The sequence below is a fragment of the Xyrauchen texanus genome, chromosome 21 (genome assembly GCF_025860055.1).
Source record: "Xyrauchen texanus isolate HMW12.3.18 chromosome 21, RBS_HiC_50CHRs, whole genome shotgun sequence".
In the NCBI taxonomy this organism is placed as follows: Eukaryota; Metazoa; Chordata; class Actinopteri; order Cypriniformes; family Catostomidae; genus Xyrauchen; species Xyrauchen texanus.
In genome coordinates, this window is record NC_068296.1 from 19,962,606 (window position 1) to 20,250,963 (window position 288,358).

The window sequence follows — 288,358 nt, forward strand, 5'->3', positions numbered from 1 at the left end:
TTTCATAAGGGCTGTCAATATCAAGTCGCAATTTGCAAATACATTTCCTACATTGTGCCCATATTGTGTTTATCCAGCATGACTGTGAGGGCAACATTTTCCTCAGCTCAAGATTTTTTGCAAGTCAGCAAAAGCAAATGCTGATGTCGTTAATAGCCCAGCTCTGCTCTGAATTTACATTATAAAGGTGGACACAAAGATGGAAAAAGGGTAAGAAAAATAGTCTACGAAATTAAGCGGCCCACATAATATTTCCTTTCGCGAGCATGGAGCTCAGTGTTGGACACACTTTAATGTTGAAATCACAAATGAGCAAATGCAAGTGTTGTATCAATAGCTTGTACATAGTTATTCATATGATGCTAATTTTACCCGGTCATTTCCATCACATCACTCTACGCTGGAAAATCGCAATTAAGTTTGAATAGATAAAAAAGGAAAGAAACACCAGACATCCCAACTACTTTGCATTTCAAGGCTTGATTGGACTACCAGCTAGTCAGTATGCTGCAGTGGGTTTCATCGCTATTAACTGATCCTTTCTTTAATTAATGTGGAAAGAGGAAGGCCGTATCTCTGTCCTGTCTGCGTGTCCTCTCTGTCTGTCAAATAACAAAATCAAACTCCAGCCTACTGCAAGTCTGGAAACTCTCGGTCTGTGCACCACCTTGTATGCAAGTGGACTATTTTTGGTATGCTTCTTTGCAAAGCCATACATATGTTTGTGCTGTAGATTGTCTAGGTTCAGTAACCAGGTCTTTTTTATTTTCATGCAGTTGCCTTATGCCTCAAATGAGGGTGCGTGGGATAATACAGTTATCTTCTCACTGTTACCCTTATGTTCTTTTGCTTAGCCTTTTAGGTCTTCCACTAAAAGAGGCAAGAGAGAATTTTATGTTACTTCCTGTTCAAAATCTAGTCATTTGCTTTTACTGTATCATATCCTCTGAAAAATAGCAATGCATTATTTAAAATCATGCCCCAATTTTCTCAGAAAACTTTTTAACTGGCAGTTAAACTCAATTTAACAGCAAGTAAAGGATTTTGCAATCGCAAAGGACTACTTTCAAAAATGTTTTTTATTTTTTATTTTTATTTTTTTAGTAGCCCATTTATGTATGACTGTACATGCTGTTTGCATAAATGTATCTGTGTTGCTTTGGCTTGGCCTGTGGCTGCTGAAAACAGCAGTGCTTATAATTTCTTGCAAATTATTTAAAAATTTAGAAAAATTATATATATATATCGGTTGCATAGTAATTGTATCTCTTTGCCATTTTTAACCATAATTATCTTGATCATTCATAGGTGTGAAGCAACATTTTTACACTTGATTTTCCACAGTAAAGAGCTCAACTTAATTTTTTATGATTGCTCTAAAAGTTACCAAAAGAGGATTAGCTTTATTTTTCCTCCTCCCTGCAGATGATAAAAAAATAATGAGGAATGGCAGCTGAAGACTGAACGTGTAAGTATCTGTTTCTGTCTAATTAAATCTGTGAAGGAGGCTCAGACTTGCTGCTTCGACCATGTGGTGCAGAGAAACGCTTTCAGGTTCTTTTGTGGTGTCATACTGCCACCTATGCGTTAAAACTGAAATGACTAACAGAGGGAGGAGATCATCATTGCATTTACTCATAGAAAGAAATATAAAATAATATTTTATCAAAGCTAACAAATATTTTCAAAACAATTCTTAGGAATCAAAATATTGATATATTTGTATTTGTGTGCATATATTGGTACATTTATTAAGTTATTAGAGGGAGGCGAATCTCAAAATTAATTCTCCACATTCCCAAAGGTTCCCAAGTGGTGAGCGGAAAGCATCTACAGAAGGGTTCTCTGGGTTTTTGAGAATTATTTATCTAGTGAAATCTTCCAAATATGTGGCCTTGGCCGGCATATCAGGCCTGTAACTGCTTGAGCAGCAAAGAAAAAGAGAGAGCAAGAATATAAAAAGAGAGAAAGACTTGGAGATGATGATGAAAAAAAAAAAAAAAGCCAAAGTATGTTTCCAGATTTTTATCCTCCCACGGTCAGAACAGTGACTGTGAGGAAGTCTTGGCCAGGCCACCTACGCTCTTTACATCCTCTCACATCTCTGCCGCTGTTTCTCCAGCATTTGTTTATTCATTCGTCTGTTTTAGAGACGTCCTGTGGCTGCTATCCCGCTCCCCAGGTGTTCAAGGAACTGTCAAACTTGTGACGGCTTTATTGACATTTTCTTTTTCCAACTGTGTTGCATAACATTACAATTTTTACTTCATCAAACTTTTATAAAAAAGTAGATTATTAGAAAATAACACATATTCTTCTTGTTTTGTAAAAGTTGGATGCACAAACCTGAGCATCACAAGGACCTGAAACATTTGCCGTTTAGAATTGAATACTTTGTGGCTAGAAAAGAATGGCAGTACGCATAGAGAGCTGCAATGACAACAGGACGTGTAAAGTCAATACTCAATCGCTGCTTGATATATTGGTCAGTTGCATTCCAATCTGGACCAGAAATATAATCACAGTTTCACTGTATCTAAGACCTGGTAACAGGTGTAAATACATAAGCTTTATGTGCTTTGTTTAACATGCACTATATGTCTGATAGGACAAGGAAAGGCATATGTAAATATGGTAATTTCTCAATTTTATCTGATAATATTCTGGAAATATCTTGCAGAAGAATGACATTTGCAAACCCAGGAAAGTGACTTATTTTCACTGAATGTAATAATCCTAAGAGCCCCTTTTTCACTGTGTCATTGTGCTGAGGCGCTACGTATGTTAACACTATTAAATCACCTCACATGTCTAAGTGATTCAGTCTTATTCACTGCGGACAAGTGAATTGAATTCCACCAAAGTGCCTGTCTAGATCCTGTCTGTGTGTGACGGGTTGCTAGGTTGCGGAGAGAGCTCGGAATCTCTCCAGCGTTGTAGTGTGTATGTGAGAGATGGCTTTGTATTGGAACATTTCTTCCGAAGGTTGAATTAATGGGTTATCAATATCAGGATGGATATTTCTGTTTGATGATATTTATGATCTAAAGAGCTGACCTCTCATATACAGTATAAGCAACATTTTGATGATTTTATACTCAGGTTTGCAGAGATTGCACATATGGTACACATAGCCATTAATGCCCATATAATGCTCAAGTGACAAGTTCAAGTGTTTCTAACTGTATATCACAAAGTAAGAGTATGAAATAAATTCCTATTAATACATACATTTAAAGTTAACAGACGGCATGGCAAATGACGGACTTAGTGAAACACATTGTGTTTGATTTTCTCAGCATATATTTAGAAATACATGTATAGGTTGTTAATTTTAGATTCAAAAATATGTGAATGTTTATATAAAGTGTATCTTTTTGGTGCTATGACAGGTTACCATTTATCAATTTTTTTATCACCATTTTGCCTTTCATAGTGTATTTAAAATGTGAAAATTTATTTTAAAAGTAAACATATTCCATGCAGTCTCTAACTTAATATGCTCATAAAAAAGGCATGCATAATTCTGAACGAAATGCAGAATGTCATCTACCCAAAAGTCATAAAATACCCATATACAAATGTATTTCAGTGTGCGTTATAATTATACTGTAAGACTTGCTCCTTTACCACATTTAAGCCCATATTAAAATGAATGACATTTTGAGACAAATTATTTAACGTGTATACACTACACAGGTCCCCACACTATACCTCTGTTCTACAAACACAAAATATAGCAAGTAATACACATGACACATGTCCATCATACCAAGTAGCACTTATCACTACTAAATAAGAAATTATAGGGGCTCTCTTGGCCTTTCCTCCTCTGAACCTCATGCTGTTCCTTCTTGGCCCTGTCCTGTCAGAGACACTCTATAGCACAGTAGTACTTAGCGACCCTGACTCTCTGACCTGCTTTTCCGCTCGGCCACAACCACTTCTGCACGATTGGCCGGCGGCTCTCCATTTCTACATCTTGTCTAACTGATCAAGGACCAGTGTTAGGAGTGCCAGGCCACACCAGCGTGCCCATCTTTGATTTGGTTAGTTTATTATGCTCTCCAGAGAGGCCGGCTGTTTCAGCACAGCATGACCGTGCCCTCCAGGTCAGGTATAAGAATAACAATAGGGGTGCCTCTTTCCATCTTCCTCAATGGCGGGGCCTGGATTGATCTATTAGCATGCTTAATTGTGGCCATGCAAATGATCTGTGTGGAAGACATTGGAGAGTGGAAAGTGCACAGCCAAGAGATGTAAAGCAGGTAAAAGAATCCATTATTTCTGATTGATTATTCTAACCAGTGTTTGTGTACTAAAATGGCAAACAGAACCAGGTTGATTAGAGGGAAAAGTGTTTTTTGAACTCTTAAAGGGATAGTCCACACAAAAATGGAATTGCTGTCAACATTTACTTACCCTCATGTTGTTCCAAACCCACATTCATTTCTTTCTTCCATATCATTCTCCCATTTCAATATGCTCCACGAACAAAGCTATTGTATAGCTTAAGATGAGTTGGAATAAAGTGCACAAGTTGTATGGACTACTTTTATGATAACTTTAAAGTGCTTTTGCATTCTTTTTGAAGATTTAAAGCTCCAGGTCTCGTTCATTGTAACTGCATGGTGTTTCGTGGAAGAAAGATAGTCCTGTGGGTTTGGACTGGCATGAGCATGAGTACATTTTGTGTGAACTGTTCCTTTGAAAGTCATATTGGTGGGTTCTGGGACAATTATTTGTGTGGCTGCCTAAATGCTATCTGCCAGATGTTTTTTGACCAACAAATACCTTGTTATGTACTTCTTAAGTACTTGTTTATCCTTCTTGTATAAGAAAAATGTCTGTAACTGAAAAGATGCCAGTGGAATTTTAATTGACGATTGAAATAGCAGCAGTAAAGCAAGACTCTATTACCTGGGGACTCTTAATCACTGTAGGTCCCATAAGTAAAAGCCCTTATCATGTGCGAGGAACGGCTCGCAGATAGAGTGGAGGGAAGCAGACATGCTTGCTCTAATTCCCTTTGACAGTCTGGGGCCTGTTTGCTACTTGGTTAAGCCCCGGCTTTTTCATTTTGTGTTTGGTATAAACTGTCAAAAGGGAATATTGCAGCGCACAGGTGAAGGAAAGTGGAGAGCTCTTTACTGGTGATTGACAGCTCCTGTCAGTCAGTAAGAGGCACCTGCTTAGGCCCTGGTGGAGTGCGTCCTTCAAGCTGAGGCACAGAGGTGTTGTCGTAATTATCTGGGAAAAAGAAAATACAGTTAACAGTGAGCATTTAGCAGTGAGAGATTATTTGGGACCTGTCCAACATAGGCAAACACAGACTTACGCCGGTCTAGATAGATCTGTGTTGTCCATCTACTAGGGATATCCAACTGTACCAATCCAAAAAAAATAAAAAGATTATTTCAACAACCCTGCACTTTCTTTCCTATAATGAAATTCCTTCAGATGATAATTAGCCAAAGAGAAATGCCTCCTCCAAGTATGTGACAAAATATTTTGAAATCTTTCTCTTTTTATATTTAAATAGTTATAGACTGTTATAATTATACAAATAATAATAACCCACTAACATTTAAAACTTAAAGAAATAGTTCACCAAAACAATTACAATTATGACATTATTTACTCACCCTTATGTTGTTCCAAACCCTTATGACATTCTTTATTCTGTGGAACACAAAAGGTTATATTTTTACCTCTTGCGACCCTGCGTCCACATGAGTGGACATTGTATTTTGGCTTCTCTATACACACCTCATAATTTAAATTATTTTAAACTGACTAAATACTGTTCACAAGACTCTAGACTGTCGTGTAAAGGGTTAACTTCTGCCACACCAAGTCACGTGACTCAACAGCATGCCGTCATTTTCCTTGAAGCACTCCTATGGATGCAGCGCCAACAAAAGTGCCTCTGGTAAGAAATCTCAAAATTTTTTAATTGGAATGTTTGATTATAAAGAGTAGTCTCTAGTTTCGTTTGGTATGCTGCTTTATTCATTTTTCACGCATCAGCACCCTGATAAACACGATGTCCACATACAAGGATTTTGGGACATTATTCCCTCAAAAGTGGAATAAACATGGTAGTTATTTTGAATAACTTTCAACATTGACACATCTGTGGGTCATTTTACTTCATTTGAATATACATTTAAAATAGATTTTATTTAGTTATCACTGTGCAACACAATTTATTAATTAACATTAGTAAATGCATTCCTATATATTTTCTGTGCATTTTCACATTGAGAATAAATGGGTTCATTCAAAAGCTAAAAAACTTTGCTTCCAGAGGCTTTATATGGAGTTAGGATGAAAATAAGGTCCATTTCAAACTGTTCTGAGACCAGTGAAGACAGACTGCACACTGGAGGTTAAGCCATTAACAAAATAGGGAGCAAGGGAGCATCCTATAGCTTTCTATGCAGCTAAGTGCATTCAATCCTAAAATCTAACGAAAAGTTCAGTTTCAAGCTGCAGATTATGTTTGGATCACTCAACATGTTTGAAAGACATCAGACAATGGTAATTAGTACATATATTCAGAATGTTATAATGCAACATTTTATTTTAACATGGTTGGGCAGTGATTGAATGATCCTGGACATTACTTTGAATAAGTATTATTTATTCAGCTTTACAGAAAATAAGCTGTAACATCTATAACAACTTAAAAACATGAATAACACTCCTGGAAACATACAAAACAATTTGATGAAAACATTGAGTGTTTAGTGTTATTTAAAATGTAGTCCAGCTGTCCATACTATGTGGACATTCTTGGACATTCTGTGAACATGTGTTTTTTTTTTTTTTGCTTGCTTATTACTATAGTTGCTACTAGTTCCAAATCACAAAGGGAAATGGAAAAGGCACACACCAGACACACAGGGGTCTCAGGAGGTTAAAGAATGCCAAGATCACTGATTTCTAAATAGCAGTGGATATTGCCTTACTTTAAATGGAAACCTTTATACAAGATAAGCTCAATTGACAGAATTTGTGGCACAATGTTGATTACCACAAAAACACTTAAAAAAAAAAAAAAAAAAAAAAAAAAGAAGAAGTAAAAAACAAGGGTACAGTGTGGCACTTATAATGGAATTGAATGGGGACAAATTTTGGAGGGTTTAAAGGCAGAAATGTGAAATTTTATAAAGCACTTACATTCATTCTTTTGTTTAAACTTGTGTGTTATTTGAGCTGTAAAGTTGTTTAATAGGACCGTATAAACTATGATTTAGAGTTTACTGCGTTACATAATAGCAACAAAGTCATAAACTTTCTTTACACAGAAAAGGTTAGTTAGTGATTTTATCACACTAAAATCATGTTCATCTGCATACTGTATTGTGTACATCTTGTGGTTATATGAAAACAGTGTTTTAACGTTTACGGATTGGCCCCATTCACTTCCATTGTAAGTGCCTCACTGTAAACATGATGTTTGCTTTTTTTAAGAATGGACAAATTTAAATACATTTTTGTATTAATCAATATTAAGCCACAAATGATTGAGCCAAACTTGCATTGAACCCGTACTGTTCCTTCAAACTTCAAATAAAACACCCAAAATTGTCAGACAATTTGTCTGTGTGATACTTGTGTTATATTCCAAGATTCTGAAGGCATACAATCACTTTGTATGATGAACAGACTGAAAATTAAGTCATACTTCACTCTCAAATCAGATCATTAATAAACTCAATATTTTCAACATATCAATAACATCAAACCTCATTAAGGTTGTTTTGTTTTTCACTATTCCTTTATGTTTATTTGTTGCTTTTATTTCTTTGACTACTTTGAATTTATTTACTGATGAGAGAAATTAATTAGCATTTCAGAAAACTCCTAAAATTATTGTGACAGGCTAAATGGGTACAAAATATGTTGGTAACACTTTAAGTAAGGTATAAGGTTACATTTGTTAACATGAACTAACAATGAGCAATATTTATTAAGCATTTATTAATCTTAGTTAATGAAAATTTCAACATATAATAATATATTTTAAAATAAAAAGTTGAGTTTGTTACTTGTACTTAAATGATGTGAAACATATATTGTTAATAGTTTGTTCGTGATGCCTAATGCATTAATTAATTTTAACAAATGGAACATTATTGTAAAGTCTTTCCAAGATGTTGTTTTACCTTGATATTTTTTTTTTTTAACAGTGTACTGTTATATTTTTAGTCAAATTTAGCAGCACTGCTATGTATTGTGTGTGTCTCATAGAGTAATTGACTCCTTCTGAGGCCACAGGCGTGGAGCTTCATATTGAGATGTTGAAGGTGTAACAAATGCCATGAATGCTTGCGACTAAGACAGGGGTCTGCCAGCGCTTCTGGGCACCACCGTTCAACACAAACCCTCCTGGCCGTACAGGGCGAAGCTAAAAGAGAGACTGCAATGAGCTACAGAACAGCCCTTTCCCTCCAGAGAAAGGAATCAAATGAGAGACTGGGTGTGGGGTCCGCAGGTCAGCGAGCAGGTGGGCACAAGTGGGAGAGGGGCGGTGGAGTGGGCCGTCACATCTGGGCCGAATTAGAAAGGTAAAACAAGCGAGGCTGAAAGAGAAAAGGAGGGGCGGTGTGTGTGAGGATGTGAAAGACAGATCTGCTTTCTAAAGTAAGACCAGGTTAGTGAGGCAGCAGGAGGCCCAGATGAAAGTGATTAAGCGGCCAGGCTTTGAGAAGCAGGTGCCCCTCTGCTGGAGAGAGCTTCCCCTACACGTCTAACCACAGACCAACACTGTTTACACAACCTACCGTCATGCTGCTCTATGACTCATTCAGAGACAACCTGGAAATTGATCAACGTCAAAGTTTTTGCTTCGCTTTAAATCATTTGGCTTGACCAACCAAACGTTTATCCCAACCACACAAGAAAGAAGTAGTCTTCTGTGCAATTGAAGCTTTGGACATTTTATCCAATACAGATCGTATTAGAAGCCTTTAGCCCTAAAGTGACTTACTATATGTTAAGATTTAGATTTACCTTTATATTTAGTAGCACATATTTTCTTACCAATTTAGATCAAATAAAATATACATTATTGTTGTTACAAATGTTTATGTATAGTTTTTAAAACAATAAAAATCTTCTGAAATTATTACTTGATATATTAGCAGTGTCAAGTTGTTATTACAACATTGTATGCACCTGGCATAAAACATTTTACTATTCAGTTATATTTAGGCTGTTTGTGGTATGAATTAGAGAAGATTGTGATTGTTTTAACCTGTGCTGTTCCAACACATGCCACTTTTAGGAAACATATGCTGGCTATTTATTTGGCTGAGTTATTTGAAGCCATCGTGCTGTGAGATGTGTTGGCCTGTTGATTTACTGTCCTCAGTTTGCCCTTTCCCAACTGAAACCACAGTGTGCAGAGAGAAAATTCATCCAGCAGCCAACGAATACAGCATTTTGAATAGTCCCATAATTCCCCCTTGGCCCTATAACATTCACTGTCTACCATCTTCTTGTCCCCACTTGTTTCCCCAGCTAGGATTGACACTTTTGATAATTGATGTATCGCTACATTAACTAATGCAATAATCAATTATTTCAACTGTTTTGGGAGGGAGAAACAGAGGCATATTTAAAAGGCATTTATTTCAGCTGCTCACTTACAAAATGTTTTGGCTGCAATGTGAGCTTTGTCTGATGATAAGCGCTTCCAGCATTTGTTTTTCCTTCGCTCTCCATTTTTCCCGCTCTGTTGCTAACTTAGTTAGGCAGCACAATGAAGTGGAAAGTTTCCCTGGTTCTCTGTTTTCTCATTTTGCAGAATTTCATCCTACCGTTTATTTAGACATGACATAAGCAGCTCTGTGGGGTGGCATTTGTTTTCATGCATCTGCTGGCTGGCGAGTGGGAAGAGCCCTGGCTAGGCTTGAAGGCCAGCGCGTAGGAGTCAGAAGCAACTCAAATACGTGTACATCTAAAGTGACTGAGCATTTGTAAAACTTACATATATAGGCTATGCAAAGCAGCTTTTGCAAATAACTTAAATACATTTATCGAGGATTCTTTGCCAGTGGCATCTGCATTCTTAGATATTCTATGGGATTGAGAACCATGTAATGTAGGGGTTTTCAACAGGGGAATGGTCCGCCAAATATCGTTTTGATCACAAACATGGTATTATTTTTATTTAATTTTTTTTCTCACCAAAAACTTTATGCCACAAATGCTGTCAAATGAGCTTAACTTATGTTGAACCTGGAATATTCCTTTAAATAAAAATATTAAGATAACTTAACTAAAGCTAAAATTTGCATAATTTTTCAGCAATCCTCCCAAATTAAAATGTGTTAAGTAAAATTAAAATGCAGTTTACAAGTAGACCTATATGACTCTTTACATCTATATAAATTATGTAATATAAATACATTAATACAGTACTAAATACATGTTAACATGCCTGTGTAAGGCTTAAAATGCAACACTTAACTTTAAGCAATAACGGGCGGGATCCCTTGTCTGTCTTTCCATTCACCAAGGGATCTTTGGTTTCTTATGTATGGAATATAACTGGTGTATTTAGAGCTGAGTGTTGTATTTAAAATGTATATTTCATCCTATATGTGACTGCAGAAAGAGACTAGGCAAGATACATTTTCACAGATTTTTTTTTTTCTTCTTTGGGACAGTTCGTAAAAAATAAAACATAACTGTCATTCAAATCAAACACATATCATCTCGTCTTAAATAAAATGCTGAAACAATTTATTCAAGCATTGGTCATTATCATTGCAACAGACTACTTCACTTTTGTTAATCCATAGTGAACACATTAAATTCATAATTCATTATGTATTGGTGATGGCTCCACCTGTACCTGTGTTTAGTCTTGCCGTGGAGGACTCATAAATAGGTAGATTAAATGCAATTTTAGGAAAAAAAAATTCTAATGAAAGTAAAGAGGAATCAATAAGTCAGTAGATCTCTGGGTAGGTGCCCGTGCAGAACTTATTTCTTTATTTCTATGTGGCTCTTTATTTGTTTTCTCTTTTTCCCACTCCTTCACTCCCTCATCAGTGGGGAGCAGGAATCCCAAATTATCCACGGGGTTACAGGGCACACTGCCCTGGAGCCCCTCACCCCATAGCAGAGGTAACATATTCAATGGCCTGGGGCGAGTGGTGCTGAGAGTGAGCCCTGCTGCATACTGATGGGTGAGCAGGAGAGGCAATAATTGGTACAGTGGAGGAGAGGGGAGAGAAGGGCAAGCACAGGGAGATGATGGCTTTGTTTCCCCCTCTCAGTCAGATGCTTAGACTCCTCCCCCTCCCCTGCCATCACCCACCCCTACCCCTCTAACACATACACACTCGCAAGCTTCTGTCCCTCAATGCAGAAGTTAGGGGAAAAAAATTGTAGTAGCAATAAAATTATTATTATTATTGAAATCAAAAAGTCGACTTTTTGAAGATTACTGTTTCATTATGATGCTAGTGAACTTTGTTATAAATGGGTGGTTCTTCAACTTTTGACAATTCTATGTCACAGGGGTTGATTTTTATTAAAAGTACTATTTAAACTTTTTTTTCACATTAAAAATGACAAACATTTTTATTATGCATTCATAATTTGTTTTTGGTACTTATGAAATTAATTTTAAGTACAGATTTGACAGTTTTAGTTTTTAATTGAAGACCCAGACCTTTTTTCAGTATTAAACTATGTTCAAGATTATGACTTGAACTATGAAAATCAATTACAAAATTAATAATTGATATATTTTCAAAACTATAATAATCAAAAGAGTGAAATAAACCTAAACCTAAAGATTTCTAAGAATTTGTAAAAACAACCTAAAGATTTCTAAGAATTTGTAAAAACAATGTGTGGCGCCATTTCTACCACATTGAACAATTTTGCTCTTTAATAAAAAAAAAATCACAGTTAGTGTACTTGTTACCTAATTCAACACAAGTGTCAGTGAACATCATGCTAGAGATACAAATATAAGTGATGTTTGAAGAAAACAAAGAACATTTATGGTAAATATTACTTATATATCAGAATATTTTCATTGGGTGTCATTTCCACTCAAGCTGTAATTTTGGAAAATTATACAAAAAGTATGGAAATGTAATGTCATTGTGTGTATTTATGATACATATAATGTGAAATTAAGAAGAAGAAATGAGTCACACTTTTATTTATTTTTATGTAATTGCCATCACAGTCTTTTTCCCCACAGGATTGTATTAAACACAATTTGAGATGTGTTGGAAATGACACTGTGGTGGGAATTGTCATTACTTAAAAAATATATATATCTCCTTTGATGCTTGAACATACACTGTTGGACATTGTTAATAGACAAATAAAAATATCAACACAAGTGTGAAATTTGTTTTAATGAGACTTTACTTTCAAGAAGTCTCACAATGTTCAAGTTGAAGAAACACCCAAATATACAATATTCTCATGAATTCTCAAATTCTCAAAACACAACACACAAACGTTTTCCTCCATTAAATATGTGTTAACATTAGTTCAAATTAGAACACCCCCTAAATAAATAAAAATCACACTGTATGTGGTTTTCTTTAAATGAATGCACTAATAAAACAAGCCATGGGAATTTGTCATTTCAGTGGGTTAGATAATAATCAACTTCATTTGTCATGTTAACGTTCATATGTTTCAAGTCACATTGCAGTCCTGAACAAAAGAGAGACAGATATGTTTGCAATCCAGGAATTATATATTTTTTTGTATGTAAGAGTGTGAGGCTGTAGCATAGGGGTAAGTAGGGAAATATAACCACATGGGCCTCCACTGCTTGACAAAGCTAAATAGGGGAGAAACTAACAGAGGCTTCAGTTTGCTGGCTAATTGGGCCCTGGTGGCTGACATCGCAGGATCATGAGCAAAACAAACATCATTTCAATATCGCCACAACTGGACTCTTTAAATCATGATCACAGAGCAAAGTGGTTCCAATGCAAGACCACATCTAATTAATCAGGAGCTTTTTTTTTTTTTTACATCAATGGTGTGTTTAATTACGATGTGTGCTGTGGCACACTTTACATCTGCAGGACAGTTCATATGGCTGTAATTAGCAGGCCTTGTTAATGAAAGCGAAACCATGCTCGCAGATTGGCTGTGCTATCGGTGGCAGTGGACAATGACCTCTTTAAACTTCAGTCTCCAATTATAATTGATACGTAGGGTGATTTCAATAATTCAAAGTTGATTTTTTTGTTTTAACCACAGAGGCTATTAAATTTTACACTCGAAGAAAAGATGAATATAACAATTTTTTTGATCAGAGGTGATAGGAAATGAGACCAGGCTCTACAGTAATTGTTAGCAAGAGTCAATGCGTGTTTTTATTTGATTATGTTCGTAGCAAAAAAGGCTAAAGAAAACTAAAGCAGTGGGTTTTGAACCAGTGGGGCTCAGGTCTGTGGGGCATTGCTTTGCATCGAAGCAAGTTCATCTGTTACTTGGTAGAAATGCCAAATTAGCCAGATGCTAACATGATGATTGACATGCCCTCACATTCCAAAACCATGAACAAATCTATACAAGGTAAAAAAAAATCTATAATACAAATCCAGTCCAGATTACTTTAAAAACAGGTGCAGCAAGTATAAACATATGTTGTGCCAAACACAATGTAATTTGTGCAGTGAATTATTGGTTGCTGAGAGCATAACACCATTGAAATTCAAGAGACATTTGCTACCCCATGTCATGTTATTTTTGCTTATTGTTTGACCTATGCAGTTCATTGTAATATTATTAAATGCCAATGTTTAATTTTAAAGACAGTTTTAGGACTGTGTTGGGTCTCCTCTTGATATTCAATATGAAGTATACATTCACTTTATTAGGAACACTTGTACATCTACTTATCCATGCGATTATATAATCAGCCAATCATGTGGCAGTAGTGCAATGCATAAAATCATGAAGATATGGTTCAGGAGCTTCAGTTAATGTTCACATCAACCATCAGAATGGGGAAAAATGTGATCTCAATGATTTCGACAGTGCCAGATGGGCTAGTTTGATTATTTCTGTAACTTCTGATCTCCTGGGATTTTCACGCACATCAGTCTCTAGAATTTACTTTGAATGATGTCAAAAACAAAAATCATCCAGTGAGTAGCAGTTCTGCAAACGGAAACACCTGGTTGATGTGAGAGGTCAACAGAGATTGGCCAGACTGGTCCGAGCTGACAGAAAGGCTAAGGTAACTCAGATCTGTACTATTGAAAGAGCAGGATAGCATCTCAGAATGCACAACACGTCGAACCTTGAGGTGGTTGGGCTACAACAGCAGAAGACCACATTGGGCTCTTTATTAGGACTGTAGTGTTCCCAATAAAGTGCTCAGTGAGTGTAGGTCCTAAAGCAAAATCAGTTGAGAACAACTCAACTAAAGTACACTAACAGACATCCATATACCTTCTTTGTGCGTTTGCATACAACTTTACATAAGACTGTTCTACCTTTGATAACTGTACTGTGCAAGCCCTAACTCTTCCATCTTGTAATTTCACCTAGTAGCTTTTGTGCTACACCAGATATACATATTCAGTTCTGTGGAATATGTCAAATAGAGGTGTCCTAATTGTGTCCTTGATGAAATGCTATTAATATTGAACAATTTTGCGGTCACCCATGTGTCTGCACTTTTTTTTCTACCGTGAGACAAAAAGCAGATCTCTGCTTATCTCTAATGATACCTGAATCCCATGAGGTGAGAAGAGAGACTGCGAGTGGCTCCAGTAGATTCATTAAGCCAAATATTGTGTTCTTCCCTCTGGAGGCAGAGAGTCACATTGCATTATATCACTGTTAATTAAAATGAAATATGCGGTTAAATTATTCTGTGTATTGTTGTCTGTCAGGGTGCACACACGCTAAATGCAGACCACTGAGACAACAGATAGTGCTACAGAGATTTCCACTATTTTTTTTCTTGATTATTGTTTTAATGTATTGCCAAGAGGGCTGTCCTCTTCTATTAACATTGTTTAAAATTTCCTTAGTTTGATGATAAAAGGGAAAGAAAAGAATAGAGTTCTGTGCAACCGGTTATCAGTGTTGAGAGCGTAATCGGCAGGATGGGGTGACTTTGCTCAGAGGCGGTCAGTGGCCCTCCTCACCATCCTTTCACCTAAGCCTGGCCTTTCTGATCCTAGAGCTGAGCCTGTCAGGACTGCACCTGTAAAGGAGGGACCTCTCGCCCCATGCTACTTGAATGCCAGGCTGCCCTTGCACTCGCTATTCCGTATCTCCGTGCCACTCCTAGGCCCTGCCAATGCCCATGAGACTGGCCACCACCCCAGCTGTTAGCTTCGTTCTAATGCACTCTGAATAATATTAAAGCCAAATCAGTTGAATTTATTAATAAAGACAGGCCACTAAGAGAGATACTTTTAAAGGCCAGTGACTTAATTTAAGCTCTTAAAGGCTACCCCTGCACAGTTGATGCATTGCAATAAATTACAGCTCTGTAATTTTGAGAGTAATACGCCCACTGTAAATAACATGGGCTTCTGAGAACAGCGGCAAGCACCCTCAGGTGGATTTGCAGTTGTGACTTCATAATGTAATTAATATTTTTACCCGCTATTGTCTGTAATCTTTGCTTTTTTCTACATGTTGACTAGTCCTTGTGTTGACTGATATCCACAGTGGTCTTTCTTCAGAATTGCTTAGCTGTGTTTAGTTCAAAAATACAAATTGGAGAAGAAAACAACTTTCAAGAGTGATTGTCTTCAGCAGGCTAAGCATGAAGGCTTAATTGGAGCAACCCACCCTGAGCAAAGCAAAAACAATCAGCAATGACATGTTGATCTCATAAGTGTCAGATTCCAGGAAAGCCCTTAATGTTATTGGTGTCAGAACTCTCTCTCCTTCTCAGACCTGAACTCTTAGCCTCAATATGGCAAAATCGAGCCTCTCCGCAACATGACGAGTCTCTGCAGTGCTTTTATTTTGACTTGCTGTAAAGGAAAACAAATCGAAACCAAAATGTTAACAAGAAGCTTTGCTTTTTGCTGCTTTATTACAACTTTGCAGCAATGCACGTCTGCGACGAGGGAGGGTCATCTCACTTTAATGAAAACAAACATAGAACAATAATTGAGGACGAGGTGTTGAACGGGGGCATCTTATACAAATGAGAATTGGCTGGCATTCTTTCTGAAAGAGAACATGGCACACCTGCAAAGGAAGTATTGCAGCACTCTCGTTCTCTGTATTTGGCACGTTGAATTTTGACGCCCGCTTCGGGGCTGCATATCAGAGCAGTGACTGCTTAAAAAAAAAACAGGTTGTAGGGGTCCTTGCACACAGTCTGCCCATGGTGCTGCCTGAAGGACTACCATGGAAACAAGGAGTGCGACAGGCTCTGGGGGGACCTGCCACAGCTGCAGGCCCTTCCTTTCTGACAGGCTGATGAAGACATCAGCTTCATGCCAAGCAAAACAACAACTATTGAGGGAGGAAAAAGAGAGGGAGAAAATGATGAAAGCAGTGTTAACTGCTGTGGCTGAAATGTTCATTAGTGAGCTTGTGGAACATCCAGAGATGTATTTATGGACCATATTGCCTTTTTAGTAATCTGTAGAGATTTAGGCGCTGAATCCCAAGAGACAAATGCAAACTGGTAAATACTTTTTTTTCAAAATGATTGATTTGAAATAGTTTATAAATATACAAAAGAGAAAAATCCAAAGTCGACAAAGTGATTTCTTTATGCATTGACATAGTTCTTTCTATCACAGAGTGTACTATTCCAAGACTTGTTTACACTTAATTCTGATCAGTCAACCACATCATTCTGCATATTTTCCAACCTAGTCTCATAGAATCACGTTACTATACCTAAATATGAAATGAACACTAGAGGCACTACAACAACTTTTATTTCCTTTCACACAAATCATGATGAAAACTCATTAGGATATCAGTTCTTTAATACTTTTCACACTTCTTCACAAAATGCTATCTTATGACAACTATAGTGCATGACTTCTAAGGCAATAATTTTCAATGTTTATATTTTATAACCAACTTCTAATTTTATAAGCTTCAAGGATGATCAAATTGCCCAGTAGCTCAATGTATAGAGCGCTGAACATGTTATCAATCCTGAAGAGCACGTGAGTCAAAACATGAGCCCATAGAAGTGTCATAGAAGTGCAGTACGCTGGCATGGTTGCTTTAACAATTGGGTTTTTCATGTCACATTAGTTTTTCTGACACTGTCAGCAGGCTTTACGGTTATGGTGTAGGTTAGGAAGCTAGATTTTGTTGATTTAACTTGGAGCTGCCATGATAGGTGTATAGTAAGGAACCAGATACTCCTTTTGCAAAAACGTCACCACAGTCATGTAATGTGTTCATGTGCATGAGATCAGGCTGACATTTTCCTATAAAGATGGCTAAACTCTACGATTTTCCTCAGTGGTGCTAGTTTCATGTCTTTCGTATCACTCTGCAGTGTCTTTCATTTCGCATAATACATTTCAAGTCAAATCAAATATTCAATGTATTTATTTGTTAAGTGTCCATGTAATAAGTGGCATAATGTAAAGTCAGTTGGTCAGTATCATCAAATAAACTGATTCAGGGTGATACAAGTACCCTATGCTTCATGAAGCCAGTTGACGGGACTAGCCATGTAAGATTTAGTTTAGTTTGCATCAACCCTGGGTTTAAGTTACCATGAAAGTGGGTCTGCCTTTACTGGTGTTCATAAAGTCATTCACCGATGTCTCTTAAAGCACACCTTACAGAACAAATCTTCTATATCTAAATATAGATTTTTCGGCAGATGGAGTCTTGTATTTTATTTAAATACACTATTGTTGTTTTTCATATACCTACTTTAGCCATAAATTATAACAAATCTATGAAAATACAGTATAAACATAATATAATTTTAGGATATCTACTGTATAAAACATCTATTAAGATTTATTCATATTATACCTGCCAATAAAGATTGTTTTTAAAATACTAAAAGCTTAATCATGCCACCTAAACCCCTTTGCTTCATGGACAAGAGATGAATATACAGTATTTTACTTAAAATCCAATATACTGTAAGCTGTACACAAAATATGTCTATAAAAATAAACAAATACCTTCAGAACAAAAAATGTATTATTTCATACAACTTGTTGCATACAGTATTCCCAGTGCTCACTTTTTAAATATTTAATAATAAACAACACTGCAAACACCACTCGTTCATGTGTACGCACTTGTGTGCTAATCTTAAACTAAGGATCAAAGCCTGAGTTGACAAAGAAAGTTGATGAGCAGTGTGTTCTGGTACCATTTATGTCTGATAGGGTTACAGGACAACCCAAAGTTTGTTCAACTATCATCATGGGACAGGCTTCTGATCACCCTGTCAGGGTTTATTAAAGCAATAATACACAACAAGAGTGCTGTATGTCCTGCTATCAGCACGGCCAAGTGCCGCAGGTAATCACAGCCGTGCTGATAGATGGACAATACAGCACGATTGGGAGTGTGATATTGCTTTTATACAATAGTTCAACAAATACATAAAAACAAATAAGGAAATAACTTAGGACTGTAAAAAAAAAGAAAAAAAAGAAAAGACTGATTCAGGATCTTCCTTTGCTAGTTCGAAAGATGCACCCAAGTCTCTGTTACTAATTAGAAAACCACACTTTAGAACTAGTAAATGACAGCTTGGTCTGTTTCTAACTTTTTTCAGAAACAATAGTGTGTGTGTGTGTGTGTGAGAGAGAGATAGAGAAAGCGAGAGAGTGATTGAGAGAGACTGAGTGTGCAATTACCTTACAGAGATGCTGCAGCTGTTAGTTTAACTCTATTCCTCAGCTGTAGTGTGATAGTAATCCTCTAAGATCATGGAGTCATGCTTCCAAACGTGCTATCAGAATTATTCTCTGACTATTTCACTAACGTTCAAATGTTTTGTTATCAAAGATTAAAATTTAGGAAGCCTGTTTCTTCTGGACACAAAAAAACAGACTCTCCTCCGCCATTTTGAAAGTTTACGTCTTCTGCCATCTAGTAAACTTGGGTATCAGGTAGGCACCCTGAGTGTGTTTAATTAGCTGTGATCAGCAGTAATGCTGAAGCTGTTAGTTTAACTCTTTTTCTCAGCTATAATGTAGTACTCAATGTGAGTGATCATGAAGTGAGTGACAATTCTGCATGTCTTCAAAGAAACATACACACTGACTAGGGATATCAAGATGTAAATTTTTGATAGTACGATTATTGTCTGTTAAAAAAAAAATCACGATTTCATGATTTGTACGATTATCTACAAATGTACCTATTATGCAACAGTTAAACCCTCCACAAACATATCACAACTTAGGTTTTATTGCAGCATTCGTTAGGACATGCAGTTAACATTTATATTCCTACGTCTAAGTTGAAAACAAGTAGGTATAGTACTTGTATTTAAGTAGGTGCAATTTTCTATATCTGCCCTCTGACACCAAACATACTGTACCTTTTCAACAAAAAATATGTATAACCTTTCAATAAATACAAAGAAAATTAAATATAAATTAAAAATAAACCAAAAACAACTAAAACTTAAACCATATGTTTAAAATATAATGGTATAAGGCTAGGAGTACGGAAGAGGATTAGGGCCAAGCAATAATAAAAAAATAAAACCATCTCGAGATTAAAGTCATTATAATGCGAGATTAAACTCGTTAAATTTCGAGAAAAAAGTCGAAATACAATCTTGAGAATAAACTCATTAAATATCGAGATTAAACTCGTTAAATTTCAAGAAAAAAGTCGAAATACAATCTTGAGAATAAACTCATTAAATATCGAGATTAAACTCGTTAAATTTCGAGAAAAAAGTCGAAATACAATCTTGAGAATAAACTCATTAAATATCGAGAAATAAAGTCATTATAATGCGAGATTAAACTTAACGAGTTTTTTCTCGAAACACAACGACTTTATTCTCGATATTTAATGAGTTTATTCTCAAGATTGTATTTCGACTTTTTCTCGAAATTTAACGAGTTTAATCTCGCATTATAATGACTTTAATCTCGATATTTAATGAGTTTATTCTCAAGATTGTATTTCGACTTTTTCTCGAAATTTAACGAGTTTAATCTCGCATTATAATGACTTTAATCTCGATATTTAATGAGTTTATTCTCAAGATTGTATTTCGACTTTTTTCTCGAAATTTAACGAGTTTAATCTCGCATTATAATGACTTTAATCTCGAGATGGCTTTATTTTTTTTTTATTATTGCTTGGCCCTAATCCGCTTCCGTATAGGAGAACCTTCTTTCTTTATTGATTAATCTAACAAACAGCCGGATTATCACAGCACTTTTATGCACAATGAAATCTTATTCAAGTAGGAAAACTATTTGGAAGCATCGCATTCATGACATAAAGCTGAACCTCTCCTCTTTTAAACTTAATATATACAACTCTTCGGATTTACACAGTTTCAATTCAGTGTTTGACTTTACCAAAAGTTAAGTATACTACATATAATATTTGCTGTGTTTGTAAAATTATTACCTTCATCTGGGCATGAATGTCTGGATGGTGATCCCTCAGGTGCTGGAATATATTAGATGTGTTCACCGCTTTTGCTGGCACATTTTAGATAGCCAAAATGTTTTAATCTAATTTAATTAGATCCTTCAGCGGATACAACTCCGGGAGATCGTGTTGTTCCGCCATATATCATTTTGAGGGTTTCACATGTGTTGAAAGTTCACGTTCTGCACGACTAGACCTAGACCTCTGCCTTACCTAGAAAATGGCTTTGTGAACTCCGTTACCATAATAACAGCCTCACAGACCAGTAGTTAGGCACAAGTAGTTAGACCCACACCGAAAGACTCATTTTCAGTAAAAAATAAATGAAATAGATAACATGGTTGTTTTTTCCGTTTTTTTAATTGTAGCTTTCAAATTCTTACGGTTTAATTGTGAAACCGGGTAATCGCGACATCCCTAACACTGACTGACAACACAGTTTGTCAATGTCAGCTCATCTCGCACACATCACACACAAGACGGTCTTTTGACACCACCTGCTGGTTTAAATCTTTAATGTCACAGGGATGAATGGAAATTCACACATCTGCACTGCTCTACACGTTAGTTTGGAATTCCATGAACACAAGCGGAGTGATTCAAATAGTAAAGCTCCCAGTGCTGATGGTCTAAGCTATCAGCACTCTTGGAACACATCTGGTCCAGTCAGATTCAAGCACCAGAACTATCAGAATTTCCAAAGAGGGAGCACTGTTTTGTCTATTTGCGTTACTTACATATTGCTGATACTTCAAAGCATAGGATTTTCCTAAAAGCAGTTTACAATAATTAAAATACATCTGTCAATAGAAGCTCAGTGATGAATGCAGCGTCACCCCTCTCTTTAAGAGAGGTTACAATCGGCAAACTCTCATTTCATCTGAGTTATTGAAACAGTGTTGAATATTTGAAGACCACTACTCTCCTCCAGCACAAACACTTCACATCCACTTATAGGCTTGCTTTCAAGTTTTGGTGCTAACCAAATGACTAGAGCTTTACTGCAAGCATTGTTTAATTGGTTTCAACTCACACAGACATCTGATGGGGTCTCATTTACTGAGCTAAGGGACACTGGCCCTCCCCTCCCTGCTCTCACTTTCTCTGTGCCCTCCCCAGTGGAGTCGGCGCTGGCAGAAGGGATGGAGTTTGTGTGTGGGATTTCTCTCGTCTGAGGGCTGTGGGTCACCTCCACTCCCCCTCACTTTGAATCGGACCCCTGGTGGCAGCCCCTGGGAGAGAGCCGTGATGTCTCTATCAGACTGTCAAAAGAGATAGCCCCAGGCTCTTGCAGGTCCCTTAGAGCCAGTCAAACTCTTCATGCTGCACCAACTGATGCTCTTTCACCAGCACCAAACTGCAGAGGAGTGAAAGGAGGGAGAGGAGGAGGGGGCTAGACTGGGATGCTGAGCACTCCAATATGTCTGAGCAAACTCCCTGAGCAGGGGTCTCTGGCTCATCTGTATGGCGAGAATCAGACAGATCTCAGCCCGAGCACGGCTATTTTTACAAAGCGTTCGCTCCGTTATTTACCTCGCTCACTAAATTATTGAGGGAGAGCAGGCAACCAGATGACTTCTGAGGAAGTTTTCATTTTTTTGCTCTGTTTTACATTTGTTTGTAAGAAACATTTACTTCTCCATCTCAGATAAAGTTGTCTGAAAATTGTAAAGAGCGACAAAAATGTAATTATTAATGTAAAAAAATAAAAATAAAATAGGTGCAAATGAACATAGCACTTACTATGAAGTTAATTAATAATCTGTTAACAATCATTTAAATGCTTTGAATGCCCAGATTCGAGATGCGTCACATTGGAAATGTTGCTTTCTATAAAAATGACTCTCTGATGGAGGTGAGGCTGGAATATGACTGTAATATGAATAAATAAGTTGATGAGGCAGGAAATCTCCATTTGCTCTACTTGAGGCCCCATCAGTGGCAGCAACACAGAATGATGGTCTAGTAGAGAGCCATTAGGCACTGGAGGTGATTTTAATGAAAATGGGAGACACTAAGTGCGGGGTATGGAGTGTATATCCTCTCTCTCTCTTTCTCTCTCCCTCTTTATGTGAGATGAGCTCTCTCATCTGGACCTTGTTATTGTCAGCGAACTACAAAAGTGGTGCATTAGCTGACTGCTCTGGACACACATACTTTGATGTGTTCTCCATGAGCAGAGCTCAACAGTGACCAATATCCTCTTCTGGGTAATAATGTGGCTGTGTATTCACTTAAAGGGCATCCTTCACAAGTAATACAGTGTTAAGGATGCAAGAGAAGAAAAACACATTCAAGAAGTCAAACATTTAGTTATCATCTTCATTTTATTATTATGTTCTGCATAGATATACAAAAAGTGGAAGATGGATAGGAAACTGTATGTTAAAGGGATATTCAACCCCAAAATAAAAATTATTCCAGCATTTACTCACCCTCATGTTGTTTCAAACATATATGACTTTCTTTCTTCAGTGGAACACAAAAGGATCTCCATTTAGGCACCTTGTTAGCCTCGGTCACAATTTACTTGCATTGCACCTTTTTTTCCTCCATACAATGAAAGTGAATGGTGACTGTGACTCACATTCTGCCTAAAATCTCCTTTTGTGTTCCATATGCAAGAAAACAAAAACATATGGGTTTGCAACAACATGATGCTCTGTAAATTACAAAATATGTTTTTCTTGGGTGAACTGTACCTTTAAAAACCAAACAAAACACACATTTTATATTCTTTAAAAAGTAAACTGTGTTTACAATAAGGAAAATTCATGTTAAATGAATTAAATTAAATGTTACTTTAATAGTCATAAACTATTGTGTGAAATTTATTACACATATTTTACCTTCATTTAAATATTTCCTACTGTAAACAGAAGCAATAGGGAGCATGTTTTGTTTTGCTATTTATCTTTTGTTAAATGAAGCAGAATGTGGTCCGTAAAAAGACATTAATATATGAATAGGAAGGCACAAGTAATTTGTTTGCTGGCTGTGGTATTTCAGCACATTTTAGTGTGGCCACATGCAGAGTCTGTTGGAGTCCAGCTTTACCTTCTTTTGCCCAGACAGTGTGACCATGAGATTCAGTGAGGGCCAAAGGCCTCGTCAAGCGTGGCCCCTATCTCTTTGACTTGCGCTCTCGCTCTCTCTCTCTCTCTCTCTCTCTCTCTCTCTCTCTCTCACACACACACACACACACACACGGATACAAATATAAAAACACACAACTACAGAGTTGAACAGTGAATACACCTTAGTAGAAATGTGGATGACTTAGCACGAGGGGTTTCCTTCACTTGCATGGGGCATTATGTCTTAAACAGACCGTGTCTTGAAACGTTGTCCCTCCCTTTCATCCAACACATCCGTTGGGTTTCAGCGCAAGCGTTTCTTTTTCGCCGGGCCCTGGTTGCCGAGCTCAGCTCTCAGCTCGCTGTACTGCACCTGTAAAAACAAACAGCTCTTTGGTCGGAGGCAGGTAATCGGAGCTGAGGCCTGCTCACGGTAATGGCTCCCCTGAGGAGAGCTGGTGCTGCAGGAAAGCCAGGCGGGCGCGGCTGTAATGAATCATTTTTTAAACACAGGAACAGAGGGGATTAATCACAAGGAGGAAAGATTTGAGAAGTCAAGGGTTCCTTACCGACACAGTGATGACTACACCCCCACCACCATCCCTACCTATACTGAAAGTGCAAATGGATTGGTTGAGCTGCTGTCTTAGTTCCTCACAAACGAAGGAGTTGCAAGTTGTGTCCTTCCTGAGAAAGTTTGTTTGAGAATAATTATTGAAGTATGTGCCTGCACGGCTCTGACTGGGGTACTGCGGTATTCGCGTAAAGCTATTAGACTGCAATTAAACATTTTCAAACCAAGCATTTAAAATCCTCTGATATAGGTGTTAAATTACTTAATATATAAATTGGCAGCTCCTTTTGAAATTGCTCCATAACAACTCTAAATTAATTAATTCAGAAGCACAAATGAACAGCTGATCCCTCTCTTTCAGCACAGGATTTAGTTATAATTTGATATGTGTGAAAAAGACACTTGTTTGAGATGTTTTCATCCTATGAATGCAATAATTGTAATATATGAGCTGATGTCTTGATAGGTTTAGGAATTGCACTGCAACAGTCACTGTTATGTAATAGTTCCGATCCTCTAATTTGATTGGACAAGCAGCGTTCAAAGAGAGTATAACAGCACTGGAACATTGCACTGTTTTTTTAGGATTGTGCACGGATAGTCTGTTTGACACACCTGTATTCAAATACCGAAATCACTATTCGGTTATTTTACAGATGCTATAGAGTTCTTCATCACGACAAACCGTCAGGTCAGTTTTTAAAGTATAGGGCGAGTTAGGGCCTGTTCACACGTGTTTTTGTTTCAATTGTTTGTCTGGAATTGGTGCTTCATTGGATGTCTTTGACCATTGCGGCGCATCTTGTGGTTTTATTTTTTAGCATCTCACGCAAGACCACAGCATTTTTTAGGCCCCGTGTCAAGAACTTTTTTATAAATGCATCTCGAGACACCTGCATTCTGTTTGATTTGTTGTGCTGTGTCTAGCTTTTTTAGGGCAGATGTCACAAAGTTCTGAAGAAGATCAGGTTGCAAAGAAGACTTAATGTGACTGTTGCACTGTTACACATGATTTTAGATTATTTTTCCTCCAGAAAAGTTTCAGCGCTTGATAAACAGTATGCCAAAGTCCCCCCTTTTGCTCTGGTGTGCAGATAATAATTCCTCAAGTTAAATGCTAAACCATTTAAAAATCAAAGCATCCCAAAGGGGCTATTGAACCGCAGCAGTGTAACTCCACGCACATAAAAATTGTGTTTGCTGCCTCATGTAAATGTGAAACTGCCTGGGAAGAGCACATATCAGGTTTGTCACTTACATTATGTGTTTTCTTTTGGTTAAGAATACTATGTTACAGGCAGTTACAGTTATTCCCTGCTATTTTGAGTAATGTTTGACACATATCCATTGCAATAAACGTAAAAAAAATTTTTATTACAGAGTCCCGACGAATAACCTTTTGTGAACCCTTGAGGTTATCCGAATACTACAAACGGTTATAGTGCACATCCCTTGTGTAATTCTTTCTATGTTAAAATGCTTTCTTTCATCCCACCTTCATATGCAGAGACAACTATAATCAACTATAAAAAATTAGCAAAAAAAAGCAGGAAATTCCATGTGTTTATGAGAACAAAATCGTTACTTCTGGAGAAATTGCCACAAAATAGGAATGAAAATGGAAGTTAAAGCCACTGTAGCTCTTTTATTAGATGTAATAAATTACTTGCGGTTTAGAGCGCACAGACAAATCACTCTGTCGAACTTCATGTTTGCTAGCATTCAATGGTAGATGGCTTATGTCTGGCAGTGAAAGCATGTCAGATAGCTTATCATTTTGATGACAGGCTTTGGCTTCAGCTATTTAGAATAACCAGAGCAACATTGAGATGTTTGCAATTATTTTGATGATTTCCTCAGGAGCAATTTATGTATTCAAATGGCTTGTTGAGGCAAAGTCACTGTGACCTTTTTGATTCACATCTAAATTCCTATATAAATGTGTATTATATAGGAATATATTCAGTAAATGTGTTGCCACCGTATTTTAAGTGCATGTCTTCTGACCGAAAACAAAAATATCTCGTTTTCTTGCTTGTGATATTGCTTGAGTATCAGTGAGTACACGTTTTATAAATTAACATAATTATTAACACATTATAAGGCAATAGTGTCCCTGGAGTGCAATAACATCCAAAAGCATTCATTCTGATTTTCTTTTTCACAGCTAAGAGCAACAAGGCTCTTAAAATGTCCAAAGCCACCATTCGGTCCAAACTATGTACAGCTTTGACAAATAATTAAAGGTGGTATGAGGCTGATGGGACTCAAAAGCATGGAGAATGTGTCCAGATCCTTTTTCTTTCTTTGTTTTTTTTTCCTTCCCAAAACAATAACCTGGAGGTGTATCTGTAAGGCAGTTACTGCACACTAATTACCAGGCCCTGATTATGAGAATGGGAGATGGAGCATGAGGTAACAAAGCGAGACACGGCTGCCTCAGAACATGAAACTGTCCTCAGAACTGACAGATGCTGCTTATTTTAGGACAGAGGGCTGCCGTATGAAGTCAAGTTTTGAGGGTTTGTATTTGAAGGACTGCGCGGGCACTAATTGCCAAGTCATTTTCGGAAATGTACGATAGGATTCAATTCAAGATTTTGTAATGTGCCATTTATTTGGTCAGTCTGTTTTTAGCCTAAATTTTCAAACATGATGATCTTTACGGTAAACAGCTTCAGCCCTGTAGTGGATTTAGTTTTTAGTGGTATGGTTCATGAGGGACAATAATTGTACTGTATTATAGCATTATGTTTTTTAAAAGTGGCACACTTTTTCTTAAAATATCATGTTGTCTTTCCATTTTTAGTGGGTTTCGTTTAAACGAAACAGCAGGAAGATCATCCAATCATAAAAACATTCTTCAAAAGGCTTAAAAACTCAGCAATGGTTTCCATCTTGTTTTGCCAACTTGGTGCTCCACATGCCAAAACCAGAGTGTCATGCTGGCTTCATCCAACCACACAGACATATGTTAATGTAAAATTGCATAGGTTCATCCCAGGAGGTTCGTCTGAGCCAATTACTCAAGCGCTCCAATATTTGAGCTTAAGTCTTTGAACAGGACAAAAGGCAGTATGTTAGTCTCAGTCACCATTCACTTTCATTGCATCTTTTTTCAATACAATGAAAGTAAATGGTGACTAAGGCGGTCATTCTGCCTTTTGTGTTCCACAGAAGTCAGTCATATGGGTTTGAGTGATGGTGAGAAATATGTCTGAAGACCAACATCCTAGCTGCAAGACAGGCCCCTGCTTTGTACCCAGACTCCATGGTCTTTCTCAAGATCCGAAAGATGAGTGGTGACTCTCAGCATTTGCCTACACGTTTGCAGGCTTATGATATAACCCTGAATGACATATCAACCATGGATAATGTTTCATCACATATGGCACCCAGCAGGACGGCGTTGGCTCAACACTCCATTAATCGAGTCCTCCAACCTGATGTGACGGGGGCCACCACACTGTCAGTGTGCAGACAGCGACCCCTTAGCCAATCCCTGAACCCTAAACAGCATCCTTCTTTTATCACAGGCCGACAAAACTGATAATCAAGGACAAGGCTGAAGCGTTACGGCTGAGGACAGATCAGAGCAGACCCCATCCAGGCAGCCGATGACTCCATCAAGACATGCTGGGAAATAATTGGACTGGGGCCACCTTTAAAGGCACGAGTCTATTAATAATCAAACACAGCCAGAGGAAATTTCCTGGCCAGTACTTGGGAATTCTGTTAGAGAAAATAATGCAGAAATCTTCAGGGAATTCCCTCCTTGTCTCCGTTCCTCCCTCTCTCTCGAAATGTAAAACTGGACCCTTACCTTTTGAACATCAGAAGGCACCCTCTTGAGAAAATCCAGGATTTCATTATTGTCAATGGCATATGGGCTGCGAAGCTTCTTGGTAAATTTGTTAACACCTGTGAAAACAAGCGTGCATTAATAAATAAAGATATTCACCACAACTGCAGGTATCTTACTGACAACATAGATTGAAAACCTTGACCCAACAAGCATTTGACACCTTTTTCAGCTGCATGAAACATCTATTGGTATGTAATTATAACAGCATATAAATACAAAGCTACTATAAAGTAAATACGGTTCACACTATTGCTATACTTTATAATACTTTAACCATAAACTTGACTGCAACAAGACAGCATTGAGGAAACATTGGTAACTAAGTTTGGAAACCGAGAATTGGTTCTTCCATTTAAAATAATAGAAAAAATTATAAAAATACAGCAACCAGATGATTTTCATGACTTTTGGTTCTGTTAATCGTTCTTAATCATGCATTCTTCTGCCTATGCAGATGGGACACCAAGCTAAAATACTCTGAAAGTGTTTTCTGCACTACCATTAAGCAGCACTGCAACACCGCTATTGAATCAGAGGTGCAAAACCTACAGCGTGATCAGTGTAGTCTGATTACCAAACGAATAACTCTTACAAATTGTTTATTTTGACTCTACAGTGGGAAACATAAAGCGCGATTCTTATAAGTCAGTTCAAAAAACATACAGCGCTACCTCCCAAACAAATGAGTAATTTTAAGTAAGTCACTTTATAATGAATAAAAATAATGAAGTAGTAACATCTTAATTAAAATGTCTGTGTAAACTATCTCTACATTACTGAGGGCTGTAAATCCATTAAGAACTGTTTGCTTGTTTCCAAATATGTTTTTTCAAAAGTACAGTACTTATAGAATCATTAATGGAACCATTAAGGAAACCGAATCATTAAGAGGGATCAGAATCGTTATATTCCTTACGATTCACATGCCTAGTGATAACATTGGTGATTAGCAGGCCCACACGGAATCTATGCCCGCACAACTTATTGCAAAGTTCTACATGTTTGCTGCCTCTTTTGTGCTTGCTTATTTTATACTTTGGCTAAAATTATTTAGCTTTCTTTTACCAATGAGAGTGTAAAATCCCCATCTCTGTTTAACACATTTTACCATACTTAAATCCATTCTGCTGATTTTCCCCACAATCAGTGGAGAGAATGCAGGAAAAAACATCAACTGATTTCATTTGAGTCGGGCGATAATTTATGAACTTGTTTGTCATTTATGAGGCAAAAAAACATTTGTTTGTATGAAGATAAAATAAATTCAGTTCATTTTATATTATTTGCTTATAAGGTACTTATAGACAAAAGCTTTTGTGTGGGACTTTATTTAAATTAATTTATGACAATGTAAAATGTTATGCCATTCAATTCAAATATTCATATGAATATAAGCTATTACATTTGACTGTCAGTACAGGTCTTTCTTTTTTCTGCTGTGCATACTAAGGATGCAACTGTTGATTATTTTGATAATTGATTAATCTGACGATTATTAGAACGATTATTTGACTATTAGCCGATTATTGCAATGATTAATCATTAGCTCTTATCAGATTATTCGGCTTGTGCCCAGCATAAAATGTTGTATTAAAAATGCTTACTAACCATTACTAACTAACAGGACAAAATCATCTTTTAAAAATACCTCTAAATGACATTCACTGAATTAAAGGGAGAAAAATACTTTTTATTAAGTTTAATTCAGTAAAAAATTTCACTGCATAATATCCTATTATTATCAAGTGTTTTTGTCTTGTTTTGCATTTAAAATGGTCTAAAAATCTTTAAAACAAGATACATTTACTTGAGAAGCAACATATAAGATATTTAGACATGCTTTAAGAGAATGTATCTTAAATAGAAGTGTATTTTGTATATAAATGTGTTTTTTCACTTGGTTATAATTCTGCGAGTGCAGTAATGACAAAGTATACTTATATTCAAGATCTATTCTCTAAAAGCAAGTCTAAATATCTTATATGCTGCTTCTCAGGTGAATGCATCTTTTTTTAAAGGATTTTTAGATATTTTTAAATATTTGTATTTTTAATATTATATAATATTATAACATTCTCAGATAAAAATATATATATATATTATTCTGCCATATAGCTGCTAAAGATAATTTACCTTGTTTTTAAGGAGTTTTAGATATTTATATTGGAAAACAAGCCAAAACAAAAACAAATCAAAAACATAATTGTTTGCAGTGTATAATGGGGTGAAGACTTCCTCTCTCACCTTTCTGTTCTCTTCAATCCATCTTTAACTCACAAAAAACAAAAAACTCTTCCTTATTAATAAACCTGCTTATTGCCAATTTTCTTCATGATAAGGATCATGCAGTGACACATATAATATTAATCAATAAGTAGCCATCACATTATAATCTAGCTGCAGCAAGCACACACGCTCGATAGACGAGCATCCCCGTGACAGAGTGTACATCAGCCGGGTGCAGTTTCAATCTCTCCCCCTTAGATCGGGACATTCACACAACTCATAGAAGAGCCGCTGACTACACAGACAAATGCCAGTTTCAGAGTTTGTAGTTAATAACATGACCTGCTTCAGTATTATTTGAACTTTAATAAAGCTATAACGCATTAAATAACTGCATTTAATATGTTACGCCGGGGTGTTTCCTTAAAAGTGCTCCGGCTCCACTTTTATTCCACAACGAGAGTGCTTCTGTATTATTACTGGATTATTTTCTATTTCTGCATCACAATTCCATCATACTATTCAATCTACATCACCTGAAGCTGTTTGGAAAGTTTAGAGAGCATCTGTGAGCTGTGTTTTCTGCAGTGCTCATTAGAGTTTAATGTGATCTTAAATGAGAACAAACAACTATTCAACTATATTTGTTGACAATTTGTAATTGTCGACGTTGTAGATAAAGTCGACTAATCATTTCAGCCCTAGTGCATACTGTAAAAGTAATTATCATAGGTGTGAATCATTAACCTCTAATTGACCTTAGGGGCATTAAAATAGCAGAAAAATGCCTTTGCGCTCTCTCTCTCTCTCTCTATTAAATTAAATTCAAAGTGGCTTTATTGGCATGACTGTAATCAATACAATATTGCCAAAACAGAGGCTGTATAAAGACAGAACTACATCTTAATCTATAATTAGATTTAGTTGAACAATTTATCAAATATAAAAATATATAATAAAAATAAATACAAAAACAAGATCAGAACTGCAGTAGACCACAGCGTTTAAATAACTGATGACCACTGACATATACTTACACATAATTGAATATACACACATAAACTGAGGGTCACTGTGGTGAACATTAGGGTGACACACTGGGGTAAAACACATAAAACCTTTACATGTTAAAAGTATCTTGCAGCCAGTGCTGCTGTGTGTCCGTCTCCAAGTATTATATAATTTTTTTCTTGTTCTGAGGTGGTTATAAAGTTGTCTATGCTGTTAGTAAATGTATCAATATAAATGTCCCTTGTATCTTAAAATTTTGGGCAGTGAAGGACAGAGTGTGCCTGTCTCAACCTCACCTGTCTTACAGTGAGCACACACCCTTTCTTCTCTGGGTAACCATGTTTTTCTGTGTCTGCCTCTCTCGATGGCGAGACTGTGCTCACTGAGGTGATTTGAGATTGTTTGATGATCTGATTTATTCTGATGTTTGGTTGTAAAGCAGTGCTGGTCTAAGGCCGGTTAGTGTTAGTAGTGTTAACTGGGTTAGTGAGTCTCAGAACCAGCTGACTGAGGGGAATTTTTTCAGGGTTCAGTTTTTGGGTTTGTAGCGCTTTAAAATGTAGCGATTCTGTGGGACTTGATTTAAAAATTTCAAAAAATTTAGAGATCTTTTTTGTATGTTAATAATCAATGGGAATCATCCTAATTCTGCACTGCATGCATTATTTGGTGTTTTCCTTTGTTTCCCTCTCTCTCTCTCTCTCTCTCTCTCTCTCTCTCTCTCTCTCTCTCTCTCTCTCTCTCTACATACAGTACAATATAAAACCTTCACAAAGCCTCAAACAGGAAAGGTGCAGCTGCGAATCATGTTCATGAATCTGATCAGCTGTCATAGGTAGAACTGTGGAATTGAGCACTTTTTAAATAGCTTTCGTCAGGCGTCAGTAAAAGAGTTAAAGCTCAAAGCTCGGAGACAGTAAAGTGCGACTCTTTCTGAAATACCTCTGCATGACTTCCAGTTACAGGAAAGTGCAGACAGCTTAACAGCAGTATTGGAGAATCATGCCTGATTGGGTGAAAGGGCTACACATGGTGTCTCATTACTTACCCCATAGTAAAACTATGTACCGCAGTGGGATGAAGTACAAGGCAGTGGTGGCAAGAAACAGAACCAAGCAGGCCAGAAAGGACAAGAACGGTACTGACCAGTTGAATGTGCTGTCAATAGAGACAATTCCAGTTAATGAACACACATAAATACATTATATACATAGAGTGTTACCATTTTTGTGTGAACTATTGCTTTAAGCCACACTTAAAAATGCATGAATGTCTTTGTGTTATAAGACAGAATATTAAACCAAGTGACACTAATCATTAAGGTAGCACAATCACACATTTCAAGCAAACATTTTACAAAAAATACGGTTTTAAATAATAAAACAACAGAAATTGTACAAAATGAAGACAAAAAACATATTTGGAGACTTCCTGGTTGTCAAACATTGTGAAACATAGTTAATATAATCAACTACATGATTACTGCTAGAAAACCTGTGTGAGCTTAAGGGGAACTGATTTTCAGCCACTAAAAATAAAATTGGGACCAGTTTGTTAAACGGATAGTTCAACCAAAATATATACATTTTTCTTTCTTCTGCAGAACACAAACTAAATTTTTTTGAAAAATACCTCAGCTCTGTAGGTCATTTCAATGCAAGTAAATGATGGCCAGACATTTAAAGCTCCAAAAAGCACAAAGGCAACATGAAAGTAATCCATATGACTCTATTGGTTAAATCTACAGTATATTTTCAAAAGTCAGTAATTTTTTACTCTAAATCTCCACTTTCACTTTCCCATCTGAAAAATCACATGTGGTGCCTGTTTAGTTTCACTTGAAAGTGGAGATTTAAAGTAAAAAATAACTTAAATATGAATCTGTTTCTCACCCAAACCTATTACATCGCTTCCGAAGATATGGATTTAACAACTGGAGTCTTATGAATTACTTTCAAATGATTTTTTCTAATGTCTGATCATCATTATCTTGCATTGTAAGGACCTACAGAGTTGAGATATTCTACTAAAAATCTTTGTTTGTAGTTCAGCGGAAGAAAGAATGTCATACATATCTGGGATGGCATGAAAGTGAGTAAATGATGAGAGCATTTTCATTTTGGGTGAACTATTTCAAAATTTAACAAATTAAACAAAAAATTTAAGTTAGTTCTGAGTAAAGGTTTAAAATTATTTGTTTATAAATGTCACTTGGTTTGATATTTTGCTACCTAATACAATGAAAATCCTACAAATCCTATGAAGTGACTGAAGTTTCCAAAAGTGTCAAAATACTTTTTGGGACCACTGTATGTGAATATAGATTATATAGTGTATATACGAGTAGCTTGACAAGAAGTATAAAATGCTCTGCTCTTACTTTTTTACTCTTTCTCCAATGCAAGCCACTTCATCTAAAGTGTTTTGAACTGTAAGCACAATTTCCTGAACCATGTGGAATTTTTCCATCAGTCCTCTTTTCTCTGATTCCTGAAGAGAAAGGGGGGTAAAAAACGACAGAGACTGATGAGGGAAGTCAGCAGCTGGAAGCCGACAGAGAAAGAGCAGTTTATTTCCAGAGTGCCATCACAAGTATTTCATCTAGTCAATGGCCTGTAATGAGCTTCTGTAACATCTCCTCAGACTTTAAAATGTGTCAGCCTCTCCTCCAAGAGCTGTCACAGAGCTCAGAGTATTGCAGCATTCATCAGGCGCAAACAATAAAGGTGCACCACAATCAAATATTAAGCGGAGAGGGGAAAGAAATATGTAAAAATGGCAATCAGGAAGCACAGAGAGAGGGGGACCGAGCTGTATGAGAACACAGATTGGCGTAAGATGCCAACATGTGAGGTCGTCTGATACGCAAGTCTCTGCTGGACGAGTCTTGGCTCGTTTCCTGGGGTACAAGCTTTTTTGAGTAACACTTCTTGGCATATGAATGCTAAGCGTTGCCCGCCTTATGGCAAGATTGAGTGCATGCTTGAAATCATTGGATTTATCGTGTTCTATATCCAAGCTCGTGGGAGAAAGCTTGCATTGTCTGAGTGTAATCGTGTTATGCCGAGCAATGTTTTTACTTCTTGTAAGGGAGATGGGAAATCCCATTGTCTTTTTGTATTTGATGCATCACACAGTATTAGGTTGCCTTGTAATTCAGAGACACGGGCTAAATGGACTTTCTATGAAAAAAGAGAAATTCTATTCAATTTTACTTAAAGAAGATTGTAGGGTAATCTCAAGTCCAAAGCAACATGATCACATCAGAGATTCCTTCGGCATAAGAGCCCATGAGTATAGTTCTCCAAAATGGGAAAGAGGAGAGAGAGAGAGAGAGAGAAACAAGAAGCCCTTACAGTACATCAAAAGGATGGAATAATGACAGAGAGGCAGTATGGGGGGTGGTGAGAAAGAGAGAAATGTGTGGTAAAGTGGTGTATATGTTTGTGATGTAAGTGACTGTCCCCAGACAGCAGGCTGAGAGAGCCTTTATCAGCCCTGGTGAGTCGACCACTTGGAAAGCTCTGCCCAGACTCCCCACTGTCACTTTCCAATCGGCCCCAGACACAGGAAACCATAGGAAACCATTCATTCCTCTGCTCAGCACACCCTGTCTAATCCAGCAGCGTGCAACATGTCCTAACACAGCGACTAGGATATCAATCAAGCAAAAATCAACATGCCTCCTGTTATGAGTTGGTTAAAATACCTGCTTTGTGAAGAAAGCGTCAAAGTAGGATAAAGCACAGAAGAAGATTTATTCTTTCAGTGTATCAACTGTATCTGATATCAGCTCAAATATACTTAGTGTTTCTTTGCTCAATGAACAGCATGACTGCCTACCAACAGTGTGTGTGAAAGCTGGGGAACTTTTCACAGATTATTAGAGTGATTAATTATTGGAATTACGCATCACCAATCATAACATAATGTAAACTTCCTTAAACTCTGATATCATGAATAATAGAAGAAGAAAAAGTAGAGAGATGCTGATCAGTCACACACCGACACGCAAGTTTGGAACTGCACCTTGCAAATTGCGTTCAACACAAATGTTGTGGCCACGTTTGTGCCATTGCCTGATATGCATAATTCATTTAACGAACCAGCCACAAACCAGTGCAGAGACCATGTGCAAATAAACAGCCCTTTTACCAGGCAAAATTCATTCTTAGCGCCCCCCCCTCAGTGCTCTAAAAATTTGGCACTCATGGCACAAGACGCTGAAAAACAGTAAGACATGTCAAAATGATCAAAAATAGCCATAAAGCTAACGTTTACATACAAAAAATAAACAAAACAACACAGACTTATTCAAAATGAGTCCTGTGTGAACGGCTCCTTATAGAACATGCATGTGAAGTAAACTGTGTCACAGATTGCTTTTGGCAAGATCTTAAAAAGATCAACATTAAATATTCTAATTAATGGATACCAAAAATACAACAGTGAAAGCATACATAGAAACGAGATATACAAGTTCTCTGGATTATTGCGATTCATCTCCCTGAACCATCTTGCAGTCAGACATCTTTTTTCTTGTGTGCCTCTGAAGTGAATTTTAGCAGAAATAAACGATCCTAGCTACATGTCTACTGATTAGAAAACATGTGTCAGATCATATTCTCAATTCAGATGGAATTGTCACATTTTTGCCACAACGTTTATGTTGGCATAATAGGGAACAGATTGCACAAAGGTAAACAGAAAATGTAGTTTCACAGGGATGCTCAGCACAATCAAAATGTTGCAAAGGCAGGGTTCATTTAACATTCCTTTAATTTACTAAATGGCGTAAAATTTGAATATTCATTCAAAGCTGGTGCAAATATTCGCAACTCACTTATTCCACAACAGAATAACCTAAATAAAACACCTGCGTTATTGTCCAAATGTGCAGCAAATGGGTTTGTTGAAGCCGTCCACCGCATTACAAACAAACTCAAAACATCCAACGCTCTCAGATGGATATGCCACAGGTTTGTGCACTTTGGAATGGAAATGATTATGACATCAACACTCTGTCCTTTTGGTATGTGCTGAAGGTGATATGTTAGATGCCGGGGGCAGGGTTGATGGTTAGATGACTACCCTGATGATACCCTTGGGTACGGTGAAAGGGGGTAGCTATCTTTATGTCTACCCAAAGTGTGGGGTCTCTCTTCAGACCAGAGAGCGTTAGGTGACCCTGTGCCCAGGACCAAATGAACAGGGCCTCTCGGTCATATGGGACACAGTTCCAGGGGGTTGTTTTCTCTATTATATCCTCTCGTTTTCTGATGTGATTAAACCACCGTCTGTGCTCGACACAATTGATACCGAAGGCCAATGTAACGTTGCATTGCAATGCATGATTTGTAAAGTTCTCTTTCTCCCCCAGGACTGATTTATGCTCATGGAGCAGATCTGTTGTGTATTATTTCTGCTGTATCGCAGCCTCTCCTATCGTCTCTCTTTAGCTTCATTCCATCGCATCTGAGCCACTCAGCTGCAGGTTTACATATTCTCTTCCTCCAGGGGAAAACACACAGAAAACGGGGGGTAATAGTAACTCTTCAGAGGGGACAGGCTTAGAGGAAAAACACATCCATTGAAGTTATCAAATTTAGCACTGGTCATTCTTCAACCCCAAAACATTAGCTGCGATGACTTTAATAGGAAGTGTAAAGCTACACTGTTTGATCAGCCTGCATGATACCGAACTCTAAAGTCAAAGTGAAAAAACATAGCATGACTTTGAAACAAGCCACCTTAAATTAGAGCTGACAACTTAAAATAAACATGGACATCTGGATAATTAAGTATATGAAAGAAGATATTTCATTTACATAATCCGTGGAAAGGTGTCAAAACATAATACATGTCAGAAAAAAAACTATATTTTCTATATCTGTTAATATAAATGTGATATGTTTATATAAAAATAAACTTTAAAATATTCTAATAATTGTTTTAATTAAATCTATATATATAAAGTACATATGATAATATTCACAAAAAAAATAAAGCACAAATGAATGCACAACTTGAAACCTTACTGCTTAAAATTCTAAATTCTAAGCTAATTATACAAATAAAACTGATTATACAGGAGAATGATTTAAATGAAACTAATATAATTTTTATGACGTTAGCTTAATTTAAACACAGGCATTTCACAATGCATATATTTATAAGACTCATATGTAATTGCCTTATCATTACATTTTTTCTTTGACCGTGTCATTTTCCCTCCAAGGTATATTACAATTGCTTAGCTGCTGGGCGTAAGCTAATGTGCTTGCACACACATATCATGTTTCATCTGTGAATTATCTGCTTGGCTTGGACAGGATTTGGAAGAGGGAGTTGTTTTTAACAGAGGGGTTCCTCTCAACAGATGAAGCTAGCCTGCGGTCATCATCGCAGAATATATTGAGCACATTATGGATATGAATCCTAGGCCCTAGCTGTACAGTGCAGGGGTCAGCGCTCGGAGGCTCAGAGCTCCGCACTTCCGCACATCCGAGACAGAAAGCAATAACACATTATCTTCCTTTTAACCCGTTCTTCTCTGGAATAGACAGCGTAAATTATTATGAGACTGTCATACTTAATTATGAATTTATTCACCACATTTATTCATTTAGAGTTTGACCATTGTGACCACAGTCAGAGAACCATTCACACACACCATTTTTCAAAAGAGTTCTATTAAACAAACACATTTTGCACTACTGTAAAGTGATGCCAGTGTTGGAGGTTCTCTTTGCCACAGTACATATCTACTAAAACTAATCAATAATAACATTTGTTGTCGATTATTTTAATTTTGCATTATCATGATTTAGTCTTTGCAACACTAAACCACATTAACTTTTTTTTTTTTAAACTGTATTTAAAAAATAAATAAATAAATAAAGATTTTGTACTATTTTTTCCCCTAATGACTGAATATTTTGTGAATAATGGATCTAAGCAGATTTGTGAGAATTTGTAATTAGTCTAATGACTCATCTTAAGCATTAAAAAATGTAATGCTAAAATAGGGAGTTCAACTACAGTCCAGCCTTCCTATTTAGCAATGCCTGCTGCAAAATCCTTACAATGCCTCTATTCCCCAGTGGAAGGCAAACTTCAATTAATGATGCCGTTCTGTGCTTATTTCTGCATTTCAAAGGACCACAGCAAATCAACCTAATCCATTTGTCGTATGAGAGAGAATTCCCGCAGGACTGGTGTGAAAGTACTCAAGGGAAAATGTGCTTGCTGAATCGCCTGTCCTCATTTTGAAGGTATTTAAGTTGCAGTCCTGAGTTAAATGCAGTATTAAAAGGCACAGTGTATAGTCCAGCTATGCAGCACAGGGAGTTCTATAAAAGTCAGTGGTTAATCAAAAACCACACACAAAGCCAGTCAAATACCTTTTCATCCTCATCCTCGTCCGCCACCATGGAGATGTTCTCCTGCAGAAAAAGAATGAGTTAGAGAGAGGGTTAAAATGAGACACACGTGGGTAACGGAGCATTTTTTTTTAAAAACACCTCGTAATGAAACCTTCACTTGTATATATACACCCCCATATGGAAAGGCCCTGTTGCCGTGGCAACTGCCTCTTGGGTGACCTCACACAAAAGGAGGTGAATGAGAGGGGCCTTCCTTACAAGAGCAATGTCACAATGAAGCAATCTCATTTCTACCCAACATAAACACATACACATACTCACACATGCACCTAAAACCAAAAGGAAAACATTTAATCTTAGTTGTTCGGGTGCCTAGATCACTTCCTATCAAGTCATCCCTGACCCTTTCTAAGGTATTGAATGTAGCTCTGACATAAAGCAGTGCTCTGTTTCTGCTAGGCCGTGGGGTGAGCACAAGGTGATATAGGCTTTAACATTGCCAGAGAGAACAGCCCTGCCCAAAGCCTGAGATATGGCAGTGAGATTGGCAATTGGTGCACAAACTGGTTGCTCAAACTGTGACCGCAAAGTTTACTTGCACTACAAGGAGATAGGAGCATCTCAGACACCTTAACCCTTTAAGCTCTTGAAGGTGTTTTTAAAAATGTAAGAATTATAACTCTATAAAGTGGGTCAATTGTTTTTAAAGAAAAGTTTTAAATTTTTTTAATGATATATATTATGATAAATTATGAGACTCTCAGCCTAAGAAACTTTTATTGTTATTTTTTTATCTGATTCTACATTATATATCTCAGAGTGCAAATAAGGTAGCTCTGAAAAACTGGAAACAAGTAAAATGTTGTGTTGATTCGACAAAGCAATCAAATGTTTTAGCATTGCAAAAATTATTTATGCTAGTGTCCAAAAGCCTCGCCAAACAAATAAAGCATAATAATGGTACATAAGAACTAATTACAAATGCAAATGCAACATTGACTAAAGGTATGCTCTCTCTCTCTCCATAGTATGCAGACACTAGTAACAAGATCTCATTCAGTTCCATTCTGTGTCATTTGCACCATCATTGTGTCTGTGACATGTACTTGGCGCCATCTCCTGGTGGCCATATGTAATTAGAGTGAACAATCCTCTCTGCCCATATCTGGATGACTTCCTCCTCTGGTTGCAGTAATCTGAATCCTACTATGATTGGTTTAGAGTTCCATGACGCTGGACAAATATAATTTCTGATTAAGTAATTAGATCCAGGAAAGCTAACGTGTTTTTAGCCAGATAGCACAATATGTGCTGTGTACACATTGTGCTTCATGCGGATTATCTAATGATCTTTGTATCCGATAATGTTGCGTGTTGACTCGTTTTAATGAGAATCTCCTCCTTTAACTAATGGTATGTGATATTTTATGTTCTGTATATTTTTTGTTAAGTTAAAAACAAAAACACGGTTTATAAGCAACACCTGTTTACATGTAACATTCATGTCAAAGACATGTACTTAGCTATTTCCTCACTATATTTTTGTCTGTGAGAAAACCAAAAATGCTGGTTGTATTATACTCTTTGAGAGCTTTCCAACGACATATGACATGACTATTTGATCAGTTATTTTTTCTGATTACAATAAAATTTGCAGTGCAAAATGTTTAATAAATTATCAAATCAGAACATTTCTGACTTACATGCATTGTAAAGTACAGCTTCTAAGCTTTAAAACGATACCTATTTTGTGTCAAGACTGTAGTTATTAATATTTTGATAATTATTTTTGGTGGGCAAATCCAAGCTTAAAGTGTTAACCTTTGTAAATGCTGTATTCATTGGCAATGGATCTATTTAACAAATGAATGTTCTTTACTAATACTGTAGAAAGACTGTGCAGAAAAGGCACATTAGTGATATCACCTGTGTTTGGTCGTGTAAAATAGATAATGTGCAATAAATTATTCCTATTTATTACATAGCTCTATTGAATACTGATTCTGATAGGTCGGTCACTACATTCTGCTGTCAAAAGTTTTTTTCATAATGACAACTGTATAATTCGCTGTTGTCCCCCTGATTTCCTACATAGGTGTGCTACTGTTATGTCTCTCATATCACTTTGCAGTCTCTTTCTTCTAACCATTCTTCAACAGAATCTGTGAAGATTAAAACTGATGCTTGTTATTTCTATTTCTATTATTTTGAGTCACAAGCACTGACTCTAAATTATTAGGGACCATTTTCCATGCAGCTAAGTGGGCGAGATCGCAGCACTCACCAAGTCCTGACTGTAGCTGGCCATGCCTGGTGTGATGTGGAAATAGTTCCAGCCAATGAGCAGGAGGAGGAAGAGAGGCAACATGAACGGCTCCCAAAGCCATACTGTCATCACAAATATCTAAGAAACAAAGAGAGATAGAGGGTATCAAACAGGGTATGAGAATAACAAACAGCACAGTTGGCAATGCTATTCACACACACACACACACACACACACACACACACACACACACACACACACAGTATGCATTTTCTCTCTCATGCATTTCCAAGAGTTTACATTGGGGGGGGGGAAATCCTCAGCGTTATTACACGCATGTGGGTTTTGAACAACACGAGTGAGTAAATGATGATGGAATAACATTTTTGCAGTAAACTATCCCCAATATATTGCAATATATAATATATTGTACCGATTAACACTGTGCTGGTGGCATGTAATTTGAATGGGAAAGAACAGTGCATGTGACAGGAGCGGCCTACGCACTTGCTCTGATGTACTACATTTCAAATGCCTCCTGACCTGCTGAATTCCTGCTGCCTGACCGATAGCAAGTACATATGGCTCCTGGAGAGATGTAGCTAGCGTTTTACTCTAATCCACCGCAGAGAGACTGTGGACATTCAAGACCCCTGGTAGAAATATGATGAATAGTCCTTCCAAATTCCATAAGAGAAATAGGTGTCTTTTAGAGCACGACACCCACAGCACAGCGCAGCACGCCACTAAATGGGCAGCTGAATTTAAACCCAGCTAGCAGCAACTTAATGAGTCTGAGGAATAATCAGACGACATGCACAGGGATGATTGCAAAAGACAAAAGACATTCAGAGGAAACAATTATAAAAATGCACGCTACACATTACAATTAAACAAATCTGTAATATAACATCTGCATTTTAGCAGTCCATTTTGTGGTTATGTACTTACGTCAACAAATTTGATCAATGTACTGCTTCCAGCACAGTAAACAACCCTCTGATGCATGAATGATTAAATCACAAAGAAAAACAATATCTTAATGGTTCTTTGGACTCCAAAAGAAGAATATAATAATTCCCAATCTTTCTGTGTTCAAAATTATACATTTTGAGAAAGTTACATTGTCCACTGTAGTGGACACCACACATACAGGGTTGCATAGCAGTCTATTAGTAAGCAAAATAACCCCCTTTTAAACCATAACTTACAATTTAAAGCTACACTATGTTACTTTTGGCCCTCTTGCGGTTAAAAAATAAAACCGCATGCATCTTGCAGAAGAATTCTTTTTTGTTTGTGCTTCGGCTCTGCTCCTGTGCGTGGATGAATGTGGTTCGAGGCACCAGTTTACTCATGGATACAGGACATCTTATTAGAACGAATGGACAAATAAATAACGAAAGATGTTACATGTTATCTGAGCAGGTAAGTGCCATATCTTATGCTGTTGTTTTGACTTATTGGAAACACTGATGTTTTGAAATAAATGTATTTACAAAAGTTAGGCAACGTTTGTCATTAGACATTAGACATAACAATTGCTAGGCTGATAAGGTCAAATGCTGTAAAGTTTTTATAACTGCAAGAAATTCTGGCCAAATAGACCACGATAGTAACTAATTTATAGATTGTCATTGATACCAACCAGTGGTCAACATTATTTCAAGACTCACATGTTCTTGGGAAGCCTAGGACTAAAGGAATTATTTATATAAATGATTGCTATTATAAAGAAAAATACACACGTGTGCTAGCAAGTGAAAAGTTCTGCACCAATTACAGTATAATTATTGAATTTCACTACACACACACACACAGATGAGAGTGTGTGTGATTAAACAACTATATATAAACCATATTAATAAAATAGCTTACCTAAGTAAGAAAAAAGCTACCTCCGACTCAGGTTTTATTACAGAATCTTTTGCTTGCAGACTCTGCACTGTTCGTGGTTTCTTTGTTTTTACAACTGGTGATTCCCCAAAGGTTTGCCATTTTTAATGGTCATGGTCAATTTGTTTTGTACATTGTGATAACAAACTTTCAGCTTCAGCTACTCCCACACATGCGCTACACATGCTTTAGTCGGATCTTATTATCTCTGTGTATGGATATGATGTCAACATGTATAGGTGAAAGACATACGTATGTAGTTTCCCACGAAATCCATCCTGACAGCTCTAAAATATAAATCAGTATTATAGGTTTATCAAAATTTATTTGGGTAAAGAGGAAGATGGATTTTTGTTGCACCCTCTCATTAATAAAATGTTGTTGTTTTTTAACAAAACAAAGTTACATAGTGTAGCTTTAAAATTGTATGAACTTTTACAGTTCAAAAAAAGACATTACATTGCTATAGCATGCTAATGTAAATTAGGATCTCTCCCTGAGAAGAAAATATAATACATTGTATTAGTATCTGAGGAATTATGAGTTTAATTATATGAGTTGAATTACTAAAGAATTGCTGCATGAGCATGTACATCCTTCGTATCACCACTTACACCCACATGTCATGTACTTACTGTATGTTTTTACTGTATATACTATACTGTCGCTATTATACAGGTAGATATTCCAAAGGTTCTTGGTGTTCGCCACTTGTCAGACATTTTGAATGCATGTTCTAATTAAAAATGCTGTGCACTTACTGAGCACTTTATTAGGAACATGTACACCTAATTATTCATGCAACACTATTTGAAAGTGCGGGCCAAAAAAAAATATCTCACGGGCTGGATATGGCCCGCGGGCGTCCTATTGAGGAGCCCTGCCTTAAAAGCTGCTCAGCAAGGAAGAAGCCACTGCTCCAAAACCACCATAAAAAAGCCAGACTACAGTTTGAAGTGCACATGGGAACATGTCCTCAGAAATGTCCTCTGTCTAATGAAACAAAAACTGTTTGGCCATAATGACCATTGTTATGTTTGGAGGAAAAAGGGTGAGGCTTGCAGGCCAAAGAACACCATCCCAAATGTGAAGCATGGGGGTGGCAGCATTATATTGTCGGGGTACTATCAAAATAGATGCCATCTTGAGGAAGGAAAATTATGTGGATATTTTGACGCAACATCTCAAGACATCAGCCAGGAACTTAAAGCTCAGTTGCAAATGGGTCTTCCAAAAGGGCAATGACCCCAAGCATACCTCCAAAGTTGTGGCAGGACAACAAAGGACAACAAATTCAAGGTATTGGATTGGCCATCACAAAGCCCTGACCTCAATCCGATAGAAAATTTGTGATCAGAACTGAAAGTGTGTGCGAGTATTGAGGCCTACAATCCTGACTCAGTTACACCAGTTCTGTCTGGAGGAATGGGCCAAAATTCCAGCAACTTATTGTGAGAAGCTTGTGGAAGACTACCCAAAACGTTTGATCGAAGTTAAACAATTTAATGGCAATGCTACCAAATACTAACAAAGTGTATGTAAACTTCTGACACACTGGGAATGTGATGAAAGAAATGAAAGCTGAAATAAATCACTCTCTCTACTATTATTTTGACATTTCACATTCTTAAAATAGCAATCCTAACTGGCCAAAGACAGAATGTTTCCTATGAATAAATATTAGGAATTGTGAATAACTGAGTTTAAATGTGTTTGTCTAAGGTGTATGTAAACTTCTGACTTCAACTGTATATAAATTCCTAGGCCTTTTTTAATTGAATTTGTCCATATAAGCTTATAGGAAAGGGCTTGTACCATTGCACCTCTAATCAGAACATCAGGCTCAAGTTTATGGGGCAAGCTGGAGGCTTGTTAGAGACAATATGTTTGACCAAAGTCTTTGACAAGCTTAAGTTAGTAAGCTAGACTGGGCCTGTAGGCCTTACTTTAGCTAAGTACAGTACCAGCATGTTCCTGTCACATCAGCCAGTGGCCAGATATCATGCTCTGGGGCAGTCTACCTACCGCCACTCCCATGCTAGGTTCACTTTCACACTTGCCTGCACACACACACCAGGGATATGTGAATCGTGCTTAACCCCCCCAGGCATAACAACAACAGTGTACAAATCTGGGTCTGTCTTTAATAATTCATTACAAATTTAGTTTGCATCTCTTTAACTCATTATTCAATCAGTGCTAGAGTAAAGATTCAAAGTGAAAACTGTAAAGAGTACCCAGTACCCAGACAGTACCCAGACAGGATGAAAATAACTGTTTAAAGAGCAGCAGAATAAGGCTGTTAGTTCTGATTCAGAGTGCTGCATACAGTTTTCTTCAGACACAATTTGAATATGAATGAGTGTGACAATGCTTTCTGTAACCAAAGGGACAAATTTACAAGTTAAAAGCGTGAGTTCAGTTAGCCTGTGCTGTGTGAATGGAACCACATTGGACAACTAGTTGTCTCACTTCATACAGTGTGATAGCTATTATATTCTGCACACAGATAAACTGTGGCTTGATTTTCCCCCATTCATCCATTATGCAGGTCTTCAGCTGCACAATTGTACAGGGTCTTCGTTGCCATATTGTGTGCTTCATAATGTGCTACACATTTTCAATTGTAGATGGTCAGGACTGCAGGCAGGCCAATCTAGCACCCGCACTCTCTGCTTATTTGGCCAGTATGTGGTTTGAAGTTGTCCTGTTGAAAATTCCAGGATGTCCCTGGAAAGACGGTGCTGGATGGCAGTATATGCTGCTCCAAAATTTTTACTTATCTGTCTGCATTAATGGTGTCCTCACAGATGTGTGAATTACCCATGCCTTGTAAGTAAGTAAGTAAGTAAAAGTTTATTTATATAGCACCTTTCACAGGTATAAGGCCACAAAGTGCTTCACAACTAAAACATTTCTATCATAAAATACACACAATAAAAGCATATACAGTACATGATCATATCAACCCACAAGCAGCTAATTAAAAGCCTGAACAAATAAATGGGTCTTTAGTCTGCATCTGAAGGCATCAACAGAGTCAAGAGAGCGCATAGACGGTGGGAGGTCGTTCCACAACCTAGAGGCAACAGCCTGAAAAGATCGGTCACCTCTAGTACGATAGCGAGTGCGTGGAACCATCAACAGGTTCTGATCCACAGACCTCAAAGCACGCACAGGAGTATAACGCTGAATCAAGTCACTAATATAGGGAGGTGCCTGACCATGCAAAGCTCTGAAAACTAAAACCAAAATTTTAAAATGTATCCTATAAGACACTGGTAGCCAGTGAAGTTCTTTTAGGATAGGGGATATATGAGACCTCCTATTTGTACGTGTTAAAATTCTGGCTGCAGAGTTTTGCAGTAATTGCAGTCGAGAGAGCTCCTTCTGGTTTAGGCATGAAAATAAACTATTGCAATAGTCTAAACGCGAAGACACAAAGGCATGAATGATAAGCTCCAAATCATTTTGTGAAACCATATTTCTAAGTTTCGAAATTTTCCTTAATTGAAAGAAGCAGTTTCTCGTCAGCTGCTTGCAGTGATGCACTAATGACATGTCTTTGACCATGATAACTCCCAAATTTCTAAGTCTTGGCTTAGCATAGGTGTATAGGCCTTGGGCACTGACACACCCCTGGCCTATACAGACACTGGCTATTGGACCTGATGCTAATAACAGCTTGGATGGTCCTTTTCCTCTTTGGCTCAGAGAACACAACAGCTGAAATGTGGACTCATCTTTTTACACATTTTCCGCCATTTGTTTTCTGTGAAATTTCTCACAGAGATTGCCACACCATATTTTTTTATTTATGCTAGTCTATATTAAGGCATAATATATCTCACATAACTCCTCCCCTAAGTGGTGCACAATAACAAAACAAACTGTGATTGAATGCCTAACAGGTCAGTCAGAAGAATCGTCCTGTCTAAGTGGGAGGTTCTTGGCCAGTTTAAGCTGCAGTGACCCCAGGACCTTTTTACTGATAAGACTTTCTGAAGCTATGATAATCGAAATGTACTTTAGTTTCTGCAAATATGGTTCATTGTTATTCAAAGTCTTGACTTTGGTTATTCGTATGAACAGGACAGATCGAGAGTCATACCTGTTTGTAAATACGTTTGTCATTCCCAAACACTGACTGAGTGAATGTAGCCAATATAAATATTTGGGAGTGAACAGCATTATACTGTAGTCACTTCACTTCTGTGAGCCCTTGCTAAGGGGCCATTACCCCCCTCCATCCAAACCCTCAGATAAACTCTACAGGCTCATCAACATGTTAGCTGTCATAAGTGATACTTTCCAAAAGAAGAAGAGGTAGAAAGTGAGCGAGTTAGAATGAACGAGAGAGACTGGAAAACTGGCATGAGCCCAGCAGGAATGTTGAACCTGCTTGCCCTGCCTGCAGAAACCTCTACATTAACTACTAAAGTCTAATTGCCTGGTCTCTTGTCTTCCCATGCGAGTCAACAGTAGGATACCATTCATTTGCAGCCTGGGAGTATTCAGTAGAGAAAGAATCTGTCACAGGTATTCATAATCATCCACTAATACACATTTCCACTCAACTGCTCACAGGCTTGGTTGACAAGATAAAAGTGCATGGAAATATAATGCCTTGTGTCTAAATTACTGCATAAACAAAAACTGCCAGAAATGTCCTAATTTTGTCCCCACCAGTGTGTGGGATTTATATGCCGGTGTGGGATTTATATGCCGTTTTCCCCAGTGCTAATAAAATGTAACAGAACATCTGGGAAAGCAGTTCTGAATCCTTCATTCAGACATAAAGAGGGTTTCCGAGACTTCCGATGGCCTCTAGTTATTAAGTAAGGGATAATGTACAGTCAGCCAGTCATTATTGAAAAATAAACCCTAAAAAGGTGATCAGGACCCCATTGAGAAGCAGAGAGGTCTAATATAATCCTGAAGGGGGTTATTTTGTGACAATGATTGGCTTACTGCATATTATCCCACTTATTATATGGCTTCAAACAAATAAGTTAATAAATTGATATGGAATATTGATTTGACTCGCAATTTTTTTATTATGTGAGAAGACAGCAGAGTATACAAAATATATAAAACTATCAGTGTAGGTGATCGGTTGCCAGGGACAATGGTTAAATAAAAATTGTCATCATTATGCAAAAATATTTGAGTGCAGAATGCTGAAATGACCAATCAGAATCAAGTATTCCTGAGAGTGTTGTAATAAGCAGAGTTAGTCTTCTTCCTTTCCGTCTACTTGAATTCAGCATTGCCCTTGCTAAACAAACTTATTCTTCTCTAAGTGGTTTATGTTATTAGCACTGAGCAGTGATTAAAAGAGACAAAGGACAAAGTAAAACCTATCATACTTTGAAGTTAATTTACACTGAAAAATAAATTCAACTGTACAACTTGTTATCCTTACAGACATCAAGGTTGAGCAGTGATTTTTGTCCTGCTCATCAAGTGCATTAATTGTTTTGTTATAATGGTCACACTTTTATAATGGCACCACTTTATATTAATTGTCTTTATCTTCTATCTACTAACATTAAAATACAAAAAATACAATGCGATTATTGTGAAACTACATGTTGTTCTGCAAAATTCTCACAAGATTCTCATTTGCTGCTACTGAGGTTGAGGTATTTGTAGGTTTAGTGGTAGGGTTAAGGTTTAGGGTAAGGGCTGGGGTAGGGTTAGGTATAGGATTAGAGGGTAAGGCTAAAAGTGTAACTACAGACATAATTAAACGCAGGTACTTTGAACGTACAGTTGAAGTCATATGTTTACATAAACTTAGGCTGAAGTCATTAATAAAAACTGTTTAACCACTCCACAGAATTAAGGCCATCTATTTTTCCAACAATTGTTTACAGACCGATTTTTTCTCTTTCAATTGCCTATATCACAATTCCAGTGGGTCAGAAGTTTACATACACTATGGTAACTGTGCCTTTAAGCAGACCTTTAGACAATTATCTTCTGATATTAGGTGTTCCTGTGGATGTATTTTAAGGCCTACCTTCAAACTCAGTGCCTCTTTGCTTGACATCATGGGAAAATCTATAGAAATCAGCCAAGACCTCAGAAAAAAAAAATTGGGGGCCTCCATTGCTCCTTGGGAGCAGTTTCCAAACACCTGAAGGTACCACGTTCATCTGTACAAACAATAGTACACAAGTATATACAACATGGGACCACATAGCCATCATACTGCTCAGAATGGAGATGCATTCTGTCTCCTAGATTTGAACACAATTTGGTGTGAAAAGTGCAAATCAATCCCAGAGCAACAGCAAAAGGACAGTGTGAATATAATGGAGGAAACAGGTAAACCAGTATCTATATCCACAGTAAAACAAGTGATATATCAACATAACCTGAAAGGCTGCTCAGCAAGGAAGAAGCCGATGCTCCAAAACCACCACAAAAAAGCCAGACTACAGTTTGCAAGTGCAAATGAGGACAAAGATCTTACTTTTTGGCCATAATGTCCATCATTATGTTTGAAAAAAAGGGTGAGGTTTGCAAGCCAAAGAACACTATTCCAACCGTGAAGCATGGGGGTGGCAGCATCATGTTGTGTGGGTGATTTGCTGCAAGAGGGATTGGTGCACTTCACAAAATAGATGTCATCATGAGGAATGAAAATTATGTGGATATATTGAAACAGCATCAAGACATCAGCCAGGAACTTAAATCTTGAAGACAAATGGGTCTTCTAAATGGACAATGATCCCAAGCACACTTCCAAAGTTGTGGCAAAATGGCTTAAGGACAACAAAGTCAAGGTATTGGAGTGGCCATCACAAAGTCCTGACCTCAATCTGATATGTGGGCAGAACTAAAAAAGCATATGCGAGCAAGGAGGCCTACAAACCTAACTCATTTACACCAGTTCTGTCTGGAAGAATGGGCCAAAATTCCAGAAACTTGTTGTGGAAGGCTACCCAAAATGTTTGACTCAAGTTTAACAAATTAAAGGCAATGCTACCAAATACTAACAAAGTGTATGTAAACTTCTGACCCACTGGGAATGTGATGAAAGAAATAAAAGCTGAAATAAATGATTCTCTCTACTATTATTCTGACATTTCACCTTCTTAAAATAAAGTAGTGATGCTAACTGACCTAAGACAGGAAATGTTTTCTATGATTAAATATCTGGAATTGTGAAAAAACTGAGTGTGGCAGGGTGGAGGCATAATTAGCCTAATATGGGACCGGGTGTGTAGGATCACGACCCGGCCCCGCCCTCCGCCCTGCCACACTGAGTTTCAACGTATTTGGCTAATGTGTATGTATACTTTTGACTTCAACTTTAAGTCCACTGCAACATCACATGTACGCAAGTACATTAAAGCTGCACTTTGTAACTTTGTGTTCTCTAGCAACATATGTGGTTGAAACTTACAATTAAAAGCAATTCACAGAAGAACATTAATGATCTGTGTTTGATTTTGCTCTTCTGGTAGATGAATCTCACAATTTGGCCTTTGCCTGTGTGTGATCATGACTGGCGATATTCAGATCTGGAATCATAAAGTGTTATTTTCATGTTGATATAATGTTATACAATTAAACATTTAAAACTACTATATTGCTTTGATGAAGATAAATAACGCTCGTATTCACATATTTTGAATGATGAATTTTACACTTATATCGCTTATCTAACACTACACTCAGCATTTTTACATAAAGAACAGGCGACTCAATCACTACTAGTATATTTTAATACAATAGAATAGAATCTTTTATTTTGGTCACACATTATACACACAGTTTTTTTGCATATATACAGTGATATGTATTAGTTTTCACATATCCCAGCTAAGCTGGGGTCAGAGTGAAGGGTCAGCCATGATACGGTGCCCCTGGAGCAGATAGGGTTAAGGGCCCAAAAGTGGCATCTTGGTGGTGCTGGCGCTTGAACCCCCGACCTTCTGGTCAGTAAACCTGAGCCTCAACCACTGAGCCACCATTGCCCCTTTTAATGTAATTTTTCAAGTGTATTAATGTTTGTATTGTACTACACTTATCCATTTAAGAGGTGATACTCGTGATATGGCTGATCCGAGTTCAGTGGAAGAATTTATTAATTTGATATTATATTGTACAGCCTCAGTTTATAATGCAAGTGAACCGTAATAGTAAAGTAGAATGTCTATGAATGTACACAATAGCACAGTAAATTAAAAACATAAAACAAGGATTCAGTAATGATGGGGATAAAATATACTTTATTAAACATGAAGATAATATGCTTAAAAATGCAATATAACAGTCAATTTTAGAAGTCATAAATATTAGTAAACATGTCACAATAACTCCCTCCGACAACATAGGTACATCGCGATCGGTAAACACACAAATAATGTTCGATTCATACAAGCAATATAAGCTTCAACAACCCTACCAGACAAAATATCCAATTATTATAGCAAGTAAACAACTTCACCAAGCGGATAACAGATAAGCTTCCATCCAGATTGTTGCGATGCTGTCCGGAACTTTGTGACTGAACTGAACTGTAGTTTCTTTCTTTTTTTAACGGCTACTCGCAAACTAAAACAGTGCATTACTGCCATCTACTATTTACATGGGAATGAGTCAGCCGGCTCTTCTTTCATATGTTCACAGACATGATGTAACCAATAGCTCAAAATATAAATAATTTTTGTAGGTTTACATTAGTCAATTTGCAACAATATTCCTTGCTATATGACTAAAATGTATATATTTGGAAACTGGCTGGTAAATGTTTAGATTTCACTTATCAGTAATTGTGTAGAATAGTGCTGGAGTATTCAGCAGTGAGATCCTTTCACTCTGTGTTGAGGGTAAAAGTTGTTCTGTGTAATGTGTGTCCAAAGATGAGATGCACTTGACCCATTTGCCATTGAATAATGTCTCTTAATATCCTTTCTGTTCTATACACTCAGTTATTGATCAAAAACAAAAAATAAACATTTACTTGTAATAATGTATCTCACAGATGAGATAAAACCATTTGAGTCCTCTCTCATTAATTACCTGTTTAAGCACAAATAATTTATGAAGTATAATATTATATTTATTGATTAATATTTGTTTCTTAATTTTTAAAAAGCCAAAATGTTACCAAAATGATAAACAACTAATAAAATATAATATGTACAATTTATATTTCATAATTTACCTAATTAGAAGGTGTCCTGTATAATTAACAGCATTAGCTGGGAAATAGTTTATTTCATATGTAAGCAAAAGGGACATTATAACTGAAATATACCCATATGAATCTAAATCAGAATGCAATCTAATCGGGAGCTTGTGAATTGGAATTTAATTGGGAAATCTTTATCAATACCCAGCCCTATTGTAAAGTGTTAGCAAAATGATTTGTAATTATAATAACTAATGGTGTGTGTTGGAGTGGACTAGGTGATAGACATCTACTCTCCTCAGGCACGTGTAAGCTTCACCAGGGCGACTCTACCAGCAGGTATGAGAACCACCTGATGGATTTGTTTTACCGTGCAGCTAATATGATTCCACTAAATGCATTTCTGAGGCTTCTCGAGACGATCCCCTGGTCGGAGGAATTCCTATACCTAATAATAAAGCACTTAGCGATTAAAAGTGTGAATAAAATCCTGGAGCTGAAGCCAGGCTGGCAGCAGTATACCACCCACACTCTCCTGGGAGGGGGGGAGGAGAGCCACAGTAGGAACAAAAGGACAAAGACGCCCTCACTAAGAGTTTATACAATCCTGTAAATTGATTAAACGGCAAAGGGGTGGAGAGAGGCTACCAATCCAGACTACTTACTGATAGACTAAACACAAGTGGTGTGGAGGGCTGGAAAAAAAACACTCCACAGCTACTGCTAAATGTAAAAATGCATTGCTGTGGGAGTACAAAAATCTCCATCCATCTGAAAATCAAAGTCAGAACATTTATTTTTAGAAAAAGTGTACATATAAAATATACTGTATACAGTGGGGTCCTAAAGTCAGACTACTGCAAAAGATGTTTTTATTTTTCTTATACGCTTTATCTTTATTACAAATACACATACTGTACATATCATTTTGTACCAAGAATTTAACAATGTCAATATAACAAATTTGCTTAGATTTGATTTGTAACCAAGAAATAGTTCATAATCTCACATCTACATTCATAACTAAGTTAATATACTTAATTTAAGAATATACTGTACTTATAAATTTAATGTCACAATGATTCTTTGTTTTAGATATAGTCAAAATCCTAAATCTTTCTATTTATTTCCAGTTATAGGCTTCATTACATTTCGAATCCCAGATTTTCAATATGGTCTCAAACTTTTGGACCCCACTCTATATTAACTACCTTAGGTATACAAAAGGACACAACGCTGACAGGCTAAAATATCCCAGAGTTCATAAAGTGGAATTAGTTTAGCTAAAAGCCTTTTCATAAGAGCTCTATAAATTCATTCAGTGTGCTAATAAACATGGAGAAAATGACAAACGGTGTAGGGTGCATGTCCTGTAAAGGAGTTTGAATGTGAAGCAGTCAGGAGTCCATAAATACTTGAGAACCAGTGCTGGATGGGGACATGGTGAAAATTAGCGAGATAACGTTAAGCATTCAAGAACAAGGACTGCATTATGAATGGGACACAGAGGGAAGTTAAACATGCATGCAAAATGCAACTCTGTTTTTATCTATTGTGAAGCCAAACCAAATCGCACTGTGCACTGAAACAATTTGGATTTGAATCAAATGAAAAACATATTAAGTGATCTCTTCTGATGAACACATGTTTTAAAGAAGCACTTTACATGGTTAATTTTGTTATGCCACTAAGAGCATTTACATTTCAGATTTGTGCATTATGACATGTGAGCACTAACTAGACCATGAGGGGAAGTTTGAGTCCCTCTCATGCATTTATCTTCCACAGCACTCGCAGAGACACAAACAGCGGCAGCAGTGCCAGTTTGCCTTATGAGGGTCAGACAGAGGGCTGTGGATGGATGCCAGATTACATGAACATATCTGTGCAAATCTAACAAGGCTGACTATTGGCTGCAGGCTTAATGTGTATGTGTGTTAGAGAGAGCCGATGAAATGGGGCAACTTTAATATGAAAAGAGGATCCTTGGCATTGTCACACTTTTCCCTCTTTCTCTGACTTTTTTTTTCAAGGTGAAATGGAGGTGATCTAAGTAACCTACATTTGTGTCTTCATTAAAATACAGAAAAAAATGACTATTTAGAGTGAATCAAAGGCCCCAGTTGATGTTGCAATCAAGCATGTCTGTAAAAGGCAACAGCGAGAGACAGAGAGAAATAGGGACATAAATAGTGCATGAGATGCACTAGGGAAGGTTGTAAGTGTCATGTTTTAAAACTGTTGTAAGTGTAGATCAATTAAACTTTCAGGATTTCAGAGGGTGTTAGGGTCAGGCTTATATTTTTCACAGTGTAGGCAGAGCAGGTGGGCAACTAGGCTAATGCTGAATGTACAAAGAGAGAAACTGTGCAAATGTGATGCAAAGACAAGAAAGATTTAAATAATATCTCAGTTAAATACCAATATATCCATCAGTGCAGGTCAGACACACGAAATAACATCTCTCAAAAACATTTTATTTTTTTATTTTTTACATTTTTATTATTATTTTCTAAAGTTGATTAACTGCAATGCTGAATATATTGGCAGCTTGTTAATTAAATTATATCTTATTAATTCAAACATGGAATCTCAATTATCCTAAAACTAATGAATGTTTTATTTTTTTTAAGGTTGCTTTAGATAATGGACTGGTACTATTAAAAATGTGTAATATAAATATGAATATGAATATAAGAAAAATTCTGAAATTGAAAGAAAACTATGTGTTTGAAGCATAAACCTCTCTAAGTAACATTTATTCTTACAACAAATAAAATAACTTTCAAAAATAGTTAAGAAAAATTAGCAATTCAAATATTGCTTTTCAATGACGATTGCTACATATTTTTACTGGGAAACTAGTAAAACTGTTTAAGATATTTGTTTTGCATTGTATTTCTTCTAAAAATCTAATAATTCTCAATGTGATCCTATTGAAACAGATTATCTGTAGCCGGTGAATATTATGTGTGCATGTTGGAATGCGTGTTCTGATTGTGAAGCTGCAGGCTGCGAGTGTAAGATCTGTGTTTGTGATTCTCAGTGGCTGACTGCGGCTTGTGTCCTTATCAGTGTACTGCTAGAGTGGACTGTGCACCCAGAGGGAAAGAGCGAGAGAAAGCAAGAGAGGGAGAGATAAAGTTTCTGTCACCGGCGGTGTCGAGGGCAGTGTAGAGAGCCCAGTGGTGCCTATCAGCAACTGGCATACCGACCCCACCCTGCCGCACCGGCCACCAGTGTTTAATCCATGTTGGGAGCGTTAACATTCAGCGACCTCCTGGGTGACAGATCTGCCATGCGAGCCTTCTCCCCCAAGGCAGGCTGCACCCCAAGTGTCAGCTCGGCTCACACATACGTCATGGCCAGCGGACGAGGCTGCGGCACGGGCGCCCGAGGAGAGCTGTCCTCTGTGACTAGGGTGAGCGTGTTAGTGCTGGTCATTGCAACCGCACAGACACGCAAACACACACACACACAGACATGTGCATCAGGGTTAAAGACGGAGAGTGTTTGTTTTGCGGCAGTAATTGGTAAAGAAACGAGAGCGGAATGCAAGATGTTTATGCTAAAACATGTTTACGACACATTGTGCAATGATGGAACAAGAATGTTACACTATATATAAATTATGTAGTGCAGTAAATGCAGTGTTCAAATAAGAAAGTGTATACATACATGGATGTATATTCATTAAAGAAAAAACAATAATCAGGTTGACCGATATGTACAGTTTATGCATTAGAGATTGACAGTTAATCACAATGACCAAAATGTTTTATTTGTAGTCACACTTTTCCACTTAATCAGTTATCTATTCTCAAATATCGGGTTTACCGATATATAGCCGATTATTATTATTTAACCCAATATTAGTATTTTTACTAGTAATTTGTACTTAAAAATATCAACATGTAGGGAATGCTACAAATGATTTGTATAGGTATATTACATGTTGGGTAAATTACTCAAAAAAAGTAATTCATTACAAATTTCTACTTATTTAATATTGTAACTAGATTACTGACTTCATCAAAGAAGTAATCATATTACTAATTACTTTTAAGTTACTTCCTAATACACTTTTCACAGAAAAGCTTGTTTTTTCACTAAACGAATTAAAAATAATGTCGATATATCCTCCTTTTTGATTGACTTGTTCTACGTATAATGTATAATATTATTTTGGAAATATGTGTAACCCAAGTAATTAAAAGTATTTCATTTCATTGGAAGTCTGTAACTGTAATCTGATTACAAGAATTTCAAATGTAATATGCTGCACTACTTTTTATTCTAAAAGGTAATTATTAATGAAATAACACCCAACACTGGGTATAAAGATATTTGAAAATAACAACAGTACTGAACTCTAATATCCATAAATATATAAAGAGGGTCAAAAAAGAATACATGTGTAGAATACATATATGCGTATATGAAAGTAATAATTGGTAAATGGACACCGAGTGTGAATGGAGGAGCTGTCACTGCCAGTATTGTCAGTGTGAAGGATAAGAGGGAAGGTGTGCGAGGTCACAGCAGCAACAGCGTTGAGCCCCAGGAGTGCTACAATGACACAGAGCATACACATCTCAATAACAACACTGACACTGTCAAATCTCCAACCATCACTGCACTGTTAGCGGCTACTCAAATCCACCTCTTTAATTATTCATTCCTTCCTCAAGAGTTTCAGTAAGAGCACGTATATCACTATAAAGGGTTTATCCTCCTGTCATATTCATAGCAAAAAAAATCCCTGACAGTTCCTTAAATCCCACGAGGCACACAGAGGGACTCACACACATGCACACACAATCATTTCAATGTTATTGTCCAAGGAAACTTTCAGACTGATGTGAAACATAAGGCAAAAGAAACTCTGATCCCTACTGAAAAGACCAGCTCAGACAAGTATGAAGTTCCATGCTGCTCACCAGCAAAAATAAATAAATAAATGTATAAATAAAAAAAAATTAATTCTGGTAAACCAGATTGACCAAGGAAACCTTGCTGGTGTAGCTATATTTTAAAGGATAGTTCACCCTAAAACGAATATTTTGTGATTATTTTCTCACCTTAATGTCACCCCAATAACTTTTTTTATTCAGTAGAACTAAAAAGGTAAAGATTTAGTCCCCAAACAGTTTATTTGCCATAACATTACTGAATATTGACTCTGGTCTGTCAAGTTTGAGGAAGGACAAAAACAACAACAACAAAAAACAACATAAAACCACACTGTACAAGTAATTGATATGACTCATGCACTATATTCCCAAAAGTATAAACACAAAAGTCTTCTGAAGTCTTACAGGAATCTAATCAGAAGATTAAATATATATCACTGAATTTACAGCATTTGTGGCATAATGTCAATTACCACAAAAAAATATTTCAGCTATTTTCAGACAAATTTCAGCTGAAATAATACACAAGTTTTAACAAAAGAATTATTGTAAGTGTTTTACCAAATTATAAGAGTTACGTTTCTGCCTAAAACCCTCCAAACCTCCATTGGCCCAATTCACATCCATTTAAGTGCCTTACTGTAACCTCGATTTATGCTCTCTCTCTCTCTCTCGCTCTTTTTTTTTTTTTTTTAAATTAAGGAAGGGACAAGTCTAAATTTTGGTTTAAGTCTAATTGTTAGTTTTTTTGTTTTGTTTCTTGTAATCAACATTACGCAACCAATTCTGTCGATTGAGCTCAACTTGCACCCAAAATATTAATTTAACAAAAAAAATATATATAATTTCCAGAGGAAATTACACAAGTTCACCAGAATAACAAATCAGGTAGTGGAATCAAATAATCAGTCTAAAGTAAGCCAGTTAATTGCACTAGACTGTGCCCAGCATTTTATAGCAATCCCTAAGGATCCCAGGACCCGCGCAGACCCTGTCCTGCTATCATGTGGCGCTGGCCATTCTGCTAGACAGAAATGAGAATGAGAGAGAGAGAGAGCGCTCCGTCACACCTGCCAACTGTGTTTACAGCTGCACGGCATCAAACATTCATCAGATGCCATCTTTACAGTCTGTGATGTGAAGCAATCAGCATTTCACAGGCTGTCAAATGATGTCCAAACCGCTTGCTACCTGGCAGTGTCAAAAGGAGAGGGGGTCCTCAAACACACACACTCTCACAAGCACAAACACACACCGGTTCTTCTTTCTAGTCCAGACTACTGAGAGACTAAGCAAGTTCATATGTTAAAATATTACTTACTTAAATACTTAACACTCTAATGACAGCATAGCTCCAAACAGCTTTCATGTGTAAATAATACATTTTTCCTCACCCTTAGATCCCTTCCATCTTTATTGATAATGCTTGAAGCTACAGAGTTCAGAACCACAGTAAATTTGGCCAGTTAATGCGTGGCAAGGTAATGCTCATTTAACATGTTGTAGAAACTTTTTGGAGTCTGTTTTGCTCTGTGTAATGTGGTGTAAGAAATTCCTTTAGCTTAATGCTTCTTCTCTCAACAAATACCTGTTCTTGTCCATGGTCTCTTGGTGCTTGTATATTTGTGTTTCGACAGTACTATAGCTCCATCTACAGGTTGGAGCGAGACATGCAGCAGAGAACTCTGTGTGACCCCTTTGGATGTCTCCACTGATGTATGCCACATTCATGTTTCTCAGTCTAAGTGCAAGCCACATGAAAAAGGTGATATTTTATAAAGATTATATCTATCACAGACCTTCTCTCGGACTCACTTGTCAGACTTTGCAAGTGCTGTTTCTGGCCTCATTATTGTTGCATAAACAAGCAATAAAAAATACCCATGTAAGCTCTTGGACAAGTTACGAGAGCACAGTTGCTCATGGTTTCAGAAGATATATCACGAGTTTCTCCTTAAATGCATATGAAGATTCCCCTAATGAGAGTGGTGGTTCTTACAAACAGTGCCTTTGGTGCATGTGAATGAAAACTTCAAAGGACCAAAACTTCAAAGGACAAAAGCTCACAACTTTTGACTTTTGTGTTTCAGCTTGCTGAATTACAATTAATTACACAAACTCAAGGCGCTTACCTCTTACCGGAGTTGCCGCATTGGAAATGACATACTGTTCCAAATGGTGAAGGAGATTGCAGTTCCTATAATGTATGACTCTTGTAATGTATCTTTTGTTACCGCAAAATAGGGAGGAATACCCCTGCTTGGACGCCTATTTTTCCACTGAGAAAATAGGATGAATTTGACCACAATGACATCTTTAGAAAGCTGACCAAGACACTACTTCATCCCTGCTTGGGAGAGAAAGGTGATCGCACACATTCTCTCTCTCTCACTCTCTCTCACACACACCCTTGTTTCTCTAATAACTTGTTAGAAACAGCCCAAGACGTGATTTTGAATGTCCAAGCGAAGGCTTGGACGCATTATTTGGTTTGAACTAGCAATGGCAGATTCCGATACGTCGAGTAAGAAAGTAGTTCCATGCTCAAATGCATTTTTTATGACCGTACTTAGTTTTATCTTTTTTTATTTTATTTTATTTACTTATTCATTGAACTGTTGTATATAAGCAATATCACACTCACAATCATGCTATATGGCCCTTAATCAGCACTGCTGTGATTACCTATGGCACCTACGAGTCACAGCAGTGCTGATGGAGGGCCATATCGCACTCTTGCTCGTGTGATATAGCTTATAGAGTTTAAGTCAGAAGTTTACATACACCTTAGCCACATTTAAAATCAGTTTCTGACATTTAATCATAGAAAACATTCCCTGTCTTAGGTCAGTTAGGATCACTACTTTATTTTTAGAATGTGAAAGGGTGGGTAGTCACATTGGATTAACCTCCTCGTAGTCGCCATAATGTGGTTCTCGCTCTCGGTGGGGCGCGTGGTGAGTTGTGCGGAGAATAGCATGAAGCCCCACACATGCTAGGTCTCCGTGGTAATACGCTCAACAAGCCACGTGATAAGATGTGCGGATTGACGGTCTCAGACATGGAGGTAAATGAGATTCATCCTCCACCACTTGGATTGAGGCGAGTCCCTACGCCACCACGAGGACCTAGAGTGCATTGGAAATTGGGCATTTCAAATTGGGGAGAAAAGGGGAGAAAAAAATTATGTGAAATGTCACAATAATAGTAGAGAGAATTATTTCTTTCAGCTTTTATTTCTTTCATCACATTCCCAGTGGGTCAGAAGTTTACATACACTTTGTTAGTATTTGGTAGCATTGCCTTTAAATTGTTTAACTTGGGTCAAACATTTTGGGTAGCCTTCCACAACCTTCTCACAATAAGTTGCTGGAAATTTGGCCCATTCCTTCAGACAGAACTGGTGTAACTGAGTGAGGTTTATAGGCCTCCTTGCTTACACACGCTTTTTCAGTTCTGCCCACAAATTTTCTATCGGATTGCAGACAGGACTTTGTGATGGCCACTCCAATACCTTGACTTTGTTGTCCTTAAGCCATTTTGCTACAACTTTGGAGGTATGCTCGGTGTCATTGTCCATATGGATGACCCATTTGTGACCGAGCTTTAACATCCTGGCTGATGTCTTGAGATTTTGCTTCAATATATCCATATAATTTTCCTTCCTCATGATGCCTGAAGTGCACCAGTCCCTCCTGCAACAAAGCACCCCCACAACTTGATGCTGTTTGGCTTGCAAGCCTCACCTTTTTTCCTCCAAACATAACGATGGTAATTATGGCCAAACAGTTACATTTTTGCTTCATCAGACCAGAGGACATTTATCCAAAAATTAAGATCTTTGTCCCCATGTGCACTTGAAAACTGTAGTCTGGATTTTTTTATGGCATTTTTGGAGCAGTGTGTTCTTCCTTGCTAAGCAGCCTTTCAGGTTATGTCGATATAGGACTCGTTTTACTGTGGCTATAGATACTTGTCTATCTGTTTCCTCCAGCATCATCACAAGGTCCTTTGCTGTTGTTCTGGGATTGATTTGCACTTTGCTCACCAAATTACATTCAACTCTAGGACACAGAATGCGTCTTCTTCCTGAGGGTATGATAGCTGCGTGGTCCCATGGTGTTTACATGAATGTGGTACTTTTGGCATTTTGGAAATTGCTCCCAAGGATGAACCAGATTTTGTTTTCTGAGGTCTTGGCTGATTTCTGTTGATTATCCCATGATGTCAAGCAAAGAGGCACTGAGTTTGAAGGTAGGCCTTAAAATACATCCACAGGTACACCTCCAACTGACTCCAATTAGCCGTTGGAGTCATTAGCCATTAGCCGTTATCAGATGCTAATTGGCGAATTGCCTAAAGGCTAGACATAATTTTCCAAGCTGCTTCAAGGCACAGTTATCTTAGTGTATGTAAACGTATAACCCACTAGAATTGTGATATAGTCAATTAAAAGTGAAACAATCTGTCTGTTAACAATTGTTAGAAAAATTACTCATGTCATGCACAAAAGTTGTATATTAACGATTATAGTATAAAACTATACTTTGCTAATATGAAATCTGTGGAGTGGTTAAAAATGTAGTTTTAATGACTTCAACCTAAGTGTACTTAAACTTCTGACTTAAACTGTATATATATATATATATATATATATATATATATATATATATATATATATATATGTTGGTGTAAGGAGAATATCGTAATGACCATTTGCTTTTGCATTGCGGTAATCAGAAATGGGAGGTAAAATATGTGTAACTTTCATAAAAATAATATCACATATGTAAAAAATCTTAATGGCCCTAATATTAGCCTTAATTTTTTATATGCAAAATAAAATGTTGTATTTGTTCATTTTGAATTTGGAGTAAAAAAAATCGGACCAGGATATTTTCTTAACCGGTTTTGTGAGAATCATCCAACAAGGAATAAACGACAACACAATATAGAAAGGTTTTTCTGCATATATATACACATAAAGCAGTGGGTTTAAACTAAAACACATGCACCCACACACATATGTCCCACTCTCTACAAATGAAAGCAGTGTTTTACGAGATGGAGCATTTGTATAAGTGTTCTGCTATGTCCATTTGGGGTGCTGAACTCTGGGATTTCCAGCACTGGGGTGGGAATGCATTCCAGGAACAGGCGCTGCCTGGGCAACCTGGACATAGAAACCGCATTGCCACAAATGCATTATAAGTTGTGCAAAGTGTAAAAGCTCAAGGACAGAGGCTCTACTGACTCAATGAATAATGTATAGTAATGTATTTTAAATATATGTTTATAAAGTAAATAGTATCCTCTCTCCACGCTCTACTTTATACATTACTGTATATATAAAGCGCACAGACCTACATTATAAATGAAGATTACGGTGACATGGATCGGTAAAGAAAATGTAAAGGAAGGCATGGCCTCCTCTAATTATGCTCTTCTGAAAGGTTATCTGTCAATGTCTAACTCGGTTACCTTATTACCACAAACTACCTATACACATACACCTCAAAAGCTGGAGCGAGAGACGGATACGTGTTTGTTAACCCCTTGAGGGTTACATGCTGTTTTAAAGACGTTATGCAACATGTATGATAATTACATATTATGAGACTGTACAAGAACGGATGCAGATGGTATAAAAATACATACAACATAACAACACTGTATGGTTAGATTAACCCCTCCAGCCTATGTATCAAAGCATGCACAATTTACACAGGTGCCCCATTTTCATTTCTCCTGTCATATCCATATCTCAGCATCACCTACACCGTTCTCAATGCAGTGGTGTGGAAACGGGCCACATGCTAGCTGCTAATCTTCCATTCTCAACCCTGCATGTGCAGACAGCATTAGAACCAGCAATAGGATGTCTCACACCTCTCCCCAGCCTGACAACCCGTCTTCTCAGGTGGATGAACGTGCACACCTCCGAGGACTCCCCTTCAGGTGGCACTGCTCATTCCTGCAATGAGGCGCAGCAGTGCGGAAGACTGTAGATTATGCTATGGCGCCCAGAATGCACTGCCTCTAAAAATAACTACCTCTGTGTTACAGCATGGCTTATAATGCTTCCTACTTGGCTACAATAAAACAGAGTGCAGCATAATGGAACACACACTGGAAGGGCGCATATATTAAAGTTTATTCAATTTGTAGCTGGTGTGCATGACCGTATATGAAACTCACCAAACAACAGGTGACAATAGACACCAGCAAAGCTGATGTACATCATCACACTTTTCTGGACTTTTTGTCACTTTTTAATTCACATAAACAGTACAGAAAAGACAGGAAATAATTGGGGAGATTGAGAAATGGGACTGGGACACGTCCCAGGCCAAATCATAAGCATCACAGCAACAAGCGATAAAAGTAATTCACATTTCTGTTGTATCCAGCCACAACAGCAACAAAAAGAATGTAATTATAAATTTTTGTTGGTTGATTCTATTTTTGCAGTGTGTTGTAATCTGATTACAAATAATTTGTTACTGTAATCTAATTAGTTATTGTACAAAAAGTAGTGTAATATATTACATTTTCAATTACTGTAATCATTCTAGTGGCTAAGTACATTAATTGGATTTCACATCTAGAATAATGTTATTTATGTAGAATAATTTTATATAATTATTTATGCTCATATGTACATCTGTTTGCGTTTCTGTGAAAGCTGAAGAGCGTGCACCCCATAACGAGTTATTGTAATAGAAAAAACATGTGCCGATTGAATGACTTGTGTGCGACAATGGAGGATACACATATTAAAATTTTTCCACCCAACAAATTAAAAATAAAAACTTGTCTGTGAAGAGTTTTAGAAAGTTAAAAATTAACGTAAAACCAATAAGCAATGTGATTGCTTTTGCAATTAAGTAATTAGTAAAGTCAGTAATCTGATTCAAATTTTAGATAAGAATTTAGTAATGGATTACTTTAAAAAACTCATTGGACCAAAATCCTGCTCCTCGTGTACACTCACCTGTTACAGTACACCTACTTATTCATGCAATTATTTAATCAGCCAATCATGTGGCAGCAGTGCAATGCATAAAATCATTCAGATATGGGTCAGGAGCTTCAGTTAATGTTCACATCAACCATAAGAATGGGGAGAATATTTTGACCGTGGCATGATTGTTGGTGCCAGACGGGCTGGTTTGAATATTTCTGTAACTGCAGATCTGCAGGGATTTTCATGCACAACAGTCTTTAGTTTATTCAGAATGGTGCCAAAAAATAAAAACAAAAAACATCCAGTGAGTGGCAGTTCTGCAGACAGAAATGCCTTGTTGATGAGAGAGCTCATCAGTAGAAAGGTCAGACTGGTTCGAGCTGACAGAAAGGCTACAGTAACTAAGATAACCACTATGTACAATTGTAGAACAGAATAGCATCTCAGAATGCACAACATGTCAAATGTTGAGGCAGATGGGCTACAACAGCAGAGGACCATGTGGGGAACTTTATTAGGACCATAGTGTTCCTAACAAAGTGCTCAATAAGTGTATATTAAAAAGAAAAAAATGGACGAGAGATGTCAAACTTGAGAAATATTGGATTTTATATGACAAATCCCTAAAGTTCATCAAGGAAAACCATAAAAGCCAATGCCGTCTTAAAGAAGTCATGAAAAATACAAGGTATATATACTTAGTTTTACAATATTCTGTTGTGTAATGAATTTCAAGTGTGAGAGAATGTGCAAACAGAGAATTCACCATCACTGTTTGGATTAGCGATTTACCACATCACATTTTTACATTTATTGTTGACAGAAAAATTGCTTGTCGCTGGTATTTTGCAGCTTTTTAGGCTGGTCAGGACACTGTGTGAATCACACACTCTGACCCCTGAGCCTCGGCTTCAACTATACAATCCAATTATGGTACTGGATAACAAACTGTTTTAGGAAATCTTGAAAGGGGGGGGGTGTTATTTATTTAAAAAATAAATCAATAAAACATTTTGCACCCTGGCAGGATGAATGCAGCCTGTTTTTCATCTTGTGAAATGTTGCAATTAATGAACAGACCGTTTTCTTCAAAGAGGCATTACACAGGTACAGATGGCTTTCAGTGACCTCAGGTTACTAAAAAGGCCTCAGAGCTTGTAAATAACAGTACGAAGACTTACCAGGAAAGCTATAATACTCCTCTGTGTGTTCTCCCACTGGAAGCAGCTTTTAATATACTGCAATGTATAGAGGATGGCCATGCTGATCTTCCTCACTCGATAGATATTTCGCGCTAAAAGCTAATGGAGACAAAGCAGTATTTAGCAAAATGTGCCTGAGAACATAATGCTTATAACATGACATTCACCAGGTGTAAAGTGGCTTTTAAACCGAAGGTTCACTGGTGATAAATATTAATAAGTCAAGTCATCGCTGGTGTCTAAAGAGCTTTAGGCGGCGCTGGAGGAGCATAATGAGTCTCTAAATGTGCCAACAACAAACCTAATGTTAAAAGAATGCGGAAAATATGATGCCACATTATGCTGTAATCATTAGTGATAAAGCTCACCTTTTTGTTAAACTTTGGGTTGTCCTCTGCAAACTTTGTTTCTTTAGGTTGGAATGTTTTGATGCTTGCTCTGATCTGAGAGAAACAAAGTATCCACAACCTTAACAGATTATACAGTACTTTCACTTACAAGCACCTTTAAGAACACATGTAGTTTTAATGGAAAGTTCAATGTGGTTTGTACGATATACATTTTATTTTTTTTCATTAAAGTACTCTCAGGTTGAATGGTTTGTTGAATCTGCTGAATGCTTTTTGAATCATAATATAAATATATTGCTAAGTAGTCTCTCGTGCAATGTTCTCTGTGCACTTACAGGGTTGTAGATCACATCCAGCTCCAGTGTGATGCTTCCTTTAGCTGCCCTGGATAGATGATCATTCTTCAACATTCTGGTTATTTGTTGGCCATTCGAAACCTAAGGTAAAGTTGAGATGACTGATGAAAATTGGACAACAATGACATCAGTATAGATACATCAGGGTTTCCACACCTTTTAATCAATAAAGTTCCATATCTTTTTTGGTTGTTTGTGATTTCTGGATAAGGATTCTTAACATTTATTTTATAGAGAATACACTCAAAAAGAGAGATTTCTAGCCAATTAAATATATGCTGAGGATAACTAGAAAAATGAATATTGACTCTAGTAACTGCCATGGCTTTTTAGGTTTCACAAGTCCTGGACATTTTAATTTCTTGAAAATGTTTAGTGTGGAACTTACACTCAGCAAAGGAATGGCAACTTTTCCCAAGAAATCTGGAGCTTTGTCCCCATCATCATGATAGACTGTCACCACCAACATATCATGCATGTCCTTAATGGGGCTGCAGACATGTCAAAATAAATGTGAATCATGCATAGTGATACACAAAGACATATACAACTGTCTTGTCTACTGAAAAGACCAGCATTGCTGGTCACCAGCTTATGTTGTGTTTTGGGTACTGGTCCCCCAGCATGGGATGCTGGTGTCCCCACCAGGTTTTAAACTAGCTTAACCAGCTTCATCAGAAAGATGATGCTGGTCAACAAGCGTCACCAGCAAGGCTTAGCTGGTGAAAAGCATGGCTCTGCTGGTCAACCAGCTAGACCAGCACTATCCATCATAAACCAGCCTAGACAAGAATGGGAATTGCATGCTGGTTAAGCTGGTCTTTTCAGCAGTGTTTATCAGTGTTACTTACAATGTCAGGGCTGTCCTCCACTCAGGGTTCAGAGTTTTGGCTATTGTGTGGGTTTGCAGTTTGCTATTACCAAGCTCAAGTGTACAGAAGGGGTCACTTTTACCTGTTAAAATTAGATATTGAAATATTACTGAATGGATATTTATAATTCAGAATTTTACCATGCTGTATTTAAGGCTGGTAAGTACCACTTATATCTGCTGAAGAAAGATCTGTGGCCTTAATTAACTTGATTTGAAGATAGCCGACATCCTTCAAGTCTCCCAGAGATTTGCTCAGACTCTGTAAATACAATTGATATTTAGAACCTAAAGCTACATTCATATCACAGTTCAGTGTGGCACAAATTATTTTTTTTTGTTTTTTGGATAACAAAATCATACAATATGTAATTTTCAGTTCTAATCTAGGCATCTTTCATTTGTGGAAATAAATTGGATATGTATCTGATTTTTGTATTTTTGTAATATAGCTCCAGTGAAAACAGTCAGTTCAGAATTGTTAATGAATACTCAACCCGAACATAATTTTCTTTCATTGTAATTGTTTTGTGAAAATTAGGTAGTTGTTGGGTAAAAAAAAAAAAAAAAAAGCAAATTAAAATAGCTAACTTTAATACTGACATATTGTTTTAGCATCCTCTCATAGGTCCTGGGATTCTCTAATGGAGCGGACTGAATGTCTGAGATGGATGCACCAGAACAGGGGGTCAGTGTGACCAAGAAAACCAGTCTGCCCTTCTCTGGATCCAGCACACGAGTATATAACTGCTTCTGATTGACAGGAAACTTCGTCAAGTCGATATCCAGCCTGAGAATAGTAGAAATTACCAGTATTTGGGCAGTGGATAGATGATAATAATGCACCGATTTACCTCAGTAATGGTTTTCAAAGGACACAACTTAAATTTGTGGTTTTGCACAACACTGTCAACTTTGGGTTATGTGCTGTAGATCAGTGGTTCTCAACTGCTGGGTCATTCACAATCCAAAAATGGGTCACCGGTATGATCTGATTAGGTCACAGACATCATGGAAAAAGCAATGCTAAATGTAAATAATAAAATACAACTGACAATATGAGCAAAATAAATTGGCTTATAAACTTTTAAAGCAAATAGAAAACCTTTCATTAAAGTAAAGCGTCCAATCAAACAACATTATTTTGCTGCAAATTCATCTGTCAGCCAAATTAAGCAGATGCCCACATGGACAGGATAGTTGAAATGCTCTCATCCTTTAAAGCCATTAACAAAACTATGCAAGGTAAAAGAAAATACAACCCATACTACATTTAGTACAAGATAGTGTGTTAAGTCGCTACTTGATGTCTAATGTTAAATCTGAGTCCTGAAGCAAAACCAGTTGAGAACCACTGCTATAGATCACTGTATTACTTTTCTTAACTTTTAAAAACTTTTCTTTCAGTTTCAGTTAAGTTGATATGTTACAGAATATCACTCTAGCAGACTTACACTCCCCAGCACTCTTCTGACTTCCTGCCCTTCTTGCAACAAACTTCAACCACCAAACTCTCTTGCACATCTTGGAACTGGTTAAAGTCAAAAGACTCTTTCCACTGTGGGTTTGCCTTAATACACAGGTTCTGAGGAGACAGACAAGTTGGAGACGGAAAGAGAGTAAGTTGTGGCAGATTTAATGGAATCTCAAAACAGAGACAGCTAACATGACAGGTGTATTAAGCCTTATTCAGTAAAACTTCAATAAGAAATGGTGGAGGAGGGGCGACCATCTTTTTGGAGAACATATCGTCTCTTCTCACTGAGATTATAAACTCTGACAGCATCCAATTAGAAGTAGTTTTGTTCAACAAGCAAACATGCCCAAACAGAGCCTGAGGGGCTCAATAAAAAAGATGACATGAGAACACAAGACTAGCTGGTTGGAACGGTTGAGGGGAAAGTAGGGGGGCAGCTTGCAGAGGTAGATGAGCAAGGCATTCTGGGTATGCAAATGAGCTGAACAATACGCAGTAACAGAAGCATCAGGAGAGCCGCCCTGCCAGACATGGCCAATCTAATGAGTAGCCTCTTCTGTCAGCAAAGCAGTGAAGCCTGAGTGATCCAAGAGAGGGGGAGGAGGGAGGAAGGTGGGGGATAGAGGTGTCTAAAGCGGACAGGAAAAACTAAAGCGAGGGGGGGGTGAGCGAATAAGAAAAGAATGACACAAAGGAGATATCTTTATTGTTTCAATTGTTTCCCCTAGACAGCAATGAGATTAAATGAAGGGCAAATGAAGACTTTGCTTAAACAGATAGTTCACCCAAAAATGAATATTTTCTCATAATTTACTCAAGCTCTCATTATTCCAAACCCATATGGTTTTCCTTCATATGTGAAACACAAAAGGACAAATTATAGGGACTGACAGGTTTAGTCAACATTCATTGAAATTGTATCCTTTATCCAAAACAAATTAAGGTGGATGGTGACTGAAGCCCAAAGTATACTCAAATTTTGACACAAACACTCAGCGTCTGCATACAGTCTGGCCCAAAAGTTGTTGAGGTGGGGGGAGGGAAATGTGGCCCAAAAGTTGTTCAGGGGGGGGGGGAGGGGGTTGTCGCTGTCCTTTTATGCATATCGCTGCCCCCTTCGGCATATCGCGGCACCATTTTGTGGCCAGTTTTGCATAACGCAGCAGCCTATTCGACCCCGTTTCGCAGACGGACATTCAGGAACAGTCCCGGTTCTCCCAATGGCCAGTCCGCCCCTGGTTAGACTACTAATTTTTCATGCATTTTCTCAGCAGATATGAGTATTCACAAATAATTTAAGAGAATATGGCTTGAGGATGAGGAAGAGAGACACACAGCACCACAGGTAACTTAGCCAACATTAGCACTTAACATGAAATGGCAATAAAAAAATGCATACACCTCAATAATTACATGTGTCAGTTAATCTGACGTGAAATTAAAATTGCAGTCAACAATGAAACAAAATGCATAGACCAAACTAAGATTCAAGCTTGTTCTTAATTCCAGTCAGTCTGTGAAGCTGCAGTAACAAGTAGTGAGACTTTTTCATATGTTTTTCAGGTCAAAGCTGACCTGAGAAACAGACTGAGAGGGGAACACATGGCAGCATGTATGCAAATATTGATAAATGGACCAGCATTGCTGTAGGAAGGTGGATAGCCACAGTCTTGCAGCAGGCTGTGGGAGATTTGAGTTTAAGAGATTGAATGCCCATTGCAATAAAAATGCAACCTATGTGGGGACTAATTCTTTCAATTAGTCAACCTCCGACTTAGACTTGGAAAACATTTAATGTTACTTGAATTGTTGCTATTTTAGTGAATTTCTTTCTTTATATTGTGGAAGGCTTTGTTTGGAAAATTTTAATAAAGCATTATATTATAACATTTTCTTTTCTTTCCTAAGATGGAAATAAATGCATTTTGACAGGAAAAGAAGTATATATAGTATTAAATATCAGCTTTTCAAAATCTGAAATTAATCGTGTTTAACTACAAAAAGTATGCGATTAATTGTGATTAAACTTTTTAATCGACTGATAGCACTAATGGCACAGAATGGTCTCCTGACAGATACACCCTAGTAATCTCACAAGGGTCTCCTTTAGAGTTTTAAAAGAGATCTCATCTATGTTTCACACTGTGCTCGGATTTGCAAAGATCCCAAAGTCTGCAATCAAGTCAGAGATTTCCATATGAACTCAAACATTTCTATTCAAATTCTTCCACAGCCAAATTATCTGAGCTATAGATAACTTTTATATGTAGATTGCTACTGTTAATGTATTTCAACAATTTCCTAATGTATTTTAGGAGAAATGTGAGATTAGGTTTATCCTTAAATACATAACTGAGAACTCCATTATGTCTGCTGAGCTATGAAAGACCAATACCTCTAAACAATAACATATTCCTCAAGGTGTGAACATACTAAGAAAGCATGGGAGGAGAAAGTAGAGAATGGTATAATGAGGTGTTGTTAAAACAGAGTTTAGAAATAAAGAAAGAGGTGTGTGAATCTGTGATAATGTAATGACTACATGAAACAGAGGAAGCATGGGATGTAAAAAGAAGAGGTAGGGTGAATAATGATCTCACCTTGCTCCTGACTTTCTGGTCTCCCACTCTAAACCGTACATAGATGTCTCCCTGACCACAGTCAGGCATATCTTGGCCTTCAACCAGGATGACGGAATAAACTCCACTCCATACCTGACTCTTCTGTCCTCCTACGAGTCGTGCAGCCTGCGCCTGGCTTATTGGCTGACCCTGGAACAGGCGAAACATCGACATTTGTGCATTAGACATTGTAACATGTCTATTTTCACTTAAATTCTAAGAAGGTGTGACAAAGAAAAACAGTGCTGATACATATAACACATATACACAGAGATAACATGATTTTACTTGCACTTTTGATTTGAGAGTACATGATCCAGACATACTTTACAACGACATACAGTCCAGCCACACCATTTATTTAAAACAACGTTGCAAAATATGGTTTATTCTAAAATTGTGATGGTATAAACATGAGCATGATTAACATATGGCCAAGCCACCTCAAGTTTACATTTTCACACCTATTCAGTATTCGCCTACTTTCGAGTTTGAAGAAGTTCCTTTAAAGGAGATCCTTTAAATTTACCTGTAGAAATCTACAGTAGCAAAAACATTTAATTCCAAAAGATGCATTATATGCATTTTGTGCATCCCGGGTCTGTTTGACATCAGTTCATTTGGTTCACTGTAAAAGTTGACCTCGGTTTGCAAAAGTTAATGTGCTTATTTGGCTCAAGTAAACTAAATACAATTTTTAAGTAACTTTGACAAGATATAAGTAAACTTAACTCATCTGTGATTAAAGTATCATTGTTTTGATTTAATTATTTTAATTTGGTTATAACATGTCTTATACAGTGTAAAGGAAATTATGACTGGATTCTAGATTCTAGGCCATATGGCACATTGGATTCTACTCAGCACTTTAGTGCACATAAATCTGCACTTTTCTACATAAGTTCCCTTGTTCTGACCAAATATATATTGATTATTTAAGAGCAAGGACTTATGGGTGTTCCACACAGCCACAATTTTGTACTTGATAATTTTAAGTTTGCAGTACTTTACAAACGTTTAAAGAACGTAAATATTTGAGCTATGATTCCAAAATGTGACATTTCAAGTACTGTTTATAGGACCACTTAAATATTTTTATTAATGACAGTTTTAGGATTTATAGAGTAATGATAACTTAATTAAAACAAGTAAGAATAGTAAACACTTAAGATTAAGTTGAGTAAACTTTTTTTCTACAATTTGAGATTACTATTACTATTTACAGTGTTGGAGGGAAAGCTGTTTTTCACAAACCACACGTGTTCATGTTTATGGTCAGGACTCCAGTACAATTCACTATAGATAAGAAGCACAATTTAGCCTAACTTGCATAAGAGAACTGCTAAAATTTGCCTGTTGTAGTATAATGCCTTTCACATTACTTCTCATCTCCACAGAAAGTGGACTAAATTCTTTGAGTCTCTTGTGACACATCCGTGGCAGACAGATAAAAACAAAACATGAATAAAACAGTGAAGTAGGTGCCCTCTCTTCCAGAGTCATCACTTAGCTACAGTGGTAAACAGCTGCCACTAGTACGCATATTAATGATGCAAACGAACAATACCGTGGAGTGGAATCAAACATTACTATGTCAAAAGAAACCTGTAGGGGAAGAGAGAGGTGGAATCTAAATTAATTCAGACCAAGCAATCAAAACAAGCCAGTGTCAAAGAGAGGGAGTAAAAGTTACTCACCCAAATGTTGTTCCAAACCTGTATGACATTCTTACTTCCGTGGAACACAAAACATGATGTTAAGCAGAATCCTAGTCTCTTTTTAAAGTCATATGGGTTTAGAACAACATGAGGGTGAGTAAATGATGACACAATTTTTTGCTTCCGAGTGAACTATCTGCAACTAGCTTAAGATTCCCATGCTGGATAATATATTAGAAGGTGGCCCCTTTAAGAAAAAAACATTAAAAGTCTTATTTCTTTATTTGTAACAAAATACATTATAGAAAGAAAGCATCCAAAACACACCAGTTGAAATGTGCAGGTGATTCTGGCATCTTAAAGAGGTCCATCAACAAGACTGCAGATGGATAAGTACACAGTAAAAAGATAACTTGTGGGTTGATAGCCCTGCACTTTCAAAAAGCACAACATCAGGAAGAGGCTGGTCTGTTCTTCCAGTAATCACAGACCAGAGAGCTTTTTTCCCACCTGGCTGCTCAGAGAGTGTGACTGAGCCTTTGCGCCATTAGAATCACACACATACTCACACGCATATATGGCACAGCAGACAAACCAGCATTAACATTTAATGTGATGGCCACATCCCCATAAACAAGCCTCTTTAAAGAGAGAGAGAGAGAGAGAGATAACAGGGGAGGTACAGAGGAAGCGGAGAGAGAAATATAATGTTCATCAGAGCCAAATCTTCCCAAGTGTTTATTTTGGACAAATTTGTGATCGGCATGGCCAATAAAACAATTCCGCATAAGAGTAAGTGGCCCCTAAAGAGAGGCTATTCTTGGTGCTAAAAGAGCTAGGGGATTGCCTCCATATGGTAAAGCAGCATGGATACACAGGGACGAGCCCAAAGCCGTACCCATTTGGCTGGATCTTCAGTCCTGTCCGTCCACAGCTGTGATATTACATCCTAACATCTGGGTTATAGCTCACCATGTCTGGGAATGAGCCATCACACATATCTTCAGCATCTTACACTGGCATGGAGCGTAATAATATCACAAACAAACACACACACACACACACACTTAAGACTTCATCAGAAAGCAGAGGAACCACATGCTATGTGCCAATACTGCTGCCCAGCTCCATCTCAAAGACAATGCACTGTAGCATGGCAGTGATGGAGGGAGTGTGAGAGAGGAGGAGAGGTAAGAAATGAGAGATGTTCTGCCTCTGCTGATAGGTGTCAAATAGAACTGTTTGGGTGGAGGATACTCACTATAGTATAAACACTAACACCAGCACTCCAAAAACACATACTGATCTATCTATACCTGACCACATTATATAGCAGGTGTCTATTTGGGCCTCATGAAAACTGTCAAGAAAAGTGTGGGTTGTATTTCACCCCAAAATTAAAAGAAATAAAGATATTATATTATAAGATATTATATTTTGAGCAAAGAAAATTAAGCCAAACTAGGATTTTTGCAATATGACATTATTTTCACGAAAAAGGGATTTTAAGGACAAAAAATCTAATTCTCGTTACTCTTATGCAAAAAAAAAAAAAAAAGATTATAAAGATTAAAACGATTAAAAATAAAAAATTCAATTAATGGAATAAAAATGAAATGTATAATTAAAACATTGTGTCCGAAGAGGATCATTTTCATTGCCATATTACAGTTATGAGAATGACATTGATTTATTAATTTATTGATTACAGCAATTCAAATTTTGGGGGCAAAATGTGCTTATTTGTCATAAAAACGTCACAATGCAAAAATAGCTATATAGGCTTCATTTCCTTATTTTTTTAATTCTTAAAATATATATAACTATATGACTTAAAATAAATAAAAATATATTGAGATGAAATAACTTGGGCATTTCTGTGTTGGATTCGCCCATTAAAGACAATCTACAAATCTAACAAGTATCATATCTAGACTTGTAAGGAGAGTTCTTGTTAATTATTTTATCCCAGTTTTATCCACTTATTTTAAACTCAGCATATAGATGTTCCGAACCAGCTATATGTTAAAATACACAGCTTTACCTTCATTCATACTGCTTTAATTTAACTGATTGAATTCAGTGCCAATCATTAATAATCAAACAAAGTAAATTCACTGTGATGGCGCACCACTCTACTACGCATAAGAGATTTTGTTCAGAAAGCACTTAAATGCAAACATATATTTATTTATTTTTGTGCCCTGAAAGAATAAAAGCTATTTCCTACTGCTGTGAGGTAATAAACTCTCAATTATAAACTGATATCCACAAAATGAAAGGAAGACTGTGCTTTGTTTAGATCATGATAATGTATTTCCTGGATTGGTACATCACATCAGACAATTGCAGAAATAAACAAAAGTTAGTCTGTTGAAGTTCTGAAATGTACTGACTATAAGTGAAGGTGTATATAAGGTAAAGTCAAGAGAATTGCATAAATGTATATTATTTAAAAGTATCTTTGTGCGAAAGATGGTGGGGATCTACTGCCCTCCAGTGGACTTATACGTGATACACATGAAAAAAGTTATTGCTTCCTTTATAATTCAGAATACAGAGATTCTGTGGCTTATAGTGCATTTGAATAAAAAAATGTAAGGTAATATGTATGCAGTGTGTGGCTGCTTTTATTTCTTTCAGGGTGCGGGAATACTTGAATTTGATGTACTCTTTCAGGAATTCGTCCGTGGAAATAAAAAGGGATGATAATTTTTTAATGACATACCTTATTGAAGCTTCCCTTTCTCCTCAGATTCCACTTCTGAAAAATGGGTCCAAAACAGAAATGATGTTAGAAAAACATAGTATGTTAATATTTATATAATAGTTAATAAATATTGTCTGTATTTAGGAGTCATACATTTCGTTTGGCAGGTTCTTCTCGTGTGGACAGAGAAGCCTCTATAATGATCACTCCCATGTCGTCCTCTACACTGTCGGGGTCCTCCAGACACAGTGTCAAAGGAATCCATCTGCAAGAACGAAAATCCGCAAAATACTTTGGTTTTTTAAGAAATAATATTGAATGGTAATACTTTATAATAAAGGTGTATATGTTAGCATTAGTTATTGCATTAGGTATCATACACTTACTATGACCAACATTTTTAAAGCATTTACATTTCAATTTTGTATATTTTATAAATAAACTATTGTTCATCATTAGTTCATGTTAGTTCATAATGCATTAACTAACATGTTTAAAATGGATATGTAGAAATTAAAATGGTTAAGTATTGTTTATTGTCAATTCATGATAATTATTGTGTATTTTACATATACAATAATATTGTAAAGCGTTAGCCTCTGAAAAATCAAGAAAAAGTTTGATTTGATCATGATTATATGACAGTGTGATGCAATGGGAGCTACAGTATGAAACAATTTAATAAAAGATTTTCTCACTTGTCCAACTCCAGTTTATAGAGTGCAAAGCTGCTTGACCCCATGAAGTCATTGGATCTTATGTCACGATCGTACACCTGCATCAGTCATAATTGTATGAAGACTATTAGTGTTGCTGTTGTTATTAACAGTTCACAATTGAACAATTAGCTTTATTCATTTTATTATGTTTCAAATATTTCTCAAACCTTGACGTGAACAGTCTGATCCAGGTCTCTGATGGGAAAGCAAAATGATTCATTCCAGGTGGGGTTCAGATTCTTGTTCACAACTTTGCTTTTGTAGATGTTTTTGTCATCTAATTTGAATTTGACAAATGGGTCACTTGTACCTGTTGAAAACAAACAGTTACCACATTGAATAAGAAATTGAGGCAAGTTCAGTGGATAGAACCAAAGAAGCTGTTATAATATAATGATGGAAATAAATGACAGTGCTGTAAGTTAAGCATCAAGGCCTTTCTTGAAAAACCTGGGATTAGAGACTTGAAATAAAATTGAAAACGCAAGTTTAATTGCTGCCTTCACTTCTTAAGCAAAATCAAAGAGGTGCCAAAGTTACAACTTCCAGTGACAAGTTCAATGCACTTTTTTGACCACTTTGAATATAATTGCTGATAATAAAAACCAATAAAAGTTATAAAATCAAGTAGAAAATGTTTGCATTGCAAAAGACAAAGCGAGCAGTTGAAACTAGTGCAGATCATCAAAACTTCACACCCAAACTGTATGAACACAGATATCCCCACACATAGGCTACAGTACACATCTACAGGACACTGAATAATCTAAAAGACTTTATATTTAGAGGACTTTTCTAGTGGGCACAGGGAGGATGGACATCACGTCTCTAAAAATTATTGCCAGCGTGAATCTGTTAATTTAAAGCTTTTGCTTTAATACCCCAGAAACCGGGAGCAAGCAGTGTTAATCTCCAAAGCCTGTTAAGAAAGTCTCTGTTCTAGAGGGGAGGGAGAGCGGTCTGTCTTTGTCTATGCTGTGGTGTGCAGACTGGCTGGTAAAAAGAAGAAAAAAACATGAGAGAGAAAAAGAGTCCATCGCTTCATTTGTATGGATGGATAAAGGAGTGCTTGAGAGAACCGGCAGGGAGCCTGGAATCACATGACAAAAGCCCCGTGGGGACGGACTGTCAGGCCTGTCAGCTCGCCTCTCCAAATGAACATCTCCAGGAGGCAGCTCCTCCCTTCCAGCCGCTGACAAGGAAACCTCCAGGCAGCTTGACAGGAGGAAAGGAGCTCAAACAGCCAGGAGAAGAGCTCCGCCGTGACTGAGAATGGTGACGGCGGAAATGAACAGAAGGAAAATGGAGGATTGCGTAAAACTGGAGGGAGGGGAGTTACGGGCGGCTTTTCAGATGTGGTGTCAGTCGTAGACCGGGCTGGGCATTAATTGTTAGGCAAAAATAGGTGGTGGAAAAGTCATGAGAGGGAGACTGGATCATCACGGTCATGCTGTTCTGTCAGACTCAAATAAAGAAGAAGAATGCAAATGGCTGCAGACCAGTAGAGACTTAAAGGGAAAGTTCACCCAAAAATGAAAATTCTCTCATCATTTACTCACTCTCATGCCATCCCAGATGTGTAAGAATTACTTTCTTCTGCAGAACACAAACAAATATTTTTAGAAGAATACTTCAGCTCTGTATGTCCATGCAATGCAAGTGCATGGTGACTAGAATTTTTAAGCTCCAAAAATCACATAAAGGTAGCATAAAAGTAATCAATAAGACTCCAATGGTGAAATCCATATCTTCACATGTGATATGATAGGTATGGGTGTGAAACAGATCAATATTTAAATAGTTTTACAATAAATCTCCACTTTCACTTTCAGACTACGAAAGTTATAGTGGAGATTTATAGTAAAAATATTGATCTGTTTCTCACCCACTTGTTTCATATAGTTTGTGAAGATATGGATTTCACCTTTGGAGACTTATTGATTACTTTTATGTGGGATTCTTCTGCTGATTACATCCATCAGCAGAAGAAAATGTCATACACATCTGGGATGGCATGAGGGTGAGTAGATGATGTGAGAATTTTCATTTTTGGGTGAACTATCCCTTTAAAGGTATAGTTCATCCAAGGGATAGGGATCTCTTTAATTCAGACAATACCTGAATCGTCAGTTTACAATAGAGAACATACAAAGGGTAAATCCTAGTTACCTTAATTGTTTAGCTATTGATTCATTTTGTTTTTCTATATATAAAAGTATTCAAATGAAGGACTAGGCTATAGAAAAGACAAAAAAAATGACTTTCTAAGGAAAATCTCCAATTATGACAAAATGTCAGTGACAGTAACCAAGAAGGCATGAAATAAAAATGACAAAACTCAGACTGTACATTTGAATATTTTCTTCATGAAAATATTAGAGGTAAAATATTAAAATATGATCACGACAATTCAAAAGCTGTATTTATATTTATTTACTGTTGGTAAAGTGCCTTGATCAGCAGAGGGCGTGTGTAATTCTCAAAGAACACCACACGAGGTCAAAGTTTTCCCCAAAATCAAATTCAGCCTTTTTTATACATGATAATGAAACCAAGCTCAAGACGTGTGTGCACCTTAAATTATAAATAATTTACGATAGTAGGGCTGCACGATTATGAGGAAAATAATAGTTGTCTATTATTCCAATTTATATTGTAATTCTGAATAGTTTTAGTTACTAGAATTTACATTAAAACGTGTCTTTTGTCTGGGGTATCTGTAGGCCATATTCTTTAAGTCGGCTACACACCCAAAACAAACTGAAAATTGTGTCCCAGAATTACTTAATTGCTGTTTTACACATCAGTAATTTAAGAGATTGCCTAAAGAGACAACTTCACACTGGTCATTTTAGCAGTATGAAAAACAAAACTCTTCAGTTCTTCAAATACTGAATAAATTACACAGAAATCTGGGATTGGTTACAATGCTCAGTCACTTCAAAAAAATCACATTGTAAATAGACAATTTTGACACCGCTTGTGTAGACGTGCAAAGAATGCTGAAACGGACACTTCAGTATTAGATAATTGTGGTAACTGTAATTGTAATCTCAGTTTTATATTTTTTAATTGTTCAGCCCTATTTGTTAGTTTTAGTTTTCATTTTTAAATATAATATCTTTTTGAATGATATGTTTTTTTTTTTAAAGATGGTGAGGGAACCCTTTACCCACCCTTGGTGTAAAAGGCCCCAAGGGGGGTTATAGTGTAGATATAGGGACAATAGTTTTACGTTTTTTTAAATAAATTTGAGACAGCAAGAAGCTTTTTGAGTAACAAATTAAGATAATGCTTACTCAAAATATCTACTTCAGAAAAGTGTGCATGATTTCCTGTTAATTTCAAACACATTTGGCATTTTATAACATCTCAAGTTTCTATTAACAAATAATCTCCATTGTGATTGGATCAGTCACTTTGAGCACACTTTCTCAGAACAAATCTATTATAACAATGTGTTTTATAGGGGCCTTTAGCCCTTGCAACAGGGGGGCTATTTACCCCCATACCATCCTTTCAATTATTGGACAGCTATTAAAAATGTATTTAATTTTAATTTAATGGCCTTTAACAAAACTTATAAATATGTATTTTGTCTCAAACGAAATGTGTAAATTTCAGGGATTTTCATTAGCTACATTCATTTGCAACATTTAAAAAAAATTTGGATCAAATTGCCTCAAAATCAAACTTTAGACAACACACACAATGATCTCATGGATCAGGAACATTTTGCAGTGTATAGTGACAAAAAAATGTTTTTGTTTGAAAAACAAAAATATTTTTGTTGCTATTTAGTGTTTTGGAAGAAAATCAAAACAAAGGAGCCTTTTACCCCGTTGTACTCCACTCATTCCAGCAGGTGGCGACATATCCCATTTTGCGCTACAAAGATAACTGCACTGCAATAAACAACCTTTCAAAAGGAAAAATGAAAACATTGAGTTTTGCGACATGAGGAAGTAAATGTCCACATTCTACACACAGTATCTGGTCAGCTTTTTGCCTCCAAAATGAGCATGAACATTTGATCAGATTAATTTGGCAGAGAAGAATATCACTGGAATATATTCTAATTATGAAAAATAATGAGGTAGAGATGGTAATTAAAAGCCTCTGGACATACACCTGTGACTTTGAACATGAGAATGAGCAGCCAAATAAGCTTGATCGGTTCTGCCAGCTATACAGTGACTGGCATTACGTCTGAAGGACTACTCTGGGTATCAAATGGAAAGTTTGTCAAAATCATTTGCCTGTAGGATTTTAGTAAATCTTGGTAGACTCAATCCTTCTTCTCTCACTAATAAACAAAAATGTAAGGAATATAGCAGAAAGCACGAGAAGTCATTTTGCAACATGGCACAAGGCATTTTTTTACAGCCTCTAGTAAACAACACTTCACCAAGCCTCTATTTGCATTGGCACCATAGTAGAAAAAAAAACAAAACAACAGGAGCACATTTGTTTCTCAATGCTTGCATGATAGACGTAATGTCATTGTATTTATAGATACCACAACATTTGAATGAAAGAAAGCAAATTACTTAACAATGGTAGATCCAAACAATACTTCCTTAATTCAAGTTTCCTGTTTTATTCAATGTAACAAGGTCGTGGAAAGGAGCATGTCAGACATGTTACAGAGAAAGAATGGCATTCTGGTCTGACTGCTTTTGGGAGACCAGACAAGCTAGAGTGACTCCTTAACATTCCTTCATTAATGGGTTTAGTCTTCCTACTGCAGTCCGTTCATAAGAACCACAAACAAAAAAGGCATTAGTGATCTGTTGTGAGAATGAGCACACATGTGAGGGATAGGGACCACTTTTCTTTCATTTAACGCTGCATTACATACTGTTAATTCAAACCAGAAACTTCTTTAACCTGTAGCTGTAGTTGTCAGCATCTCTCTCATGTACAGTAGTTCTATATTAAACATCAATAATTCCTTATTTTGCTGTGAATGTGTTGTGTCACGAATTACTTATTGTGTCATGCCTGGTCAGTGGATTCTTTCTATTTAGACTCAAGAATTTGCCAACCTTAACAATCTGACGAATACAGAATTCACAAGCTTCCAAACCCTAATTTGTTACTCGTAAGAACAATATGAAAACATGTGAGTTGCTTACTTCCAATATAAAAGACTTGGTTACACATGGTTATAATACACTGGTTTCCTGAACCTGAAGGAGTGTTTTTATCAATGGTAGTAGAGCAGAACCATAACCTCTTTAGTTTCAGTCACGCACATGCATTCAGTTTTTGTTCTGGAAGCAAATTAGGAATCAGTAATCACAATTAAATAGAATAAGATATGATTTCTGGTAAGCTTTCATCTGATTGTCAGAACTAAACAATAAGAATGTTGCTTTGCAAGATCATCAGCATACTTTAATTCTTAGCTTATGCCTGGAACACTATGGACAAAATAAACTGTTTCAACAAAGTTCAGCATTTAAATATGAACCTCAGATGTGTACTAAATGTGGAAATTATGTTGACTCATCATATTTTTTATGGTAGCAGTTGACATCTACAAGCCACTAGCTACAATTTGCCACAACATGATGCCAATCAAAGTTCCAAAAAAAAAAAAAACCAAAGGCTGAAAATCAAAACAGAGACTACACTGAGGGAAGTTAGCAAGATAGCTAAACTGCTAAATGTGAAGTAGCCTAAAGATCAAGGACAGCACCTAGATACTTCATAAAAAAATGACTGACTGGGTCCTGGATACTACAAAATAAAGCAAAGGTGAAGCAAAGTCTAAAGAAATACAGTAAATTTAAGGAGCTATTCAAAGTGTATTCATGTTTTAGACAAACAAAGTCCTTTAGCTGACCCACCATGACCCAAAGCGTAACAATACTAGAACAATATATGGGAGAGGTTCAGCACTTTAACACCAACACATTTTGGCAGCAAATCACTTTAATCTACCAGAACAAAAAACAGTAATCATCACAAATCAGATGTCTGGTGGTCAGTGGTTACAATATTCTACTGTATAAAAGATTTTTAAAACAATGCGTTCTGTTAAATCAGGTGTATGCTACACCAAATGTTTTGGTCTACTAATAACATTTAACAATTATTAAAAACAATTATTTTTTATTGCAAGACTGCAGCATAAAATTGGAGGAATGCATTTAACCTGTTGCTACACACACCCTTTTTGAGCACAAACCATGAAAATTACATACCTGAACTTAAATGGTTGTATTTACTGGACCCTTTGGAGTATGGACACATTTTTGAAAGAAGACACTTTGAGCTGTATATTAATATTAATAGAATTAATATATGTTGTTATTTTTTAAAGTTAGAGAAGCTGAAGTTTATAGTAATGGAAATATTTTGTGCTGAACATGTTTTTATAATCTAAAAGAAAACAATAATAAAAGTGCCAAGACAACCAAAAAATACAATGTTCTCAAAGCCACAAATCTAAAGAAGTTTTGTGTCAAATTTGAAGATGATCTAAAATTAAGGCTCCGACTTTCAAGACGACAGAGACGCACTTCTTGGCTATTATGAATAAAACTACGCAACATTTTTAAAAATAGACTTTGGAGACACGCTCATTTTGTTTATGAGACTCTAATATATAAGATAACATACAGTTTTACAACATGAATGCTGCTCAGATTGCATAGTTTGTTGAAGAAACATGACGAAGGGTAATTCTTTCAGGCGAGATCTCACTATACAGCAAATCCTGCCCAGGCGGAGCCACAGACCCGGCACTCCGTCTGCTAGTCACCCAGCGCATCCCCCTGTGGTGCCAACACCGACACCAGCCCCGCCACAGCCGGCCCTTGGGACTGGCCCTGGCGCGGAGCTACCTGCAGGACTGCGATGCCACCCGCCTCACGGCCGGCCGCCAAGAACCCCAAGAAGGCTTCAAAGCGCCCCTGAGACGGGTAAGCTGTAGTCAGGAAGCTGCACTACAGGAGCTGGTAAGCAGACCACTCCCTCCCCTGCCAGAGGGTCGGGTGGAGAATCCTTATTTCCTTATAAATTTTATTTTGCCGCACGCCCAACGGACTGGGGTACCCACATTTTAAAAAAAAAGAGCAGTTTCCTCAGCCTATGGGCTCTATTTCCGGTCTCTCCGGCCGTCGTTATCATGACTGCCGGCCACCAGTTCTCTTTGGCAGGTACGGCACACTGGAACCGGAACTCCCGCACAAGCCCGCCCCAGAGCGGATGGTTCTATAACCTCAGTTTTGAGCCAGTTTCGTCCCGTGTGTTATCAGGTGACACAAACAGGTAAGTTCAGGTCAGCTGGCCGGGTGTATCGCTTGTGCATAGCGCCTTTCCCCTCCATTGAGGCGAAGATGTGCGCTCTTCCCCAGTTGTGTTCGCAAGAAGTGGACGTTCTTCCTCCCTTGCCTGTAATGAAGTAAGTACTTTACATGTGCTGGTTGTCCCCCTAGGCAACCCCATGTGATGTATATTCTGCAAAATGGTTTCCCTGCCGGTAAACCGCGTCTTCCTTGGGCAGAGGGCCCTCTGTCCTCTGTCGCCGTGTTTGTAGTAACTCCTCCCCCCCTTGGGTATGACCTACCACGACGCAGCTCCGCACGACGTGCTTCCACTCCTAACCGGTAAGACCGTGCGTTATATTCCACCTACCCCCCCTCGGAGCTGGGTGTGGTCTCTGCAGTGTCCTCCTCTTTGGAGGGACACCCCTCAGCTTGGACCATATATTTGGCCCCCAGTCGAACGATTTCGTTCCTTTTTGGGGAGAACAATAAAGAGAAGGCCACAGCTGGGCCAGCCAGTCCTTATACTTCTGAGCAGTTAGCCATTCCCCTAGGTGCAGGGGACCGCTTCATGCCTGTCAATGTGTTGCTGCGCTGGCTACGTGGCACACAGAGGTCTGCCCGTCTCGCACCACCAGTCTGCGTAACTCGGTTCAGCTCTTATGGCATTTTCCATTGGGACCCCTAGTGTCAACTCATCGACACAACGTCGAGTGAGTGACAGATAGGGAACGTCTTGGTTACTGATGTAACCTCCGTTCCTTGATGGAAGGAACGAGACGTTGTGTCCCTCCTGCCACAACACTGAACCAACCGCTGAAATGGCTGGGTCTCTGGCTCGGCTCCTCATTGCAATACCTGATGTGTGTTTGCAGCATCACTCCTTTTATACCCGTATGTCCGGGGGAGTGGCATGCAAATTCCACATGCCAATTTCCATTGGCCTTTTCTCAAGATCAAAGATGTCTGGGCTCCGCAGGAGCGACCCCTAGTGTCAACTCATCGACACAACGTCTCGTTCCTTCCATCAGGGAACAGAGTTTACATCAGTAACCAAGACGTTTCTAGAGCATTGCTATCGTGAAACAGAGATCGAATATCAATGCTGAACCCTTACACCTTTGACAAGATGTATAATTTGTTAACATTCATTACAGATGGTAAATTATATATTAAATGTAAACAGAGTGACATTACCATGTGGGGAAATGTATATCAACAGGTTAAATCCTAGATGATCTTAAAATGGCAATGCGTAAATTACACCACCCAGTGTAACAATAGTTTAATCATCTGTTTTAGTAAGTATTTCAGAGGACAATACCTGAGCGGTCTCTGACAACCAGGTTCCTGCCTTCCTTTAGGTTGATAGTGAGGAGATACTGGACTTTCTGTTGTGCTAGAGCAATCTGACTGTCATTTAATCCTCCTGACATTATCTGAAAAGTAGAATGTAAAGACATGTGTCTGAGGGACTGTATGAACACTCCTATAATGCAGAACAACAGAAAAGGGGAAGAGACAAATTCTAGAAAGCGAGAAACAGAGAACAGGTGATAAACCTTGGGTAAATTATTCAGGAGTAAAGTTCTAGTGGAGAAATTACGTAATGGATATAAAAAACTGGATAAAAATGTCAGAATATTCAGACAGAATTGACTAACCAAGCTATTTTTCCAATCATCAAGACAGCAAATTTTTATTATAATACTGTACTCACGTTCTGTTCTTGTTCTTGAAAGGAAAGAGTGTCAAAGTCATTGGTTTTATTAGGAATGTCCTGAAGGGAGAGATTAAGATGCCTTGAATGAGAAAGTTCTACATCCCTCTGCCACACTATTTTAAGCCTGCTTTTTAGTGCACCTGTAGCAGAGGCAAAGTAATGTTTGCCAATTCTCAGTCATGCGTTAATACTGATGTGCTAAAAGCTTTTTTTATATTCCCTAATTATAGAAAATTAAAGTCCTATGCATTCCAAGGTTATTCCAGGGTCATAAATGGTCTTCGGTGTTGACTGACGTATACAGTCATCCACATTCTCAAAGTTGGTTTATTGCATAATTAATTGCAATTATTGCAATAATATATATATATATATATATATATATATATATATATATGAAAATTATGGCCTAATAATTAATTATTTATGAAAAATAGTGGCCTAAATGCAATTTTTCTAATTGCGTTTAGGCCACAATTTTTCATAAATAATTTTCAGCATAATAAATATTTTCATAAATTTTTAATTAATTCAGTAACACTAGTTATTATACTCTAACTGTTGCAATGGAATTTACAGTTTACTGTGTTTTGACTGTGCTAGTGTATATATGTAACCACAACTGCCACAGTTGTCAAAAAAAAAAAAAAAAAATCTAAATGATTCCACCTAATAAATAAGCACATTTAATATGAAATTGCAAAATGTTTGTCAAAATATCAGAGATAGTGTTACCGCTGTATAATAGTGATTCATTTTAGTAAGGATGATGATTTGTATTTTTGAAAAAATTATTTTGCCGCATGTCAAAATAATCCAGCAGAGCAAAGTTCCCTTGCGCGTCGCACCATACTCTCATGAAAAGAAACGCACGTCTCAGATGAGAAGTGTATAAAGTGCCGAACGCAAGATGAATATAATTCATTTTAAAGCTGCACTATGTAAGATATTTGGATAAAAATTACCAAATTGCCATTACTGATTAACATATAAACAATCAGTGTTCAAAACCATGTTCTTACCTTACCTCGATTCACTATGGTAAGCCTACAAAAATGATTTGTATTTTGAGCTATTGGTTTCAATTTGGTGTGAAATCGCTGGCTTATGATGTACATCCTTGAGTCATTACGTCATGTCTGTTAACATAGGAAAGAAGTGCCGGCTGACTCAATCTCATGTAAATAGTAGATGGCAGTAATGCACTGTTTTAGTTTGCGAGTAGCCGTTAAAAAAAGAAAGAAACTACAGTTCAGTTCAGTCACAAAGTTCCGGAAAGCATCGCAACAATCTGGATGGAAGCTTATCTGTTATCCGCTTGGTGAAGTTGTTTACTTGCTATAATAATTGGATATTTTGTCTGGTAGGGTTGTTGAAGCTTATATTGCTTGTATGAATCGAACATTATTTGTGTGTTTACCGATCGCGATGTACCTATGTTGTCGGAGGGAGTTATTGTGACATGTTTACTAATATTTATGACTTCTAAAATTAACTGTTATATTGCATTTTTAAGCATATTATCTTCATGTTTAATAAAGTATATTTTATCCCCATCATTACTGAATCCTTGTTTTATGTTTTTAATTTACTGTGCTATTGTGTACATTCATAGACATTCTACTTTACTATTACGGTTCACTTGCATTATAAACTGAGGCTGTACAATATAATATCAAATTAATAAATTCTTCCACTGAACTCGGATCAGCCATATAACGAGTATCACCTCTTAAATGGATAAGTGTAGTACAATACAAACATTAATAGTAGATAAAACACTTGAAAAATTACATTAAAATATACTAGTTTTGATTGAGTCGCCTGTTCTTTATGTAAAAATGCTTTGAGTGTAGTGTTAGATAAGCACTATAAGTGTCAAATTCATCATTCAAAATATGTGAATACGAGTGTTATTTAGCTTCATCAAAGCAAGTAATATATTAGTTTTACATTTTTAATTGTATAACATTATATCAACATGAAAATAGCAAGTTATGATTCCAGCTCTGAATGTCTCCAGTCATGATCACACACAGGCAAAGCCCAAATCGTGAGATTCATCCATCCTGAATTTATAACCATTATAAAACCATTTATAATGGTTTAAAGTACCAAAAGTGTGTAGGGTCTCTAGAGACTCGATGTATCATGTTTTATTTTACTTTATTTATTTATTTATTTATTTATTTTCGCACTTCCTTAAATTATATATATTTTATAATTATTTCATATACAGTATATTAAATTTACTTCACAGCATATTTATTTCTTTGTGCATTTACAAGAGAAATGAGTACTATATTCATACAAATAAATACTTCATCACATTGATTTTCTGTGGAACAATGAAGAATCAACAATGGTGAATTAGCAGTATTATATATGCGTATACACATACATAATATACATGTTATTTCTTATCCAAGGTGGCACTGATGATACAGTGATTGACTTGATTTACATTTGACATTGCTATTTGATGAAGAAACAACATCAAAGTAAACTTATAGCAAGTACAACACATGAAAAGTATGTGACATTGTCATTTGGGTGTAGTACTGAAATAATGTAAGTTGTGGTTCTATTTAGACTCAGCAAGAGCCTGAGAAAATATACATAAGTCATATGAGCTACACATGAGTTACACATACATTACAAATGTGTATCTTATGTGTTATGTGTAGCTCAATGTGTTTTTGACAGCCAGTTGCATCTCATGGAATTTCAGTGTGAAAATAATTAATCACGTTCTTGAATTGTCCTGATTTGTTGCATTATCTCTTTAATTTATGAAAATAAATATATATATAAAAATATATATTATTGTTTTCTAATTGTCTAGAAAATATTTAGAAAATTGTACACTATTTGGGCATTTTGTACATCCATTTTTGATAGATATATGTGCTGGGTAACTATAGACCTGAATATGTAGGAGTGTTTAACATGCATTTTAGGTTTAAAAAAGAAGTGTACTAATTGTTTTCAAACAGGTTTCCTAAACTCTCACCCCATCTGAAATTGGTCAGAAAACACTTGGCCCAAATTCCCCTAATTAGCATCAGTATCGACATCAACCTTTTGAAAAACCCACATTGGTCAACCACAGGTTATTTAAAGCTCAAAATCTACTTTTTTTTAGATCAATAGACCATATTAACAGTAGCACCATCTTTGATTATTTAATTTTTTCTCCCCATTTGGAATGCCCAATTCTCAATGCGCTCCAAGTCCTCGTGGTGACCCAGTGGCTTGTTGAGCGCGTTACCGCGAAGACATAGTGCATGTGGAGGCTTCACACTATTCTCCGCGGCATCCACTCACAACTCACCAAGCACCCCACCGAGAGTTAAGCACATTATGGCGACCACAAGGAGGTTACCCCATGAGACTCTACCCTCCCTAGCAACCAGGCCAATTTGGTTGCTTAGGAGACCTGGCAGGAGTCACTCAGCACACCCTGGATTCAAAATCGTGACTCCAGGGGTGGTAGTCAGCATCTTTACTTGCTGAGCTACCCAGGCCCCCTCATCTTTTAATTTTTATGTCTCTTTAATGACATTCATTTACACAATGACATACACTTCATTTTTCAATGTTTAATCAGTAGAACAATCCAAAACACTTCAAACAACTGTACAACACATTGAAGAGACTGTATGTCTATCCCTCACAGTCTTGTTGTCAATCCCATCAAAAATCAAAGATAGCGCTGATGTGAATAAAGTATATATATATATTGCTTTCATAACAGTAATGTTTTTGATTCATCATTAGTGTCCAATTAAATATAATTATATGCTATTAAAATAAAACCTTTGGCACAATGCCATATTTAAAGAAAACAGCTTGGCTATAAGGTATGACTACAGAATGAATAGAGAACTTTGTGATTACTGACCTCTTCCATGTCTTCAGCCGACCCGATAATGAACATTTCCAATGGAGATGACTCTTGGTCACGGTGCCAAACCTGCTTCTCAGAAGTAGTGCTGACTAACTCTGTGGAGGCCATTGCAGACATTTCACTTTCTGAGGCATGGGCAGTAGGCATTTGTCTTCCTGCATTGGCTCTACTAAGGGCTGCAACCACTTTGGGATCTTTTTGTCTCAGAGCAGGTGGTGTTCTCTCTGCTGGCACAGAGGCCCATTTTGTAGGTGTGGGAGTTTTAGACAGAGGTGAAGGTGCTGCTTCTAAATCCTCTATGTACCATGTGGCGTGCCTTGGCTGATGTACATTTTTATCCATTGTGATCTCGGCTGAAACTGGAAAGTCTGCAGGCATTGATCTCTCTGATGGTGCTGGGCTGTATGAGTATGGTGTGTCAGTGACTGTAAACTGATCAGAAAAGGCAACACTGGAGGTTTCATTTATTTCATCTATATCATTAGTAGCCATCAGGTTTCCAAAGATGTCTCGATCAGGTGTCCTGGTATCATCCTCCAAAGCGGAAACCTTGTGCGGAGTTAACCTGAGGTCTGGTACCGACATACTCCTCCTGTGTTTCAGAGGAGTCTTCTTCTTTCCAAGGCCCTTCTTCCCTATCTTCAGCTTGTGCCAGACTCTCTTCTTGTGTTCCATTGTGCTGGCAAAAGATACTGCACTTTAGCTGAATTTAAAACAACTGCCAGACAAAAAGCAATCAAACTGTTAGAGTGAACATTTCAAAAAACGTTTTGGCATATGCTCATTTAGCACTTTATTAGGAACACCTGTAAACCTGCTTATTCATGAAATTATGTAATCAGCCTATTGTGTGACAGCAGTGCAATGCATAAAATTATGCAGATACGGGTCAGGAGCTTCAGTTAATGTTCACAACAACCATCAGAATGGGGAAAAAAATGTGATCTCAGTGATTTCGACCATGGCATGAATGGTGGTGCCAGATGGGATGGTTTGATTATTTCTGTAACTGCTGATCTCCTGGGATTTTCACACACAACACTCTCTAGAATTTACTCTAGATGGTGCCAAAAACAAAACACATCCAGTGAGTGGCAGTTCTGCTGATGGAAATGCTTGTTTGATGAGAGGTCAACGGAGAACAGCCAGACTGGTTTGAGCTGACAGAAAGGTTACAGTAACTAACCACTCTGTACAACTGTAGTGAGCAGAATAGCATCTCAGAATGCACAACGTGTTAAATCTTGAGGCAAATGGACTACAACAGCAGAAGACCCAGTCTGGCACTTTATTAGGTGCATGAGTGCATGTGACCTGAAAACCTGACATTCTGGTAATTTTTCCTCATTTCAATTTCAAAACAGTCTAGGTCCTACATACAGACAACAGACATTTACCAGTTGTTTGAGCTATTTTATGTGGGCACTTCCAGCCACTCAAAACTGAAATAGTTGAAGTATTTGAAATTCACATAGCATGACCATGTGGGTGTTCCTACTGAAAATGAAAGTCATACAGACTTTTGTGCAGTCTCTGTATTAGCATCTGTTTGAAGCTGTGAATAAATCAGAATCATATATCATATATACGTAACACCTTTGAGATTATTTAATGAATTTATGCCATAGCAGCAGGTTAAGACAAAGCAGGAAGAAAGTTGTAAGAGTGTGTGTGTGGCAGGACGGAGGGCGGGGCTGGGTCGTGATCATACACACCCGGTCCCTTATCAGGCTAATCAAGCCTCTGAGAGGGATAAAGGCTTACTGCGGAGGATTGTGCAGTGGAGAGAGATAGTTTAAGGACATGTCTGTCATGTATGTGTTTGTCTTTTGGTTTAAGTTATTCATTAAAATATTATTTATATTGCCAAGCCGGTTCTCGCCTCCTCCTTTCCATTGAACTCCTTTACAGCGTGCATTGAGCATAACAGCACACATCAATTGCAAAGTAAACAAGAAAAATTGCTGGTTACATTTTCACATTTCAGACCATGAGGTCATCTTTGTGGTGGAACTGCAGTGATACTACACAAAAACAGCCACTCTAGTGAATTTTATTTCACTATGCTTTAGTCAATTTACAAACTTTAGCACAAACAATGAAATGATTAAATATTTATGTTAGTGTCAACATAGCAGACAAGAACTGGAGACTGTAACATGCAGACCATTCAAACTTTCTATGGAATCATTCAGATTTGTACTCTGAAAGGCATTAATGACAATTGTTCATGTACTTGTAATTTTTGGCAGCTCAAAGGATTAGTGGTTAAATCTGATGACATATCTTAGCCTAACTCCTATTCACTTAAACAGTAAATATTTTCATACAGTAGCTACTGACCGGTATTTAAGTTAACAGGGTTGGGAGGGTTACGTTTGAAATGTATTCCACAACAGATTACAGAATACATGCTGTTAAATGTCATTGTAATTTATTTCGTTAGATTACTCAAGGTCAGTAACATATTCTAAATACTTTGGATTACTTCTTCAGCACTTGTTTTGACTATAAAAACTCTGCCAGTACAGTAAGACAAAATACACGTTACAAATACATTCTCTGAAAAACCTAAATATCTTATGCAGTGTTATTTCTAAAACAAAATTCGATCTTGTCTTAAGGATTTTTTTATATTTTTACAGGAAAACAATAAAAAAAATTATTATCAATAATATGATTTTTGCATTAATATCAAAGGTCTGACTAGAAAAAAAAAATATGATCCAACGTGAATTTCTTGATAATTTTTTTTTATCGTGAATTGCTAAAAATAGCATTTTAGCTTCATGTAAATCTGACAAGGTTTATTTCTATTTCTTCTGCTCTAAACTTACTTCAAACGCACTTCTCTGTCTGCTCGTATGGATGTAAAACATCATAAGAAAGTGTTTCACCACTGTTCAAATGCACTTTGGATCGCATAATTTATATGTATAAATGTTTTACATCTGAAAGGCCTAAATATTAAATGAAACAAATGACAATAAAATGCAAAGTAATCTCTTCAGTTATCAAAATACTTTTTTTAATGTAACTGTATTCTAAATACCAATTATTTAAATTGTAACTGTAGTGGAATACAATTACTAATATTTTGTATTTTAAATACATAATCCCATTACATGTATTCCGTTACTCCCCAACACTGCGAGTTAAGCACAGTTTAAGTTTGAGATAACAGTAATATCGCTTATCAATCATTTCAACCAGCTATTATAATTTTCTTAAATGCAAATTCACTTTAAATCTGAAAAACTCTTGTTTTTAACTTAATGCATTCGTCGAGAGAGAGAGAGAGAGAGAGAGAGAGAGAGAGAGAGAGAGAGAGAGAGAGATTTAGCTTGAAGAAAATACAAAAAGGTTGGTACATTGTTACACAGGCAGCATTATTACAATTAAAAAAAAATCGATATCTTCCCAGATTATTTAGCTCAACATGGTATGTCAAGATGTCGTGGAATCTTACCTGTTTTCGAATAAATTACTGGACGTTATTTCTTGCGGATGCCATCACTGACAACTAAAGTGAACTTTTCACTTCCACATATAAGCCACAGTTGTCATATCTGTCGAGATCTTTCTGCTTGGACCGGTTTGTCTTTGCAGGGTGGAGTGATGATGAGTATCATCGATGAAATCTATGTAACTACAGTTTCTGTAGTTTGCGCGGGCTCTTGTAGCTATAAATAGCCTATTGTGTTTACAACGTGACGTGACATTTTAATGTTAATGACTAACTTGGCTTCTGTTTTCCCCCCGATGTTAAATGTTGTGGTAAAAGTTTTGTAAATGCAACTTAAATCAGTTTCATTATAATCACAAAATACAAGGCATATTTAAACTTATTAAAGGGTTCACCCAAAAATGAAAATTCTCTAATCATTTACTCACTCCCATTCCATATCCCAGATGTGTATGACTTTCTTTCTTCTGCAGAACAAAAAGATGTTTAGTAGGATATCTCAGCTCTGTAGGGCCATACAATGCAAATAAATGGTGAACAGAACTTTGAAGCTCCAAAAATCACATAAAGGCCACATAAAAGTAATCCATATGACTCCAGTAGATACATCCATATATTCAGAAGAGATATGATAGGTGTGGATGAGAAACAGATCGACATTTTTACTATAAATCTCCACTTTCACTTTAACATTCTTTAACGTATTGAAAGTGAAGATTAGTAAAAAAAAAAAAAAAAAATGGATTTGTTTCTTACCCTACCATATCACTTCCAAAGATATGGATTTAACCATTGGAGTCTTATGGATTACTTTCATGTGGCCTGTATGTGACTTTGGGGGTTTCAAATGTCTGATCACATTCACTTGCGGACTATGTTTTAAATTATATTTCAGCTCTGTTTGTCCAAAGTCATACAATCTAGCATTGCATTAGGGTAAGTAAATGAGAATTTTAATTTTTGGATTAACTAACTTTAAGAACTAGTACTTAAGTGTGCACACTTCTGGTTTTATGATACCAGTTAAGATTTGACTTGATTGACTGCAGACAGAGAATATTTAGCAGAGATTGGCCACTTCCATAAAAATGTATAGAAAAAATTGGAACGCTCAACCAATAAGCTCTGAGCGCCAAATGGTCGTCAACGGTTGAAGAAAGGATGTCCCGCCTTACAGTTAAAATAACCAATCACCTGATACATACATCACCTGTCAATCAACTCTAGAACACGCTTGTGCTTTATTGTTGATTTGAAATATGTTCTTTGATAGTAATCTTGATCAACCGTTTTTGAGATGTTGGGCTTTTTCATTTTAGGGAGGTTTCATAACCAGTTGCTGTTTTTACAGACTCATTTTCTTTTTCTTTCTTTCTTTCTTTCATCAGTGATATTATTTTGCTTACCACTGCATGTTTTTAAAGAATATAAAGAAATAAAATCCCAATAAAAAAAAGAAGTCACTTGTCTTGAGCACATAATTTTGCCAGCTCCATTAGTGTTTAACTGAAATGTTACTAAACACACTCAAACAGTTAAATGGCTGTTTTGGTTATCTGTCATTTTGCTAAAGCTTTTTATTAGACTACAATAAAAAAATGTTGTTAGACATTGGATTAATTTGCCCAGAGCCTACCCACTACAACCAGAACAATTTTTTATTTATTTTACTGCTAATGTATTGCTAAAATTGAATCATCAAGGCCATGAGGCATTTGTTTCTATGCAAATTTAGTGCCACTTGCTGGCATTATTACATATTACAAGAACATATCTTGTTTTATAAAGTGACTTTATAAAAATAAATATGGTAAATATGAGATAGTTATGATTAATAACAGTTCCTGTATGGTTATTTTTTGTTTTATTTCAACATAAGCCTTCATTGTAACACTTAATTAACCCTTTTTTTAATAAGTTCTGGGCAACATAACCTACATCTACAGTACACTGTTTTGTGTATGATGTGTGTTTCTCAGTGATGCAGTATGAAGGCACATAGAGTGAGTATTTGAGGGTACATTGAGGTTTTTAATAAAGCGGACAGATTCTAATGTTTGGGACTTCACATGTGGACAAAGTCTACTCAAAATCAGAGAATTGTTCACTTCAGTTTGCACAGAATAAGCAAGAGAACCTGTTACACAATAAAAGCCAATATCTTTACTTTAGTGAATGCAGAATACAAATTTGTACAACAATCTCTAGCATAATATCTTAGTAATTCAATAAAAAGTTCACTAGAATATTTATTGTATAATGAAGATAAAACAACACATTCAAGGAAATATAATGCTGATTAACTTAAATTTCACTCTCATGTTTTTCTTTCTTTTTCTTTTTTTTTTTAAACATCTTGTTTCAATTATGGCAACAAAGTCCAGCTTGTGCCGCCAAGCGGTTCCAGAATCCAAACCGCAAACAGCTTCTTGAAATGAACTAGTAACTACAAACAATTACCAAATACATAATTCTGTTTTAGAAAAGCCATAAAGCAAAGCAGTGTATTCTTGCGCAGCAAAGTGAAGTATGCAAAAAAAATTATTGTTGTTTTCTCTTTATCCCTTCCTTTCACATTCAACAGTTTGTGATTTCAGATGCAGCATTTTGCACCAAATGAACAGCACTCTCTTTAGATTTGTTATGCATTTCATCTGTGCATTGTAAGGGTCGATGTACAAAGCTATACTTCTTCCAACTCCTGATGTGAGGGTGATTTTATTTCAGTGAAATATGTGATGAGGGATATCATATTTGATTTAGAAAACCAGCAACTCTTTGGAATAAGGCTCTAATTGTGCATGTAGCAGAGAAACTCAAAACAAAATCCCTGATTCCTAATCAAGCACTAAAGTTGTGTGTGGTGTGTGTGTGTGTGTAAGTGTGCATTGCAGTATGAACATCCTGCATGTCTTAAATCCACAGTGCAATTATAGCACTGGGCTGGCATTATTGCTTGTCTACCCTGAAAAGTTTTGACTGTGATCAACTTCAAATGATGAACACTTTTCAACAGATATCATTGATAACTTTCTATGTGTTTCTAAGTTTTACAATGTAGCTGATACAACAAAGCTTGCACATCTGAGATTAAATCTAAAGCTGCACCTAAAGCAGTGTCTGCATGGATCTTGTGGTTTCCATATTTAGAAAGTGTGCCATTATACGTAACCTTAATGTGCAAGCACTTAAGGACAAAGGGTTAACAGTCATTTTCTCACCTGCTCAATAGAGCACTTTATTCATGAACTAGGCAACATTTGTATGATAAATGGGCATGTGATATATATATATATATATATATATATATATATATATATATATATATATATATATATATATATATATATATATATATATATATTCACTCAAATTATCAGTGATCCTTGAAATGTGAATGCTTTGTGTTCTTGGCTATGTGTGGGTTGGGGACTGCATAGATTAATATCAGCATATTGTCAGCTGCTATTTTGCTCAAGAGGGCTAGGAGGTATCTAAAAGTGACTGGTGTACACATCGACCAAATACACAACAAATCTAAAGAGGAAAGCATCCTTTTTCCAATGGCAAACTTGAACATACAAACTTTTGTGTAATCCAGTAGAGAGATCATGTCCAAGTCTGTTTGCATTGTCTAGCATTTTCATATTTAGCTGCTGAATCCCGTGACATTTTGCCGCCTGAGGGGCAGTGAGGTGTGATGCAAGCCGGAGGCCACTGCAGCTACCAGACGTTTGTGCTGCACAAACAAACAGCCAAACATGAACAGCCCCACAATGAAGGGATATGCACACACAGAGCGAAACGCAACAGCAGAGAGAGCTACGGCGCCCTCCCATGTCCAGCAATACAGAGCGACTGATGCCTCCTAAGGTGTCTTAGGAAATCTATAGATGAGCCAGTTCACAAAATAAGTGGGAAGGGAAGATTTTCTGTTCATAGTATGCTTGTATGTCTATATAAGGGTTACCTAATGTTACGATATTTACAATATCTTTATTAACATGAGCATATGTGAATTTGAAGAGGGATTCAATCAAAATAAATTTAGTAATAGGGATTCAACGAAATTAACTTTCTATACAAGGTCTCTAAAGAGAAATCCTTTTGACTGGAAATGAATGAATAGTGCATCTAAGCTGGGATTTAAAGTAGGCAGTGTATTCAGCAGCTGCAGGCTAATCCCTCACAAAAAAGTTGTAAGAAAAGAAACCATTTTTTTTCTTAGCATGACACTTATCAATTTACAAAACAAGAAAGAAAAGACATCTGAGCTTGAATCATTCAGCTCTGTTGTTACAATTTCTTATGACAGACATTCACCACCATTAAAGGGTAAACGACCCAAAAACGACCTTCTTGAGAGATAATAAACAAACAAAAAACCACTTTATTTATTACCAATAATAGTCAGATTTTGAAGAAAGTACAGTATAGTTAACAAAATAGTAAATATTAACCAGTGAATACTCAACTTAATAAGGATCTCGCCTTGTAAACTTGGCAGTAATCCACAAAAATATACTTTTTTCTTGAATCTGGTGAAGGTACAATACATACGTACTTACACCAAAGGTGATATATATTAAAGTTGCTATATACATAACAAAAGAAAAGGTTTGGCTCAAATCTTTCATTTATAAACAGAACAACAAGTGTTCATGGCTTTAGATATTGTTTCAAGATCTGCTTTGCATGTTTATAGTTTTCCAATGTTTGTAACAACGCACACTATGACAGAACTAATATTAAACGAATATCGAGAGAGAAATGCTGAAAACTCCCAACCTACAGTACAACAAAATGATAGAGGCTTTGGCTTGCGTTACCACTGAGTTGTTGGCGCTGCATGAATATACAATGACTTGCTATTGTTTTTAAATGGACTGGGCTACCTTTTAAATTTCCATTAATTAAAATCTCAGATTTGTCAGAAATATTCTCCAAATATTTGATTAAAAAGAACACATTCAATTTAGAGACATTTTCATTTTTCACTTAATGTCTAAACTGAGGTGGAATGTGATCTCATTTTAGATACAAGCCGTCCCTCATAAAAACTGATCCAAACCTATGATCAATTGTCAGTTAGCATAAATAAATTAATAAGTGACATACTTCATAAAAGCAAGTGCAGATACAGATTGTTTTAATACATGAGCCCAGCAGGCAGGACCCTTCTAGCAGAAGCTGCCCCTTCACTTTCTTTGATTGTTTGAAACTTGCAAATTGAACAGCGGAAACAGCTACAAGTGTCAAACTGCACCAGTGACACAATGATATACAAAAGCCTTGTCGTCTTTAAAACATTGGACTCTTGCACAATGCCATTTGCATCAAGTACCTGATAACACCTGTTTTGAGTACATCATTCAGTCTGACTGCTTGACTTGAGATTGTTTTTCTCTTCCTCTCTCTCTCTCTCTCTCTCTCTCTCTTTCTACTTAGTTGCTTAATTTCGATATGTCAGGACATCTTGCATTTCTGTCACCGTCCACCTACTTACAAAAAAAAGTGAAATGACGTTAAATAATAACAATAGAATAATAACAATAATGACTCTCCCTGCTGTCTCTCCTCTCTCCGTTTCCACTGCCCAGCCCTGTGAGTGACTGACAGGCGGTCGGGCTCCAGACACCTTTATGTCACCCAGGTGTCCATGCGCATGCGCTTGACCGTGGGGCTTTCCCTCTCTTCGGCCCCAGTGGCAGGGAGTCGACCCAGGCTGAGTGGGGAGTGAAAATCAGGCCTGTGATCCTCTCGGTCGCTACCATCATAGGAGGAGCAAGATGAGCTGAGGCTGTCGACAGGCGAGCGGCCCATGTCTGGGCGGCCAGAGGGAGGCAGCTGCTGCTGCTGCTGCTGAGGGAAGCCAGATGGGGTAACGCGTTCGCGTGGAGGAGAGATGGGCTCGGATTTAATGTTGATATTCTGGCTTGTGTTGATGGAGAGATTCGACCCCTGAGATAAGTGACCGCCACCTCTGAAGAAAGAGGAGGGGAGAGAGACATTAACCACTGCTCCTTAATTCAGATATTTGATTTATAAATAAAAACTATAATACAGTATATCAATTGTTTACCTATGAAAAAACTAATACATGCTGCAGAGTTTATGCTAAACATAGAGATCCAGCAAATATAAAGGCATAGTTCAACCAAAAATGAAAAATCTGTATTTATTTACTCATCCTCATGTTGTTCCAAACCCAAATCACTTTATATATTGTGGCAGGGTGGAGGGCGGGGCCGGGTCGTGATTCTACACACCCGGTCCCTTATCAGGCTAATCAAGCCTCCGAGAGGGATAAAGGCCGACTGCGGAGGATGGTGTGGGAGAGAGAGATAGTTTACGGACATGTCCGTCATGATCTCTCTCTCTCCCACACAATCCTCCACAAAAGATGACATAATTTTCATTTCTGGGTGAACTATCCCTTTAATTATGATTTAGTCCCATCCATCTGTTTACTCAACAGCCCTTGGAGCAAAAACAAGCCTATATATATATATAGATTTAAAAATTATTAATATTTTTTTTTAAATAACACGTAAAAAATTGCATGATATGAGCGATCATCTATGCTCCGCATCTGCTTTAGGGTCCTTGAATAACGTATAACGTGCGAGTAAGGGCAGCCGGTGGACTTTCTGGTGCCCTCCTAGAGTAAGATGGTGCCTCCCTAGGGAGTTGGTGCCCTACGCAGTCTGTGTAGTATGCATGTATGGAGCGGTGGTACGGATAATAGAATATTGCACCATTTCAAAGAAAAATAAATAACAATTTGCAAAACTGCAGCATCCCACAAATTGAAATAAATGGAAAAAAGAAGGATGTTATTACACATGCATTTAAAGTACAACTTTTTAATGTATATAAACAAAGTGCATATAACTTTAACAATTCAAAACAAATACAATCTGAACAACATAATAAGTTAGCTCTGCTTTCCCTCACGCTTCTTTGGTTCATTGGTTGACACTGTATGTCTGATTGACAGGAACATCACGTGAGGCTGTTAGTCTGAGCAGACAGTCAGAATGAATGTGTGCGCGCTTGAGCATTTAGGCCTATATTATTTTATTTCTTTTTTGTTCTTTGAATTTATTAATTCTATTAATTTAAACCTTTTGATTATTCATATATTTTTTTATATTTTTATAAATAGATTTGGCTTTTCTGATATGCGAGTCGGCTCCCAACGTTCACCTACAAGAGACGGCTCTTAGAGCCTACTCGTTCGCAAACGACCCATCACTACAGAGAAGATAACACAAGATGAGAACACATTCTTGCATACAAACACAGCTCGATGGAGTGCAAAACCGAAGGCAGTGATCTCAAGACGTGTTTGAAACTTCGTTTAACTTGACACAGCGACCTAAACATTTTATGTTTATGACTTGATGCAACCAAGAATCTCAAAATCCCTGACTGACTAACAAATTCAATTGCAGTATGGACTGCTGTGATAGACTAATGATAGACTTATGTTCAATATTATGGAAACAAACAATATATTGCATTCTACAGCCACTTTTTGTACTGTCATTTTTAATGCCTCACTTGTACCAAAATTATGTAATGCACTTTAATTGTCTGTATTATTATTTTTTTAGAATATATATTTATATATGTATAATATATATGTATATTATTTATCATTATTTAAATATAACTATTATAATTATTTAATCATTATATATTGTTTTATTGATATTTGAGCAGCTCTCAGCAAATATTTATGTTTGCGATTAATTAAAATAATGAATCAGCATACTATGTAATTAATTTGATAAAAGTGATTGACAGCCCCAAAATATATATGTATGTATGTATAGTATATATATATATATATATATATATATATATATATATATATATATATATATATATATATATATATACAGTGAAAATGGGCCATAATCCATTTAAGCAATGAAGGTGTTTTTAAAGATTTTCTGTTTCAGAGGCATGGCCAAAATTAAAGGCTTATAACTCGTAAATGTAAAAAAAAAAAAAGGTTAAAATGTCTGGAATAATTTTAAAGAAAACTTTTCAAAATGTTTAATGATATAGATTATGATAATTATGTTTGTTTTGTTCCCAATCATGTAACCTGTACCAGAGTACAATTTTGTGTTATAGTAAAGTTATAGCAATACAAAAATTATTTATCTTTGTGTCCAAAAACGTCTCCAAGTGTCCAAAACCTCTCCAAAAAAAATTATATAGTAAAATAATAATTTTACATAAGAACTAAATTACACATGCAAATACAACAATGACTAAAGGTATAGAGATTGCTAATGTGACGTCATCGTGACATATTACCAGTGGTGAACGCAAAGCATTTTGGGAATCCGCGGCACAAACAGAAGGAGCCAGACTTGATTGCATGGAGGGAAGAACGCAGTGTTCAAGGTGCCGTCTACCTGCTGTGTTATAAACTGCAATAGTCGTTCTCACGATAGAAGTGGCATAAAGCTTAAGAACGGAAAATCCTTTTATCGTTTTCCAGCGTGGAAAAATAATAGTACAAGCCATGTTTCAGAGGTGACAAAAAGGCAACGAATGGCATGGATAACAGCAGTAAGGAGGCCCAAGATTACCTTCGATAACACTCCACCACACATGATGGTGTGTTCAAAGCATTTTCACAAAGGTAAGTTACAATTACTCTCTGTCAATGTTATTTTGTGAGCAAATAACCAGCGTGTTTTGTTTGATTTAACCAGACCATTAGATTTGACGTTAAGCCAATGTTAACTGTTAACTAGCATGAAATGGCTAGAAAATTAGCTTAAGTTACCAATGTACTAAAGGGTAACGTTAATCAGTTTTAAATGTTGTACATCTAGGCTACATAGCAATTTATTTGGTGACTGTGTTTGCAGGCAAACCTGCCTATGAAGTGTTGGAGTGTGATCCTGACTGGGCCACTTCTCTGTACCTCGGCCATACTGAGGTCAAAGCTACGAACACATACCGGTTCAAGCGGTTTAGGAGAAGAGCGACAAGGTCACAACAACAGCAACCACCATCGCTAGGCACTGACAACACTGGTCCTGAGGCTGAGTTGGAAGCTCACATGAATCAACCCCCATCGACCAGGCACTGACCACACTGGTCCTGAGGCTGAGTTGGATAATGCAGCACCTTTATACCCAGGTAAATAGTAAAAGAATACAATATATGTTGCCACCTGTGTATATCTAATCTGGATTACTTTGGAATAAAGGTTGTGATATGACACAATTTATTTGTATTGTTACTGTCAGACAACACTACACCTGCAACTGAGGTGGAAGGTTCCATGAATCCACCCCCATCGCCGGGCACTGTCCACACCGGTCATGAGACTGAGTTGAATGAAGCAGCACATTTGTTCCTAGGTAAATATTGGTAACAGACGCAAGTAGACCAGAGACCAGCGTGCCAGTGATAAGCAGAACACCGAGAACTGCGGCTTTCTTCAGAAGCTCTCGCCTGGAGACCTAGTGTTAGCGGACCGTGGATTTGATATTAAAGAAAGTGTTGCCCTTGTGGGTGCTACACTTTCAGTGTAGCACTAAAGGGTGCTACAAAAGATGTGGAACAGACCAGGAAAAGATGTGGAACAGACCAGGAAGTTAGCTCATGTCAGGATCCACGTGGAGCGAGTGATAGGGTGTATGCGCCCACTTTTTCTGCCCCACTTTTACAATCTCCAGGTCCTGGACCCATCCATCTGTAAAAAAGACCTGGGCCTGCTGCAGCGACTTGAAGTTACTGAAAACTTTGTGTGTGTATGGACTAACATTTAATATCATATAATTGTATATATATATGGGTGCTGAAAGTCAGGCAACAGGTTGACATCCCCTGACCAGTCACTATGCTCGTAAGGATGTACAGTCCTTTGATTCCCTTTATTTTCTCGTCATACCTCGTCTTTGCATTAGGATTTAGTTTTAGGCGGTATGGTCCGACAATGTTTTCTTTAGACCGCTGCATTTTGTAGGTTTATATTCTGTTTTTCACACTTTTTATTATTTTCATGCCAGAACACTAGCCTGCTATGCGATGCCAGCCCATATAAACTGGCCAAACATACCCATAATTCTTTGCGTTCTGATGACGTTGCCGCCCAGTTGGTCACATGTCTTAGCAATCTCTATTGTCTCCAAAGCATGCAGGAATGAGTAACATGATCTCTTTCACTTCCATTCAGTGTCATTTGAGCCATTATTGAGTCTGTGTCATGTACTTGGTGCCATCTCTTGGTGGCCACATATATATTAAACGATCCTCTCTGCCAATTTTTGCTTGACTTCCATCTCTGGTTGCAGCGACCTGAATCCTACAATTGGTTTAGAGTTCCATGACACTGGACAACGTACTACATTATTTCAGATGATTCAGACATCTAATCCAGGAAAGGTGTTTTTTGCCAGGAGCACATTGCAGTGTGTGCTCATTGTGCTTCATGTGGATTATCTAATGATCTATGCATCTGATTATGTTGTGTGTTTGTGTTGAATTTATGCTTTGTTTATTTTTCGTGAAGTTTTAAGCGAAAATGCGGCTTATAAAGAACACATGTTTACTTGTAACATGTATGTCAAAGACATAAATACTCGATGTGTTTTTGTCTGTGAGAAAAACAAATAGGCCGGTTGTATTTTTGAGAGCTTTCCAATGACATACTGTATGGCACATGGCTATCTGATCAGTTTGATGTTTTTACCAATTACAATAATAAGTACAGTGCAAAACTATTACTAAATTATCAAAACAGAACTTCTGATTTGTCTGCAAATTTCAAAGTACTTGTTCAGTTTTGGTCATAATGCCTACATGCACTGTAAAGGACAGCTTCTAAGCTTTAAAATGATATCTATTTTGTGTTGGCCAAGACTGTAGTTATTAATGTTTTGATTTTTTAATTTTCTTAAAATTTCCTTTAATTTGTAATTCTCATTATTTTTGATGATGATTCTCATTCCTCTAACATACTGTCTTTTTTACATTTAAATAAGCATAAATGCAAGGGCATTAAAGTAAAACTACCATGATTTACCTAAAAATACTAAATAAATACTACAATTTAAATGACATATCATAAAAAAATCTTAATGTTAAAAAAATTGGCTTCATTTTCTTTAACCAAAATATAATTTCTTTCTTTTGGGGAGAAATACTGTATGACCTGGGAAGGATCTTGACAGATTTTGTGAGTTCCATTCATCTATGTCCGCGTTCTACAAATAAAAAAGTTATGGCAAACAAGAATGCATTAGATGAACCTAAGTGTTCTGCAAACCTGAGTGCACATGCATGCTTGTGTGCGCCTGCACACATCTATGTTACTTACACCAGTGAGCTGAGAGCAGCCTGGCCTAGTTGATGCTGTTGCCATGCCGACACTGAGCCTATGGAGAGGCCTGGGGAGCAAAAGCCTTGCAGAGAAGCGAGCTCAGCACTGCTCAGGGAGTATTCTGGAGCAACAAAAAAACAAAAAAACAACAGAGTTTATGAGTCACACAAACACCTCTGCACAGCAGTCAAGTGTTTCAAATACATTTGTTATGAGCCTAAGTTTCTGATAAACTCAGTGGCAGCCTGTGTGTTTTAAGTCCAGGCCTTCAGTGTGATTCATGCCATTAAGAAAACATTGTTTCACAATGATTAAGACACCTTATGGACATCATACATTATGTTGCAGCCAACTAATAATACCAATTAACATTTTAAAAACTACACAAATGAAAGCCAAAACTTGAAAGGACACTGAATGCTCAAGGTAGCATAATTTTAACTGCAGCATGATTGTTATGTGAAATAAATTATTAAATATAGAGTTAGATAGAGTTAGACTTGGAAAAAGCTATCTGATAATATTTGCGATTTAAATGTTGCTTGCAATACATTTCACTGAATGCTCAAGACATCCTAAATTACACTTTGAAAACTCTTGATGTTGCTATAATGCAAAACGCACATACCAATTTAATTGAAGTCAAAATCAGCCCTCCTTTCCTGTTTAATAAATTAAGTGATCACACGGTCATGCAGAACATCTCGGGTTTAGAAATCAATAAGGATCTCATTCTCAATGGTGATAACGGCAGTGAGTGATGACAGCCGTCTCTGTCTTGATCTTGCCTCTCACGCTCTTTGCTTTCAAAATACGTACATTACTTAATGTGTGATTGTGTCGCTCAAGGCCAGCTTGAAGGCCTTGACTGGGACTTATCTAAAAGTCTACTCCCACCATGATCAAATAAATCAATCTGATTGGCTGATGAATCTGACAATCTGACATCAGATGCCCATTGTAGAGCGGAGGAGGGTGGGGACCAGGCATGCGCCGTTCCAGCCCCTGCCCTCCTCCGCTCTACACCCATTTATTGAACTGTTGAGGATTCAGTGAAAATGTTAAAGGCTTCACAGGATGGCACTCAGACTCAAGCGCTGCTTCGGCTAACAAGCTTGTCTTCAGGCATGCGATTTGTGAAACAGCTGTCACACTTCGCTTGTAAAATAAATTCTGATTGGATAAAATGTTTGTCTTTTTGCTATCCATTTTTAGATTAATTAGGAGTGGAAAGTGATTGAAAATACATGTGCAAACAGGTGAATGAGAGGATGAAAGGATGAAAAATATGATATGACTAATTAAAACTAAACGAAATCTAAGAATGGCATGATAATGAAATGAATGACTTTATGAGTGTCTGTTTTTAGACCTACCAGAATTGTAGGCAGTGGGCATGCCTGAGTAGACCAGGCCTTGTGATGGCAGACTGGGGGTGGTGACAGAGACCACCGGTGTGGCCAAAGGCTGGGTGGACTGAGAGCTGCTTATCCTCTGGGGGTTCTGTACACAGGATCAATTACACAAAGTTAATAAAAGAGCCACAAACACACATATACACACTAAATGTGAAATATTTTCATTAGAATAGTCTAAATTGGTATAAATTGTGCAGTAATACCATTTGAGTACCAATAAGGGGCGCTGCAGATTCATTCTAGAATTAATCTCATTGCTTTGCAGGTTGCCATCAGTTTAACAGCTTGAATTAAAACGTCTTTGAAAGTTAAAACTGGCACACTTCAGAATGCCTCCTAAATAAGTACCATATCTACATGAAAAACTACATCATAAAATGTCATGTACTCATTTAGGTAAATCACTGCTGCAACCAGCATTCAGTGCAAATACAGTCACCTCAAGCCAAACACATATGCACACTCTCAGAGAAAGCAAAATGTTTTTTTCACAATCTTCGATTCAAAGCAATTTTGTTCAAGAAGGTCATTATTTAAAATCTCTCAAAATATCCAAAATATCAAGTTGGGTGTAACCCAGTGTATACTAAAGAGCATAAATCACACTCATTATTAAAAAAACATATCCACAAAGAAAGATTCTGAGAGATGTTTTGCTTTATGTGAAGTAGCCTACTTAAAAATAAATAAACACATTTAAACAAATAATAAAACAAATAAAACCAATTTAAATAAATAAACTAATATTTACATTGAAGATCAGTAGGTCATTCTTAAGTAGTATTTTATCTCTTTAGAATCTTTTTACTAGTGAAAAATGTCTAACATTCTCTCTCACTGTAGTTGGCCGTTCTCCTCATCTAATGATATCATTCTGGACTCAACTGTAGGTCAATGACATCATCATTAGTAAAGTAATCACTCTCCAGGCCAAAAACAAAAAACAAGAATTAAGAGAGGATAAGGACTTGGAAGATACTCAAATATGCTGACAATATATATATATATATATATATATATATATATATATATATATATATATATATATATACACACACACGTAGAAACATGCAGTATGAGTCACACACAATGCAGACCAGACTTCCACACAACACTTATGAGTTCATCTAGTTCATCTTGGGTTTAGTTGATTTTCAGCTCAAGAGGTGGTTTGCTTAAGAATGATATCTTTAAGCTTAGTGCACCTCTGCTAGTTAAAGCAGTGTGATTTTAAACCCAAACCCAAAAGCTTATCAGCTATTGCCTTTCCAAAGCATTTAGTAAAATTCACCAACTCCATCTCTTCCTCCTCTGACTGCTTCCAACAGAAACAAAAACCCATGATGTTGTCATCTCAGTACAGCGCCAGGTGGCTAAACTAAACTAAAGTTCAGTGCGGTCAACCCACTGTTCTCACCAGGACGTGCCTTTAAAGTAACTTATTCAAATTAAGAGACTGAAGCGTGAACCAAACGCTGCTTCAGGTTACTTGGAACAAAACTGAAAATTCAAATTCAGAGTCAAATTCAAATGAAAAGTCAAATTCACAGCCACTAAATGCGCTCACCGTTTTCATTCCTCATGGCCATTTGCTTTGTCTGACATGCAGCAATTAGGTAAATGTAAAACTACTTCCAGTGCGAAATGTTAAACATTCATTTTTATTTCATTGGCACAGTCCTCCTGCTTTAATTGATTATTTACAAAAGGGGGACAATAAACACTAGGCTAAATGAGAGGTTGTACATTTAACGAGGAACTATGGGATTAGATTTGTGTTTAACATTACTTTTTTTACGTTTCTTTTCAAATATCAAACAGAAATATAAATAGACGGACATAAACAATATATTTCTAGGTCATTGAGCTGTCAATGAGAACTTTCCCTTTATGTGCTGCCCACATAAAAGGTTTGTATCAGAGCTGCAAACAAATTAAATCTCTGGCAGTAAAATATTTTATTTTTTTTAATTAAAAATTTAAAAAAACTTTAACAACAAATGTAGTTTATTTCAAGAAGTATTTTGTATTCCCTCTAAATTTATATATTTATTCCATATCTAAAAGTAATGTGCAATACTTTTGGCACAAATCTACTCCCATAGAGAACCAGCTGTTCTCAGCGTTCTTTTAATTTCAAATGTCAGAAAAACCTGATCAATTAGATTTGATGGGTCTTAATAGTCTCTTATCGTTAGCATATATTTCTGTTCAGATCTGGCTGGCTGACTGTGCAGAGTTGTACAGTACTGAAGACAGTGAGTTCCCTTCTCTGTGGTGCTGGGACAGTACTGTCTTAATACCAGCACTCAATCAATAACAGTGGGGAGACACGACAAGGGCGACAAGATATTATCTGGCTCACACACTGGGCTTCTGATTAAGCCTTCATCCCCACTCTGTCACAGCGCAATGTGATTAATTTAATACCATTATATTATAATGACAGCCTGTCTGCAGGCACACTCACAGGCCCTGCCTCAGTCTGTCTGTCTCTGAGGCAGTTCATTGACACACACGCACGCACGCACGCACGCGCGCGCGAGCGAGCGAGCGAAAGGACACTCGCAAATATACACAAATGAACAATCCTCTGGGCTTATTCGTGATTACTTGAGATGCCAATATCTTAGTATGTGGAATTTGTTTTGATTTATGATGGTAAGAAAGGGCACTTTTAGGTGCTGGCATATATATATATATATATATATATATATATATACTGTATGCTGAGCAAAAATTGTGTAACCCCAACATTATTTACCAAACAAGATTCTGTACATTGTACAAGATCCCTAGTGTGGAAGAAACTGAGCTGATTCTACAGTAAAAATGAAGAAATTATTGAAACTTTTTAAATATAATAATAATAATATTCTTTTTTTGCTTCCCATTTTATATTTAAGTGATTTATGAGGCTGACAGCTGGGTGTAGCCAGAGGTGCTGAATGTGGCCAGAGCTCTGCACCTTAATTATAATCATTTGAGTGGCCCTCTAATTTCTATATGAATAATAGAGGGATTGATGGTACCTAGATCTCAGAGATATTTTGCTCCACTACTTCGTTGTGTAACTGATACTGTTTGTAGCTTAATTTCACTGTCATTGAGCAAACGCTCAATAGAAAAGTACTGTTTCTTCAGTACCAATTTGATACTATTGGTCTTATTGGCCAAAATGCCCATCTTTGCAAGGTATTAATATGTCTCAAGTTAATGCAAACAGAAACAGATTTGTAACAAAATACTGTATCTGTGTATTATTATGTCTCTGATGAAATTCTGTAGTGTGTACATGACCTTTGTTAAAATTCATTTAATATTTCACTTAAAATAAATGAGGAGTACGTTGAATACCATATTAGTTGCTATTGAACATATTAAGCATTCAGTTTCACTGGTTTGGTATCAACTACGTTTTTCTTTTTCTTTTTTTGGTATCATGGTAACCCTACTCTCTAGAGAATAATACACATTGGGATATTACACTGTGATCATCTACTGTCAAAAAAAATATTTCACTTGAGGCCTTGTGAGTACTGATCCACATATTTTTCAAAGGACAGCAATGTTGTTTTTGGGGGGAATTGAATAATATGATTTGGAGATGTAGTTTGGTGTAGTTTTTCAAACTCACCAGAGGTGGCATCATGCCCTTGCTGGATGGGGGAATGACAACTCTCAAGTCTGGCTTGCGGCTGCCGATGCCCATGTTGCCCCCCGGTGGTGGTGGTGACTTGGCAGGCATAACTTTACCCAGCCCATTCCCGCTGGGTGTACCCAGAAGCCCCGGTGAGCCCCTCGGGTTAATGAAGCCATTTCCTGCTGAGACAAACATACAGGCATAAAGCATCATGGGATTGCGCTCTAATCGACCAATCCTCAACAGCCTTCAGTCGAATCGACACCATGCCATTTCCCAGCAGCAATCGTAGCATCTCATAGCACGCAACGTTAAGTGTTCCCAACCCTCTGGGAAAGTTCTAATAAGACTCTGGTAATTATCTCGCACATTTACGAAAATAAAACATAAATTTTACAATTGATGAGCCTTTGGTTGTGTTGGTGTACAGTGGCATCAAAACTGTATTTCTGCATCCCAGGATGAGAAAAGCAATTCAGTTTAACAAATGTAGTGTGACTTGAGCTCTTTAAGAAGGGAATGGCTAAAGTCATTACAACTGAGTGCCGCCATTTACCATTATCAAAGACAATTAAAGTACCATTTTGGAGAAGAAATCTAAAAACTTTGGTGGGGTGTCAACTGTATGTTTACATCTGGTTTACATTTTTACTTGCTCTTGCTGAATCTAGAATAAACAGGATACAGTACATTAAAAAACAGCATGCTAAATGTTAGCAAATGATGCAATGACCCAAAAAAGTTCAGTGAGAGGACACAATGTATTGTAAATCACTACGTCAGTCTGCAGAACATCAACAACAAAAACTGAAAACCTTGTACGAGAATGATGTCATTATGTGAGAAAGAACAGACTTATCTATCAGGACTGCACCTGACTGACCTCACACCTGTGTACTGTATATATTGTGTGTCTCGGGATTCATGTGAACATCAGCGGATTACAAAAATGTCTTTTACCATCTGCTGGTGCACATTGTTAGTAAGTTCCTTCACACATCAATCTGAAATATTCACAAACAATCATGGGTCATTTACTCACACAATGTGTAACCTCCATAGACAAACACAGGAATTACAATTGGCCAGAATTCAAACACGAAAGTACAATCGCTCCTAAGGTCTTCAATGTTTTCTCTCATCAGTATGAAAAATGCTGAGTAACTAAACAAGTAGCCTTCAAGCAAACAAGTGGTCTGCTTTTGAGAAAAGGTCTGTTTCACTTCCATTTGCTTGTAACTGTGCATACAGGAAAGTGCAATGTCATTTCTGTGTGTTTTTCTACATAATAGCAGCTTGATTAAATGTCAAAATCAGTTCCCTAGTTCAGTAGTCAGGGCACTGATCAGGGAGTCAGCCATTTTTGGGCTGTCTCATTCGCAAAATTGCTCCAGTGCACTGAAACATTCGCACCCTAATAATTCCCACAATGCACCGTAAAAACCAGGGAGCATCGTTGCTCACTATGTTCCCTTACCGGAAATGTCATCATGTCCTCTGATGTCTCTCAAGTCACAAGTGCACAAGTGTAGAACTATGAAGTCCAAGCCTTATTTTCTCTTTAAAAAAGATGTTGTTTGTAATGTCTTTCATTCATAATTACCATGAAAGTTAAACAATCTTTTAAATATTTGAGTTGTTAAAAGTTTTAAAATGCATCCCAATATATTTTTATTTCTTTATATATGACATTTATCTGTTATAATAACACTGTATGTTTGAATATCTTCAACGAAAATGAACGATAGTGTCCATTTCCAAGATGGCGCCAGTATGATTGCCGACAAGCTGTTGGGTCTTAGCAGTTGTTTACATATGTTGGATTTGTCTGTGTATGTCCTTGTGTATGTTTGCTATGCCTTTATGTGCCCTGGGCACTCTATCGACATTTGGTAGCACTATGCCAACACTTATTAGTACTCAAACTTCCATGTTGACACTGGGCCACCGGGACACTAGAGGCTGGAATTTCATCCATCCTGGATTTCTACTGTCTATACCAGTAGAGCTCCTTTGACTGAACTGTTGAAAAAATGCCCCGAAAATGCAGAAAGCGAGGAGGTGTTTTAATAAGGACAAAGAAAGACTGGGCAACTCGATCGGCTACTTCTCAGTGTGGCTGCAGTATGGTTGAGGCTTCAAGTTTCCCTTCATTGCGAATATTATATAACGATTCCATGGAGATAAGATGCTCATGGCTACTCCCTGTTGCTCCGGATCCAGAGTGTTTGGAGGAGATCACGTTCCCGGACTAGAGGATCAAATCCTTGCAACCTTAGACCACTGGAATGGGCTAAATCATCGGATTAAACTCAAACCGAAAACTTAATCTATGTTAAGATGGCTCTAGTCAACACAAGGTCCTTGGCGAATAAAACTTTAATCTTAAATGACTATTTTACATCTCATAAATTTGACTTTTTGTTTGTGACCGAGATTGGCTTGATGCTGTGGACTGGAGTCATTTTTCAGAAATTTCTCCCAGTAATTGCTAATTTTTTAGTTCCCCTAGACTCTCTGGACAGGGTGGAGGTGTTGCAACATTTATAAGAATTGTTTTAAAGGGGTCATGACATGGTTTTTTTTATTGTATTATTATGTTCCCTTAGGTGCAATTATAGTATTAATATATTTTTTTTTAAGAAAAACTTTTAAAATCTAGTGATTTATGACCTTTTCCCACCCTGTTTCTCATCCTCTGATTCAAACAGTCTGTTTTGGGGGCGTTTTCCATTTAAGACTTCAGTGTTAACGCCCACTGTTATGATTGGCTAACGTCAGTGCCTATGTATCAATTATTGACGCCCCAGCCAGAACAATATGCAAGTAAACTAAGTAAAAACACTGTGATTATTCATAATGAATGAAATTGCGCTTTAAAAAGTAGTTTAAAGTTTAAAATAGATTACTTACAGTTTGCGTCGTCGTTGTTCCCAGAATAGTCGGCACGGACTTATCTTTGTGCAACAGTTTTCTGGCAAAGCCAGCATCATATTGAGATTTGTTCTCAAAACAGTCATCCTTAAAATGTACAGAACAAACGCTTAAGTTAACACTGCCGTGACTGGGACGTCCGCAAAAAATAAACTGCATCCATTTTTCCCTGACGTCTGGATCTTTCGGCAGCTTATTCAGAGGTTTTGTTTGACCACAGCCAGGAACAGCACATCTGTGTGGCATCGTAATTTTCCTGTGCACAAGTAGTCTCTGTCAGAGCTCGCTGTCCATCGACTGAACACTTGTGAGGCGACGGCGATACTGAAATGAGCGTAGTTGTCTTGCGCTTAAAGCGTAGTTATCTTGTGCTGGAGGCGGTCATATGCAAACGCTGTTACGTCACTTCTAACCGACACGTCACTTCTAACCATGAATCCAGAACGAGCTGTATTTTGAGCTTGATTAAATAAATGATTCGTTTAGAATGGGGAGGACGTCTTAAAATATTAAACTTGCAGGACGTTTTAATGATACAAAGACCTCTTATATACCAAAAGATCAAGGCAAATTTGGTTTCTCATGTCATGACCCCTTTAAATGTCACCAATTGTCAACAGAAACTTATACAAGCTTTGAGTTGCAATTAAGTAAAATGGAACTAACTTCTCCAATGCTCTATGCACATATTTATAGGCCCCCAAAATACAACAAAGATTTTAATCAAGAATTTTCAGATTTTGTATCTCTTACTATGGACAATTTTCTTATTCTAGGGGATTTTAATATCCATGTGTGCTGTCCCTCAAAACTATTGGTTAGAGATTTTTTAGAGCTTATGGATTCTTTTAATTTGACTCTTACTTTTGGCCATACTCTTGATCTAGTCTTAACCTTGGTCTTTCCTTTTACAAATGTTGTTATGGATAATATTTGCTTATCAGATCAGCCGCCTCCTGATTTAAATATAGAAGAGCATATTAATCAATTTAACTCTATTTGTACAAACATCCTTGATCTTATTTCTCCTTTTAAGCATAGAAAACAAAATAATCATTCTCAGCCATGGAAGACTAATGAAGTTGTGCCCTTAGACAAGTCCAGCGTAAAGTGGAACAAAAATAGAAAAAGGATAAATTGCAAGTTTTTTTTTTTTTAATATTAAAGGAATCTTTGTCTAATTTTCAGCATACATTTTTGGATATAATTAGCAAGAATTTCCGTAAGCCTAATATTCTGTTTAATACAATGTTATCTCCTTTAGTCACAAATTGCCTTGAGGATAATTCATAACTTTTGAAGATTTTTTGCCAATTTTCTTGAACAAAATTAAGAACCTTTGTATGAATCTCTAAAGATACCTCAAAGTCTCAGTAATTTTCAAATTTTGAACCTGTTTCACTTGCACAGTTGGTAAATATATTTACTCATACGAGGCTTGTCAATTATCCCTTTGATTCTATTCCTCCTCGGCTGCTGTTAAACCTTGTTCCAACTAGTTTTAAACATGCAGTAGTGTGGCATCTCATCACAAAAACTAATTATGATCCTTCCGTTTAAAAAAATTATAAGCCTATTTCAAAATGAATGTTTTCATCGAAAAGTTTTTAACTGAGAATTATATTATAGACACATTTCAATCTGGGTTTAGGACCTATGACAGCAGAGAGGCTGCTCTGATCAAGGCATTTATTGACATAATGATATCGGTCAACTCTGGTAATACTGTGGGTCTTATGCTGCTCGATCTAACAGATGCTTTTGATACTATTGATCATGAGATCCTATTACGGTGTCTGAAAGAGGAAGTGGGTATCAAGGGTACAGCCTTGAAGTGGTATACATCATATTTAAGCAATAGATCCTTCTCAGTCTGTATTGGAAACCTGTTTTCCTCATCAGCATCAATATGTTGTGGTGTTCTACAAGGACCTATTCTCGGTCCAATTCTATTTTCTTTATAGATGTGCCCGTTAGGTAAAAATTGTATCATTCGTATGCTGATGACACGGAGTTGTACATTCCTTTCAAAACAGTTAATACTTATACCTTTTTGTTCTCTAACACACTACCTTGATGAGGTTAAGTCTTGGTTGTCAAGTAACTTTCTTCAACTTAACAGTGATAAAACGGAATGTATTATTTTTGGTTCATCTCTGGCAACCAATGTGATTATTAACAGACTAACCTCAATCTCATTAAATGTGCATAACATCTGACCGTGTTAAAAACCTCGGTGTCATCTAATAACAAATAAAATTGTAATTAAAACAAGTTTTTTCCAACTTAGAGCTATCTCTAAATTATAGGTGATGCTATATGGCAAAGATCTGGAAACTGTTATACGTGCATTTATATCTTCACATATTGACTATTGTAACTCATTATACATTAACATTTCTCAGTATCATCTCTCCCATCTTCGCTTATTCAAAATGCAGCGGCCAGGCTTTTGACAGGCACAAGGAAGAGGGAAAATGTAACCCCAGTTCCCCAATCTATCGCTCACGTCGACGTTGTGTCAAAGAAGCAACACTAGGGGTCTCTTGCGAATATACCTCTGATCTATGAAAAATGGCCAATGAGAAGCTGGCAGACAGAAATTGCATGTCCTGCCCCCGGACATGCGGGTATGAAGGCGGGGAAATACGTCTGTTTCATTCAGAAATTTTCTTCTGAGCCGATGGTCGTGTATGCAGTGAGCTGCGAGTCACACACACACCTGTTACTCTTACCTCTGGTGATCTGCTGTTGGATCTACGGCGCACTTCAGCAGCTTTCTCCTTCTCTGCACAGCAGTGTAGTTTGCCCCTAGGCGCTTCGACAGCGCAAACTAAAAGAGTTTATAAAAGAGTGATTTTCTCTAAAAGAGCAATACACAGCTGCGTTGAACGTCCTTTTTAGGACGCATCTTTATTTTTGGCTTTATAAATATGCCTTTCCGCCCCTGTGTAGTTCCTGGATGCGGTAGAGTGCTCTCTGCTTCAGACGACCACAGGCGCTGTCTCGTGTGTCTGGGCTGCGATCACATCGAGGCAGCGTTCGTGGATGGTTCATGTTCTCACTGCGAGAATATGACCATGGCAACGTTGCGGTCGCGGCTTTCCTTGAACCGAAGGTACGCCATTCCAGCCGCCCCCCGCGTCGCTCCTTCTTCCCATTGGATTGAGGACGCAGCTGGCGATGTAGGCAATCTTTCTTCCAGGAGGTCCATGATGAGCTGACGACTGCATGGAGAGCACCCCTTTCCACTCGACACAAAGCCCCTCATCCGCTCTCACTACCCTCGACGGCGGAGCGGCCCACGGGTACACAGTGATTCCCCAGGTGGATAGGGCGGTTGCGATCCATCTATGCCCCGAGAACGGTGCCACCTGGTGGGGTCGCTCTGTGCTCCCCTCCAAGGCCTGTATGACGACGACATCATTTGCCACCAAAGCCTACAGCGCCACCAGACAGGCCGCTTCCACCCTGCATGACATGGCCCTCCTGCAAGTCCACCAGGCCAAGGCACTCAAAGATCTGCTGATCTTCCTGATCCCAACGTGCTGCAGGAACTGTGCTCAGCGACCGACCTTGCCCTCAGGGCCATGAAGGCCACAGCGCAGTCACTCGGGCAGGCGATGGCCACACTTGTGGTTCAGGAATGTCATCTGTGGCAGAACTTGGTCGAGATGTGCGAGACGGACAAGACACGCTTCCTCGACGCCCCTGTCTCCCAGTTCAGCCTCTTCAGCGACAGACTTCGCCCAGCAGTTCTCCACGGTAAAAAATCAGACGGAGGCAATTTCAAACATCCTGCCCTGCCGCAAAACTGCCGCCCAGGGCCAAGCCCCGTCTGCTCGCCGAGGGCGTCCTCCTGTTGCTAATAAATGCGCAGCTCCGCCTCAACCTGGGCCCATCTCTCAGCCCCATGCATGAAGCGCCCCGCAGCAAGTGCACGCTCCCCGTCTCACGGACCCCCTCGAGGACCCGGAAGGCTCCCAGACGCTCCTGAGACGATCGACCCAGAGACCAAGACATTCGCTCCGGAGCGAGAATACTTGTTTGAATTTATTTCATTTGCCGGTACCACATTCTCAATAAAAGAGCTATTTCCTTAGTCTCTGGGTCATCTGGCCCGCAAATGCAGTTCTCACGGCATTCTACCGCAACACCTCAACAGTCCCGGCATCCTAGACGCGGACCCCCCGCCTTCAGCCCCACGACTGTTCCCCGGCACCAGAGCTGTTTCTCAGTACCAGAGCATCGGGACGCACCTTTGCCTCCCGACGCCGTATTACCTGCTCCACCCTGCTCCTCCGCCCCGCCGGGCACGTCAAAAATAATTGTCCCATTAGGACGAACTATGGAACTAAGGAACTATGCTTCTAACCACTGGTGGAGAGCTTTAGTTCCAACAACACAACTTTGCGATGCTGTTTGCAAATGTTCATTGGAACTATGGTTTTGGGAAACACCAAATCGTTGAACTATGTTGGTAACAATGGAACTTGCTACCATATATGTCTAATGATGCTTTTGGGAAACGCGCCCCAGAAAGTCTACATTTTCATCTCTCAAGTCTTAATGTAGTTGTGCATGTAAACTAACTTTCAATCATCTATCTGACTTGGATCCACACAAAAAAAAAAAAAAAAAAAAAAACTTTGTGTACTCTATGACTCTCTCTACAAAAAACACAATTTTATATATTTTTTTAATAGATTAGTTGTGCAGATATTTGGGAACTCCTTTAAGACAGCTTTAAAAAGTGGTTATCTCATGAAGTTAGTTAAGAGTATGCCAAGATCAAAAAGTGGCTAGTTTGAAGAAGCTAAAATATAAGATTTGTTTAAAACATTTTGTATACTGCATAATACCCATACTTCTGATTGAGATTTTGACATCATTCTAATGTGGAAAATAGTAATAATACATAAATTGCAGATGTGTCTTTTGACGGGAACAGAGAATGTTTATTTTATTAACAGGAAATATAACATGTATGTGAGAAGTGGAGTGTGTGCACCTGTAGCAGGAGGGAGGAAAATATGTTCTAATTACTGTAAAAAGGCACAGCAGCAGTACATTACTCTGACAATGATCAAAAGAAGGGAGTATGATATCATTACATTAAAATGCTCCCAATTGCTGAAAAAAGTGCCTGTTCTGAGCCAGAATGTGTAACTGAGGCCCTACTGAGACATAAGCTGCTCTGGTTCTGAGCTTTTAGCAGCCTCCCCCTCACCCTCTCACTCTCGAAAGATCATGTCTGTGTAAGTCCCACATCTTTTCATACCAAGCACAATGACAAAAGCATAAAAATTCCTAAATTATCAGAATACAGAAAAGTGATGCCTTATTACCTCACCGGGGCCACTTACTGTCTTAAAGTCTCTCACTCAGAGTAATGCATGATCCTTTGGGAGCTTGGTTACATAATGACCAGCTTTTACGAAACAAATAATTTGTTTTCTTTTTAGAGGAAGGCTATTTTGACAAAAAAGCACAAGAAAAGTCTTAACGATTAATAAGTCTTTGCTATCTTGGGCAAGCGTAGTGTCTTCGACAGGGCAAAGTATGCATGAATGAGAACAGACTAATGGATTTCAGAATCAAAGCTTCACCTCCCTAATAGATTAAGAGGAAAGAGTCCAAATTCTAATTATAGTCTTAATTGATGAGGCTGAACAGTACCTCTTTAGTGGGTCCAGCCATATTGTTTTGTCTCCATATACCATGCACAGGAACAATTTGAGCTGGGAAGAGAGTTCCAAATGCCGGTGCCAAGAAAGTTCCAATTAATATTTTACTTGGAGAGCCCTTTTGTACAAAAATTTAATATAATTTATAATGCCTCTATGAGAACTAAATAAAAGTAGTATCTTTTAGGCGCACTGGAGGGAAATGCTGTGGACCTGAACATGCGGTGAAGTAACAGGCACATAAACGCTCTTCAGAAAAAACATTCTTCTGACACACAAACAGGTTTGTAATTACTCCTCAACAGCCTGTAATTCTTCAGTATTAATGAAGGAAGCTGTGCAGCTTTCAGGCACATTGCATAATGGAGATACGACTCAGAGCTCTCTCCAACAATCCCCTTGTTTTTAATGCAAAAACTGAGGAAGGTGCTGAACAGCCAAAAGCACATCTGTGCACGCTGCGTCGTACTCAAAACTGAATTTGAAATATTGGCTCATTAGATTGCTAATTGGTGCTCATCAAAACAAGAATGGTGTATTTCTGGAACAATTAAGTTTGCATCACTTCCTCTTCGTGCACAATCAAGCATTGTGAACTTTGGTGTAATCTGCAAAGTTGAGAGCCTGCACTTGTCAACTTGAACAAGGTGTTTTTGACACATCTACTTGTAGTGCCAATGTTATTGTATTTCACTAATTGAAGGTGTGGGATCTGCTCTTCCAATATTTCAGCCACACCTCAGCAATTCCAAGACAAAATCAGTTCTAAGTTTACTAAACTTGACATTGTTTCATTTCTAACTGAATAAAGACAGCAGCTTTAATAGTAACTTTGTTGCTTGAATATATACAGTATATGGGACATATACATATACAATACTAAACAATGATGTCCTAAAATGTTCTCAGGAATCAAGAGGTTGTGTCTTGTTTGGAAGGCTGCATGCTAGGTAGGATGCATCCTTCGAAGACTGCAGTATACAGAGTATCCTCCTTTAAACAAGCCACATTTAAACGAGATGGCCTTCGTAGGACAAACGGAAACGGAATGTAACATGGTTGCTATGACTGCACGCCACTCTTTAACAAGCATGAGCGCTTTGAGTGAGAAGGAAACAAAGTCCCCTTGGAGAGGAATGTATTCATTTTAGGAGAGTTATAATGATGTAAAGCTGTACTTTTAGTCTAATACTTTAACTTGGGAATCAACGTTCTTTGCATTTGAACATCATATTTACAGGCAAACTGGCATCATTTGTTTTAGACATTTCTGTTGAAGCAAAGAACTGTGGGTTGTGAGTGCCCATGAAGGATACACCTCATGTATCCTCTGAATTCCCATGAAAGAAGGTCGCATTCAAAGTGTTCTACTCACTTTTCTGAAACAAGACAGCCTTGATGATGTATGTGGCTGACAAATGTGACTTCCAGAGGATGCATCCTTCCAAAGAGACACAACCAGAGACACAAAGCATCAAGGTTCAACTTATGGAGCTGTGGGCTCTTCAGCCACAAGTGGTTTGTACTATGCTTTTTTCATTCCGTTTTCTCACACACACACACACACACACACACACACACACACACACACACACACACACACACACACACACACAATCACAGAAGTTCGTCCTTCGTTTTCGAAGAAGACCAACTTCGTCACCATCGTAGCTAGTGCTGCTAGTTGCCTCATTCTGACCTAGAATGTACTAAACCAGGGGTGCCCACACTTTTTTGCGTGATGATCTACTTTTAAATGACCAAATCAATAAGATCTACCAACTAAAAAAAAACACAGTTTCATTTAAAAAAGAAAATGCTTGTTGGGACTACTGCATGTATCCCTACATGGAATTCATCTTCTATTTAATAAAAAAATATATAATAATGTTCAATGTTGATATCATTCAGTTTAAAACTAAACCCAAAACACCTACAGCACAATAGATTACAATAGCCAGGGCATTTACCTTATTCTGATGACTTGCACTGAATGGAATCACAGTTTTGCATAATCCGGGCAGTAGCTGCTGGCAGCAGGTCTCAAATACTGCTAGCATCGCAATTTCGCACTCTGTTCTCAGAAGCCCTTGGAAGGCGCATATGCGCAAACCTAGTTGTCATGGCAACTGAATAAACAAAAATCTCGCCTAGTCAATATTTACTCGTCAAGTGCAAGTCAGACAGAAACTAAAAGAAGGAAAGACATTATATTTATTTGTATTAAAACTGAACGAAAGTACATTTAAATTTTGTGCGATCTACCAGCATTGCCTTTGCGATCGACTGGTAGATTGCGACTGACGTATTGGGCACCCCTGTACTAAACGTTTGACCTTTCAGATATCAGAAAGGCAATCATCCAACTGTATATCAAATATACAACTAATATTGGGGCAGTACATGAGCTCTTGTAGGACATTAAATCAATACACTGTATATTTGTGCTAAAAACTAAGTCAAAAGGAGAGAATGTAGGGCTCAATTTATGCCAAGAAAATGGTAAATTCACAGTTAGACTAAACTTGTGTCTAAGTGCAGCTGTAAGCGTCTGGATTGCTCAAGTGTTATAATTAGTATAATGACTGCTAAAGGCTGGGTTTGGTTTAAAAATTACACCATGTGGGAAGAGAATTTTTCTTGTGTCAATAGAAAACTGTGCCATGATTTGTTAGTCAACAATAGGATCTGACTGAATTGACAGAAACTAGGCCTGCTGGTCCCCACACAAGTCAACAAAATAAAATCTGAAACGAAGATGATCCGAAACAAAACATTCTTTTGAAACCATGCTGTTCTACCATATCAGGAGAACTCTGAGAGGAAACTAAGCCATTTTGTTCCAGAGTGTTGATGAGTTATTTTGTCCTCCAGCAACTATACACAGTTCGGTAACACACCAAACTGCTTCAAAAGAGAAACGAATCAAGCTTTGAAAAGAGCTTGATATTTGACAAACAAAAAGATTAATTTGCACCCCAGCTGGGCATGTCAACACGAAGAAAAAGCTTTCTTTCCCTGAAGTGGAGAGCCGGTGAGTGCTTGGATTAACAATTGGATGCTCTTCATCATTCCTTTGGCTTAAATGGTGATCAGAGCATTCCTTTGAACAGGCCAATATGAGGTCGCTCTACACAGGGCAGAGAGCAGAGGAAGTGTGTCGCAAGATTAATTCCTCCTGGCTCTGCTCTGCTTTCCCAGTGCCTTCTGCTTGTGAAAAATCAAAGGTATGCAAGGAATGGCCATCTGACAGGAGCACTGAAGTGGTTCCTCTCCAAGGCAGCCACGCTGGTCTGGGCTGTTTGGTACAAACAACAGCTGCACTATGTGACTAGGGAGCCAAAGGCTTGAGACCCTTGGACACACGCTCCTCGCCACACCCCATAATAGCACTGCCAACTAGGAGCTGTACATCCAATTCCTGCCCCACACACACACTGGTTAGTGTGCCTTTTTATATCAGCACTTTAAACATGCTAATGTCTAGTGCAAGAGATATATCTAGAAAAATATACCTTGATATTTGTAAGCCTTTTCATAACATTCAATAAATATCTCAATATTATTTTTACTATTAAATTAGAGCCAAAATTAAATATAACAAAAAATTTATGAATTAATTAACATGACAACTGATATAAATAAAAGAGATTATTTTGCACTTCTTAAACATTTTTGTGCTTCTGCTTTAGCAGTTCTTAGCAAAATAACTAATAATAAAATAAACAAGATCTTACTTCTACATTAAAAAATCATATTGCAAGCATTTCTTTGACATAATTTTCTTTTTTTCTTTTCTGGTTTTCATTTATTTAGGTAGGTATTTTTTTAGAATAAAACAGAAAAAATATTATGTTTCATTGTTCTTATTTTTGGTTAGTAATTGACCAATAATATCGTATAATAATAATAGCATCCTTAGTAAAAACTTAATTAAAATACTCAAGGCACATTTTCAAATGTTTTTCACTAAAAAAAGAATGCTATTTAATCATTTTCCTTTATTTGCAAAAAATTAGGGCTGTCAAACAATGAAAATATTTTGTACATTTTTTTTATTTAGTTAATTATGATTAATTGCAGTTGGACAAAATATGCTTCATTAAGGTGTATTTTTCAGTCATCCACCCAAAACTACCCCACCAACAGAGTTGAACAACAGAAAATTAACACATAACAACTCAATGTGAATTATGCACAAAATATGTTAGTTGTAAGCAGTGGTCAATTGGGGGGGGGGTTGTTACAATGCTTATGGGTTATTGACAAATAAGGTTGTCCGAGGTGTTAAAATGAGAAATCTTTTAAAATATTTGTGTCAAGTTCTTAGAAATGTAATCTTTGAGTCAAATGTGGTTGTTGAAAACTGATTAATCCAAAACTGAAAGTTTCAACTTATTCAAGAAAATGAATCTGACTTACCAAAACTAACTTTATTTTTACTACTGTAGTCTATATCAGAGATGCTATTAAAATACTCTCATACTCATGAGTCGCAAAACTAGTGTATATTTTACCAAGGAGACTTTGTTAGTGGGTACTGGCTCGTAAATTTCTGCCAATTATTAAGACTTCGCTAACGTGAACGAAAGGCACTGGGTGCATAATGCCAATGAATTTTGCACCATGTTACAATGTCTATGAAAATATGCACAGAGGTACAGTATGGAATACCATAGAGTGTTATACATTACCTCATATGAGACTCAAAAGCTGATATTTTGTCTCACTGTGCACATTCAATCATGTAAGTCACTTTACACATAGTTAGCTAATTTCTGTGTGTAAGTGTGTGTGTGTGTGTGTGTGTGTGTGTGTGTGTGTGTGTGTGTGTGTGTGTGTGTGTGTGTGTGTTGGCAAAAAGATGGTTAAATCCCACCTGTCTCTGCCTCTCACCACCACAGAATGGTCATGACAGGTTGCCTGGTCATTGTGCACAACAGTATTAGAGGGATGTCATGGTCCGAATGCTATTCAGGGTTTTGCTGGGTTAGACATTTAGCAGGCTTACACCAGCTGTAAAAGGACAGCCAGAGTACCAGGAAAACAGATGCACCTGTCAATTGGGGGAAGGAAACTCAAGGGGGATAGGAGGGATGGAGGCAGGGGGCTGAGATCTTAAAGGAAATGTTGAGTTTGTTTACCTGCCTGTCTGAATCAGCTGCTGGAACACAGTTAACGGTTTTGTACACCAGACAACACAAATACAGAGACACAAAGGAACCTCTTCCTGCTCAATTATGCCCCTACACTAAGACTAAGGCCTGTTTCACACTGCACGTTTATTTCCCCACCCATATTAACAGGTTGGAGCTTTAACAGTGTGCACATATGCAGCACTGTGCTGTGTAGCAGAAGCATAGCTGCAAGTAAAAAGAGCGCCGAGATCATTTCTGCTAACACTCAGATAATGCTCTATTAACCTATTAATCAATATGCTCTCTTGCAATATACTGAAGGCTTCTATGAAGCAACATAAAAATGAAGTTGACTACTTAAATTGTTTATAATCCTTTGTATATCACTTTGGATAAAAGCGGGCTAAGTGACTAAATGTAAATGTAAAAAATACATTTTAAAAAGACGTCTATCGGTCTTGATGCAAGACTGTTGATACACTTTGGGGTTTGGGTTCTGTTCTGTGTAGATTCATTACCATTTGGATGTAAATGTCATCGAACTCCTCAAGTAAACCAGATTTCACAATGACATCAGTCTAGAATTTACTAAATAGTTAATGTAGTATCTCAGGAATCACTTTCTGGGCAGCACAGTTACGCAGCAGAAACTCTATCAGTGTAAAAGCTCTAAGCACACCTGCTTTTGCTTAATGCATTGAATGTGAAACAGGCCAAATCCTCTGTATGCCTACCACCGGAGTAATTCTTTATGTTTTTCAAGAAAAAACTGCAAATGAGGGCAGGAGGAGCCTTCAAGTTCATGTGAGAGTGAGAGAACATGAATCTCATACCCTGTTGTTCTAGCAGTCATAATCTTGTGCTGGGGTGCTTTGTAATGTTGAAAAAGTAGCCCTGCTTCTCCGCTGACATAGACAGAGCAGCCCACTAGAGAGTGAAGGCAACCCTTGTATTTGTAACTGTCAGGGCGGAACAGCTGGACACATGACCTTGTGCGTGTCCTTGGTGATTTGACAGTGTATATACACACACATGAAGCAGGGCAGAGAAGCTTGCAGCTGCCGCCATTTTCAGTCATCACATGACTGTTTACACCCGCTCAATAATACGCCTCCCATCACCTACCAAACCAACAAGTCAGTTAGACACAACACCACTAAAATAGCTTAACGTTCGTCCATCTGAGTGGGAAATGCAGGACTGTGTCACAACTTTTGAGGTTTTCTTTGAATAATAATTGTAATATCATTGCTGGAAAAATAACAAATCTATCATTATTTACTCATCCTCATGTTGTTCAAACCCCATATTACTTTTTTTTCTTCTTTGGAGATGTTAGGCAGAATGATTAGTCTTAGTCACTATTAACTTTTATTGTATAGAAAAAAAGATTCAAAGAAAGTAAATGGTGACTGAGTTTTTGTGTTTCAACATTTTTGGGTGAACTATCCCTTTAAGCTGCTAGCTGTGTTTTGGAAAATGGTAACTGGTTTCTAGCTGGTCATTATCTAGTCCAAACTGGTATGTCACCTTTGACCTGCAACAAAGTAGCTACCAGCTTGTCATACCAGCTTTTGGTAGCTGGTTTTTGGAAGATTGTAGTTGGTCAACAAGATAATGACCATCTTAGAAAATAACCAGCTTGGACCAGCTAGAAACCAGCTACCACGTTTGATAACACATCTACAAACTCAAGCTAGATTTTCAAGCAGAGATGCAAATTTTTATTTTATTTTATGAGAAGCCAAAGAGAAACCCTTGATAATATCCTTCTGATGTCCTCATAAAGGGCAGAGTCACTTTAACATCCCTCACTGGCTTATAACAGTTTGGCCTAGATTTCCAAATATCAAGGGAGAAGAGGGGGTGGTGTGCTCTACTGTTACACACCAGTATTAGAGTAGACAGCAATGCTCTGTTAAAAGGAATTGGGGGGTGTCCCCCTATTACAAATCAAACTATTAATCATTTAATCATTAAAATAGAAACTTCAAAACTGGATCCAGAAACCCCACCAAAGCACAACATTTATTGACACAGGAGCTCAGTCACCCCAGAGGACTTACCGGCGGGGCTGGAGCTACACCGTTTGGCACTGTGAGCTCTGGGGTACCCAGTGTGACACCGAATGAGTTGCACAAAATGAGATGATTAACCATCTGCATCTTTCATCTCCAAGTGCGAGTATGTGTGTAACAGGCCAGCCCTCACATGTAGCACTGTGCTCTCTTTAGTGTGTCAAACAAATTTTAATTTCCCAGCATTTTCAAGAGTAAAAGTGATAAGCTTTGGAGTAGTTCATTCAGCAAGTAGTTCAATCTGGTGCTCTGATATGTGCGGAGTAATCAGTATATACAGCAAGAATTCTTTATTAAGACTAGTTCTCTTACGAGAGGTTCTCTCGTATTGCGTAAGCTAGCTTACGCTACGGGAAAGATTAATCTTTTCTGAGATATTGAAGCCAAAAAATTATCCTTAATTTTGTATCCATTGTCAACGCAGTGCGGCAGCTGCAGACCTTGAGCGGGCTAGCTAGCGAGCTCATTGGTTGCTCGGCGGCAACTGCTGCAGCCTATAGACGAGCTTGGGCGAACTCGCATCCAATGAGAGGCGTCCGCGCGCTCACTGCATCAAAGCCCGCCAAAAAGGGCGTGACTAGAGTGCATATAAGCGTAGTTCGTAGGCTGGAACCCTGATTTTCATCTCTTCAGCGAAGCTCTTCGCATCACTGAACCGGAAGCCGCGTCGCCGTTCGAGGGGCATCAAGCAAGCGTGGACAGCGCTCGAAGAAGCCGGTTGTCTTCGCCACCTTCAGCCGTCCTGCGAGCTACGCCATCCGGCAACGTATCCTTTTTAAAAGCAAGCTAGTTCTTAAAGAACTTCACAAAAGAGTACGAGCGTCTTTTTTAAGATGCCTCGCTCCACTTGCGCCTCATGCCGTGCTCCTCTCAGCACCGGAGACCGCCACATCATCTGCACTCTCTGCCTGGGACTGGGGCATACAGAGCTCGCCCTCGCCAAAGGCGGATGCGATCTCTGCGAGGAGCTGCCGATGTCGACCCTGCGGGCTCGACTCGAAGCGCTCAGGACCGGAGCCGCCGCGCCGCCTTCCGTTCAGCCGCGCAGGAAAAAGCGCCGCACTCAAAGGCTGCCGGAAACAGTGGTAGAAGCGATTGCCTCGCCGGAGCCCATCCCTCGAGCATCGGCTTCACCCTCCCCGCCCACCCGGGACGCGCAGTTGCCGCCGAGCGGCTGCTCTGCTGCCATCTCGGACGAAGAAGCGGAGGATAAGGGCTGTTCCATCATGGCTTCGGACAGCGAGGAGTGGTAAGGCTCACACGCCTCCTCCTCGGCCCAGGAATCCAGCAGGACCCGCGCCGGAGTCGAAGGGGAACTAACGCGCCTCCTCACACAGGCCGTCGACCGCCTCGGGCTCGAGTGGTCACCGCCCCTTGAGCAGGCACCCAACAGACTTGACGGCTGCTTTCTACAGAGTCGCCGCCGCGCAGCACCCGCTACCCGGGCCGCTCCCTTCCTGCCGGAACTCCACGCCGAGCTTTCCAAATCATGGAACGCGCCTTTCTCGGCCAGGGTCCGATCCCACGTCTCCACCTCTCTTGCTTCGGTGGACGGCGCCACTGAGAAGGGCTACGCTTCCATCCCTCCAGTCGAGGATGCGGTAGCAGCACACCTTTTCCCGCCCTCCGCGAGATGGCGGTCTAAACCAGTGCTCCCGTCTAAGGCCTGCAGAACAACTTCCGCCTGTGTTGGCCGCGCCTATTCCGCCGCCGGCCAAGCTGCATCTTCTCTGCACTCTATGGCCGTCCTACAGATCCTCCAAGCGGACCTTCTGCGGGAGTGGGATGAGGAAAGCAGGCATCCAGAGGCGGTTGCAGACATACGGAGTGCTACGGACCTCGCCCTCCGTGCTACCAAAGCTGCAGCCCAAGCTATAGGGAAGTGCATGGCCGCGCTGACTGTGACCGAGAGACAGCTGTGGCTAACGCTAGCCGACATGGGAGAAGCAGAGCGCTCTACGTTCCTCAACGCACCACTCTCTCCATCCGGTCTCTTCGGCTCCGCGGTGAGTGGTATCATTGACCGGTTTTCAGAGGTCCAAAAAGCCACACAAGCCATGAATCTCTTTCTGCCTCGTCGCGCTAGCTCCTCTGCAGGCCGCCCACGTGAGCCTCCTGCACGAGCCTCTTCACAGCGCCCAGCTCAACAAAGCCAGAGTTCTCAGCGTCGACAGGGCGGCCGCCCTCGATCGCGCTCAGACAGCCGCCGCAGACCGCCGCCCCCCCCGCGGGCCTGGGACTAGAATTGCGCTGAAACCTGAACAACCGAAGTCCTCCTAGCTTTGATGACAAAACGACGGATCAGTCCCGCTGCGGCCGGACCACCGTCAAATCTTCGCCCCCTGTCAGTCCCCTTCCTTCAGGCTACTACAGTGGTAGATTCAGCAGCCAACAAGCCGGTGTTAATGCCCGCTTGCCTGCGCTCAAACACCGTTTTCACGGCGACCCAAATAAATCTGGTAAAGAGCAAGCATGCCATATGTGTAGAAAATGTGCCCACAACCCAGTGTTCACCTCTACACACAAGCATTACACATCCCGTGTCCATACCAGAGAGCAAACATGTCTTATGTGTAGAAAATGTGCCCACAACCCAGTGTTCACCTCTACACACAAGCATTACACATCCCGTGTCCATACCAGAGAGCAAACATGTCTTATGTGTAGAAAATGTGCCCAGATGTGACTCTTTCACCATTCACCTCAATCGGGAAGTCACTCACAGAACAGCCTGTCCATGCTGTCTGCGAGCAGTCCAGCATAAGCACAGTAAGCGCGCTCACACATTCTGTTCAGCACGCTGTGTGCGGCAATCAGAGCGATTTGGCCACTCACCCTCTAACATTACGCTTCAAAGCGTGGGAAGATATTCCAGGGATATCCGAATGGGTGTTAAGCACAATAAAACAGGGCTATTTGCTACAGTTCGATCGCCGTCCTCCTCGATTCAGAGTGCGGCTCGAAACTACTGTGAACACGGAAGCAGCGTGCATGCTTCGTTCAGAAATAGCAAACCTTCTGTGCAAAAGGGCCATAGAGAGAGTGCCGCCTCCCCTGAGCGAGTCGGGGTTTTCCAGCCGTTATTTTCTTGTCCCCAAGAAAGAAGGCCGCCTCAGACCAATATTAGATCTCAGGGTTTTGAACAAAGCGCTTGCAAAAAGACCGTTCAAAATGCTTACAACCAGCAAACTCCTCGCGCATGTGCACCAGGGGGACTTGTTTATTTCTCTCGATCTGAAAGATGCATACTTTCAGATTCAGATATATCCCCGTCACAGGCCATTCTTGAGATTCGCCTTCAACGGCCAGGTTTATCAATACACCGTCCTTCCGTTCGGCCTGTCCTTAGCACCCCGTACTTTCACGAAGTGCATGGACGCGGCGCTCGCACCCCTGCGGAGTCAGGGTTTGCGAATTCTGAACTATTTGGACGATTGGCTGATTTTGGCACAATCACATACGGAGCTTCTGTCTCACAGGACAGTTCTCCTCAGTCATCTGAACAGTTTGGGCCTTGCAGTCAATTGGACCAAGAGCTCACTACAGCCCAGTCAGACAATTTCCTTCCTTGGAATAGAACTAGACTCAGTGGCAATGACGGCTCGCTTATCTACACAGCGCGTGCGCCGTGTGCAGCGACTAGCTGCGTAATTTCAGATGAACAGCCTCACACCTCTGAAGAAGTTTCAGAGAGTGCTAGGCTACATGGCCTCAGCCGCAGCAGTACTTCAACTGGGTTTACTGCGCATGCACCCGCTTCAGCATTGGCTAAACACCCGCGCGTCTCGCCGGGCTTGGGCCACAGGCCGCCAGCCAATCAGAGTGACTCAGACCTGTATTTCAGCTCTGCAGCCCTGGACAGTGGCCGAGTGGTATCAGCGGGGAGTGATGATGGGAGCTGTATCTCGCCGAAAGTCATCTCGACAGACGCGTCCAACACGGGTTGGGGCGCGGTCTGCGAGGGCTCTCCGGTTTTTGGCCTATGGTCAGTTCAGGAAAAGCTCCTTCACATAAATTGTCTGGAAATGATAGCGGTCGAGTACGCGCTCATGCGCTTCCTCCCGATCATTCAGGGTCACCACGTCCTGGTCCGCTCGGACAACAGGTCTGTGGTATCCTATCTAAACCGTCAGGGCGGTGTCAGATCCAGGAACCTCTTCCATCTGACGAAACGCATACTGAGTTGGTCCCAGCGCCACCTGTGCTCGCTGAGGGCGACGCACGTGCCAGGCCACCTGAACGACGGCCCAGACAGACTGTCCAGAGACAATATTCCCCCAGCGTCTCTGCACGCTCAAACAGTCCAGACGTTATGGCGCATATTCGGCAGAGCAGAGATAGACCTCTTTGCGTCAGAAGAGAACTCTCACTGCCCAATATTTTTCTCGAAAAGCGAGGACGCGCTGGCCCAGGACTGGCCCAACCGCCCGCTTTACGCCTTCCCTCCCATCTCGCTATTGCCACAGGTAATGCAGAGGATCAGGGAAACGCGCCACTCAGTGCTCCTCATAGCCCCGCGCTGGGAGAATCAAACATGGTTCCCGGAGCTTACGCAGCTGTCACTGACAGCGCCGTGGCCCATCCCAGTGAGAGCAGATCTCCTCTCGCAAGCTCGCGGAACGATCTGGCATCCCCACCCAGAGCGCTGGGCGCTACACGCGTGGGTGATCAACGACTACCCGTTGCTTTGCCAGAAGGAGTAATAAACACCATCATACACGCTAGAGCCCCCTCCACGAGAAGACTCTATGCGTCAAAATGGTCTGTGTTTTCAAAATGGTGCACCGACAGAGACCTGGACCCACAGACATGTGGGGTGTCGCCGCTGCTCGTGTTTTTACAAGAGCTGCTGGATAAGGGCAGATCCCCATCCACGCTCAAAGTGTACATGGCGGCCGTCGCGGCGTTCGCTGAACCCCTGCACGGCCAGTCACAGGGTAAAAACGAGCTGGTCATCTGCTTCCTCAGGGGAGCTAGAAGGATGAACCCTCCGCGCCCCCCATCGGTTCCTATCTGGGACCTTTCTATAGTTCTCGAAGCTATGAAAGCCCCCCCTTTCGAACCGCTTCAATCCGTGGATGTGAAACACCTCTCACTTAAAACCGTTTATCTAACTGCCCTATCATCAGTTAAACGGGTGTGAGACCTTCACGCGCTATCTGTCAGCGCTGCGTGTCTTGAGTTTGGAACAAGTGACTCCAAGGTCATTTTAAAGCCTAGACACAGCTACATCCCCAAGGTGGTCGGTACTTCTTTCAGAGCACAGATAATTTCCTTGTCGGCGCTACCAGCATCTGATAGCGAACGCGACGCCAATCTCCTTTGCCCAGTCAGAGCACTGAGATTGTATACTGCATGCTCCGCATCTTTCAGAAGCTCCGAGCAGCTTTTCGTTTCGTTCGGAGGGCGCACCAAAGGTCTCACCGCCTCGAAACAGACACTGTCCAGATGGATAGTGGACGCTATTGCTGCCGCGTACGCGTCAAAAGACCTACCATGCCCGCTAGGCATTAAGGCTCACTCCACTAGAGGCATGGCCTCCTCGTGGGCATGGTCCAGCGGGATTTCCATTCACGACATATGTGTGGCAGCGGGCTGGGCTTCCCCCTCCACCTTTGTCAGATTTTACAATCTGGAAGTACCCGCTCTGCAGGCTAAACTGCTAGCGGTTTAATACGCTACAGCTCCCCTGGTGAGCTGCATTAATGGGACACAGTCCACACAGACCGGCACCGCCGCTCTGTCTATGTGCTTATGTACTACACACACACTGGCCCGCATTCTTGCCGGCCAAATATTAATTCCCCACTCACAAGGGCTCCCCCGGGTCCCCCTTAATTCCCTGGGGCTCATGCAGTGGATGCTTGGTGCGCACGGCGTTGACAAAGGGTTCCCGTAGCGTAAGCTAGCTTACGCAATACGAGAGAACCTCTCGTAAGAGAACGAATCGGTTACTAACGTAACCTCGGTTCTCTCTAGATGAGGGAACGAGTATTGCGTAACCGGCCGTGCTCGCGCCACGAGCAATTTTCGCTTCATTCAATGAAAACCAGGGTTCCAGCCTACGAACTACGCTTATATGCACTCTATTCACGCCCTTTTTGGCGGGCTTTGATGCAGTGAGCGCGCGGACGCCTCTCACTGGATGCGAGTTCGCCCAAGCTCGTCTATAGGCTGCAGCAGTTGCCGCAACCAATGAGCTCGCTAGCTTGCCCGCTCAAGGTCTGCAGCTGCCGCACTGCGTTGACAATGGATACAAAATTAAGGATAATTTTTTGCCTTCAATATCTCAGAAAAGATGAATCTTTCCCGTAGCGTAAGCTAGCTTACGCAATACTCGTTCCCTCATCTAGAGAGAACCGAGGTTACGTTAGTAACCGATTCGTTTTCAGATAGCGTATATTCAAGTGTATTCTGTCTCGTAGCAAAATCCAAAATACATACAATAAGTTGACTCTTTTCACTTGTTTTAAGCATAAACCTCAATTAATTTATTCATTCTTCAGGATTTGAGCAAACCACTTAAGTTTTAAAGTACGGCACAAAACTCATCGTCTCAAATCATGTGGTTTGCAGAGGTCTCCAACACAAGCTAGGCCCAATGGTCCCACCAGGTTTCAGGCCAGGTTCAGGTCAGATTTTCAATAATGACTTTGGATTCAAGTTAGCTTTGGGTTAGTTATGGGTTTGTAATTAATGAAAAATAAACAGGCCTAACTAATGTGTTTTGCGCATGCGTTCTCACTCACAGCATGCTAATGGACGAGTTAGGTGCCATTCCCACTGAACATGTTTTTGCGTGACTCGGCTCTGTTTTTTCACTGTTTTCCAATGTAAACACCTACTGGATGGATGTATTTGACTGTTGTGTCTCGCTGTCTCTTCAGTTTCTCGCACAGAACTGCCACATTAGTTAGACACAGTGACAAGTTAAAACGCATGTTGAGCCACCTGCGTTCTGTTTCATTCAATGAAATCTAGCTTTTGTAGTGCAGGTGTCACAAAGATTCAACGTTCTAAAGAAGTTCAGGCTGCGAGGAAGACTTTATGTAACTGTTACATTGTTACACAGGATTCCAGATTGTTCTGCACCAAGCAAAGTTGAATGTTATTTCCCTTCTGCTACAGTGTGCTGAGAGGCCACCGTGCCTTGTTAAAACTTGGTATGTTTACTGTCGGGTTCGGCTATAAAATCTGACAGTACCATTTGGGTCGGTTAGGGTCGTGTCACAAGTCTTGGGTACAGGTCGGATTTCATTTTAAGGCCTGTGTAGACCTCTAGTGGTTTGTCAAAGAGAGGTATGCTGTTCCAGTTTTAAAAGATTGGACTTAAAATGTTGGCCAATTGGATTATAAAATAGGTTAAAAAGTCCCATAAACATTAACTGAAGAAAGCACACAAAGTCATATCTAGGGACTAGAACATCAAAAAAGCTTTGGAGATGGTCTCTTTTGACTTGGGCCAGTAAGCAACCACCTAGAAATCACCCAGAACGTCCAATAAACTGCACGGCAAGGTGTTAAAACCACTAAGAACATCATAGTAACCATACAACAATATCCTGGCAACCACCCACAACACTCTAGCACTATGGAGGAGACTTTTGCAAAACAAAGGGCAAGCACCAATCTAGTTTTACTTCCTTCTTATTTTCCATCAGCAAGCATTTTCTGCACTGTATATATTGCTTAGATTACATATATCTCACATCTTGTTTATCTCCAAATCAATCAAAGGGCAAGTGATCACAGCAAACTACCATCAAGGTATACAATTTTACATTAAATCTAATCTGAAATGTATTTATTTATTTTTTAAATCTTCCCATCATGATTTCAGGCAGCATTTGTACTGCTAAGTCCAGAGAGCATGTGCAGGCCTGTGGAGGGTGAACGATCAGGTTTTGTTGAGGTCAGTAATGGATGCAACAGTAGTGTTGTTACAACATCAAACGCAGCGATGCAGCGTTTATGCACTCTACTATGATCATGTCTCCCTCCTACATAGCAAGAGAGATACATGGATGACTATTGAAAAACATGCATTACACATTTGTGTTATAACTTGTTTGTGTTATAAGTCACATAAGGGGCAAATTCAAAACAGCTATTTATGGACTTTCTGGTTTAAGGTTGAAAGGCTCTTTATAAAATTTCAGTATAAAGCTAAAATGATTTCATTTTCTGTATATTTCCATTGCATTTTCATTTATTGATATGAGAAAATGTTGAAACACATACTATACATTACATGATCACTTGCACTACAAAGGCTTAGAACAGAGAGCACATATAAAAAATACTACACTACCACACTACCCAACAACCTGTGGACAGTTTACAAACACAGAGACATAAATGTAGTTACATATTTACCATTTTCTTTTAATTTTCATGCTGTACATGTTTAAATGTCTTTTTTCTAAATTGAATTTAGCTATTTCTTTATTCTATCTTTAAATGGTTACAGTGTAAACTGCTACTCTGCACATGACAATAAAGAACTAAAATATATTCACTATTTTTATAAGTCATTTTGTTTTCGATCTGTCTCTCACACTTCACACAAGGGCTGGTGTAGCCCAGCCACAGAGCCCACTGCTGTCAGACCAGCTTAAAGAGCAGATCAGACGGCATTAGAGCCTGCTGTCGTCATGGAGACCACTTCCAGGAGACTATTAATTGATCTTACTTCCGTTCAACTCATGCCAGTGCTGAGAAGGTGTGAAACACAAAGCATAACAAGCAACATACTGTATAGATGTCTGTGCACAACAGCTGGGAAAAAACTTTATTGTTTCATTATAATTTTCTCTAACAGAGCTCTCAATTTGAGACTGAAAGGCAACATCTGTACTGAAGTTTGAAAGTAGAGCAATGAGACAGAATACACATCTCTTGATTTAAAAGCCACTAAAACTCCCAGGATGTGACAGCCCTAAATCTGCCCCACTTCTTTTGGTAATAATTAAAAGGAGATGTTAGGTAGAATGTTAGCTTCAGACACCATTCGCGTTCACTGTATCTTTTTCCATGCATGGAAAGTTAATGTTGACTTGAACATTCTACCTATTATCTCCTTTTGTGTTCAACAGAAGAAAGTATGTCATACAGGGGTTTAGAACAACAAGCATCAAGCAAATTAGACAGAATTTTCATTTTTGTGTGAAATATTCCTTTAAATATGTCAAGGGAATCGGACTAACCTGCACTGCCTGTACTGGAAGGCCTCTGTTGTGGCCCGCCAGACACTACGTTTCTGTGCAGGGAACCCTGAGGAGGAGACAGCATGACACTATCACTCAGAGAGGCAGTTGCAGCCGACAGGCTCTGGCTGCTCAAAGAGGCCCCAGGGTTGTAGGACATGGCATTGGGGTTTGTCACTGGCACAGCCACATGCATGGAAAAGTTCTGCTGAGGCAAGCCTGTAGGCTGGAAGAGAGAAAACACATACACAGCTTTATGTAGGGGAGATCAAATAATCTTAAAGCAACTTATATACAATGGCCCCCATAAAAGTATTTGGATGCTTTTAAGCACTTAACTTACTCTTAAAAATGCATAAATCTCATTGCATTAGATACAAAATATCAAATTAAGTGGCATCTGCAAACAAATGATGTTGGGCATTTTTTTTCCAATTACTTTTGGCAGGCCTCAAGGTAATATTTACTGGATGCACTGTATGATGTAAGTTGCCCTATACATTATATACATGATCCACTAAGATTTGACAATCACATTCTGAACAAAATATATATTGTTTTATAATTTAAAACATAACAAACCTCTTTTTGTAATATGTTTTGGTTAAAAAGTGTGTTTGTGCTATTTTTCTTTCAAATTAATGGCACAATATTTTGTTAGATAAAACAAAGACATTCAAACATTTGTAAGTGTGGCTTAAGAGACCAAATACTTTTTGAGGCCATAGTATAATCAAAATATCCCACGATCAAAATTGACATTCACACAAATAACTGATTAATTTCTTGACAACTACTACACAAAAAGAAACAATGCAATAAAAGAAAGTGGCGAGTTGTTTCTTTGCAGTGCACAAATTCATTCATCCTAGATATTCTGACTGAATGGCCCAAAATGGTGCATTGCACATATATTCAGGCCTCTTACAGGAGTGAAAGATGACCCCTGAGTTTTGGTACTTTTATCATACAATGGAGTAAAACAGGAGATAGATTGCCTGGTGGACAAATGTAATCTCAGGAGGGAGATCTCCAGATCACCTTGGGCTGTCCAAAAAAGCCCAGCATAAAGTGAGAAATACTCTTAAAATGAATTGTGCTTGGAACACCAATTTTGACCAAGGTTCAATACATCAAACAACATCTTGAGATGAGATATATTACAAAGGCATGCAAATTTGGGTTATATCTTGAAATAGCTCTCCAGTCAAGCATGGCTAAAGCCAGCACTGCACTTGGTTGTTTTTCACAAAACAGACAAATAAAAAAATGCAAAAAACGTATGTACTTGTGGTATTATTTTTCTTCAAAAGGACAGCTTTGCAGTGTTTATCTAACAAATTTAATCAATGTCTGTATGTTTCAATATGGACTAAAAGCCCATTCTGGTCTAATGAGCTGAAATAACTTCATGTAATCTTCTGATTGCATCAGTATTATCTTAATAAGATAAACAGAGAGTGCACTGCTGACTTTCCACAGAGTTTTTCTCAGAGTGAGTGTGAGTGGGGACAGTGAGAGGCCACTCCATTCAAGTAACAGTGTGGCGTGCCAGTTAGTGAGAATATTAGTGTGTTAATGACAAAAAGAACTAGAGCTTTGTTCATGTCCATTTGGTGCAGTGAAAACAATCGCCTGGCACACACTATCAGGTGCACAATGTATGATCACCACCCAATAAGATCACTAATGTCTATACACAAAACAGGATTTAGCTATGAGATTGTGTGATTAAAAAGCCTCCAGCTTTGTTTGTTATCCATATGGCTTGAAAAAGGTTCACTTGTCTGATTGTCCTGGATTTCTGGGCTCTGGAAAGACTAAAGAAATTGTCCAGGGAGATGAACAACCAAACCTAGGTTTTTACCACTCACCAGAAGGAATGAGACTAAAACAAATTGGTTCTAATGAGTGGAGAAACAGTGAGTAAGAAAGAGAGAGAGAAACTCTCTGTCTTTACAAAATGGCAAATATTTTTATCACAAGATCTGGACAGAGTGTAGCACTGAATAAAATAAAATAAAATAAAACATTTCAGATCTCTTAAGGTGAGTGCTGGGAAGAACACATCAATTACTTTAGCCAATGAATCTGTCAGTATCCCAGCCAGTAGGTGGACCAGGAGGCATTCTATCAAAATAAATAATGTGGATGGCCTCGCAAACATGTCACACATTTAGATGAAGAGTTGCTTTTATATATATATAAAAAATCAATCAATAATTTTTTTTCTTTCTTCCATATGCAATTAAATATGTCTGTGGTGCTGTTGTTTTTTATATATTTATATATATTTTCTTACATATGTAATTAATTTCATAAAAGGAATAGCTTACCCAAAAATGGAAATTCTGTAATTATTTACTCACCCTAATGTTGTTCCAAACCTGTACTTTCCTGGAACACAAAAGGTGCGTTTTTTAAAAGTCTTCACAGGGTTTATTTGCCAAATAATGTAAGTGAATAGTGAGTCAGTACTGACAAACCCCAAAAAGCCATCCTAAAACCACAGTTAAAGTAATTGTCCCAAGAAATATATTCCAAGTTATAAACCATACGGTCACATTCAAAATGAAATTTAAGTCATTATTCACTCTCAAATTAAATAATTAATAAATTCCATAAAAAATAAATAAATAAAAATAAAACCATATCTACTGTATAACATCAACCCTTATTGGTTCTCGTAATGTCATGACGTTTGTTCATGAGATGAGATGAGTAATAATGAGAATTGTTATTGACATAGCTGCCATATTTGATTTACAGAGTTTTATCAATGCCTTTATTTGATTTGAGAGTAAATAACAACTTAAATTGTGATCAGATATCTTCAATAGACTTGGAATATAGTGCATGAGTCGTATCAGTTACATTTACTTTGGATTTATAGTGTTATGAGTTTTACAGTGTCTTTATTCACTTGCGTTATTTGGCACATAAACCCTGTAAAGAAATTCAACTTTGGTGTTGCACGGAAGAAAGAAAGTCGTACGGGTTTGGAGCAACATTAGGCTGAGTAAATTATGACAGTTTTTGGTTAAACTACTCCTTAAATGAGAACTTGATCTGACATTATTATGGACTATTACAAGCTGCCATGAAACATTCTTTGAAAAAAGTTTAATACACCCAAACAATGTGATCTTATTGGGGTGAGAGAGAAAAAAGCTTCAAAATAAAGAAAAACAAAAACAAGGAATATGCTGTAAAAAAAACAAAACAAAATCCTTAACTGTTGAGAGAGGTTGCAGGGTGAGGCAATAAAAAAGGGGGGAAAGGGGGGGGGGGTGTCCTTTCTGCCACAAAGCCAAGCAAATATGTTGCATTTACTTACGATTTTATGATTTCGCATCATATTATCAAACTCTTCATTAATTTTTTTATATTTTTCTTCTGTGTGAGGGGTGAGGACAAATGAGGCATCAGGGTCCGGGCTATCACAGCCTCTGTGCTCTTTCTTGTTAAGCGCCTGTAGTGAACATCAACATAAAAAGAGGAATGAACACAAAAAGGCAGGGAGAGGAGGCAGTACTTACAGCACAGCGCTTGTACATTAAATCACTTTCTTCATTTAGTTTGCCGAAGCGGTCATCCATGAGGGGACTGTGACCAAAACAGTCATCTGGATCAGGACTGGCACAGTCATTATGGCCTTTGTTTCTTAATTTCTGAAAATAAAATTGGAGAATTCACACATACATAGACATACAGTGGGGTCCAAAATGCTTCTATTTTGCACTTTACTCATTTAATACAAATTCTTTCATGGCAAATTCTATAATCAGAATAACAATCTGAGTGACAGCATGTACTTCAACTGCCATGGACTCCAAAAAAAATTGTAAACCTAATGATTCATAGTCACAATATGATATGAGGAATGTATCTTTATGTACACAATTAATTAGAGTTAATGTCACAAATTCTGCTGACATATTATTATTGACCTAGAAATAGTGCAGAATCTTAAACACGTCTTTTTTCATTTTAAATAATACAATTTCTTAGTTTACATTTTATTAATTATTATTTCTGTTTATTCATTAAATAGGATTCTAGCCTTAGTTGGTCTTAGGTGTTTTGGACCCCACTACAGATAAACCCCAAATAGCTAGTTATGTTAGTAATACTAGACACAGTCTCTGGTTGAAACAGACAATATGTTGATATGTAAATATACTAGTACCACCTAAATAACCTAGAACATTACATTTTGATGAAATGTATACCTACTGTAGATATAAAGCTTCTAGTAAAGACATTTTTTCAGAAAAAAACTTTTTTCTGTAATTGTATGTTGATGCAACATCTGCTCAGTAAGCACAATAAAGCTGCATATAGGATGTTGAAATTGCACTGGTAACAGTTGGATGGATAATTTGGCAAATACATTAAGAGCTAATATGCTGATGGCTGCAGCAAGTCTATTGCATTAGTCCATGGGGAGGAAATTGAATTGTCACTCCTTATCCTTTCCTTTAAAAACATTAGGCTTTGGAGAAACCAAATCGGCTTTCTCTCTCTATTTGCACTTCTCCACCCCCCCTCCCCTTTCTTAAGAACATACATTTCCCTCAGCATGTGTGTGTTGCGATGCATATTTAATTATCTTTCAGTTATCATAAGCCACCCAGCTGGAAGACACACACACATAAGAGGATCCCACAGTGCAGTGCTTTAGAAGCTCTCTCACTGTAATTCAGCATGCCTGCCACTCACAGGAGCCTATCAGAGTGAACACAATGTACAAATTGAATGGATTGTAATAAACGGTCACTAAAACTTATTTAAGTGTGGCGATGACTGGTTATTTTAAGAGCAAAGTGCAAGGGGCACTACTACTGGTGCAAAACTATCCATATTTTACACTGATCAAGTGGAAGCTTTTTAGTTGTTTTGAATGAAACAGTCAGTGAAAACAAGGTATTTTTGGTAACACTTTACTTAAAGCCTTTTAAAATCTCATAACCATATAAAGATATCCTTAATGCAGGGTAATGCATTAATAATGTTTTATTTGACACTTTAGTTATAATCAGTTGTATGTTCATGTAAATAATTTAACCACAGTTATACATATAACTTACCTACTCATAGTTACTGTAGACCTTTAAACAGTGTTTTCCTAATTTCATACCATATTGTGCATTATATTGTAATGCATAACCATTAATAGGTACGCATTATATTGTAGCATATTATAATTGTGGCTACGATTATTTCTGAAAATACAATATAATATAATACAAAAATGAAAAGATAAGACAAAGCATTGCAATGCGTGTTATAAGGCATTATGAAAATCTTTATAATGCATTAAAATTCCTTTTAAAGCATTATATTAAGTGGCTTCAAGTAAAGTGTTATTCTTTTATTTTTACCCTTCTGACTGACTGTATTAACAAGATAACAGCAAAGGATGCCAGGGTTTGAAAATGGGAAATCTTCATTTGATGCCCTGGTCTGTTTATTTGCTGGATGGGGCTCCTGTAATATGACTACCTTAGGGTGCATTGGCAGCAGAGGTCACATGTTCTTTCAGATGAAAAAGTCATGTTGTGAAGGAAGTGAAGCACAACACATATACTCTAACAAGCCCCTTAGTCTTTGTGTCTATCAAGATGTGTGTGAGTGTGTAGGTATGAGTGTGGGTGTGGGTGAGAGTGCCTTTGCAGTGCAGCTGCTGTCCTCTGGTATTTCTGTGGCTGTAGAATGAGATCTTTGTTGATCTTTATCTAACAATATGTGCAACCGAGCTATGCACTTTGACTGTGAACTCCAACATCATAACAAATTGGCACATGTGCACAGGAACAATCAAATGTACAGTGCTCTATACTGTTGTAATAATGAATGATGGCAAAGGAGGAAGCTGGGGCCGGGTTGACAAATGCATAGACATTTAATAATACTTTCAATGTACAAAGAAACAAAAACACGCACTACTTTTTAGCCAGCTGCGTCAAATCATAAAAACAGTCAAACACGCGAACAAGCTTAGTGCATCTCTCGCCCGTCTGCTGCTGTCTCTTATCTTATATACTCCCCTCACTTGAACATTAGGCTGGTGTGGCGCGCAGGTGAAAGTCATTAGCCAGTTATCTTCCCGGCCTCACTCTGCCCATATGCTGCTCGGCTCCGCCCTGCTCACCACAACAGTATTCAACTAAAATCATTCAATGTCTCAGTGAAACACATGCAAATGCTGGATACAGCTTATGGCTCCAGATATATGGCTTTTCTAGGACCTTGCACAACCATAAAGCTATTTAATACTGTGTCGAAGGTGGCTCTCACTCTCTCTTGTTCTGAGCAAAGCCTTCCCGGGTCATTTCCTGTTTACAGGGCCCTATGTGGCTCTCTGAAACACTGTGTTTACCAGTGAAACTATGCACTTTCTCCCCCAGAGTGCCAAAGATTCCATCAGGAACTGCAAATTATAGTCCAAACTGCTCATTATGTGGCAAGTGCTGTGGCTGGAGCTGGGCAGCAAGGTCTGTGTGAGCAGGGCAGGGCTGCTGAGTTCCACAGTAACCCCAGGGACACACCCGTCCGGTGGGGCCTGAGTCAGCAGGGAGGGGCCCATGTGGATAGCATGGCTGCCAGGATGGTCTCCTCATGGGCACACAGTGCTGATGATAACCACAATAACATATCCAAACAATGTGTAGAGCTATGTGAATGTACAAAGAATTTGTGCGATGGAACTGTATTATTGTGCATGGAATCAAAAGCTGTTTAATTAACTCAAAGACACAGGTTATGTACCCCATGGAAACCAGAAACAGTCAAATAAAAAATAGTGAGCACAATTCAGAGGTTGCCTTTTTGTCATAAAAAAATAAATGTTTACTCCACTGACGATTAGGTTTAGGGTTTGGGTTAGGGAGTAGGGTTAATAAATATGCATTCCTGTTGACTGTATTGTGTTATATACACTCACTATACACTTTATTAGGAAGACCTGTACACCTACATATTCATGCAATTATCTATTCAGCTAATCGTGTGGCAGCAGTGCAAAGTGACCTCAGTGATTTCGACCGTGATTCATCGACATGATTATTGGTGCCAAAAGGGCTGGTTTGAATATTTCTGTAACTGCTGATCTTCTGAGATTTTCACACACAACAGAGTTTACTCAGAATGGTGCCAAAAACAAAAAACATCTTGTGAGCGGCAGTTCTGCATATGGAAATGCCTTGTTGATGAGAGAGGTCAACAGAGAATGGCCAGACTGGTTCGAAATTCTACAGTAACTCAGATAACCACTCTGTACATTTGTAGAGGCGGATGAGCTACAATAGCAGAAGACCACTACGGGTACTTTATTAGGTACATAGTGTTGCTAAAAAAGTGCTAAGTGAGTTTCAGGGGTGGAAAGAGTACCGAAAAATCTAACTTAAGCAAAAGTACTGTTACTTCCCAAAAATATTTGGGTGAGTAGAATAAATCCTAAAAACGAGTCAAGTTATAGTAAAAGAGTAGCTCATTTAAAAGTACTCATGAGGAGTGAGTTTGTGAAAGATAAAGTATATGCTTTTCATAATAAACACTGTATGATTCAAATTCAAAATGTAGCATACATACATACCATAATTCACATTCCCATTTATGGCTGTTTGTCAGAAAGAAAAATCTAGGTATCCTCCATTTGAATGCCATCTTTAAAAATACATCACTTATCTCTGATAAAAGCTACATGTATCTGATTCCAAAAAGATAACAGGGAGACATGATTACAAAGATGAATTGACGAAGAAGTTATTTTCAATACACTGATTACAATTTTAATTCATAAAGTATGAAACAATTACAATGAAATCAGTTTATGTGTAGGGTTTAAATTGCCCTTAATGGCAACAGAGCGATTAATTGTTGTGCGTAAAACATTATGCTCAAAACAATGCAAAGAATGTAAAAACAACGCTAACATTTTTTTTTAGGAAAATTGTCCGGTCCCGCACAATATAGGGGGTATATAGCAGGGCTGTGAAAAGTTTTTTGGTACAGGGCAGGGGCCACATCAGGCTTCAAGTCATACTGTACATGGGGGGTCACATTGTATTCGTTCCGAGATCCAATTTTCAGCATTGATTTAGTTCTTGTATCTTGTAAGCCCAGAAATAGTTGTGCACTCATTCTAATGCATGATGCACAGTTTTCTGAAGTTTATTTGTGACTGATGGGAAAATTCTGCCTGAAGTGTTGCTCTACTTTTCTATAAGGCATTAGAAAAACTTGATAAAGGCTGAGCATAATTATAAATAATTTTATCATCTCTACTTCCCAGGAAATTAATTATTCAAATTCACTCTTCATCAGAGGTCGTCATTTAAATAAATAAATAAATAAATAAATAAATATATATATATATATATATATATATATATATATATATAAAATATTATACAAAATTAAAATCAGTTTCATTATACCGCATGAATACTTTTACAACTACTAAAGTTGTTCAGCCAAAAGCAGTGAGTGATTTTCTAATTTTCTTGTTTGATCAATAGCCTTTTAAGTGACACACTAGACAGTGCTATTTCCAGTTAAATGTACACTTCAAGTCTGACATTTTGATACACATCCGCTTTTTTATCCCATTGTTTACAATCACTTTAGACATAACTGACTGTGTTTATATTGATAACTTGGCAAGACGGGAATGTTGGCGAAATTATGAAATGTATTTGACTGTTTAAGGCACGTACTCACATTAACACGAATGCTCTCGGAACACACATGCTTGTAAAAGCACACATACATAAGCCGCAGGTCTCCCATACAGTAGCCGGCTACAGAAGCGAGGAAATTAAAAGTAAATATTTTAGATTTGATTGAGATCAACCAGTGGTTGTCTTGCTATCACGATCGATGTAATGAGCCTCATATGACTTCCTGTTTCAGAGGGGTATAAATATGAAGTAACACAAGCCAAATTCCCTTAATCATCAATCACACTGGGTTAGACCAAAGAATAAAGTTATGATGTGTGGCAAAAGGTTGTTGAGCTTCAAAAAATGGAAAATGGCTATAAGAAAATAGCTAAAACATTGAAAATAGAGCTTTTTGGCACCAAACACCAGAGATGTGTTTGGTGCACAAAGAGAGGTAGCCAAATGGAAACGTTTCCCATGCACACGGTTAAATATGGTGGTGGATCTTTAACATTGTGTGGCAGTATTCATGCCAAAGGTCCTGGACATCTTGTTTGGATATATGGTACCATGGACTCTATCAAATACCAAAAGATAAAAAAAATCAAAACCTGACTGCCTCAGCCAGAAAGCTTCCAACAAGACAATGATCCAAAACACACATCAAAATCAACACAAAAATGGTTCACTGACTACAAAATCAAGGCTCTGCCATGGCCATCCCAGTCTCCTGACCTGAACCCCATAGAAAACCTTTGAGGTGAACTGAAGATGAGAGTCCAACATGTGGACCTCAGAATTTGAAGGATCTGGAGAGATTCTGTATGGGGGAATGGTCTCAGACCCCTTGCCATGTCCTCCTATTATTATGCATTATAGGAAAAGACTCAGAACTGTTATCTTGGCAAAGAGAGGTTATATATATATATATAAAGCATATATTTGACAAAAATCTTAGTTTTTTTTATAAAAACTTGTGTTGTGTTTGCAGTTGTTTGATATCCATTTTGAGAATATACTGAATGAAAGATCAAAAGGATAAACAATAAAGACATATTTTTGGGAGGGTGCCAATATTTTGGCCACCACTGTATAAGATATAGATATACTAATATACAGGCTACATTATAGATACAGAGCAGTGTTTCCTACAGAATTCAGCTCTTATAATGGGTATTATTACTACATTAAGAAATGACAGACATATAGCCTATTAGGCCTACAATTGTATTCTAATAAATAATATGAATATTATTATTATAATATTATACCCAATACATTTTTCTCTAATTGTCATAGTTCAGTCACTTGTATTGATTGTGTTTTGTTGTCTTTGTGGCTGAACTCTGACATCCCTTGTTTAGTGTTTTTGTCTAGTCTATGTAAGAATGCAAGACTCGCTCTCTTTGGCGCTGTCATGCATTCTCTTGTCTTGTTGGTTATTGGCTTTGCACTTATGTCATTCTTGCGGCATGCACTCATGTCAGTTGTTTTGTGTTTTTCTCTTGCACTTCGCATTGTGCTTGATTCTTTGTCATGTTGTGCTGGGTTCAGCCGCTTCAGTCTTGGTTACCAGATTGGGGTGTATTTACATGGTGCTAGAGATGATTTAGTGATTTTATTAACTTTCCACCAGGCTGTGAGAGTTGAGGAGATTGTAATATTCTTACAGTAATTTAATTTCTTGATTGATGCTGGTAAGAAGGGAAGATCTGCAAGTGACGTGGGTGTACATTGATTATGTTCTAGTTCTAGCCATGGGTTATTGAAGTTGTGCTTTCAGGTCCATTTGAATAAATATTGTAATTGATTTGCCAAGAAGTAGTAAAGAAAATTTGGTGCTTCTAAGCCTCCTTGTGATTTCCTATTTTTTAATGTAGAGAGTGAAATTCTAGGTTTTTTTTTTTTCCAGTAATATTGAGTGGTTAGTGAATCTAACTTTTTGAACCATTTGTCAGTAGGAGTGATGGGAAGCATTGAGAAAAGGTAATTAATATGAGGTCATATTTTCATTTTAAATGAGGCGATTCGTCCAATAAGAGTGAGTGGAAGTTTTGTCCATCGTTTAAAGTCATCTTCTATTTTATTTAACAGAGGGGTGTAGTTGAGGTGGAAGAGATCTGACATCTTATGTGAAATGTTAATGCCTAAATATTTTATGTTACCAGAGTGAAGAAGAGAGTCATGGGCTGCTGAATCCCAAGCATCTAAAAATAGTGGTAGTATAGTGTTTTGATTTGACGGGAGTCACAAGACTCTGTAGCCAATCATATTGATGGATAAAAATGAAATCAGGAAAGGGATGTAGCAAATACAGATGGAGGGAAAATAGCACAGTAAAAGTACAGTTACATGCACTCAAGAAAAATAAAAAGTATAAATTTTAAACTTCTTAAAAAGTTCAATTCCTGGGGAAAATGTATTACAGTAGTGAGATTATTTGTAATTCGTTACTTTACACCCCTGGTGAGTGTACAACTCTCCTATGGACAATTCACCTCAACAACACTTCCAGCTTCTGCCACAAGGGGCAGTGGTTTAATATTTTCACTAATTTCAACCGAAGGTCAGCAGAACCTTCAGCCTCCTATTGTTAAATTCACATTGTGATCAGTTTGTCAGATTGAGTAATATATGGTTGTATTGCCGCCACAGCCCTACAGTTTGTGAGTTAGAATAATGAGCACTTATAACATAGGCTACATGACAAAAAGAAGCAAACCTTACATATAATCACACTAGCGTGGCCATTTGTCTTACAAAAGAGATAACATTTCCAGATTCCCAGACTGCGTCATGCCCCCAGTCTTTTAAAAGAATGAAAGACTAGGATGGCAAGCTGGTAAGTCCTTCTTAAATGGCTTGGCATGTTTGGGTGTCCCACAGACACTGCCCGCAGCTCTTGTAAATGGATCACTAAATCAGCACATGTCCAAACAGGTGTCCCACTCCCCAACACCTGTCAGCCCCTTCAACTCAAAAAGCAGCCAATCAGGAATCTATGCATGGTCAACATAACCATAGAAGGGCATGTTATGTAGTGCGATCAAATTGCAAGTGCTGGATTACTATAATATACTGCCAATGCGTGATGCTCTTGGATGAATTTGAATCCATTAAATACAAGCACAGGTGGGGGCATGAGGTTTAAAAGTTTGATTACCAGATCATTTGCATTCTTAATTACACTTTTAAGTGCATGGCTGCCATGCTCTCTAATCAAGAGGCCAGACTGGTGACTGTAGAGTTTGAAGAGTGTATTCCCCATTCAACTGAAAAAATACTGTTATATTTTTAAAATATTATATTTTAAGGGTTTTTTGTAAAGACAGCACCAGACAAGATGATGATGGCTGTGTCTCAAAACCTAAGCCTACCTAGGCAGCATTTTTGGGCATCTTGTGTATGTTTCAAATGTCTGAATAAGTGTTTTTAAGTTAACTAAAACTAAAAGGAATATAAAATTTAATTTTGCCTGAAATAAAAGTGAAAACTAACATAACTGGAAAATGCTAAACTAAAATACATATTCATGACACTAAAACATTCTGAATTAGAATTAACTTTAGTTGTAGACACACAGTACTTTTCTATAAACTTTAACAACTTGCCTTTATTAAGCATTAAAATGGCACAAGAAAGCGAGAATATTTGACAGCCCAGAGAAATTTAAAATCATAGAATGAATTATAATGCTTTAAAATATTAAAACAAATAAAAAAAACGAAATATAATTAAAAACTAAAACTACACTTAAACAAGAAAACACTGAAACCACTCATACAAAACACTCGTAAAACACAATTGCACAAACGTCCAGGTTGAAGGAGCGTTTTCGTGTTTCAACATTCTTCCATAACTGAACTTCTAATATTGTGAGTTCAGCTGTAGTCAGGGAAATGGAGTGTTTTTGTTATCAGAGCGTGGAGCTGGCCGTGCTTCATTCTGTGTAAGTGTAAGTGACTGGATTGTTAGTGTGTGAAAAAAGGAGTGTGGGCAGTGCAGGCATAAGCGGTTCTGGAGAGGGAGCTGAAAAGTCATATTGTGTAATCTGTTCAGCATCTCCCGCATGGTTTGGAGACAGGACAGTGAGACAGCTGCCAATAATCGTGCTAATATTAATTTTTTTTAATAGAAGGCTTGCCAGACCTGTATTGATCAAACTATTTCAGTGCACACAAAAAAAAGAGACTGACGTCAATCCAGCATGACATTACTGTGTAGTGACAGCATTTGAGAGTTTGTGTGTGTGTGAGAAAAAGGAGAACTGAATAACATGTGAAAGAGTAAGAGAGGGATAGAGATACACATACTAAGAAAACAGACATCTTAAAAAAAACCTTTCTCCTTTTCTGTAAAACAGTACTTCCTTCTCTTTGAAACTCCTCAAATAGCCTGAGACAGAAATGCTGTGAAACACACACAATATAAATGGAGATACACTATTGATATGACTTCCCTTGTTTTCAAATAAAGCTAATTAGAATTACTATACACTAACCCAAACTCAAAATGTAGCCCTATGCCAAAAATTATTATTATTATTTGTTTTTTTTTCTTTTTCATTTTTAGGACAAAAATAAAATAAATGATGTGCTATGGACTTTAAATCAATGGTCCAATTGAGGACATTCCCGAATGTCACCAAAGGGAAACATTTAGCTAAGTATAGCTCTTTAATCACCAAGTACCTACTCAAATATTCAAACACACACACACACACACACACACACACACACACACACACACACACACACACACACACACACACACACACACACACACACACACATATATACAACATCCTGCATAAGAATGCAGAACTGGAGTAATACTTTAAACATAAAAAGGCATGGTTTATAAGGAATACGAGACAGCAGAAATAAATATGTTTAATGCAGATATTAAATTGCTACACATTCATTATAAACGATGAAGAATGTCTAAGTATGGTAGAAAAAATTAAAACAATAAATAAAAAAAATTATCTTTCATAAATCTCCTTCCTTACTCTACATTACAACTCAAGGAACACAACAGTGAAATGGATCAAGCACTTTAGAGTATACATCGAAAACCCATTTCACTTATACCCCGGTTCTGTCAAAGGCCTTTTTTTGTATGTGACTTCTTCATGTGCTGCACGTGGATAACATGAATATTCAAATATAGATGGAAATTGTAGGCCTAAAAGACCAGCATTCAAAATTAAGGAGTTTGAGAAAAAATGAAAGAACAAGAAAGAATGGAGGATGATGACTGAGTGCAAGCTGTGTAATGGGTTGAGTGAGGGTGGAGAGCTAATCCTCAATTTCTGATTAAATCATACAGTACAGTGACACAGCTGTGTGTGTGTGTGTGTGTGTGTGTGTGTGTGTGTGTGTGTGTGTGGGCATGTTTACGTGGTTTACAAGGAAAACATTTTAGGTTACAAACTGGTAATTACAAGTGTATTATGCTATAAATGTGGATTATGAGGACATTTATAGTGTCCGCATAATTTGTTTGTTTTATTGAAAATGTAAAAATGTAGAATATTTTTTGTGAAGGTTAGGTTTAGGGGTAGTATTAGGTTTATATAGTTTGTACAGTATAAAAACCATTATGTCTTAATTGTAGGTAGACATAACGTGTGTGTGTGTGTGTGCGTGCGTGCGTGCGTGCGTGCGTGCGTGTGTGCGTGTGCGCGTTTGGAGAGAGAGGAAAGGAAAAAGAGAACAAGAAGGAAAAAGATTAGCTTTCGTAAAACTACATACAATTATACAACTTTGTGAAAACAATTTCTATGCAGTACTGCAAACATGTTCAGCAATATATTATTTGCACTCTGTTGCTTATTCTTGTAAAAATGTGTGGTCACTTGCTCACTTTATTCTAGGAAATCCCTAGAAAGAATAAATTTCTTCTAGAAATTAATATTCCTGCAGCAGGATTTATAAAATGAACCTGCTGCATTAAGACAAATTTGACCAAAATAGATTTAAGACTTGACATGGACTCATGACAAAAGACTAAGGCTTGAGTCTTGATCTGCATCAACTTGTGACCTGTGAACATCTCTGTGAGGTACCTTCATACACGAGCGCTGCTGCTGTAGTTTTTACATGTACCAATTGCTTTACTTTTGTTAAAAATGGAGACATGCTTTCTCTCTGGGTGACTGCCGTAATCTGTCCTAACCTTATTTCCAGCAGAAATCTCCATAACTTTGGCCCTGCAGTGTTGTGAGGCAGCCGCTGTACCAGTTGCAACACTGAGCAAGTCAGCGTGCTAATCCTTATGACATCACCATTGTGTCCAATACATTCTGTTTAGTAATGTTTACTGTGATTATCAAAAGGGCTTTTTGAGTGTGAGCAGTACTCCTGATTGGAAGACATTTATCTGTTAAGGACTATATCTGCCCTTATATAACATCTTAGAAATGGCTTGTAAAACATTTAAAGGCACTCCTCTCCCTCTTTCCATCTCTCAATCATTCTTTCACTCCCTCGATAGCTCTTAAAGAAAGGAGAGACTTGCCATGTGATGCCAATTCAAGCTGACCGACATGACGTAGCAAACCACTAATAGCATAACGGCCGATATCATTAATGTCTATGCATTAAAGAAGTAGCTATACTAAGCAATTGCGCACACTAACTGCACTTTCTCAGATCTCATACCATGGGCTATTGAGCCAAAATGCAGGATGTGACCTCATGCATGTCCTTCCTGCCTCTGTGCTATTGTCTGAGTGCTCTTCTCAGAGGAAGCTAGACTGCAGGGGCTCATTTTCAGAAATGTGTCTGGTTAAACGTTTGGTAATTATGACCATTGTGCAGCTGTTTATAAAAAAAACTATATACAGTGTACCCCCCACCCCCACACCGAATAACAATGCATGCCACATAAATAACGGCAGTTGTTTCAGCACCGGATGCATCTCAGTTTAGCCATGTATCATAGTTAATTACCAGTGGTCGACCGCTGAGATTGCTGTTTTTATATGAATGTGGCATTTCATATTAGCTGGTGTGTTACACTTCTAGGAACAATAGTTTCCCACAAAGACAGGCAGATGTTCACGCACTATACACTGGCAGGCTTGATCAAGCTATTAGCTGCCACAGCGAGTGAAGGAAAGCTTTCACAATCAAGGGTATTTTGAGACACAAGAGCAGATTGGGAATTGAAACCAAAATTGAGGTGAAGGCATATCAAAGTCAGTGCTCAAGTTTCCTTCCAATGAAGTGATGTTGCTCTACAGTCCCACTGACCTAAATAAATTATCTAATTTATTTAACATTGAAATATACAGTAAAGCTGATACAGTTTAAATTATAGTTCACCCAAAAATGAAAATTCTATCTTCATATACTTGCTCTCTAAACCTGTATGACATTCCTTATTCTTTGAAACACAGATGATGTTTGGAAGAATGTTAGATTCAATCTCTGTTCACTTTCATTGCATCGATTTTCAATAGAATAAAAGTGAATGGAGGCAGTAATTCTGCCTACCATCTCCTTTTGTGTTCCATAGAAGAAAGTAAGTCATCCCGGTTTGGTACAAAAATGAGGGTGAGTAAATGATGACAGAATTTTCATATTTAGGTGAAAGTATTTTTAATGACTAACAAAGGGAAGTAGGACATTTCGATGAGACAAAAAGATTGTTTTTTGCATACTTCTTCCAAATACCCATTTCCTCACAAACCTGTTTGTCTTTCTCACCACCTCTTACCTGTCTTTCAATCCTACTCATCTTGACCTGCAGACTGGATCATTAGCCTTCAGAGCCCTTGAAACAATAGCCCCCCCACCCCGAACCCCTTCATTCCAGCTCTCCTCTAAAATATTCATAAGGACAATTAGGAGTTCCGATAAGGCAGAGAGGAGAAAGCAGAGAGAGGGTAGGTTGTGTCAGCAGGACGTCTGTTCTGTAAAACTCTATACCCCTGCCACCGAACAGGCCTCATCAATCTGTGAGAAGGCGCACCTCTACTCATGCACCTCAACAGCCTTCCGGCCTCCTGCCATCAGCCCTGAAAACTGCCGGCCTTGACCATGGTCTTGATACTCACATTGTGTGGTGTGTTCGGTCAAAGGACAAGGCGCAAAGGTGGCGACTGGGCTGGAAAACTTATTTTACAAACAACCCAATGGGCTTGTGGTGGACTGCTTCACATGGGTATATATATATATATATATATATATATATATATATATATATATATATATATATTTTTTCAGGTTTTGTACACATTTTCACTACTAAATTTCCATGACTTTTTTTTTTTCATGAATTTCCAAAACTCTTTTGTAGCGTGTTAAATGTTTCCACTAGGGCTGTCAATTTAATGTTCATTTGGTGTGATTAATTATATACAAAAATAATGTGTTAAACAAACTAACGCAATTAATTATAAATAAGGAATATTTCTACCATCTGAGCAATTCAAGCTTGAATTACACCTGTTTTCAGCAGGGGGCAGTAAGTGAAACTCAAGCTGTATGAGCAAAGCACAACTGTAGAACAAACCACAGGCTTGCTTGACACTACCTGTGACATCACAAGATGAGAACATTCTTGCATTCAAACACAGTTGGACGGAGCACAATTCTGAATGCACAGATCTCGAGACATGTTTTTCAACATTTCATACCATGTTTAACTTGATGCAGCGACCTTAAAACGCTGTATTTAAGTTGTGTTGCAACTAAAGCGCTCAAAAAGCTTTCATCTGATGCACATTTACATTGACGCGTCCTAAAAAAGCCATTATAATAAATGTATGTCTTTACTAATTCAATTGCAAAATAGATTGCTATGGAAGGTAGGCCAATGATGGGATTATGTTCAATAATATGGAAATTCATATATTGCCTTCTTAAGCCACTTATTTTCTTGTCAATGCTTTACTTGTCTGCCAGAATAATGTAATGGTCTGCACTTATATGGTCTGCACTTATATAGCGCCTTTTTAACATTAGCTATTCAAAGTGCTTTACACTGTGTCTCATTCACCCATTCACACACACAACAATGATGGCAGAGTTGCCATGCAAGGTGTTAGCCTGCCATTGGGAGCAACTTGGCGTTCAGTGTCTTGCCCAAGGACACTTCGGAATGTGGAGTTACGTGGGCTGGGAATCGAACCACCAATCCTAACCTAATGCATTTTAATGAATTATTATTTTTTATATTATATATATATTTTATAATTATTTAAATATAACTAATTATAATTAACTGATCATTATATATTACTTATGCTGTTATGTGAGGAGCTTCTCAGCAAATATTTATAAATGCAATCAATTGCAGTTAATTTGATTAATTACTCACCATTTAATTCATTCAACACAATTTTTTAATCGATTTACAGCCCTAGTTTCTACCCATTTGTGAAAAATAAAATTCAGCATTGTGTATATAACAGTCTAAACGTACACCTTATACAATACCACAATGACACACAGCATGCTTTTTAAAGCCCACTTAGATTTTTCACACACCACTTTTTTCCAATTTATCGTTAATTAAACTCCTGCACCTCACGAAACGGTTTGAAATTATTTGCAGCGCTCACAAGTATGACAAAAATTTGCGAAAACTGTTTTCAGACCACTGACAGAGAGAGAAAAATTCTTCATATGCGTGGGAAAGATCAAGAGACATCATTGAATATCAGCGCACGTCTTCTCTCATATTTTCCGTTAAAAACAGGACACTGAGACCTGTAATGATTGCTCATCAAGAAGTGGACAATTAACACTGCTCAGGCTCACAAGAAAACATCACCATAAGCTGAATTAACATGTCATTCAAAGCCTTAATATATTCATACAATAATGTAAATATTAAATGTACTAATTCCTTTACTTATACACTATCCATATGAACATGAGCTATGTAAGCGAACTTCTAAAGCATTAATGAAGTGCCTATTTATAAACTACTCAGTTTCCGCAGCAAATCATATTGCGTAGTGTTCTGAGCGGGCTCGGAGAAGCGCTTATTCACTTTGCTCTGCGATCCCACCAAATTTAAATAATTCTAAGCACACTTGTATTGCTGAAAATATTTTGTTATAAAATTCCATGACTTTTCCAAAACATTCAGTGTTAACTTGCTTTCCCATGAAATTTCCAGGCCTGGAAAACACAGTTTCAAAATGTCATGACTTTTCCAGGATTTCAATGACTGTACAAACCCATATATATATATATATATATATATATATAGTTGAAAATATTGTGGTTTTCTGGGTCGGTTGTGTCACTCAGGACCCGTTTAAACTGAATAGCGTGAATTTGAGCATATGCAAGTTTCCGCATCTTGCACCACTCATAAGTTTTATCGCTTGTAGAGGCATGTTTGATGACTTGTTTAAAGTAAATAAAGGTAATATTTATATATATATATATAGATAATATTTTTATGGCAATATTTAAACAAGAGAAATATTTGACTGATTACAAATGATAAGGAAGGCCTGGTAGACCCGATTACCTAACAGCCATTGTAAACTAGTACAAAATAAACAGTGAGATGATATACACTAAAACACAACAATACAATCTTATAATTTCAGATGTGTACCTTAATAAGCATTTAATAATTGAATAAATTTGGGCCTATAGCCTATATTTCACTAAAAGGGGCACCTCAGTCCATGTGGGCAAAAGGCAGACGCTCGGGGGGGGTGTATGCCTGGAAACAAGTATAGCCTACTACAGAAAATGTTGGAGAGGGATTTGAGAAAACTTTTTTTTTGCCAGTGAGCAAAAGCGGTACTTCAGCAGAGCGTTCGCTTGGGCAGTGAGCGGTTGAGCGGAGTGCACGTGCATGGAGCGGATCATTCAGTTGAGTGTCACACCGCTCCACTTCGCTCAAATGCTCTGCTCTGAATGCAGCGCTGTCCTTTATGGAATGAAGAAGAGCTCATCCTACACATGACTAAGAGTGAGGAAAAACTCTTGGTTTCAACGAAAAAGGAGGGAACAATGGAAGAGGTTATCACTTTACTTGTCAGTTGAGTGTTAACTCTTCTCTTCTGTCCCCTGTTGCTGTCCAGCAAAAATTAAAGTAGTAAAGAATGAAGGTGTGGATGTGTGTGTGTGTGTGTGTGTGTGTAAGTGTTAATTTCTTTGCTCATGTGTGCCTGTATGCATATAACTAATTACTTGTTTTGTAAATTCTTTTATAAAATTAGCTACATGCAACCCTAACACATTTGAGCATCTGGAAATGTGTTATACATAAATCTTTATTTGAAGTCAGGCCCATGGTGAGCTGCCAAGTTTTCACTGTGTATCAAAGCATATGCACACAAAAAAACAACAACAAACATAAGCAGTGTCAACTGATTTCAAATCCTTCCTCAGGCGGTCCACATCACCACTAAGATCAATTCAACCCACTCCTGCAAAGAACAAACAATGCATCGCTGAAAGTAAAAGAATTTAACTTGAGTTGCTGCAGTCCATGAATGCCGTAATTATTATTTCACCAGACCCTGTAGCCTCTACATTACAAATCAAGTCTGAGCAAGTGCATATGATCTTTCACATCAGTGTTGAAATCATTACAGAGGCTATTTGGGATTACGTCATCGGAGAATAATTCATGACTGAAATCAGCAAACACGTGCCAGATCACTGAGCAGGGAGCCATGCAATAGTATCTGAGGTAACGAGAAGAGAGAGAGAGAAGAAGGCCACATTCTTGCTCTTATTAAATCATTCAATCATGTTTGCCAGTGTCGAAGATGCTTTTCCCCCTGCCCGGATGGAGTGTAATCAATAGCCAAAGAGGACAGTTCCATTAGCTTTTGCGCCTGCTATCTAGGGACTGGTTCTGATGGTAACCAGGAAAAGGAAAAGAAGGAGGAGAGAGGTTTGTTAAGTTCAAGTAGACTGGCGTGCGGAGCAGGGCCTTTATTGTTTCCATTTTTGTTTCCATTACATTACCATGCTCCGCATCACAGTGTTAAGAATTACTGAAAGGCTCTTCCTTGAGATGGCAGGGAGGCTGAACTACCAATGCCAAGCAAAGCAAATCTTTATTGATTCAATTACAGCCTTGCGATTCGAGAAACATAGCAAGTCCCATATTTGGGAATTGTTGCTTGTTATTAGGGTTGGAAATCGAGTTCTGAAATTCTGAATAAGAACCAGTTCCAGTATAAAAATAAATAAAAATAGAGGAAAAGAAAGATTTTCTTGACATTCGGTTTGGTTCAGTTGTGTGATGCATTCCAGATGTGCATTCACCATGACAAAATGTGCAATATGCAGAACCGTCATATCAGGACCGTTGTCCTGACAATCAGCGGCTTCCTATTATCTGTCGGCTGTGCACGTAAATCAATAATTAACTTTCGAGAATGTGAAAGTTCTGTTCATTGTTTCTTGCAATTAAAAATTATATTTAAACACAACTGAGATAAATCACTAACTCTCTTTGAAGGAGGATGCATGAGCTGGATAAACAATCCACATCAGCCTTTTTATTTCACACTTTTCAGTGACACACAGAAACTAATACTTTGCAGCAAAACCAACGAACTCTAGGGCTGAAACGTATACAAATATCGACAAGATTTTTATTGTCGAATAGTTGTTTGATCTCATTTAAAGTAAAATTATATCACTTTAAACTCTAATGATGACACACGAGAGCAGCACTGCAGCTCACACCTGACTGAGGAGAGGAAGAATTGCACAGATCACAGTCCAAATGCACTCTAAACTTTCCAAACAGCTTCAGCTTATGTAGATCGCAAAGTACAAGGGAATTATACAAAAATATCAAATAATTAAATACAGAAGCACTCTCGTTGTGGAATACGTAAATTCGGAGCAAACATCACATGTAACATATTAAATGCAGTTATTTAATGCGTTATAGCTTTATTAAAGTTCAAATAATATGGAAGCAGGTCATGTTATTAACTACAATCTCTGAAACTGGCATTTGTCTATGTGGTCAGCGCCTCTTCTATGAGTTCCGCGAATGTCTCGATCTAAGGGGGAGAGATTGAAACTGCACCCGGCTGAGACACACATTGTCATGAGGATGCTCATCCCTCGAACGCACACGCTTGCTGCTGCTAGATTAGAACATGATAGATTGTGACTTATTGAATCATAATATATGTCACTGTGCATTTCTTATTGTGAAGAACATTCAAAATAAGCAGCTTTATTAATGAGAGAGTTTGTTTTTTAGTGAGTTAAAGATGGATTGAAGTGAACAGAAAGGTGAGAAAGGTAGTCTTCACCCCATTATACACCGCAACAATATACTTTTATGATTTGTTTTGGCTTGTTTTCCAATAACAATATCTAAAACTCATTTAAAACTATGTACATTTACTTTAGGAATTATACTGCAGCATCTGAGAATGATGAATCTAATATTTTAAAATATCTTAAAATATTTTTAAAAAGATGCATTCACCTGATAAGCAGCATATAAGATATTTAGACTTGCTTTTAGAGAATAGATCTTGAATATAAGTATACTTTGTCATTACTGCACTCGCAGAATTATAACCAAGTGAAAAAACACATTTATATACAAAATACACTTCTATTTAAGATACATTCTCTTAAAGCATGTCTAAATATCTTATATGTTGCTTCTCAAGTAAATGTATCTTGTTTTAAAGATTTTTAAACCATTTTAAATGCAAAACAAGACAAAAACACTTGATAATAACAGGATATTATGCAGTGAAATTTTTTACTGAATTAAACTTAATAAAAAGTATTTTTCGCCCTTTAATTCAGTGAATGTCATTTAGAGGTATTTTTAAAAGATGATTTTGTCCTGTTTATTGTTAGTAAGCACGTTTAATACAACCTTTTAAGTCAGGGCACAAGCTGAATAAATGGTTAGCCAATGATAAATTGCTGCAATAATCGCTGAATAGTCGAATAATCGGTTAGATTAATCGATTATCAAAATAATCATTAGTTGCAGCCCTACTCTGCTGCGTACGTCTCTCTCTCTCCCTTCAGTCAGTCTGGACTCCCTTTTTATCTCTCTCCAGCTGTCACTGTATCACAGAACAGCTGTTAGAGATCATTTCCAACAGGTTTCAATCCTTACTATTCTTCCTCTTCTGACCTCGCTCTCCACAGATGTCACTCAGCCACACCCACATATCCACAACAACTTTTCCAGGTATATACAGTATGCCAATTTACAGACTTGGTGCAAATTACATGCTTCACAGAAAAAACAAAATCCAAATGTAAGGGTTTAAGAGTGATCAAGAAAGTTTATTGATATGCCTATGAGAACAGCTTTTATAATTTCTCATTTGTTATAGCTGTCCTGTTGAAATCTGAAATTGTCTCATTATTTGACAACAGGCTTCAGAGACAGCAGATGCAATATTTTCCAAACACAGTCCAATTTTTTTCCTGAAATGTAGTAAAAAATAAAAATAAAAAAAAACTTTAACAGAGCAGTTAAGGAACCAAAATCATTAACTGGATGCACAAAGAGAAACTATTTCTCAACATTTCCATTTCTACTTGTTTTCAAGAAATGATAAAACATTTTTTAATTTTATTTCTCTCACAACAAAGGTTTGACTGAGAAATACATTCAGTCAAGATGGTTCTTTTACTCCAGACATTTCCTCAGCAATACAGCGACAGTCTGGACCAACAGGGGAGAAGACCCAGATGGCCCAGAGAGGAGAGGGCAGGTGGGGAATCTGTCATGGGCAAACCTATCATGACTAAAAGGGTCTGAGAGTATAAGGGTGAAGACAGCAGCCAGATGTGCCTGCTCATACAGTCTCTCTGATAAAGTTCATCTATTCTAAACCACGATATATGGTTTGACCAAACACAAAATCTGATAAAACATAAAAAATATGATTCAAAAAACAAAATTAACTTTTCGCGTTGCAATCACTAAAATATGCACTGTAATAATCATAATTTTAATTTCCTGAAAAACACTAACAGTGTATTTAGAACTAACCATTCACATTTAGGGTTGGTAGACGTTGATTTTCCTGGAGACAAGAATGAAAAGTCACCAGTTACTTTAAGCAATCGTAAATGGTGTATACATGATGCACGAATTTACTGTGTTGAGATGCTAATGGGAAATAGTGTATTTATTCAGTAAGCTGAGAGCGAAAATTATAGTTCAGAATTAGTCATTCATTTGTGCCTTGATTCGTCCCCCACTTGTTTCAACTGTGAATGAGCACCAGGGTTATTTGCTCAAAGTCAGCGTGTCTATGTTCAAGCACTTGAGATTAGAGCCTGCCTCATTAGTCTCATTGGAGGCTAATGTTTACCAAAGACCTACATTGCTCTGGGCCTTTTGTTGCTTAGTCTTCTTTTTATTTCAGCCTCTTGAATAAGGCCTGGTTTTGAAATGAAAAATAGAATTCTTGCATGAAAATGCGAGAGACAGAGAGATAAAGTAAACATGTAAACATGGGGGGTGTGAAAAAGAGGTTCTGACGTCAATGAGGCACGACATGTGCTGAAAACAAGGATCTCTTGGCAGTAACCAGGTAACAAGCATCATTCTCAAAGGGAGCAGGGACGTTCTCAAAGAGCACAGTGAGAGTGGCTACGAGAGAGACACACTTCAGTGCTTAATGCTCATCAACACATACAGAGGACACATGACCCCAAGTGCCACCCAAAGTCTTTTAAAAATGTACTCTTCTAACTGATGTGATGTGTCATAGATAATATGGTGTACACTCCTTTTTCCACTTATGTGGTTGCTTGGCAGCATAAAGTTTAGTCTGATATATGTAGCATGCAACATTACTTTAAATCCTTTAATCCTGTACGTTCTTTGTGCTTTTTTTACATTAGCTTTCGGGAGGGATTTTTTTGCTGTGATACTTTAAATGAAAGAGGAATATTCTGTTTCCACCAATTCCTTCGGGTCTGTGTTGTGAGGTAAACACCAAACAGTGTTTCCACAGCAACCCGGTCACACTTAATGTGTGTGAGAGAGAGAAAAAAAGAACAACAATTACCACAAATTCAGACCTCATATCTAGAGAGCTGTCAGAGACACAAGGTCTAATAAAGTGGCTATTGAAAGAACAAATCAAATGTAGCTCTTTGTTTCAGAAGAAAGGAGAGAAATGAGAGAAAATGGCATGTTCCATAGAGGGGCTGTGCTCCTGTTCTAGACTGAAAGCCCAGAGGAAAGGGAGTCCTTGTCCTATAAAAAAGGGCACTTTGAAAAGCTGAAGGAGGCTTGATTCAACATCATTAGTGTTGCAGCACACAGTGTGGTATATTAAGACCTGATATGTGTACTTCACCCAAGAACAAGAGAAGAAGTATAATCTATTAAAGCTAGGTGTGTAGTCCAGAGAGGCTAGCCGTTAGCAAGCTAGCTTTGAAAGCATAGAGCCCACCCTCACTTCAGAGGTGACACACACACACACTGACCGGAGTCTAAGCGCCAGGAGGAGAGAGATTGTCTGCGCAAACACATTGCACGGCGGTATGCAAATATAGATTGACAGACAGGAAGGACATCCTATCGTTACATTCGGACCAAATGCAATGATTGGCCGATCATTTTTTAGTCCTGTCCCTTCCACAGAAGATATACATATATTGTTGTTACATTTAGAACACTTCATTTATTGATCAGGATGTGAAGAGACTTTCAACCAGTATAACAAAAAGTGTTTCTGGAAAAGATTGCACACCCTAGCTTTAATTTACAAAATGTGACTTCTTCACCAGGCCATCAAAGTAAATGATAATTTCCATTCATAATGTCAAAATGTAATACTTGCACAAGCTCGCACAAAGCATTGTGAAGAACTGCAGGAAGAAATAAAACGTATGAATTAGGTAACTAAAAATTACACAATACTTTCAGGATACTTATTGGTATGGTATAATAGGTAAGCTACTTTGGTATGGTAGAACTACTTGTATTGTTTTCTCTGTATGAATCACTTCTGCTTGTATGTTCTCATTTTTACAATGTTTTGGGTTAAAAAAATACTAACCATACAATAAATTAAAACATTTTGTTTAGTTCAAAACAATACCTCTTTGGTATCAAATATGTTAACTTTGGCTTATAAATATATACACTCAGCAAAAAAAGAAACGTCCCTTTTTCAGGACACTGTATTTTAAAGATATTTATTTTTTAAATCTAAATAACTTTACAGATCTTTTTTGTAAAGGGTTTAAACAATGTTGTCCATGCTTCTTCAATGAACCATAAACAAATATTGAACATGCACCTGTGGAACAGTCATTAAGACACTAACAGCTTACAGATGGTAGGCAATTAAGGTCACAGTTATAAAAACTTAGGACACTAAAGAGACCCTTCTACTGACTCTGAAAAACAGCCAAAGAAAAATGCCCAGGGTCCCTGCTCATCTGCGTGAACATGCCTTAGGCATGCTGCATGGAGGCATGAGGACTGCAGATGTGGCCAGGGCAATAAATTGCACTGTCTGTTCTGTGAGATGCATAAGACAGTGCTACAGGGAGACAGGAAGGACAGTTTATCGTCCTCGCAGGATCAGTACATCCAAATATCACACCTGCAAGACAGGTACAGGATGGAAAAAACAACTGCCAGAGTTACACCAGGAATGCACAATCCCTACATCAGTGTTCAGACTGTCTTCAATAGGCTGAGAGAGGCTGGACTGAAGGTTTGCAGGCCTGTTGTAAGGCTGGTCCTTACCAGACATCACTGGCAACAATGTCGCCAATGGGCACAAACCCACCTTCGCTGAACCAGAAAGAACTGGCAAAAAGTGCTCTTCACTGACAAGTCGTGGGTTTGTCTCACCAGGGGTGATGATCGGTATCACAGTTATCGTCTAAGGAATGAGCGTTACACCGAGGCCTGTATGGTGCAGGATTGTTTTGGAGGTGGAGGGTCCGTCGTGGTCTGGGGCGGTGTGTCAGAACATCATCGGAATGTCAGTGTTCTGCCATGGCCAGCGAAGAGCCCGGATCTGGTGCCGTCAATGAGGAGGAGATGCACTGCAGTACTTAATGCAGCTGGTGTGCAGCTGGTATTTCTGTGAAACTTGTTCAGTTTATTTTTTAATTGTTGAATCTTTTTATGTTCATACAAATATTTACACATGTTAATTTTGCTGAGAGGATGTTTCTTTTTTGCTGAGTTTATATACTGGATATACCCCCTTTCTTTTTCAATCAAATGTATTTATATAAAATTGGTTATTTGATTAGAGTGCGGTCAAATCTACATATATAAAACATTATCACCGCAGTTGTGACAGAAATGTTGTCAGCACATATGCACTTTAGGCAACAAAAGCAATCGATTATGAAAACTGAACGTTCAAAGAAAACGTGCTGAAAATTGAAGTGCCAAACGATCATGTCTTATCTGTTCAGGGTCTGTAGGGCTTGAAAAAAAATAATAATGTGAAACTGAACTTGCAAATATCCTGATTATATTTGGTTCTATACAGCTGTGAGTCAGTCCTCTCAATCACGAACAGAATTAATCAGTTTGTTTTTCTTTTGACAATGATTACCTACACAAATATCTGGCTCCTGTACTGGCTGTTGCGTGCAAATTCACATTTGCAGGACTAATTTTTTCCTCACTGAAAAGGATGATACTTTATAGAGAAAAGGGAAAGAGACATTTTCTTTTTATTATTATTATTATTGAAATGCATTCTTAAGTAAACATGACATTTTTATTTGACCACTGTTTTCATATGTGGGTTGATATTGTAAGAGGGCTTTAGCAGGTCTAAATGTTATAATGCAATGTAATGTAATAGCCCTTAAATGTTAAATGGTTATAATGTTTTTTTTTCTAAGTTTAAAGTTGATCAAAATCCAAATTATATTTCAGAGTATAAGTCATGTTTGTTCTTCAGGCAGATCTTATGAAGGAATTTATGGCCAGACCTTAAAATAAATTATAATTCAATATACAGTATGCCCTGTGACTATTTTAATAGAAATAAATGAACTGTAATATTTTTTTAGCATGAAAGTGTTAGCTAAGATAAATACACAAAATATGTGGCCCCCGTCAAGTTTTAATCTGGATAAACTGGCATCCACAAGAAAGTAGTTGAAGAACCCTGATCTATGGGATGTGCTGGATCTAATCCGATTCATGGAGGCCCCACCTCGCAATTTACAGGACTTAAAGGATATGCTGCTAACGTCTTGGTGCCAGATACCACATATACATATATATATATATATATATATATATATATATATATATATATATATATATTCACACTGTAGAGGTACACACAGCCATAGGGTCATTGGTATTATTACTACACCCTTAAAACAGTTTTTCTTGCTTCTATTAACAGTTCTGATACTTTTTATTATAATTAGCAGAAATAACTGCACTTTCCTCCAAAACTAAGTCAGAGGATTGTTTGTTTTTAGTGAGCAGATTGACAAAACAGGTTACTCAAGCAAGCATTGGTGGAGGTTAACAGTTGCCACAGTCTGGTCATTGATTTACCTGTTCTTTAAGATGTGGGCAAACAGTGCTTATAAAACTTTTCATTTACAAGGTCAAATGCAGAAGGCATTCCTTGTCAAGAACATACTAGTATACATGTTGTGAAAAATATTTGTATTGTAATAACCAATTTGACCTCTATATAAATCAGATAAACAGTGTAATATTGATAAAAGCAGCACATTTATATATTACAATCTTCTTTCAAAAATTATTTAGTGCATTAAAGACCCATTTGTCTGATTTTTATTACAAACCTAGCATCAACAATCATCTCTCTATCTAAATGACATATTAAATGTTATTTTAATGTGGCTTCGTGTAAGAAAACATTGTTAACCCAAACAAAAGTATACAGTAACTGTGTTACAAAAGCTCTACATTTACACAAATGGGGAAAATTGCCCTACAATTGCCTCTACCTGTGAAGCATTTGAATAATTGTCACATTATCAGGACAAAAACACATAGTTAAATCATTATTCAGGTTGTGATTATAAAGGACCGCTGTGAGACTGAAGGGAAAAGTGTACAAAACAAATTGATTCAATTATCAGCAAGTGGAAAGTACATCAAATCACTCAGAAGCAGCCAGGAATATACCTCTTTAAAGCTCTGTATGAACAACATGGAGACAGTGATCATTTTGAAGGACCTCCAGAGTTCAGTGGCTGAGAACAGATTAAGGATGCATCTGTCAACTATATTAAGAGCTCTATACCATAATGGCCATTACTCAAAAATATCTGTGTAAAAACACAACTAGAGTTTGACAAAAAAGCATAATTGTGACCCAAATGCAATGTGGGCAAAGATTCTGTGGTCATATGAGACCAAGACAGAGCTTTGTAGTTGTTCACACCTCAAAAAAGGTGAAGTTTGAGGATGACAGTGTCATGTTGTGGAGTTGAATTGTATGAAGATGATGAGAAAATAAGAAATGACAGACTATTAAAATAGAAATGCATGGTTTATCTTATTACTAAGAATCTTATAGGAGGAATGCTTCACATATATAAGTATATCCTAAAGAGGACACCTTATGTCAATACTTCTGACATTTGATTTGACTTCATAAATACTTTAATATGAAGGCAGCTCAACTTGAGAGCAAGTTGCAAAATTATTTATATATATATATATATATATATATATATATATATATATATATATATATATATATATATATATATATATATAGATAAAAGGAGGAGAAGAAGAAAGTGAGTGGCAGTAGATGAGACATTAAATAACAAGCATTGGGAATTGACAATAGAGAGAAACAGAGATTGCTGAAATTATGAAGTAATATGTTACAGATCATGAGGGAAATTAGACAAGATTTAATAAGTAGTTTATCAAAACAGTGTGAAAATCAGATCTGAACAGAACTGACAGCTGCTAAATAGGGACACTGAAGAAAAATTACTAGTCCAAAAAGTTTTTTTAATTAGAGGCATTATATTTCAATCATAAAAACCCATCAAAAAGTTTGATTTACAGTTTGCTTAAACTGAGATACACAACATATTTGAAAGACCTCAGAGTCTAATCTTTAATAGTGACTGGCCATTTAAAAAAGCCATGCCATCATTTGCAATGTATTTCATGAAAAGCTGAGGACGCTATGTCTGTTTCTTTCAAAGAGCCACCCAGGATGAGCCGAGCAGTGTAACTAACCATGCATTCCCCTTCAGCCTTTTCAAATGTCAAACACCGCTTTAGCAGATCACACAGTCAATCTGGCCCCTAGCCAACCAAGTCAAGCCACTAAGTTAAGCACTTACCAATTAAAATTGTATCTTTTTCTTTGGTGTTGTCGTCTGTGCATATCATATGCAAATTAAGCCTCTGACCCCTTTTAGATTAATCCTTGCAGACTAGGTTAATAGTCCAGAACTGTAGGGGTCATTGACCGTGCCAGTGCATGAGGTGAGTGGCATCCGTATGCAAGTGAGTGAATCCCTTAGTGCAAAGCCTGCCAAAACCTCAAGGAAGGACGGCTTTCAGCTGGAGATTTTGCCTTATCACGGCATTTCAGCTGAGCATGAACTCTGAAAGTGGCCTCATTTACATTATACTGTTGAAACAATGACATGATAAAATTAAAAAGTTGGTCTAGGTCAAAGTAGGACAAAACAAGATACTTTAATTTACAGTGTATAAGGTCTTGTACTTGGTGTGTCTTTCAAATAATATCAAGAGATAACATCTAGCTACCTTTAAACCACAAGTGTGTCTGTCAATATAGAAAGAGCTCATTTAAAGGGGTAGTTTGTCAACATTGAGTTTGTGAACATGTTGTCAACATTTACTGTCTTTACTCTCATTTACTTTCAAACCTGCATGACTTTCTTTCTTCCGTGGAACACAAACTAATATGTTAGACTAAATGTTAGGTATTTTACAGCCTCAGTCAAAATTCACTGTTAATGTATGGAACAAAGATACAATAAAAGTGAATGGTGACTGAGGCTGCCATTCTGTCTAAAATCGCCTTTTGTGTTCCACTTAAGAAAGAAATTATTATGAAAGAACTACGGGTTAGGTAAATGTTATTGGGAATAACGCTCTGGGCTGAATATGGTGCCTGTCCCAACCCCATATTAGCAGAGTTCTGTAATCTGGATATGTCACTGATAAAGATACCGGCACCCCAGCTTTGATCTGTCTCTGAAACAGCCCAGACAGGCCCCTCTGAGACATACTGCCTCTAATGTTTGGAAAATGAGCTTAGGAGCAAAGTCTTAATGAACAGGGCCATATAAATAATACTCCCATTACACTGCCACCTAAGCCTGCTAAGAGAGGGATGACTTTGTCATTTTCATGGTATTAGCAGCACATGCTAGGAGACAACTGAGCTTTAATTTAGTTGAAGCAGGCTAAAATGTAGACAAATGAAAAATTGGTTTAAATTGCACTACAAAATATATAGTCCCAGTTCCTGGATACATACTATTGCTCCAGTACAGCTATGACGCAAAACAACTATTCACCAACAGTAGCTACTGTGTATTTCAATGCACAGCACACACAGAATAACATTCTGTTATTATGATATCTGTTATTTGTCAGGGACAAACATCTATGCTGATTAAGAACATCCTTTGGGCGATTCTCATGAAACCTAACAAGAAAATGTCCTAGTCATATTTAACCCTAATATATATATATATATATATATATATATATATATATATATATTTACAACCATTATGATTTTTTGCATTCTCATTACCGCAAAGGTGCCATTCAAACTCATCCAAACGAGGACACAAGCTCATGTGAAAAGAAATCACATTTTGCTGAAAAGAAAATTGCCATTTTTGGCAGCCAAAATTCCGGTGCATCCCTAATTCTTTGTATTGAGCCAAGAGGTTATTGTGTGACATTTTGAAATCCTATTGCTCACATGTCTTCCTCGTCATCAGAATTTGCACACCAAATTGGTGCTCACCAAACAAACTTTTCTTTTCAGCAAAATTGCCATTTTCGTTTTTTGGCTAAAGGAGAAAAAAAAGGCCAAAAATCTGAACAGAAACTGTTACTTTAAAAGCCGGCAACAGAAACACTCTGAGAAAAAGCATTGTTTATGCTGCACATTAAAGTCCACATCCCCAGAAGCAAAGTGATTGCTCTCTTGGTTATTAGCATTTTCCAGTGCTCCAATATTGTATGTCATAGCAGTCACTGTCAAGCTTCAATATGAAATTAAATAAGCATAAAGCCACTATTAAAGCAGTCCATATGACTTGTGCATTATATTCAAAATGAATATAATGTTGGTTCCAGTTTCTGGCCCAGTGTGTCCAGAATTTTCGGTTTCAGCCAAGAACTTTCCTTTCATGCATAACAACAAAGAATATATATTTCAAAGCTGCATCTTTTTATTGTTGCAGGAAACAGTACAGTGATTTTTCAAATTAATATCAGTGAAAATGAAAGTTACTGTAGTACTAAAAGAGTACTACTATGTATAAATATTTATCATTTAAATAACATAATTTTTTCGCCTAACGGTTATGAGAGTATCATAATGAACAATCTTTTTTTCCAATTGCGGTAATGATAATGGGAGGGGGGGCGGGGTGTAACATGTGCATAAATGTCATGAAAATAATGTCACTATGTAAAACATCTTAATTGGTCTAAAAATATACTTCATTTTCTATATGAAAAATATAATTTGTTTATTTTGATTTTGGAGTAAAATAGGTCTAGGAAGTTTCTTGACAGGTTTTATGAGAATCACCACTTTAGCCATGATATATTAATAATAAAGCCACTTATACCTAATTGCTTAATTTGAGTAATTTAGATACAATTATAATTATTTTTATAATATAACAATTATATTTGAATTAACCCAACAATACAACTGACAATTAACAGATTATTTATATTGTTTGGTCCATACTGTAAATGCACATGCTTTAAGATTGCATTATAACAAACCTTTTTATTTATAAAATGAGCCAGACATGCAAATTTCTTTCAGAAATTGGCATGTTCAGCATAATTAAATTACACAAACATCTGGGCACTGAAAGCCAATTAATTGTTGGATTTTCTTTATCCCTACAGTTTAAAATGTGAATACTGTAATTTTCCTGAAAACTAGCCATGATTGAAATTTCTCTTGTCAAAATCTATTTTAAGACTTTGACGTTTGAAGTGTAAGAATTACTTAAATCATTCAATCACTATCAATTTAGTCTAATCAAATCTAAAGATCATATTTTAATAGGCAGACGTAGGGGGATTTGGACCGAAGCATCTATTCCTTCTTGCAATGTTGCTTTTCTTTGTTTTGTCTCCCTCTATCCTCACATCACAAGGAGGAGGATAATTGATCAGTCACACTAAATGAACAGTCTGGCCAGCTAGCTCACAGAAGCAGATGTGCCAATTTGCATTCATTAAGACAGAGTCGGGTCTTAATCACAGTGCAACCTTTGATTGACAGGACAAACAATACAAAAACTCCCAACAAAAACTCAAATTCAGCTTCACAGCAATAAATAATAAATGCAATTATCTTCTGTAAAGGTGAGTGTTTGTTTTACTGAAATGCACAAGTTTTACAGAGTCGTTGAATCACTGGTACCAAAGCGCTCATTTAAAATGGTGAGTGACTTAAAAGGATCATTCATTTGCTCGCTCTCATGTTGTTTTAAATCCTACAGTCTTTAGTTAGAATGAAAGCCTCAGTCACCATTTACTTTCAATGTATGGAAAAATATAAAATAAAAGTGAATGGTGACTGAGGCGGTCATTCAGCCAAACATCAGGGGTCATGTTATGAGGAATCAAACTTTCCTTGATATTTTGACACGTAAGAGGACCATGTACTATAAAAGTTTCAGAAATCAAGATGTCCTTCTCCAGTCCAAAATGAGTATTTTTTTTTTTTTTGCTATTATAATATTGTTACTGAAGTTTTCTTTTAACCATTAAAAAGATTAAGATGTCGAGTAAGGTCCCCAGATGATGCTGTTTTTCTGGTTGTGGAAAATGTTCTCCATGTCCTTCTGAAGGATCCCAACATTAGGAATGTGGAATTACATTTGTTCGGCATATTTTAAGGATTCTTTTGAGAACAGTAATGATGGTGAGTAACAAATGTAATACTACTATTTCATCTGTCTGTATTTGCTTTATATGTAAGGAATAGTCAGTGGTTTTTGACAAAAAACTCCAACTTGGAGCAGATCATGCTTATTACATGGTTACATACCACAGAAATACATTATTGCTCACAAAATATTGATGCGAGATAAAATATTTTTGTTATGTAAGACCACATAGCACAGAGTGCAATGAAAGACAGTGGTGTAGTGCACGCTAGTGTCGGCCATCTTATCTGTCTCGTATTAGCCAGGACTTCTTGCATTTTGGCCAAAAGAACTATAAGTATATTGTATCCCCCAGTTGACCAGCAAACAACCCATATTTCCCATTACACGGAACGTATATTGAAGCGGCCACTCAACAGAGGCCAATACCTGAGTCGACCGTCCATTACAGCTGGATACAGATTTATGAACCCTTCACATTTGAAGCTTTTGTTAGTCTGAACTATTTTCCCTGTTCTCAGTTTTATATGCCATTATTCTATCGCCAAATATTTTATGCCTAATAATAAAAAGTATTCAGCAGCATCAGTATGCCGACTTTTTCCGTTTTTGATTGTTATTTTAATCAGAACAACTGCAGTAGTTTGATTGCATCCTTCACATAAATTGGGACATATAGCTATAAATAATTGCCTAGACTGAGTGCTTTCAGGGGATTTTGTAAATCGCTTGCACATTTGAATTCTTTTATTCTTGGAGAAAACAGCCCCACGAGTGTTGGCGAAGTGTTTGCGCTTCAAAAAAATTTGCCAAATATTACACAGTGGTCGTGTATATTGAAGTCTTAAAGGGGACAGCAGAGAAAACAGGGGTTTATAAGTGAACATCAAGAAAATACTGAAGTAAAAAAAAAACGTATGACATGACCCCACTGCCCTGGCTACAATACACACATTATAAGACATTTATGCATGTTGTTTATTGTAGTGGATTTCCCAAAAATCCCCAGACCAAATGACATCAGCCATCCCCTCTTGCCGCCTTCCCCTAAACCAGAGAGATGAATAAGAGTCCCTTATCAAAAATATCTCCCTCCCCCAGTCCCACAGCATAGCCTCATTTCCTTCCTCTCCACCCTAGACACCAGCTCCTTACTACTTCCACATCCAGGGCCAATAGAAACTGAGATTGAGCTCTTGTTATGAGCTCAAGTGCTTTTGTACAAACATGAATATGCATAGCATAGCTAATACAGTTGCACAGCTGTTTGGAGGTGCTCGTATGCCGATTGTAATGTACAGCTTCAAAGGTTCAGATGAAAGCCAGAGTAACTGTTTTTTGTCCCGTGCTTCTGATAAGACAATGGTGTTATTCACATGGAACAAAACAGGAATCTCATGGAAAAAGTACTAAAGAAGGGTTGACATTTCGAAATGGTCAAGATTTACATATCCAGCAAACTCTTGATTATTTCTTTGCCAGCTAATAATTCCCAAAATAATTTATCAAGACCTGCTATGAGATTCTTTATGAGAATATTTTTTTTAAACTCTCTTTAAGTGTAGGGCCATGAGTGAGACACATTTTATTTGTGAACTTAATCATGACACCGTCAAGAATATGCAAACTCAAATATAAAGATGGCATCTGTATGCTAAATATGTGCAGCTCTCATTCATTTTCATTCATTTCTGTCTAGCTGGCAGCCTATTGGTCTGGGAATTTTATAAGTCAGTATAGATATAGTCGAGCAACAGTGGGTTTTTGCGTAGCTGTCTTTTTCAAGACAGAAACAATGCATAGTTGTATATTTGATGGAAAGACATCAGCTGAGAAAGTGCTGGAAATACACATCATGTTATCTCTGTCTTTCGTAGCAAGTGCTCAACGCCGAGGCCAGTTATGGTTGGATTAATGTGTATATATGCTGGACGAAACTACAATTGCATTATCTAGGTCTTTTAGTCTAACTTTGCAAAAACTGAACTGCAAAAGTCAAACTAAAAAGATAAGTTTTTATGCTTCAGTCCAACTGCAATCTAACTGTGAAATCTAAAGTGAAGGGAAACTGAGTGGAAATATGTATGGATTAATCTAAACTGTTTTTATAAAGTAGTTATAAAAACTCTGTGAGTGGTGGTGGCGTAGTGGGCTAAAGCGCATAGTGGGCTTAAGCACATAACTGTTAATCAGAAGGTTGTTGGTCGATCCCCACAGCCACCACCATTGTGTCCTTGAGCAAGGCACTTAACTCCAGGTTGCTCCGGGGGGATTGTCCCTGTAATAAGAGCACTGTAAGTCGCTTTGGATAAAAGCGTCTGCCAAATGCATAAATTTAAATGTACAGTGGGTACGGAAAGTATTCAGACCCCCTTAAATGTTTCACTCTTTGTTATATTGCAGCCATTTGCTAAAATCATTTAAGTAATTTTTTTTCCTGTGTCTTGCCCTGAGGAGAGGCTTACGTCTGGCCACTCTGCCATAAAGCCCCGACTGGTGGATGGCTGCAGTGATGGTTGACTTACTACAACTTTCTCCCATCTCCCGACTGCATCTCTGGAGCTCAGCCACAGTGATCTTTGGGTTCTTCTTTACCTCTCTCACCAAGGCTCTTCTCCCCCGATAGCTCAGTTTGGCCAGACGGCCAGCTCTAGGAAGGGTTCTGGTCGTCCCAAACGTCTTCCATTTAAGGATTATGGAGGCCACTGTGCTCTTATGAACCTTAACGGCAGCAGACATTTTTTTGTAACCTTGGCCAGATCTGTGCCTTGCCACAATTCTGTCTCTGAGCTCTTCAGGCAGTTCCTTTGACCTCATGATTCTCAGTTGCTCTGACATGCACTGTGAGCTGTTAGGTCTTATATAGACAGGTGTGTGGCTTTCCTAATCAAGTCCAATCAGTATAATCAAACACAGCTGGACTCAATTGAAGGTGTAGAACCATCTTAAGGATGATCAGAAGAAATGGACAGCACCTGAGTTAAATATATGAGTGTCACAGCAAAGGGTCTGAATACTTAGGACCATGTGATATTTCAGTTTTTCTTTTTTAATAAATGTGCAAAAATGTCAACAATTCTGTGTTTTTCTGTCAATATGGGGTGCTGTGTGTACAATAATGAGGAAAAAAAATGAACTTAAATGATTTTAGCAAATGGCTGCAATATAACAATGAGTGAAACATTTAAGGGGGTCTGAATACTTTCCGTACCCACTGTAAATGTAAAAAAGGGAACTTTACCTGTTTGAAATATTGGGTGCAAAAACTACAATTAATTATCATGTAAACAGAAATGTATTTTTAATGCAAGTCAAAATAATTACATATTTGAATTAAAAGACCAAGTACGGTTGAGTAGGTAAATGGGGGTCTAAAAATCCCTGCCCCAGTTTTGGTGCACCTGGTTCCAGAGCTCTATCTACTGCACTGTTGTGCCTTTGAATACATTTTCAGGTAAGAAAAAAGCATTTGCTTTTAAAAACCACACACAACAATGCAAGCCTCTTATGGAGGCCTGCAAGCAGACAACATTTGCCTGAATCATTCCCTGATTTGCTTACTATTTGAGCCAGGTAAATGACAACAGACAATAACCAGTGTATTGCAAAAGGTCAGTCAGCCTTTGACATAAACAAACACACACACACACACACACACACACACACACACACACACACACACACAAGTTTACCTGTGAATCTATTTAAAACAAGCATTCGCTATGTGACTGAAGGTTTGTAGCCTAAAAACTTCTACTGGCTTTCAATAGAATAGCTGTTAGTTAGGTCTGCTAATGTGTTCAAACCATGATAATTTGGGCTAATAAGAATGGACTGATATGAGCATGGCTGAGTGATACTTTTAAGAGCATCTAAGAGAGGCGAGGAGGAATAAGGGGCAAATGGATGCCACATATATGCTGTGATGTTGATATCTGATTTCAAGGAATCCTACATGCATACTGAGAGGCCTGTATTCAGAATACCAGTGTAGGGCTACTTTGTAAGATTTCATTACCTCCAGTTGGAGTGAAATAAGAGGAAGGATGATTTAATTATTTTAATTACCTGCAGCAGCTTTTTCATTTGGAGCACAAATAAAATTCAATTTAAAACACAACAGAAACTATAAGGACTTTCTTCATGCAGTACAACTGTAAATACAGATTTTTCAATCACCTTTGTTTATCTACCTTTATATTAATTGAAATCATACAAGAAGAAATGCCATAACAAATCAAATTCAAAGAAATTAAAAGGAATGTTCAGAGTTAAATACAAGTTACGCTCTTTCGGTCTAGCATTTGAGACATTTTGCTGATTGCCTCAGAAAATACTTAAGACCTGTCCTTCAGTTTATAAAATTATAGGCCCTATGTTATCATGAGACCTATTCAAAGTTCAAATCTTTCAACTCCTATCATAACTATGTAAAGCTGGTAAGCATTACAACTTTCACATGATGCAAGTAAGGATACCAGAAAGGGGCGGTTTAAACGATCGGCCAACAGTTGTAACCAGAACTTCATCCACCAAGAACAATAGTTAAATCTCTTAAAAAATAAGAGATTTTTTATATTGCTATTTATAAAGCTATAATTAAACATTTATGTGTGGAAAAAATAATTTAAGTGCAAAAATATGAGCTGTTTGTTTTGAACCTGGAACATTCTTTTAAACCACTTTTTTCACTACAGTTTAAACATGGACACAGTTAATATGGCTTAAAAACCATCCATATCCTAACTGACCTTTTTTTTCCACAGTCTAATAAAAGTAAAATGTGTGTGAATGTGCTTTTACACAAACCCTGAACTGAGGTCCATCATACATGAACAGGCTTTTCATCTCTACTTCCTTTCACATTTTTTAGAGTACTGCAAAAGGTGAGAACAAGGACAAAGTGTGCTGTGGAGACCCGATATTGTGGAACACCAGTGGTCTAAAAAGACTCCTTCGAGCTGCTGAATGTTTGTGCAGTAACCTCTAAGGATACACTCCATCAATTCTGCTCTGCTCAGTAAATAAAAGGGCTTGCTTCAATCCCACAGCCTTTGAAAAGGAAGGCACAGATGGAATCACGGCAACTTTTAATCAGATAGAGAAGTGGACAGGATCCACAAAGGGAGATTTCACGCAACGCTTCACCTGTCGCCTGGAGTGTTATAGCAGTTGAACCACTGAGCGCCAGACACATGCACACATTAAAAGTGCACATGCTTCTCTTCGCTCAGGCGAGGTGGTCTCAGTCTAGTGTACAGGTATTGACTGTGGGTCACACTTAAGAAAAAGTCCTTAGCCCTGAGCTTGGTCATCAAATGTGACTCAGTCACACATCCATCTGTGGAAAAAAATACATCTGTTCCCCTGAAATGGCAAGGCTGGGCCTTTTTTTTTACTGATGGTGGCAGGTAGGAATGTGACTTTTGATTTGGCTTTTCACTTGGAACGGGAATTTATGCTGCCCAATGAAAAATCAGCAAAGGATGTGTTTGCTCTACTAAAGGGTGGTGAAAGCACAAATAAAGAAATGTGTGATTCTTTGTGTGGCATGTATCGCTTTAGTGCAATTTATTTAGATAAGTGCACGTGTAAGTGCCTCCATGTGATGCACATTTCACTAGAAGAAAAGTCAAGGAGAGCTGTAAAGAATGAGAACAAGAGAAAGTGGTTGATAGAGTAGAGTATCGATTCATTAAATAATTGTTCACACTCTTTTAAGACAAGCTAAATTAAGTGCAGAGCAAAGGCAAAAAAGAAAGGATTAAAAAAACATTAGATCTACAGTAAAGCAGTTTCTAAACAGCCAGACTGACAGTCTGCTGAGGTTATTTCAGAGACAGAGTCAGAAGAAAGAGACAGACCACTTTTAGAATAATGAATGGGAGAAATTGTAACGCTCATGATTGCGGCTTTCAGTAAAAAAGAGCCAACTGCCTTACATGTAAAGGCAATACAACTTCTAAGTACTGCGTACTAGATCATGTGTGCACATTGGCTGGATATACCTGAAAACATTTTTGCCTGGTGTCAGCTAAAAAAAGCAATATACACTGGTGGCCAAATTTTGGAATAATGTAAATATTTTGCTGTTTTGGAAGAAAATTGGTACTTTAATTCACCAAAGTGAAATTCAGCTGATCACAATGTATAGACTTTACCCATGTAAAAAACAGCACATCACTATTTGAAAAAAGTTATTTTTGATCAAATCTAGACAGCCCATCACTCCAACATCGTATCCTTGAGTGCTAATTTGCTAATTTGGTACTAGAAAATCACTTGCCATTATATCAAACACTGCTGAAAGATATTTGTTTAATTAAATGAAGCTTAACATTGTATTTGTGTTTGTTTTTTAGTTGCCACACTATGCAATAGGCTGGCATGTCTTAAGGTCAATATTATGCCAAAAATGGCACAAAAAAAAAACTGCTTTCTCTATAAACTCATCAGTCAATAATTTTCTTGAGAAATAAAGGCTATAAAATGCTTGAAATTGCCAATAAACTGAAAATTTCATACAAAGGTGTACTCTACAGTCTTCCAAGACAAAGGACAACTGGCTCTAACAAGGACAGAAAGAGATGTGGAAGGCCAGATGTACAACTAAACAAGAGGATAAGTAAATCAGAGTGTCTATTTTGAGAAATAGATACCTCACATGTCCTCAGCTGACAGCTTCATTGAATTCTACACGCTCAACACCAGTAAAGAGTAGACTCAGACGTGTGCACGCCTTATGGGAATAATTGCAAAACAAAAGCCACTTTTGATACAGAAATCAAAAAGAAAAGGTTCGAGTGGGCATAGAAACACAACATTGGACAACAGATAATTGGAAAAGAGTGTTATGGATCTTAACCCCATTGAGCTTTTGTGGGATTAGCTAGACTGTAAGGTGCGTGAGAAGTGCCTGACAAGACAGCCACATCTATGGCATCTAAATGCTACAGGAAGCGTGGAGTGAAATGTTACCTGAGTATCTGGACAAACTGACAGCTAGAATGCCAAGGATCTGCAAAGCTGTCATTGCTGGACATGGAGGATTTTTAGATGAGAACTCTTTGAAGTAGTTTAAGAAGTTCTGATTTTTTTTTTTCAAATTGTAATAGTAATTTTTCATTTAATTAATGTCCTGACTATACATTGTGATCAGTTGAATGCCAATTTGGTGAATAAAAGTACCAATTTCTTTCCATAAGAGCAAAATCTGTACATTATTCCAAACTTTTGGTCACCAGTGTATATTATAATTTTTTGTAAGATTTTATTGGTAATCTGAGATTTTGGAGATTTGGGTATTTCCCCATTCAAGTATAGCTGCAAAGGAGCATTGCGTAGATGGTTGGAAAATGGACTGAATTGCCTTAAAGTGACTTTGGGTTACTTCCTCATTGTAAATACAGCTTCATTAATAATATATCTATATGGTATCGTCTTTCAGAGTGGCACACTGTACAATATGATAACACTGGTCTGTGTTTTAAAGAATACAATCAATATTGCTGAATACTTATATCCTTTGGCCATATTGGTTTATTGTATAACTCCTACACAGATCTTTACAATGAGTCTCAATGGAATCAAGATGGAATACTGCCATACTGCCTCTAGCCAGAATCAAAGTCTCCAGCCTTGCTGATGGAAGGCCAGGGCTGATATCTTTGATAATGGTTTGGATATAGCCAGTCAGGAAAAGAGAGTGAGATGCTTGAATAGCTGATTTCTACTCTTGCTTCTTTACTTCTTGATCATGGCCAATAAAAAGGAGCTGACTGTGGGCAATTTCTGCAGCAATGAGTAGATGCTGGCCCACTGAGCACGGACAAGGCTGCTTTGTTGGGGCCCTTCATACGCTGGGTCAGGCTCATCCAGAGTGGTCGGATGGCTGATGAGGGAAAAGCGGCAGATTGCCACCAGCTTGCCTTCCACATCAGTAAGCATCACAAGAAATCTGCTGATGCCTGGCAACATGGCAACTGTGTGGACATACATCTCTTTGCATGTGTTTGTGGGTGTCCTTCAAGACAGTTCAAGGTGCTATTTAACTTAAAGGGAGAGTTCACCCAAAAAAATCTAAATTCTGTCATTTACTCACTCATGTTGATCCAAATACTTATGACTTCCTTTCTTCCTCTTTCATTTGCCTTACAATAAAAGTTTATGGTGACTGAGGCCTTTTGTGTTCCAAGGAAGAAATTAAGTCATACTGGTTTGAACAACAGGATGGTGAGTAAATCATGACAGCATTTTCATGTTTGGGTGAACTGTCCCTTTAAGAAAAGACATAAATGGATATCAACAGCAGTAGAGAGGCTCTTTAGTACACCATGAGAATGTTTTGCAACACAGAACATTGTGATTTCCCAGTTCTTTAAATCACAGAGGGAAAGACACAAAGCCTTTGAGAGGGGCAAAGCATCCTTTTTAAAAGCTGTTGAAACAGGACAAAGCTGACATGGGTTGGCTGTTACATAAGGGGAGAGTGTGTCCATTAATTTTTAATGCAGATGAGGGCCCTCTCGGTGCAGGGAAGTAAGCAGATGGGCTGCTGATGGAGAGCTCAGGCCTCATGGAAGGCCATGCATCCTTCTGCAGCTCTACCATGCAAGTAACTCAACTGCAGTCTCATCAGTATGAATAAAAGATAACTCTGCCCAACTGACTCCTTTTATGCCATTTTAACCATTTTAGTAAAAGGCTTTTAGACAGTGGCTCAAATCATTTTGTGCATCTCTGTAGCTAAGCTGGTAGAGAATGGTGCTAGCAATGCCAAGATCGTGTGTTTGATTCCAGCGAATAGAAAATCTGATCAAATGTATACCTTGAATGCACTGTAAAGCCCAAAGTATACTTCTGTCAGACGCGGATGTATGACACTAATCTCATCATCAGCAGAGTGCACAAGCATTGAACATGAGCAGCCCAATTTTTCTAACTGCTCATCTTTGAATGCACAGAATGCACATGCACCTGGAATTATTTGCACTAATTAGTGGGTCTACAAGGTTGCTGTCACAAAGCAGTGCTATAAAATGTAATTGATGCTAAACATCAGGAGACAAAGGTAAAAACAACAGTAGATGTGCATTTCAAGAGTGCATGTGTGAGGAGGTCAGGAGATACCTGCATTTGTATAACTTGAGTCTGAAAGATTATCTTTATGATAGTCTTTAAAGGACATCTTTATGGGTAAAATCCCCTGAAGAGATATAGTCTGTGTCTCATAGCAGTAATAGCACGCATGCGCCAACTGCCTGTGTATGCACGCCAGAGTTTCCGCTAGAAAAAAATGGTGCCGGTCACGGTTTCGTTTTACGGACATTTTGATGATATGCCGGTCAAATATATCGCCTCTTAATTAGTCAAGTTGAGGAAAACTGGAGGCAGTCTATGTAACTTAAAAAATGACATAATCAGGCCGTATAGAATGCAACATATTATTATTAGCTTAACTTTCAAATAGACGAAAAAAAAACATGAACGTCCGATTGGCGTCAATCAACGCCAATTGTTTTTTACTGTGGTTTCACACACATTCACTTTTTGAAACATTGAGGCACGGATGTACCTAATACAAATAAATAAAACATCTCCAGTTAACTAGCAGATCATTCATTTAGTCCGTTATTAAATAAGAGATCTAGCGCTAAAATCTGTTGTTTTTGAAATCAAGCTGAGCCTTCGTGTCCGCTGCTATCAGTTGCATGGACGACGCGCTGCGCGAAGTTGCGCAATCTTCACTAGGACGCGTGTTTCAATCTATCGCCGTTGCGGAGACTCTCTATTAATTCCGGTGAAATCACAAAATAAAATGCACACAAACGTGTCCCTGCTTGATATAGACTGTAACCATGCACTGATGAACATAGGCTATTCAGTTTTGATGATAGAGAAAAAAACTGCACGAATGCGCGGGTTAGAAGCACTGATCTATCTATAATGAGATGTTCCTGATTCACCATCGTCTGGCCTCTGAAAAAAGCTTTTAAAGCTAGTCTGCCTGGGCCTGGCCATATTTGAAACGTCTCACTCAATCGTTCGTTGTTTAGGTCTATATTGCAGCCGTTTTAGGCGTGCGCTTTATTTGAAATGCAGCATGCGATGTTGTTTCATAACTTTCAAACGATAGAGCCTGTTCCTTTATAACATAGCAAGAGATCGGTGTATTTTTGCTTTATACATTTTAGGCTTATTCTCAAATTCAGATTGTGTTAGGGGGACGGGATTATTAGGCAATTTTAATCGGACAATTTGACCGGAGAGATTTAATTTTGTCGGACATTTAATTTTTTTACCGGCCAATGTCCGGTAATTACCGGACAACGGAAACCCTGATGCACGCACAGTAATATGGAGATAGTAATTTGACAGTCTAGCATTCGACTCTTTGCAGACACTAAGAGTTCGTGTCAAAATCTAAGTATACTTGGGGCTCATGTCGATTTGGATAAAAGTGTCTGCCAAATGCATAAATGTAAATCTCTCTCAAGAACTTCTGATTTGTCAAATCAGGCATTACAACATACATTGACTGACAGCCGAGAAAAAAAAAATATTTATGTATAATATGCCAATATGTATTTTAAGTTTTTATATATCTTATTAGCAAAATGTTTTACTATAGCCAGATTTGCCACGCTAACATGTTGCTTGTCAGCTTGTCAGTCAGTGTGCACGCTAGCTGCAGGAAAGGGCGTAATGAATGAATAAATAAATCTAAACAACAAGGGACAGTTTTGAATCCATTCATTGATGGTCTTGGCCTAAAACACTGGAATGTTGTTTTGACAAATGAGGACAGTGTGTGCCTGGCAAATTCTGCTTCCTGTGTACTGAGCAATATAGCAATATGGTTGTGGTTTGCACAGCACACATATGGCCAGCTGGGGAGGCTTTATGATGAGTAAAACATTTTGCAAAATGTATAAATGGAAAATTGTACACACTCATTAATTGAGCCATACATGAATTGTGAACAAAGAAAATTGATCTTCTGTGCCATGTGCCCATTGCAAGATATGTGTCCCTTTTTCAGTTGAACTATTTAAGTGCGACTGAACTTATCAGAGGGCTCAGGATGTCTGTAGTCAATCTATGCTCACATGAGCAGGAAACTGTTATATCATGTCCAGACATCATGTATTTTCTATGGAATCATGGAACACACAAGCTGAATATTTGTGTGTAGATCGTTTCTGAATTACAGCAAAAAAAAATACTAATAAACTGATTAGAATATTAGTATTATCATTTAATAGAACAAAATGGATAAATATTTGGTGATAGTTCTGATCTATTATGTGTTTGCTACCAAGTATTTAAAGTTTTAAACATAACTATTTATTTAACTATAACTATCAAGTCAAAATATAGGCTATGTTCAGAACAGCATACAACTCTTACTAATTCTGCAGTATATAGTATGTACTCTATACTATGCACAGTGTGCAGATTTTTCGTATGCATGGCATAATTACATTTACGATTTGTAACTGTTCTACCTTGAATCATCACTTGATCAGAAAGTCAAAAGTTAAGAGATTTTTACGCAAGATTGAATGAATCTATTTCTAAGATGATAACTGGACACCACTACAGCATACCATTTTATTGTGACATAATGCCTACTGTATCAATAAAAACAGTAGGCAATGTACTGTGTATACTAGTGCTGCACGATTAATCATATCACAATCACGATGTCAGCCTGTGCGATTATATGACGGCAAATGCTGCAATTTTATTAAATAAATAAGTGCATGTGTGGACGTGACAACCCCTTCTCTCTGAGAGCTGTTTGCCCATTTTCTACACCGCTAATAAAAAGATGACCAGTCAGTCTTAGTTTATGGAGTGGCACGTGTGGTCATGTGAATTTCTGGTGTTCAGCGTGGAAATCAAGTGAAGATGGATGCCGAGCAGACCGACACTGACACATATAATACGGGAGCGTGACATGTAAATAAGCACAAACTCCAAAACTGTCGTTCTCGGTGCGGTCAAGAGCTGCTTCAGCCAGTCGCGCGAAGAGACCCAATCTGAGCGGGAGTCGAGAATGGGAGAGATTTAAAGTTCCGCCAGCTGATACGCACTCTAACATGGAGACACTCGTCTCTCACCCCCGCTGTCAGCATCTCGCAACGTCATCATCATGAGATCATCATGATAAGATCAATCTTATGTGAAAAATAACACTAAAATTACAACAACAATAAAATGTGTGTGTGTGTGTGTGTGTATGTATATATATATATATATATATATACACACACAACAACAACAACAGTTTTAGTGGTTTGATTGAGTGAACCACACTTTTATATCCAGTTTCCTTTTCAAAAGAGGTTATACAAAGTACACGTTAGACAATCTTATTTTCGTGAAAATTTGTATGTTCTTATTTATTGTTCTATTTTATTTAGGTGTAATATTGAGAAAATAACAAGTTTGCAGTAATGCAAACATATTATTTAATTTTGTAAAAATATTTTAATTTGAAAACACTGTGCATTTATAGTTGTTGTTGTTGCTAGTTTGTATGTTTGAGTTGAAAAATACTCATTTCAGCATTATCATTAATCTAATTTTCCTTGATAACCAAGCAAGTTGACTCATGATACCATTTGTTTATTATATCGCAATAGCATAACGCAATATTCAACTCAATAATCACAATATGACATTTTCTCCATATCGTGCAGACCTAGTGTATACTGCAGAGTATTCAGTAAGTAAGCTAGTAGTCTGTTCCAAACATACAGTAGCCATACATAACAATTGACACAAAGCATACAATCATTGTTTTGATTCATCAAACAGGCAGGCCCCACTCACCTCTATGATGTCAGAGTTGGTTCTGCTCTCATGGGGCTCATTGTACTCTGTGTATTTAAGCAGGACTTTGTCCATGTCAGTGCTTGCGTACTGAAAAAGTTTGTTCGAGCTGTTGAATATGATCAGGGCAATCTCACAGTCGCACAATACGCTTAGCTCGTACGCTTTCTTCATCAAGCCAAACTTCCGCTTTGTGAAGGTAACCTGTGAGAAAAGATGGGAAACAAGTAGACAACATGTTTGGTAAAACGTAACACAGACAGATTAGAATAATCACCTTTATATTATTTTCTAAGAAGGCCAACAGACAACCAACAGAAAATTACTACTGCTCGTTTTTTTTGCTCAACAACAGTTCTTTGTAAGGTAAGGAAATCTTATTATTATAAACTAGTACCTGTAAATCACTACATTTCTAATGCAGAGAGTTAGAACATCACAGTGGTTTGTGACTGTCCTTCAAGATCTGATAAAGTCTAATTGTTTTAGTGGTCTTTATCAATCCTGGGCCATGTTACAGTGAGATAATGAGTCAGGCAGACGGCAGAGCTGCCACACTGATGTCATGACAGGTCAGACAGAAGGTCAGCAGGAGAAACACAACAGTGGCTCCACAGCCTGTGCAATCAGCCAATTAGGGAGACAGCGGGCTCCATCACTCCTGCCTGCATCCACTGACAGCCTCTTCCTGCAAGGCCAACGCTGTAACGCGAGCCGGGCTGTACACTTCAGCAGGTTACACCCAAAAAAGCCTGACATTTCAAAAGATGGCCGGCCATTATGAACCAAACTCAGCTATATGGTACGTCTCAGAGTCTCTGCTTTGCTTTTGATGCAGCTATACAACGAGATAAGCCAAGCATGTGCTCCATTATCTGCAAGAAACTCATTCAGGAGTCTTCAAGAGCAAGAGAATGAATTATGCATTTGTTCAGCTCTCATGTTTAACAAGTGTTGAACAGCAAAGAAAGCAGCAGATTTACTTTCATAATGTGGGAGTGTCAGAACAACATCATGGATGAGCATATGAACACTCAAGATGAGCAGGATGAGTGGTGAACATGGCAAAACTTACAGAAATGCTATGGAAAGCTGTGCCTGAGGCTGAAAGAAGTCTGAAAGACTGTGTATACAAGAGAGGGAGAGAAAGAGAGAGAGAGAGAGAGAGAGGGAGCTGTACGATTACTTCCGCCAATTTCACTGACCTACTAAGCAGAGCTGAGCAGATGAGCTGGCTTTGTTCAACTTTAATTGGTCACAGCTTGCAGGAACCCTCATTTCAAATGTTATAATGCTATATAATCCAATGAGCAGCACAGTATCTCTGAATCCATAATGTCTTCAGTCCAGCTGTGTAGGGGGAGCTTCACATGTTTCAAATTACAGGTGATTACAGTGCTTAATTGTGTTTTCAGCTGAACACAATTCATGTTCTGGTCATTCAATTTGTGCACATAAAAACACAATCAAATTGCAACCTATAGGGACCATATCTTTTGAAGCATTTAATTTTTTCCCTGTTGTCCACTTATATTGTTGCTCTAAGTTTCTTGCACAAAGAGTCAAAAACAGTCAAAGTTTACTTGCATAATTTCTACTACCTCTCTGAACAGGCTGTTTTTTTGATACTACCATAAAAGTCAACAAGAAAACAAAATTCACCCTATTTAGTTTCTTCCTAAATATTCCTGCATATTCCTGGCCTTCTTGTGCATGGTTAATTAGTGCAAAATGTTTCAAATAAAAAATACATGAATTGTCTTTTAACAAAACTTAATTATGGAAGCCAGATCCCACCAGGGATAAGGAAAATAAAAAGGTTATTCTAACCTTTTATCTAACAACTGTGACTTTATAGAAACTTGCAATTACAAGAAAAGAAGTTGCATTTGCGAGTTTCTATAAAGTGTGTTTATACACTCACTGAGCACTTTATTAGGAACACTTTGGTCATAATAAAGTGCCCAACATGGTCTTCTGCTTTTGTAGCCCAAGGTTCAACAAGTTGTGCATTCTGAGATGCTAGTCTGCTCTCTATAATTGTACAAAGTGGTCTGGCCTTTCTACTGTTGAGCTCTCTCATCAAAAAGGCATTTCTGTCCGCAAAACTGCCACTCACTGGATGTTATTGTTTTTGGCACCATTCTGAGTAAACTCTAGAGACTGTTATGTGTGAAAATCCCAGGAGATCAGCAATCACAGAAACACTCAAACCAGCCCGTCTGGCACTAAAATCAAGCCACAGTCGAAATCACTGAGATCACATTTGTACCCATTCTGATGTTTGATGTGAACATTAACTGAAACTCCTGACCCATATATGCATGATTTTATGCATTGCATTGTAGCCACATAATTGGCTGATTAGTTAATCGCATGAATATGTAGGTGTACAGGTGTTTCTAATAAAGTGCATCTAACAATTGCGGCTTTATAGAAACTTATTTAAATCTTAAATACACCATATTATGGAAGTAAAATGGTTTGTCAATGGTGTTTCATGTCTGACCACTGTCAACACTATTAATGTTGTTAAACAGGGCAGGCCAAGTTGCTGAATACTGAATAGGTGTTGATATTAGGGCTGCTGATTTAACGCATTAATTCAGCGCGATTAATTTGACAGAAAATAACGCAATTAATCGCACTCCCCCTGGACCATAATATGGAAGATCCTGAGAAATGCAAGCTTGTAGTACCACTTGTTTACTCCAGAGAGCAGTAAGTGAAATTGCTGTATGAGCAACGCGCAGTTTAAACAGTGAAGAAAACACTTCAGTAGGCAGAACAATACAAACATGCGTTAGGTTCTTGTGTTCAAAACACTTGAAGGAGCGCAAATGCGAACTAAGGGATATCAAGATGTGTTTAAAGATTGAGTATTAAACTATATTTAACTTGAAACAGTGACCTAAACATTCTATGTTTATGATGCAACGCACCCGAGATGCTACACAAGCATATCTGACGAAGGTGTAAATTGACAGGCTCTTAAACAAGCCCTCATAATAAATCTCCAACTGATTGACAAATTCACTTCCGAAATGGATTGCTGTGAACTGTATGCCAATGATTGACTTATGATCAATAATATGGTAGTAAACAGTACATTGTATTCTAAAGCCACTTTTTGTATCGTCTTATCAATGATTAACTCTTCTGCCACAAGAATTTAATGCATTTTAATTATCGGAATATTTTGTGTATATATATATATATATATATATATATATATATATATATATATATATATATATATATATATATTATTATTATTATATATATATATATTTAAAGATAACTATGTATAATTATATATTGATATAAATATGTATAATCTTTATATATTGAAATATTGTTATATGAGGGGCTTTCTCAGCAAATGTTTTTACATTCGATTAAATGCGATTAATTAATCGGGACACCATGTAATTAATTCAATTAAAATGTTGAATCGATTGACAGCCCTAGTTGATATGTATTCGTGAGTGATCATAACTTTATGTGCTCATTGTTGTGACAGCAATTTGATGATTTCTCAATTAAATACTTTTGCAGCTGAGCTTCCATAAATGTTCTGCTCAATGTTTTCCAAAAGCATCATAAGCCTAAATAGATAGTAGAAATCATTGGCCTTAATGGTCTCTACGATCAACTTAAGCTTGTGATGTTTTTGGGAAAAACAGCCCAGGGCAATAATGTCTACATAGTAGATTGTAGATTGAATAATTTTATATCAAAAGACCAAAGAAAATCCTGTTCACCATCATATGTCCCCTTTACACATCCATCAACAATAAATATCTGTTGAACTTTCATGAGTCTAATCAGATCTGTATAAGACATATGTTGCGTTGATGTTCATCTTAATGCATACAACATCCAATGACATGGGGACTTGACACATTGGAGCTTTCATTATGAATAAACAGGATTCAAATCAAGTGTGGCAGTGGAACATGACTATATACCTGAGCATTCCAAGGAGAGTTGTAAGTTGAGCTAAGGCAGTATAATTTCCCAGAGCCATAGAGAGCAGCTCCCTCCCAGCTGTCATTAGACTCCTCTTGCATCTCTTGCAGTGCAAACACAAGGCAAAACCTTACAAACCTTTTCGAAGTATGCCATCATGATATTCCTTCCCTCCAGAAATGGTTTATGTTGCAACATTTAGTTGCAATATAAAGGGACACAATCTTTGCATCTTTTTCCCATACAAAGAAAGGGAATCGTGCATGAGGTTAACATTTTGCCTAACATCTCCTGTTGTATTCCAAACAACATTTTGAAACAACATGAGGATGAGTAAATAGTGACAGAATTTAAATTTTGGAGTGAACTATCTGTTCAATAGAGGAAAAATAGAAGGTAGCCATAGTCTAAGAACATGGCATTGTTTGGTATAGAGTTGACCTCCGAGGCAGCACAAGAAAATGTCACCTTTAGTGCAGGACCAGCCCTGCTGTACGGTGTGTGCTGTAGAATTGTTCCACCTCAAAAGTTCAGGGCACTCAAAGCAGTTGTTTGCTGACCCAGAGCAGCGATTTACTCCAGCTGCATTGATGAACAGTGCAGTACATGCACATTTTCACACACACTCACATAAAAACATTCACATGCAAACTAGAGTTTGTAGAGGTCTAAATCACCCAAAAATAAAAATTATGAAACATTTACTCATCCTCCTATTGTTCCAATTACATTTGATAGTCCCTCTTTAATGGAACATAAAAGGAGATGCTCAGCAGAATTATAGCCTCAGTAACCATTCACTTTTATAGAATGGAAAAAAGATATCTTACAAGTCTGGAACAACATGATGGTGAGTAAATTACAGAATTAAATTTTTTTGGTGAATTATACCTTTAACTTATGTTTAGCTTCATAACTTACCATATAAAGAGCAATTCCACTCTTCTCAGCCATGGGCAGCACAATGCACGTCTGTGACTGCACTGGTAACAAATGCATTTTACAAGCCACAGTATCAAAACTCTGTTTAAGTACTCTTTAAGTTGAGTACAGGGTTATTGGGCTGAATCCCCAAACAACAACCCCAGTCTCCCGGGTCACTGCTGAGACAGTGGAAAGCCACAGAGATATCTGAGGTCACGTGGGAGGTCACTGGGTTTTGTGACCTCTAGCTCACAGAGAAACACAGCAGTTGTGGATCAAGGACTGGGGAACAATTGTTTTTAGGTGGAGTGTGACTGATTTCAGATGTTGTACCAGTTCAATATTGCTGTAATTTACAGATCCAGTTATTGTCATATAAGTCATGCACATATGAATTCTGAATGCTATGCCTTCCTATGCATGGTAAAAGCATAACAGCATATTAGCAATAATATCCATCCCTAAATCGAACAACACAAATAAATCATGGGAGAACTTCAATAAAGCATGGAAAGTAACTAATCCATGCTTGAAGAGGTGATACTATGGAGTCATGTTTTTTGCTCTAAACATCTTTTTGGTCCCTCCAACTTGTGGCAGCTTCTGATAAGGTCATTCTATCCCAGCCATCCTATAATTATATAAGCATTTCTCATCTAATTGTACAGCAGGAATAAGAACACTGACCTTTTCACAACTTCTTCAGCATATCAGGAGAATAACTTGCATACTAATACTGCTCAGCCATCATCTCTTCCTTGTATTATCGCTTACTTTTCTCAAGCTACATCCCAAAATGCATACTTCTGCACTATTCTATGTCATTTGTGTTAGTAATGTGTTCACAATGAAAGATGAATCGAGAAAACTTCTTCAACTGAAAAAACTAAATGTGGCATGATGGACACTTATTCCATTACATAGCAGAAGAGGCTACCTGAGGGTCTACCTTGTCACAATGCTGGCTTCACAAAAAAATATAAATTACTTGTGAATGTAGCAACTAACTAAACACATTGCAAATGCGAGTTTGACCTCTTTCTGCTGATAGGGTACTGCACTGTGCCAACTTATACTAATAGGCGTAGTGGCTTCTTAAAATTTCAGGATACCAAAGAATCAAAGCAATTGTGGTTGTGTGTTACTTAAAACTAAGTAAAAATAAATCCTTGCTCCCACAAAAGAGGAAATAGGCTATATGTTTGGGGAAAAAGTGTTGAGTAATGCATTTACATGACCAGAATGTTGAGGAATTCCTTGTTGTGGAATGTGGTGAGACAAACTAAACCATAAGGTATTTTGAGCATATGGGAACATCCGTACATTTGCTTGTGTGTATCATTCGCCTTTGAAAAAATACATGGTCTTGTTTGTCAGTCAAGGGTCATCATATGCTGTCCTTAGTAAGAGAAGCCAATATGAAAAACAAGACATGTGGGCCTATAATGTTCTCAAGCATTGGAGGTGATGCCTCTGCTATCTTATAGAGAGCGTGTTGGTGACACGTCATGAAAGCATTATGCCAGCTTCAATGATATCGAGAGCAAGTGGCAGGAGGTTCATGAGGTCCAGAAAGTGTTTCTGCCATTGCACCAGCTGGTAGAGTGACCCAAGCCTCCTGGCTCTTGCTTCACAGCACAGAGCACTCAGGCCTGGGAGACAGGCTGTGGTCCCTCCCTCCTGTCCGGCTGGATCAGCTTTCACAGGACACACAGGATGCCCCGGGTCCACAGTTCACTGCTAGGTCTCGAGCTTTCAAGTACTCAGAGGGCTGGGCCAGCCAGCTGGGGGTGAGCCATTGTGACCTTGTAATTAGACTGATCTCTTTGCATTTATCTCTCGCTTTCATTCATAACATGAACTTTACCTGTGGTAATTGGCCTCTTATATTTTATTCAAAGTCAGCTATCAAAGCAATTAAGAAAAAAAATCTGTTCACATTTTCAAAGTAAATATTCTTGATCTGTGACTCCATATTTGGTTTCTTGAGTGAATAATGAGTCCAACAAGCTTGACAGTGAAAAATATCAATGACCACATTCTTTTGTATATAAAGATGATGCACATTACTAAGACTTTTCATTCTGTGTTGTTGATGTTCCACCACTATGATGAATAAATGCAGGGAGGTGGGTGGAGTTTTCATTGTTCAGAGCATTTCATTGTTGTTGTCATCAAACATGAATTACAGACAAAAAACCACCCACACTATTTCCCCTTTCAAACCTACAGCTATACGCTAATGCAGTTAAACCAAAAACAAAACTCCCTTTCCTCTAATAATTCACTTTAGATCCCATTATAGTACATAATTTAAGGAAGACCAATATTGGAAAGGCCACGCTACGTGAACTCCATCTTTTTTACTGAAACACTACCTGTTTCTAAACCATGATTTTAATCATTAAAGAATAATATGTTGGCTCAAAACCTTTTAGGAGAGCAATAAAAGAGGGGTCTGATAAAATGAAGAGATACTCGTTTGCAGCTAAAAAGTTGAGAAATGAAAAAAAACAGAGCAAGAGACTCTGTGCTCATGAACATGTGACATGTGGAAGCAAAAGTAAGCCAAAGCAAGGGCGGGCGACGCTCCAACCAGCAGTGAAATCATCAAACTTTTAATGACTTGGGTAATTACCCCTAGTGAGCCTGCTTAATGGCGTACAGCGGACGTCGTTAGACACAGACGTCCTGACACACACACAGACATAAAAGACACATTGGCACACAATAGCAGCTGTTAGAGAGCATGTTGACTGTACAGAAACAGAGCTAAAAGGTACCTGATGAAATCACATCCAAAAAATTCTCACTCTACGCTTCACAAGGAGAGTTTTCGTCTGCATGCTTCTGGGGTCATTACTTTAGTGTTCAGGATAATACTTTCCATCATCCATGAATCAAAGAGCTGTCACAAAAAATCAGAGCCACAATGGAGTGATGTATTCACACAGATAGGCACCTCTCATTAGGGTCCTTTGAGTCTACAACCGTAATTAAATTTTTTTTAACTAGGGTGGATTAATTCAAAAGCATGTTACTACCACTATCATAAGACAGGTGTATGACATCATCAGGACAAATAATTACAGGCTTTGAGAGCTGTGAGAAAATCAGAGCATGTATTGAGTGGACGATGGACAGGTAGGGAACGAGGGGGGGTCGGGATCATTCTGTCCTCCAGCGCTATTATGGCAGTTGTCCCCCTTACACAGCTTTGCAATTAGCATGTCAGCCTGAGCTGTTCAGTGAGGCTCACAGAATCCTATCCTCTTCTTCTCCTTTCGCTGTCATTCCATTCTCCATCCCCTCCATCTCCAACAGGCTGCACTTAAGGGGCTTCTGGTGCAGAGCTGCAGTAGGACAGGGCTGCCTGCATGACAGGAGCTCCAGCTCCTCCATATTTCATAGAGTGAGCATGAACAGCCGAGTAAGAGCTTGAGATGCTCTGACTTCATTCTTATAAAATAAGGCATGTATTCTCAAACACATTTCTTCCACTGATGGGTCAAAATCAATGCTTGAATCAATGTCTATTGTGCCTTCAGTCTTTTTTTGGCAAATTTCTTGGCGAATCAATGGAAGATCAGAAAACGCTTACCATCTTCCAAAAGCTCTCAGGGGTAAAACATTTTGAGAAATGTGTGCAGAAATGACACAATGAACATCCTGCGGTTTGCCTCTGAAGCTATTGTTTTAATAGATACCGGAATCGTAGACCTTCCAACCCCTGCTATGCTCTCTTAAATAAATCCTGATAGGTCAACAGGCTTTCCAGAGCCCTTCTCATTATGATACAAAACACCCCTGCTGAAGCCTGTGCAGTGTGAGGTATTGCCACTGTATTTAATTAGGGCACTTAAGGCATTCTCTCAATCTAATGCAATGAATAAAGATAGCTCCCGGCACAGCCGTGCAGATAAGGATTTTAATTGTCTTCTTTCAGCGGGCCCAGTATGCTAATGGCCATCTCCCCTGGGTGAGGAGAGCACCCTACAGCGAGCAGAAGACCGGGTTCACACATGTGAGAGGGGGCTTTGTGTTCATATAAAGAAGTCAGAAGGGTTTACGTCCTACATCTTTCTCCATTTTTGTCACTGAAAACTCTTTGCTGAGAAAGCCAAGCTACATTCATGCCAGAACCTGTTTGCGACTGATAACTATTCTCTGTGATGAGCACCGTAAAATTCGGATTCTGACAGACAAGAGCACTATTAATTACCAGGCGGTGTATTGTCTCTCAAGCTAGGCCAATAACAAGACAAAAGAAAAGGCTCAAAATAGCAGTGTTGAGACACGTTTGGAGCTGAGACTCACAGGGGGAAATTAACTACAGAGTTGGGCCACTTTCACAATGTTTTCAATAAAAAAAAACCTGCGTCTTATTGCCATGCTATCATTCTTTTCAGTGCTAACTTACTACTTTTCTGTGTAACAGGGTTCCAAACTTTTTTGACCAATGAATGTGGACTTTACTATTATCTTTCCACACATTTGTTATTACTGGATAAAGATTTTTTACAATCATATTGATACAGAACGATTTGATAATGAATAATTTAGACTGATTTGTGAACCATTTCGACTAATTCATTAAAAATATCTGACTCAAAAGAATGAGTCACTCACTAATCAGACATCACTACAATTTGCAAGCAAGTTTTATTCCTCACAAGTGCAACATGTAGCTCATTAAATATTTTAGAGCAGAGAAAATCTACAAAAATGTTTATTGCATGACTTTTCACAACTTTAAAATTCCTTGATATTTCCAGGTTTTTCAATGCCAATGGGAACCTGTGATGTAAACTCATTATAGATTGTGCTTTGACAAAATTCTGCACTATTTGCCTATAGTTATTTATGTACAGAATTAAAAAATATATATAATTAAATCAATAAAATGTATAAAATTTTAAGAGATGTTCATGTACAGTTTTTATTTCTTATGGAATCAGTAACTCATCCAATGATGGAGAAGAGCATCATAACTAGGCACATATACAAATGTGCGATGAAGTCAAGCACAATTTAAGCGTTTTAAAGAACCGAAAGAAGCTTTCAGTGTGCGGAATTAATACTTATTAAATTCTTCCCACAATCTTTTCATTTCAATCTTTAATTTAAGTAATTTATTAACATTAAGGTCGCCATCTACAATGCATTTTATCATCAGCCAGTGATTTTACAATAACTTTCTTTTTACTTTTTTTATTTTTATTTTATTCCTCCTCTCTTTCTATATATTCCTTTTTTCTTTTCTTTTTTGCTGATGTTGTAGGCTAGGGCACAGAGTGCAGATGCTGATGTTTCTAGTAGACATCCTCTCTTTACAATCTTCCTATTTGGATCCCACCCAGGACCTGGTGTTATGCTGATAATTGGCCTGTCCTGTAAATTAGAGTTTCTCACTCGGCTGAACTGCTACCTCCACAGTAACTGTCAGGGAGGTGGGTGGAGAGCTGGGGGCAAGAAGGGAGGAGGGCACAGGCTGTTAAGTTATCACCCTCAGGAGAGTGAGCAAAACCTCAATTAGCTTTCCGTGAGCATGGCAAGAAAGTTATTTCACTGACGAGACGGTGCAAATGATATTTTGAGTGGGTGTGAATGGGTGCATCCAGTCTAGATATACAGACATGGACTTATGCATACTTTTTCATGATCAAATCCTTAAACATGAGAAATGGAGTGACTACCCTTTACACACCGAGATTATAAGTGCCATGTACACTGAAGCAAAACTGTATGGGCGAAACATCTGTTTTGTAAATTGTATTGGTGTATGAACACAAAAGGGGAATGTTTGGAAATGACAGCCTCAGTCACCATTCACTTTCATTGTATAGAAAAAATAATCAATTACAGTGAATGGTGACTGCTGCTGTTATTCTGCTTAATTCTCCTTTTGTGTTCCATGGAAGAAAATGAGTGATACAGGTTTGAAACAACATGAGTGAGTAAATGATAACGGAATTTACATTAATGGGTTAACTATTCCTTTAAGTTGTGTACGAATTTTAAAATTGGTATCAATATAAACACATCATATGTTTGGTAGAGTGAAAGAAAGAAATGTCTTTGAAACATAAATTGACCAGAAAGGTTTGTGTTGTGCTTTTTATATTTAGCTGGTCAGAGCATTGGCACTTTTCTGGGGAAAGGACGGGGAAATAGAGAGAAAGAGACAGAGATAGGGTGAGGAAGAGAGAGAGAGAGAGAGAGAGGAGAAGGGCACAGTGTGTCTCGCTGTCCCTCCTTATAATGAAAGGGTGCCGTGGTGCAGTGGCTGCTTCTAATTACTACCAAACAGTTGCAACCACAGGGAGCGTATGCCCCCACCAGGCCCCAGTACAAGCCCACAAGTGTGAAGAGAGAGGGAGAGGGAAAAGGGAGAGGCCATAGTCACCCCAGTTCACCCCAGACACCCCTTTCTCTGTGTTGCTGCAATTGACTGGCTTGCACCAGCTCTGGCTGCCTCGTCAGCTTCTCTGGACCAAAATTGAAGGGTGGTGTGTGCGAGCCGTGTCTGTAAATATGGCTGGAAATATGTCCTGGTCCCTTTTTATGGCTCTTAGTGTGTGTCTATCCAGGAATGCGGGGACATTCATATGGTCCCATACAATCATATGGTCTTTCAAGCCCATTGTGTTTGCCATGGTCTTAAAAATCATTAAGGGATTCAAGTTCTATAGCATCTAGCATTTATGACTCAAAAAATAAGTTTGAATGTAACTTTACAGAGAAAAAAATAGAAAGAGCATATTGCATATAGTTCACATCTTGTGGCTACTTTTGAAACAGTATTTTAACGTTTATAGATTGGCCCCATTCAATTCCATTGTAAGTGCCTCACTGCAACTCATATTTTCTTTTTTAAGAAAAGTATGGACAAGGCTAAAAACATTTTGTGGTAATCAACATTATGCTACAAATGCTGTTAATAGAGATTAACTTGCATGGAACATTTCATATTCTTTACATCTTCTCAAACATTACTGACATACTTTATTGCAATCAGAAACACTACATAGTTCTGGAAATCAAATCTGGAAATTCATAACAGTAGTTGGGCATCTAAGGAGCATGCAAATGACCCTGTAAATGTATGGCTGCTTGTCAAAACCTAGTAAAGCTGCCTACATAGACAGCTTTTTTGGGCATCATAGGAATGCTAGGGTTCAAATGTTCCAGACATGCCCATATTGCTGAAAACTGCTAGCTAAATAAGTTTTAAGACACAGCCTTTTAAAGAAATAGTTCACAAACAAATTAAAATTCAGTCTTCATTTACTCACCCTCATGTTGTTCCAAATCAAACATCCTTTCTTCTGTGGAACATGAAGAGATATTGACAGAATGACAGCCTTGGTCACTATTCACTTTCATTGCATTTTTTTCCATTCAATGAAAGGTATGGTGACTGACATTCTGCCTAACATCCTCTTTTGTGTTCAACAGAATAAAGAAAGTCTAACTAGTTTTAGAACAACATGAGGGTGAGAAATGACACAATTTTCATTTTTGTGTAAACTTGAGCTACTGACCTGCCGGTTCCTCTCATCCATGATCCGTGTGATCTGTATCTTCTTCCGTCCCATCTTTGTGTCCTACTTGGCCTCTCTGACACCCAGAGAATATCAGAAAAACACAGAAGTTTGTCTCCTTTCACTCCCCTAGCACATTGTACTCTACTCTTCCTTCTCAATTCTTTCTATCTCGCCGTCTTTCTTTGTGTCTTTCTCCTGAGAAGTCAACACCACGATCTATGGAGAAAGAGAGGAAGAGCGAGAGAAAGAGAGAAGAGAAAGAAAAAGGATGCAAGAGACAGACAGAAAGACAAAATTAGAAAAATGATGTACAAATTTGAAAACTCAAAAGAGAATATCTGATGCAGATGAAAGTGTTGGAATGCGTTGTGTTCCACTGCCTGGAACATTCAGAAAGGATATAAGACTGAGAACCATGATGATTTCTTGCCACATGCTTCTCTTCAACAGCTGGAGATCAACATGCTCGCACTTGTGACATTCATTATCAGATTCAAAAACTAAAGCATCTAATTTTGGGGGAATTTTTGATTTTTTTTTTTTAATAAAAACATGAAAAATGAAAGAAATGCAGGGTTGAATGCATCAGAACACAGTATATGTCCTAACTGCAAGGCCATGACTATATGCACCAACACACTGGAGTTTATGCTGCATCAGAGTCCACTGATTACAGTTGGGATGGTGCGTTGCAAAGACATGAGTGTGAAGTCTGTTATGTGACCTTAAGTTTTACTGCAACACACTCTGTGCTTTCGAAAATCCGATGTGTTAGATTTCAAACCCCAACTCTTTCTAAACCCTCAAAATGCATCTACTGTATGAATTCCTAATCGTCAATTGCTCCAAGTATTCTCACAATAATTTTGACTCTTTGGCTTTTTATCACTGCAGGAAAAATCTGATTTGTTCTCAAGTGACTGTTCAAACTGCAGGTTATATGTGGACAGATCAGATTTTTTTTCTGTTTAGACAGCAGTCGCTTTTGCTACAGCATCCACGTTAGTTGTCATAGTAACGATGCAAACTTGCGTGTGTTCACCATGCGAGAGAATTTTCATGAGGACAGTCTCAAATATTACATTCATCACAGACGACTGATTAAAAAATGAGAGAGGTGGCATATGCAATCTTTATTGCTGCTAGGGTTTACAACGGCCCCGTTTTAGCCAATCTGTCCCAAATCTTATCCCATACGGGACAATGTTGTTCTGTATTTTAGCAGGTAGCACACATCATTCAGTACCTTATCGTGCTGTGGTGGCTCGCAGCCGGTGTGTTACCGCACCTTAGCACTTCTATTTGGGTGAGTATAGCCAATTTCTGATTTTTTTAGAGGTTTGAACTGCTTTGGCAACCCAGTAGCATACAGTATACATGGCACATGGGTGCGTTCCATTGAGTAGTGTTCATCCCAATGCCCCATTCCCCTTATAGACTTTACCTTCCAGTGTCAGAGGGCTGAAAGGTGTAAAAAAAAAAAAAAAGTCATTCTGAACTCCCTTTTTAAGTAATTTTTATTGAAAATGTTCTTGAAACGATTCTACAGCGTGGTTATCATTATTGGTTTCCTTTCGAAGTGCCCTGTGAAGGCATAATTTAAGTTTGGAAGGCAGTACATTTGTTCTTAACAAAACAACCCATTGCGCACAAAGAATGCCATTAAAATATAATAAATAAATAAATATAACACATAAAAATTCGATCTGACCATTCAGATTGAGGCGCATTAAGAAAAATCTGATTTTTATCGGATTCCAAACCACCTACAAAAGTGGTTTGGATCAGACTTGTAAAAATGTATTTGTGTTTTTGTCCTATTCAGACTACAAAAATCAGATATTCAGAAATATTATATTTTATGTCTGTGTGAACAAAGCCTTTAAAAAACATCACAATAATATCCCTATATTTAAGTGGCTGTTTAATGATGATTGATGACTATGTGATAGACAGTCAACAAAATGAAAGTAACTAGACTAATAAGTAAAGATGCTTGTAGGTTACTGCTGACTTCAGTCTTAAAGCAATCTTTAGCAGATAAGTCAATATGACATCAAAAAGCAGGTTATTAAGTCATCTGTCTGGTTTCACAATGCAAACAGTGCATAATGTCTCTTCAGTCATCTCATCCTGTTTCATTACTCGGTTTCCCTCCTTCCCACATATATCTCGGTCTGCATCTCTCTCTGACACAACCTAAGACACAAGCACACGTAACAGATACACACATACCATGCCTCTACTCTGTTTCAGGAGACAGAAAGCAGGCCTCATTCTCCCTCTCGTAACCCCATCTGCTGCCAGCTCTTGCTCCTAAGATGATTAAGTGTGCACCCAGACTTGAGCTGACATTAGTTTAAATCCTATGGGCCAGATGAGGCAATTCAAGCGTGAGGGATAGAGTGGAAGCCAAGCCAGTATGGTTCAGAGCACAGTTTGCCCCCAGGCAGCCTACAAGTCACCCCCTCTGTCTCTTCTGTCCCTTTCTCCCCTTACTAACCTGCACACAAAGAGCCGGCTCCCTCTCAGAGGAAGCATTCATCATCTAGCATCGACACAGACGAACACGTAAATAGAAAATGCCTATGTAACCACATCTCACATCTAAGATACGCTGAGGGAGGGTAGAAACTCTCTCCTCCAGAGAGTCGGAAAGAGTGCGACACATTTTGTAGCCATACGATGCCAGCAAAAAAATTTGGAACTTGATGACCAGGAGGCTGTGAGTGACCCGCAGGAAATAAATACTATAATTACTGGCTGAAGAGAAATGAGTATTTAGGTGTCTGCAGGTCTCTATTAGGAGTGAGTTCACACCGTCTGTCCGCAGTAGGAAACTCTGACAACATGCAGGATAAATGAGACCTCTTCCTATACTGCATCACGGCAGGCCTGTAAGAGTGACACTGTTCTTTCTCAGCCACCATGTCCCACAGCAGGAAGGAAAAACACTCTGCTCTTCCTTCACTGTTCACACTCACGTCATGTGTGCATTGTCTATTTCGAATGCGTGGCATATTCAAACCCTCAACTCGGAAAACTATTTTGAAAGCCATATCTGCCTTTGAAATAAAACAATGAGAATTATGAGTTTTGTGGGGTGATTTGCATTGGAGTAAAACTACTGTGTGTGGAGAATTTCAAATATCTGGATCAACAGGGCGATTATTTATTTATAGTACGCTGTAGTTTCCAACCCCTGCAAATGCACTCTAAAATCAGATTGAATGCTGAATTTGGCTCAAACCCACACAAATAACAAATTCTATTCACTGCAGATGAACAATTTCAAACCAAGAGATTAAAACCATCCAGTTTCTTCTTTGTTTTCTTTTAATCACTCTAACTGTAATGAAAACATTGGGATTAACCATCCGGAGCTTACAAGATCTTTGATTGAAAATTTACATGGTTGAAGTTGAGGGTTTTGTCTGTGTTTGTGTGCACATAACAATCCTGTTCTGCTTATCCAATTTTTGTCTGTGTTTGTGTGCACATAACAATCCTGTTCTGCTTATCCAAACATAGCACGACATAATTACAAGTATCCAGGCTTGTTGCTCTAAATCGTATTTGTGAGCTGTCATAGCCATTTTGGAGACTGCAGGTCCATAAGCGTAATGCACTGTGTCATGACATTTCTGTCAAGTTAACAGACATAGACAAGCTGTGATCCTGCAACATAGACAGGCTGGATGAAGCTCTGAATGACTTGTCACGCAATCCGTAACAGGACTCTATTACAGTGCCAATGTTTTGTTTAGTCTCTTTGTGTTTTCCTGAGATGTTCTTGCACCTGGGTGGAGTAGAAGTGTCTTGTAGGTTAATATTCGGACCGAACATGAAAAGCCATCAGACAGACTCCACACCTCCACATTTTGGACAGTTTCAGACACAATTTGTACAGAACCTCTCATGGTATGTGCAGCTCCCCCATAGTCAAGGTCACACTGAGTAAGAAAAGTTTATAATATATTTAGAGTAGAGATGTAACGGTATGAAAATTTCATATCACGATTATCGTGACCAAAACTTTCACGGTTATCAGTATTATCACGTTATTGTTAAAATGATACACACTGAAATCATTTAAACAGGTTTTATATTTGAAAATAAACAAACAACAAATAAAATGTGTAAACAAGGGAATAGCAAATGCAGTATAAAAATAATTATTATTATTGGTGTGGCTACATTATTGTGGCAGGGCAGAGGGCAGGGTCGTGATTCTACACACCCGGTCCCTTATCAGGCTAACCTCCGAGAGTGATAAAGGCCGACTGCAGAGGATGGTGCGGGAGAGAGAGATTGTTTACGGACATGTCCGTCGTGTGTGTGTTTGTCTTTGGTTTAAGTTAATCATTAAAATATTATTTATCTCGTCAAGCCGGTTCTCGCCGCCTCCTTTCCACTGAAATGCGTTACACTGGTGCCGAAATCCGGGAAGGAGAAGGGACATGCCATAGTAGAGTTCTCGCCACTACCATCCACCCCAACGGAGCTGCCGCAGCTATCTGCCGGGGGACGAGGAGCCCGGCCGCCTGGAAGCGGAATTATTGTTGCGTTACTGTGGCAGTAGTCTCAGCTTCAGACAGCATGCCCACGGACTGCTCACAGTCTGCACTCACTGTCTGAGGCACATAGCACACAAAACTGGAAAATTCTTTCTAAATCAACTCAAATCTGATTGGCTGGTTCGATGGAACTTCTGTGAGAAGACGCTCACAAGCCGTTTTATCAGTACGCCTGCAAGTCGAGCATGGATACAATGAGCACTTTTGAGGACATAATAATCACAAAAGTTGTGAAGTTTTGCCAGGTTAGTGACATCAAATCTTTTAAGTTTTGTTTAAGGCACATAGCAGAAAGTAAAGTGAATATAAAATGAGCAAAGCTGCATTTTCTGCTTTGTTGAATTAGTTATGTCTAAAAAAATCTAGAATGAGGTTTTCTGAACTTTCTGATATTTTCCCATGTGTTTTTATGTGCAATCACTCACGAATCCATTACAAAAATTATTTATTTCCTCATGTCTGTGTTTTATTATGGAATGATACATCTCCAATAACCCCGCACCTAAACACCCAGTAATGATAAAACCGACTGTGATTGGTTGCTAAAAATGTCAGTTAGAATTTTCCTCTCTAAATGGACTGTTCTTGGCTAATTGAAGCTGCTATTTTGCCACGTGAGACTACTGGGCTCCCTGCAGACAAGAAAAACCTGTTTACTTGAATCATTCTGAAAGATAATATGAACATGAAAACATATTATTCCAAATAAAGTGGCATGTAACTGTGATCAACTTTACCTTGGAGAAAAAGAGCAGATATAGCTGAAGGCAGAAGTTTAAATACTCTTAGGTTCAAGTCATTAAAATGCTAGCTTTAAAAAAAAAATAATAATAATAATAATAATATTGTGACTTGTTATATGTGAATATATCACAATTTCAGTGGGTCAGAAGTTTAAATACACTAAGTTAACTGTGCCTTTAAGCAGCTTGGAAAATTCCAGAAAATGGTGCCAAGCCTTTAGACAATTAGCTTCTGATAAGAGGTGTACTTAGTTGGAGGTGTACCTGTGGATGTCAAAAGAAATCAAAATAAATCAGCCAAGACCTCAGAAAAAATTGTGGACCTTCACAAGTCTAGTTCATCCTTGGGAGCATTTCGGCCGCCGAACATTTTCAGCCGAAAATGGCACTTTCGGTTTTTGGCTGTTCAGTGCAGCATCTCATGTTCTTTATGAGCTTTCTGACAGAAGAGACTGTCAGAAAGTTTAGCAACTTTTGTTCTTGAAGAGAAACCTGTCACTTGTAGTTAAATAGAAAGCGGTCCAATATGATGTATATAGCAATTACATTACACTTGTTCTTCACTTGAGGATACATCTGTCGTTTACAGTTGAGGTTGGATTTAGTTCAATTACTGCTGTTTTGCACAATCATTTTCACTTAAAGTGTACATACGTTTACATAAACAGAATAGAGCACTGATCTATAAATATAATTATATATAATAGTTATATATAGATCAGTGGAATAGAGGCCCTCTGCCATTCTGTGTTCTGTCTTTTGTTTTAATTAAAATTAATGTTGCATATTTAAACTTTTTGAAAGATGCTAGCCAAGTTCATTACTTGACTGTTGTTTTGCATATAATCATTTTCTAAAACTTTACATTATTTGGATAATTGTTAATAAAATCTTTAAAATTAGATTTTTACAGAACTGAATGAAGAATAATATTTAATATAGTTTTCATATTTTTTTGTCCAATTTTGGTTTGTTACTTTCAATAAAAGTGTGATTTATTTTATTGGTTTGTAGGTTTTCAATTCAGATTCATTAAATTCATGAAATTCATGAAAAAGTATAAAATTAATACAATTATACACAAAAAAAATAGGTAAAAAAAAAACAATTACATTTCAGTTTTCGGCCAAGTGCATCCTGGATTTTTGGTTTCCGTTTTGGCCCAGAATTTTAATTTCGGTGCATCCCTAATAATTTGTGGGCAGAACTGAAAAAGCATGTGTGAGCAAGGAAGCCTACAAACCTTACTCAGTTACACCAGTTCTTATTGTGAGAAGGTTGTAGAAGGCTACCCAAAACGTTTGACCCAAGTTAAACAATTTAAAGGCAATGCTACCAAATACTAACAAAGTGTATGTAAACTTCTGACTACTACAATTATTCTGACATTTCACATTCACATTAAAATAAAGTAGTGATCCTAAAGGACCTAAAACAGGGAATATTTTCTACAATTAAATGTCAGGAATTGTGAAAAACTGAGTTTAAATGGGTTTGGCTAAGGTGTATGTAAACTTCTGTCTTCAAATGAAAATACTAAAGTCGAACATAATTTCAAAAGCTGAAATCAAAGTGAAACCACAAGAGAATGCAAGAATGTGTAAGCTCCCTTCTCTAATATAGAAAAGTAGGGTGGATGCAGTGGGAATTGTTGGCTGTGGGTGGGATCCTTTTGGATCAGTCCAGCGCTCCAGGACAAGGGCAGCAGAGCCAGCAGTCTGAGACCACTGACGTTTCCATTATCTCTCCTGAATATTACACTTTCTTTCACTGCACATTATTAACCCAGACAATGAGCAAAAGAAAAATGTAAAACTAAGTGAACAGTAGAGTGTAATTTACATATAGTGGTTGAATAAATTATGAAATAATTCCTTTGCAATAATGAATTCCACATGTGGTCCTTGATGCAGTGTGCTTGGTCAACAGTATCTTTGAAATAAACCAGTCCAGGATTTTTGAAAGGTGCTTACCAAACATTTGTAGTCACTATGATCGATAAACTGGGAATATGTCTCTATACGAGAGACTGCTGGTGCCTGACATGAAAATCAATAGGAGTACATGACCCACAGAATGTGCATACAAAGCTGATCTCTAGTGAGACATGTCCATGTGCTCACTGTGCTGACCCTGACCCCACTGTACACAGGTCGTTCACTTGTTCACGAACAACCCAGGTACACATATATGTGCAAACACATTCATGTACACACCCACACACTCCAACATAGATCAGAGAAAACAACTTCTAGGAACATTTTCTTGTGTAATATAATGCAGGTTTGGTTTCCATATAAGATATGAAACATGCAATTATCTAATACAGCTAAAGATGTGAAAATTTGGGGCCCCACCTGACATACTAGCACTCCCTTGTCTTATAAACAAGTTGACTCCCATGTCGTTCGCACTACTCGGGAGGATTGTGTATCATAACTGAGATGATCCAATGATGAGAGGTTCTATAAAAATGTAAATGATTGCAGTGTGTTTATGTGTGCATGTGTGAGTGGGTGTGAAAGTGTGTGAGAAAAACAGGCCTTGTGTTAGTGAGTACCCCCACCCACTCTCTGTGTGTCTCTCTCTCCCTTTGTAACGTTCCAATGTGAGAGTGGGAGTGCTGGTGCTGGGGTAATGTCTTTTCACACTCAATAAAACATGCCCTACTACCACTGTAATTACAACACACATATACACACTACATTCCCTCATCTTCACACTAAACCTTTACTACCTCACTTTTACACAAACCCATCATTTTGGAGAGTGCTCCTCTAATCCCTTAACTATATAAACTGGGGTTTCCTTAACTGTATTGAAAACATAGGCCCTATTAACAATATGAGCTGAACATGGAAAACTTCATGTACTGTGTATTTACAATGCTTAACAATATTCATTACTTTCCAAAGGAATGCATGGAAGATGTATTCTCATAAACTGAAAGGATATTATTCTTACATAAGCTGGACAGAAGAGGGGCATTTCTATCTTTAGTTTTTTTTTGTTGAAGAAATTACACAGTAATGTGATTAAAAACTGCGGAGACAGTGAATCAGATCATCACAGTCACCTGAGAAGAGAAAACGGGTAATTTAATAGTGATTACACACCTGATAACATTAGTTTAAGTGAACAGAACAGCTGAAATATATTGTCTACAACACATTCACTATGGTGCTGTGAACTTTTGTTTTTAGTTTTTATTATTATCTCCTCTTATATGACCTAAATTATAGAGCAAATGTAGATCTCCTTGCTGATGTTCATTTGGAAATTAGGGCTGACACATAGTTTAATCATAGGAAGCTGTTCTCAATATTTATTTAAAGATTAAAAACAAAGATTTTTGAGGCAGGTGGTCAATTCTGCTAAATTACAGTACTTATGTCATGATGTCACTATATTGGCATGTACACAGCCACCCTTGAGAGCCGAAGAACAAAACAACAGCTCTTAACTATCCCATTTTTCCCTCATGATGTTATGTGCTTGCATTTTTATTCTCCCTCCGTCTTGTCTAATGACTAAAAGGCAAATAACTCAAAAACGTATACCATCTACAGTCTACAATAATGCAGACTGAATACCTTTCAAAGATTTAATTCACAAACCTTAAAATACTTTCTGTGACAAAAGCAGGCGGTGATCCAGGCAGTGTTAACTGAAAGCTGTCAGTTGCTGGAGAGAGAAAATTTAAAGTCAAAGCACTTCATGTGTGCTTTATGTAAATAGCTGCTAATAATGTCATATATAGGGCTGAACAACTAATCAAAATAAAAAATAAAAATCCCAAAATAAATAAGTATGATTATTAAACCGTAATAGCTGCAATTTAAAATGAAAAAATATCCTGCACGTGTTGCTCGCTGTGCTTATTGTATGTGTGCAGATCTGTTCTCTATAGTGTATTACACATACTTTGAGCATGTATGAGGCTCATGACAGTATTTCAAGACAGTTCTGTGCTTAAAAACACACAAATTCCTTCTTGTGCTCATACTTAACAGACATGCTTAAGTTGGCACTTGGCCACTAATAGTTACTATCCAAATCTAAAATAACCACATAGCACCGGGATTTTGTGGATAGAAGAATGACTGAGAGCATTTCACTGAATTAGAAGGGCACTGTCAATACAGCTACAAACAGAAACTTAAAAGTATTTTCTTCAGTTTTCAGAAAAAGGCATAAGGGTTTAACAGGACTGCATAGCAAGGCTTTATGCAAGTTATTGTGTAAATATTATTATTAGCTATTATTAAATTTATTAGGTATTTTAGTGACAAAATTAGATTGTTGATATGCACATACTGTACAGTCCGTAATGACTTCATTAGCATGTGCACTGTTGTTATTGTTCCATCGTTCTTTTGTTATAACAATTTCTATAATGGATATGGGAAGACAAAACAGAAAGCAGAGAAGATGCTATATACTATCTAAAACACAAAAATCATTTTAATTTCCAGATTTAAAAAAAAAAAGTTTATATTATGTTAATTTTATGTTAAATAAAAGTTAATTTCATTTTTATAAATTTGATGTACATGTCATTTACTATGTGTGATACCATCTAAACAGTATATACGCATTATTTCTGCCTAACGGCGATCCTGCTCTTTAGATATTGTTATCGGCCATTAAAAAAATCATGTTGGTCAATCACTACTTCAAATATTTTGTAAGTGTAAAGTGAAACCAAGTGAAAGCACTTGAAAAAGGAGAGAGAGAGTCATTATTTTTTAGACTTCAGGCAGTGTCCAGCATCTCGGGCACCACCATGACAGTGTTGTTTCCTGTGCACAGTTGCCTTAAAAGCTTGACGTCCCAGAACAAGCCATGGGCAGAGAGCACTCCCTACATCCTGCTCCTCAACTTCCTGTTTTTCAGACCCCTTCAGATGACCAATAGCAGCCAGGCAGAGACATGAGAGAAAAAGCTAGACTGGGTGGGAAAGAGGAAGAGAGAGAAAGAGAGAATAAAGGGGAAAAAAGGAGCCACTGGCACAAGCAACTGCTCTGATCCTTCCTCTTGTTATCTTCCTGTCTGCTGGAGACTAAACAACTACACAAGACCATCTCCTGTGTATTATAGCAGCATGTTTATTATATTTACAACCAGGGCCGTTTCGCGGACGACTTCAGCGCACTCTTTCAAGCTCTTGCTCACTTTCTATTCTTTAATTTATTTATTTATTTATTATTTTATTTATTTTTTTTTAAACAAGCAGCACCAAGCTTCCCTTTTTTTGGCCTCCACTGATAAGGAGCTCAAACCTTCCAGGCTTACATAACTATGAATCACCACTCGATAATACACCAAAGAAGGATGAAGCCATAAAACAGACAGATCTGCAGTATATATAAACTGTAGAACTTTGAAATACATAATACTGAGTTTATCACAAATGAATTACAAAGACAAAGGGACTGTTTTTCCTCCATGTAGTGTGGTGCTACAGTTGAGGGCTGGTGAGAGGACTAAAGTTCATTTGTGTGAAGCATTGACAACACAGGGGAAGATGGGAGAGCTGGTGCTTTTGTTCTTGGGCTCTCAAGGGTGGCTATGTACCTGCAGATGTAGCAGCATTGCCTGGATGGGGAGGAGGGGTGCTGGTGTCCGCCACTACCCTGACGGCCTTTGTGAGCATGTGCTTATCTTTGTCTCCAGCAGCTCAGGGTAAAGAGTCCAGCCCCGGCAGCTCCACTGCTGTTAATGTCTCCTGATGCTAATCTGACAACGCCACTTTCTCAATTCCTCTTTTCCAGTTCACACTTTTATTCTGCAGTCTGTCTTCCTTTCTTAGTCTTTCTTCCTTTCTCTCATTTTCTCATTCTTTTACTTGTCAAGTCTCTCCATTTCCACTCTCCACTCTTCATTCCCTCACCTCTGTTTCCAAGGCAACTAATGAGATATAATTAATAAGATCTAGCAAAGGGGTGCGCATGTATAAATGAGTGAAAATGAGGCTCAGAGAGGGAGCGCAAATGGAAAAGCACAAAAGTCTGCCTGCGTTCACTCATAACAAACTTTTCACACCATGTCAATTCACTTTTTAAATTATGGCTTAAGGTGATGTTCCACATGAGGGCAAATGATTTCGAAACACATTCCTCACAAGTAGGGATGTTCAGGATATAAGTTCTGTTTCCGGAAAATGATACATATGTACATGTCAACAAAAAAAAAGCCCCAGAGGGTAGACTGAAATATGAGGAATCTTACACAGACATGAACTAGAGAACTTTTACATTCATATTTTAGCATTTAATTATGCAAAATATAATAAAAGAACAGAATGCAAGAAAAAGTGCTGGCTGTGGATGATTCTTCTGGAGAAAAACTGAATGATTCTACATCAAATCTTGTACAGCCTGGGAGAAATATTTTTTATTTTGCGGCAATTGGATCAATCTGAAAGATATCACCATTTGTCAGCTCACAAAAAAGCTCCAAAATCACATTTGCATGCTGAAGAATGTTTTGAGTTCTGCATTATATCTATGTCAGTGACTGATGTTCTTAAACATGTGACTAATTCAGAACTCATTCAGAAAACTGATGTTATGTATGGATAAGGAAACCTACCACTTACAAAAAAAAAAAAAATGACCAAGTGTAATTTGTCAAAACGAAGAGTGACAGTGTCACTGGTTAGGTGAATATTTCCTCAGAGGGGATATATACTAAACTATATTTGTAAAATATGATCTAAAGACAAGTGCTTATGGTAAATAAATCTGTGATGTGGGCATATTCTGTCTGTTCTTAGCAGACGCATATGTAGCTTTACTGGAAGTGCTGTTCTAAGAAACTAGAAGCACAGTGACATAATGACAATCGAAGGATTGTGCAACAAAAAAGACATAATTCTGAGCATATTTATATCAATACACTCAAGTAAGCCAATTAGTTTGAACTCTGCCGATGTTCACGGAGTCTAAATTAGCTTTGTATCATATAAGTCTAATTATTACCACAGTATAAGACTCTGCATCTCTGAGAAATGTAGTAGAGATGTAGAGCTACCAGAAGCTAGGATTTAGGTATGTGATATGGATCTTCATATATTGTTGGTTTGATGGCTGACTATAAAACTGCTGAGCAGGCAGGCACTGGGTGGTCAATCTTTGCTAATGACCGCATGCTCCATCCAGCAACTCTACTCTGTGCTACATTCCCTGGCCAGATCAATGCCAGCCGAGAAGATCTTCCATACTGCTTGTGCCTGGTGTCATTGCAGCTGAGGTGAGGGAAAGCCAATTCTCACCTCCAAAATGCCATCACCACATCAAAACTCTCCCAGTATCAACCTCTTAAGGGATTGAACAGTAGTAATAATAGCAGGGCATGGTCACAGGAGAGCAAGGGTTCAAAAACAAAAATCACTTACAAAACACCTCAAAATGAACCGATAGATAGATAGATAGATAGATAGATAGATAGATAGATAGATAGATAGACAGACAGACAGACAGACAGACAGACAGACGGACGGACAGAAAGACATACGGACAGAAAGACGGACGGACGGACATGCAGATATGGGTCAGGAGCTACAATTAATGTTCACATCAACCATCAGAATGGGGACATATGTGATCTCAGTGAATTCGACTGTGTCATGATTGTTGGTGCCAGACGGACTGGTTTGAGTATTTCTGTAACTACTGATCTCCTGGGATTTTCATGCACAACAGTCTCAAAAATTACAGAATGGTGCCAAAAACAATAACATTCTACAGACAGAAATGGCTTGTTGATAAGAGGGGGTCAATGTAGAATGGCCAGACTGGTTTTAGCTGACAGAAAGACTACAGTATCTCAGATAACCACTGTTTACAATTGAAGAGAGCCGACTAGCATCTCAGAATGCACAAATCTTGAGGCGGATCGGCTACAAAAGCAGAAGATAATGTTTGGCACTTTTTTAGGACCATAGTGTTCCTAATAAAGTGTTAAGTGAGTGTATATACAGCATATTTCACCTGAAATCAAAACTCTTGTTGAAAACGAATTACTTCCAGGCCACTTTGTTACAGCAGTGAACACCCTTTAAAGACACCATAAAAAAAAAAACATTTGTGATGCCATTTCACTGGGACAGTTGCCAATACACTAATTCAGATATAGTTAGAATGTCCACTGAAGACTTCAATTTCTAAAATAATAAAATGCATGTTACATGAAGAGTGAGAGAATGACAAGTGCACACTAGACAATCAGCTACAATCAATCAGGGATTTTAGCAAGGTCGAGAGCTGGGAGAGGGGGCAAACTACTCAAGGTGACTTTGAACAGAAAAGATGCCTTGGGGCTGTGCTGCAAAAGCCATGGTGGAAACTACAATATGTTCCTGTTTTCCTTACTGTTTCCTCCTTGATCATCCAATCAAGTTTTTTGGTGGCAAAAATGACAAGAACTCTACAAAAGTAGAAGAAAAGATAAAAAAGAATAAGTGAGACCAGCCTCACTTAAAAATACCCTTTGATTGCATGTTAGGTGTGACATGACTTTTTGAAGTTCACTCTTCAGCACATGGTAAATGTCATGACAGATGTATAGTAATCACCGGTTGTGCATTGTCTGTGTGTGTGTGTGAATATGACAGCCAGGCAATAAGAAAAGGACAAAAGTGGAAAAAAAAAAAACTTGTAATGAAACAAGAGAAGTATCACTATTCTTTTCACCACCGCCCACCCCCACTACCCTCTGGTCGTGTGCGGTAGCAGTGTTGTAACATAATTACTGCTGGGACACTCGTATTCCCAGTGATCCATTTGCATCAGTCAGGTTTCCAAGCCGAGCCGATGAATGGATTCTCAGTTTCTCAAGGATAAAGCGATGACCCTCTCCAAACAGTTAGATCCATTTCATGTGGGGAGACCACTGTGCTGGGTGGGTGAACGTTTGCCCATGTTAATTGTCCCTAATCCGGGATTTTGGTGTCTCTAATAAAAGTGATGGAACTCCATGAAATCAGTTTAATCAAAATACCTTTGAACGGGTATTTGCCGAACAACTGAATAATTGAAAGCTATTGTCATTGAAAAAGTTCAAGGTTTAACTATAATGGTCAACCTTCTAAAATCTAGTGATATTACAGTTGTTTTATGTAACCATTTACATAATCTTTCTTAACAACAACATGAAATGGCATTTGCAAGACATTTAACCTTTGTAAAATGGCAGGACTTGATTTTATCCACTGGGATTTGATGGGATAGCAAGAGGGGAAATATGTTGGCTATGGTATCATTGGTTAATACTATTTTTCTCCTCCCATATGGCCTTAGTTACATCAGCAGAAAATAAAAGTTATTTCAGAGGTGGAGAAGAAATTGATTTATTTTTAAATGAGTAAAGTGCACTGATTATTGGTGTACAATATGATCAGGGACATTTATTAGGATAGAAAATAATGTTAACCAATAGACAAATAGCTTTTTAGGCATTGTTTTAACTACTTTTGTAATGTCGGCTTTCTTTAACGCAGTAATTTAATGCACTAATTAAATGTAAAGATTATGGCAAGAATAGCAAATAATGATTCATTTGATGAAGAATTGTTACTATTAAGACATGCTGATATGCTCTCAAGAGTTAACTTGACCTTTAGCCACCATGTCCCGGTCAAACAGCCTCTTCAAAAGGGAGTGCTACCGGTGTTTGTGGGGGACGCTATTCCTCCACAATTTTTGTGGAACACCTACTTTTCACAATCCAATCAGTTCTTGATGGATGAAATCAAGTGACGCTATATATTGTTGTATCGTTATATATTCTGTGTCACTCAGAAATATGTGACAATAAGGGGATTGCAACTGCCATTTCAAGTTGAATATAAGTGGGTAACTTTAAGCTAAGCTCACCTCCAAAATATCAGCGTCTATGACAGATATGTGATCATCTTTGACATCATATCTATAGCAAAGGCCAAACCCGCTCAACTCAACATCTCCATCAAAAGATAATTTAAATAGAAAGAACTGTGAGCTAGTCTCGAAAATACTTTCATCAACAGAATTCATTATGACAGTATGTCAATGTACAGACATAGTATCTTGACACAAAAGTCAGCCTTGGAGTTTTGTTTTTCCACTTGGGTGAGCCCTCAAGTCTTGTTTTTGTTAAGAAATTTGTACAAACATATCCACTGACTGTAATATTCTTTCTGAAACAGGTCAAAAACTGTGAATTTACAATAAAGTTCACTGGGTTACATTATGTAGAGCCTTTGGCACAAAACTCAATATTCAGCTGCTGAAGTCTCTCAAGTACTTTTATAAATTTGTCAATAAATGAATCATACGTGCTTACAGCAATTCATTTAAATTGCATGATTTAAACAAAGATTACTCAGATTTCCCTTTCTTTTTCTCACCCAATCTCACACATAGATGTACATGCTAACAGCTTTATACATGCACACATTCAGTGTGATCTCTAGATGTTTGCATGAAAGCATTCTCCTACTTGTTGTCTGAAGTGATGGCATGTGTTCCTGGCTCTCTTTGCATGGCTATCCATCGGCACAGAGAGAAATAGGGAGTCATCACTAGAGATAACTAATCCCACTGATGCACTGAAAAGTGCCAGCCCCCCCTGCCAGAACTACACCCCATTTTGCCCAGAGCCACCCTGCGAGCTGTGTTAACTGGAATGGCAGTCTTTTGATGTTGCACAGATCTCAACTTAGAAATGATAAACAGTGGATATGAATTGAGATTTTCCTCCTGAGGGAACTGTGGCGCATGAGTGTATTAAAGATGCCTTGCATTAATATGTTAATATACAACACACACACACACAAAGCTCCTTTAGACAAACAAATAATTGAAAAATGAGACAAGACTATTATTGTGCATCAAGTGAGCATCCTAACTAGACAGGATTTTTTTGGCATCATAGGAATGTTTACACATTCAAATCAGAGCTATTTCACACATCGTATTGTAAAAAAAAATTCAACAACATATTTGCTTCTATTTATAATGTCATGATAATTTCTGTAATATCTACTCTATTTTCTTCATCAGTAATAAAAGTGGCATGAATTATTTAATGCTTCTTGTAAATTTGGCACTTTTTGATTTTTACTTAAATACTTCAGGCAGGAATTACATTTTAGTAGGTTAAATTTCTAAAGTGAACAATGGATATCTTCTCACATAAACCTCACTAAGACAACGAGAAACTATATTTTCTACGGAAAACCAACTATGATAAAATAATCTCTTCACTCAAATACAACAAAAAATCCTTCTATGTAACGCTCCAGCTGTCACGGCAGACACCGAATGCATGCCACTGCCTGACCTGTGAGATACTTCTGCTTTTTACAGGAAAACAGCTTACACTAAATAGTTGATACTATGCTCTTCCCCCATGACATTTCAATCCTCTTCAGTCCTACTGTTCTACAATACTCCATTATATAAAAGGTTTATGCAATCCGGGCAGCATAGATGCCAATGACTCATAAACTGGGAAAGGTTGTGAACTGATGAGATTTTTTTTATAATTTTTTTTTTTTGGAATAGAAAGATTGATGCACAATAATCTCTCAGCAGATATACACAGACAGCGTACCGGATAAAAAAAAAAAAAGACATTCAATGAAAGAAAAAGCACCATGGGAGCAGCATATCACTTGCTTGAAATGTAAAACAAAAAGCTGTTCACATATAAAATGCTCCAACTTTAAATGATTTTTTAAAATGTCATGATGTCAATCGAACCCCACCTCTTTCTCTGGGGCTCTTATACAAAAATGCAATAGCAAAGTGCCCTACAATTTCAAGAGTCTATTCATCATCTATTTGGCAAGTCAAACTATTCTTTTAATTTCATTATGGACTGAAATGATAGAATCCACTAAGTGTTCTTTAGCTGGAGTTTGTCGTTAAGGTTTCAGATGGTTCAAACCATAGACTACAAGACCTCCTTATGAAATACAAGAATATCACCATAGCATCCCTGCTCCAGAAAGGTTCTGAACAAGGTTGCCATGACGTTTTATATCTTCCACCATTCAGCAAAAAAAAAAATTAAATACTGTATAGATATATGCTCTTACGTAAATGTCTGCTTGAAGCTGCAGTGGTGTTTATGCTATGCACCGTACAATGGAAGCACTTCTTTAGAAAATGCTGCTCTCTAACTAATGGACTTTAAATGCAGTCTCTCTTAACTCAGCACAATGAACTAATGTTTGAAGTGCACAGATATTCCTTGTCTGCATTTGTGGTGTTTTCAGTTAGCAAGAATTCTTGGTCTGTTTGGGCAAAACAAACAATAACTTCTTTAGGTTCAGTTGCCTCGCTCTGAACATATAATGAGTTCTCAAATATGTAGAGAGACAAAGTGTAAACATTTGTTTAAAAAAGACTGTTGTTTCTGAAAGTGGCTGATAGAGTAATTTATCACTGAATCAAAAAGGATTTACATACTGTTGACTTCATGTGCTACTTGAGGTCCATTCTATGGATGATAGAGAGAAAATGCATCCGAGCAGTGGCATAGAGGTTAGCACCAAATATACCATGTTGAGCTTTGATGTTCATAAGGGGAAAATAGGTTTGAAATGACCTGCAATGTGTCACAATCCCATTCCTTTCCTCCCTGCAAATATTTTCCTCTCCCCTCTTTGCTTTCACTGTCAATACAGCGCAACAGTAGGGTTCCCATAGTAAATAAAAATCCCATTAATTTTCTCAATAGTGAAATTGATTTTTAACAATAACATATAAACCCTCCAAGACATACCTATTATAAGCAATGATATATTTAACCATAATTTTCTTTTTCAATTACATCACTCACATTGCTTTCTTTGTCTTTCTTCACAATTTTCAAAGTCTCTTTTTTTTTTTGGTTCAAATCATAGTTCACAATAATGTCAATCATCTAATAGCTGTTCGATTTGATCATTACTTTTTTTGTCTCCATGGAGAAAATTAGCAGGAAAAATACTATTGGTACCAAGGTAAAAACCCCACAAATAAACGATAAATAAACAAAAATATAGACAAAAATATAAAATATAGAGACAAAGGGACCTAGAGTGACATTGTGACAGGAATGAGAGACTACCAGCAAGAGTGAGGACATGCTGTTTGCCTTCCCAAGATTTTTTTCAGCCCAACTGATCACTGATAGCCTGTGGCCTGAATGGGTGGTTAGTGACAGGCCAGCTCACCTTCCATGTGTGCTCAGAAGCAAGCTAGCAGCTAAGCCACTGACAGACAGACGATCAGTGAATCAGAGAGTCAGAAATGCTTGCCAAGTATGGCCACAGAACAGCTGAGATACCAGGCCCAGAGTACAGTTTCACCTAGATCAATAGAGAGAGAGAGAGAGGTTGACAACAATCTGAATTTTACTCAATTGCTCATTAAATTGTAGCGGACAAACATAGAGGTATGTGCAATTAAACAAATGTGCAATTAAAGTAAATCTGGGAAGCTTTAAAAATGTGCTCAGATCACGATAGCACACCTAACCTAACCTAATGCCGAGCACATTTGTCAATCAGGGCACCAGATAGATAAGAGTTTGTGTATATGAAACACAGAACCACTCTAAAACCACATGTGCAATACAGTGATCCTGTTCTATTTAAGAAAGCACTACAGACAAAACAGCAGTGCACATAGTAGCAGCACAGCAGGCAGCGCATTGAGACCATTTATTTTATTTATTAAATCGCAGCCCTCCCGGTATGAAAATCGCATTGTGACATATCGCATATTTAGATTATATTTTGGTTAATCGTTCAGCCCTACAATAAAGTAAGGTTGAATAAAATAAAGTAAAAATAAAGGAATATACACAAAATAGTTTTGTATATTACCGTGCAAAGGGAAAATGCAGGAACAACACTTTGGTTGAAATGTTGTTGTGACTGATAGGTTTGGATCAACTATAATCAGATTCAGAGAAATCGGAGAGTGGAGACAAGAGTTACTATAAAATCCACACAAACCTAAGTAACTTTGAGGCCATTTGAAGCCAAGTATTTGCGTAGTAACTGGGTTTTGTCTATGTAGCGCATTTGCCCTCAATTTAGAACCTTCTTGACTTTTTCCTTAACAGATGTTTAGTTTATGACCAACAATACAAGCAAATTTTACAAAGTAAACCGATACTAACGGCAGGCCTATATATGCTGTTTCTGCATAGATTATAAACTAAATATTCACATGGGCATCTTGTCCAGTGTACTTAACTGTGTTTTAATTGTGCTGAATTTTACTGAGGGAGTGGCGTCATGTTTTCCCTTGTTGAAAAGTGCCAGCACCAGAGGGAGGGTGATGTCATGCTTGTAAAATTGATACCTCCTTGTCTTTAATTTTTTCTCCTTACATGGCAGAGGTCAGCTACTTCATATCAGATCCCAGACCTACAAGACTTTTTTTTTTACCACATTTTTTTTCTATGTTTTATTACAATTTCAAGGAATCTGCATGGCAAACTAGTAGATAAATAGACAGAAGCTAACCTGTGATATCTCTAATCCATGGGTCTGTTCCAAAACATAGTTAGCTGCCTCACTGTCTAATGCCTACATAGGCAGCTGTTTTCTATGGCAGCATCCTAAATGAAATTGGGCCTATTAAGAGAGCAATTAGGAAAGCTCTATATTAGGCGGCAACTCTTTAAAATAGAGCTCATCAAATGCAGCTCAGGATGTTACCTTAGAATTTAGCCAGAATGAAGTATCTTAGGAGGCAGCAAAACTATAAGATACCTACCTTTTGGAACAGCCTTCCCGTAGGGAGAGAGCATATGATGCATTAAAAAGCTGCCTCCGGAGGGAGATCATTAGGGTTTTGGAACAGACCCATTGCGTGATGTGTGCAAAATCAATGTTGTGCAACAGTAAGGGGAAATTAAACTAAATTAAACGTAAATAAAACTAGATAAAACTTGTAAATAATATAGAGATTTTCAACTGTTTACTATCCAAAACACTCAGACCAGGGCAAAATCCTTAGAGATGTGCAAAACTACCAATTTTCATTATCAACCTATTGGTCAGTTGTTTGAATGACTAGTAGACTAGTTAGTGTTAAGGATAATAATGTAAAATTAGGCAACGTTATGTTTTACGTGACCCCCAATCAGAAGCCTTTTAGAGGATATACGGACGCAGGCACAGCACTACAACATGGTAACAAACAGATATTCAAAAAATAAATAGGCCAAATAACTTAAACATATTATTGCACAAAACTATCAAAGTAAGAAAAGAAATATGAAAGGCTCCAGAACAGCTAATGCACATCCTGAATGCAGAATGATGCGCTTCAATGTAACTGGAGTGCTTCAGGGCAATCCTCGCAGCGCAGTCTAAAGCACAGACTGCAAGATAATATTGGAGTACATACATCAAGCAGTTTAAACCTTATTTACTGCAACAATTTTTTAAGCAGTGTCAGACAGAATCAGAAATATGGGACTATTACTCACAGCAGAGGATTTAATGTGAGTGATTCAAAGTGATCTCTCAATTTGAGAATTGTGTCTCCCATTAAAACCACCACCACTAAAGAATTTTTGTAGTTGACCCCACAAATCAACTAGTCAGTTGTTAGACGACTAGTCTAACAACTATTCTAGTCAACCACCCGACATCACATATGTTCTACTGCAATTAAATGTGCTGAATTTCTGTAAACTTTCATAACTAGTCTTACTGAATAGGATCCCTTGGCCTGAGAGAAAACAGGCTGATTTCTCTCTGAAGCTTAAGATTGTTTCTATCTGGCAACAGAATAAATATGAAGATGGGGCCCGGCTATGGCTGAATTCTTCAACTGAACACTGGTAAAATAAAAGCCCCCATTGAAATGGTGTTGTGTTGAATATGGATCTAAGAGCATGGGTAATTTCCCTCTCAGCACAGTTAAGACAAAGAGCTCCATTTACATCCAGGATGGAGCTTTTTATATGGACATCCTGCTATCAGCGTGCTGCAGACAGTGGAAAGATGGAAAGTATTCCAGGTGGCCTTGACAAATCACTAGAGTCATATATTACGTGAATTACATCTTCACAAATGCTGAGGATTAGGGTAATTTAAAACTCCCTCGCAGTCAAATGTGACCTAGTATGCCAAAAGTATATCGGCAGGGTTCACAGCCAAATCGGACATGTGTTTAGGGTTAAAGAGGAATCACACTGTACAAAAGACACTGTACAAAAATCAGAACAGATCTTTCTTTCGTTATGTGATTTAATGTGTCAATTATTTAATGGCCTTATCAGCAGCATTGGTTCCTCAATGCCTCTCTTTTGTTTTTCTCTATTGCCCATGATCCGAATAAGTCAGCACTAACTAGAGATGTGAAAAAAAAAAAAAAAAAAGGATATATATATTATTTTTTTTCAATTTGTATAGTTGCATAAACAATAAGTTGACTAGTTGGCCTTAAGGAAGCCCCAGATAAATAGGACTTACCAGATCAGCCATGTTTCACAGGAGGTGTTCACAAAGGACACATCATTAAAAACTCGATCGATCGATCGATAGATCGATAGACAGACCACCCTGCCCATTCCTAGTGCTGACACCTCAATCTAAAATAAAAAGCAAAGGAGGAAAGTCTAAACACAATAAATAAGTCTACCAATAACAATTTTCAGAATGTCTTATTGTCAACAGACATGCATCATCTCTTGTACAACCTTTTACATCCACAAATTCTGGTGGAAAACAGGGAATCTTGGAAAACCTGGGGGAAAACATGGATGTGGCTCCTCTTTTTCCTGTTTATGAAGAACAGCTGCATCTTCTCCTGCTTTGACAAAGGTTCTGACTTGAATTGAGTCACAACAATTACTGGCTCATTCATGATCACCAAAATGCAACATTCCTTCGTGATGAATTAATCACAGAAGTTTGGTCATTCATTACTGTATGCATTAGCCTAGCTAGCATTATTATTTTGTCATTCTGTTTTAAGAAAAAACAGTACTTTGGGTAAATTCTAGTCCTACTCCATAGGTATGTTTCTTTACTTTTGGACTTATATTACTTACTTTCAGGTTCAATTGAGTTTAAAGAGAGCATTATGCTTCTGGCAATTGGGAAAGTCTTGTTAAACTAAAGTGACACACCCAGAACAAGTAGATGGTTTTGCTATTATGACTTATGTGCCAAACATGCTTTCAGCTCAATGTGACATAAGCCTGCAATTCAGGAATATCAGTTCACCAGACACAAGGTTGCCCAGACAAAAGATAAAATATCCCTCTGATCCACTGTGTGACCGCAAAACAAATAATACGATAATTTTTGGTTTGTTCCATTTGTTTGTTTGTGTTTTGCCATGATAGGTTGCAAAGGAAGAAGAACAAGTGGGAGTAGAAGAAATGGTGGTACCTACTTAAAAGAAGTTCAAGTCTTTGAGTTGAAGTTATTACAGACACCGTGGCATTACAGCATCGTCACGCGTGACAGATGATGTGCCATTTTGCGTATAACCATTCCTTAAGACTACAAATAGTGATGATACACAACAATAATGTGGCATGAAAACAACATCAAATTCAAAACCCACCCACTATGATATAAGGGGAAAACAACAAGGCAGAAGGGCTGCAGACTTTAAAACAATACAAGCACAACTTTATGGTTCTATTGAGACATGTCTCTCTCATAAGGTGTGTCCATGATAGCATTCAACACTGATATCCTGAGCATGCAGAGCAATGCACGGCTGTGGTTTAAAGCAAACACATCAATGCCCACAGAGCAGAGGTGATGAGACGTTGGGGGTTTTGGCGGAACACAGGTGCAGACTGCGTCACTCCTCCGAGCCATCAGCTATCAGCCGTGCCAGTCTCCACCACTCACTTCTCATGAGCCCACCTCAAAAGCCACAATCGCTTGTGTGCACCCTCGCTGATGTCACGTGATATTGCATGAAGGTCTGAGAGTGGAGATTCACAGGCTTTAATGTTGTCGTTCCTAAGTGCATTGTTTACCAGGATGCAGGATGAAAGTTTTCCTTCAAGGTTTTTTTTTCAGCAAAAATGAACATTCGGTCATCGTGTGCTCACACTCATGACAGAATGACAGCCTCAGTCACCATTCACTTTCACTATATTGAAAAAAGTTGCAATGAAATTAATGGTGACTGAGACTGACATACTGCCTACTATCTCCTGTTAACTCTTCACAATAAAGTTGCATTTGTTAACATTAGTAGATGCATTAGGTAAAAACAACTAACAGTGAACAATATTTTTTACAGCATTTATTAATCTTGGTTAATATTAATTTATGAAATGCAAATGTTCAATGCTAGTTCATGTTAGTGGAAACCATGTTAAACTGTACAAAACATTTCTCATCAACAGCTTACAAAAGTCAAATAACAATTATACTGTACATTCAGACGCAAATACAAGAGTTGTTAAACTTCACTCTGATGACAAGCGCAAGAGATACAAGACAAAATCCTTTAGCGGTGCTTCAAGAGAAACTTGAACTCATCAAGTTCTTAATGAAACTCATGTTAAGGCTAATCACTGACCCACAAAACAAGATAATCTGTGGTAAATTACCCTCCACGGACTACATGGATTAGTGTTCTGCACTTGAAAGTTTTTGTTTTGTTTTGATCTAGTGTTGAGCAACATGGGACTCCTGCCTAAGCTGCCCTCTTAACCCTGAGAGGGCGGCGTGGTGGCAGGGTGAGGAGGCAGAGAGGAAGAGGATCAGTACAGAAAGAGGATTAGCAGCTTTGGGCTGCTACTCTGGCTTCAGGCTCACCCCTACCGAGTACCCAGCCATGACCTATAGAGCAAAGGAGGTAAGGACACTTGAAGCCAGGGCATTGCACATGACCACATCTTCAGGAAGGGCGAAGTAGATGGGAAAGAGGATGTTGATCCTTAAGCCGCTCTGCTCTGCTCAGCAGCACATGTGCTGAGTGGACCGTATGAGGTGGCTTACCACCAGAGGTCGCAAGCAAGGGCAGGGCAATTGAAAGGTCAGTGTTAGCTGTTTCTTTAGAAAATGCAAATACAGCCTTCCCGCAACACAGCATTAATGTGGTAGATCTTTCACAGCACACGTCAAATGCTATCAAGGATGCTGTTACATTGATGTGTAGATATTCAAGGGAAACATGATGTTAAAATAGCACTATAGCAAGTAAAGTATGACACAATTAATTAAGAATCAATTTTAAAATTACAAATAGAATGCAGTGGTCTCTGTGATGGTGGAGCCTTTTATTACTAGAATACTCCCTAATTTAAAAAATTCACAAAAATGTTTTCCCGGTTGTTATTTTATGCTGTGGAAACTATGGCATCTGTCCTATAACAACTCTCTTTTTTTAATGCTTGAGATATACTTTTGATACAGTGTGACTGTGGCATTGTGAGACTACTTAGTCTGCATTAGACTTCTGACATTCATAAATGTTTAATACACTTTAATGAATCTTAGAAGTTTAATGGAGACTGTTTGTCAAAATTAATGTAGTTTTTGCTGCACATCCACAAATAAGAAACTAAGGATTTGAATCTACAAAAAATATAAGTACATATTTGTGTTTACAAATGTTTGGGTTGGATAACACAACACTCTTGTGCTTTCCTTCACGCAGTTCTAAATCAAGACCAGACAGACAGCAATGCATTTCTATTCACAAGGCTTTTCTAGGTAGTGACAAATAGAGTTGCAAAAATACATTCAGCTGATGTGTATCTAGCCAGATAATTCTCAGTGTTAAGTAGTATTTAGCAAACTTGGATGCTAATATCAAGGCCGATGTTTTGGAAGTCATCATCGCTACATATAAAGGAGCTGCCTAATAAAGTTAAAATTGAGGAGCCTAAGAACTTGATAGATAGTTTTATTTGGCAAGTGCTATGGAAACCTATTTATGAGTGGTAACAGGCGCAGTTGTGTGTACGTGAGTTAAATGAGGAGCTAATATTTTGATACACATTTTAAATAGGGTTTTTTCTGTTTGCCTAACATGTCTCACATATCCTTTGGTAACTTATTTAGAATCAAACGTGTGGCAATGTGGCGCGGTGGTGGGACAGGAGGCAGCCAGAGGTTTCTGGTTTTGGAGCTGCTACTTATGGCTGATTGATGGGTGACTCCGCTGGGACATTGTACATTCTGCTTGGCTAGTGAGCTGATCCAAAAACCACAGATAATTGAGAGGGAAGTCAGCATTGGCTAAATCAACTGAATAGGCCTATACGCATGCAATGCATATTCATAAATATGCCCTTTATGATGATAAAAGAATTCCATTTATATGCCTTTTATTGAATACAAAATCCTCTGAGATGTTCCCAAAGGAGGAAAAAAGGCCCGAAGTGCCCACACAAGCAAACTATGGCTCAAACATTATCTACTGGGCTCAAGATTCTGCATCCTGCCTCCAGGTCTCACGGGAGAATGCTGGAATCTCCAGCTTAACGATAGGGTTCCAATAAACAATGAATCACGCTGCTCTGAGCAAGCGTAAAAGAGAGCCGTTGAACAAAAAGAAAACCAAGCGTGATTTAATGGATATGGTGCAAATGTATGGCACATTCCTTCCAGATCAGGTCTGATCTGAAAAATATTTAGAACAGAACTGCTAAAGTCCTAAACTCTTGAGCAAGGCTGGGCCTGCGACAGAACCGTTCGAACAAATAATGAGCATGGTGCGTCAAATTTGGAGTAAATTATGTCCCTTGACAACTGCTTGTTTCCAGTAAGGACTGCACATATGTATCATTAAAGGAAGTTTGTAAATGATGGGCTGAGTGGTATTTTTGTTTGCTTGCTTTGGTTAGTTGAAAACAAATCCAAAGCCAAAAATTGCACTTAAGATCCTTAAGATCAAATAACCCTGTTCTATCTACCTCATAGCTATTTGTGCTTTCAAACATTACATATTTTACAGAATTCCATAGTGTAAATATATAAATACTACATCACATTATTGTCTGTGATTGTTAATGATTGAATACATTTAATTTCATAACACTACAGAGACCAAAATTACATACTCTTGTTTTGAAAAGGTCCACCCTCCACTTGTTAAATAACATTTGTGGCTAAGTTTGAGACTGAACAATGAATCCTTTGCCAGCTGCAGCTGACTCAAATAAGACATTTAAGTATAGGGTGTTTCACATTAAATTCAGCAGAATATTGTAATTTCAGACTGAAACTTTTATATTGACAGTGTAACTCCTTTTTTGAAACATGAATGCAACTTGTCAGAGTTCCATATTTAAACATAAAGCAGGGACTTAATATTAGCTGTCAACTGACCATATGGCACTGCATAAAGCTTAGTATGTTCAATTTAATACATGAAAGTGAGCTTGTCTCTGCTGCAATTAAAACAAAGATGCAATAGGCTATTAGGAAGAGAAGAAGAGATGGGCTTACCTAACAAACAAAGCAGTACAATCCTCAGTCCTGGACCCACAATATCTGGCTCAAGTCTTATTTTTGTTCTTTCTTCTGTTGCTTTCAATGCTTCTCTTTACTTGGAGCTTCTTGGTGCTTTCTCCTCCTTGGGTAAAATGTCCTGTAATAGGGGGAAGGGAGTAGAGGAAAAGTGTTTCGCTCAGTGATTCAGAAGCATGGTGTAAACGGCAGTCTTCTCTTTCTGACAACCAGCGTTAATTGCAGATCAGACTCGCCCACACACTCCAGACTCTCTCTATTCACTCTCTCCTGGAAGGAGCTGAGAGCAGGCTGTGAGATTGGAGTGCTGTGAACAGCACAGTGGGAGATGCTCTAACCCCCACCCTGCACAACACCAATCACTACCTCTTGAGCTCCACTTCTCCACAGCTGACTTTATTTTATGAGAACGGCACCGGGATGCCCATGGGAGGATGTATACTGACAGTGAATCAAATGTTAAACCCTCAAATGTTAAACCCAATGAACTGTAAACTACAGTCTAATATATGACAAGCATAGGGGAGAAATATAAAGGAGCAAGCCTGAGTAGGTTTATATAGCCCATTTGCTCTCAAATATTACTACTTAAGCTGTAAGACACAAGAGGTCATATGTTTTGTGGAAATGATGTTTACACTCACTAAGCACTTTAGGAACACCTGTACACCTATTTATTCAAGGGATTATCTAATCAGCCAATCGTGTGGCAGCAGTGCAATGCATAAAATCATACAGATATGAGTCAGGAGCATGATTGTTGGTGCCAGATGGGCTGGTTTGAGTATTTCTGTAACTGCTGATCTCCTGGGTAGGGTTGCAGCAGCTGTGCGAAAGTGCTCACTTAAGTTAGGATGTAAAGTTCACACTAAAGGCTTAGTAACTACTAGTCAGTTTGTAACTAAGTCTGTGCTTAATTTGGTTGCACCACCTGTTCTTAAGGCAGGACTTAACTAGTAGGTCACAAGCTCTCTGTAAAGTAATATGTAGTCACACATAGGGTTGCAACGGTATGAGATTTTCACAGTATGATAACAGTCTCAGAATATATCACGGTTTCACAGTATATGGTATTACACAATTACTATTATCAGTGAAAACAGAAGGGTTATTTTATTTATTTATTTATTTTTGAGCAAACAATTTATTATAATTGAAACTTGAAACCATTTATTTTATTGAAGTATGTGTAAAAAAAAGTCTCCCTTTTGAAAATAGAAAAAATAAGAAAGCTAACAGAATTATAAACATGATAACAAATAGCATGAAACTATAACATGTTATATAACTAAAGCATGTTAGTTTACATGTTAAATGAACTACTAAATGAAAAATAACATCAGCTGTGTGAGCTTTTAAAGTAATGTCCTATGAGTATTAACAGTTAACATACTGTAGGTGCGCAACAGTGAGGCCAGACTGCTCCTGTCTGTACCTTTATCTCACTGGTTCTCAACTGGTTTTGATTCAGGACAGATTTTACATTTGAAATCAAGTGGCAACCTGCCATAGATTAAACATAACCTGTATTTAATGTATCCTGGGTCGCATTTCCTTTTATGTTGCATAGTTTTGTTCATGGTTTTCCAGTACAAGGACATGCATCAAGTGACTTTAGAGCATATTTACATATATGAGCCCATTATTATCCCATTTGTTACCTAATATTACATATTTATACACATATTACTCAGAAGGAAAGGCTCCTCATTACCATGTCTTAAATAATAGTAATAATAATAATAAATAAATGTATTTATGAAAAATAAATACTAGCTGAAACACATCTTGAAACTTTAACTACAACTGCCACTGTTGATATAAAATGAGGTCTACTAGATTCTACCTTTAGATTATTACAAGTGAAACTGAAACATTGTCAAAATATAACTCATGTAAAATCCTGAAACAAATTTGTAAAGGTGATGTGTGTAATTATTAATATTTTTAACTATTTTGGTAAAGGGGCCCACATCGGGCTTTAAGCAGTGCAAAGGGGGCCACATTGTATTCCTTTTGAGATACAATGTTCTGCATTGATTTGGTTTTTGTATCTTTTAAGCCCAGAAATAGTTGTGTACTCAATTTTCTGAAGTGTATCTGTGACTAATGGGACTATTCTGCAATTGCCTAAAGTATTGTATTGCTCTACAAAGATAGATACTTTTCTATCAGACATTAAAAAACTGAATAAAGGTGGAGATTATACATTTATTTTGCCATCTCTAATTCCCTGTTAATTTATTCCCTGTTAGTTTTAATAATAATAAAAAATAAAAAAAAAGAACTTTTAATGTTTATCGCAAAGCAGGCGAGTTTACTTTGCACAAATAAAAATTAATTTACATATTCATCTCTGGCTTGCTTTTGCTTGCATGTCAATGATTACCCCTCCGTGTGTCAATGATGCTGAGATCTACTTTTATATTTAATTTAATCACTGAGAAGGTTTACCTGCAAAATTAGTAGCACCAAACATCACAAGCAGCCTCAAGAATGGACACAGAGTAGCTGTATAACACTTTTCCTTGAGCAGAATATTGTACAGATCACAAAATTTGTTCAAAGGAGAAAGCGAGATGTGCATGGTTGCCAGATTGCACAATATAAGTATAACATTAGGCAGAATATTTCCAATTTGCTTAAGTATAAATCTCAAACTGGGGGTGTTTTGTCTCTTATCTGGCAACCCTGAGCATGTCCCAATGCAAATTAACTGAAATATCCAATGAAAAATAAAAACGCATTTACGATAAATGAGCCGCGGGCCGTATGTGGCCCATGTCTGCTTTAGCTGTTTGCGAGATTATCATTAAATCTGCGTCGCAGTCCTAAATAGTCTATCACTTGAGCGGCCGCCGAAATATCTTCAATGGGAGAACCATGGTATTGTTCTTTCCCTGCTATCTGAATAGACCAGTTGAGAAACACTGCTTTAACTAACACACAAACTCATGTCAGACCCCCTCGCCTCACTTCTCTCAGACATTTTCTCCACTGCGTGCGCACGTGCGTGTTGCAAGTTGACGAGTCTGACAGGCAGACAAGGAATAAAGGAGATGTGCACGTGAGATTCTCCATCCGGTTGCATTTTTTCTCAATACCGTAGATAAGCAAATGTACATGGTATGATAACCGCCAATTTTCAAACCGGTATACCGCTGCAACCCTAGTCGCATAATATGACGTTTTCATTGATCCAATAAGAAGCCTTCAAATTTGTGCACAGAAGTATTAAAAAGCTGTGCATTTCAGTTTTATCACATTACAGTTGATGTTAAAACCTTGTAACCCATAACTGTCAGCTGTAATAAATGAAATCCCCATTAAAATACGATACATAATAAAAGTAGCTACATTTGATAAATAGTATATTTTTCCTGTGTAAATAACAATAAATAGGAACTGTAAAATAAATAAGGGGTGATAAATAAATACTAATACAGGTTGGAAAAATAGACATTTATTCATTTTAATATCATATATTTTTTTTTTATCTATTGAAAATTGACATTGGACAATGCACCCTGAAAACTGCACCGTTACAACGGTTTCATGCTGAAGAGCCGCTTAAAAGTAGTGCCCGACCGATATATTGGTTGGACGATATTATCTGCCAATTTTAGACTTTTACCGATATATCGGTATCGGCGTAAATGTTTACCGATATGCGCAGATATGAAAACTTTTTTTAGAACATATAATGTAGAAAACAATGCTTTAGAATTGGTGGCATAACATAGTTTGTCCAGCAGAGCGTGCTCCGACTCCACTGCTTACAGATCTGAGCTGAGCTGACGAGTTAAGCAGTGCAGTGTTAAGTGGTGACTTCTTGATAAGTCGCTAACTAGTGTGTGAAATACATACTGGAAAGTTAATAAACAATGAACAATGAATCATTTTCCATTTTCAATATAACTAACATAACGTTAACCCTATACCTGACAACCATGTCACTCCTGTTTATCACATCTGTTTGCTGTGTTAGCCAGCTATAGTTTGTCAGTGTAGTCAGTAATGTAGCAGATTGAAAGGTAAACAGACCATCATTTTGCAGCTCAGCAGACAACGTTGCGGTGGTGGATTGTGTCTATTGAATGTTGATTTCACACTACGTTGTTACCTAGTTGGTGAGACGCAATGCCAGTTCTTCTTTTACTGTCCATGACAACAAGCTTATAGCTAACTAGATAATCACATAGCTACTTTCATTGCTTGTCAGCTGAGTGGAAGCTAATGTGTAAACATGTATTCACCAAACAGTTTTGTTCAGGATTCACAGTTTGGTACCCTCTTCAACTGAAAAATTCCAGTCATTGCATTATACATTGAAAGTTCCCCTGAACTTGTACAGCAGAATACGGTGTAACACCGCTGCCACTGTTTTTCTCTTGTGTTGGCAGGTGTAAATGCTTCTTCTATTACAACCTGACCCTTACTGACTGGCAGTATTAAAATAGTCAGCATTTGACTGATACTAAACAGTACTGATGTTTATTTAGCCATTTATTTTATTTTTATTTATTCTTTATTTTAATAGTCAGCATTTGACTGATACTAAACAGTACTGATGTTTATTTAGCTATTTATTTAATTTGTATTTATTCTTTATTTTAATGATCAGCAATTGACTGATACTAAACATGCATTACTGACGTTTATTTAGATATTTATTTAATTTGAATTTATTCTTTATTTTAATGGTCAGCAATTGACTGATACTAAACAGTACTGATGTTTACTTAGCTATTTATTGTAGTTTTATTTATTCTTTATTTAAAATGGTAAGCAACTGACTGATACTAAACATACAGTACTGATGTTTTTTAAGCCATTTATTGTATTTTTATTTATTCGTTAGTGTTCATTTATAGAATTTGTTGAAAATTCTTTGCTAAAAATATTTGTTTAAGAAAGCAGCCTTCTGAGAATCTTTGCATACTCATATTGGTGCAAAATCCACATAGAAAAGGACTGTTTTCATTCCAGCTCAAAGATATCAGCCACCATATCGGTAATCTGTGAATTTTTCCCCTCTAAAATCGGTACTGGTCTCAAAAATCCCATATCGGTCGGGCTCTACTTAAAATTACATTTTTTCTCTCTCTCTCGTAAATGAAAACGAGTGTAAATGCCAACATCATCATATATTTTGAAAGGATTGAATCCTGTCACACAAAACATGAGCACATTGATGTCATTAAACAAGTCTGCTTTTATTATCTGTCACTCCTGATCGGAGGCTGCCTTAAATATTTAGTTTATACTTAAGGTTACATCCTATCTAAATTTAATCAAATATTTAGTAGTGCATAAATTATGACTTAGTGCCCATTTAGTGCCACAACTAGCTGGTGCAACTGGCCCCTGGTATTTTCACGCATAACAATCTCTAGAGTTTACTCAGAATGTTGCCAAAAACAAAAAACATCCAGTAAGCAGCAGTTCTGCAGACAGAAATGCCTTGTTGATGCGAGAGGTCAATAGAGAATGGCCAGACAGGTCCAAGCTGACAGAAAGGCTACGGTAACTCAGATAAGTACTCTGTACAATTGTAGTGAGCAGAATAGCATCTCAGAATGCACAATGCTTTGATCCATGAGGCGGATGGGCTACAACAGCAGAAGACCACGTCGGGAACTCTATTAGGACCATAGAGTTCCTCATGAAGTGCTCAGTGAATGTATGTTCCAGTGCTGTTGGGGTCCAATCTGGAAATCATATTAGGTCTAGATTAATTTGACTGCATTAGCAGTAACTGGGGCTGAATGGGAAAGTGATGTAAATGCAACCAATGAAAGAAACAAAAGTCTGTACCATAAATGGCACTTCTGCACTCATAAATCTCCAAGCATAGACTTAGTTGACAACCCTGCATAATATATAGAGATAAAGAAATGATAAACTATAAACAATCTGTTTATGTTGCTTTATTATCAGAACACAACAAGACACTAGTCTATTTCAAAAGTGTCATACTTTATCGGATTTGATCGGGAACATTCAGAATATTAAAATAATTCCTTTGCTGACTAATTCATTGTTGAGAGTGTAAATAGAAAGCTATTGAGTTTCAGCATGTTTTCAGTGCTGACTCGGTTTTAGTTTGGGCTTATTAAACTATAATGAAGTCAAACAGCAGGCCAGATGGGGGAGAAAAAGGTGATGGCCTTTAAGGCTTGACTGAAATATGATTTATTTCCAATTCATTATAGATGCATGTAAATTGTAAATAAATGAAGCCTGTAAAACAAATTTAATTAAGATCAGAGGCTTTTCCAGCAATGAAGGACATCCGGGGCTTAGCCCAGACAATTTTATTTTCACACTAGCAACCACTTCTCTGTAGTCCAAATCTGGTGAGAGGGTATTCTTCGAGTTTTGCTCTGGCTGGGCCTGTTTCTACAGTTCCTAAATCTTCCACTCTAGTACTATCCTCGACTAACTCATCCTCTCTCCTCCCTGAATCATCTGTGATGCAAAAGAACAGATACAGCACATAACTTATTGCAAATCAGCTTCACACAACTAATTCATCAAGTGCCACATATTTCATTTTGTAGACCAATACCATTGAAGTAAATGTATTGGGAAGAGCAGATCAGTGGGATTGCCCTAAGATCTATCATGATTCTTGAATTTCCATGCACATTAACATAAAGTCATCACAAAAGAGTTATATTATAGTCAGTAAAGTGAGGTAAAAAAAAAATATTTAATATAAATAATTTATATTTTTTGACATGAATAGTCAAAATGATGTATAAGATCCTAAGTTAAAGCAATACATGAATGACTTTAGTCTAAGTTCATTGACACACCATGGCATCGAACTGTATATAATTCTCAATGTTCATCTGTCAAAATCCTTTCATTAGGAGCATTAGGAGCATTGGGATAAACAATGTTTCACTTTTAACTTTCTCTAAAGTAAAGTGACTAATTAATTGTTAGCAGTTTCCATGCCTGATTCTGGCACAGCTGCTGCTGCTGGCTCCTCAGTCAGTAGCTCATCTTTTCTACCCTCTACAAAACCATTGAATCAAATCAAAGTGTATATTTACTACAAACTAATATCACAAAACAAGTCACACATTTTATGTTAATGCTCATTGGTTATCCTTAGAGAAAACAACAACTGATAAATAATGAAAGTATGCTCCGAACGGGACTCGAACCAACGTCTCTGGCATGGGAGGCGGCTGCGCTAACAAGGAGGCTGTAGGCTACAACCTTTAATGTCAGTCGCTAGTCCACCTCTTGAGGTTAGGAGAGTGAGGTTTAGCCTACTGTGGGTGAAAGCCAGCCAGATGATGATCTTCAGACTTTAAGGACCAAAAAAATGTGAATTCTTACCCACTGACTTCTTTCGGAAAAATCCCCAAAGCCTCATTTGCTTCATTTTTGCTGTCTTTCCTGCTAACTGCTGTTAACTCGCCACTAAGTAACATTAGTTGATGTCAACTCCTCCCCTACCTGCTGCATATTCAAAAGAGAGGAAGAAACGGAGTCGCCCATAGGCTACCGACAGCAAAGAAACTTATTCTATAAGAAACTTATTCTATAAGCTAGATTATGCCTATGTCTATTTTTACAGGCTGTATGCAGCATGTGCAAAGCCAAAGCACAATGAAATAAGGCAACTTATGATTTCGGGGGTTTACATAGGCTATTGTCCGGTTTCATATTTGTCAGTCAACTTTTCAAAATACATTCGGGGCTACACTCAAAACATTCGGGGCTGAAGCCCCGGCAAAATCGGCCGACGCCGCGTCTGATTAAGATAACTTATTTTAACATTTAAAACTGCGGCTCATACCATAAACATATTCAGTGTGTACTGTATGTACCGTTCATAAGCTAATATCTCAGTCAAAGTGCAGAGGGATAAAATAATTAAACAAAATATATTCTAACACTAGGGCTGGGACAAAATATGCGCGTCGATTCGTCAGACCCAAAACAAAGATGGCGGCGCCAGAGAGTAGTAGCAACACGAGTGGCTCCTTAGACTATCAGAAGTGCAAGGCGGCACACAGTCGTTCCTCTAAAGTATGGGAATTCTTTCATTTAAAAGGAAACAATTCTGTGATATGTCGTCTTTGCAAAATAGAGATGGCCTTCCATTCTAGCACCACGGCAATGCACCAGCACCTGAAGAGGCGCCACCCGGGAGCAGCTGCATGTTGAAATGCTCACATTCCTCCACTCCAATATATGACTGTATTTTGTCTTGAATGACACACACACTCATTCACTATTCTTAAGGTGAAAGGACAGTGTCAGAGTGTAAGTTGTTATTTGCATGTGAATGAAGATGCTTTTTTTCAGTAAGCTAGGCCTATGTTCAACATAAATGTTGAATTCTTAATGTTTATTTTTTGTTGGAAAAGCACTTTCTGTATTAGCTTAAAGCCCCCAAGTTTACAATAGTTACTGTATTCTTTCAATAGCTCTAAAAAAGGGTGGCTGGGTGACCTTTTTATTTTTTTATTGAATGCTAGACATCAGAATGCATTATTTTGCTCTTGTACACTTTTACTTGAATTTTATTTTTGAATCTTGAGTTTAAGAAAAAGGTGAGTGGCAGAGTGTATTACTACTATATGTTGTTGTTATTTTTTATGTGAATGAAGAATTAAAAGATGCACTTTTTTCAGTAAGCTAGGCCTATGTGTTTTCAAGGCTTCAAGGTTTTATTGAATGCTACCTCTGACTAAGAATGCATTAATTTGCACTTGTATAGTCTTGTATATTTTAAGAGCAATAAACATATATTGCAATGTTAAGGAATTCATGTTTTTTTCATTCAGATATGTAAATCAACATGTATAAATTGCTATTAGTCAATTAATGGGGAGATAATCGAAATCGAATCGGACGGAAACAATTAATCGTTAGATTAATCGATGCATCGAAAAAATAATCGCTAGATTAATCCTTTAAAAAATAATCGTTTATCCCAGCCCTATCTAACACCATGACTGAATAAATCCCTGTCCTTCACAAACACACATTTCATGCAAGCTTGTGAAAATATAAAGCTTTGATTTGTATCTAGATTTTCTTGTTGTTTACTTTTAATGTCATGCCCGGACACATCAAATACATCTGCTCCAGCCCAAATCAAAAACAAGCACTTGTGCACAAAAACATTGTTTTGTTTTTCCATTTTTGAACAAAACAAAACACTTCATTTTCAATTATACCATCTCTTTTAGAGCAGCTTGAAATATTGAACCAATCACGTAACTAATGTGTGCTGGACCCTTGACCATTGGTTGTAAGCCTCTAAAAGGCCAAACAATCAGTGGGAAAGGCAAACATGATTCCTGAGGTCATTTTCATGATGATGTACAATGACCTGATTGCCTGCCTCATGTGGCTTGTAATAATAAAGCTAGTCAGACACAAGCAATGAGCGACCTTAAGAACACATCCCCATTCAGCCTTTGACAACTGGTTAAGACAACATGTATGCTGTTTCATAAATTTTTCTTTATTAATGTAGAATAATATCGACACATTTTGTGAAGGTCAAAATGACATATGTTTAAGGAGAGTCATCACGGTGAGTCAAAGGCACTTTACTGATAACTAAATAGCGGGATACAGGGCCCTTTACAGAGGCATGTGTAATCTCACAAGCACAAGTATTTTTTTTGCCTGTGAATGATTAGGCTGTGCATTTCAAAGTCAGTTGCTCTGCTCTGAGAGGACACATATTACAAAAAAGAAAGAAAAAAAAACAAATCAAACTGTATTTATAATAACACATTTGTTTCAAGGTATTATTTAAAACACAAACTAATTTGATCGAGCATTTTTCTGCACAGAAAAGCAAAGTAAATACTGATGATTAATTTAAATTGTATTAAATTGAAATCAGTGTTTTACACAAGCATTTCTAAGACAAATATCAAATTATTCATTAAAATGGACAACCACAATTCCGAAAATGTTGGGACAGTGTGAAAAAGGCTAATAAAAGCAACAATTAGTGATTTGTATATTATAATCACCCTATTGAAAGCTCTACAGCTACAAATTATATGATGTTTTTCCTTGTGGATTTCATAGTTTTTTGGGGGGGGTTTTGTTTTTTTACAGTAATTTCAAACCAGATGATTGCAATACGCTCCAAAAACGTTGGGACAGTTGAGTGTTAACCACTGTAGTGCTGGATGGCAGTATATGTTGCTCCAAAATTTGTACATATCTGTCTGCATTAATGGTGTTCTCACAGATGTGCGAGTAACCCATGCCATGTGCACTGACACACCCCTGGCCCATATAGACACTGGCAAGATGGTCCTTATCCTCTCTGCTCCGGATAACACAGGACTGTGTTTTTCAAAAGCTTTTTGAAATGTGGACTCTTAAGACTAAAAACACAGTTTCACTGTTCTACTTTCCATTTAAGATGAGACCGAGCCCAGAGAAGTCTGTAGCACTTCTAGACACTGTTGATGTAGGGCTTCTGCTTTGCATATTAAAGTCTTAACTTCCATCTGTGGATGCAGCGGCGAGTGGTGTTGACTAACAAAGGTTTACTAATGTAACCCAAGCCCATGTTCATGATATCCATTACAGATGAATGATGTTTTTTAAGACAGTGATGTCTGAGGGATCAAAGACCATGTGCAATCAGAAGTGGTTTTCGTTTTGCCCTTTATGCACCGAGATTTCACCAGATTCCTTGACTCTTTTAACTAACATTTAACACTCAAAGTGCTGAATTATTTGCTGAAGCATCTGTTGGCAAATGGACAAGTCTCAAATGATCCTTGCTCTTGAAGGTCTAGGCTGTTTCTGGAGGCTCCTTTTATACTATGACATGATTGTCTCACCTGTTTAACATCTCCTGTTTCACGTCTCCTGTTTCACATCTCCTTGTTATTTCAACTCGTCAAATTGTTATTAGTCTTAAATTGCCCGTCTCAACTTTTTTGGAGCATGTTGGAATCATCTGATTTGAAATACTGTACATTTAGAAAAAAAATAATACAATTCACAAGGTAAAACATTGTATTATGTGAAGTTGTGGTGCTTTCAATATAGCAAAGTGTGATTATAATTGACAAATAACTCATTTTTGTTTTTATTAGCATCACTTTTTCAGAATTGGGGTTGTATTAAATTAATCAGTATTTAAATAGCATAAAGTGAGGATGTATGAGATTACGCTTAATTTTTCTGAAGACACAATGAAAAAAGGGAAAGCAGCTCTATTGAAAATACTAAACAAGAACACTTTAGATCAACTTGACACCTTTCTTTTTGACATGAGAACATAATAATATTGCGTAATGTCCAAGTGATTTTCAACAAAGTTATGAAAAAGTGATATCACATTGCTATGAAATGTTCAAATGGATTCAGCCTTCAAACGGATGTTCTATACTCAAAGTTATTTGTATTGCATGCTCAATTAACTTATTTAACATGAGCTAATGCAACAAAAAAATGTAGCATTTGCTCTCAACTTGATTTCATTGTGTACAATCCATCTATGTTCACTTAATCTAATGGTGTTGACACACTGTGAATAATATCTGTTGTTGCATCAATGCATTGCTGAAGCCGGGCAGGGGATTTCCAGTTCCTATTGGATGGGACTGGATTGGAAGGGTACATTTTAAAATTAAGTATTTTATGCATTTATATGCTAAATAAAAACAAGTATGAGACTTGTTAGTGTTTAATGTTCTATTTTTGTTGGATTTAGAAGATTTTTTAAATGTAGGTTACCGTTGTGGAGAGGTGTGGCGCTAATGTTAAGCTGAGGTTGGGTATGTTACTATTGAAAATAATCTATATATTGCTTTTCTCATGAAGCAAATACAGAGGGATCATTATAATGACTGATTGGGGATCTGTAAACTCTCAGCAGTGAAATATTTGTTATACAGTACAAGAAGATATATATATGCTAGTGTTTGTTTCTAGCGTGTAACTGCGAGTTTCAAAAGAGTTATAAGATCATATCAAGTTTAAGATAGGTTAACTCAATTCATTCGCACTACACGATAAATTTAGGTTGTTGCTTCACAAAGTATTTGAGGAGAGCCTACATTTTAATTTCGTATTAAAGAAACACATTTTCATTTTGTGGAACATATGTCCACAACTGAATTAAGTTAAACCAACAGATTTTTTTCAGTGCATGACAACAGGCAATGGCCCCATTGTTGGTTAACAATACAAACTGAAGATAGCAGAAATGAAAAGTGAAATTATATTTAATTTAATAACTTCAATGACATTGTAAATTACAGTCATGTACCCCACAATAGCTAGACCTCTCACTAGTTTGTAAAAAGACAGCATGACATCACGAATAACATAACATTAAATCAATAGTCAAATTAAAATCTTATTACAAAGTTATTGAGGAAATCAATTTACACGTGTCAAACTGTTTTCATTTCACTAACATACAGCATGATAGCCTGCAATAAACCACTTAGACACTTTGTACAGTTACTGTCAGCTGTTCAAAGCTCCGTAAGAGACCAGCACCATCTAGATTTCAGACCGAAAAGTTAAGCATATTAAGTCGTATGTAACAGTGCGAGAGTAAATGGTTGAATAAATAATCACGAGAGGTAGGACGTGCTTTGGAGGTCTGTAGTAATAATGTCTTAACCTTAATTCCAATTTATAGCGAATAAATAGTCAGAAATACAATAAATGAATATCTAGGCGCCTGTGCTGCTTTGCAACTATGAACAACTGTTCCATCCAGAATATAATATAATTAAATATATATTCCTGCAACTCTAACCAGAGTCTTCAGTAACTCAGTCCAGAAATGATATGTCACGCTGGCATGCAGCACCTGTCAGAACTTCAGGATTACCAAACGCGAGAGACTGAAGTTCTCTGAAGGGGGACAGGTGGCCCTCTTCAACCACTAACGCCTCAATATTCAGAAGCTAAAACTGAACGATTTAGAAAGTTCAGTGCCCACACATTTCTCCTTTAAAACTTAGTGTCTCACTATATCAATCCACTTTTAAATGCCCCTTCAGGAATATTCTACACCGCCCTAAAAAGGTTGAATAAAGACCAACTTTCATCGACATATTGGAGACTACAGCTCAGAATTTGCCAAGTGTCAAAGTGTACTGAACCCAAAACCACGCACGAGCACGAAAAACACTGCTGTCCTTCACTCTGAAGCTCGCGACTCAACAACAAACATTCCATTCATGTTGCCAACAATTGAGACACATATAACAAACATCTTCAGACTCTCCACGAATTGTAAAGCTTTTAATATGCGCTTCTCCTGTCTCACTTCACAAATCCCTCATAAAGGCTCGCTCTCTCTCTCTATCTATCTACTCTCTCTCTCTCTCTCTCTCTCTGACTCCGCTGCTGTGAAACATTGTTGCTATTTTTGCGACTCACCTTTTTTCTTCGCGGTCCCCCTCGCTGTATATAGATACTGTGTATCAGTGATTCCCGTGGATACACTGTGACAGAAATATATTTTCAGTCACATTGACACACGGCTTCTATTTTCGGGAGCTGAGCTGACAAACTCAGAAGAAGCAGCAGTGGCTCTTGTCAGGGCATAATAAGCTCCTCCTCCTCTCTGACGAACACCTGACGTAGTCAAAGTCAACCGCCTCCTTATCCTCCTCCTACTCTACTAGTGTCTCATCTCTAGCTTAAAAACAAATGTGAAAAATGAAAAAAATAAAACTACAGCTCAAATAGGGTAAAAAACACGAAAGAATTAAGATACTGTGTTTTAGTCCAAATTAAAGGCGGCAAAGTGAGTGAGCGCGCGACCCTTGAGGAGAGGAGAGGAAACGGTTCCACATCATGACATCACCGTGTTTTACAGTTAGAGAAAGCAAGGAAACAAAGTGAATAGTCTTCAAGGAAGTGATATTTAAAGCACTGCCGCGAAAAGTTGTCACTGTTGGGTAAAGTCCCCCAACTCTAACGATTGTGAGTTATGAGCCAGTTTTCTGAAGAGCACGTTTCATATTTATTACGGTCGTTAGACTGGCACTACCTTAGATACGACTGACCTAAGTTCTATAAAACAACAGTAACAATTGTGTCAGTGATTTTAAAGTGACGCGTTTCTTATCCAATTGCATTCCTCAGCGGTTTGCCAGCGACCAATCAGAGAAAGTGAGCTAGATGCGTTTTACGTTGCATGTGCCAGTGTCACGTGTAAGTAGGATCTGTGGAAGAGGTGTGGTACTGAACATGAGTTGTTTTTGCCGGGACTTAAAGTGAAACTGTCTTACCACTGTTTTATCAAATGGAAATGGGACATGCAGGATATCAAATGAGTGATAATTTCACTGATTTTAATGCAGAGCCAAATCAAAGAAAGACAAATGTGAAAAATAACTATTACACTAATTTGTGGTGCTTTAAAAATTGCTTTTTATTTACATTTATATAATGTGTTTGTATTAGGGCTGTCAATCGTTTACAATTTTTAATCGAATTAATTACATGGTGTCCCGATTAATTAATAGTGATTAATCGCATATACATATATTTGCTGAAAGCCCCTCATTTAACAATAATTCAATATATAATGATGAAATACTTATACTTAGTTATCTTTAAATATAATGATGAAATAATTATACATAGTTATCTTTAGAATACAATGCATTGTTTACTGAATTTGTCAATCAGTTTGAGATTTATTATGAGGGCTTGTTTAAGGGTCAATGTACACCTGCGTCAGACATGCTTGTGTAGCGTCTCGGGTGCGTTGCGTCATAAGCATACAATTTTTACGTCACTGTGTCAAGTTAAAAATAGTTTAATACTTAGAAAACATCTTGAGGTCCCCTAGATCGAATTTGCACTCCATCAAGTGTTTTCAACGCAAGAATGTAACGTGTTTTCTTCACTGTATAAACTGCGCATTGCCACACAGCTGAAATTTCAATTACTGCCCTCTGGAGTAAACATGTGGTACTACAAGCTTGCATTTCTTAGGAATCTTCATTATTACACTCCCGGGGCATTGCGACACATTCAATTGCATACATTTTTTTAACACGTTATTTTTTTATAAAATGAATTGCACTGAATTAACGAGTTAAATCGTCAGCCCTAATTTGTATAAGGCCCATTTTATAAACTACATAATGACTGTCATTCTTTTATGACTTTTAGGTCTCTGTGAGCCAACATCTCGCAAATTTATGCTCTGACCAATTTAACAACTTTCTGAAAGATTTTAAAAGATTTTACTTCTAAAGTGGTGTAACGGTACAAAATATTTCTCCTGGTGATTACTTGGACAAACTATTCAGAAAATGCATTATTCACTGTCAACATGTCAACAAATCTAATTTTACATATTTTAAGCTATCCTTTGCTACACAACAGGTATGATAGATGGTCACAACAGGCTAAATGTTTATTTAAAATTGTCAGCCTACAGTAGACACTATTTATTTTAAAATATAGACTACAAACTAATTTTTCCAGCTGCTTTTATCAAATAAATTTGAACTTCATAGCCATACATAAAGAATAAATAAGAGGATCAGATTTTTCCTCCAGGTTCTTTGCTAACAACATATAGTAAACTGTAGTTTGCTTAAATAGTTTAATAGTATATTTACTGGAACAATATTTATTTGTTTTTGTTTTTGAAGGATGTGGAACAGGTTGACCTATGCTTATTTTTATTAGATAAATTGTATTACTGAATATCATTCCCATAAGTTAATCTATTAATTCAATATGAAAAGCCATCGGCCAAGGTTTGTCAAAAAGTGTCTATTTACAATTTCATATACATTGACAAAATACATCAATTTGTTCCCAATGTTCAATGGTATACATGATTGAATGTTTCTTGAAAATGATTTATCTGTGACTGTTTTAAACAGATTGTAGGTAGTTTGACTTCATTACCAACTTTAGACAGGACAAAGCCATGGAGTTTTGTTTTCATGAAGTAACTTTGTTATTGCATGTAATCAATAAAAGAAGAAAAAAATAGTCTTGGTTAAAAACATGTTTCAGCATCTGCTTTTATTTTATTTAACACTTGAATGTATATATGTGGGTCAAAAATGACCAATCATCTACTTTTAAGACATCATTTTTAGATTAAGTGGTCTTTTGATCTGCCACTCTAGTTTTTCCTCAATTAAGGTGTCTTCAATCATGTGCACTGATATTATTAACATTTAGTTGATTTTTTTAATTATTATTATATGAGAGTTTGCATCAAAAAATGCATATTATGTGTGTCGTATATGACCCATATGTGTTTCTTATGTTATTAAACACATTTAACACTGGTACTACACTTGTAATACATTGTTTTCAGTTTCCATTTGTTATGTAATTAAATATATGTTAAATACCGTGTTCACATTCATATTTATGTGTAGTTTGCAAGTATAGAAAGTTGTAATTCTGCTGATGCTTTTATCCAAAGTGCATGCATTATATCCATTACAGGGACAGTCCCCATACTGAGGTTAGATGACTAGTTCATAGCAAGGACACAGTGGTAATATCTCCTAAACAACTTCTTAGTGTGTTTTACCTGCCGAACTCCAGCCGAGCAGCTGATTCTCTTGCCACCTTCAAGAAACATATAAAGACACTTCTCTTTCACGAGAACTTAACCCAATCACCAATGCAACTCTCTTATTTCTTCTTAAAATAAATAAATACATTATATATACTGTATGTATATATACATCACCACTGTCTCTCAGCTTCTTCTACTTATGTTTCTTTGAGCAATTTGCAACTTTGTATTACAACACTTATCTTATTACTGCCTCCTTAGGATGAATTGCTTCTGTTGTATTCCTCATTTGTAAGTCGCTTTGGATATATATATATATATATATATATATATATATATATATATATATATATATATATATATATATATATATATATAAATAGATAAAGTTTCATACATCAATATAGAGTACATATGGTTGTCATTTTACAAGTTTGATCTTATTTTATCTTAGTCTATTTACTTATTCATATACACTGATCAGCCACAACATTAAAACCACCTGCCTAATATTATGTAGGTCCCCCTCGTGCCGCCAGAACATCGCCAACCCGCATCTCAGAATAGCATTCTGGATGCTAATCTTCTTAACACAATTGGGACTTTTAACAGAAGAATTAATGCAACTGGTTCGCTGATGCAACATTAAACTGCCAGCAGGAGGTGAAGTCACTGAAAATGTTCTAGCTGCCATCTTGGTATGCCCAAACTCTAATAGAGCATCAATGACTGACAGGCGAAAACACCCCAGTTTCATCGTATCCGACCTGCAGATATGACAGTTGCAATTCACCCTCTAGTGACAATAATGTTTGATTAGCTTGTTATGGATAATATTTGTTATGAGAGAGAAGATATATGCGGCTCGTGATCAGTCTATCAGTGCAGCACAGAAATCACCAAAGGAAGCAGGAAAACTGCCCAAAGTTGTAATATAAGTAGGAAAAGCTGTAATATCTGCTTTTTTAGTGTAACAATACATCCTTACCCGAATGGGACTTTAAAAAATGCAGTCCAGGATTTCTAAATTGCCTTAAATGCCTGGGATTTGCTTGTTTTCATAATGATGTGCTCTCTGTAGTCAGTTTAATTCATTGTCCTCCAGTCGAACCTGTATCAGTTTAATTTTAACCAGCTTTGCTTTGTGTGTCTCTCCCTCAATCTCAGTGCACATGCTGTGTGTGATAAAAGGAGAGAGCACACTCTTATTCAAGTGACCATGAGAACAAAGAAATAAGTCTGAAAATGTCTGTTTGTGTTTTAGCTCAGTTTCAGTAAACTTGTTTACTTTCAGCTGATCAGTTCGCTGATGAAGTTTATTAGAGGTGGATACAGTTTGATATACAGTAGATACACATAACTCACTCAGGCTTTCAAGAAACAGGAAAAATTCTCAACTTTACATAAATCATTACATGTGTAGGGCATTTGTGTTGTAGGGATGTACAATAACAGATCGTTATTGATGAAATCCAAAATGATGTGCCCTCTGTGACTTTAAATTTTTTTCAAATTCTATTTGAAGCCATGTAAAGCTGGAGCTATATATAAAAATAGTCCCAATAGGGCTAGGAACATACTCTGGATCCACTGTGCAACCACCCATTGGCACCAGAACCCTAAGAAACAACACTGCACACCCAGCCACCTGTGGTCTAGAGATTAGAAAGAGACCCAACATTTTATACTTCTTCCAACCAATTTAGAATTTAATTAGCTGTAACTGAAAATTTGCCCAGTAAGTAGAGTGTACTTGTTTTTATGAAATGCAGAATTAATCTTTGCATGTATTATCAGATATCAGAGCTCTATTAGACACATTTAATATCATTATACAGGTGAAACTCGAAAAGTTAGAATATCGTGCAAAAGTTCATTAATTTCAGTAATTCAACTTAAAAGGTGAAACTAATATATTATATAGACTCATTACAAGCAAAGTAAGATATTTCAAGCCTTTATTTGATATAATTTTGATGATTATGGATTACAGCTTATGAAAACCCCAAATTCAGAATCTCAGAAAATGAGAATATTGTGAAAAGGTTCAGTATTGTAGGCTCAAAGTGTCACACTCTAATCAGCTAATTAATCCAAAACACCTGCAAAGGGTTCCTGAGCCTTTAAATGGTCTCTCAGTCTGGTTCAGTTGAATTCACAATCATGGGGAAGACTGCTGACCTGACAGTTGTGCAGAAAACCAGCATTGACACCCTCCACAAGGAGGGAAAGCCTCAAAAGGTAATTGCAAAAGAAGTTGGATGTTCTCAAAGTGCTGTATCAAAGCACATTAATAGAAAGTTAAGTGGAAGGAAAAAGTGTGGAAGAAAAAGGTGCACAAGCAGCAGGGATGACCATAGCCTGGAGAGGATTGTCAGGAAAAGGCCATTCAAATGTGTGGGGGAGCTTCACAAGGAGTGGACTGAGGCTTCAAATGTCGTATTCCTCTTGTCAAGCCGCTCCTGTACAACAAACAACGTCAGAAGCGTCTTACCTGGGCTAAAGAAAAAAATAACTGGTCTGCTGCTCAGTGGTCCAAAGTCCTCTTTTCTGATGAGAGCAAATTTTGCATCTCATTTGGAAACCAAGGTCCCAGAGTCTGGAGGAAGAATGGAGAGGCACACAATCCAAGATGCTTGAAGTCCAGTGTGCAGTTTCCACAGTCTGTGTTGGTTTGGGGAGCCATGTCATCGGCTGGTGTTGGTCCACTGTGCTTTATTAAGTCCAGAGTCAACGCAGCCGTCTACCGGGACATTTTAGAGCACTTCATGCTTCCTTCAGCAGACAAGCTTTATGGAGATGCTGACTTCATTTTCCAGCAGGACTTGGCACCTGCCCACACTGCCAAAAGTACCAAAACCTGGTTCAATGACCATGGTATTACTGTGCTTGATTGGCCAGCAAACTCGCCTGACCTGAACCCCATAGAGAATCTATGGGGCATTGCCAAGAGATGAGAGACATGAGACCAAACAATGCAGAAGAGCTGAAGGCCGCTATTGAAGCATCTTGGTCTTCCATAACACCTCAGCAGTGCCACAGGCTGATAGCATCCATGCCACGCCGCATTGAGGCAGTAATTAATGCAAAAGGGGCCCAAACCAAGTACTGAGTACATATGCATGATTATACTTTTCAGAGGGCCGACATTTCTGTATTTAAAATCCTTTTTTTTTTATTGATTTCATGTAATATTCTAATTTTCTGAGATTCTGAATTTGGGGATTTCATAAGCTGTAAGCCATAATCATCAAAATTATATCAAATAAAGGCTTGAAATATCTTACTTTGCTTGTAATGAGTCTATATAATATATTAGTTTCACCTTTTAAGTTGAATTACTGAAATTAATGAACTTTTGCACGATATTCTAATATTTCGAGTTTCACCTGTATGTGGAGCAGGATGAGTTATGGATGAATGGCACAGAAATATTATTGTATACTCAAAATACTATTTTCTTTTTAGATCATCCAATCTGATATTGTTCTAGGACGATTTCTCCACTTGTTTTAGTCCATTACTTGTACCATCCACAAGCACTCAGGTCATGCTATGTGTTAATATTTTGTACATAACGCAAGTGCTTTGTTGTTGCCCCTCCCCCTCTGTGAATGGTTATGTATCTTACCTGTTTCTTGAACTGTACCATCACCTTCACAGAATCTGCTGCTGAGGACTTCCTATTGTGTATCTCTCAGGTTGCAACACTTACTTTCTTAATTGTCCTTTCATTACTTTACTCTCTCTCTCTCTCTCTCTCTCTCTCTCTCTCTCTTTTTTTTTCCTTCTCCCACGTTCTATCTCTCTTGCTTTCCTCTAAGCCAGACCAGCTGGCTTTGGACGACTTTCTTCTTGCCCCTGTGAGGCCTGACTTCACACTCTCATATCTGGGTCTTTCTGCCGGAAGGGAGCTGTGCGACAGAAGTTTGAAGAGTAGGATCCTAGATGGACGCTGACATGCTGGGCATGCGTGTATGTGACAGGGTTTGGCTCAGAGGAGTGGTGTACAGCCGTCGCTGTCACTCACCAATGAGGGTGATGAATGTATATTTATATTGTGTTTATTATTATTTATAAAAAATAGTTCTGATCGGAGAACAACATTCCCTGGTAGTTCACAAAAGATGAATGAGAGAAGGATGCAAAATCATAGCTTGTTTTATTATAATAAAGCTATGTCAGCTTCTCCGCCAATAACCAACCATGCTGGAAAACAGCTTAAACCAACTTTAACTGGTTAGCTGGGCAAGGTCTATTGCCTGATTGTAGGGGAGTATTGGGCACTTGTCAGATGATCTGGCAGACCAGCTGGCCAAACAGCTAAACAACAGGCTGCTAGACCAGCTATAAACCAGCTTGGCCAGGCTGGGAGACCCGCTTAAACCATTTCAGACAGCAGACCAGCTTAAGTCTCAATTTAATTGTTAACAGAAGACATATTGACATGAAGTGCCAACATTATAGTACAGTTTCAATTCTTCTTACTTTCTTGTGTTGTATATTGCCAGGAAGATTCAGGTTCAATAGTATAATGACAAAATAAACCAGTCAAAAAAGAGTTTCATAATTTGGTTATGCCAGCTGAAGTTTAAGTTTAGTATTGATAGGTCATAAAGACCCAGAGAGGGTTTATGAAACATACTCAAATAGAAGACAGCTGACATTTTCAACATTGCACCAGACCACAAATAGCTCCAGACCGCTGAGATACCTTGCCACCAATTTAATAAAGGATTTCATAATATCTCTCATATAACAGACTGTAACAGCGCCATATTCAGGTTAGATTGCCTACCTGAACTTTGTTAAAGAAGGGAGTCGTTTTTGAACAACAGGCTCATAGCACTCATAAACATATTTAAGGTCATTGTTTTGACAGTAGATATTTGATTAATGCATCATTATCATAGGCCAATTCAAAGAGCCAGCCAAACACCTTCAAATTTCTCTCTCATCTTCCACAGTTCGCAGCTCTCAGACTAGTGCATAGGATTATTTCGTCAAAGGTAGATTCTGTCATCCAACCGATGGTTCAGGATGATCTGAAGAGCATCTTTATTTGCACTTCTTTGAACAATCAAGTTTAATGACTGACCGCAGTCATTATTTTCTTTTGAGCCAATTAAGGTAGGGAAAACAATTATTTGAAACTATGTGTAAGTTGTTAAATCTTATTTATGTGACATACCTTTTTAAGTAAATAAAGTTGTAATGAACTGATACATTTGTGTATATCTAACAGGTTAGGTAAACTAATGTTTTCTAGTTATGCTGACATAAAATGACCATAAGTTGAATTTAGTTAAAAAGTGCAATGCGTAAATGCTACATATATATTTTAAGTAAATCCAACACATAAATTTTGCAAAGTTTCTGTGCACCAGTCACACACCTCATTTGTGCACCGTATATATACTGTACATTGTATTGTGTATTATACATCATTTTGCTTTACATATTATATGTTGCACATTCTGTGTATACTGTATGTCTTATATTGTATTTGTTATGTGTAAGGCCTATACTGTACACTGTTGTATGGTGTAAATGTGTGTTCTTGGAGCAAACCACCAAGTCAAATACCTCATAAGCGCAACTTACCTCAGCAATAAACGTGAATTCGGATTCATTTGCTAAGCATTTGTTTTAGAAGATAAATTTATATAAAAAAAAAAACTTGTTCACAGACTTTTCAAATCATCTTTACTTTGTAAAGGCATGGTAGTTTGTCTCTGTGCAGATTGAGCCTGTGCATTAGATAACTTTGCAGAGGCTCTAAAAATACCCTGTATCTCACTGTCTGGCTCTGTTCTCTCATTACTGCGTGCAATTAACACTGAGCATGCCCTGCCAGCCCTAAGTAGCGAAGCACCGCACACAACTGTCACATACCCATGCATCTGCGTAACATATCTAATCAAAACCTTAGAAGTTTCAACCTATTACTTTTTCTCCATTTGTTCTCTTTAAAGTAGCTTATACCAAAGTCCTTCTCCTGGGCAGCAATTTTCTATAGATACAAGCGGCATAAAAGTACAGCTCATATCAACGTACTTGAATGGGGAAATCTCAGGAAAAATCTCCAGACCGCTATGTCAAGATTATAATCAAAGAACATATTTCAAATCAGCAGTAAAATCTGACAACAATGAAATTATAAATTGTGCTTCTTAACCTTGTGTTATTTTATGTTAATTCCCATCAATTCGTCTGTGCCATCCTGGCTTCTAAGGAAAATTCTGGTTGTATTTCTTCTAGGACTGATTTGTTTGTTCTTTTGGCAGTCCACAGTATCTTCAGTATTCTTCGCCAACACCACAATTCAAATGCATCAACTCTTATTCTGTTTCCTTTTTCAATGTCCAACTTTCACAAGCATAGAGGACATCTACAGATCACACTGCCTCAGGAAATCTATCAGCATCTGCAAGGGCTACACACATCCATGCCATCACTTGTTTGAACTCCTTCCATCTGGCAGGCGCTATGAGGCCATTTATGCCCGCACCTCCAGACATAGCGTCTTCCCCTGAGCTATAACTGCTCTGAATCAATCCACCAAGTTCCCCCTCAAAAACTGACTCTTTGTCTACAGAACTGTCTGGTACAAATTGACTTCTTATATACATGCACAATGACACCGATAAGTCATACGGTACAAAGAGTCCAACTCTCATTCATTCTCTCTGGAAATGATGAGCAACTGCCACAGCAGAGCTATCTGCATTATTTATTATTTATATATTACTGCTGGTCACTGTCTATATTGTTATATACTGTCTATACTGTACATACTGTCTGTTACCTATTGTCATTTGTTACTCTTCCACACTGTATTGATTCTGTTGCTGCACTATACATTTGGGTTGTTGCAATATTACCAATGTCGGACTTTGTTTATATTTTTCAATATTTTATTACTATTTATTGTTTTTATCTTATTGTTTTATATTACCTTAATTATTGTTTTATAGCATCGAGTAAGGAAGTTGCAAACCTAATTTTGTTTTACTTGTGCAATGATAATTGTACTTATGTAAAGACAATAAAGACATTCTATCTATTCTATTAATATGAGGTGACTGAAAAGGCCATGCCTAGAGTAAGACACACCTTCGACTTCAAAGTGACATCTTTTCTTTTTAGATCAAAACCTTAGATAATGCTAAAACACACAATTTTCCTTGAGTTTGTTTTCTCAAGTTGATTGACAGGTGATGTCTATATCTTAAAGGTAAAGAAAACCCCTCTAATCTGCCCAATAATATCTAAAACTAGTTATCTTAAGTATCCTTAAGTTATAATCACATGAGTAGACAATGTAGCAAAACCTGTTTATTTAAATGCTTTAGGGGTGTAGAAATGTTGTTTGTCTTGAGATATTGATATCCATGGGCTTTACAATTTCTCTTTTCTCTTAACTGATAAATTCAATAAGTTAATTTATACTTCACATCTACTCTGTTCTAAACTCAGCTAAAAAAAATTCCTCTCAATTTCAAGTGCTTTGATTTTCAGCAAACTTAACATGTGTAAATATTTGTATGAACATTAAAAGATTCAACAACTAAGACATAACCTGAACAAGTTCCCTTTCTGTCACTCACATCTGAATATGAAAAAGGTAAATCACAAATTGGTGAACAGAATTTGTATGTCCTGCCCCCGGACATACGGGTATAAAAGGTGGGCATCGTGCATCTGTTCAGTCAGATTCTTTCTTCGGAGCCGAGCGGTTGTGTGTTCAGCGAGCTGAAAAACTCACTACTGTTCCACTCACCTCTAAGAGAGCTTTGCTGTTGGATCTACGGCGCATTGCCAGCGGCTTTCTCCCTGCTCTTCATACCAGTGCATAGCTACCTAAAAGAGCATTATTTTCTCTAAATCAAACCAAATCAAATCACTTTATTGTCACATGACCATATGCACAAGTGCAACAGTGGGTGAAAATCTTGTGTGCAGTTCTGAGCAACATAGTCATGACAGTGATGAGACATATAACAATTTACAATAAACAACATATTTACACAACACAATTTACATATCTAATGTAACCATAATTACACAACACAATAATAATATACAATGTACAGTAAACAACACACAAAATATAGAATACACATACACATAATATACAATACACATATAATAATAATGAAAAAGTATATAAAGTGTATAAAAAAATATACAGTAGTTGTATTGTAAAGAGAATATAATTTATGACAGTCCCGTGTGAGATAATAAGATTAATAAAGTGCAGTATTGATGTATATAGATCGTGAGAGATCAAATGTTCAAAAGTCTGATTGATTGGGGGAAGAAGCCATCATGTACTCGGCTGGTGTGGGTCCTGATGCTGCGATACCGCCTGCCTGATGGTAGCAGTGAGAGCAGCCCATGGCTCGGGTGGCTGGAGTCTCTGATGATCCTCCAAGCTTTTGTCACACATCGCCTGTTATATATGTCCTGGAGGGAGGGAAGCTCACCACTGATGATGTGTCTGGCAGTTCGCACCACCCTTTGCAGGGCTATGCGGTTGTGGGCGGTGATGTTGCCGTACCAGGCAGTGATGCAGCCATTCAGGTTGCTCTCTAGAGTGCTGGTGTAGAACCGTGTTAGGGATGGTGGTTCATTCCAAACATCCAACGTTGTATCGTCAGCTAACTTAATGATGCCGTTGGAGCTATGTGTTGCCACACAGTCATGCATGTACAGGGAATACAGGAGTGAGCTGAGAACACAGCCCTACAGGGCTCCAGTGTTGAGGGTCAGTGATGAGGAGATGTTGCTGCCCACTCTAACCACCTGACATCTGCCTGACAGGAAGTCCAGGACCAGTTGCACAGCGAGCTGTTTAAGCACAGAGCCCAGAGTTTCACATCAAGCTTGGAGGGCACAATGGTGTTGAATGCTGAGCTGTAGTCTACAAACAGTATTCTCTCATATGTGTTTCTTTTTTCCAGGTGTGAGAGATCGGTGTGTAGAGTAGATGCAATGACATCAAAGTCCTAAGTCCAAACTCCGTACTGTGGGAGATAGGGCCTTCCAAGTAGCTGCGCCTCGAATGTGGAATGCTCTCCCTAATCACCTGAGGGCGCCACAGTCTATAGAGGTTTTTAAAAATAAATTAAAGACCCACTTATTTTTAACTGCTTTTTCTTAAAACATAACCTGTTCTTGTTGTCACCAATTGTTCTTAATTTTGTTATTAATTGTTTCAATCTATTTTTATTGTTTTTTTTTTTTTTACCTGTGCACTTGTAGCACTTTGAGATATGTTCCTTCATGTGTAAAGTGCATTACAAATAAAATGTATTATTATTATTATTATTATTATCATCAGTGGAGCGGTTGTTGCGGTAGGCAAACTGCAATGGGTCCAGTTTTAGGTCCCTGACGCTCCCAGGGCATCCCCCTATGGCGGAGCAAGGTAACTGCCTTGAGTTTTTTCTCAGCACACATGCCTTAGGATGCAACTTTGCCTCCCGATGCAACACTACCTGCTCCCTGCTGCGAAGCCCTAAAAAATATCGTCCCCTTAGTGTTCCTTGTGCAGAACTTGGACGCGTGGCTTACGCCTTCCAACCCCTCGAGCTGGCTGGCCAGGACCATCCGACTCGGCTACATGATTTAGTTTGCCAGGCGTCCGCCCCACTTCGGTGCACGGCGAAAGGGCCAGCACCTTGCGTGTTGAAATCGCTACAATTTTTCAAAAGGATGCGATAGAGTCTCTCCCTCCAGCCAAGATGGAGAAGGGTTTCTACAGCCCTTACTTCATCGTACCTAAAAAAGGAGGTGGGTTGCGACCAATCTAGGACCTGCAAGTTCTCAACCGGGCTCTGCACAAACTCCCGTTCAAGATGCTCAAAAAACACATTCTAACATACGTCCGGTATCAAGATTGGTTTACAGCGGTAGACCTGAAGGACGCTACTTTCACGTCTCAATTTTTCCCCGACGCCGACCCTTTCTACAGTTCGTGTTAGAGGGCTGGGCGTACCAGTACAAGGTCCTCCCCTTTGGCCTGTCCCTGTCCCCTTGCGTCTTCACGAAGGTCGCAGAGGTGCCCTTGCCCCGCTAAGGGAAGTGGGCATTCGCATACTCAACTACCTCAATGACTGGCTGATTTTAACTCACACTCGAGAGGCACTATGCGCTCACAGGGACCAGGTGCTCAGCCGTCTAGGGCTTCAGGTCAACTGGGAAAAAAGCAATCTCTCCCCGGTTAAGAGCATATCTCTTCTCGGCATGGAGTTAGCCTCACAAATGAGCGTGCACAGTCAGTGCTGTATTGCCTCTCATTGTTTAAAATAGGCACTGCATTCCCTCTAAAACAGTTCCAGAGGCTCCTGGGGCATATGGCATCCTCAGCTGCGGCGCTAGGGTTGATGCATATGAGACCGCTCCAGCACTGGCTTCAGACTCGAGTCACGAGATGGGCATGGTGCCACGGCACGTATCGTGTGATCTTCACCCCCCTCTGCCATCTGTTATTCAACCCCTGTACAGACCTCTGTTTCTGCGGACAGGACCCCCTGCAGCAGGTGTCCAAATGCATCATGGTCACCACAGATGCTTCTAAACAGAGTTGGGGCACCGTGTGCAATGGGCACTCAGCCGTCGGTTCCTGGTCGGCCCCGCGGTTACATTGGCACATCAACTGCCTAGAGTGCTGGTGCTGTGCAAGGTCAGATAGGATGAGGAACAAGTCACTCTAGTGGCCCCTTACTGGCCTACACGGACTTGGTTCTCGGATCTTACTCTCCTTGCGACAGCGAGAAATACCTTCTTTCTCAGGGACGGGGCACCCTCTGGCATCCATGCCCAGACCTCTGAAACCTCCAAGACTAGCACCTGGATGGGATGTGGAAGATCTGAGTGTTCTGCCACCAGATGTCGTAGACAAGATCAACCAAGCCAGAGTTCCCTCAGGCAGCTTTTCGCCCTAAAGTGCCGTCTGTTCGCAGATTGGTGTTCTTCCCGATCTGAAGACCCACAGAGGTGCGCAGTCGGGTCAGTGCTCTCATTCCTGCAGGTAAAGCTGGAGGGGCAGCTGTCACCCTCCATCTTAAATGTGTATGTAGCCTTTCGGGATTGAGCACACTCTACAAGAAGTGTGACATCCTCATGGGCACTGGTCAACGGAACTTCTCAACAGACATCTGTAGAGCAGCGGGCTGGGCAACACCCAACACCTTTGCGAGATTCTACAATCTCCGGGTTGAGTCAGTTTCGTGTTTTTTCAGGTCCGAGCATGTAGAACTAGGTAATCAGGGATGACTGACAGGGTATACCGCTTGCGATAATGCCTTTCCCCTCACTGAAGGCGCTTTTACTCCCAGGTGAGTCCTCAAACTCGCACTCCCTGGATGTTCTTCATCCCCAGCCCTCTGGCTCGCGAATTCAGTGTAGGAATTCCCAACCAGACCCACTACAGGTACTAGTTGCTCTGTACGGGAATAGGTGCTACATAGGTGCCGGTAATCATGGTCACCTCCTGTGATGTATTTTCCGCGGTACGGTCCCCCTGTCAGGTGGACCCGCATCTCCCTTGGGCTCCCTCTGCCCTGGTCGGCGTGTTTGTAGAGCTAATCACTCATTAGGCAGGACCTACCACCGCGCCACTTACATGTGTGGCGTAACAGGCCTACATGACGTATTTGCCACATTTACACCTCCCCAGCCTGGGCAGGATGGGGTCTACGCGGGGTCTTTTCCCCCTGAAAGAATAGGACTAGAAAAGAACACCTACCCCGATGCGTGTTATAGCTAAATGACCCCAGCCGCATCTAACATCTATGAGGAGAAACATAGAGAGAGAAAAGGGCCGTGGCTGGCGTGGCCTGCTCCCATGCTTGTCTCATCGCTTGTTCCCACCCCTCAAGGAAATCCTTGGTCTGATGTCAGGAACCTAATAAAAACAATATGACGTCTTAGTGGGGTGTTGGGTAAGGTTACGTGCAGTCTGATGCCCATGCTCCTTTGGCACGCTACAGATTGCTGCACTAGCATCAGCTGATCACGTAACACGTTTCAGTGTTGGTGCCGCTATTGAATAGGGACCCCTTGTGTCACTACAATCGACAAAATGTCAAGTGAGTGACAGAAGGGGAATGTCTAGGTTACTAGTGTAATCCCCGTTCTGTGATGGAGGGAACGAGACATTGTTTCCCCCTTGCCACAACACTATACCAAGCCGCTGTAATGGCCGAAACTTATTCTCGGCTCCTCAGTGCAGAACCTGACTGAACAGATGCACGATCCTCACCTTTTATACCCGTATGTCTTTGGGCAGGACATGCAAATTCTGTTTGCCAATTTGGCATTGGCCTTTTTCATATTCAGAGGTATCTGAGACTCCCGAAAGAAGCCCTGTGTGTCACTACAATCGACACAACGTCTCTTTCCATCCATCAGGGAATGGGGTTACACTACGTTTCAGAGACATGTGACTAACAGTAATGGAATAATGTGTCCCAGAACAAAGTTAACAGTAACAGTAACAGTAACAAAAGTAACAGTCAGTCTCTGGTGTGGACACCAGCTGCATTAAGAACTGCAGTGCATCTCCTTCTTGTGGACTGCACCAGATTTGCCAGTTCTTGCTATGAGATGTTACCCCAATCTTGCACCAAGAAAATTGCAAGTTCCTGGACATTTCTGGGCGGAATGACCCTAGCCCTCACCCTCCAAACCAACAGGTCCCAGATGTGCTAAATGGGTGTGAGATCCGGGCTCTTCGGGAGGAGGATGTCACGCACAGCATAGAAATTGCTGCAATGACAACAAGCTCAGTCCGATGATGGTGTGACACACCGCCCCAGACCATGATGGACCCTCCACCTCCAAATCGATCCCACTCCAGAGTACAGGCCTCGGTGTAACGCTCATTTCTTCGATGATAAACACAAGTCCAACCATCACCCCTGGTGAGACAAAACCGTGACTCATCAGTGAAGAGCACTTATAGTTAGTCCTGTCTGGTCCAGATAAGGTGGGTTTGTGCCCATATGCGACATTGTTGCCGGTGATGTCTGGCAAGGACCAGCCTTACAACAGGCATACAAGACCTCAGTCCAGCCTCTCTCAGCCTATTGCAGACAGTCTGAGCACTGATGGAGGTATTGTGCATTCCTGGTGTAACTTGGGCATTTGTTGTTGCCATCCTGTACCTGTCCCACTGGTGTGATATTCGTATGTACTGATCCTGTGCAGGTGTTGTTACACATGGTCTGCCCTTGCGAGGACGATCAGCTGTCCTTCCTGTCTCCCTGTAGCACTGTCTTAGGCATCTCAAAGTACAGACATTGCAATTTATTGCCCTGGCCACATCTGTAGTCCTTATGCCTCCATGCAGCAGGGACCCTGGGCATCTTTCTTTTGGTGTTTTTCAGAGTCAGTAGAAGGGTTTCTTTAGTGTCCTAACTTGCCTACCTTGACCTTAATTGCCTACCATCTGTAAGCTGTTAGTGTCTTAATGACGGTTCCACAGGTGCATGTTCATTATTTGCTTATGGTTATTATTATTAGCATGGAAAACATTTTAAACCCTTTACAATAAAGATCTGTAAAGTTATTTGGATTTTAAACACTTTAAAATACAGTGTCCTGAAAAAGGGACATTTCTTTCAACAACTTACACACAACTGCTTCCATCAGACAATAAAATATCTTTATTTTCTTCATAATTTGTTAAAGTTACTATACAGCACCATTTATAAGAGAGTCATTTTGTATGAACCATAACGAGTTCATTAAAAATGTATCAGTGTCAGAAATGAAACTGTTCTTCCCATTTTTCATTTGGTTCTTAATATCAAGAATCATTTAATAAATCTTGCAAAATGGAATCAAATTAATTCACTTTGACACATAGCTGTCGGGTGGCATGAGTAGAGCTCTACTTGATAAACAAGATTAAAACTGAGGAGCATCAACAGACATTTTCTCTGGTTGAACTAGGTAGAGCCCGAAGCCATTTGTTTTGAGAATAATGGCTGGCTGATGAAGTTATTTATGAGAAATCTACAGACGCAAACAGACGAAGTGTAGTAAAATAAAGACCTAAATGTGTATTTCAGACTTTTTTTCACCACAAGTCTGAAAGAAGACATGTTATTGAAGACAAATATCCAAAAATCTCAAAATTGACCAGTAAAACAAAAACGATGTTTTTGCCTGCCGTGTCTCGCCTTAATATAAACACACACTGTTATCAGTATTATTTTGGACAAAGTTTTGCACATTTCAATTCAATGTACACTGAAGCATGCAATGTGGAAACGGTGGTTTGTTACTGCAGCAATATCACGTTCAGTGCTATAAATCTCTCCGTTCCAGAATATTTGGTTCATAACATCAATCTTTGATTCAGGTGTTTGTGCAACCGTGCCCTGAAGATTTAACAAAAGTCTGGGTAGGCCTAAGTCAAAAAAAAAAGTAAGTAGGAATTAGGAAAGTATGTGAGAAGTGAGATCAAAATTACCTTGCTTCTTTCCGCCATTTCACCTCAGTGCGAGAAAAAAATGCATCGCTTCTTCTGTACGGCAATTTTAATTGGTCGTCAATTCACTGTGAGTCTGTGTATCGTAGCAACGAGCACAAGACTGTGCTGTTATGAATCAAGTGGGAAAACAGATCTCGTGTATTGTTTATATATGTCGTGTGTGTATGTCACTATGTGATAGAATTATTATTTGATGCAAATAATTCTAGCCGGCTCAGCCAAACTTTATCAGATGGCGGCTCAATTTGGCTTACGAAATTATTGGCTGGCGGCGGCTGAAATTCTAAATGGCGCAAATGGCGGCACCTGGCGGCGGCTTCGGGGTCTAGAATTAGGTAAGGTTCCGGAAATGTTTATCTCATGTTTTGTTCTAACAACAATGTGATATACTTATAATTTACGCAATAAAACTGAGAGTAAAAGGGCTTAATAATTACACTTCCACAGAAATTCAGGCATCCGGATTATAAAACTGCTTGTTTATATTATTTTGAGATCTTACTTAATCTGTAACGTACTTAATACACTTAATAAATCATTAATGTTTGCCTTGACGTAACCTTCATGATAATGTTTTGATAATGTGGCCTCTGCTTGTATTAAAGTGCCCTCTTTCTAATGCAGTCTGTGATAAACCAAAATATTGATCACCTTCATTTTAAAATAAAAACAATTTTAATATGAACAATCAATATCCTTCTGCACTTTGCAGTACCTTTAGTTAGGACCGTAAAGTAGAAACCATAAAAAGCATTTGATCAATATGACCAAATACAGAACTAAAAAACAAAAGCTTTTATCACTTCACAAAGACCTTGTACTGAACTCATTAACACACCTAGTATGACCAAAGAGTTTGTACTGAAATCATTAACACCTATTATGACCGAAGTGTTTGTACTGAAATCATTAACACACCTATTATGACCAAAGAATGTTCTCACTGAACTCCTGACAAAGTACTGCTTTACCACGTCCCTGCTAAGCAAAACTGTAATGCATTCTGTTCTAACATTTCTAATGTTAGTATGCCATTTCTAAAGCAAAAAGGGAATTTCTAAACAATGGTAACCTATTGTCTACAAAGATTCATCTATTTGTCATGAGATTGAATATATATTAAAATAGGGCATCGGGATGCTGCTGCTTAGCTACTTGAAGAACTTGTAAAGAACAAAAAACTAACACAAGATTGTACATAGTAATGCACATTTCACAATTTTTCCTGAAGTACTTGATTTCTGAGTGAGCTGGTGTTCAAATGACACTTCAGGGCATTCATTGCTCATAAATTCATTGTGTAGTCTGCAGCTCATAAACAATTGTGCTGATAATCCAGCAGATGCTCTCTTTTCAGATTCAGCCTTCAAAGTTCTGTTGAGGATTTTATATTTTTACTCGTAATGTTCACTCTTCTATCTCTCTTTTAAACATAAATACTATTAGGGGGATAAAAACAGTAACTTTTCAAAATAATACAGCTTTTTTTTTTTTTAAATGCCTATGGGATTTTTTACTGAAAGGCAAAAAAAATTTGGTATTTCAAGAACAGTTGGATTTGACTCCTTTTTTGTAATGTATTTTGGGTATCCCTGTATTCATTAACATTAGTTCACTATATTATTTAACAACGAACAATGTTTTTACAGGAATTTTGAATATAATAATACATTTAGTTTTTATATATATATATGTTATAGAGCAATCAAAATGAACACATTAACGCATACAATTAATTAATAAAGTTTAACTTGATAATTTTTCTTAATCGTATTAACACATTTACCATTTATAAAGCATAAACCAGGAAAAACACTGGTGGGACTAGGGCGTAATCTTTGCGATGTGTCCGCCTGGAGTCATTACACTGATGAACAAACCACAACACACACACAACAGTGACTGGAAAGGACCTCTTGATGCTATTTCTATGTACAAAGCAAGACTTCTGACAGAAAGAAAGTACTTTGCAGCCTCTGTAAGGTACAATTCAATTATCACAGAAGCAGGTCAAGTCTTAACTTTGACAATAATACAAAATGAGATGCTATATGCACCGCTTTTCATGTGGAGATCAAAGTGGTGCTTGACACTGCCTTTGACAGACTGAGATGAATCGTGAATGCAGCTTCATGTTTGCTGTACCGAATTTTTGGAGGGGGGGTTCTCCCATTTTCTAACCAATATGGAATGCCTGATTCCCAATGCGCGCTAAGTCCTCGTGGTGGCGTAGTGACTCAACTCAATCCGGGTGGCGGAGGACAAATCTCAGTTGCCTCCACGTCTGAGACAGTCAGTTGATGCATCTTATCAAGTGGCTTGTTGAGCGTGTTACCGCAGAGACCTAGCATGTGTGGAGGCTTCACACTATTCTCCGCAGCATCCACGCACAACTCACCACACACCCCACCGAGAGCGAGAACCACATTATATAGACCACAAGGAGGTCATGACTCAACCCACCCAAGCAACCGGCCAATGGGTTTCTTAGGAAGCCTGACTCGAGTCACTCAGCACACCCTTGATTCGAACTTACGACTCCAGGTATAGTAGTCATCGTTTTTACTTGCAGAGATACCCAGGCCCCAAGGAAAATGACAGTTTAAGAGGTTTAATGCCCATTACAATTAATATTTAACCTATGGGGGGACTAGTCATCCTTCCACTTAGATTTTAAAAAACATTTATTGTTACTTGAATTGGTGTTATTTTAGTGCATTTCTATCTTTATACCGTGGAAGGCTTAATACTGCTTACAGCAGTAATATGTTAACATTAATTAATGCATTATGAACTAAAGCGAACTATGAACTAACAATGAACAATTGTATGTTTTTCATTAACTAAGATTAACAAATGCTATAAATAATTATTGTTCATTGTTACAGAAGTTACTGATCTTTAATGCCATTACTAATTTTAACAAATACAACCTTTTGTTTTAGAAAGTGTTACCAAATCTTGCATTTATTTTTAATAATTATTGTACCTCATGTATAGGTTGTCCTACAATTGTTATGTGTTTTTCTTTTGCATAAAGTACCTACTTGTTTTCTGCTGTCTTATCACTTAAATGAAGATGGGTTCCCTTCACATTTTTGCACTTCCTCAGTCTTTGTTACTTAGAACATACCTGCATCCTATTCATGCAGTAACTTTTTGAACTTTTTTAATGTCCCTGCTTAACAAGCCAAATTAACAAAACAATTTTTGAAGTTTTGATTGTTGTGGTTTTTAAAGTAGCCTAATATTTGTGATGATGTAAAAATGATGTCCTTTTTTGTGGAAGCACTAGACACTGTATTTCTTTATGCGAAGGTTCCAAAAATCTAGATCAATGTTCCCCCACCCTAGTCATTTTTCCTCCTGATTTTGTTGTGTAGTACGCTTCTACTTTATGGAGAAGAGCTTGCTGCTGAACATGCAGAATATGAATAATAAGCTTGTAAAGCAAGTTTACATTTGCTTGTTACCTTGTTCTGGAATTACAGAGAGGTACGCTATTGTTTCATTAACCTCCTATGGTGCCTTTTAAAATACCCAGTTGCAGTCACCCAATTTGACTCATCCTATACATCATTCTTCAAATTGCCAACCTAATCCATGAAACGACTCATGCATTCAGCTCTTACAAATGTGCTTTGAGGAAAATCCTTTGGCAAGAGCAAAGACTGCAGAGGAAAGCGCTATCTTTGCTGTAATAAGCCCATTGAAATTAACAAGTCTTATAAATGCTTTGTCTCTCGTATTTAACTAACAGGAGCTTGCATGTACACGCCAATAGAGAAGTTTCAAACAGCAATTGTCCCCCACCCCCTCCATCCATTTTTTTTGTCAGACAGACAGAAGGTGCTTGGGACATGTTATGTGTATCTCACATAGGTAATATATTTGTGAGTCAGGCCTGCGCGTCACAGATTAAGTGTGTTTTGTTTGGGAATGATTTATGAGTGTGATGCCAGTGATGCACTTGGCAGTGAAGAGCTGAGGTTTTGATGATGCTGTTGCAGGAGCAGGTGGGGTGGGGTGAAGAGAGGGGAGGGGAGCGAATGTCGGATTTGTATTACAGGAAGGCTGATCTGTAGGTTCTCGGAGGATGCCTGCTGAAGCACATACCTCTGCCATTAATCATGCTAAAGCCTCCGGGCCTGTGGTGCACCTCCTCCACCTTTTCTCCACAGGCTCATTCTACATGTTGCCTGGAAACTGTAACAAAGTCTTCAGTCTGATATCACCCTCTTTGGGTGATTGGGAGCCCTTTACTGCTTTCTCAGGATGGGACGGCTCATGATGGTGACGATATTCTTTCTCAACACACCAGGTTAGCAAGAATAAAAGACATGAGGTAAGGACAAAAGAAAGCAGCCCCTCTGCTAGTCTCTCCCTCCGGGCTTTCCCCCAACTGACAGGCGATCAGTGGCGTTCAGAATTTCTGCCAGTATTTGTCACTTAGTGCAAATGAATAGGAAAGTATATTAGGCCTGAAAAGTTTATTAGCAATGATTCATTTCATTTAATACCACCTCTTAGATTAATATTTCCAGTTGGTGGATGGCAGAGACAGGCCTTTCTCCAACATCGCCTTGTGTTATGAGTGTTATACAAAAACTAAAATGAAAACTAAGTGAAAAGATTTTTATGCTTAATAAGCTAGCAACATTGTTGGGTAAATGTAAGGTGACCAGATTCTTGCTTGTGGAGAACGGGACAGCCCCTTCCCAGCAAAAATGTAATTGACGGATCCTTACCAAGGCTCAGATCAATGCGAAGTAGAGAGAGCATCTGCATCTGTAACTGTTGTCACCTTGTACTTTTCGGTGGCAGCAATTTTTTCAGTGTGCACTTGTCTTTTAAGAGTTCACTGTAAAATGCAGCGCAGTCCAGTCAAGCATTTATCTGGTGTCCATGCTGAGTTCATTAATAAGAACACATGCTCCACAGATACAGATGTACCCAGCAGGCATAAAACAAACTCCACGACTTTGGCTAAGACACCAAAGGTGATGGTCTTGCTCTCCAGCTCAAGAAAAACATCTGCCCTTCTCTCAGACATGGGCATCTTGTTCATTTTTCACTCAGTGATGCGATGAGTGAATGTTTTTTAATGTCAAAGGGTATGAACGATTCCTCCAGCCTGGCCTGCAAGACTTTTCTCAGGTCATAAATGTGCAAAGCCACTTCTGTGGCTGATATGTGGTCTTGCTCTACTATCTCTAGTGCATGGTCAAAAGTGGATGTTTGCTTGAGTGCATAGCCAATCCAGTGCAAGGATTGCTGAAAATGTCTCTTAGAAACTTTGGGCATTTTTTTTGAGAAAGAAAATATTGAAAATGTATTCTTTCAAGAGCTGGATCAAGAGAGCGGAAAAGTGTTTTGCCATGCTGCAGATATTGCCGATAGTCCAGCTGCACAAAAGTGAGTACGTTGCATATGACAGCTTCAGATTTGGTGCAGGCAGAAGACAATTTCGGATTATACAATTTCTTGATCAATTTTGCAGTGCAGTCAGCTGACCGAAAACTATGGCCTTGCACAACAGATTGATAAGCAAAAAGTCCTTCACTTGCATGCACCTTGTCAGATTCTGAAATTTGCTTCACAAAAAAATCGCTAACTTACTTTTAGCAGCATCCACATGCTTTTTTGCATGACCATGCTGCGCTATGTTGGTGCAGCCTCCATGGGCGATGGAAAAGCAAGCTCCACAGATCTCACACCTCAATTTGACAGCTTCCTTGACATCTTTCCAGCTGCAATTTCATCTGTGTGCTCTTTCAAACTGAATCTTCAGTCAGTTCACTAACTGGAAGGGCTGTTGATTTAACGCGTTAATTCAGTGCGATTAATTTTATGAAAAATAATGTGCAAAAAAAATGTACGCAAATATTTGTATATGCGATTAAATGCGATTAATCGCGGTTAATTAATCGGGACACCATGTAATTAATTTGATTAAAATGTTTTAGCGATTGACAGCCCTAGTAACTGGACAACTATTGATAAGGGATTGTGATAGTTTAATCCAGTCATGTACTTCAAATAACATGGTGTGATTTTATTGGTTTTACAAGCCGTATCATTGGCTACCTTTGATTAGAATACTCATGTGATTGAGAAAGCTGAATAGGCAATAAAAGAAATTTGGGGAGCGGGGAAATACAGGGTAAAACGTCTCGGGTTACATGTGTAACCCTTGTTCCCTGAAAAAAGCGGAACGAGATGCTGCGCTTTTGCTAAGCGCTACGGGGAACAATCCTGCATTGTGTACAGCTGTGAATTTGTGTGAAACACATCAATGAACATTGACCTGAATTTATAGCCTCGGCTGGTGATGATCATTAGATGCACCTGTGGCCAGGCTATAAAATAGAGGCGTCACCAGCGTGTCGACAGATACCTTTTTCTGAAGAGAAGTCCTGGGACGTCCCAGTGCGGCAAAAAAGCGCAGCATCTCATTCCGCTTTTTTCAGGGAACAAGGGTTACACATGTTACCCGAGACGTTCCCTTACAAAAAGCTTCACTTTGATGCTGCGCTTTTGCTAAGCGCTACGGGGAACGCAATACCCACGCCGCCACACTGGGGCTGTCCGGACCCCTACGGTTGTGAAGTGTGATCACAAAAACGCGAGAGGTCCCAGACATGAGCTTGATGTCGACTCAAGGGCGTAAGAGCCCGGAGTAGTAGAAACATCTAGCCCATAGAGTTCGATGAACGTGTGCGGAAAGGACCAGCCTGCCGCATCACGAACGTGTTCAGGCATGAGCCTGCCATAAAAAACTGAAGAGTGTGCGCGGAGAGGACCAGCCTGCCGCGTCACAAACTTGTTCAGGCATGAGTTTGGGATGTCGACTCAAGGACGTAAGAGCCCGGAGTAGCATGAACATCCAAACGATAAAATCTGATGAATGTGTGCGGAGAGGACCAGCCTGCCGCATCACAAACTTGTTCAGACGTGAGCTTGAGATGTCGACTCAAGGACATAAGAGCCCGGAGTAGCATGAACATCCAGACTATAAAATCTGATGAATGTGTGCAGAGAGGACCAGCCTGCCGCATCACAAACCTGCTGCAGAGGGACCCCTCTAGACAAGGCTTTAGAGGCGGCGACCCCTCTGGTGGAGTGAGCCCTGACACCTACTGACCGCACGCCTCATAGGCCAGGGCAATAGCATCCCTCACCCAATGTGACATAGTCTGCTTGGTAGTGGCTGCCCCCCTGTTGCAGCCCCCAAAGCAGACAAATAATTGCCCAGACTTACGCCACTGGCTAATGCGGTGGTCATAAGTCTGAAGGGCACGGACTGGGCAGAGTCTGTGAAGACTTTCCTGCTCCGGCATTAAAAACGGCGGGGAGCAGAAGGCTTCCAGAGTGACAGGGTGTAGTGTCGAAAAAGGCACCTTAGGAAGGTAGTCAGGATGAGGATGCAGGATAGCTTTGGCCATAGCTGGGGCAAACTCAAAACAGGCCGGCAAAACAGACAGAGCCTGTAGATCCCCGATTCTCTTAAGAGAGGTAATCGCCACAAGAAAAACCAGCTTGAGAGTCAGAAGTCTGTCAGACGCTGACTCTAGAGGTTCAAAGGGGGTTTCAGCCAGACCCTCCAGGACTATTGCTAAGTCCCATGAGGGAGTTCTGGTCCTAACAGGAGGCCTCAGTCGCCTGGCTCCACGAATGAAGCGAGCGAGTAGAGGGTGCCTCCCCAAAGGCACCCCGTCCATCAAGGCGTGGCAAGCCGAAATGGCGGCCACATAAACCCTGAGAGTAGCGGGGCATATGCCTGCTGACAGTTTTTCCTGCAGAAAGTCCAGAACTGAAACAATTTGGTAGTTAACTGGATCTGCACCATGTAAACTGCACCACTTTTCGAAGACACCCCATTTATTGGTGTAGATTCTTCTGGTGGAGGGAGCCCTAGCACTAAGAATGGTCTCGATAACTTCAGGCGACAGCCCTGTGTCCCTCAGTTGGTACCCTTCAGGGGCCACAATTTTCCACAATTCGGGCCGGGGATGAAATATCGTCCCCTGTGCCTGAGACAGAAGGTCCCTCCTGTCCAGAATCGCCCAAGGCGAGCCGTCGAGGAGAGATATAATTTCTGAGAACCAAATCCTGTTCGGCCAGTGAGGCGCTATCAGTAAGAGGCAAGACCCTTGCTGGCGAACTCTGGCTAAGACTCCCGGGAGCAGAGAAACTGGGGGAAAAGCATACAGACACATTCTGGGCCATGTATGCACCATTGCGTCCAGACCCAGGGGGGCTGGGTGACTCAGAGAGAAGTAGAGGGGACATTGCGCAGTCTCTTGAGAGGCGAAGAGGTCCACTTCTGCTCTGTAAAATCTCTCCCAAATTTGTTGTACTACCTCAGGGTGGAGTTTCCACTCGCCCCTCGGTATGTTTTGTCTGGACAGAAAATCTGCTCCCACATTTAGGCGTTAGGGGACTGGCCCTTGGATAAAATCCCCTGGCTTTTAGCCACAGCTGAAATGGTCTCATATGGAGAAGGCCCAAAGGAATCACCGTGGACGCAGACGCCATGAGACCTAGTATTCGTTGATACTGATGAACAGTGCAACTTTGACCTAGCCTGAGATTGTTCAGGGAGTTCTGGATGGACCTGACACGAGCGGGAGACAACTGTGCCCGCATCGTGATCGAGTTCCATATAATCCCTAGATAGGTAATTTCCTGCGTTGGAGAAAGAACGCTCTTTTGGACGTTGAGTCTCAGACCCAGAGAACCTAGATGAGCCAAGACGATATCCCTGTGCTGAACTGCCAGTTCTTGAGATTGTGCTAGTATCAGCCAGTCGTCTAAATAATTCAGAATGCGGATGCCCTGGAGTCGCAAAGGAGCCAGTGCTGCATCCATGCATTTCGTGAATGTGCGGGGTGATAGGGCTAGGCCGAATGGAAGAACCCGATACTGGAAGGCTTCGTCCCCGAAAGCGAACCTCAGGAACTTCCTGTGCTGTGGCAGAATTCCAATATGGGAATATGCGTCCAAGAGATCGATCGTGACCAGCCAATCATGATGTTGGATCTGAGACACGACCGACTTGACAGTTAGCATCTTGAACTTGAACACCCTGACCGAGCGGTTCAAGCCTCGAAGATCTAGAATCGGACGCAACCCCCCACCCTACTTGGGAACCAGGAAGTATCTGCTGTAATAGCCTCACTCTTTCTCTGGAAGTGGAACATGTTCTATGGCCCCTTTTGCCAAGAGATTTTGCAGTTCTCTCCACAGTAGACATGCCTGCTCCGGTCTTACGGTAGTGGGAACCATGCCGTTGCAACGTGGAGGGCGGCGAGCGAATTGACCTAGCCTCTGTCTGTAGCCTCTTTCTACTGTCTTTAGAACCCACATAGAAATACCTGGCAGAAGTTTCCACGCTGCCAGGTTCTCTGAGATGGGTACTAATTTCAACACTTCCTGTTGAGGGGATGTTGAGTGTTCCGTGTCCTGGATTAAGGCAGGAAGCATCGGTACACCCAACTCTTTGTTGGAAGCCTCTATCACCCGAAACACCAAAGGCGGCGGGAGTGAAGAGGTTTCGTGAGGGTATCGGGAGGGCCGAAGTGGATGATACACGCGCCCCGTCCCGAAGGGAACTGCCCTCACAAAGTTCTTCTTTCTTTTAGAAATCACAGCCCTGAGGTCTTTCTTGGGCGGCTGCTGAGGGCGACGAGCCTGTCCCCAGTCCCTACGAGGGGGAGCACGACTCGCCACGCTCTGTTTTTGAGCCTCTCTCCTAGCAGAATCGGGGCGACACTGGGTGGCCGACGGCCCCGCCCCCTGAGTGCGGCGACGAAGAAACTGCCCAAAGGCTTCCTCATGGCTTTTCGCCTCCTGGAATCTGGAGATAACCGTATTCATGGCGTCTCCGAAGAGACCAGAAGGCAAAACCGGGGCATCGATTAAGAAAACTCTGTCCCTATCTCGGATGCCTGACAGGTTAAGCCACAAATGCCTCTCCGTACTGACCAAAGTGGAAATAGACCGGCCAATGGCACGGGTTGACTGCTTGGTCGCGCGGAGAGACAAATCCGTAGCTCGACGAAGCTCTGAAAAGGCCTCTTCGTCGAGAGTTTTACCCGCACTCAGATCTTTTAGCAGGTCAGCCTGTAACACAGCCATGGTGTGCAGCGCAGCACCAGCCTGACCTGCCGCTTGATAAGCCCTCCCCATTAGCATGGAGGTAGTTCTGCATGGCTTAGTGGGGAGAGCAGGTTTTTTCAAAGACGATGCCGAACCCGGCGAGAGATAACCCGCAAGTGTCTCTTCGACCGGCAGCATCCTTGAATACCCTCGCGCCTCAGCACCCACGATAGTCGAATATAACGACGTCGAGGGCACATGAACGCGCAAGGTATAAGGTTTCCTCCACGAACGAGCAAGCTCGTCGTGGAGGTCATCAAAGAATGGAAGGGACTGATGAGGTGTTCCCTTCCCTTGGCCATCAGACAGAAATCTATCCTCTAACTTGGAGCGTTTGGGGGTTTCTTGGTCACGTGGCCAGTCTAATTGAAGTCTGGCCACAGCACGAGTAACCACATCGAGTAACTCCTCAGAGGATTTTGCGTCATGCTTTGAGTGCTCGGATGTGGGTAACTCGAAATCTATAGATCCAAGAGAATCGAGGTCCCCCTCCTGAACTGAAGAGGTGCCGGAGCGCGCTTCAAGATCACGAGAAGGACCAGCCGGATCTGGGGAGAGAGTGAGTGAAAGGGACGCACCCGTCTCTCGCTCCTCAGCCAGATCCATACGAGAGCCCCACGAATGAAGTGTGGGTGCTGGCTCTCGGAAGTAAGCGAGGCGAGCGTGAAGCATCCCGACCGAAAGAAGGTCACAATGCGCACACCTGCCCCGCCCCAACGCGAGAGCCGCGTGCTCTTCCCCCAAACAAACAAAGCAAAACTCATGCGTGTCCTTGTCCGTCATGAAACGTTGACAAGGAAACACACATCGTTTGCTCTGTTTCTCCACCATTCTCTTTTTTATATATATATATATATATATATATATATATATATATATATATATATATATATATATATATATATATATATATAATCTCTTTCAGAGCAGAGAGAGAAAGGAAAGAAAGTTCTGCGCACTGCCTAACAATTTCTAACTCCTAACAAAGAGGGAAGAAAGTTTTCTTAGCAGGTTGTGAGACACACAGCACAGTATGCTCTGAATGAAAAATATCTGTCGACACGTTGGTGTTATGTACTCTATTTTATAGCCTGGCCACAGGTGCATCTAATGATCATCACCAGCCGAGGCTATAAATTCAGGTCAATGTTCATTGACGTGTTTCACACAAATTCACAGCTGTTCACAATGCAGGATTGTTCCCCGTAGCGCTTAGCAAAAGCGCAGCATCAAAGTGAAGCTTTTTGCAAAGGGAACACGATTTTTTCAGAATAAGTCAGAACACTAGAAAAAGTGCTTAAATACACGACTGTCCCGGGAAAAATGGGACATCTGGCCACCCTATGTAAACACCTTAAACGGTGTTCCTTTATTGGGCTAAGTTCATAAATGGTTTAAGCAAACACAGATCGGCACAAATACATTTTTGCCCAGTATCCCGATTTTGCTCTGCATACTGTACAGTACACAATTTTAGAGACAATCTTACCAGGTTATCCAATGTGTTGTGCACATGACTGTTTAAGGTTTGACATCAAAAACAGAGAATAATCTGTTGTTTTCAAATCTCATGTTGATGTGTGTTTCATACATTGTCTGTTTTGAGTTGATTTTTGAAAAAGCTGATTTTTGATAGTTATATTGTAAAACCTGAAACCTATAAAGCCTGCCATTAAATAACAAAATGACTTAGGTAGCAATAACACTAGACACCCTGAGAAATGTAACATTATATATTAAAATGAAGTTACCCATTCCCTTGCCCCGCCCCCACAAATGTATCACGCTGCCCCACCTCTGTCTTCCATCTGTGAAGGGTCTTCTGGTTTCAAAAGATTAAAATAATTCACTCTTCCCTTAAACTCATGGCTCAGTAGTAGTAATCAGCACAAGGTATGTCATATTCTAAACTCAATAAACTTGACCAATTGCAGTAGCTCTGGATTGGTATCCAGGGCTCCTGTGTGTGCCACTTTTGTTTCAGGGTCTTCTGTATTTCCGGGCTAGAGTGTCTCGAGATTTCCTGTTGTGTTGTCTGAGATTGGAAAGCTGAAAAGGAGTCCTTGAGGCTGACATTGTTCATGGACCCACAAAGGAGGCAGAAATCATATGACTATGATATGAGCATGCTTTTTATATAATGAATGGCATGTCTTTAAAAAACACCCAGTCCTCCCCACTTTGGCTGGCATACAACTTTAACTTATTCATGTGTAACATACCTAATTAAAACATACCCAAGCTTTAAAGTTATGTCATTCTGGAGCCAAGGAAATCATGCTACTTTATTTTTAAGTTGTGCTGTAAATGTTGTGTTGACTGTTTCTTATTTTGATTTCTGTTATGCACATGGATTTAGGCAAACATATCTTTATTTTGTTTTTAATTACAGGTTTTTAATTTATGTTTGTCTAATATGTGGGAACAAATTTGGCAAATAATTTACTTATTATAAAAAAAAAAAAAAAAAAGCAAATAGAGCTATCATGGATTTTTATTTTAAAGAGTCAGCATAACTGAACATATTTAATACTAAAGACCGCAAAAAGATTTGATCATTTATATTTGTCAATGCATTTAAAGAGAAGAAAATTCTGTAATAATTTACTCACACTCATGTTGCTCAAAACCTGTATGACTTTCAACATAGGCCGAAGTTGGATTACGATTTAAACAAATTTACAGCTCAAATAATACATTTGTTTTAACAGAAGAATTAATGTAAGTACTTTTATAAAATTACAAGCTTAAAATTTCTGTCTTTAAACACTTTACAAATTGGTCCCATTCACTTCCATTGTAAGTGTTTCACTGTAACCTTGATATTTGTTTTCCTGTTTTTAAAGAAAAGGATGGATAAGTCAATGTTTTTTGTTGTAATCAACATTATGCAACAAATGCTCTCGACTGAGCCCAGAATATTCCTTTAAAACGTTTACAAATTACATTTCTGGATTGTAAAATGCATAAGATGTCAATGGTGGATTGCACAGAATACAAAATGCTTGTTTCAATAAATTCCTTCCAACTTCACACACAGTCCTGCAGAAATCCAACAAACTATCCTTTCTTTAATATGTAAAAATAAATTATTAGAAAATGATGAGGGCAACATAACATACATCACAAAATTTCAAATACTCACAATAGTGTTTCAAATAACCCCAGAACCATGAAACTGCTCTGGTTACACAAGGTCAAAATGAATTGTACAGTACCTACTTGATTTTGTTCTTCTTGATGGCAGACCCTTGAGCAGGAAAAAAATGAATATAGATTGTAAAAAATGAATATTAGCAGGAAGGAAATATGTGACAATGATAGGAAACTAATTTTCTACCTAAGTGAAGGCCTTATAAACCCTCCTAAAATGAGCCTCTTTTGCACAGCAGAAACCGAGGCAGCGGTTCAAAGTATTCCAAATATTCCTGATGAATGCTGCAGTATTTTTTTTCTTTTTTTTTACAGGTTATAGTGCGACAGGGTGTAAATAAATAATTTAAGGCTTTTAACACAAGAAAAATTATCTTAACATCAAGACTAGAAGAATAACCATCTGTCCAAACAAGACCAGAGACCACAAAGAAACTCTTTCACGGAGGAGGGTCAGATATATGTAGTACATAATCGCATGCACTGTTGAACATTTACCTCATTTAATATACCATTGCGGTTTGTTTGTCAAAACATCCCAGGCAAACAGATTTAATGTTTTCACGAGCAAATATTTGCAGTGCTATATCAAACTCGGAAGCTAAATTAGGACTATCACAGCGGGCATGTGGGGTCTTGAGTTAGCCACCTTGGTTGTTTGGCAGGCCACGTTTCTGCATTAAGATGGGCCTATTAGTGTGGCAATTTGAGACACATATACACTATTATAGCCTTGCGAGTTGTTTCGTTATTTTCTGCGACATATCTGTCAATTGTGTGTGCTGTGTATGCAGAATGCAAGACATTTTTAAATTGTTTACAATATCCTGTGGGCCTTAAGCAGATTTTAAACTGCAAATGTGCTGTGGTAGATGAAAATGGGCTTACATTTCTGGTCAAAAGTAGAAAAGTCATGTCTGAAGCTCAACAAGCTCAGAGCGAGCACAAGTGTTGAAAATGGATTGTGTGCTCTCTGTTTCTCTCTCTGTCTGCCTCTCTTGCTCTGTGTAATAAGCAGACCAAAACTGTACACAGATAAGGGAAACAGGATTGCCACAGAGACAGCACTGAGAGACAGGGGCCGGGGTCTCCACGGCAATAACTAACTCTCCTACGGAACCAGAGAACGTCACTGCTTGATGTGATTAAGTTCTGCAATATGAAATATGCAATTTTATCTAAGACCTCCCAGGTAGCAATACTGATGGGGTATATTATTCATAAATAATCAATGAAAAATTGGAATTTAAGGCTGAATATATAATAAATCGGAGAGGAATATGGCAGAGGAGGGCACTGTAAACAAAACATCTGGACAGGCATTGTCACGAATGTACAATGTGAAGCAGTTCAAATTTTATCAGATGACTACAGGTGATTCTTGTAAGCTGGGAATTCCCTGACACAAATCTTGCTCTTGACCTCGAACCTATTGCATAGAATCGTGTTTGCGTTTGCAACTGTTTGACATTCGGGGCAGATCAGCCAGACTTTTGAATGGGAATGCTTAGATTACTCAATTGTGGTGACATTATTTAGTAAGATCAGTCTCAAAAATGAGGTCACACATTATGCTTGTGTATCCCTGACATCTGTGATTACAAAAACAGAAAAGAATGTGAGTTTATGTTTGTGGTAACAAAATGATTTGGACAGAATAGACCTGACTACAATAAAGGGGTCATGACATGCCTTTTTTTATTATTTGAATATGTTCCTTGAGTTTCACTTATAATATTAGTAATATATTAGTCATATATTTGTAAAATATGGTCATATTCCACCATCATTCTGACTATCTGTCAGAAACACTCAGCTTTGGTGCTGCTTCTCGTTTAAGACTTGACCGTAAATGCCCACTCTTATGATTGGCTTTCTGCTCTTGACTGACCTGCTCTATCTTGGTGCCATCTCACTGCTCACTGCTACAGGGCGGGGTTACGGAAGTGATAAGGTAAAGTAGGAACTGATGCATTGTTGTGTAGGTGGTCAGATGCAAATGTCCACCACAGCGTTACATCACAATTTTGCAGTGATATGAGGAAGTTTTCAGTTCTGAAACTTGGAGTATGTTTTTTTATAGTACAATGAACTCTTATATGTCCAAAAGATCGAGGAAAATGTCTTTATGTCATGACCCCTTTAAATAGCACAGACAAAAGTAATTAGAAGTCAGATCAGGTAGAAATAGCTCTTTAAAGATTACCAAGTGTTAGCAAATTGAATTGCAAAAATATATTTGAATATATTCCAGAAAACTCCCCCTATTCCATTGGTTGTACAAACAAATAGTCCCATCCCAAAGTCCCACCTTTTGTCAAGCCAATATTGCTATGTCGGGCTGGATGGGCTGCAGAATTCCTAAACATAGGATAGCAAGGGAAGAATCATTCATATTTATGAGTAAAGCATTACCCAGTTTGTTAGGTTTAGAGGTAAGGTTATAACCCAATTCCCCCAACCAATCAGGCATTGCTTTCCTAATGAATATGAATGATTCTTCCCCCACCGTTGTACGTTTCAGAAACTCGCAAATGTGCCTCTCAAACAAATCAGAGAATGTTCTGATCAAACCACATCATCACACTTTTGGATATTGACCTTAAAATGGCATACTTATAGTTGACTCTGCATATTAAGATGGAATAAGAAAGACTTTTAACATTGAAAAGAACATCTAGGTTATGGATGTAACCTCCGTTCCCTGATGGAGGGAACGAGACGTTGTGTCGGAGAAGCGACACCAGGTGCTCAAGAGAGACCCCTAGTGTCACTTCTCCGACACAACGTTGAAGAGAGCGACAGACGGGGAATGACATATGTCAACAATTTGACTTTTTACTGTATGTCTTTGTATCTGGCTGGAGATTAAGCTATATGAACACATTTAAAAGACAACAATTGTGCTGAAGACTTTCTAGGTCAGCTGCACTATACCTTTCATAATCCAAGGTGAAATAAGGGTGAACTGGAAAAGGTGCCACTGTATCCAGTATCCAGGCAGAGGAGTTCAACAAATGCTGCCAGCTGTCCTTTTGAAGAAGCTCTGCCAATATCTATCTGTGGATAAATGACTGTTGCCTGGAGAATAGCAGCAGGTTTGGCTGTTCAGAGCATGAAGGAAAACTACAAGCCAATCTTGCAGATATTGAATTAAGAGGTGCAGGAAATATACAGTTCAACCAGTCTGCACACTTCAAAGCCAAAGCAAAAGTGGAGATGTCTGAACTCGCATTTTAAGGAGCAATATTCCCTTTTATCTCCCTTAAACACAGATGATTAAAGATTCAAAATGGCAAAGAGACTAATGACTCCACAGGGTGTGAAGCAAACTTGGGAGAAACGACGGGAGAAGAGAATGCGGCCTCTGGAGAATTCTTGTTCACAGAGGGATATGCTATAAAATATACTAATTTATTCATCTAAAAGTCTGCCGAGGCTCTGTGGTTTCAGGTATAGCAGGAAGAGTGAGAAAGAGAGAGAAAGTGAGAGAGAGGGAGAGAATTAATGAGTTCTTCTCACACCTCTTGAGTCAATCACTTTTATACTGATTTGTTTCCTGGTATGACACACACTCTGGGTTTATTGAATGACTGAAATGCACACATAAATGACTCCACACAGGTATACAAATAGTGTCTCTGAATACAAAAACTACTCACCGTTACAAATGCTAACATGCTGTATAATATAAAACTACGTATAGTTCTCATTGATGGCTGAGAAGAGCATTAATAATGACAGATGTTAGCATCAGACAGTACACTAGTACAATCCTGATAGGATAGTTTTCTTTTATAAAAAAAATGTTTCATAATTTTCCGGCCCTGCAGTTTCTGCGGCATATTCCGTAGATAAATGGTCCTTGTCCTCTCCCATGTGAGTGGCACTGGGTGACAAAGTGACAAATGGAGCTGGCTTCCCTGCCCAGTGAGCAGAGATTATTGTCACTCACTGTAGGGGATGGGATTAATGACCTGGACCCAGTGGCAAAGGCTAATCATGGGGGATTATGTGACGGAAATCCTGCAGGTATTCAAGGAAAAAAAGGGGGCTCTATCTTCAGGTCGACAAGGACGTGATATTACCTGTGGTTGAGCAAGCTTAAAAGGCGCAGTACAAAAGTGCAATGGGGTTTCCTTATTCACAACCAACTTATTTTCCTTTGTTTTGCTCTGGCAGATTTTAGCTGTTCCCCCAGCAGACTGATCTCACCGTGAGTTCGGCGACTGTCTTTAAAAGTTCTTCAGCTGAAGTAGGACTGTGCTCATAGGCGAAATCGCGGGGGTCAGGACCCAACCCCCCATCTGAGGGTTGTCCCCCCTAAAATATCATTAAAATATGTGTATTGTAAATAATATAATGATATATACTTAAAATAATTGTTTAAGAAATAAAATAATACAAATGCAAACGGGGCAACAACAAAAAAAACCTTGGTGTCCCCTTCAAAAATTGCTCTTGAGAATTGTTATGTTTATTGTCCCCCCCAATATTTTTATGAAATTTTCGCCCCTGACTGTGCTTAGCGAAATATGAACTAGTGGCCAAAGCTGAAATTGTTGTTAAACTCATTGATACATGGAAGCTCCAGTGTCCAGGTGAAATGTCCACAGAGTGGTGCCAAAAGCGAGTTGTTAGTTATAAATGATGTAATAGAGTCAAAAGAAAATATTTTAATAACCATACAGCCTAACCCAAACCCCAACCCTAAACCTAACCATCAGTAGAGTAAAAATGTTAATGTAATGAATTGCATTCATCATTAATTATGTGAACACAAAACCATGTCTCTGAGGCTGCTCTCATGCCACAGGAAAAGGCAAACACATTTGAATTAATACAAAGGTGTCTGATGGTAAATGGTGCTTGTGGGAATCTCAATGTTGAATATGAATCAATGTCAGTGTACCAGAACATTCGGTAGCAACATGTCAAGTTCCTGTTTGATCATGTTTTCCCAAGTCTGTTCAGACAAGTCAAGTCAACAGACTGGTCTGTTGGCTGGTTTTAGAGGGGTTTTGGGTACTGTTCAGCTAAGCCACTTGCTTGGATAGGTTGGGAGACCAGGATAAACTAGCTAAAACCAGCAAACCATCTGAGGCTGCTTTTAAATGTTTGCCCAGGAAGTATTAGTTTAGCAGCAGGTTTGGCTGTTCAGAGCATGAAGGAAAACTACAAGCCCACACCACTCATTTTGGGAACACACCATTTTCAGCTCCAATTGTGCAACGACTCAGTCTTGAAGATATTGAATTAAGAGGAAGCAGGAAATATACAGATCATCCAGTCATTGCATTTCAATGACAAAACCAAAATGGATATGGCTGAACTCACATTTTAAGGAGCAATGTTCCCTTTTATCTCCCTCAAACACAGATGATTAAAGATTCAACATGGCTTCAGATAGCTGTAATTTTGCTTTATGCTCTTGACCACATGATTTAGTTAAAGGACCATTCATGTCATTGTTTTTATTATATAAGCTTAATGCAATCCATTGTGTGTTCAAAAAAGGGGTGGTTGGTTAAATTGCCCCAAGCCACCAGAGAGTTTCACCATAAAGAGGGATTTGTGCATGCACCATCTCTCATCCCTTGCCTAGCACCTTGGGAATAACCCTTATGAATGACCCAATTACGTGCCATTTGTTTTCGTACTAATACTCTGGGCATGATAAAGCACTCAGCTTGGGGAGAAAAAAAAATGGCTGTACAAATTGAACTTGTCTCCAGTTGGTGGGACTGACTGTTTACTTTGTCACCTCGGCCGTATTTTTGACGATGACTGTGTTTTGCGATAAGGTTGCATAAATGGAACAGAAAGTGGATGCTTACAAAGAAAAAAGAGGCTCAGATACTAGATGCATAGACCTCAATTTAGGATACAAACATGACTTGTACTTAGTTATAATGATTTTTAGTTAAACTTTTATCAAATGCTTCAAATCTTAATAACAACTGTATGATTTTTGTCCCTGACTGAACTGCTACTCCAAAACATATGCAAGTGTCTTGTTTTCTATATCTACCAGATCAATCTATTTCCTGTTTCCACAACACATATTTCACTAGTAGCTCTATAGTAGTTTCTGCATGTTTTGATGTGTTACTGACGTCACATTTTTAAAGGCATTTGAAAGATCTGTAGATGAAGTCTAACCATGGAATGTAAAATGTTTCCAGTGCAAGACATAGGGAAGTTATTTCTGTTTAAATAATGTTTATAAGAATTAAATTGAGATCTTTTTAAATAATTCAATCATTTAAAATCTATGACATTATGGGAAGGTCAAATTAAATAAAATAATTGTATTGTCAGTCCACCATATTGTCATACACGAGTGTAATGAACAAGACATTTACCCCCCAAATATTTATACAACGATCAATCGAAACATAGAAATGCTTTACAATGCAACACCCCTAATGTTCAAGCCAAATCTACGCCCTTGTGTGTAAGACTGATTTTTTATTATTTTGCATCTGCATCTTCATAATATATTGACCCACACTGATGTATTGAATACAGATTAACATTACAACATTAAAGGTAATATTTGCTCACCTTCTTGTTGTTCCAAACCCGTATGACTTTCACTTAAGTCACCATTCACTTATATTGCATCTTTTTTCCATACAATGAAAGTGAATAAGGCTAACATCTCCTTTTATGTTACATGGAAGAATCAGTCATATGGGTTTGCAATAATAAGGTGAGTAAATGACTTATGATTTACTCACTCATATGAATAATTTTTTAGTTTAGAATAATTAAATAAGATTTTAATATTAATAAACAACACATTTAGTAATACTATATATTGTATTTCAGATCTCTACATCACACTCTATGAATACACATGATTTAATTCACAGCCTTTCTAAAACGCAAACAAAATAGTGAACCAGGAAAAAAAAATCTGATTTCTAACTGTCAACATTGTATTAGATACACAGGCATTGTTGTAAAACAGTGATTCCCCCTGTGGGGATGAGAAAGGACATTTGAATATATAAAGGGTGGAGGTGTTAGTGAAAGCAGATCTGAAATGTTGGGGATTGTGGATTATGATGAGAAGCACACATTACGCAACTAAGAGCTGAAAATGAATGAGTTCATCAAAACAGTAGGAACTAGATTGAAAAGTTTGTGGACAAATTATAGGTTGGCTTGAAAATTCCTAGTCTGAAAGTTTAGATGCATAGATAGATAGATGTTTTACATGTAGCTAAATGTTGACAGTGAGTCTAAACAATGATGTCTGTAGCTTGAATGTAGCTTCAATACTCTAAATGAATTATTACAGGTAAAAGATTTCACACCTTGAATGTGAGTTAATATAAACTCAAGCCTGTTTGTAAATCTGCTACGGGAATATCGTAATTCCGATCAGTCAGAAAAGATATAGCAACCCGAGTTAGAACAGTTTGAAGATATGTCCCGAGATTGGTGGAGCTTGAAATCTTTAGGAGTAGCGTTGAGTTTCAGAATAATAACAATAATAATAATAATAATAAGTTTAAATAGCAGATAAGTAGTATCTGCTATTTAATCAATTGAGATAATATTTGCTTCTCTTCGAAATTTATATATTTGGTTTGAATTGTGATTGGAAAAGAAATGCAAGAGAATTAGGTGTGTGTGAGAAATAATACAATACAATGAACAATAAGAAAATAAATATGGAACATTATTTGGTCTGTAGGCCTGACATGGTGGGCATAGACATGGGGTGTAAACTGCTTTTACTGCAGGGGCAGAAGGCATGCAGTGCTTGGCAGCAGACTTTTTCCCATTAGCAGCTGTGGCTCCATCTTTGTATCTTAAGGTGGTGCCTAATCACACTTGCAACTCTAACTACAGTACATCTCTCATGTTTTCAATCAGCCAGGCCTATAAATTATTGTCAGCAGTAATCATAGCTGTCCACTCAGGGGCCCTTGCCTGTCTGTGTGCATCGATTCAGTCTTTCCAGGCACTACACTAACACATCTGAGGGGCACAGAAGTCTGAGTGTTCGCCAAGCCCACACAACAGTGACAGCTCAAAAGAGTAAGAGGTCTCTCCGAGGAGGTTGTGTTAATGAAAATGGTTAACCTATCTGCACAGCACTAGATGACAAAATCAGAGCTCATTATATCAAACCTGACAGGCTCGGCATGTGAAATTATCTTGATTGTGAGATGTGCTGGTTGCTTTGTCCCTAAGCCGTGTCTCGCTGTTTTGATCTTTGTATCCACGATGACAAGGGTCAGTCCTTCATCGTATGCTGATCTAAACTTTCCTGAAATTCTTTAAGGGTACAAAAAAGAAAAACAAATACATGGGAATCTTTTTTTCTAATAAACTCATCCGTTTGATTTGGCAGGCAGCCCAAGTATTTGGAGCACAGCCTGTCTTTTTCACAACTGCACACTTCTCTTTCACTGTGAAAACTGCCAGAATGGGATGGCACAGTCACCTCTGGCGAGGTGGTGCTCTCAGTCTAGATCAGCGAGGAGCAGCCTTCTCTTTCAATTAGCTCTCATCTGACATCGACAGCCACCATGATGGGCACGCTAAATCAAGGACTGGTGTTAAGAAGCAGGTGGGTGGAGAAGGGAGGAGAGATGGCATAATGAGCCTCAAAGTCAGGGACTCAAATGCCTGACAACACAGAGTTCCTCTGTAACAGAGAGACCCTGTGATTGTGGTAAACACAGTGCAACTCCATGCATATGCAGCCACTAAGCTCAGTGTGTGATGGAAGACAGGAGCAATGAGGCATGTAATCTCCTGGATAACCAGATCTCCTCATGCTTGCTCTGCGACTGAGCAGAGAAGCAATAACTGTATGGGTATTATGTAACTCTAAAGAAAAAAAAGTTTCTACTAAAGTTTAAAGTTAAGGTTGCCGTCTAACCAACACACTCTATAGGAGAAATCGAACAGATTTGTACAAGTTGGCTATATCATATGACATTGTACGTGTTGGGTCGTATGAATTCCTACAATTTTTGTATCAGCCAATCGGGCGAATCTCCCTCATCTCCTTTATATTTAATTAGCTACTTTCTTCCAACATACAATATATACTATTTTGCTTTAAATAATCCTTACAGACTCTACTCAGTGGTTAAGATTTGTTGTTTGGGTTAGGGAATAAAATTAATAAGCATTACACAACTGGATATTTCCAAGTCTAGAATCCTTACAATTTCATACAAATGAATTTCATATGATTTTGCCAACTCAAGAGCAGCAGAGCAGTGATTGCTTTAAAGGAATATTCAATTCAAGTTAAGCTCTATCGACAGCATTTGTGGCATAATGCTGATTACCACAAAATATCATTTTACTCTTCCATCCGTTTCTTTAAAAAAGCAAAAATTGTGGTTACAATGTAGCCTATAGTGTATGTGAATGTATGTTAATGGTAAGAAATGTGAAACTTATAATTATCATTAATTATTCTGTTAAATCTTGTATATTATTTCAGCTGTAAAGTTGGTTAAATCATTATTTAAGTATTTAAGGTGTTACGTCGTCATGGCAATGAAGTTGTAACATTGGATTTAACTTTATACAGAAAAGATTAGTGGGTGATTTTATCACAAAAGAAAACATGTTAGCATACATGTCTTGTGTATTTTAACTTTTATGGATTGGACCCATTCACTTCCATTGTAAGTGCCTCACTGGAACCCAGATTTATGCTTCTTCTTTTTTTTTTTAAGAAAAAGAGAGACATTTTTTAATCATCATTATGCCAAAAATGCTATTGATGGGGATCTTAAATTACATTGAACCCAGAATATTCGTTAAAGACTACCCAAGAAGCAAGGCTTCCCATAAAGCATTATAAGAAATGCGGCAATCACAAGTTCAATACACAGTATGTGCAGAATAAATAATCAATAGTATAAAAATTACATTTCACTCTTGGTGCATTTCAATAATTTAGCGAATAAAACTATAAAATACAATGTTGGGTGTAATCTGATAAAAATAATCTAATTACTTTTCTGTGCGTTTCTGTGGGTGCTGAAGGGTCTGCGACAATGAACTATAGGGAGCATATAAATATGAACTTTTATCTTGAGCATAAAAGAAAGTAATTTAAGGTAAGATAATTAGAAATGTGATTGCTTTTTCGATTTATTAATCATTGAAGTAATCTGGTTACATACTCTGATTTTTAATCTGGTTATTAGCAAACAGATGTAAAATGTTTATTTCAGCTTTCATACAGTTATCATATTGTTCTATTTTGTTGCAAAATAACTTAACTTAGTTCATTATTTTGTTACAACATTTCACTATTTGAGTAGTAGTTTGAGCAGATTTTGGAGCAACATTGCAAACACTAAAAACCATGCAATCAGTGCCTCTCCACTTTTGAAAAGCACCAGCTGCCACTGATTTGTAAGTGCTCTTTTGGGGAGCAGGCCAGTGTTAGAATGGAGTAGCAGGCGACAGTCTGGGGAGAGGAGGTACTGCCCGTAGGTTGTTTATGTGAGCTCCTGAATCAGGGGGGGATTCAGTGTGCTGCACCCTGGTTGGGCATGCAGCTCTCAGTGGGGAAGAGCCTGAGGTAGAGGGTGGTAAACATGGCTATCCCATTCCCAGCAGACCCTAAAGAAGCTTTAGCAACCAACTGATGATAGCTATGAACATGTTTAACAGACATACATATGATCTAGTGTCAATATTCTGAAAGAAAATGTTTCAGGAGATGTTATACAGGACGATGATACCTTATAGAAAAGAGCAGGGGCAAAATTACATACAACACTCCTAGAGGGAATAAGTAGAAGACGGGGGACCACATTTTAGTACCAGAATACCCAAATGTTGTAATCAAATGCAAAGCAATTTTATTGGTCATTTGCAAAGAACCAGACAGAATAAATAAAGAGAGAATCTGTTCCAATGTGCTCCCAGAAAACCTTTCTCCAGTAGAAGTTGAGATAGATGTTCCACTGTAACGAGCTCCTTGTGGTTGGCAAGGCTACAGAAGACCATTGTACCAGCACTGTGGCCAAAGATCTACTATCTGCCACCTGCAAAACCCATATTGAGGCAACATGTGTTAAAAAACTCAGTCCGCCTGGGGTTTTCATTTCACGCCATTTTATCCTGCGTTAAGATGGTTGCCTGAAGGGACAATAAACACTACACCAAGAGCAGTATTCCCTGTGTGGATACCAATATGTGCAGCAATGGTGAATTTAAGGCTTATTCCTCATTCTCTTAAATAAAACAACCTTTGTGCTGATTCCCACATGTGAGATAAATAATATGTCCATACTTAGCTGACTGTATGAACACACTGCTTAATGGGGAACTTACTAGTGAGAGAACATGAAAAGAAGGTCAAAGAGCACATTACAAAAAAATGGTAACTTGCTATAATGGTCACCGTTCTGAGGCCTAGCCTCAATGGTTTACATCATTCCATTGTTGTTATGAGTGGTACACATATGATCATCTTTCAGTTCCAAAGGATGTGTGCCTGAGCCAAAATACAACCCTTTCTACAATCCTGTTCCATATGCATCCTGTTGGATCCATGTGTCCTTCATATAGTCTCTCATTCACTTTGTTCCCCAGCCACTTGTGCAGTTGATTGTGCAGCATTCAAGGTTCAATCCATTGGCCATTAGCTATTAGTATAGAGATGGTTCTCATATCCGGTTTGGAATCCGTTAAAGGGGTGAAATGGATTTTAGAATGGTGAACAGCTATACAAAGTTTGTGGACATGTGCGTACAAATTTTGGCTTAAAATGAAAGCAAACATTTTAAGATCCCTTGCAAATGCATGCATATCAAAGAAACACTGCAGGAATAAGGATGAATAAATACCACTTTTCTCTCCCGACACCAATTCTTCTACCCAAAATCTTGGTATCAGCCGATACTGTGAGTGTTCTTCTTTTCTTTATCAAATTAAAATAACTCTAATTACACATTTCAATCTAAAAAAAAAACTGAAGAGCAATTACATAGAAAATGCATATCTTATTTATACTGTTAACTAGTCAACTGGATAATGCAGCTGCAAAATTAACAGTACCTAATTCTCGGGATACTAATTCTGGTACCTAATACCTATTCCTGAAAATCTACAGTGGAAAAGAAAACAATTCTACATAAAATAATAATAATAATTTTAAAATGTTATATAGTATAGTAGGCCCCTTCTGTCTCGAAAGACAATGGCTGCACCTTCTTTATCTTTTCCAGTCAATTTTGTTGTTGGCAACATCTGGAGTGGCTCAGTAGTCCTATCCTTGCATGGCAGTCTCTGCCGCAATTTAGGCAGACAAAGCTGGATGGCGGGTTGGAGTCATGGTTTGCAAAAAAGGGACAAAAGAGGACACAAATGAAGAGATAATCCCAATGAGTGAAAGTGATGAAAGACAAAAAAATGAAGAGAACGCTCTAGAGGACAGTGGGGTAGACACGGCAGAGGACATCAGTCTTTTTTACTGTGCGATCACATTACGGCATACACAGGACGAGTAGCCCTTCAGGTGAGCACAGTTGTCAACAGAGACAAACTGCAGCTCTTGGGACTGCCCCAGATTTGACAAATTATCCCCCTACATCAGTCAACTGATATGATTCTCTGAGCCAGCCTGCGCCCTGCTCGGGGTCACACCAACCAGCAACCACAAGCTGTTCATCTCCAGGTGTCCATTAATGATGTTCTTCGTGATGCCACTCTCAAGCACTCGACATGTGTACATTGAAGCGCAATACCACACCACCCTAATTACGAGTGAGAGGACAGGAGGTGTGAAATTCACTAATCCTATGATAAATGTCAAACAGTAAACTGCTGAAGATATTTGTTGTCAAGGCATCCCATTTAGCAATATGCAAATGTAAAGGAAAAATATGGGTAGTAACACCTTTGAAGTCCAGGGCTGTAGGTATGGTTGACAAGGACAGGAAGATGGAGGCAGACTGAGGTGTTGGGGGAGACTGTTCAAAAGCTCCACCCCTATTAGCATTACAGACTCATTAGCATCCCACTGGCAAAGACCCCTGGGAGAGAATAAAGCCATTTTACTCTCAAATCTTCTACAGTGAGAACACACCACCTCTTCACCTCTCCATATCCTTCCCTCAACTCACCCTCTTCAGCTGCACAAACTAATATGACCTGTAGCACACTACAGAGCAAAGCTCCCAGAGTTTTGCTTGAGTAACTGCCTTCGCTGTCCCCACTCCACATTAAGCTGTTAAGCCACACAGTCAATTATCCCAGCTCACGGAGGCAGCGGTTCATCCAGGGCCTGAGAAAACTATATGCTTTGGTGGACAGGTAATGAGAGGGGAGGGTGCCATGAAACTGTGTATTCAAGCCAAGCCATTTCTCATGAGGTGAAGGTAAGGCAATTAGATGCTTCATTGCCTTTGGTGTTACATAAAATCTACGGAAGATAAAAATTAAAGGCCATAATAGGGACATTATCGCTTGGTTGTCAGATTTAGTGTCATGGAAATGCAGTACAGCTCCATTAAATTGTACCAGTGCCGGATGCAGGCATGGGCAGGGGTGGGCTGAGCCCACTCAAATGTGAGTCTTGCTCACCCAATTAAATGATTGGAAAACACAACATTAATTAAAATATTCGATTTTTTGCGATTTGTGCATTGGTTAAATGATATATAGGTGGGCTATGTGTTGCAAACATTGAGGGTGGGCTGTGGACCGCCCCAACCAATCACAAAATAGCACCAGAAATTCGAAATTTTCAAATTTTGTCATTGGACGAAAGCAACGACACACTCAAGAAGCTGCTGCAAACCAGAGAGACAGAGACGTCATGCGAGCAAGAACGGTAATATGAGATATTTTTGGTGCAATGCATATGTTTCTACTGCTCGTAAAGAAGCCTGGTAGTGCCTCTAGTAGTGACTATGTGTTAATGTACCACAGGCTCTTCCCTCTTCCTGCTCATCAAATATCTCCCTCTCCCTCCACCTCAAATCATGCTGCGGGTAAAATACTAGACCTCAATTGTAAAGCACATACCTGCCAATATTATCTGATGGTATTGTTGGTACCAATGGTATGTCTTTACCTTGCATCTTACATCTCTTTTATTTACATCTTTTATTTACATAGTTTTTTGTTTTTTTGTAATTACACTTTAAACTACTCTGTTTTTGCCATGAAAATAACCTTTGGTGCTGACATGGCCTTTCCATCCATCAAATTATTTTGAGGTGGATTTTGTAGTTTACGTCATGTTTTCTCTGAATCTTAGAATATGAGCCAATCTCGTCCGTCACAGGACAGCTTTTAGTCTTAAAGACCTGATTTCAGTCATAACTCAGTTTTGCCCTTGAAGGGCAGTATAATTGCTATTTATTTTTACATGTAACCATTTAATCAGAAAACTCAAAGAGAAATAATTATCATCATTAGTTTTTTATCCTTTTGGTCACATATTGGCTTTTTTTTTTATTTTTTATTAATAAACCATTGTATTTAATCAATAAATAAGACATTACTGTATATATCATTTGTGTTACATGTTTAGTGTTTAATTGGATAATTTTTATTATTTACATGTATTGACATTGATTTGTTGAACACGTGCAAAAACTGGTAAGAGCATCTGTAGATGAGCGCGTAATAATGAGAGAGACTCTAATGGCTTTATCTCATCTGTGTCATCCATGATTAGAATTAAATGTAAATTTGTTTGTTGTTTTTGATCAACAGCTGACTGTAGAGAACAGAAAGGGTATTTAAATAGGCAGTATTCAATGACAAATGGGTCACATGGATGTCTTTGGATATTACACATAAAACAGAACAACTTTTACTCTCCAAACGCAGTGAAAGGATTTCACTGCTGAATACTCTACTATACTACACAATCACATGTGTCAGTGAAATGTAAACATTTACCAGTCAGTTGCAAAATATATACATTTTACACGCATAGCGCGAAATTTGGTTGCTAATGCGATTTTCTCTCATTGTAGTGGAGGGCTGTGCATAGATTATGAGATTGATTTTGGGATTATAGAATCGATATCGAGATATTGTTCAATGTTAATTCATGATACCTAATGCATTGACTAATTTAAAAAAAATACAACCTTATTAAGTGTTACCAATTAAATTCTGTCACCATTTACTCACTTTCAAGGCTGCCTTTCTTCTGTGGATCACAAAAAAATATGTTTTGAAAATGTTTAATTTTGCTCATTTTCAGACAATGAAATAGTGAACAATGGTTCTCAATCTTCAAAACGGAAAATAAAATGCCCAATAAAAGTAATTTATGCAACTCGAGATGTTGCATAGTGAAAATACGGTGCTATATTCCAAGTCTTCAAAAGTCATATGATAGCTTTGCAAGAGAAAATATAAACGTATTGAACCACATAATCCTTGGCAATGTTAAGATTGTTTAATCAACATAAAATACTGTAGCAAAATACTGATCCATTTTTTGACATCGTTGGGCTTCATGCAAGTTCCGCAGGCAGTGACAGGTACAAAAACACACCATTCTATTTCCTAAAATTTGATGAATATAAATACTTTAGCAGTTTATTCTAACACTTTGGAGTTTGTGTTCCCTTTAGTTTAGGTTAATCACCATTTGCATGTAATGTGATCCCTCTCTTCATGTAACTTAACCTGCAACATGGAAATAATAAAAACACAGTTAGGTGAAGAGACCTAATTTTTCACAGTCAAAACCTAAAGGGTCCCATCCTTTTGTTACTCTGCAAAACAACTTGTAATTCACATCTGGACAGAAAGAGGCTTTTTTATGATTATTGTATACCAGACAGAAGCTGTCCATCTAAGAGGACTGCCTTTTTGCCACAAATACATTTTTGTTTTTTTATTTGGCATCTGTGAAAACCACCACTCACAAGAATGTCCATTTTCCCTATTTTTTCTGCAAACATCACATGCCATTCAAAGACCTCCATGCCCCTGGGCTATGACTAGCAGCTACTGGAGTCATTCTTACAAAACACTACTTCTTCATCTCATACCATTAGCATATGCCATCCACATGGCTGGCACAGAACAAAAAACTCACTGTAGTCGACTCGTGCTTTTGTTTGAAGTTGCTTCAAAAGGAATGAGTGTGGATTTACAGTACAATGTGGAAGCAACCCATTTAACAAGCCCCCCTTGAGAACAGAAGAGAAGAGGAAAATGTTGTACTGTAGACCAAAAATCTCATAACCCTTATGCACAGAAGAGACATTCAGAGTAAATAGATTTTTTACAGTGAGCCAACTCTTGGAATCAAAGAACCATCTGAATAGACAGTCAAGATTGTGAGAGCATGTTCACTTTAGAAGTGCATGGTACTGCGCAAACAGCTTGTGAAAAGCAACTGTCGGTGAAAAGAAAGGTATTTTCCATGCTCAAATAACTGCTCAGATGTACCTCGGGTTTCGCTGTAATTTCAAAACATGAAAATCCCACTTAGCCTAATGGGAAAAGTAGTTGTGGGTTCTTAAAAAGCATAAATGTTTTCCCAGGATGACAAAGATAGTCTAGAACACAGATAGTAAGCCTGGAGCAGTACTGTACAGCAATCAAGAAACTAACCGATTAAACAAAAACTCAAAGAAGAAACTTAATCAAGAGTGAAAGAGCAAATAAATCATTAACTTTTGAGCACATAACTATAATGCTCTTGCATTATAATGAGAGCGGGTAAAGGTGGGCGTTTAAATAAGTGAGCGCTGTCTAAATCAATAGGGTCTCATCTTAATCAATAGGTCTTAAGAAGCAGATATGCTGTAAAGTTGAGATCAGAACTGCAAACAGTTACATCTCTGTGTGGAGTGAAGCTCAGGATCAAGACATGACCCTATAGAGGTCCGTACACTGGAGGCTTATGTCACATGTGTTAACGTCAGCTTAGCTTACGATAAGATCATCTAAGGCTACAAGCTCCTCGGTGTAACCAGAACTACATGTGACTTACATCTTCATATAGGCAAAGGGCAGCCATGCACATGTTTCGAGGGGAAGAAAGTTGAATACATTTACACCTTGAGCAGACTGAGAGGGAAATGGCAAGTGAATTGGAAGCAGAATGATTAAGATTTGCCAATTTTGTACAAAGCTCAAAAATACTTAATGTATTCTGTTTATTTACTCATCCTCATGTAAAATATATTTTCAGAAATATATTTTATTTATTTTATATATTTCATGATCACAATGAGGTTTGATGTTATATATAATATTCTGTATAAAGGGTTTGAAACCACCCCCACCCCTAACCCTAACCATAGTAGGACGAATGATGAAAGAGGACAGGGGGGGAAACACGGTCACTTTTGAATAATACAAAATACAGATTTAATAATAAATATACTTATATCTAAGCTGTGAGATTTTGATTGGCTAGTAAAACTCCTGAATGGCTTATAACTTTTAAAATATGTGTAGCCAAATTAGCCAAATTGGCTGACTAAAATAAAAAAATTAAACGTAATTAATTAATTAAGGCTGATTTATCAATTTATTAATTAAATAAAATGTAATTAATTTTAAACACTGTATATTAGGGATGTTCCGATACCATTTTTTTAGAACGAGTATGCATTCCGATACTTCCTTTTTGGTACTCGCTGATACTGAGTCCGATATCTGTTTTTCTTTTTTTATTCCATGTTTATTTAAATTTTTGCATCAAAATGGTGTTTAAATAAATGCATTTATTAAAAATGTAATCAAATATAAATATAACCATTAATTTTTAACATAATATTGTATAATTTTTAAGTGCTTACATACAGAGCCTCACAGCAAAATACAAAATACAACATTGGATTTATATTTTGTCAAATATAAAAATCAATAGTAATTGTATTATATTTAAGCAATATCTCACATATTTTATGTTCTGTAATGCAGCATTATAATCTCACTGTGACATAATGAGCCTCACAACATGTGGAGGCTCATGCTACTCTCCACGATCCACGCACAACTTACCACATGCCCCATTGAGAGCTAGAACCACTAATCGTGACCATGAGGAGGTTACCCCATGTGACTCTACCCTCCCTAGCAACCGGGCCATTTTGGTTGCTTAGGAGACCTGGCTGGAGTCACTTAGCACACCCTGAACTCAAGCTTGCAACTCCAGAGGAGGCAGTCACTGTCAATATTCGCTGAGCTACCCAGGCTGCTATTTAATAAAATAAATATGTAGTCTCATTTTGCCTCATGCTACAAAATGAATTAGCACTCTGCCTGCTGTAATCTGCTACAAACTCATGCTCATGATTGTGTTTTCCATGCATGAGTCAAGGATTTCATAAAGGTATGAGCACTTTGTGTGTTTATCAGCACAACACTGGCTCCACACATTCACGAGTGCTCATATTATGAAGCACGCAGCACATGCAATCAATATATTTATCTCAGTAAATTGCAGCTTTTGTGGATAAATAATCTCACTATGACATAATGTGATTTTAATAACATGATATTAATTAGACTTGATGTTCAGTGGGGGGCTCTGTAGGGGCCATGACATCTGTTGCAGGGCTCCCATTCTACTATTCTATTCTATTTGCAAAAGGAATGTGTTGGAGTCTCATGTTTTTTGACATCTGAAATTTCTTGAGATGTGAAAGATGTTTTTTTTTTTGTGAGTGGAACACTATAAACAACAATACAACCCATTGAAGATACTGTAATCCATTCCTCACAGCCTTGATATTATTCCCATCAAAAATTAAAGACAGCGCTACTGTGAATAAGGTCTATTGTGCCTTTAACACTCTGGTTCCAGTTCCTATTCCTCTTAAAGCTGAAGTATTTAATTTATGCAACACTAGCGCCACCAAACAGAATTGCAAAATTAAACTTTGTTTTCAAAACAGCTTACTGAATATGCCCCTCGCCTGCTGTTGCCAAATTATGAAATTAATTCAGATATTAACAGGACATATATATATATAAAAATCTGAAATAACTGTATAAAATTTAAATGCAAATAAATACATTAAAAAAAGGTAGATTTGGATTGCATCACTGAATAGCAGTACAGAAAACATTGTCAAAATTATTTTAGTCATGAAAATCACTAACTGACCCTAAACTTCTGTTATCATAATTTCATATGGAAAGCTTCTCAAAAGAGCAAGAGAGCATTTGCAAGATGCCTCAGGAAGACTACTGGGCATTAAGCCTTTTTCAAAAGGCGCTCTAATCAATCAGACCAGGTTTGCCCTTCTGAAGAGACAAGCCCAATTTCCCTACACTCATCCGTCACAGACTGCCTCTGCTTGGCTCTTTTCACACCATTCCTCTCACTCCTCCGCTACATGATGACTTATTATGTTTTTCAACAGCTCGATTTCCTCTTCTGATTGTTTTCACTTTCCCTTTTCTTGATGGAGAAGTACGATAGCCTTGCTTCTGATTTTTCCATCTCAATAGCTGGAGAATTAGCTCCAAATGTCTGGCGTAGACTCAGGCAGCAAAGAAACCTTGAAAGCAAGCTTGGCACACAGAGGGCATTGAATCCTAATTTCCCCCTCCGATAGGCCTCTACCATAATATTCATCATGACAGAAAAAACATCTGCCTTTTCAAAACACCCCTGGAGATGGAGAAATAAGTTACATTTTAGGGTGTTTTGGTTGAAGCTAACAGTGGGTGAGGAGAGGAGCTTCTCAGCGGTTTCACACACAATTATCCATCCAAAAACTGTGAGGTACGCTTCAGCAAAGACAACGATTACCACCTTAGATGTGCTAGAAGAACCGAGGTAATATTACAGTGCTGACGTAAAGGTGCTTTACTACTGAGAGCTGAAGAGAATAACAAGACATTTTTTAAAAGCAAACAGCCCTCACTGTTTCCAAGGAGAATCTGATTTAGTCTGTATTACCTGATTGATGCAGTAGTGAAGTTTACTGGGCTGATTAATAAAAAGCACAGATACCGGAGTTAAAATATAAATGGGTTTCAGTTATTTCTCTGGAATTCATGCGTGGGACTACTGGGACAAACAGATTGAGAGACCTATTGTGGTCTTATTGAGAGAAAACTCTGCTTTGAGTCGTATGTTAAAGAAGATGCATTATACAAAAGACTGTTTAGCCCAAGATGGACCATTTGTATTAAAATGAATGGGAGAAATTGGAACGGCCATCATGGCGGATGTAGAAAAAAGGAAGTCCCGCCTTTCAGGTAAAAGAGCCAATCATCTTTAACAGTAGACAGCGACATCGCCTGTCAGTCAACTTGAAAACATGCATGTGCATTAAGCCTAGTGCACACTACACCAGACGGCAACTGGTCTGTGAGGAGGAGTCCCAGATCTCATGACAAAGGTCTTCTTGGGTGCGCACTCCTGCGACATGCTGAGAGTAGTCCCAGATGCTACAACAGTTCTCAAAACAGCTTGATTTCTAAACGTCTTGTTTTCTGGTGTGCGCACGGTCCTGAACAGCGAGAGCTACAGCCAATTAAATCTAGAGAGAACGCAAGAGGAGGGCAATGTATTAGGAAGCAGAAGACAAACAATAATTAAAAAATAAAATAAAACTTCACCCACATCTCCCTACTCACTGGCCTTATTATTTTCAGTTGTTTTTCTTAAATGTTTCCTTTTGCAAATAGCAAAATGGGCGCAAGCTGTTCTTTCTCGTTTGTTAAAAGAGGAGAGCAAGGTTTAGGCAGCAGGAGAAAAAAAAGAATTAGAAAATAATAAATAATTAGCAGTCTTTGCTGTTTTCAGCGTTTTGTATATTTTTTTCCTTTGCAAACTAGCGCAAATGAGCATAAAAATGGATGCGGACGAGAGACTTTCTTTCATGTTTGTTGACATTTTATCAAGAATAAACTGCACAAGATTGAGAAAACATTTTGTTAACTTAATTTTAAGATGCATTTTGGACATAGGGACACATATATGAGAAGCAGGCACATTAAAATGTACTACAATGACTAAAAGTTTTTAGTGCTTTTTTTCTCGTCTTTTACTTTTTTGTTCTTTGTTATCATTTAGTAAATCACAAATGTAATGAATGATGTATGTCCTCATGAAATCAGAGGCTCTCTCCTCAAAGTGTTCAAAAGAGTCGACAAAGTGTAACGGTAATGTGTCTCGCTTGTACATTGTTAACGGATCAATCAAAGCGCATCTTATTAGTTTGTGTAGATGATATGCTACCGTCCTGTAGTGTGTGCACCAGCACAACGAAAAACAAGACTGTGAGTCACAGGGTGCCGACTTCAAGTCATGTAGTGATGCTTGGCTTTAGATGGACCAGCCTGAACAATAACGTTTTTAGTGTGATCTGAGCTAAAGTCAATTTATGATACCATTGTTGTCAGATTTAGCTGCTGATTTAAAACATGCTTTTTGATTGTACTTTTGACCAACTCTTTTAGAGACTTTAGTCTTTCCCCATTCAAGTAGATGGGAGCTGTACTTTTATGCCACTTGTATCCATAGAAAATGGCTGCACAAGAGCGTTCCAAAGATGGCCGCCAAGTGGACTGACATGCCTTGAAAGGGACTTTGCTTACAGTATATCCTGTATATGCATATCCTGACCTGGACAGTGGACTAACATAGCCTGCAACATGGACATAAAGGGAACGAAGGTCCATGTGTCAGTGTACCAGTTACAGTCTTGACAAAAGATCAAGCTTATACATTTTGTTCTTATTTGCAAACCCACACTGTTTGCAAAGACAAATCTTAGCAAAGGCAATAAAAGCATCAGGACGGTGCCTTGTGGTTGGTCAGGGAAATCTGTGGATAGCACAGGAATAGTAGATCAGATTTATATCTGCTTTTAGGAGACACATTTTTGGTGTGTGCAAACAACATTCAGAAAGCAATGAGATCAATCAAAACGCATGAAGTGACTATGTGTAAATACGCCATCATTTAGTATCAGATCTTTAACATAACCTCCTCCCAGTCAGCCTCTACAAAACAGAGAGCAGAAAGCCAATGGACAGTAAGACAGAATGACACAAAGGACAAACCAACAAAAGGACCAACAAGAGGCTCTCTAGGAAGGCCCTACAGGTTTTTTAGGCCCAGGAAAACAAGGGTAATATGAAGGTCGTTTAAAGAGCATCAGGCTGTGTGGTGCTGGAGGGGAGCTGGGGAAAAGCGTGCAGGGAGCCTGGCTGTGAATGTGTGATGCTGGAGCTGGTGTTCGGGCGCTCTCCCTGGTGCTCCTCATCAATCTCCCCCTGTCCGTAGAGAGCCTACACTGACCCACATAGCAGCCCTACAGCAGGGAGGCCCCTTTTTTCTATTATTGATACCTCTGCATCACACAACTCCAGCTTACATCCAGCACCACAGCAGAGGACCCTGAAAGGTCAGAGAACCCCATGCAGACTTTAGTCTGGAAGTCTCACCCATTGAACACATGACTTAGAGAGATAAATATGAAAATCATTTTATCACCCTCATATTGTTCCAAATCTGTAGTATTTCTTATTTGAAACAGCAAAGGTGTTCTTAGGCAGAATGTTTGACTTTGATTTGAACAAAGATGCAATGAAAACATAAAAAAAGTGAGTGGTGACCACTAGCATAGTCATGGGTGGGTCTGGCCACCCATTGTCATTCAGGCCCACCTACTCATGTCTTATGCCCCTGTTACACCAAAAGCCAAAAGCTTGCTCACCTCTAGCCGCTAATGTCAAAGGCTGGATAATGTCAGAATTCAAAGCTTTCAAAACAACAGCAGCTCAAAAAACCAAACTAGATCGCTCTCATTTTAACAAAGCTATTTACAATAAAAACACGCAATGCAACAGTGAGATGCACGTTCAGTGTATGGACATCCCATTTTGTGCAACGGCTCCAACAGCTTTATATTCCTTGACTATTCCGAGTTGACATAAGATGCTGAATTAAATCAATTTGGATGTTAAAATGAAAATAATAATATAATGTTCATTTATTTTGTATATCTTCTATTCATTGCATCAAAAGCAGCTTGTGAAGGCATAAATTAAGCTACTCTGAAATAAATTATGTTAGATGATAAAATATGGGTTCAAGACAATTTTTCCTCTTTGGCTAAAATGAAATGATGTTATTTCCAAATATCTTATACATTCATTTATTTCTATGAATGATATGTCATAATTTAGGGAAAAGGTCAAGCATGTTTAGCTCAGAATTATTTTTCTCTACCTCTGAACCAGATTCGTTCATGCTTTTCTCTCATACCTACCGCAGCAGCATCATCTCTCCCCCACTTTGTTGCAAAGTTGCAACGCAGTGACATGATCAGAAAAAAGTTATTTATTGATTGTAAACCATAGCAGAGACACAGCGACAATACACATTTCCATAATTGTTATACGTTTGGTATTAATTTGCCAAAATTGGTCCATTCTATGGTTAAAATGTCCATTCTGTTTTTCAAAACAATTCAAAGTAAAAACTGAATCCCCATATAATAATTAATAATATCTGTTCTCAGCCTCAAATAATGTAGCATAGGTAATGCATGTAAAGGGACCTAAGGCCACTGGAAACAATTAACTAAACATAAAAAACATAAAATAAAAAAAGGTTTGTGATGCGATCAATAATTTCTCTTGGTTTTGTAAAAGATGTCATTGAGGAATTAATGTACGTATTACAAGTGATGCTACATTTCAAAGGGCTCCAGAAGTGTAGAAATGTATTGCTCACCAGCCCCTGGACCTGACATATTATCTGAAAAAGCATGCTGTTTTCTCCAAGGTAACAAATGAAACCAGATGCTTGAATAAGCTTGATTTCCTTGGTAACACCATGCAGTTGCAACTCTGCTCTACTGCTATGCTTAGGGGGTCCTAATTTCACCTCTCTCTCTTTCAGAATTTCTTAAAAAAAAATTCACCTCTTTCTCAGTTCTTGTTAAACAAACTGAGTGTAAATCTAGAGTGTTTGCAGAGAGCGTCGTCCAAAGAGAAAAGAAGGAAAAAAAATATCTTTATTTTTCCACCTAAGAGAATTCCAGCACATTTCCACAACCCAGGCCAAACAAATGAAGCTCTATGAGCCAGACTTATGGCATGTTGATGGAGGGCTTTTGGTGAGGCACAAGCACAATAAACTGAAAATTCCTGGTTCCTTTACCATCACTCACATTTGCCTGTGGTTAACACCAAAATGACACAGGGCCATTATAGAAGGCCAGGGTGCACAAGGACACAGAACTGACCTGCCCTTTTCTGGATGCCTGCCTCGACAAGGAATCAGAAGAACAAACACTGAAAAGTGAAGAGCTCAACTCTGTGCTGATGTTGCCGCTAGACATGCCTGAGGTGTTGAATCAGCTGGCTGGCTCGCGCAACAAAGCCCTGCTTTAGTAAACAACCATCGCCTTGCTGACAAGATGTTCACATGTGCACTCCTCCAAGCATGTTGAAGTATTTCTTTACAA

At 38.2% G+C, this 288,358-nt stretch overlaps 2 protein-coding genes across 12 annotated transcripts; both read right to left on the reverse strand.

Annotated features, from left to right (window-relative positions):
* Window positions 1-22,935: 22,935 nt before the first annotated feature.
* Window positions 22,936-92,416, reverse strand: LOC127661936 (multiple C2 and transmembrane domain-containing protein 2-like). Of its 3 annotated transcripts, none has more exons than XM_052152902.1 (23): window positions 92,288-92,416; window positions 88,813-89,536; window positions 84,906-84,965; window positions 84,510-84,624; window positions 76,076-76,218; window positions 75,888-75,964; window positions 75,343-75,454; window positions 75,208-75,243; window positions 70,801-70,971; window positions 68,178-68,308; window positions 67,327-67,513; window positions 66,892-66,985; window positions 66,704-66,806; window positions 66,241-66,343; window positions 65,832-65,933; window positions 65,515-65,589; window positions 65,126-65,245; window positions 41,036-41,155; window positions 38,770-38,811; window positions 33,747-33,856; window positions 32,415-32,524; window positions 28,088-28,185; window positions 22,936-24,063 (listed from the first exon to the last, which is right to left on the reverse strand). In XM_052152902.1, the coding sequence occupies exons 2-23, from the start codon at window positions 89,491-89,493 to the stop codon at window positions 23,995-23,997; spliced, it is 2,859 nt and encodes a 952-aa protein (XP_052008862.1). In that variant the 5' UTR covers window positions 89,494-89,536; window positions 92,288-92,416; the 3' UTR covers window positions 22,936-23,994. The 3 variants fall into 3 exon arrangements, with proteins under 3 accessions (XP_052008862.1, XP_052008863.1, XP_052008864.1); XM_052152903.1 differs by having other exon boundaries at window positions 88,813-89,497; window positions 92,288-92,411; XM_052152904.1 differs by lacking the exons at window positions 22,936-24,063; window positions 28,088-28,185; window positions 32,415-32,524; ... (1 more) ...; window positions 38,770-38,811; window positions 41,036-41,155 and adding an exon at window positions 56,585-56,633.
* A 1,886-nt stretch (window positions 92,417-94,302) lies between these two features.
* On the reverse strand, window positions 94,303-240,012 carry LOC127661401 (myocyte-specific enhancer factor 2A-like). Of its 9 annotated transcripts, none has more exons than XM_052152071.1 (11): window positions 239,736-240,012; window positions 219,538-219,679; window positions 192,785-193,003; window positions 180,345-180,548; window positions 137,287-137,418; window positions 137,085-137,219; window positions 133,748-133,973; window positions 108,699-108,886; window positions 105,020-105,146; window positions 103,641-103,764; window positions 94,303-98,267 (listed from the first exon to the last, which is right to left on the reverse strand). In XM_052152071.1, the coding sequence occupies exons 3-11, from the start codon at window positions 192,836-192,838 to the stop codon at window positions 97,925-97,927; spliced, it is 1,533 nt and encodes a 510-aa protein (XP_052008031.1). In that variant the 5' UTR covers window positions 192,839-193,003; window positions 219,538-219,679; window positions 239,736-240,012; the 3' UTR covers window positions 94,303-97,924. The 9 variants fall into 9 exon arrangements, with proteins under 9 accessions (XP_052008031.1, XP_052008030.1, XP_052008034.1 ...); XM_052152070.1 differs by lacking the exon at window positions 239,736-240,012 and adding an exon at window positions 232,975-233,471; XM_052152074.1 differs by lacking the exon at window positions 239,736-240,012 and adding an exon at window positions 232,975-233,466 and having other exon boundaries at window positions 137,085-137,218; window positions 137,316-137,418.
* Between the last annotated feature and the right edge of the window lie 48,346 nt (window positions 240,013-288,358).

What these genes read in the sequence shown, in the direction of transcription:
- LOC127661936 (XM_052152902.1), bottom strand. Translation starts at nt 89,493, where the DNA reads ATGGAACACAAGAAGAGAGTCTGGCACAAGCTGAAGATAGGGAAGAAG. An exon ending in AGAGGATGCTAAAACAATAT is followed by an intron (nt 66,986 to 67,326) that starts GTCAGTATTAAA and finishes TTGTATTTACAG; the next exon opens with AGTCTGAGCAAATCTCTGGG. An exon ending in TGCCTTCTGATGTTCAAAAG is followed by an intron (nt 24,064 to 28,087) that starts GTAAGGGTCCAG and finishes TTGTTTTTACAG; the next exon opens with GTGCAGTACAGCGAGCTGAG.
- LOC127661401 (XM_052152071.1), bottom strand. Translation starts at nt 192,838, where the DNA reads ATGGGACGGAAGAAGATACAGATCACACGGATCATGGATGAGAGGAAC. An exon ending in TAATGTACAAGCGCTGTGCT is followed by an intron (nt 137,220 to 137,286) that starts GTAAGTACTGCC and finishes TGTTCACTACAG; the next exon opens with GCGCTTAACAAGAAAGAGCA. An exon ending in GCCCACTGCCTACAATTCTG is followed by an intron (nt 103,765 to 105,019) that starts GTAGGTCTAAAA and finishes TTGTTGCTCCAG; the next exon opens with AATACTCCCTGAGCAGTGCT.